This window comes from Cygnus atratus, chromosome 2, assembly GCF_013377495.2.
Source record: "Cygnus atratus isolate AKBS03 ecotype Queensland, Australia chromosome 2, CAtr_DNAZoo_HiC_assembly, whole genome shotgun sequence".
Taxonomy (NCBI): Eukaryota; Metazoa; Chordata; class Aves; order Anseriformes; family Anatidae; genus Cygnus; species Cygnus atratus.
This window is the reverse complement of record NC_066363.1, coordinates 123,469,143-123,757,500: the sequence shown is the minus strand read 5'-3', so window position 1 is coordinate 123,757,500 and position 288,358 is coordinate 123,469,143. Positions and strand designations below refer to the sequence as shown.

Here is a 288,358-nt window from a genome sequence, read left to right as displayed (position 1 = left end):
TTTTTAATTTGTGAAATTTTATGATAGAAATTCTGCAAAGTTAAGGTAGCATTAACCCAGTCTTTGGGTATATATAATACAAAATGCTTGAACTTCTGGGACAGCAGCTATTTCTATGGATACAGTATGTTGAACAGACACGGAACAAAGAAAACCAAAACAGTTGGTTCTCTGCTGTCAAGGAAACAAGCTGCTCTTTCTGCTTAAATATCTCTTACCAAAACTAGGAGGAAAAAAATCCTCCAAAACTCGAGTTTACACTTAAAAAGATCTTACAGGCACTGGAATGAATGCATTTTCAGATGTTTCAGGAAAGAATATTGTGGTGTCTGATATGGCTAGATCAGCATACCTCCTTGAAAGACCTTAAGGTTAAGGTTATTCTTAAAGGTAAATATTAAATCATTTTTTTGGGAACAGTAGGAGTCCAGAAGGAAAGTGAGAAAACATTTTGCAGTGTTCTGTTTTTTGTGCTGCATGCAGATGACTTATTTAGATTGAGTCTGGTTATTTGTGCTCCTGTAATTTAAACTTCTTTTTTATTTTTTTTTTTTTTTTCACCTATTTAAGCTACTCTGAGCTTTGTGGTTTAAAATAATGAAAACCTTATGTTTGTTGGAGAACAGAAAAATTTTATATTTCTTTCAAAAGCATTTAAAAGGTATACTAAATAGAATTACTTGCTCTCATGTAAAGCTTAACTGAGGATGCATATGCATGTCCTATATGACACCTCCTGTGTACAAATGACATGGGAGACTCAGAAACATGGCTAAGGTTACATGAAAGAAAGGAGCAATAGAAAAAAATGAAATGACCTACAAAATTTTTAAAATCTCAGAGATTGACATGAATTCTGGTTAGAAAAAATCTTCAGTTGGAGTTTCTGCACTTTGGTGGAGGATATTGCAAGACTCTCTGGGAGCACCACAGCAGAAAATAGGTCTCTGCTAAGACGGGCAAATATCCTGGGAAAAAGGCTGTGACCTGACACATGCCACATAAGCCCATATCATTTCTAGATACATGAGTAGACCTAAAATGCCCAGCTAGCTTTGGCACAAGTTCACAGACATGGGTCCTTGCTTATTCACTGCACCATTTCCTATTAGAAGCAGAGTACAAATGAGGTTGAAGGCAAATAATCTGTTGATTTAAAATTGATTTTGTTTCTGGACCAGGGCATTCTCTGTCAGGTTTTGTAACACCACTGGTGGGCTTACGTGTATGACGGCTGGGTACTGAGTGCCCTCCCAGGAATGGGTACTCTCCACATGCTCATTCCTAGCCCCAGGTAACAGAAAAGGCACAGGCATTCAGTACCTCACCCTTCTGTGAACAGGAATCAAAGTAAAACTTATCACCATATTCTTCCTGTGGGCTAGGAGCATGCAGAGGAATCTGGGTGTGTAAAACAGTCTTGTTTCCAGAGCTAGCATCTGCCTTGGTAGGAACTTATGAAGAAAATCAGTGTATTTGGCCCTTCATATACAAGTGATTAAGGTTGATTATGAAGAGAATTGCCATGAATTGCCCCACTCCGTAATTCCCTGCTCCTATTTCTAGTAAGACTTTTGCTTAGGTACTCTCTCTTGCTATGTTAGCTTTGTTTGTCTTGTAGGCTAGAATTATTCTCGAGTGTTTTTCTTGAGAAAAGGTTGTGAAATAATTTTAAAACATTGCCCTTAAGGCGGAAGAAATTGATAGATTCAAAAGACATATTCTGAAATGTCATTAAAGGCATTACACACAACCCCACTTAAATAAGAATTCCTATTGGAGACCTAGTACTCATCCACAATTAACTTTAAAGTGTCTTCTTCACAAGTTCATGGATTATAAAATCAGCTAAAGTAACCTTATCTTTGAATTTCCTGGCTTTTCTTACTTTGTTTAGACACTACTGTAGCAGAAAAGAGGAGTGGGTTTGGGGGGAAGGGCTAGTTTGTACACTTCTGAATATTTGAGTTGTGCTTAATCATCCTCATGTGTGAAATCTTTTATTAAAAAAAAATCAGTTTATCTGATACTTACTGCTCTTTAGTACAGCACAGCTTGGTAGCACTAGGTACGTCTTGTTGAAAGTATGTCCATAAATATGTCCCTTGCAGCACAGAACAGCTTGTTAACTTGGCAATCCTCAGCAATTTGCTTTGAAAAGTTTGCCTCAATTTTGATAGTCCAAATGTAGGGCAAAAACTCAGAGTAACTTTTTAGCTAATTTTACCAATTGACTCTTTCCTCCCGGTTTTAACTGCCTGCTTACTAGAACAATGACTGCAGTGTTTCTTTCTCTTTATTCAGTAAGATTTTTTTTGCAAGGTTCTTCATTTTTAATGGGCTGGAATGACTGATTTTCTGTTTTTCTAATACATAATGTAAAAAAGCATCCATTATCTTGATGATATCCTATTATCTTGCATATACATAAATAGCAAGAACAACAACACAGTGCTACTAAGCAGTATTATGTATAGGACGGTTATACTATGAATTAAATTGTTTTCAATCAAAAGAGAATTACAAAAGTGGGCAAATGCTTTCTGTCCCTATGTCACAGATGGGGAAAATGTGACACAGAGAGGAAACTGCCCAATGCCCAAAGGCTACAGAGGATCGATAACCTTAAAGAAAGCACAGATTTTTGCATGGATGGTATTAAAAATTTCTACACTCCTTTTTCTTTGTTTTAGTAATAGTTTTGGCAAGCTTTGCTGGAGATCTTTTAAAATGTGAGAATAGAAGTAGGATGGCTCCATTATTTCTATACCAAAGATATTAGGCTGACTTATGGGAGAAACCCTGAAGTGAAAACTCTTGAATCTATCTTCTAATTTAACCACATGAAGATGGTGATTGTAAACTTCAAAGTGGGTTACAATGGTTAAGTAAGTGAAAGATAGTATCTCTTTGCCATTATTGTCTAGTAGGTCTCATTGCTCCTCTGGGAATGCTCCTTAGAATAAATTAAAAGGATCCACTGAGAACCATTTTGCTTCGAGGTCTTCTTTTTTTTTTTTTTTTAATGATTGCTAAAAGCTATTTGCTAGAATAGTACAGAATGTTTACAGATGCCTTAGGAAAAAAACAGCAGAATGTGGAACTAATTGTGTTTATTCAAGATAATTATGAAACACAAATGACCATTACTTACAAGTCCCCTGACAGCTAGAGTTTGACTTATGGGGCCAGGATCAAACCCAGTAAAGAAATGCCTTAATGTTAAGTTATACTGTCCATATGGATACCTTATATCAACACAAACAATACTGCTCACCCTTCTTTGCTCCTGTACCAAACTTCTTCGATACAGAGCAACAGCTGCTAACTTTGAAGAGGAAAGGTTGGTAGAAATCATGAGTGACTCAGAAGGGATCAAAGAGCCTGTTGGGGTGAGAAGTTCTGAAAAATGCAACCAAAGAATTTTCTGACAATTAAGTGGAAGTTCTGCCATAGGAAAACAAACCAGCTTTTCTGCATCAGTGATGGATGTTTAATTTCATTAGAGAAAGACAAGCATAAAGCAATCTGAATACATGATTATTTACTGTAAAGAACAATGCAATGCATATTGCATTCATCCCCAAACAGTTTGTAAAGCCATCTCTATGTATTCATGTAAAACTGGTATGCAAATTTCATTCTCAAATCAGAGGATAAGAGAAAACTGGTGCAGTGCAGTGTTGGAATTACACAGAGGTAAATGGAGAAGAAAAATAGTGAAAAATTACATAATGAAAATTTTCAAACAAATCAGTATCTACATTAAAGGATCTAGACATAATCTGATTTTCTAGTTTTGTAGGGGGCATAAAAGTGTTTTTTTAATTGATCTAGGAGATTATCTACCTAGTTTGTTTTAATTGATCTACCTCATTTGGATAATGACACTCAAATGGGTCAATATTGTCATTATGGTTTCATTTTGATTACTTCATTTTGTGGTTGCTTTAGTTGAATCGTTTCTGCTTTGGACAAGATAAATAAATAAATAGAAATAAAAAGATATTTAGGCTACCAAAAATTTCATTAGCGTGTGGTACTCATACAGAGCACTCATTCATATATTTAGAAGTGTGAAAAAAATGATGCAGGCTCTACTGTTTTTGTTGATTTCATTTTCTGGTGACACTCATGAAATCCAAATTAAGCAATGTCCAAATGAAAAAAACAGCAAGTTCTTTATTGACTTTGAGTCTTGCTTGCCCATATGGATGAGGGCACACTTTGGTGAAGCCCTGGTCCTTAAATCACTGCAAGTTTTGCTTCAATGGTCACTTAACATACCATGCATGTAACTTATGTTGAATGTTATAAAACAGCATTCAGTGTATATTTCACAATTCCAGGGGAAAGGATGTATGTGAGAAGAGGCACGCTAATACAGAATTGCTGGTCAGGGTTGAAACCCATCAGCAAACACACAGTGACTGAAGAATACTAGAGGTTCAAGGGGACCAGAAATGGTCTCAGTACACAGGTCAGTTCTGAGCAGTAAGGGTCCCTGTTAACTAAGTTCCCACATTTCAGTGTTGGTACATTTTCCTGGGGAAGAAAATCTCTACTTAGCTCTGCATTTATTATGTCCGGAAGAAATTGGACTAAGATCTCAAATTAATTCTCAGAAAATTTTACAGATGGTTTATCACACCCCCTGTGGTTGCTCAATTTTGGAGGTAAGTAATAGTTGCAGGATTTGCATTTCATTCATATCCACTAGTGAGCCCCTGGTTGTCATAGCTTTTCCTTGTGTTGTTTTTCCTTATTCTCTTCTCAAAGCTGATTGCAGGTTCTCAGGCAGATGCAGGTATCTGCAGTTATGTGCTGATGCCAGGTAGGACTGACCCACCGTGGGCAGGAGTCACTTAGGTGGGAGAGAGGGAGACTTTTGAAGGAAAACAAAAGGGAATGAACTGAGACCTTGCTCAACCTGGGGAGCAGCCACAGGCACTATTCAGTTGTTTTTGGACATGGTTGTGAGACAGTGGCAGGAGAGCCAGCTCCAGCAGCAAGGTCCACATGCTGCTGGTGTCTGGGGAAATGACCCCAGCAAGGTCTTCTCCACTTTCCACTTGGCTCATGGCAGCACCAGGCACTTCATGGAGGAGGAATGAGCAAAATGGGCTGTTTCAGATGGACTGGAATCATTCGTGGAGCTGGGTGGAGTTTGGTGGTTCCTGGTTGTTTGGAACAGACAGGGCTTTGAAAGAACACAGAAATACAGAAATTTTTACTGTAACATTTCTGTTTTGATGTGTATATATATTCATGTAATGTGTGATCTAGACATAAGAAGGGGAAAATTATTTTAAAAAGATTGAAGAACCTCAGAATGAAATTAAACAAAAACTGTCAAGGAAAAAGCATCAGTAGGGTTCAAAAATCAATTTTCTCATTGACTTTTCAGTCAGAACAGACCAGGGGATCTGGATCAGTCCCTCCTGGTGGCAACCCTTTTCCCTGCCTGTTACAATTACTAGGCTGTGCTGAGTTCACCAGTTTCCCAAATCGTATTTTTAGCCAGAAGGAAGCCTTACCTCTGCTTTCTGGGGCCATTGTTTTCTTCTACCAATACATTCAATGTTACAGGCTGAAGGCATGTGTGAGGGAAAAAAGGGGAGGAAGCAGAACGCAAATAACATTCATACTCTCACCCCTTGGGCAAACAGTTTATACTAATGAGAGCTCCTTGAATCTCTTGCCCAGTGCATCTGGGCAAGGAAAAAGGTGGGAATTAATTGAATGGGAGATGATAAATAAATCCCAGCAATGAAAAACCAACAAAGCAAACCACATTTGAGAGGACTGCCTTCCTCTGCCGCAAGCAGTTTCTGGTGACACCACTCAACTGGGTAGAACCAGAGCAAAGGACCTCTGCTTGTCTCCCTCCCTTGACAGTCATACTCCATAAGGGTTAATGACCTGTCCGTCAGCTGCCAGGCCCTGTGTAACCACCTTGCTCTTCTCAGCCACCGGCTGATCCCCTCGCTATGCTGCTGAGGTGAGAGTTCACAGGCAGAGGTTAAAGATAATAAGAGCCTGGACATCCATGGGGAGTTCAGCTCATGTACAAAGTCATAATTACATGAGCCATTACCATTGTCCAGGTGAAAAGACATCACTGCAAGCAGGGGTAGAAAACATTTGCAAAGACGGGCTTAAGAAGCAGGGATGGAAAATATCCAACTTTCTCCAGTGGATGCACTGTGGTTTTAGATAGGCTATAAAATGTGGATTGTTTGGTTATTCAAGTAGAAACCTGTTAAATGCATAACCTTGTTGCAACAAACTTTAATTCTTTTAGCAGGTCTGTTCTTTCAACAGGTATTGATTTGAGCAGCCTCGGCTATTTTTATCAAATGCATTTTAGATGCACAGAAAATGCCATTGAGGATTTTAAACCCCCAGTAAGCTGCACACAGGCAGTGTTTGTAATACACTGCTTGCTGCTTTCACAAGCTGGACAAACCTCATACATTATGGGCCAAATTATGCCCTTGGATGAGTACGCCTGATTCCCACTGCTGTCAATGTGTCTGTCATTGAAATCCGTGGGAGACCAGCTTGTGCATCCAAGGAGGAATCTGGCCTAAAATCTATTGTGCTCATGTTCCTTGTTACTTGGATATTTCTTGTGTCTGCCTGACTCCCTCTTTTCTTTGTCAAGATAAAATAAACACATTTAAAGATGTTGTGAAAAAAAAATCCACTAGTGCTACAATGTTTTGTTTGTGCATGTGACAGTAATTAATGAATGTTCTTTATCCTAAGTTTCCTGGAAAAGACACTACATAGATGGGTTTACAGAAATCTACAGACTTTTTGCTATCTTATGAGTTTTGGGCAAGCCTCACTGATACCCCCCCTAAAAATGAGCGAACATGGTTATTTCACCTCAATTTTTTTCTCTGCCAATTTGCCAATTTTCAGCTTCTCCTCGGTGCTGCCTTCCCCAAAGCGAGTGACTGAACAGAGCCTTTCTGGAAAACATTCCATGATGCACGAGCGTTCCCCTAATTGTTTGGGTGGCTTCTCTGGAAGCGAAGCACGGTCTACACAAAATCATTTGCAAACATAAAAAGGCTTTTGGGTCAGCTAGACACCACAAAACTCAAGATGGATGTACCTTGTGCATCCCCCATGGGTACTTCTAGAGGCGAATACGGAGCAGAAGCTGTATGGATGACTGTAGGAAGGGCAACACTAGGGGCCAGCTCCTCTGGAGTGTTCCCCTGGCCCCTCTGAATGTCTCCTTGTGTCCCGGCCACTTCTGTGAGCTGGATAGCACGCTCAAGATTTACTCTTCTCTGCATGTTTGCTTTGAATTTATTTTATTCCTAAGCAGCTAGTTGGAGTGGTAAATTTATACATGCATTCAGCATTGTCATAATCATATCTTGCCTGAGGGCATATTGATCCTTGTTACCATATTGACTCGATGCTTTTACATCTGCCAGCAGTAGGTCTACACATTTTTTTTTCTACAAAGATTGCACATTTTCCTTTCCCTGCCCCAAATTCTCCTTCCACACACAGTCTCTTTTATTACAGTAAAACAATTTTTAGAATTTTATTTTATTTTATTTTATTTCAGTGTAGCTTTTTAAACGTGCCTGTTTTTGCTCAGGTGAAGGTTGCAATGATTTCTGACTAATGAAAAGCAAGAGTAAAGCAAACAGCTGAAAATTAATTGGCAACAAAACTTTCTTTCTAAATTTTAAGTACATAGGAAGCATGTTTTGTATTTGCTTTCCAGAGTGAAAGAAACACTGAAAGCAAAGGGGAAGTTACCTGTTCATTTGTAATTAGATCACTTAAGACGAGGGGAGCAGTATCAAGTTGGTGCTTGCAGCAGAATTGCCACCACTAGCAATTTTTAATTTTCACTCATGCTGTCCATACAGTTTTAACTATAAAGGTCACCAATCAAAAGCAGATGTTAAAATGGGTCCAAAATAGTTTTTGCTTAACTTTTAGCATTTAGTTAACTGATTACTAGTTACAAACCTGACACACAGCAGACATAACAGTGCTCTCGAGGAGATTAAAGGATTAGCCACTCACTAGCTTAATCAGATTAATCAGAGATTTTGAACACAATATACAATTCTATCCACAGAGGGGATACATGATAGCCACATGCTAGCCTAATTTGGGAAGGGATACCAGGATGGACAGACCAAGACAAAAGAGGGCAGATAAAATTGCTAGATGTCACAAGGGCTTTTCCTTGTACTGCACTTGTAAGTACCACTTAGAGACCTTATATTTTCTAGGAAAATTACCAATTCACAAAATATAACACCAACATCAGCAAGTAGCCTATGCAAAACTGTAAGGTGACTAATATAATGTCCAATTATATGCTTGTGATATTAATACACGGTGAACATATGTGTATGTTTTTCCTAATTTAATTTCACATTTGAAAACTAATTTGTAATATGTGGTTATAAGCTCTTTTGTGACAAAATTGAAAGATGTTTTTGATACTGTAAATTATTCTAGAGTAGGGAAAAAAAAAAAAAAAAAAGATTCACTGTCACCTGTGAGAGCTGCCAAAGCTGGAATTTAAGCCTGTTTTCACCTGTGAAGAAATCTAATATTTTTGAAGAAAATCTGTTTCTCTCTTCCACACAATTTGATTAAGTGGAAAAGTGGGGCAGAATCCCAGCACAGTGAAAGTGAGGTTTTCCTGTAGTCAAAGTTACTCACAAACTGCAGTATTTCAACCAGCAGTGAATAAAGAGAAATCATAGGCAACATTGGTTTGAGACCTGTTTTCACATGTAAAGGACAGGAGCAAGGAAAAATCAATATAAGTGATGCTAGCTAAAACTATCATCCATTTCTTGACAAAACCCCAGAATGTTCTCCTTTCTTAATTTTTTTTTTCCCTCATCTTTTTTCCATTTCTGGGATAGTGACCTTAACAAGTTTCCTTAGCATTTCTGAATGTGTGGGTCTCTTTTCTGAATCATATCTCCCTGACATTGAGTCTTCAGGAAAGAAGCACTTTTAAGAAAGAAACAAACACATTAATCTCAATGTGCTTCAGGAAAGACACTGGAGTTGGAAGGAGGCCAGCTTTTCACTCTGAAGGATGCTCTGTGCTTGGCAAAGCCCAGAAATGTGCGTCTGTAATGGCTCTTCTGCAAAGATTTTAAGATTTAACAATTAACGTTCTTTAAAAGAGGAAATGCAGCTTAGAGGGAACATAGCGACTAACAAGTAAGATCTGTGCTGCCAGCAATAAGGCATTTGCTATGCAGAAACTGCAATAAGAAACCGAACTCTTGGGGAGAAATGCTCAAGCCCTGCAATCTGGCAGCTTGCACCCGGGGCTGTGCACAGGGTGCGCGTATTCAATGAGCCGAGGTGCGTGCATGCTGCGCACGGGCTGCGGGTGCTCCCTTCTCTCTCGGCAAAGAGCAGCTTTAGGATGACTCTCCGCATCTATAGGATGACAAAGCTATTGCAGCGGTCCGGCACTGATGCATTTCTGGCAGTGTCCCCGCTACCTCTCCCCACCCGATCCCGGCTGCGTCGCGGCTCCACGCGGCCGAATTTCTCTTCCCCAAGTGGTGGCAGCTGCGGTTCGGCCCCGCAACCCGTGGCAACCAGCATCCCAACCTAGATCCCCAACAGGAGCAGCACAGGCACAAGCACAAAGCTGTCTTTTGGAAAATAGCAATTGCGCGCTTGTGCTTTGCTTTCACGAAGGGATGGGCTGAATTCACAATGTGCCAAGAGCGGCCAGGATGGCGTTGCTTTATTTTCACAAAGAAGTCTCTCCTAATTGCACGCGGGCTTTTTGCAAAGAAACTTGTTTCCACCTAATGCTGACAGTCACGGGAACCCGTGTGTGTGTGTGTGTCTGTGTGTCTGTGCAGGGGGGGCTGCTTTGTGGCAATGCCTGTACATCTCGTGCCTGCGCTGATGGAATTATTGTTTATTTTTTTAATTTTCAGAGGTAGCTTGATGACAGCTGAAGAAGACTGTATTTGCCGAAGAGCAGCATGATGGTAGAGAGGAGCAGAGCTCCTGAGGGAGATCTAATGGTGCCTCTCCTTCCTGCACAGAGATAAAGACTTATAATAAGCGTGTATGTTCACCATCTGGCTCTGTGCATGTGGTCCTTATGGAGGCGAAAGCAGCACAATCTGTAAATGATCAGGAGCCATCGCACTCTCTCCAGAGAATCCACGATGCAATCAAGGTGACAGATGGCATGGCCGCTGCTGTGGCCTCATGGAGAAGATCAAAATCACCTTCAATAAACTCTGACTGAAATGGGCATGAGCACCTCAAAAAAGTCAGTTTGTCAGTCAAACTGCGACAGCAAGCTGCATTGGGGAAACATAGCGGCCAGCTCTCTGTTTTCAATCGTTTCCATCTGACTGAGCCTGAACTATGATCTTTCTCAAATTGTCCTTTCTGTTTAGCTGAAGCAGGCCAGCAAATTGCCAGATTCATAGCTTTATTGAAGGAAATTGAAAACATGATGTCCTCAATTCAAGGGACAAACAGCTGGCAGGTGCTTGGACACCCAAGCACATAAATGGACCCCTAGTCTTTTGGACAAGTTTGTCCAACTTTTGTCGGAATAAATACAGATATATAATAAAATATATATAATAAAATTCCAATTTAGGCAGGGTTTATCAGGCATTAGCTGACGACGATTATATGACTGCAAATGAACTTCGTGCTACATATTAAACGCTGGGTTTTCCCATTTATGCTAAAAATACTACATCTACTGCTAATTATAGTGATTTTTGTTTCCCCATTTTGAGTGAATACTTTAGTAGAGACTTTTTGCCATGACTGCTTACCAAGTAGAGTCCTGAAGGGCCCAATCCTGCCAGGTGTCCAACATCCCTGATGGGATGCCTCGGTAGCTCAGCATCTGAAAGGCTCAGGGGACAGACCCAGCGCTCAGAAAACTGACCCCTCTTGCTTCCAGTTATACCAACAGGAGCCCCAAAAGCCACAAGCCCAATTTCCATCCTCATGCAGGTGGATTTGTTGTAACCTTGACTTGATAAGTTCCACTATTTTCAGGAAAGTTGAAGTAATGTTATTTGCCACAGTTTTCAAGCTTATCCATGACGGCTTCCAGGCTGAAACACCATTGACAGGCTGAAGCAAGAAGGACATGTCGGGAGGTGACAGAGAAAGAGAAGGATGGCCTTCCTCCCATCCCAGGGTCCTGCCCCAGGGTCTTCCCAGCACCCACTGCAGGGCTGCTTCGGTATGAGGAGTGGATGGAGGGCTGCATCCCCGCTCTCTGTGGCAGATGGTCACTGTCTTTCTTAGTTTACTTGCTTGCATGTTGGGTTTTCTACCACCACATTTTAAAACACCCGCATTGCCCTTAGCCTTTTCAGCTACTTGTTTTTTGGTTTGTTGCCCCTGAAATATTCTAGAGAGTCCTTTGGCCTGATTCGGGCTCTGTTATGGGAGTGTACTTTTTCATCAACTTCTGTGGCTTTTAAGGAGTCCTTAGCACTTATATATCTCTGTTCAACAAAGCATTATCAATGATTTTTTTTTTTTTTTGTCAGATATTTGATGGTCAACATAGCTGACCATAAGTTGCTGGGTTGCATGTTTTATGCCTGAAAATAACAACAACAACAAAATTCAACCACACTCAATAAATTGGTTTTGTAGTAGCTACCCCCATTGCTCTCTACTAATGTCACTTTTTGCATGCACAGGAGAAGAGCTATGCCTTTTCTCACCAGTACACAGAGACCAAGAGTCTAGGACGTTATTTCTACCAGGCAGAATGGTACTTTGCTACTCCAGCACTCTGGGAGCTGGGTAAAAACAAAGTGGCAAAACTGATCTGACTGACAAAGAGTTGCTGCTAGGAGAATGAGAAGGGAGTTTTCAAGCTAAGCTCCTGAGGGTGTCTGACCTCTCTGTTTGATTTGGGATTACAGGGCCTTGTACTGGATTTTGCTGTAATGTGGTACTAGAGAACACAGCAGAAGAGGTATATGGGCAGTTTCTCCCAGACCTGAACCTTTTCACAGTTGTCTGTCTGGCGGTGTCCTGTCCATCCTCAGGGAAACATCTGAGTATTGCATGGACATTTCCTCTAGTACTGGTTCCAAGACAGTGTTAGTACAATAGTGTAAAATATTCATGTGTACACAACAGTATGATAAGCTTCAGGTTCTTGTGTGAACCAGATAGCTGTCAAAACATCCAGATAGCTGTCATTATTATGGCAAGCAACTTGCATAGACAGTAACTCATTTGTACCTTAAGGTTTTGAAACTAAGTTATTTTGAAAAAAAACGCTGCACTTGCCACAGGCAACAGCTTAGGTCTTCCTAGCTGAACCATAGTAGTTTTCATTCTTTGGACTATCTCCTTACTCCTAATTTATTTGCTGTCAGTTTCTCACACTGACCTGTAACTCACAACGGGAATAGCAGGGAAGTCTGCTCTGCTCCTTCCATGACAAAAGGTAAGTCCAGGTCAGGTAATTTGGTTGACAAGTCTCAGTCTAGAGCTATGCTGTAGAGAGACCTCGTTCTGCAGCTTATTTTCTCCTGCCTTGATCTTCAGAAGGCCATTGCAAGGGCTCTGTCTTCTGTTAGAGGAAAGGCCCAGCTGGGTTCATGTATCAGAAGATGAATGCAATCACCTTCAGAGGCTATTTTGAATATCATGAATGGTTTTACTTTTTGTTTAGTGTGTGACATAATACATGTCATATAAAGCACAGTGGATTTCCATAAATATGTGAATTACATCAACTGAGAAAACGACAGGTCCAATGGAAATTTGCCGCTACGTGGCTCAGAAATCTGGAGGTCTTCCTGCGATGGAAGAAATTTCACTTAATGCATAGAAATTTGGTGTCATATATTATGAGAACAGAAAAAGGATATGTTCCTAGATAATCGAATGAAGTTAAGGGAAATTTAGGGCCAGAAATGCATTTGTCCTTGAATGTTCTTTTATCCTATTCCAAATAGAGACTCTGTGTCATGGACCTGTGAATACAAAGACTGCTTTTAAATCTCTACTTCTTGCATGACTGACGCTTACAATTCAGTAACATCTTTCAAGACATCCTTTGTGCACATTTATTTCAAAATAATGTATTGAACCTGTAAAACCTTATTAGAATATTTTTACTACAATTACGCTCCCAGATTCTATGATCAACATTTAAGCTGATCGTCCCTTGTTTTAATATGACCTTACATGATGACAGCATAAATACAATGACAGACACTGTCTGAAATTAAACAGCTTTTTTACTATGTACTGTGGGTATTTTGTTACATATTGATGGAGGGAATAGTTGATTGAAAAAGGAAAATGTTTTGTTTTCTGGAAGAAAAATACGGAGTTTGGAACCTAGCAACGTTGCCTGGGGAACGTTTAATAATATTGCCATGCTTGCCACATACCAGGGAAACGAACTTCCCAGCTATGCCTAGAAACCCAGGATTACTCCTTATCCTCCTTTTGTTTGTTTGCTTGCTTCATCTCTTTGACCCTCATTCTAGTTAGGCCATTTAATAAGAAGAAAAACATATTGCTTGGGTCTTTTTTAGAAATCATTTAAAATTTAAGGAAATCGGGAGGAGGGGATATCAACCTAGAGCAATCCACTCTCAGGAGTGGAGCCTCTTCTATTGGCAGTTCAAGGCAATTTCCATTCCAGTTCCCTGGACAGCTTTATGCGAAATGGGATGTTCTACTTCCATGGTTATCACTGCAGCAAAGGCAATGAAATATCCCCTTAAGAGGAGGTCAGTAGAGTCCACTATCAAGAGCAGGAGGTTTCGATGGAGAATAGAGGATGAGAAAATTGAAATAAAAGATGGATTTCAAACAACAATGCCAGTGCTTCATACATAAGAATGTCTTTTAGCTACTGAAAGTACCTCATAGAGAGGAAAAACAAAATACATCAACATAACAGATACCTTGTGCATGCAAACTAACATGAATTTCTCGTGTTACTCTGATCAGTTATTATCAGGAAATAGGAATGATGATCATAGCATTCTACTGTGAACTTCTCTTTTAAAATTTTGGGGACATTTTGCATTCTCTGAACAGTAGGTATGCTGGGATCAGCAGTAAAATCTGAGATATAGAGGAAAACTAATATGGAGTAGCCATCTGAAAGTATTTGAGTGTCTGGATTAAGACTGCAAAAGTTGATACAATCAGAAAGGGGACGTTTTGCATGCACTTTTTTATTTTGTGCATGGGGACACAGAATTAACATCACAAAAGATAGAGAGAGAGATTTGTGGATAGTATTAAATAGCCACAAAATGCTCACATTTTATGCCATAACCATTGTAACCATACCCCCATTTGGAAAGGTCCATTTTCACAGTGGCTTCAGCCTGTTTTCTAATTGTTTGTGTACTATTATTTGAACATAAAATCCTGTAATTGCTCCTGTGGTGGGAGACAATCAGTGAACTCAGAACAGTCTATCTAAAATCAGAAACTAGGAGCTGAATATATTCATGATGATGGTGATATATTTCATGTTATAAATGTACCAGAGCCCTCAGACCATTAGGCACTTGCATTACTATTTTGACAGCAGCTGCCACATCTGGGTGGTGGGTAGAGTCTGCTCCTACCTACTTACAGGTCCACCAGAGGCAAAAGAATGGAGGCCTGATAAGAGGAGATGTGTTGCTTTGTATGATAAAAGGTACTTTCTTTGTCTGGCAAACCACTCCTTTTGTATGCACATCAACCAGATGGCCATTTCAGTTTGTCTCCGGCTGTGAATCAGACGATATGGCAGAATTAAGGGAAAAGCAAAACCTTCCCCTCCACCCCTCCTCTCTGTACATAAAATTAGAAATAACAACCTTTGGGGAGATTTAATTTTAATACTTCGTTTCTTTGGTGATTCAGGGAATTTTGACTTAGGCAGGTACTGTGCATCATTCTCTTTAAACTGGGACTAGCTAAATGTTTAAAAATTGTGAAATAGGAAAAAAAAAGGGTGGGGTCGGGTGGTAAAGGGATTGTGTAACAAAAGAGGTATGAAGGACAGTATTTATTTATTATTTTTTTTAAAGAAAAAAAAAAAGAAAAAGAGATAATTCCAATGCTTTCATTTGATATAAGCTAAATTTTTATTATGAGATTCCTGATGATCCCAGTCAGGGACTGTGGCTCTCTTTCATGTCCTTCTCTGATGGTCTATACTCCTTTCTCCTACACTGTAGATTCTCCTGTGAATTTTGGGCATACAGATCATCCCCCCTGCAGAATTTGAAGATAAGTTGGGAGACCAGTTTGTTTCAGGACCAGGAGGTGAAAGACACCTATCACACAGGTGGCAAATGTTACACACTCTTGATTCCCAAATCTGATGGGTTCAGCTGGAAAGGATGAAACAAGGGGAGGAAAAGAGAGGCCACAGAAATCTCAGTAAACTAGTCTGCAACAGGAACTGTAAGGACCTTGTCTGTTTTCCTCTCAGGGCAAAAAGCCCTTGCAGGTTTTACAGAGACCCATTGAACACAGCATGTTGTTATTAACATCACTTTGAGTACCCTGACAGTGTCCATTTGACTGATTTGGCACAACTGGGTGGGATAACACTATAGTCTGTAGTCACTAGAATTTGAAAATAGCTGGAAAGAGAACTAAAGCCACAATGCCAGAAGAGAAACTATGGTCCCCAGTAGGAGATGGCAGGTCTACATCAAATCCTGTATTTGTCTGGGGTTAATTAAAATACCTCAGTGCAAATTTAAAACATGTATCTCTATTTTAACAACTGCAGGCACAAACTAAAACCATGAGTTAAATCTTCAGTTTGCCTGCTGTTTCCACCTACTAGTATTCAAGGTACTTCAGGCATTTCTCAAATGTGTGAATAGAAATATTGCACAGTCTGTATTCACTGTGAGTACAAGTTGACTCTTGGAGAAACTCTCTGTTAAAAAGAAGACAGGCTGCTCCTCTAGCAAATTGTAGAGAGCTCAGTTTCAAGGACAGGACAGTAGATAGTGCTGGTCTATAGATGTAAGCTTATAACATGCTTTTGGCACATAAAAGGTCTCCAAGAATGACAATGAAAGTTTATATAAAATTAAAGGATACCAGAGGTCCTAAGAGATAATAAAATCAGGTGCTCTCAGGATCCTCCTTACAGTTGGTAAGAATTCCTGTTGACTTTTATTAAATCAGAGTTTCAAAATCCTGCTCTAAACGTTTAGTCAGCAAACACTGTACCTGCATTCAAGTGGCATTTAATAGTGAGTGGGCAGAGGAGAAAAGCAGTGAAGATAACTTTCCTATGCAACCCTTTTGGCCATTCAGAATTTATGCAGACAGTGACAACAAACAATTGTATTTCATGATTTTCTTCATGTTATATGTACCTGGTAAAAGCATAACTTTAATAAAAACCACACAGTATTCCATTTATAAGTACAAACTTTGCCATAAACCATGGGAAGAAAACAGCAGTAAAAATATTTGGGAAAGTATGAATTATTATTGAATACCACCTTACAGAAGAATAAGAGAATAAGACGTAACTTACTCAATTTCAAGAGATTTTGGGAAGTTATACATCTTCAATCATTTATCCTAAGGTTCTGGAAATCAGATTTCCTGGGGCTGGCTGCTGTTGTACTGAAAGTAAACATAGCAGGCAAAAAAATAGAGTTTTGAAATGATTAGTTGCAATTCTCATGTATTAACTTACGTTAAGAAAATGCTGTCAGGGCCAGTGGACATTTTACTGATGTACAAGGATGAACTTGCTAATGCAAAGAATGGATGAGATAAAAGAATAACATTAATTATCATGATTTTACATGTCTGAAGGTTTGGTTTGGTTACATGAAAAACCTCTACTGGGACTGGGAATAAACTCTGGAATGCAAGGTACATACTACCAAAAAATCAGGCTTCATTTCAACAATTTGATATCTGTATATAAAATCTCAGGAGTATAAAACTGTGACTAAAATATTCCACATTTTCTGTTACTGAGACAAAAATTCTGGAAAAAAGTTACACAAGTGTTCATCAAGTACTTTTTAAATGGGTTTTCTAGGCAGGGAAAGACAAAAGTAGAAGCGAACATTCAAGTAATTTATGAATTTTCTCTCCTTGTCTCAAAACTTGTATTCTAAGATTAAAGCACTTAAACTAAAGTGGTTTGATTTTCAAAAGTATTTGAAACCCATTTTCATCTTTACATGAAATGTCTTTCACTTTACAAGCTTGTTTAAGCTTTGTCTATTCTTTACTATGCATAGGTCAGGAAAGACATCCATTACAGTCTGAACTCTGTGAGATCCTTGAAAAAGCTGTGAAATTAAAATACCTTAGTGCAAATAAGATCTATGGGGAATAACCACTTCTGTCTGGCAAGGAGTTTCTTTGCACATCAACATTCCTTTCTGTAGAGGAGAGACAGAAAGATGTAACTCCTTTGCAAAATACATTGAGATCTGAAATCTTTTAACATAGTATGTAGTAACTAAGTTATGTTACCAGTTTGTACATTGTTGGCACTAGATGTATTAAAGAAAGATAGAAGTGACCATATGATGGACGAAATGGAATAAACTCCTCAAAGGAAATTCCTTTGATAGTGATGACATTTTACCTAAATGTGGAGGGAAAAAAAAAAAAAAAAAAAAAAAAAGAATCTATGATAAAATTGTCATCTTGTTTTTGTTTTTGTGTCTGTGTTTTGTTTGTTTGTTTGTTAATCCAAGTAGTGGAAGAACTAACATGTTGTCTGGTGTGTGGTAACTGACTGGGAGAAAGAATATATTCGCCAGTGTAATATCTGCATTTTGATACCATAGAAATCTGACATACTAGATCTCAAATACAAGCCCAAAAATCTACATAACCATCTTTATCATAATGATCACAATAAAAAAGGAGGAATAATTTTGGTTTGCTTGACAATTAAAAAAACACTTAACTGGCAGGAAAATTTTAGCAAGGTAGCAGTAAATCTTGGCACAGTTCTCTTATCAGATGATGTGCAATCTGACTATATAGTCACTTCAAAACTAATGGAAGAAAATCCCAAAGGTCAATAACAACAATAACAACAACAACAACAAAACATTTTTATTCTTCTAACTGGCATGCAATTTTTACATTTAATAATAGTTATAAACCTATATAAACAGATCGGTCAAAATTAATGTCTTCCTACCTTTATCCAGTTATCTTCTCATGACTTTAAATAATCAGAATTCATAACTTATGACATATGAAGACTTGAATATTTCATATGTTGCTATCATTCCTGAGCATGTCTTCCACAGATGTATGTATAGCCTGCAGTGTATATATATTTATATAGGTTCTCCTGCTAATAACTAGTGAGCCTCTGAAGACAAAGCCACCTCTTGTGCAGTTCTTGAGTACATGAATAACCTTAAGCACATGACTCGTTCTGTTGACTTGGATATCTCATGCATTTAAAGTTACATATGTGCTAAAGTGCTTTTATGGATCAGGGCCAAAACAAGTAGGGACTATAGCACTGTGGTGCTAACGATGCTCTTATTGGAAGACTCATTACCCCTGTTTTTACATGAGTTTTAACAAAGCAAAGGTTTTGTGATTAGTAGGAATTCTTTAAGGTTTATTTTAATTTGTTTGATTTCATTTCATTTCATTGTGCATGGCCCATTTTTATGCCCGTGTTTCCAAGGAAACAGTTGTAAAATGGAATTTGATATGATGTGTTATCAGGTTCCTTGTCAGCAAGTTTCAAGTGATAGTTATGAACTTGACAAATTAAGTTTAAAAAAATTATGATAGGAGCATTAAGATAGAACTACATGTATAATGTCTGTTGTCATGTGAATTATCTTCTAATGCTTCTAATGTTTGGGGACAGATAAATAGTTTTGATTGCTGCAAAGTTGTCATAGTATTGATAGCACATATACAATATACCGTGCATGCAACAGTGAAATCAGTGTTTGAATATGCTGTTGTTCTGATCCCAGTAATACAATCTCATGAGGAAGTGCATCGAGTTAAATCAGACTGACTCCATCTATCTTTACTGGAAGGCTAATGATAAAAGGAAAATGAAACTGCATCAGGGCTTGTGTCTTATATTCTAAAATCCAAGTAGAAGCTGTGGATACAACGAGTCTGAGTGGACAGGATACTTTGGATGGTATTTACAAATTGTTGTTTCCTGTGCAAGTAAAACCACAAAACTTTATTCCAAAACATTTGTATAAGTAAGTGTATACGCATTAGAGAGCAACTTACAAACTGAAGTCCTGCTCCTCAGCTTCTTTATTATTCTTATTGCAGTAATGAGGATCACTTGAGTAAATATGAGTTAGAAAAAAAAGACATTGCTACAAAGAAAAAAGATGGTTTCATAAAAAAAAAAAAGCCTGAGTTTGTGACATTTTTCAGTTATTGAACTCAAGAACAAGATGAGCAGGAAACTCCAAGTATACTGAGGACTCCGTTTCACATAATGTTTTTTTTCAATGACACATTGCAAGAGAAAATAGTTCAGTAGTTCAATTTTCTATTGAGGGCAGCTTTTTGTAAATCTGTATTGCCCCAGTTACCTTGACTTCTGTCTGAGGAGCTCAGCAAGGCCTGAAAAGCACAAAGACCTTTGAAGGTGTTATGAAATCCCTGGATTTGAGGGAAGGAAAATAGGGATTTCTCATAGAATATCCTGAGTTAGAAGGGACCTACAAGAATCATTGGGTCCAGCTCCTGGCTCCACAAAGGACCACCCAAAAACCAGACCATGTGGCTGAGAGCACTGTCCGAATGCTTCTTGAACTCCGGCAGGCTCGGTGCTGTGACCACTTCCCTGGGGAGCCTGTCCCAGCGCCCGACCACCCTCTGGATGAAGAACCTTTCCCTAACACCCAGCCTGACCCTCCCCTGTCCCAGCTCCATGCCATTCTCTTGGGTCCTGTTGCTGTCCCCAGGGAGCAGAGCTCAGCGCCTGCACCTCCGCTCCCCTCGTGAGGGAGCTGCAGGCCGCCATGAGGCCTCCCCTCGGCTTGCTCTGCTCTGGGCTGAACAAACCTGATGACTTCAGCTGCTCCCCATATGTTTTGCCCTCTAGACCCTTCACCGTCTTTGTAGTCATCCTTTGGGCACTCTCTATTTGTTTTATGTCCTTATACTGTGCGTGCAGGATTCAGTTGGCCTTTTTGGCTGTCAGGGCACACTTTTGACTCATTGACAGTTGATCATTGGAGTGTGTTCCACCAAAGCTCCCTTTCCAAGTCAATAAATTATTTGGTTTAGTTTTAATTCAATCAGTATTTGTTTCAGATATTTAATAAAGGTCATGTTAAGACTCTTAATGTCATGGCTTCTTTGTCTTTTGTCTGAGCATCTCTGTGAGGTATGCCCCGAGGACCCAATATCTCTGTTGACAAGATGTTGAACCACATCAAAGCCCCACTCTCTTTTCTCCGGCATCTGCACTCACTTTTCCATGAAACTTAGGGCGTTTTAGAGGACAGTGTGGGCATTTCCCTAGCATCAGGATGCATGTCAGCACACAAGATTAGAAGCAGTTCTGGTTCCCCATATTTAGAGCTCAAATGTAAAGCACTAATGAGTTTGAGGAAGTAGACAGTATCATAATTAGAGCCTAAGGAACTGGAACCACGAACAAAAGTTTTGGCAGAGCAAGGAACCAAGCCTGTTTTTTCTCACCTATAGGCTGTTGCCTTAATGCCTGTGCTGACTTTCTTGACATTTTGGGACCTGTTTAAAAATATAGAGAATTCTCTCTGCTTTTTTGTGTTGCTGATCTTGTAGATTTAGGGGCTAAAACCCCCCAAACTTGGCTTTTTATGCACAAGAAAGTTGATGCCTCTTCCTCATTTGCAGAGGAACTTATGGTAAGCGTGATGCCAGGGAGGTGAATCCTAAGACTAGAAAAGAAGAAATAATTTCCCTATAGACTAAAAAGTGTTTGCGACTGCCCAGAAATTTGGCATTGTTAAGATTAGCATCACTTTTTGAAGAGATACGTTTCTCATCAAAGGCGGGTAAGCTGTCATAACTGAATTCATTGAAATGAACAGGGCTCTGCATGGAGAATTCACCACCATTTGTATAGTTGTATGTGTGTACACATGCAGACAATACATACATTATTTAGTTTTGCTTTTCCATACATTAAGCCTAATTGCAATTTATGTTTTCGTATTAATGATTTGAAGTAAGGTCACTTAAAATCATAATAGCTTGACTTGGTGAGGCAAGGGTGAAGTGTACTCTGCATTTGCAGAAGAAAGTAATTTAATTAAAAATGTTGCATGATTATAGTTATATTTTTCTTAGCCTTTTCCCTTTAGTAACACTTAAAAAGAAGGAAAAGGAAAACAGTACATCTTGAAGAAAATTGAACCTGACACAAAAGACTGTAAAAGCTCAAAAGATGGTCTAATGTGGAAGTACATATTTCAACAATTTGTAAATTGTGCATTATACACTCAATGAATAATTGTGATCTGTTTACCAAATATGAATATAGACAGTTGCTAATGTAGTATCATGTCAGTCCATGCGACAGAGACTTTCGTATTCTTGTTACAAAAATACACATTGAAGAAACAGCACCAAAGAAATAAATATTTGCCACTGTTCAAGCATTAATAAAAGAGCTTCTTTAATGTCACTAGAGGTTTGGAAGAAGTCTCATTTGGAGGCAACTGAAACTTTTAAGACTCTCTTCCCTAAATATATATTATAAAGTATAGAATGCATCCACATATGATGTGTTGTTATCTTGTCTGTCTCTTTTTCTAATTCTGTCTTTTGATGTCATTTAAAAATGTCTAGGGGAGTGTTTTGAAGTCTTGTAAGAAAAAAAAATGAAAAAAATAAAACAGAAAAACTAACAAAAAAAACCCCTGCCTGCTCTCATTTCCAAGGCAAGCCTTGCTATGAAGTCTCAGGAATCAGTCTGGGTGAGGTATTACAAACCCTTTAAGAAAATGGGAGTACACAGGCTGTAACAGCTCTATTTAAAATAGAAAATCTACTTTCTCTGTCTATGTGAGTGTGTGTGTGCACGCAGGCAAACATGGCATTCAGGAGAGTGAAATGAAATGAGCCAGAAACTTCTCACATTTTCCTGGCATCTGTGGCGTGTCGCCATATGAGAACCATATGACTGCTGGCAGATTGGCATGTCAGCTCAAGCATGTACAACTTGACCTCACTGAGCTCTGTGTTTATCAGTTTATAACAGGAATATTGATACAATTTTAGCTGCAGTCTTTCTGTGCAAGGACACTTCATCCTTTCACAGTCCTAATTCTCCTTTGCTAAAATGACAGCACCTTGTTTTTGAAGTTGCTTTTCCACTTGGGGGAAAAAAAAAAAGAAAAGGTGGCAGAAGACAGCAGAAAGCTGTTCTGCATGCCAGAATGATGTTTCATTCATTGTTTTGTTAACTGTGAAGTCCTTAGTGGAGTTTGTCATGGGATTGCCTGGCTGACTTGCTCTATCTTTGTGGTTGAAAACCACAGCAGTGTTGAAGACAGAGTTGGAGTCGTTTTGGGTGGAAACAAAAATCTGGGTTGATGTTAAAGGTGAAAGTCAGCACTGAAGTAATTCGGCACAGAGCAGGATGATATTATTCCTGTTTCCACTCAGAAGAAAGAAAATAGAGAAAAATGTGGATGGACAGGTTTCCACCTCTTTTGATGTTCTCATCTCCAAAAGACTGGAATTTATCTAAGCATATATGTAGTTGCCACAGCTCATATATATGCAGTTAAATATCAGAATTATGTACATGATATAAAATCTGAGACAAATAGCTCTCCAAGAATGAGAAACTGGATAGAAATGTAATCATAAATCTGAGTTTGCTTCAAAAAAATCAGAAGGCATAGAAACTTGTCTGGCTGTTTATGGCTGTGTGAGAGTCGATAACAGTGAAATGATGTGGGTATGGCCTGACCACGATCTGGATTGCAGAGAGAAATAAAAAGTGTAGAGAGTACTTCTGACTGTAGTATTTCAGTTAAACTGCCTTCATCACCATTATTTCCTTCAAGAATAAGAGTATCTCTCTGATTCTGAAGCACTTAATCGCACACTTACACCATGACTTGTTCCACTTAACAGTCTGGAAAGATGTTCTAATGAACATGCATCGCTTCATATTAGCATTTGCAACTGCACTCACACAGTCTTTCAGAAATAACATTATTCATATCCATTCAAACTTCCTTGAAGGTTAAGCTTTAAACTGCTGTAATTTTCTAATTTTCTCTTTACTGGCAATTTAATTAGGATGTCATTAGGTCAGATTCTAGGACTGAAGATCAAACTCTATCATAAACCCACTGTCCTGACCAGAAACATGATGGAGATGGTACTATTATGACTAGGTACTTTGTAAAGACCAGCATGAAGGGTACATGGAAGACCAGTGACAAACACCTGCAGGAAATGAATTAAAAATTTTCCAGAAAAAAAAAATACTTGTTCATATATTTTTTTTTAGTTTTAAAATAGGAACTGAAGGAAAGTGAGATCTGATTTATTTATTTATTTATTTTTCTGCTAGAGGCAAAGGATGGGAACGAGCAATACAAAGAAACATCCTGCCATATGCAACTATATAACTCTCTAACTCAGGGAGTCTGTAGTGATCAAAATTGCAATCTACAATGTCCCTGAAGAAATTTATTGAAAAGTCCCAAATATTTGGATATATTTTCCAGAATTTCACTTAACAGTTCTTTCACAGTGATGGATTGGAAGAAAGAAAATAATAGAAATAAAAAGGGAAGGAAAATGGCTCTGTTATGATGAAAATTGAGTACAATTTATTTCTAGTTTGCTTTGGCATGTGGTATTTTGCTAGCAAATCTAATTTTGCTCAGAGGCCAAACTGCTTTGAATTTACCCACCTGTAACCTTCAAGCAAGGTATGGAATTAAAAAAATAAAATAAAATTTAAAGTTTCAGTCTTTCATGTATGACAAACTCTGATTTAGTTTGCATTATCATCTGTAGTCTGAATCTCTGCTGATAGATTGAGAAAACTTTCTATATCAAATTACAGCAAAAAGATGTCCAGTCTCTGGAAATGAACAACAAATAACATCTATTTGATAATTGTCTTTTCTGTTGGCCAAGAGATACTCTAATACGACATCTAAGGGGCAAAGCGCATACTCAGAAAGATTATTCAAAATCAAATATGAGCACAAATTCTCATGAAGAGAATTCAGTTCAGGAATTTGCACACACATTTAAACTCTTACACACTAACATTCAACTTGGAGAACTCACCAACACTTACAAGTGGGCTAGACTCTCTCCAAAACATACACGTAAGCCTGTGATCCCTTTCCTTTATTAGGAAAAAACATAGATTTGCCACTACAGCCACATTTTCTTACTGTGTTTATCATATATACATATATACCTTGAGCAGTAGTAAGAACTGAAAATATGCCTGTGGTTCATGACGGTGATATGCCTTTTAAGGGAAAGGTAACACCGTTTCTGAGCATTGAGCTGTATTTATACAGTCAGCACCAAATAATCAAACTGTTGTCATCTAGAGAGAATGACATAAATCTGCACAAAACAGTATAACAGCTATTATAATGGTTACAATATAAACTTGATTAAATGGTATATTTATACATCAACAAGCAAATCCCCTCATTAAATGGTATTTAATGTAAACAGACAAGCCAAGCTGTTTGTGACTTTGTGTTCCCATAGAAGTGTAGTGTGCAGGGGGATACTTCAGTGTGTGATTCAGAAGGCAGGGAAAATCATTTACTGCAGCATGTGGACAGGTTTGAGTGAGAGCAGATTTCCATGCAGGAATGAAATATGAGCAAGGGAAAACAGCCCTTTTTCAACACACTCACAAGCCCTGATTACATAGCCCACAGCTGGACTTAATCCAGATTCCTGTTTAATTAAATAGTAGCAGTCATTCTGCTACGTTACATCAAAATACACAAAGGTGACATGGAGGTGAAATACAAAATGTGATATCCACCCCTGTTCAGTGTTACTGAGAAAAGAAATGATTTATTTGAAATCTTTTGATGAAAATCTATTAACTATCCAGGATAAATTCTAACTGCATAAAAAAAATGTGTGGGATAATGTGAGAAATGTGTGGCCTTATAACATACCACATTTTGTTATTGAATAAACTCTGTACCAAATAACTTCTGCTATAATTTGCTATGAGAAAATCTATAATATCCTGGGTCTGTATTATTTTGTTTCTGAAAAAGAATCATTCAAAGTAGTTGGTTTTTGTTTGTTTGTTTTTTCCTTCATAGGAACTTCAGCTGAAGGATCTGTAAATGAAACAACCAAGACAGGCTGTCCCATTATAAATCTGAGCACTTAGTTATCCTACGTGCAGGACCTGTCCTCCAGCATCTACTTATTTATATGCGTCTCTTTCATATGTGAGAGTTGGAAATATTCCCCCGTCCTTGGGGGCTAGTACCTCACCTGTTATGCTGATTGAGTGACATGTGAAACGCACCATCCAAGCCTAAAGGGTGTAATGGTGTGATGGAAGTAGCTGGGTGAAAACTTTCTTCCAAACTTAAAATTAGTGTCTATATTCTACTTCTCCCTAGAAGGAAGATTTTTTTCTTTGTTGAGCTGTTTATCTGTGCAAAGATATCCTGGTTTCACGACATGCCAGAGACTTCCCCATTTAGAAGACAAAAATACTGAGGGAAATACAGACCACAGATACTATCTTTCATAGAAAAATCTTTAAGGCTACTATTAGGTGGGTAAGCAAAAGTGGAGGTAAGACAAAAAGATTAGGACAGCAACATTTTCCCCACACATTTCCCCACACTTTAAGATTTCTTTCTACATCCTTCCTTAAAAGAATAAGCTGAGAGCAATAAACAAATCCGACTGGTGGACAGGTTAACACTGATTGAAGTTAAATATTGTCTTTATGTAGCTCCTTATTAACTGGTATAACTCATTTCACAGATATTACTGAGCCAAAAATCAGCAGGATTCAGCAAAGTATAAAACCTGTCTGTGGATATTGATATTGAGAGCATTCATTCACATTAAATTAGAGGAAATTACTTCCTAACATTATGAGTTAGGGATACATCTTAAGGAATTAAATGTTCTGACTGCCTGCTCATTGTGGCTAGGGCATTATTTCCAGTGCAGGCAGATGACTTCATATGGTTTTTTAAACCTTGCTCTGACACATCAGAGGCAAATTAGATGGGCTATTGATCTGACCTGGAATGTTTTTCTTCTGTTGCTTCTGATGCTGTATATCTTTGTGTCTGTCTTAGCATCATCATTCTTATCACTTAGGCATATCTTTGTGTAAGAATATGTTATTTTCTTGGCTACCCATATCCCATTGCCCTCGTCTCCATCTCTGGCAGTCTGGATATGCTGTCTCTTCCCAGAGTTCCCCTAAGAGTTTCTACTCAGCTCCTGACACCTTTCAACTCAGTGGGAACAAGACAAAACTCCCCTTAAAGACTAAATTTCTGCTTCCCAATGACCAAGGTCTCATCTCCTTTCCCATCTTTGGCAGCACTCCACCCTCCTACATGCAGCAGAACATTCCTCGATAGAAAATTTCCCTGTTCTTGATTTTCAGAAAGTAAGTGCTTTCCCCCTTAGCATATTTTGGGACATTCTCTCCACATCTGTTGGTATTTACCCACAGGTATCTTTCCACCATCCTCTTCCCACTCCCTTGCTATTCTTCAATAGCCTTCACTAGTAAGTCCGCTACTTCTTTCCACAGGCTTGCTGCTGTAGCAGGCTTGGCAGGGATGGGAAGGATGATCGTAAACACATTTAACATGTCCTGACTTCTGGGAAAAAAGAGCAGCATTTCAGAGAAAGATGAGTGTTCCTCTGAATTCTGCTTAATGCATCTGCAACATCTTTCCAAGGTACATGATTTTCAAATGCAGCCTCAATTTGCCTCTTTTTCTTCTCTGTTTTTGAGACCCCTGGGTTGCCTCCTCCCCACACACCTGGAAGAGGGGTCTCAGGAGAGGTGCTTTGCTGTAGATCTCCTCTCTCAGGCAGCCCACCGGGTGCAGCTGGCCCTGGCTCATGCTACCCTGCCAGTCCTGGCTCCAGTCTCACCTTCCCTCACGTTCCTGGCAATGGGGCTGTGCTGGAATCATGCTTCTGGGCACTGTGCTCCAGGCAGTGCCTGCTAGGATACAAACCACAGGTAAATCATGTCCTCTACAAAATGAAGTGTTTTGATCCAAGATTAGAGGGATGTCATCTCCATTTTCTTGCCAACCATGTCGCAGCCTGTGCAGTACATTTAGTTTATGACACCTAAACAAGGCAAGGATGTGGCATCACAGCTGCTTCATCTATATGAGTTTTGCATGTGCTCCTTACACATACAGTTTGTCTGTGGCCAGTCTGGGACTCTCAAGAAACTCTTACAGGGTTCCTGTGTTGGCAGCAGCTCCCCTGAGTAACAGTGGGCTTTCCTGGCACGAGGGATGCAGTTCCCACTCCTGCTGCAGGAGGCTAGGTGCAGGCAGGGTATGGCCGTTGTCCTACAGCTCAGTCTAGGAACCTGGTGCTGCTGGGGGAAATCTGGAGCACCCTATGTAGTACATTTTCTCATTTCATTGTCAGTATATGTTCTTTTTTTTTTTTTTTCTTCTCTTCCTCTGGTCGTATTTGGCTATCTTTTTTTTTTTTTTTTTCCATATATTAATCTTCTTTCTTTGATTTTTCTGTAATGTCTTTATTGTTACAGTTTGTTCCTTTTTGCATTTTTACAGCTACTTTTTCTGGCCAAAACAGAGAACCTAATTTCTTAAGAGAAACAAGCCATGTTTTGAAAACCAAGTTATCAGCTTTGCAGAACAGTTTCCTCTCCTCCTGGTAATTTCCTTCCCTTTCCCCAAATCCAATTTTAAAAAACAGGAAATGTAGGCCAGACTGGATTAAAAAGAAACCTAGTGTTAATAAAATGTCATTCAGGTTTTGAATGACAGAGTGGGGCTCTATATTTGATATACTATAAAAACGCTCAAACACCAGTATATTATGTGAAAAAGTATCCGCTATTCATTGTGAAGGTGCCATTTATCAGCATCTGAAGAGGTTATTCAAGTGAACAGATTAACAAACATGAACTAAAGTGTAATGTTTATCAGCTGTCCTGTTTAACTCTAAATAATATAGCAGAAGATGGCTCTTAAAGATGAAATGGCCATCAATCAAATGTGTTGCCATTTTACACAAGACGTTATATATAGCCCTATGGAAACAATGCACATTTGAGGTGTGCCGCCGGGGGTCACTCCACCAGGCAGAGGAGAGAGGCTGAATAACGCACCTTGGGCAGGCACAGCCAAGCACTCTGTCATTTTAATAACACTCTCATTCCAGAAAGTTTCACCAGTTATGGCCATGATGCTTAATTGCTCTCATTTGTCTCCCTAATAAATGATGTCATTGACTTAGAGCTGTTGTACAAATACTACCGGCAAGTCATTAAGTAAACCTGCTCTCCACACCTATTGATGAGGGTGGGGGAATAAATGGGCATAAGAAATACAGCAAAGCCCTTAACAGTGTAGACGGATGAAATTTAGGACAGCAAAACAGATATTTTACTACATATTTTTCTCTTTGTCTGAGATAATCTAAATTTATTGAGCAATGATAAACTAAAAATACATACAGAAAAAACACAAATACCCTGAGTGCAGAAGCAAGCCTAATTTTGTAATGGTGGCTTGAGAGTTTGAGGGATGACAGTTGTCCTTTGGTCCTGCTGCATCTTCGCATGCGTGGAGATAAAAACACAGTGGATCCCTGGCTCTCTGCATAGAAAAAAGGCTTTCAGCTCTATATTCACCTTTGCAGCACAGATTTATTCTTTCATGAGGTAGAATAATGAAAGTAATACAGTAAAAAAATCAAACAAGCAAACCTAAAAACAAAAAGTCCCACAAAGAGTTTTACTCAAGCCGATGGAACAAACAGAAAAAAAAAAAAAAAAAAAAAAAAACATCCTTAGCAGTGAGTTCCCTATGTCTCCATAGGGTACAAATCACTGCCATTTCCAAGTCTTTATCTCCTTGCAGGGGTTACCACTTGCTGAATTTCCAGCAGGTCTGGATGGCTTTGCTGTGGCCTGGCCAGGGGATGTCAGAACTACTGTGCCCATGGAGGATGATCTGCGAGCATGCAGCAAGAGTGTCCAAGGTGGCTGGGTTTTGTTTGTCTACCTGTTTGTTCTCCTGCATTTCTAGGGGAGGGAACTATATATGAAAGGAATCTATTGTGACAGAGCTCAGCTTTTGGAACCAGTCTGGACTTCTTGTCTCAGTTCTGCCCCTTAATGGGGGGGAAATGTAAGAGGGCTGTTAATGTCCTGCTTCCTAGAAATCCTCCTTTCCCTGTCTCAGGGATTAAATGGTTAGAGTTTGGCAAGTAAGGAAAGTTGCCTAATCTCAGTTAACCTTTGTGCCTACAAGGGCAGGAAGCAGCAGGACTTTACAAGTCTGAGTGCGCTAAAAGTGGCCATGCGAGATGATGAGAGTCTTGGGGCATCCTGTGCTGTTTCATGCAGGAAATTAGGTGATTACTGGAAATAAACTTCTTGGGAATTGCTAGATTCCTCAACACAGGATAGAAAAGATGAAAGTTCCTTTCAGGAAAGCAGAAAGGGAGTGAGGGAGACAGAACGTGAGCAGAGAAAAGCCAAGGGGCTTCTGCAGGGCCAGAAGGAGGTAATCACCTATGCGAGCAAATGAGAGGTGGGCCAGGGGAGGATTGATGACCCTGCAGCAAAGGCAAGCTTCTCAGAGCAGTTTGCTTCTCTTTCTGTTACTCCATTTATTTCCAAGGTAGGAAAAAATGATTTATTTTTAAAAATGATTTATTATTTTTAAATGCCCCCTGTTTATGGCATGGCTTTAAATTTTTTTTCCAAGGTCTTGCACCTTTATCTAGAGCACTCAAACCGCCAGTGGGCAGATAGCTTGCTGCTGCGGCGCCGAGAGACTTCCTCAGCAGAGTTCACAACTGTGGCTAACAGTTTTGGTGCTTCTACTAAAAATACATTGCACCTGGAGATACTTGATGACTCTTTTCCCGGAGCTGATAAAAATTACTGTTAGTTTTTTGAAGGGAATTTTCAGGAAGTGTTAAAAAATATCTATAATAAGAGGACTTGGCTTTAAATGTAATATTCGCCACAGCTTTGAACTGTTGGTAAATCCAGTTTGCTTCCTACAATTTCTCCACATTTCTTTATGGAAATAACTTCACACAGTTGGAATCTGTGAGAAAGAAGGTGATACAGGTCAGGAGATGATACCAGATTTTAATTTCTACTGTATGAAATTCAGTGTGCAGGATCTCAAACAGAAGCTAACAAGTTAGATCGTATTCTTAATATAGACCCTCAAACCTGCGGCTCATTTTTATGATCAGGCATTGACTTTTCCTACATGAACGCATAGAAGGTTGATGCTGTGTGGGAAGTTCATTGCAGATTACAGGGTGTAAAAACACGGAGGAAAAGGATTTTTTTTCCATTTTTGTATCCTTTTAAAAAGTTGGAAAAAGATTTCAGGCCTTTTCAAAGCCAGTGCTTTTGAAGCATTGGTAACATGAAAAGCTATAAAAAGTCAATGGAATGAAACCTTGTTTTTTTAAATGGCTTTCACTGGTGTTAAAGAAAACTGTAAACCAAGATGTACTAATTATTCTAAACCCACAAATTCAAATTTGCTCTTAAAAATGATGAGGCAAAAACCTCAATATCTTTAAAGCCTTTAAAATTTCTTAAGTGAATACTTTGGTAAAAAATAATGCAGCTTTACAAAAAGTTTCAGTTTTTCTGACACTAACTCATAAACATTTCACCCATGTGTCTGTGGTAGGAGTAAGGAAGAAAAATTCTGGGACAGGTCGTTGGTCTGTGAAGGACCAGCAGTTTACTAGGACCAGAAGATTGAAGTGAAAAAAAGGAATAAATACAGTGAACCCCCAGGAAAGTCAAGAAGCTACTGCACAGATCAGAGACATCAAAAATAAAAAAAAAATGATAACATGACTCAACAACTGATATGGAGAAATTATTGAGAATATGAACTATAGATGGAAAGCCGCTGAATTGCCTTGACATAGTGAGAGAAGCATTAAAAGGCTTTACGAGAAAGATATCAAAAAAAAAAAGCAGAAGAAAAGACCATAATGGGGCACTGGTGAGAGGAGATCAGAAAAAGAATCCAAAAGAGTGGAAGACATAAGAAATAGTGAAAGAAGAGAAATATGATATAGAGGTAGTGGAGAAGATATGAAATGGCAGCTGGAAATGTCTGCACAAGCCAACTGCCCATACAAGTTCCACAATAACACATATTCATTTATTCTCTCAGGGTGAAATCCTGGCTCAGTCACAAACCATGGGAGTTTTGCCATTGACTTCGCTAGGGCCAGGATTTGCTGCTTTTGGTTTGGTTCCACAAACAGTGTTTGTCTCATTTTAAGTGCAGAAAGACATTTAAAAATTAAGAAGAAAATGAAGTCTGCAAATCAACAAGGCTATTACTTGAAAAATTGGACTAGGGGTATAGAAACCTCTTGCTCAGAAACCAGTTGGGTGAACAACTTCTGCATTAATGAATTTTCTTGTGTCTGACTGACTAGAAAGGGTAATAAATGTTGTAATGTTTGTACCAGCTACCAGCCATTTTTGTTGTCTTTATGTATAACTATATAATAGACATAAGGTATGTTCCTCTCTTCTCCTATTTTTGCATTCTGGAAGACAATTCCCACAAAAAGGAAATTTCAAGAAAAGTTGCAAAGAATTACTTTGCCTTTTCTTCTACTCAATGGGTAGAGAATATAAAGAGTAATAAAGGAGCAAATTTTTAATAACCTGTAAACTAAGTATAGTTTTATGATGAATGAAGGATAAAGGTATATTTTAAAGTAAAAAAGAGTCAAATCTTGATCTTTTGGAAAACAACAGGGTTTCTTAGCTGGGTTTCAGTAAGTTTGGTCTTGATGTCTAAGTAAATATCACTTGGGAACATTTGCATAAGAGAGGAGGATATTATTTGATTTAATATATGGATACATAATATACCTAATGATATGCAAATAGAGCTTCTTAGGGTGTTAGCAGCATAATGACATTATATAATGTTATTTCTGACTGATAACCTTAACTTTCACACCCTTTGCAAGATATCTAAAATGCCATATTAAGAGAATTAATTAAATAAATAAAAAAATCATCCAGTTCCTGAAGTGTTGTTTATCAGAACAAAAATTCATTATAAAAATAAAAATAAACTTTTGCAATTTTTCTGCAAAATTAAACACTGCTGTCTGAACCATTGACAAAAATACATTTACATAATTCAGGCTAAAGATCTTTTGTAAATGTTTAGTTACCACATTCAAACCTTTCAACACTTCTCCTGAAATCACATTATCCTCATGGAGACACAACAAGAAGTCAAAGAAGAAAATGTAAAAAAAACTCCACTTCAATAATACAAAGGTTGTGAAATGAGCTGACAGCATCCCAGAAGCTAGAAGTTATGGCTGACAGACTGTCCTTAATGCATGCTGTGTGAAAAAAGCAAATGGCACTAATGCATGTCAGCTGAGCTTGAAATCTGAACCCCTCGGCCCATCCCTCCTTCTCTGTTAGAGTTATGGTAGCTGTTCCTTTGAGGTCTGATCTTCAAACAGGGCCTCAGTGTTGCTGTTAGAAAACGTGTGTGTCAGCTGCACACAAAATAAATCATTGCTCCAACAGCTCCATTTTGTTCAGGCACGCGCTGGTGCAGCAACCAGAACATGAGAGGTTAGTTAAAAATATCTAGTTATTTCCTTGGGCTTCTGAGGTTTAGTCAAATGGGCAACAGTTCAATGTACACATATTCAGAACACATTTGTTTTTACCTGCTTTCTATCTTTGACCCCCACTACAGTTTATTGCCCTTTTATGTATTTCTAATTTGCAATGCTCAATAAAGATAGAACTTAAAAAGTGAAGTATATGTTTAAAACTTGTGGGGAACTCACAGATGACCTGTGCTGAAGTCTGTTCCCTGTTAGGAACTGGCTCATGCCTATAACTGCATGAGGACAGACAATACTTCCTAGGATTGCTCTGTTCCCCAAACTGGCTCTGTTAGTGCTTGCAGAAAATAACTATATTTCAAGACGTTATGAAGCTAGCTTAAAGGAAGCAGGACAGAATTCCACTCATGCCTTTGAAAGTTTAAGAGTACAAATAAGCGTGAAAAAAGCCTTTACTAGTTACAGCCTAAGAAATCTCTCCTGCATTTCCTAAGATGCCACCAACATTAATTCAGACAAAAAGAAACTTTCTCAAACTGTTCAAAACCCTTCTACACCTTCTAAAAATAGAGTTTAGCTTGGCAATATGGATAAAAGTCTATCTTCTACTTACCTGATTTCCAAACCAGTTATCAAATATTCAGTACTTGTAACCTATGAATCCAAAGTTGTCCCTGTATTTCAGTTTAAGCAAAGTGCCTGCTGGATTTGGTGTTCACTTTCTTTGAATGCTCCTTTTCTTTAGCCTTGCTTTCCAAGGTACTGTGTACTTGTATCACTGATTAACCTTAGCTTCGATAAGAGCAAGTCTTGACAACGTTCACCGGTTCTTGTGGGATAACATTTCCATGACCCCTATTTGTGAAACCTGTCTGCCCATTCCTGACAATAATAAACCTGAGCTCAAACTAGTGGAAGGTGCTGGTGGCAGAATAATAATAATATTGAAGGTAAAAAATAAATAAAAAAATAAAAACAACAACAAAAAACACATGCACACAAAAATCCACACAGTACAGGAGGTATTTAAAAAAATTAGAACATCTGAGACAAAAAGGTGTAGAGAACATGACAGTCTGTCAGTAGAAGTCTGAGCTGATAAAGCCAGCAGTTTGTTGAAATGTAACGGTGTTCTGCTAAAATGCTAGGAGAGTAACAAGGCACCCATGCAAAAAGAAGAAAAAAAAAAAAAAGAAGACTGGATGAACATTTTAATTAACTCATGTGCAATTTTAATTAAAAACATAATGTGTCAGGAAAATGAATAATGCCTTGGGGCAATAAAATAGCTAGATTTTCTGTTCAGTCTTCTGCTTCGTATCTTTTATGGAAGTAGGATATTATTGTTAAAAGAAAAAAAAAAAACACCCTCTCTAGCCTTCTAACGCTCTCCACACACATCCCAACAAGAACATGTAATAAAAAGCAAAGGTGTGTGAAAAAAAAAAAAAAAAAGGGAGGGGGGAAAAAAAGAACAGGCTTAAATCAGGATCTCAAAGAAGATATTCTGTGTTGCCATTATGCTGGTTGTGCCATGATTTTTCTGGATTTTGACACAAAAACTGACATTCAGCTATGAAATCATTGCCTTTGTCTTAAAGTATGCGTAGAAGATGTGGATGTCCCCATATTTTTTGAGTGAAAACATGAAGTGTCAGAGTATTACCAGGCCTTGATGAAGAGGTGGTAATTTCCACCCTTTGCAGAAGAAGCTGTTTAAAGTCACTGTGATTCTCTCACATGAGATCCCAGATATCCCTACACTTTTTAAATGAGAAAAGGAAAGCTTTCAAATTTTAGAAAGGAAAAAGATTAAAATAAATGGCAAAAAGTTAACTTTCCCCAACTTTTGTTCCTTTTCAAATGGAAAATGTTGAATGTCCAAACCTATTTATTTCTTCATTTTTGCCCAGATACCACTGCACCCTCACTGAAGGAGATTTGAAATTCTAGCAGCTATAGCATTGCCTGGGGCAAAGGCAGGGTCACGAGCACCATCATGTAACACATTTTAAAGGCTGTCAGAGATACTTCTTCAGTCCCTGTGTCCTCAGCAGTCCCAGTCACTGGCTTGCTGCAGGGACCCGCTACCTGGTCATACCTTTTCTGCAGCTCACATCATATTGACCGTAAATCACATCTAAATTGTGAGAAGGCTGTTTTCCTTAATGTGCTCTGAAAGGATATGAAGCTTTGTGTGCAAACAGTCCTGGGCCACATCCAGTCTGCAGCAGATCTTCCAGAGCTCTGGCCACGCACTGGCTTTGATGGGAAGAGCTGACCCAGGATCTCCTCTAAACACTAAATTTAGGTTTCTGACTTTGAAATCCTGTTGCCAGTTATAAATCACATTTCTGGCCTGATTTAGCTTTTGCCTTTCTGAAAGCAAGCAGAAAAAGTGGGTGCAGAGCTGTGATGAGCTAGAGCCCATGAGTGTCCAGGAGAGAAGAGGTGCCTGCAGGCAGAGCAGCACACCCAGCACCACTCACGGTCCACCAGCTGCCTGCTGTGCCACTATGGGCATTCTACTGAGTCTAAAAGTGGAGGTAATGATACTGAGCTTGGACAAACACTTTGAGAGCAAACAGTGTTCCTAGCATGAGGTATTACCACTAGAAATGAAGTGACAATCCCTACAAGACCTACATGTAACAAGCAGATCTTGACACTTTCAGTGAGCAGCTCGTTCTTCAGTCTTTGTATCAGTATGTGCCTGTGTGTTAGCAAGCACGAAGTAAAACCTAACTCAAAACCTACAATTTTTATTAACAAGTGACCACCCCCTTCATACCATGGTGCTGCCAAAAGCAACTTTTACATTGACATTAATAACCGGTGTCTGAAACAAAGTGAACAATGGCTGTGCAGGCTCTCTACGGAGCAACACTGACAACTAGCCCAGATAGACCATTATAACATGGATGTGCTGTAGTAGCTGGACCCTGCCAAAAGAGATAGTGGTGAGTAGTTGAAGCACTAGCCTGTTTGAACATTTTTTACTGAAGCAAATAATGGGGATTAGGTGGGATTTTGGTAGGAAAATTTTAGGCAATTGGAATTGGAATTTTTGACTCTAGGATGGGACTCCAGGCCTGGAGAGCATGTCTGATGAAAAACTGAAGGAGTCAGCAGTTTTCACCCTGGAGAAGGCCTCATCACAGCACTTAAAGGGCAGCTACAAAGAAGACAGAGACTCTCTCTTCACAAGAAATCACGAGGCAAAGACAAGGGGCAATGGGTGCAAGCTGCTCTGGGACAGTTTTCACCTTCATACAAGAAAGAAATTTTTCACAGTGAGAACTATCAGTCACCATTTCCACCGTCACTGGAGGTTTTCAAGATATGATTGGACAAGGTGCTAAATAGTCTCATTCAGGCTCCCTTTTCCACAAATTAGTCTGATATGTCCATTTATTTTTGCCTGACACTAGATTCACGGATGTTGAGATACAGTTCAGGCACTTCTGCCCAGGTGGGTCCCACAGTTCAGATCCCATGTGATTAATGGATTTGTTTCAGACTTGAGAAATTTCTGCTTGCTGCAGACTCTCTGAAACTCTGGTTAAGTAGTATTTTTTCCCTTTGTACCTTCCAACCTGTAAGGCAGTGAGCATAATGCTTCCCTGTCTCACAAGACTGCTGGGAGAACAGATAGGCTTCAGGTTTCTTAGGCCCCAGCATGGCGGAGTTACACAGACACACAAGAGAGACAGAAGTGCTGTGGGGCCATATCTGTGAGAGTCCCAAGATGACTTGTAAAATCTTCCTGATCCATTTAATCTTCTCTTTCTGGTCTACTTAATTTTCTGCAATTGTTTTAACTCTCCACCTTTCCCCTGTTGATTTTTTTTTTGTCATGCTTGTTGAAGGGTGATGGATACTACACTGAAGCAACAGCACAGGAGTTCCCCTCAGAGTAGATGCTCAAGAATGAACAGCTGCAATATTTCATGGCAAACTTTCTCCATCCTCAGGGCAATGGGTGGGGTGAGGGCTCACTGCACAGCCTGAAGACCACCCCACAGAAGCACCTCTGCCGCTGGAGCTGCAGCAGTGTCAGCACCCTCAAGCACTGTCACCTTTATCAGGACAAACTCAAAGAACCGAGCAAATCTATGGTTTTGAGTAATGCAGAAAGTAGTAGAGAGCTTGCCACATGCAGGGTTCAGAAACTGAACAAACAAAAAGTTAGAATTAGCTTTCTAACATGAGTCTTTGCCTCCCAGGACACTGCATTTGGAGCTTTTATATGTTTGTGTTCACTTAAAACAACTAAATTCCTGTATGCAAAGTTGTAATGTCTGTTTTCCAGAGCCTAAAGGGAAAACCTGAATTGAATTTCACTGTACAGAAAATTCCTTAGCAAAAAAGTCTCCTGTTATTTGTTTTGTTTTTCCTTTTTGTTTCCCATCAAATTATAGGCTATAGCATATCTAATAAGTAAAAAGTGTAATTCCAGGTTGCACATACTATTGCTGAACAAATATGTTTTAACAAATGTGTTTAACAAGGTGCCTGCCATTTACTTCTCAAAATGAGCTTGCTTTTTGTCATGGCAGGACTGCCCACAATAAGAGTTAATTTTATGCAAACTCTGGGGAATATTCCAATTTAATTATTTTTTTCTTTTTTTTCTCTCCCCCCCCACCCCCCCCACCCCCAGTCATTCACTTGATTTTAAGACTGAAGGAATAGTAAAACACCATTTGGTTTAGGAGAGCAATCACAGTTCGTGTTTCAGATCCTGAATATTCACAATAAACTGAAACAAATTATTACAGAATTATTCATCAAATTGCTTTGAATAACAAATGTGTGCTGTGGAACTATGGTCTGAAAAGCAGACGGTTCACAAAGGGGCAAATACGGTAAAATGAATTAAGTAAATTCTTCAGTTCTAATTAGGGTTTAGACTACTATACTCTTGGATCCTCTGAACAGCAAATTACTTTGTAGCTGCCCCATTGATTTCTGTGGGATGATCTGATACTGGGATTATTTACAATATAAAGATTTTGCCATGGAAACATCCAAGTAATAGAAAAGAAAAACAACTTGATAGCTTGACCCAGTATCTTTGTTTCTGGCCATAAGCTAGAAGGATCTGAAGAATGTACTTATTTTCTTGAGCCAGAAAGCAAATTTCTTGGCTTGTCTCTCAGAACCTGTTTACAAGCTTGCACCAAATATTAAGGAGATGAAGTTCATCCACTGAGTATTGCAGGCCTTCCTCATTATTCCTCTCTAGGTTTGGCCAACAGCAGGATTGTGCCCTCTGGGTACTCTGATTTGCACAGCCTGAACTGAGTAGTCAGTGACTAAGGAGAGAACCCGGAAGGGTATTTCCAGATACTGGCCAACAGTTATTTCCTTTCAATTCCTTCTTTAATCAATTTGGTTAAAACTATTTCTATAATTTGGTTAAAACTATTTCTATTTTGCCTAGTAAGTATTGACGTGCATCAGAAAATTCATCTGGTCACATTTGTTTTGGTAGAAGCCCACACACGGACAGCACTGCAATAAATGTACCTGCCTTTGAGACAGATGGGGATTGTAGTTAAATAATAACACCGCTAGTTGCAAAATCAGAATTTTTCATGGAGTTCTTTAAGAGGTACAGGAGTAGTTTATAGTCAAAGTGTCCATATAAACAAGCTCTGTATTGTTATTTTGTAGACTAAAAATAAGATCTTATTTCCAAAAATGTTGTATGAGAAGTGTTTCTCAGCCCTTTAGAGTACCAAACAATGTACTTACCTGCCTAAATATCTGCTGTATCACTTATGCTACTAAGGCCTGACTGGCAATTAAATGGTGGTTAGCAGAGTCTTTCCTCCTGTGTTAAAAAGCTCTCCCTGGCAAAGCCTCTTTCTGTATCTGCCAGCCACTTGCTTGTAGGTCAAGGGTAGAAACACAACACAAGCCTCTGACCAAAGATGCTCTTCTCCTTCTCTGACAGATGGACCCCACCAGCCCCCAGCAGACCAGGATTCTAAAAGCGAGTCCCATGGTCTAAGTAGCTGAACCCCTGGCTGTGGCACCAGCCCTGTAAACATTTGTTGACTCGCCAGATTCGACTGCCCCTTTCAAATCCCTTCCCTTTGACTGGGAGGACTGATAAAAAAACTACCTGCACTCCAGAAACCCTTAGTGCTGCTCCCAGGGCTCAGTAATCCCCCTTGATACTCCTCAGGCTGCTCCTGGCTGCATCACTGGGCCCACATGAAACAACAGCAGCAGATAATAGATTCTTATAGACTCTTCTTCTATAGATACCTACAAAATGTTTTGTATGATGGTTTAAATTTGTGAACCTTAAATTTTACCTAAAATGGAAGGGGAATAGATCATGTAAGGACAAGTATTTGTATACATTATCTGATCTTCATGTACAGCACTATCAGTGCCGTAGGTCCATAAATATTTATGTCTAAGTACATAACAATGGTATGTATCTACCATTATTTTGACCAGTATATATATAAGCTAACCCTCTTGCTTTGAGGTATCAATTCATCCCTATAGGCTTTCTCCCTTCTGCTCTGTACTTAGCATTTCCAGACTGTCCACATAAGTTGCATGGCTTGAAAATATGGTCTCTCAAAGATCCTTGAGACAAGATGTCACACTTACAATTAGTCTGCAGCAAAATGAAAAATAATGGTCTTACAGGTTTTAGCAGTAGGCTTTGCCTATTCCTCTTAAACCTCCCTTTATGGGCAATATATATTGTCAAGAAAAAAAAAAAAGAGCTTTGCAAAAATTCAGAGGAACGATGTTCACATCCACAGTTAATGTCGTCTGTTGCAGATGCAAAGATAATTAATGTAATCTAACACATCTTGAGGTAAACTAATGTGCATACAGATATAAACAACAACTCCAATCTTTTAAAGAGCGCAAATCTGGTGCTTATTATAACAGTTCATAATCACTCCCGTTTCAAGTTCTGCATGAGAATATGCTATAATGAGGAATTTAAAATCTTCTAATTAGACATGATTTTATAAAACAGACAGATAATTAAAATGGTGAGGGTTGCACAGAGAAGGATGAGAAAACTCGGTAAAACAGACAAATGAAGAAAAAGGATATATATATATTTAAAAAAAAAGAAACAGAAAACATTGCTGATGTTTTAGGTTTATCCTACAAAAATTGAAGTATATTGCAGTTTTGGGTTTCAAAGTGCCAAAATCTACTATCAAACATTTTTGATAAGGTAACACTAGCTATGCTAACACTATGCTAATAGGTAGATTCATACCAACAATTTTATTTAATTAAAGGATGCCTACTAAGCCTCAGGGTTTGTTTTCCTAAGTTGTATTGCAGTAGTAGTATTGCAGAAAGGGAAATTGTGGTTTGCAGACCACAGTTGTTAAAATGGATCAAAACATGTGGATAGCCTTTCTTAGCTGGAGAGCCATTGCAGAGTTGTTTTTCCTGCTTTATATTCAGCGAGAGATTGATACAAAGCAAAAATATTTTCTGTATATTTTAAAGAACGAGGGTGATGTCCTTCTGCTAAAAGACAGGAAGGGGTAAGAAGTTGATTGTACACCACAGAGTGTGGATGCCAGGTGGGATGCTGAAGGCTCGTTTGAAGAGGAACATAACAGCAGCTGATTAACCTTTCTTAGCAGTATACATCAGATCCCAAAGGAAGGATGGTCTTAATTCCTTCTTTTAAATTGATTCTGGAAGATGAGTTCATCTTGACTTTGTGGTTTTAACAGAAACATTTTTAAAGACTTGGGGATTAAATTTTAGCTGGGAGACTCATTTTGTTTTATGTTGTCACTGAACCAGCTGATTTTCCCCAACGGTTTAAGCTATTTCCAGATTGTAACAAGGGATGCCACACGCTAGCTAGATACCAAGCAAGTGCCTATCCAAAGAGTCTCTGTATTTCCAAATGCTCCATACCAGTGGGAGAAATTCAAGGAAGTACATATGTTGCTTCTAGTTTCCACAATATTTTGGGTGTGACTGACTAGACTCATATGTTCCCGTATTTCACCAGCAGATATGTATTGGACTCAGAAACAATTCCACACGATCAATATGAAAGTGATATGCGAAGCCAAGAACGCTATTACTTAAGAACGTGCCAACTACATTAGATCAATACATAAAGGTCAACTCACTCAAACATATCTATTTCTGATCAATCAGTTCTAAATGCGTAGCTGGTAAATTTTTGATCAGTTAGGAGCTAATCTGCGTATATCAAAAGAGCAATGTTTCTCTGTACTGATAAATATCTATCAATATTGCAAGTGCTGTTTATTTTGTGAGGAATTATTCATTCTTGACTAAGTATAAGAATGATAGCAAAGAAAGCAGCTCGAAACTCATCCAAAAGTGAATTTACCTTGTTGAGTAAAAAGATTTCAGTATGATGTTTTGCTGCACTTGTTCAGCAAGAAGTGACTAACATGTCATAGGAGATAAAATCTGCCTTTATTTTTCCTCTCACAAATAAAGCTAAAAATGGCTAAAATTGAAATAGATAAAACAGAACCTTTTGAAAGAAACTAAAATGGTTTTGGGGAAAGGCTCATTTCCTTTTTCATATTGTAGCAGATAAAATGTAGACATATTCCTCTTCAATGTTTTTATAAATGATTTGGATGTAGGACTAGAAGGTGTCTTGAGCAAATTTGCCGACGACACCAAACTTGGAGGAGTTGTGGACTCAGATGACGGTGGAAAGGCCTTGCAGAGAGATCTGAACAGATTGGAGAGCTGGGCGATCACCAACCACATGAAGTTTAACAAAAGCAAGTGCCGGGTCCTGCACCTTGGACGGGGCAACCCTGGCTATACGTACAGACTGGGCGACGAGACAGTGGAGAGCAGCCCCGCAGAGAGGGATCTGGGGGTTGTGGTTGACAGCAAGTTGAATATGAGCCAGCAGTGTGCCCTGGCAGCCAGGAGGGCCAGCCGTATCCTGGGATGCATCAAGCACGGCATTGCTAGTCGGTCGAGGGAAGGGATTGTCCTGCTCTACTCTGTGCTGGTGCGGCCTCACCTTGAGTACTGTGTGCAGTTCTGGGCACCACAGTACAAAAAGGACATTAAACTGTTGGAGAGTGTCCAGAAGAGGGCGATGAAGATGGTGAAGGGCCTAGAGGGGAAGACGTATGAGGAGCAGCTGAGGTCACTTGGCCTGTTCAGCCTGGAGAAGAGGAGGCTGAGGGGGGACCTCATCGCGGTCTACAACTTCCTCATGAAGGGGAGTGGAGAGGCAGGTGACCTATTCTCTGTTATCACCAGTGGTAGGACCCGTGGGAATGGTGTTAAGCTGAGGCAGGGGAAGTTTAGGCTGGACATCAGGAAGAGGTTCTTCACCGAGAGGGTGGTTGCACACTGGAACAGGCTCCCCACTGAAGTAGTCACTGCACCAAGCCTGTCTGAATTTAAGAAGTGATTAGACTGTGCACTTAGTCACATGGTCTAAAATTTTGGGTAGACCTGTGCGGTGCCGAGAGTTGGACTAGATGATCCTTATGGGTCCCTTCCAACTCAGGATATTCTATGATTCTATGATTCTATATCAAGAAGTCATTCATGGCTTGCACTAAAAGGTTTAAGTAACATGAGCTTTTGATGTTTTTATTTTAATAAGCAAAAAGATGAGAGAGTTTTTCTTTCTTCTCAACCAAAAGCCAAAAATTCACAAATTAAGCTTTGTTCAAGGTGTATAATAATTTGAAGAGGATTTTTCTCCTCAGTGAACATCTGATCAGTTCCTGTCAAAATGAATTTTTAAACTGTCTCTTCCTGCTTTTTCCCAGTAGGTTGGAGCATGCTCTAAAAGATTTTCACACTGCAGGTGGCTATTGGGAGCTTTAGAAGAAAAACCAGATTATTGAATGTCCATGGAGAATGTGCCATCTCCACACAGAGAAGAAGATGAAAATAAAAAGCAAAAATGCTCTGATGGAAAAAAAAAAAAAAAGCTAAAGTAGAGACTCTGGCAAGAATTACCTAAGAAAGAAAGAAGGAAAGAAAGAAAAATGTTGTCTTGGATATTGAAAGTTGTCATGTCACACTGTAACCACAAAGGACTCTTTTTAACAGAACTGAGAAGCTAGCTTTCACCACTGCTGTACTGCCATTACAGAGGTGTGAAATGTTTACTTAGGAAGTGAAATTATTCACAAATGACAACGTAAAAACATTCATACCTATGATAAACCCCCAAATTCATTTCCATAAATGCATATGGAAATGACACACACACACATTTGCATATAATTCCTGGATCATATCCACTGAGTCTGATGCAGGAAGCAGTGCTTCCTAGACTGACCTCTTCTGTGTTTCACTGGAGACTTCACCCTTGTGGGGTTTAATCTGGTGTTTGCCATTGCTTCTGCCCCTGCTGGGGCAGGAGCCGCTGAGCCTGTGTACCATCACACCATGGTGTAGTCTTTCTCCTTTACGAGTGCTGTTTACCTTGGGGCCATGCTGACTTTCTCCAGCACTACTTCAAAGGTGTTTACACTACAGGCAAAGACATTATAAAAGGCAAAGACTGGTTCAAGCTTCAGTAAGACCATAGTTTTACCAATCTGTTCGCCTGAGACCTTTGAAAGCAATGACAACACAACTGGCCTTGGATTATCCATTTACAGCCACATTTTGTCTCACAATTGAGTTAAACAACTGGTTATTCCTATAGCCGGAAAACATGAACAGAATGATAAGGGAAGACTGATTTATGATCGCTTGGTATCTGAAAGGTGTAGCATTCTATTTAACAAATAGTATTCCTTTAGATTGGAAAACATCGTAAACACATCGGAAAACCTTCAACCCAGATCCATAAACCACATGTATTTTTTAAAGATTTTAATTTAGCTATCTGTTTTGTATTACATAAATAAAAAAAATGAATTCAATGTTTTCTTTTTAAAATAAATCAATTTTGCTACATTGGAATTACCGATTAGATTGAGCATTAGGGAATGTATAAAACTGCATCTTTAACAGACACGACAACATTTCTCAATGAGAATCAAGCAGTTTGCAGTGACCTTCATGTTGATCAGTGGGGGGTCAGTACTGGCATTAAATCATTTTGATTCACAGATGAGATCAACATATTCATATTTGTTTGCCAAATGTGTATTTTAATTTAAGTTTCCTCTGATTGATGCATGTAATTTATGCTGCTTAGAACTAAGGCGTCATATTTTTTCTTTTTTCCTAACTAACCGGGGGAGACTTTCTTGGAAACAGATAAAGGAAAGAGTCCAGTAATTTGTAGCAATGTGACTACAGCCACACATGTTCTAGAATTAATGTTCTTCATTAGGGTGAGGAGTATCAGCTGTATATATACATCAGGATTTTAATTAACTTGGTCCCCACAACAGGACACATGATTCAAACTGTTTTTGCTTTATTCCTTATTAGATAAAAAAAAAATACCAAACCAACATGATGTAGAGTTAAAACAGAAAAAAAAAAGAAAGAAAGAAAGAAAGAAATCAACACCAACCCATGCACATGCAACAATAAAATACAAAATCTAAGTGTTGCAGTAAAGGTCAAGAATTTTTCTATAAATCAGAATTAATTACCAGGAGTAACTTGGCACTGACAGCTCTCAGAGCTGCACTCTGGCTGAGAGTTTAGCACTTCTACCATACTTAGCCCAGTCTAACTCAAAGGTAGCTAATCATTCATGGGTTAGTTTATTTTTTTAATATAATAAAAAAATATATATTTAATAAAATAAAAATAGGATGAACACAATTTTATTTAAAAGCAAATTGTAATTGGTTACAAAAACTGCTGAAAAGGTGGAAGGATGTGGACTCCGAAATAGGGGCATATTCTGAGAAAAATGACTACTTTTCTATAAAAAAATTTTTCGAAGCTTGTGAACCTTACTCATGAGCCCCTTACTCCACCTCTCGAAAATTTCCACAGATACCTTACTATGTAAAACAAAATTGCTGCCAAGAAAAGGAATCCCTTTTTTTAAAGCAATACAGACAAGAGCAGGATGGTGCATTGCATGCAGTCTTAGGTATGGCTCACATCAGATTGCAGCTGAGTTTGCACGTTCAGTCAGTCAGGTGGAACTGGGTGTTGGATTAAGAAACCCGGTACTGACTCAATGTAATTCAATGGCTCGAGGTACGGAAAGGGACTGACATGAATGGATCCACCACTGCATTGCACTGTGACAGATGGGATGTCCTCTAAGCTAGTGCTGAACAGGCTGTCAAGGGAAAAATGCATCTTACTCTGCGAGTGACTGGTTCACGTTTCACCTGACCTCTGTGTAACCAAACTGATGACTGGATTTGCAACCATCTTGGCTGAGCATTTTGTATTTCACTGAGCATGAATTATAGATATGAAAAATACTGGTGGGTGAACCTCCATTGATTTAACTTTTCCTTGAGTTTGCATGTATAACAAGAGTCTGGATGCTTTTTTGAACTGTAGTTGAACAAATACACAGGGACTTATGCAAACATGGAACTTCAGTACGTAATTTTAAAGGTGGCTTAAACATCTGTAGAAAAGGAAGATGAGAAATAAACCATCTGACTGGAGACATGATGCAAAACTGCCATTGCTTTTCAAATCCACACTCTCCCAATTTTCTATCAGTTCTGTATATAGTTCATCCTCTAGCTATGTAACTGAGGTTATGATTTTGAAGGGTTCACATTTTGTTATGATTTTTTATACCCGTCTCCATTTTCAGAGGAGTAGGAATTTTAGATTTAAAAAATATATAGATTTTGTAAAATATTTGAAGTTTGGCTAGTCATTTGCATTGATTGCAATGGTGTTGCTGCCATTTGGTAAGGAATGAAAAAAATCCCTTTCTGAATTTAAACGGTTGCGGAAGTTTTCTTCCATCAGATTACTTTTCAAGACCAGAAATTTCAATGGGAAGGTGGGGGGGGGGGGGGGGGGGGGCGGGGGGGGGCAGGGGCAGGGGATGTCTCTCTGTAGAATAAGGCATATAGGCTATGCCTGAAATTGTTGGTTTTTTTTAAGGCAAGAATGGTAACATATGTATTATGCTTACTACCTCTGTGCCTTCACACAGTATCTTGTTTATTTCTAAGCATATTTGCATGTATGTGTGTATTCAAGAGAGAAATGGATAAATTCACATACAATGCCAAACACAAAGTGCTCCACAAAGTGCACGTCTTGCGGGTCAGAGGAAGCAAAGTCAGCAAGAAGTGCCTTGCTCTCTGGACACAAGGAGCTGGTTTTGGTGTTCCTTAAATCTCTGGAGAGCTTATTGCTGATCTTGAATCAGCTCCAGAGAAAGGCCTCTCTTCCCCACAAAGACGACCTTTATCCTTTCTATAGAAATTGTGATTGTGCTAGAAGACTATAGGTGCCAGCCACTGCCATGTAATTAATCTAAATTATATATTTTGTGGAATATTGTTGGTTAGGAGTCAAGATACAGTGAGCTAAACTGTTATTATTTGTACAAGTGCCCATATCTGAACACACATATCTGCACTGCTGTGGCCACAATCCTCGCCTTGTACAATGACTGCATTGCAAAAGTGGGATACAGTTTATTTAACTAAAGAAATACAGAAGATACAGACAACGTCTGCATGAAGGTAAAACTTCAGGAGTTGGTCTCAACATAATTTTTGCCTTGTGACACAAATTCAGGCTGGAGTATGACTTTTGATTACACACTTCCTAACCCACCTGTTTTAGGCATCCAAGATGTAATTCAGGGCAACTAATATCCTAAATTTCTTACACAATTAATAGACGAGGTCTATAGCTAGAAATAGGTGGATTTGGTACTAAAGTTAGAACAAGCTGTAACTCTGAAATAGTGGAAAATAGAAATGCTGCAAAGCAATGTGAAGGATTCCAACACGCTGATGAAACATTTTAGAGATCTTGGCACAGACCATTATACTGCATACTCCAGATAAAACAACACTAGTCTCTGTTATTTTCCAGGAAATCTTATATTATTATCATTATTATTATTTGTTTCTAGTATCTTAAACTGCCCTGTTAGAGTAATGGAAAAGTTGTTTTCCATCATTCTGGAGCCACTGGAGCCAGACAATACTTTAACTCATAAAATTTCTGATAAAATAAATTATATATTTAAAGGAAAAATGCATTAAAATTTTTTCATTATGTCATAATGTTTTAGGAAACCACTTTGGATTATTAATTGATTTTTTTTAAGACATAGTCATTTTGCCATTATAGTACATTTATTGTTAGTTGGTAATAAGCAAGTAAAATCAAATTATTGTGGGCTTAATACAAAGAAATTTGATGCTGATGTGACAACAGGACACTATTGTCATTTTGTTTTAGGGAAATAATGTTATTGTTCTGTGGATAAGATATGTAACTGGGTGGTTATGTCTGTTATGTAATAAATCCAGATGTTGCAGTAAGCCTACTGCAAATCCAGAGATGTATGCCTGGAAGCAGATCTGGCAGTCAAAAACCACGTTGCACACCCCCTTTGTTTATGAAAATCACAGGCTCCATTTCCAGCCATCAAAAAATTGCTTATTATCAAAGTCATTTATCTGCTAGTTATTTCCATACCATTATTCCTTACACTGTTCCAGACACCAGTAATAAGGAAATATTGTCAAATATTTCTTAAAAAAAATAAAAGCTCACTCTCTTTCTGCAGGTTGATTCGATGAGCTCTTGTACATGGCAAAGCTGACTACTTTCCAACAACTTGATTTCACAAATGGAAAAACAGCATCTGTTTTCCTGCAGCTCCACATATGGCTCTTGTCGCTGCTGTGCAGAGTGAAGCAGGTAGCCCCCGTGAACCCTCCGGAGCTCTGCAGCCCCCCGGGACAGGACAACATCGGTCGGCTGCAAGGGATGCCCGCTCCCCAGGCAGTTGGAAGCTGGTACTCCGTCAGCATATGCAAAGAATCCCTCAGAGCAGCAACCTGTGGGGAAAATACTCAGACATGGATTTAGGGCTCCTGCGCTTGTCTTTTTGGTGTGGCGATTTAAGTACATCTACGCCAAGGCATGATTGCTCAAGGACTTCAGAAAATATCTAGCTGTCGTCAGAGGAACATGTGAGGAAGTCAATTTGCAAGTTCATATTGTGTACATATGAAGAAAGAAAACAGGGTATCTATGCCAAAATTAAGATAAAATGTATTTAATTTTTTTCTCCAAGGCACGTAATTATTTGTGGCTATGCAAAGTGTGCTACCTAACACCTCTTCTAGGTCCATTTGGAGGAATCTGAAACTGAAATGAGATAAAAATATCCATTTTTTTTTCTTCTTTTGTTATGATTTGATAAGCATGTGTGCTTGTGAAGGTCAAGGGATTGGCAGTGTCAGAAATTGAATTTCTGAATACATCCACAGCCCAGGTATATTTCAGACAGATGCTCTCATTCTCAGACTGCCCTGCCAATGACCTTAACCCTAATTTGGAAGGACAACTCAATCTACTATAAAGAGGAAAGGTGATTTAGCCTCCAGCCATGCTGGCAGAGTCTTGGACCTCTCTGAATGCAGTTTGTCATTTGTGCAAAAACATCAAACCATTTGGTAATGTGAGCTATCTCTTACTAGTGATTAAACTGAGACTAATCTCTAGTCTTTCCCTCTAAAATCTGGCTCCAAATCATCCCATTGATTAAATACTCTGTTGTAGTTTTTTTCCCCTTTCCATAAACAAATATCATATATAACTATCTATTTAGCCATCTACGCCACTGTTTCTGACTTCCTGAAAGCTGGACTTGAGAAAAGAAAAGAGTATTTTGTTTGAGCTTCTTTCAGTGTAAAAGTCAGTTTTCTGATAACCTGAGACCTGAGAATGAGGAAAAGAAAGATTGGCACAAAAGAACAGAAAGTCATTGCTGGAGATTGCCTTATACCAGATTATAATTTAACAAAAATCTGACTTTCTCAAAGCTGTCATTCCTTTCTTCAGAGCATTTATCCACATCTTCAAAACAAAAAGTCTGGATCATAACATTACTCTAACATCCCTAAACAACAGTACACCCTCTGGGGAGGCAGCATCTAAGCTCATGGCATCAGAAGGCACTATGATCTAGGACATGCATTGACATGTGGCTGCAGCAAGGCTTCTTTAAAAGCGAATACCACAACCCTGAAAACTGGATGTAGTCCCTCTTTGGGGGAGGAGGAGGTAAAGAGCCAAGATAAACCAGTTCTTGCCATGGTTATTATGGAGAAAAGCCAACCAGACCACTTTGCTTGGCCTCTATGGCTTCAGTCTTGCTCTAACTTGGTGAATTGCCTGTTATGAAGCAAATGCTCTCTTTGTGCTCTGTAGAAGGTAAGGCCACTGAAGTCTGAGACCACAAGGATAGACAAGTTTGGGTTTTAGGGGGTTTGACCCTCTTGTGTCTAGGAGATAGCAGAGTTTGCCTGTATTACGTGGTTATCTCATTTGGAAAAATGCTGGGACCTACAGTGAAACTGAAAGGCCAGGAGGGAAGCAGAGTACCTGCCATGCTATAGACAGACACCATGGCAAGGAAGCCTCAGATGTCTACTTTGCATGGCTGCTGAATGTCTTCTCATGTACTGAATGACAAACACATGGAAAATGATGCTAGAGTCATTTAAGAGTTATCTTCACCATTCTGAGAGTCAATGTGCTAAAAGCTAATAACAGGAATTTACCTTTCCAGCATATTTGCAGAATAGCACAAATGATCATTTTATAGCTGCCCTCTGAATACCAGTTTCTGATTTTTTGATAACCTTACTTGTGAATGTATTAATAAAGATATGTTTTTATTTGCCCTTTGGTAGAAGTGGCAAAGGGACAATTCACTTTGCCTGTGACTCAAGCTAGTTTATCTGCAGATAAAGAAGATATCCAGATAAAGAAAATATCCAAGTTTTGTCAAATGTGACAACTACTTATAGGAAAAACACTAAAACATAAACAATGTAAAAAACTGAGGCATTGTGACATAATAGAAAAATCTGATCTCTCTTTTAACATGGAAATCTGTATTTTTTTTCTTTGAATCAAGCATACATTTAGCATTTTGTTTCTCTCAGTGAAATGTCACAGATGTATTTGAAATGAAGAGCAAAATTCCTCCCTTACAGAGCAGTAAATTTTCCAAGTGTTTGCAGTTTGTTCTTTTCAGATGGATGAAAAAGGAGGGAATCCACCTCAGAAATTATTAGAATACTGTCATAGTATCATTCATCTTGGCAAAAGTTGACTGAGCAGATGATGAAGATCCACTTAACTTGGACTCAGTCAAAGGTTTTGCTATTTTCATTTCACAGGCCAGATGTAGCTCATCATCAGTTGGAGCTGATTTCAGAAGAGGTGTTAGAGTTTGCTGGTCCAAGAGAGGATGTGATCCAGGCATCAAAGGGAGCCATGAGAGAAGCGTGTGTTCTCACCCCTGCCCTCAATTGTCTGCAGTGCCTGCTGCTCACTTCTGATGCCACCACACCACTGGCCTGGAGCAAGGGCTCCTGCGCTCCCCTGCTCAGCCCTCACCTTCCAGGCTCTCCATCCAAGAATATCGTCCTGCCGGTGACTGACTACACGGCACGGACTTGGTGCCTCCACAAAAGTGAGGAGGAATTGCTAATAAACGCAGGCATGTGCTCTGTGAAAATTAGGAGCCAGCTTCCTGCTGTGTGCTTGTTTGACTCATCCACGCCCATACACTAAGCAGTGAGGTAGCTATCTCCTTGCCACTTTTCCTTCATGACTCTTAAACTTTTTCAGTGTTTTGTAGGGAACACGTTCCAAATTATCTGTGCAGCATCTGCTGCCTGGACTTTCTGACCTGTGCAAGAAGCTCTGCTAGTCTAAAATAACTGAAATTTATTGTTGCTGATGCCCACAACACTCAATGTGCAAAAGGTTAAGCAATACCTCAGCAGTGTGCAAAAGTTTTTGAAAATACTTCTTACCCTGCCTTATGTCCTTAAAAAAAGGGGTGTGCCTGAAACATTGATGCCTACTCTTCCCTATTTCTGTCACTCATTCTTATGAGAACATTTCTTGAATATTAAAGCCCTTGCAAGCACTGATAAACACATAATGTCAATTATTATGGTATTCATCCTGTAGTGTTCTTTTGTTAGGCTATGATTCAGCCTCATATGGAGTATCAGTCTGAGACAGATATTGTGAGCTTTGGACTCTAACTGGAATTTCCATGGGTTTGAAATTTTTTTTCTGGTCACTTCACGCAGGGTGACGTTTCCTTATCTCAGAGTTTATAAGTGACTAGGTCAATATTAGCAACTTAAAAGTTATCTGGCAAGGTTCCTTCTTTTAGTGTTCCTTCCTTAAATGTTATGTGGCAGTGTTCCTTCTATTTGCAGTCTCTGACTGGATAACCTGAAGTGACTAACTAGCACAGCATGAATATTTCTTAAGGATGTTTCTGTCAAACAAACCAGTGAAATAGTTGTTTGAATTTTCCAGCATATACCAGACCTGTGCTGGAGACAAAAACTGTAGTCCATTCACAGCTCTTACAAGGTCAAATCTCTGCCTCGTCATGAAAACAGACTACATTTTGGGTCCTTGCACAGTTCTGTACTAGCAAAGACTCTTCAAATTCACCTTCTCCAAAGGTAAGAAAGGATGAACCAATTGAAATTCCCCTTGTAGCAATATATTACAGAATATTAAAATAGTAAATATATTTATCAATGTTAGAAAATATCTGTTGCAAGTTTTCTGCTTCTCTTTTCATATTTCTTCTTTTTCTTCTTTGTCACCATGCCAGTGACAGCAACCAATAAAACATGTAAAAACTGAAAAGAAAAAAAAAAAAGCAACAACAACAACAACAACAAAAACAAGCACCATTGCCCCAACAATCACCATTTGGAACATTTTCATAAATGTTCTTTTTGAGATGTACCCTACTCAATGAAATAGATGCCTGAAATCATGCATATTTCAATGTATTTCCCTTTCACAATCCTTCTGGACATGTATTTATATGCCAACTCGTCTTCCTAAATTTCATACTGGCCTTATAATAGCACAAATTAATGATGCCACTAGAAAAGAACTCAGCTGCTTTCAAAGGAGCAATAATCATGTCAGAGGTGCAGTTGGCATGAAGATGATTGAGTTGCACCTCTTCTCTGAGATATTTTCAGGGATGAATCATCCCTTACATAACATATAGCAATGGACAAATTTTCCATGTTACTCTGATACCTCATGCCATCACATTTAATTGTGTAACAGTCAATCACTATCGCATAAATTTTCTTCCTCAATGATTTGTTGTAAGACGGTGGTAGATGTGTTTTCGGTAAGCTGATTCAAGATTTCCAGAGACACATATCTGACAGTATGCCGAATTGCAAGAACTACAGGATACTGATACACCTTTCTGGAGACAAACTCTCCTTCTGACTTTTTGATGTGAGCTAATTGGAACTCCTCTCTTGAACATTAACTTCTCCATTGTGAGCAATTAAAGGGGAAAATTATAGACAATAAAAAGTCACTTTACTGTAAATAAAAGAACCTTATTACACACTTTGCCTAACAGACTTTTTCATATCCTCGTATATCAAAGATTTGCTTTACTGCTTGTGACATTTTTCAGGCTATGCCTTGCACCTCTCTTTAAGAGAAGTTTAGACTAATTATTCATCTAATATTGCAAGCTAAATATGCTCATTGAAAGTTCCATGCTTTTCCGATATCACAGTACAGATACAGCATTGCTGATGTGATGCAGACTGTTATCAGACATTCAAATCAGTCTTCTACAGCATTCTTTACTAAATTTAGATTACCAAATATTTGAAGAAGACAGAGTTCATTTTAACACAAGGAATACCTTACTGAAGGTCTTCATTGTGGACTCTGCTGAAGAACAAAATTAAACAGAAGTAATTTAAAAACAATGTTTTAATAATCAGGTGGTTATTATCTGAGTGCATTTCAAGGCTCAAATAAGGCTTGAGTGTTGGCCTTCCTCAGAAAAATGTTTCAATCTGCACTTTAGCTGTAGATCTGGCACGGTGCAACAGGCTGCTCTTTCACAAAAGTTTCACTGAGCAAGGAATATCTCTAAACCACCTAATCTGCATGGCTGATAACGTTTCACATCAGCTTCATGCATGACTCCCCAGTATGCTAGAATGGTGAATTGGGTTTATATCTACATCGGCTTTTACCTAACGGAGAGACATTCCTTCCATTTAACTTGAAACATGTAACTGAAGTGACTACATTAGCAATCTAGGTGCCCTACAGCTTCTGTTTTTTTATGCTCGTACATTAAGATTCAACCCCCTCAGCTGTCTCTCTCTTTCCACTGAGCCTAGTTAGCCTCAGTGAGGTGTCAAAAGCATCATGGGTTAAATTAAAGTACAACTGAATGACATTTTGAAGAATTATAAGACCCACAACTTTTAAAGGGGAATCTCTGTTAACAATATATCAGAATATATTCTATATAGCTATATATAAGAATATATTCTATATAGCTAAAATATCAGGTAGCTCCTCTGTTGAGGACAGTTGACTAGATTTAACTAGTGTTGCTATTTCAAACCTTCAACAGATACCATGTTCTTTTTAACAGAGGAGAGGAGTGCATGTACACATTTCCTAACATATTCTACCCTGCTGACACCTCAATGAAAATTCAAGGATGTGATCTAGTTGTTGGATATATTTGTTCTGTGATTGTAATTTTAATGTAAATCTTTACTGAATGGGTTCTGCATAAAGTTTGTTCAAGAGAGGGTTTGTCTAAGCCAAGAAAATGCTGAAGAAAGGAAAATCAACCTGCATAACATAGCATTCAATTAAGGAAGAGATGAAGATTATGGAAACAACTTCAGGTCATAGAAGAGGATGCATATAAGGGTTTCTTCCTCCTCTTATAGAAAAACTAATTTAAAGACAGAAAAGGCAAAATTTACCCAAAAAACAATATTGTGAATTGTATTCAGGATATGGATTCCGATGGAGTTTATTTCCCCTTCCACTGCAAAGTTTCCAACTGTGCAATATGTTTCCCTTCTGTCCAGTTATACTTTGTATGCACTTAGCATGCAGTTTAGCTGCAGCCTATGTGAACTAAATCACACAGAAAGCCATGCTGTTCTTAACTGGAACTGTATGAAAGGCTACCATATATTGAACTTTTCCCTTGATACATTCCCTTTTGCTGCCAGAAATTTTGTCCAGATAAAGTTTAAGGATCTTGAAAATCTGCCTAGAAATTCCAGATGTTTGGCAGCCAGGCTGGGGCAACAGCTCTGCCTGGGACATTGAACATTCAGAAATCCACAGTGTGTCTGCTGTGGACGTGCACAGCAACCCTGAAAGATATGTAGGGCATGGAGGAGGTTCTGGGAGCACACCCATCAATGCTACACTTGTGCTTAGGAGGCAAGGTGGTCAAGCCGCATCCCATTTCTGTCTCTGGGGCTTCCTCTTGTACTCCACACGTAAAATAACCAGTACAATAAACCTTGTCTCACCAGACTTTGCTGCAACTTGGTTGTTATAGCACCATCAAGGTGATGTAGCTTTACTCCCGTCAGTTTGGGAAACTCAAGTTGCCCATTGCACAGAATTCATTCAAAGCTACTGGATTTTTTTTGTTTGTTTGACCATTTTGTCATGCCTGATTGGGTTGGCATGTCTGAATCACTCTGAACACAGCTTCTGGACCTGGCCCTACAAGACCTTTTGCTCAGCACTGCCTAAATGGGCTTCAGCAGGCAACAGCTGGTGAGGCAGTCCTGGGCACCCTCAGAAACTGAAAATGTATGAAATGAGGATATTCCTCAGCAAAGAGGAAAGCATCTAGCTAACATGTCTCTCCAGTTTAGAGCCTTTGCACAGCAGGTTTTAATCTGCACTTTAAATCCGCACATCTCAGACCTTTTTAGACCTAGACCTTCCAGCAAGGACTTCCAGAGTCTGACAGAGCCAGGACAAAAGTAACCTAGAATGACACTGTTAGTGAGAAAAAGTATTTCGTGTTCTTATTTTCTGCAGGACTCCTTCTGAAGCAATAAATTGTACCTGTAAAACACTTTACTCCTACATTCTGAATTCATCCGTTATCTGATGTTGTGGCAAACCCACAAAAGTCAAAGTACTTTGCCTACTGGAATTCGAGAAGTATTTGAACAACACTCTCAGCAATGTGGTCTGATTTTTGGGTGGTCCTGTGTGAAGCCAGGAGATGGACTCAATGATCCTTGTGGGTACCTTCCAACTAAGACTATTCTGTGATTCTATGGTTCTGTTTGCTCATGTGTAAGCCAGAATGAAATCCAGGATATGGAAGTCCATTTTGAGGAACTGTATATAATTTATGTCTGATTCAGTCAGTAAGTTTTTAGACGGGAAAAAACATTTATTCTACCATCATAAAGATCCAAATATACACCATTACCTGCCTTTTCCAGTGTCACTTCACAGAGCACAACATCAAGCTTTATCTTACATTTTCAAAAAAAATCTTTGCAAACATAAGTAGACCAATGCACATGAGACTGTATGTCAAATATTATCTCTGGGTAAGCAGAAGGAAGGTGAAAGCAAAACACATCTGACAAGAATCTGTTTAAACAATCCAGTATTTATTTCCTTATTTTTCCTCCTCCTGAATATTGTCCCATGGCATTCCCTTCTCTACTGATGGAAAGCTAATGTATTTTAGTACTTCTGTGAATAAACTGAATAATGAAAAATATATCTCTTTTTTTGGTAGTGTGTAAATTGAGAAGAGGATTCTTCATTTTTACTATAGTATTGCTGGCTCTGTAGTGATGTAGTGAAATTCAGTTACTTTCTAAATTTATGTCTCAGTGGATATTCTTGCATGCAACAAAAATTCTAACTACCAAATATTATGCACTTGATGCCTATATGTGCGTTTCTTGACAAGACAATCAATTTTTCATCCAGTTTTCTTTTAGGTAAGATACAGTGTCATTTTAAAGAAAAAAAAATCTAAAAAAGCTGATTTAAGTTCTGAATTCAAGCACAATTTTCTTTGATGTAAGGATATGGAAGTACATAGAGTCAGAGTGACATCTATGTCATCAGCACTGGGGAGTGCAATATTTTTGCTAGACCCTCCCAACCCAACTCTTAATAGTCGCCCTATTAGTGTAGAAATAGTGTACAAATTGAATGTTTGTATGCAAAGTTGTTTTTTTTGTTGTTTTTTTTTTTTCATGCATCTTCTCTTTGTGTACCCTCCTTATTTCTTTCTGTGTTGATTTTGTTCTTGTTGTTTATTTTTTAATTTCCTTTTGTTCATTACAGTCTTTTAGTTTAACCAATACTTTAAAGGAGATTTGTAATAGTCTCTTTGCACAAATTTATCAACAATTCAAGTATTTTTTTCTTTATTAGAAACTACCTCATTGTATGAGACAAGTGACAAGTTGGTGGGAATTGTGTCTGTCTCATGGAGCTGGTTCTGTTGTTACCTTGCTGGGAACCTGGACATTTTCAATAAAAAAAACTGTCTTAAAAACAAACAAATAACAATAACAACAACAACAAAACACTTAGAAGACCATTTCTGTGACACATGCTTCTGTTCCACACCAACTCTAAGGTCTTTTACCAGAAAGGATTAAATTGGTGGTCTATCAGCCATACTTACAGTACATATATATGTATACAGAGTATATACAGAATATATATGAAGCTGTTATGCAAGAACTGGAAAGAATTGCTTTCTTTTCTGAGTAACTTTTGCATTAAATATCTAGTGTGAATGTTATTCAAAAGAGCTAATTTTACTTCCTTGGAGAAATAAAATTCCTATGAATTTTTCTCACAAAGCAGCTATTTTCCCCTCAAAATTCCAGAACAAAACTGCTATTAATACAGGCTTGCTGAAGTAAAAATGTATTCAGATTTTGTTGTTGTTGTTGGGTTGGGGGTGGGTGGGTTGTTTTTTAATGAAAGCTAGAACTCAGACAATAGGGTGAGGAGTTTTTTGAATTAGCTTTTTGTCAGAGACATGACTGACAGCTAGGGGCTGGGTAGTTAACTGCTTTTAATCATACTAGTCTCATGACTTTTGTCAGCATTGCCTAGAGCCACAGAAAGCTGCTCCGTATTGTGGAAATTAATATTCGAATAAACAGAAGTAAGTTTAAAATCTGAACAAACTACACAAATGTGGATTTAGGCACGAGGAGATGGGCTAGGATAAACTCTCTTACCCTATGCCCCCTAATCTGCAAATCAAGAGGGGGAAACACACATAACATGGGTATCACAAATGGACAGAAGTGCGAGTGATTTACAGAAACAAGGGTGAATGGAGGATGAGGGGACACAGTAGCAGGGAGGACTAGGAAGCCAGAACCCAGCTGCCGTGTTACCATGGGCAACTACGCGGACTCACAGGGAATTTCAAAGGTGCCAGCACAACTGTCTTTGGGGTCTGCCAAGGAGCCAGATGCTGGTGCTGAGTGAATATTTTAGACTGTTTGCCACACTGTTTTCAGAATTCTACCTGATCATCTTCCCATCTTCCTTGGAAAACCCAGTGGTGTGTTAATTACCAACTTTATAAAAAAAAAGTAGAAAGTCCACAGTAAGCTTAATGAGTTTACAGAACTTTTACTAAGGTGCAAGACAAAACATACCAGTCAGAAAAAAAAAATAATAACAATTAAAAAAAGAGTACATTGTTACATTCAGTATGTTAAAATTCATAGACGACATATAACATTCATGGTCTCTTTGATTAAAAATGAACTTCCTTCTTTCTGTAACACCCAGGGATTTTCATTAAGCAAAATGAAGATTTTAACTACAGCTCCTAAAAACAGCAGCTGGTGTTTCTATTGGTAGAGCTATAAGGCCTGTAACTAGTTCTTTCCCTACTTCTATTTCTAGTGAGGCAACACATCTACTCCATCTTCATGTCTTTTGAAAACCCTCTGACCACTTGAGAAATACAAGGGTTCTGTAATAATTTGTGGTTGAGTCATTCCGGTGAGAAGGGTAAACTGCAGGTATAGGTTTGCAATCTGTAGATGCCTGTCTGTTGATTAGATATAACTGTGTTTTTATTTCTGCCTCTTCCAGATTAGAGGATATAAAAGCAGTCACCTGTCAACCCAATCCAGCAATGAAATTCAGCAGCCTATTGTCCCAATCACTGCTTTCAATCACTCTAAACGGTCTCCAGAGACAATCATTATTATAGGACATGTTCCTAAGAGTAGATAAATGGAGCTCAACCTGCCAGCCTGCATAGGGAAAGATGGACAGTCTTGGCCAAAAATATGAAAGGGCCTGGAGCTTTATTGACATTTACATCAAAAATAGTTAGCAATGAAAGCAGCTGTTGTGGAGAGCTTTCACCACAACGTGTTTGGAATATGCTGTGAATTGAAATACAGACCTCCTGACAAGCAATTTACCTTCTGTCATTCTCCATGTGCTTGCAGCATTACTGGGTACTTGCTGTGATAGCCCACTTAAAGCTGCACATGTGTACAGTTTGGATGAAAGATTAACTGCAATTTGAGGCAGGAAGTAACGAATTGTGGAGTGTCATTCATAATGGCCAACATTGTCATCTGCAGGGTGACACCACAGCAAGAAGGTGCCTCTGTTGTGACTAGCTTATAGATTCAGATGTCATTCATCCTAATGAAGATCTGCCTACAGTTCTAATAAGCAGTGTGTGAGACAGCTCAGGATTATAAGCATTAATCTGCCTTGTTTGTTGACATTAACATGATGACTAAAATGCCATTATGCAAGAAATTCTTTCGAAAGCTATTAAAAAGGGGCAATCTTAATATGAGTATTACAGCCCAGAACAAAAGTTAATTTCCATGTTTACCCTTGTCATTTTCTGCACTGTATTGATTTTTTTCTCCTCTAAATAACTGATACTGCACAAAAGTTTTTGATATTTCACAAATATACTACCACTTACTGTGACCAAAATACAACCCATGTGCTGATTCCCCCTAGTGCAAAAGGTAAATCTATTAAACCCCAGTGCTGAAAGCATTTTATGTTAAATATAAATATCGATAAGATAAATATTTAGCTGATATCTTGTGAGAGTAACAAACTGAAATCACGCCAAGCACACTTAAAAGGAAGACTTATGATAATATTTAGTTTAAATAATTGACCTAATATGTAAATAAATTGGATTTTCTTTTCAGCCACACAAATAAGCCATTTTCAAGCTGATGTGGTGCTCTTGACTATGGGGGTCAATGGAGAACTGCCAAGGCTGATTTTTCCAAAGACATCAAGACTCTTATAAGTCATTATCAACTGGAATTGAAATAAATCTGTGTGCAAATCTCTGTTTAAAGAGGGCTAGAAGGCGGATATTAAGGATTTTGATCTTTATCCCTGCAGAAGTGTATGACATATATAAAAATGGATTTGTGTGTCTGTCTTTGCAACTGAGCTTAAATATCGTTTGCTATCTGAAAACTGTATTCACTAACAAAATTCAGACAATGATGGAATGTATTCAAATATGGAATAAGCTATTTTCTTTCTAGAGACCCCTGGGAGACTTGGGGACAGGTTTTAAAAGACCATGATGCAGATGGTAAATCTCTTTGCACTTGTAGATGTTTGAGTATTTTATTTTTTTTTTTAATGTCTAGTTCTTAAAATCAACCTGAAAATTCTCAATTCTTAATTCATGTTAGACACATTTCACCAAAACACAGATATCTTTGCTGTCTGGATGAGGACTAAATTAGACTCAGCAATATGAGATTTGAGTTGGGGGTAGGTTAGTAGATCTTCTGAAAAGATTAAACCAGGTCTAGTGGAAGCTGTTATTTTTCTAATGTCTCAGTGGAGAATTAGGTGAAGGATTTATCTTGACACTTGTTTGCCTATATATCAATGGATGCAGGTGAGGCAATTTAAAACAAGGACCAGAGAGACATGGAGGATATGCACTGCCTCTTCTTAGTCTTTTATATCTCTTCAAAATGGACAACCTTAAATAGTCTTGTCTACCAGAGTCCATCAAGAAAGGAGTGGGAAGTTAATCAATACTACGTGTGGGACCACTGCAGGCTGCTTCTAATGAACCTCTTCTAATGAACCTCTTCTAATGAATCTGCAGGATGTGGGAACCTTATTGCAATTCTGTGAGTTAGTGCCTGAAAACTACAAGCTACAGCAAATCTAGACATGGATTTTCTTTTTTTTTTTTTTTTTTTTTCTTTATACTACTAAGCCATAACACCTCTTACTACACTAACATAAGTACATCTAAAAGGGAAATTAAGATTGCCAAAGTACGTACTCATTCCATGGGAGATCCAGCTGGACAGGCTGCCAATTTACGTCAGGTTTATATTTTTGGCCCGCAGGCCAAGCCCAATATCGCAGCTAAAATTATTGTGGCTAAAACTTAGTGGCAGGCCTTCAGACTGGGAAGTCACAGGACTCCAAATATGCTAAGTGGAGTGAGGTAGTGACCTGAGTGGGGTTTTAAAAGGACACTGCATGAAGTTGCTGGAAGTCAGCAGGACCATTGAGCAATATTTTAAAAGCACAGAAATAATTGAATGTCATTGTTGGGAATAACAAATATCAGGTTACAGAAATTTCGCATGAAAGCAGGGATTTGGTCTCCCTTCAAGCAGCTGAGCAGAACACAGGTTTGTTAAATGACAACACCTGGAGAAGATGGCATGTGGAACTCAGGTTCACCACACTTCCTCTGTTTGGCAGGTCCCTAAATCCAAAACTTTTTGGCGTGGACTCCAACTCTCTCTGTGGATGCAGGGACTCTTTCTTAGCAGGTGAGAGCAGCATTTCAAAGGAAAGGGTTGTGCTGAGTGGTCTGAGCTGCCAAGCATGAAGCTCCCTTGTGCCTCAAAACAGCAGCAGGGCAGTGAGAAAAGCCAGGGTGAAAAGGGGTTCGACCACCACCTACATGGGCTGAGCTCTGAGATCTGAAGCACACAGCTGCATTGCACAGAGACATCCCACACTGCTCACTGTCTTCTCTTTCCCCCCACAGCTGTGGTGGTTTTACTTGATTCCCTAGCGGCACTGCCCACCCAGACTGCTTCAGCTGGGTGGAACATGTGGTGCAGCTAGTGCTAACTCCATGACATATTCCTGGCTGGTGATATGCTCAGTCCCAAGGGGAATGCACCTTAGAGAGCAGCTGTTGGTTGCTCATCCTACCCCCTGCATGAGCTGCACATCTCTGGAGCACCAGATGCACACAGGAGCTTTTGTTTTCTTACCCTGCTTGAACAAGGATACTATTCATTTTTTATGTCTACAATCAGGTAGATGAGGAGAGCACAGAAGTAAAATTTCAAGTCCTTCTGGGTCTTGGGGGAAACTTCTTGTAAACCTTGTGCTCCTTTATGGCAGTACTTGGCTGCCACTTAGGAAGTGTCTTGGAGGTAAAATGCTAGTTGTAAGGGTACTTATAGACCTTCTTGAGGCTGTCTCAATTACGTGGCCATGAGCATTGTTCTGCTTAGGCTGCATCTAAACTGAAATGTGGATGCATGCCCACAGCAGGGTCCAGGTCTCTGACCAGGGGAGGGACTTGGAAACACACCAGGGGGCGGGTAAGTTCTGAGATGTGAGGTAAAAACCCCTCAATCTCACCTATGGAAGGTCAGTGCAGTCCTGGAAACTGTCCAAGTACCACAGTGTAAGCAGAGCCTGGCTGGCTGCAGACCAGGTCAGGGGTTCTGCCTACATTGCCCAATCTAAAACCTACAAATAGAGCCAGTCCAAACCCAACAAATCAATGGGATTTTGATTCAGTGGGAATGGTTAGCAGTAGATTCAAAAGCTACCCCAGTGAACATTTGGGGAGCAAAATGTTAGAATATTTGTCTGGACTTTATTTATTTCAAGTTTGTAATCAAAAAGTCTTCTGAAGTAGGTATGTACTTATATTTGTTTTGTTGTTGTTCCCAAGAGAAAAAATGAAGATTTCCAGCAATACAAAACAAACTGAGATTTGTGACAAAATAGTTCTTTGCTGGGAAGAGCACTTACACATGACATATTTTTGTTTTCTAATAGAATCTAGCTGTTGAGAAATGTCCAAAAGGTCTAAACTCAGAAGGACTGAATCTGTAAGAACAGGGTTCTCAGCAGACTTTTAATTCTGGGTTCTGAGAGTGAAAACAGCTGATTTCTGACAGATTTCTAGAAATGCAAGCAAATTCAGAGCTAACTATGGATTTTGGTGGCATGAATGTCTCATATCAGAGTGACTGAGGAGATGTGAACAGGTGAATAGTGTAGCACCTATTGATTTGTTTTCATAGCTAGAATAAGAGAGGAACATTTCTAAAAGGAGGAGGAAAATAATAGCTAAAAGCATGAGAAGATTTGAAGGAGAAATAAAAAATCTTAGAGAGGAGTATTTTTTTACGATAAAAGTAGATCAAAAACAAAGGATATGTTATTGATCAGACATTATTTTTAATTAAGAATTTCTACTGTTTTGAATTAATTCACTGAATGAAAGCATCGCCTTTTCTAAACAAATTCTGATGCACAGTTTTCACAGAGCTTGGCAAAATTTCTGACAGATCACTTGTGTTTTTAATTAGACCTTGTGCTGGGAAGAAGCTGACAGTGACTTCAGGGGTCAAGATGGAGCATCTTGTTTATTTTACTGTTCTTGATATGCATTATGAGTGCATCTTCTTTTCTAACACAAAAATAGAATAGTACTGTGCCATTGAACTTCTGAGTAAATGTTTAGAAAGCAGGAGTATTTGACCACCTATGAAATTTCCATTTCAATCTAGAAGTAGATCAGAGGAAAAAAAAAAAAAACAAGAAAAAAAAAAAACACTATAAGCCTGAATAGAAAATCATCAAAATCATCAAAAATTGATGCATGGTTAAGGGAGATAACAGAGGTAAGATTTTCTGTTGATCAGACAGATCTGACAGAAATTCAAGGTTTTTCAGTCTGTACTTTGTTTTATAAAAGTACTGGCCTTAATAATTGAAGGGAAGAAAAACAAAACCAAAGGTTTGAAAATTGTTTATTTTCCCACAAGTATTAGGAGGAACAGCCAAATGAATGCACTAGGGGATACACTGGATTGACTTTCAGCTAGAGTTATGCAGGCTTATTTCTAGCTCAGAAGCTGGACCTACTTTTGCCTCCTCTAACACTGCCATTAAATAGTAACACTATCTGGCAGTAACAAACAGCACAAAATAAGATTATCCAACAGCACACACAGCTGAGAACATTCAAAACCAGCTGGCAAATGTTTTGACTTCCTCCAGATTCTCATACATGACTTCCTTATGGCAGACAAAGGTAACAAATTCAGTAAGAGGGGCCAAAGATCCCTGTTTTTTCTTTTTTACCATCTTTTGCTTTAGCCATCAGACTAATTTTTGCTAAGGACACACAGCCATTTTCTTCCCTTAAATCCCACCAAATCTATTGAATTTGAGGAAGTGATATAAAGTTTAAAAAAAAAGTCATCCATGAGCATGGCATGTGATGGAAGAGAAATGCTCTTCCTACATGTCTAATCAAAACCTTGCAAACTGATTGTGCTGTGTATGACTCTCTTCATTTTGCTGGAAGGACAACGCAAAGTCACTCCTGCAAAACCTGAAGTCTTGGCTTATTGCCATCAGAAAAATCCAGACTCAGAAAACAAGTCCCTACGCAAAGGACTTGTCTATTTCATACAACTACTGCAGGAGGAAAGATTTCAGAGAGGCATCGCCTGACATTAAAACCTGCTTGTCTGCCTAGTGGAAAATTTGTGCTTGATACACAGACACTGATGCCCCCGTGCTTTCCATTCATTTAAGATTACTCATAGCTTGTAGCTGAAACTCGAACCAGCAAATGGAAGGAAAGCTTGGTTGCTCCAAACAAGCAACACGGGGCTCCAGTCCTCTCCTGCAGTACACCGGTACTGCTGGCTGTTGTCAGCTGCCCCACATGACACCGGTAATAGAAAAACAGTGAATGTGTTACCATCATGTATTTATGGTGTTTGCCCTCAAAGTGGAGGCATGCTTTGAGCTCAAGCACAGCTGCTTCTCTGAGATGCATGGTGTTAGCACAGTGGTGAACAGCATCCCCATCTGTACCCAGTTCCCAGCACAGACTTGGGCCTGCAGGGATCGTGACTGAGCTTTTGGGGTACTGTGAGCTCCTGCTAGTGAATGTAGGTGAAGTCTTGCAGCTCTTGATCTCAGTGCTTTAGGGAGCAGAATGTTCCCTGGCCATGGAGGTCTTGCTGCTCTGGGAAGAGGTGTCCTATCTGACATGGCTGAAAGACCCTTGTTGGAGATCATCTGTGCCCCTTTCTGGAAAGAAGATGCCAGTTTCTTGGGGGGGGAGAAGGGAGTGATACCCCACAACACCTGTGGATAGGGGAAAGGAAATACTTCTTATTTTGACATGTGCCTTTTTTTTGCACAGTCAGGACCCTTGTCTTAGCATTTCCACAAGCAAAAACTCTGAGAGGAGCTGTGCATTGCAGGATGGAGGAGAAGCTATACTCTTGCTTAATATTCATAGTATGGCAGGACCCAGGAGCCTCAGTCAGACTCAGGACTTCCTCAGGTGCTAACTTTCATTCAAATGTTTTTTGCCCTTTATCCTATTTACCTGTTAATAGAGCTCCTCTCTGCTTTTTAGCTTCTTGAAACTTTGTTTGCCTTTTCCCTTTTTTTTTTCTCAGTGTCGTTTCTAAAAATCAGCAGAGAGAGCAGAAAAAGTATTTAATTTAGTGGGCTATCAAGGTTTTAGCTTGTGACTAAGTTACAAAGAAAACCCCCTGCTAGGGAAAATTTCCTTTGGCATCTTCCTTTCTTGTAATAGGAACAGTTTGAGCAGGCAGCATTTTTTGTTTCCTTTTAAAGGCATTTTCTGAATAAATAATTTTAGTTTGATTTTTTTTGCTTGTTTCCCAGATAACTTTGGAAGTACTGATTGCAAAAGTTACTGTTTAACCTAATTAATAACTCATTGCTCTGTTTCGCAAATAAATCTTCATTCTGACCTTGCAGCTCAGCAGTCTCCATAGATCAGCCTCAGGATCTAGGACTGCTCCATATATCACCCTCAGTCTAAGTGAGGAACTTGGGGAGACAGAAATGGGCAAGAGAATAGGAGGGGGACAGTTATAAATTTGGCTGAGACATCCAAGCAGTTCATTTCTGGGCTTTCCCTCTGTGTTAGAGATGCACAGACTGAGGAAAACCAGGGTGTAAAGGAATCAATCAGCTCCACTGCTCTGTAATGCAATGATAACTATATGTTGACAGGCTTTTAGGAATGAAATTTTTAAGGTAAGTACTACTGAAGAAATACCTGACAATCAATGGTGTCTATTAGAAAGTGCTGCAGATGCCCCACTGAGGGGGTGAACCTGCTGCAAGTGCCCCCTCCTGCCCTAGGAGCTAGCTGCCATTTTATGAGTTAAACTAATAGGGCGAGCAGCAGCCATGGATGGTAAAGGTCCAGTGGGGACCCAGACTCTGCAACAAGTGGTGTCTGGGATCCAGTGAGTGACAGAGGGCTGGGAAAACCCTTGAGATGCTGAGGCTTCACCAAGCTGGGTGTCCCAGCTGCAATATCCTCTTCTCCCTGATCTCCCCCTGCACGTACCCCTCTACCTGTGTCCCCTCTGATCCAGTCCAGCAGTGTTTTAGGACATCCTGGATTGTCACACCGAGCCTGTTTCCAGTCATAAATGATTAACGATAGTGAAGGGAGTGTTGGGCAAGATCTGAGTTTCAAAATCTAAAGCAAAGCTCTGAGATAAGGGGAAGTTGTGGTCATTTGAGCAAACAGACCTTGGGTTAGAAAGGAAAGTTCTGGGGAGAACAAACGAACGAATAAATAAACAGATAAAGTGCCTGTGTGGAGTTTTAAATAAAGAGTCAGCTGCACCATAAAAACAGGAAGTCTTTAAAATATGAGGAGAAAGAGGTGTTTGTTTTCTGTGTTTGGAAAACCAGAGGATTGCTGAGATGCAGAGTGATGTGTGCTTAGGCCAAGTACTTTCATTTCCACTCGCAGCGCAGGGCAGCCTAGGAGAAGGTTCCTGCTTTGACAGGACCTGGGGAGAGAGGGCTCAAGCTCCTGTGCTCAGTAAGCCCCGATGAATGAAGGCTGCAGCTGTACCTGGGCTAAAATGCAGCAAGGATCAAGCTGTAGTGCTGCTGAGATCATTTTAATTCCCCTTCTTGCCACTTGCTCTTTACTTTTTCTTAGTGAGCTCTTTTGAACTAAAATACTTGCTAGTAGTGGGTTATAAACTCTGAGTGATCAGTCTGAAGGAATATAAAAAAGGAGAGGGATCTGCATTTATTTGCTTTTGTGTTGCACTGGTCTATTTCTAGTTCAGGTTCAAAATCATTTCCAAGTTTCTCACCTATACAGTGTCCTCACACTAATTCTACTTAGTTAACTCTTCTACAGTGTTTGAAGTTTGGGATCTTTACAAGCTTTGAATTCTAGCTTTTCTGCAATAGAAATTACATATTTCTGTGTTCATTTATTCGCAAGGATAGCAAATAAAACTTTAACTCTAAAGTGTGTTAAGAGATCCAGATCCCCACCAATCTCTTTAGCAATATTTGTAAGTGTTTCTTCTCAAGAAAAGTTTATGAAATATGTTTAAATATTTATGGAATGCTAAAAAAGAGGCATTAATTGGCAAACAACTTAATTAAAATGCTTTTTCGAGTAATTAGGAGCAAATACTTTCCTATCTGTTTTGCATGCCATTTGTCTCATTCTCTGTTTGATAAAGCCTGCCTGTCAGTCAGACTTTGCTGCAGGTAATTTTTTAGCTCTGTGGGGAAAATCTTCAAAAATTACATCTGAATTTAAAATATTTTGATTATCATTTTTGTCTAACAAATTCTTCTTTTTGCTTCATCTTCTATATGTCCCAGTAAAGCAGCATCCTGGGAATTTAGGGCCTGAAGATGAAATTCTGCATCAAGGCATTACTAAGTTTCCAAAAACACTCTCCAGAGAACAAACTGAATCAATCTAGAATCAGCAAACAGTGCAGTTAATTAATGAGTACACCATAAGGGAGCTTTTTTAAACAATGTTGACTGCTGCTGCCTCAGGACCAATAGCACCAGAAGTTATTGCTGGTTTCAAAGACGTGATTCTTAGGGTTCCCCCAAGGCACCTTTTGCTTACATTAGCTATTGACTACAACTTTTCGTCTTATTTGCACCCTAGGGAAAGTATACTTATTTGCTAAATTACTTTTTAAGTGATGCTTCTTCATGCCAGTAGCCTGAGGTATATCAGGGAAGATGTTACAGTGTAAATAATAGCAGAAATGGAGCTGCTTTACAGCAAAGTGTGAGGAAAACCTTTGAGCTGGACACCGCCCAAGCAGCGCTTACAAGAGAGCAACCTGAATCACTGGGCTCCCCAGAGAGAGCAGCTCTGCATATCAATTTGGAGAGTCAGGACAGGAAAACTGGGAAAAAAACATGAGCCACTATGAACCAGAAACACTGAATCAATCCTAGGAGAGTGGTGAGAGATCTGGATATTCCCATTAGGGTCTTCCAATCAAAAAAAAAAAATATTCAGGGGTTATTTTTCTTGTGTAACTTTGGGAATTTCCCTCCCAGGATGCTCTGTAGGAGGAGGAAAGAAATCCTGAAGTAGTCAGCTGTGTTTACCAGATACTCTTCAGAAGATAAGCAGGGCAGATCCTCATGTTCTTGCAAAATGATCTTTTCTTGTTACAGCTGTGAGATAAGAGTTTAAAATTATTACCAAGTAGGGTCAAACTATGACTGGCCTGGAGCAAAATTGTATTTTATTTTTTTTTTGTAACAGAATTCAGATGTTGGATAAATTCCTGAAATTCCTTTTTAAAGACCATGCCTAGCATTTGCCCTTACCTCAGACATGCTTTGAGCTCTTTCTAACTTTAACCACATCTGTCATTCACCCAATTTAAGGTGTCCTGTAAAATGGAAGTGCAAAAATATTAATCTAAATTAGAATGGCAGCGTTATATATCAATAAATCCAAGAATCTGTACAAGCAATGGGGTTAGCAATAATCAGTTGGTGTTATTGATTGGATCCTGCTGGAAGGCATTTCCAATCTTCGCATGCTTTTAATAACATTTATTTGCAAATTACCACTGCCGTAAATATTTCAGTGGGGACTCACTGATCTAATGTAATCCCTAAAAGTTAGGAATGGTTAATGCTCAGTATCATGGAATGAAGAGTAAAAATATATTTTCTTGTTCCTGCTATAGCATTTTAGTCAGATTTTTGCGTGACAAATGAAAGTGTGATGAGCTGCAGGATGGGGGCAAAGCTAGAGAAAGCTTTGTGTTTCTGGAGCATTGTCTCTGCAAAGGGCTGGATGAGAAAATGTCCTGCAAAATGCAGCCTCTGCTCCCAGAGCAGACAGTGAAATCTGCCACCAGTAATCTGCCACCAGCTAATGCTGCCTATAACTATGAAGTTAAACTCAGTCATTTAATTCTCTTATGTTTATGTCTGGTCTACTAAATTTGCTGTAAATTTGAAGGGACTTTTTGCAGCACAGGCACCATGACAGGGTGCGACCCGGTCAGCAGCCATCTGCTAGGAGGGAAAGCCCTCTTGTCACCGAATCTCAAGCACACAGCTCTGGAGCATTGTGCAACCAGCAGCTGAGTGTGAGGATGCTGTTTCTTTCCACCTCCTCCTGGCATTACCATTTTTATTTTTTCGATCTAGTTTACCCAAGCAAGCACTGCTGTGTGCTATGCAACAGAGAAGCTTTTGCCCAGGGATTGCAACCAGAGGTAGGGTGTTGGTGGCATCAAGCTCAGATTCAGTTGTGCATGAGCTCTCTGGCAGATTTGGCTGCAGTGAAAGGTTCACAAAAGTTGCTATTTCCTTAAGATGTTTTGGGGCTGATTTTGCTAACTTCAGATGCACGTCATTCTTGGCATCAGGAAGCAGCTTATAATATTTTTTGTTTTGTTTTGTTTATGCTAATATATTTTACCTGATTAAAAACATGAAGCAAAATCTATCTATTGCTTAAAGTCAGAAGGAGAAAAAAGAAAAGTGTGTAGTGAGGTGAGAAACTGAAGTAGTTCCATTGAAAACAAATAGGAAAACCCCATCAGATTTGTACTGCTACTAACGATGGTTTTGATGTCAGCCAGCTCTCAGAGCTCCCTTCTGAAGTAGTTTGTATATGCTGTTTTAAATTTCCAAGTAATAAACATTGCTGTACCCTCAAATCTCAAATATATTTTTTATTATATCTAAAGGGCATGACTTCAGATTAGGAGTGTTTATGCTAAGACTTTTTATAAACTACATTTTTGTATCAAATAGAAACAAAACCAACATATTTAGCATTAATACACCGAGTACTGCCTCAGGAGAAAAGGATCATTTCTATATAGGCCGAATCTAATTCAATTTTTTCCTTGATATATGATGAAAATCTGGCTTAGAGATGTGTATCAGATTGTTGCATGCAAAAGTTGGAGGATATATTTTCTTATGTAATAGTCTAGTAATTTGAGACTGAAATCCTGGGACAGAATTTCTGCTTAGGAGAAAAAAAAAAAAGTCAACAGAATCTGCTTTTGTTTGTGTCATTAAGGTAGTAGGTAAACTATAGTATTGGCTGAATATTCTGATGACCAAAAACTAGGGCTGATATAGTTAAATATGATGCTGGACCTAATACCAGATCTTATATGGATTACTAACACTTCACAAATTTTGGAGTGACTAAGGACTTGGCTCTCAACTGAACCCAATTTTTGGGTTCCCCACCACTTCCTGGAACTCTATGGCAATTTTTCTCTGAAGTCTGTGGCCGAGGTTTGACTTGAGTTCAGTCTCAGAGCTCCCATCGGCAAACTGCATCATGTGGCAGGGTCATTTTTTAAGTGCTGACCCAGCATGAGCTCATTCAACCCATTCAAATTCTTTAAAAAAATTTTAAAGAGTTGTCTTTTTGCAGTGGATTTTGTGACAGATCAGGTACTGTCTATGCATGCAGCTGTAATGGCTTGCTTACTCGGGCATCACCCCTCCTCCCACTACTGGCACAGAGCTATATAGTTATATATGGATAGAATGAATATGCATTCTAACTAATTTGACAGAAAATTGAGAAACCACACCTCATCTGAATCAAATGCATTAGTGGTTGATTCTCTGATTAAGAGAGCTGGTATGACGGATTGTGCAACACAGTCTCTGTTTTTTTTGTGTCAAGTTTAGAAAAGAAACGTTTTGCCTTTTTTGAATGCCAGTTCTGCTGAATTAGTGAAAGATGACAGAGAACAACTTTTTGCTGAATAAAATGTAGTGGGTTTACGTGGCAAGGTTTTGGTTAGCGGGGGGCTGCAGGAGTGGCTTCAGTGAACAGAGCCCAGCAGCTGCCCCATGTTAGATAAGGGCCAGTTTCAGCCAGCTCCAAAGGGTCTTGCCACTGCCTGTAGCCAAGCCAATAAGTGATGCTGTTTGAACCTCTGTGAGAGCAGATATAAGAAAGGGAAAAACAAAACAAACAAACAAAAAAACTGCTGTGCAACAGAAGCTGGGAGAGTGAGTAGTGAGAACCAGCCCTGCAGACCCCAAAGAGGTTGTGGATTCCCCATCCCTGGAGGTGTTCAAGGCCAGGTTGGACGAGGCACTGGCCAACCTGATCTAGTGGGTGAGATCCCTGCCCATGGCAGTGGGGTTTGAACCGGGTGATCTTTAAGGTCCCTTCCAAGCGAAGCCATTCTGTGGTTCTATGATTCTACGATGACCTGTGGTTTCAGCTGTTATCTGAACAAACAGCTTTTAATTGCAAATAACTGAATATCATTATTGACAGATAGATAGACTGTCTTTATCTAGGCCTTAGGAAATTCCTGAGAAACCTGAGCTGTCAAGTATCGTGACATTTCTGAAACATGTATCATCATTGTCTGGATTCTGGAAAGGGGATTTACAAAGCTGCTTCAGCTGGAGAGCCTGGGACTGCTAACTTCCCTGTAGTCCTTCACTGTAACCACTCAGCAAAAAAAAAAAAAAAAAGGTTTAGGGTGGTGTTCTTGCTAGTTAACCATTTCTTTCTTTCTTTCTCTCTCTCTCTCTTTTTTTTTTTCTTCTTTTTCTTTTTCCCTTGTGCAGCATCAGAATGCTTAAGCATTATAGCTGCAAGAGTTTGAAATCCTGTTTGCAAGTCAAACTGTTTCAAAGTAGCCCTGAGGGGAAGGAAAACAAATATTCCCTTAACCTTCATTCTAATTATATCAGTCATTAAAATACAAGGAACAAAGAACAGTGTTTATTAAAATTCCCTTCTGTTAATAGCTCCTCTTTATAGTGTGGTTCATACCAGCAGCTGTTTAGTGGAAAAGCCTTTGTGGAAGGGAGGAAGAGAATGCTTATGAATTGAGATAAATTAACCAAATATTTTTAAATATTCAGATACTCCCTACGATCTTCCATACTCTTTGTAGGCAGAGGAGTTGTTTAAGAATAAATTTCCATTACAGTTATCTCTGGAATTGTCCAACTTTGTACAATCCACTTAAATTTACAGTCCTGATGAAATCACAGTGTGTTTGATAGTTGCTGTCTAAGATAAAGCTGGCTCTGTACGCAATTCAGACAAGAAAACAGGAAGAACAGAAATGGTCGCTTCCAATTGAAGACTTAGTTCCCCTTTGCTGTGAGAACTCTTGATTCAGTAATTATTTATTAACTTGGTTAATTTTAAGATTATTAGTTCAACTGACACATACTTCAAAGAACAAAGCCATTTATTTTTATACGGGGCTGGAGAGGGACAAACTTCTGCCCTAGGTCTGTCTACCTTCCTCATAGGTCTCTTTCCCGTGCTTTAAGTTTCAGAGCAGGCTTCAGAGCAGATGCAACTATGCTGAGTTTGTGACTTAGGTGACTTGCACTGGGTTCAAAATGTCCACACTGTGTTTTGGAAAGAATGATTTCAGGATAGCTGATGATCTATAGATGCTAACAGAAGAACAGCGACAATGCTTTTTAGCCAAAATTTGTGCTAGCATGGAGACTTCTCTGTAAATTAAGTGGCTCTCCATGGTGGTGCCTAGAACAAGCTATTAATCTCTATTTCTACAGCACTTTACTACAGAAGTTAGATCTGGAATGCTATATTAAATGATTCACTTTTTGCTTACCAAATGATAAGCTTTGTTATAATCAAGAGTTTAAAAATACTAAGAACTTCAGCACTTACTCTAGAAGAGATTTCTGTTTGTTTACGCTTCTGCTTTCACAATCCACTGAAATGAAAATCAACTATCATAAATACTTGGAAAACTATTTAGATATTTTAAAGCAATATGTACATCTGGAAAAAAAGTGAAAGTTTGGTATGGTTACATTAATAGTCTGGTATAGACAGTAGTGATTCCTTTTCCTTTCTTGGTGTTTAAGCTACAAGGCCTCCAACTGACTTACAGACTGTATCTGTTAAAAGCAAAAAGAAGTCAGAGTCATTGGCATGGGACTAAGGGCCTCTGGCCCTCAGGGAGGTGTTAGCATATCTCTACTGCACAACACCTGTCTACCTTTGTATGGAAATACACGTTGCTCTTGATTGAACAAGATGATGATAGCATATGCTATTGATGTGATCCTCCTAAGATGGGGAATTTAGCAAGTAAACCAGGTTACCGAAGCCTGTATGAAATTCAGGTCACACCTGACACAAGGAAAGACAAAGGAGATGACTTCTGGGAAGCTGCATATCCCAGCAGTAAAAGAGAGAGTGAGAACAAGCTCCTTAAGTCGAGTTCTCGAGGCTCCATGGTGTACAAATGTCAGCTGGTATCCTGAACTCTGTCATGTTTTGTGGCTGCAAGCATGAAGACCATTCAGACTGAAAAGAACATGACAAGAGCACCAAGTATAGGGCTGATGGTACGAAAACAAATTGTTCAGGGAGCAGGTGGGAAGCAACAGGGGCCAAACACCTTAACCCCACTTCAAGCACGCCTACTGCTCCAGCAGCAGAAAACAGCTGTAACCCGGTTGAATCCCAAGGCAGCTCAGAGCTACTGCAGTGACGTGTAGATCCCTGCCACTGGGGTAGAGGCAGGAGCTGCCAGAGCATTTCTGTTACATTTTAAAATTCTTCTTCCTTCAATAAGTAGATTAAATTATTTCTTCTATTTTGCCTATAGTATCAAACTGGGTAAGGAGTGGGCTGCTCTAAAACAGAAATTCTGGTGCATGCTATGGAGGTATATTGAGACCGAAAGGTCCAAAAGCTATTTTCTGTGTCTAACTTTCCAGGGTTATTTGGTAAAGGTATCTTATCTCATTTAACAGAATACTGTTGATTCAGCATTTTTCTTCATCTCTGTCTATTTTTCTTAATGAAAAAATCAATCAATCGATAAATAAATAAACACCCATATCTGTATCTACATTTCTATTTTAAAATAAAACTAGAAGGTCAGATAATACTAGTATTATTGGTTTCTGTTGTGTATGTCCAGTAGGCTTGCTTTTGAAGACTCTTTCGTTGCTTAGCAGGAGGTAAAGCTTAAACAATGCCACCTGGAAAATCTGCTGATTTGCAGCAGCCTATTCCATGTTCTGCTGCACCTCATGTCTTTTGCCTCTAAAATCAGTCCTTTGCCTTTTGTTGTAAAAGAAATAGCAGAGAAAATAATTTGGTTCTGACCGGTTTTTATTTTAGTGAAGAGAACAATTATTATTATATAATATAATATAAAACACCACATACATATCTTCCAATCATAATTCATTAAAAAAAAAAGCTCCAAGTTTCACAAAGTCTAAGTCTGACAGGATGGAATAAGAGAGAAGCCTTACAGAAGAACCCAAAACTGGGAGAAAGCATCATGTAGACAAAATGTTATCAAAGCATACAATTTGCCATCAGAAACTAAGTTCCCACAGCTCACTGAATCATAAATAAAGACTTAAAATAAACAAACAAACAAAAAAAGCAGTTAATTCATAGATTCTCTTGGTGTTGACATGGACACTAATACAGTCGGCTCTGGCTGCACAAGAATAAACAGCTTTGCTCTGCGTATATAGACCATCGAGTGACCCCACCTTTTCAGATTAAGGGCCTAATTCCTTGAAGATGGATTTCCACAGAGCTCTGGAAAAAAAAAATGCTTTCTTACTGATGTAAGTCTGATGGCATCCTAAAAGAAAAAAAAAAAAAAAAGATATGGGTATTTAGAAGCCCTACTGAAATTGTAACTAAAGTTTTTTTTTTCCCTGAAACTGTCAGGCAAATAAGGTTTTCAGTGGGGTACTATTTTATGTGAAACTAAATGTATACAGATTGCAAATCAATGTTTCAGATTCTCTTCTATGATAATGGAAATGCATTTAAATTAAGGATAATAATTCCTATTTACATTGACACCAGAAAAAACAACTGAGGGGTTTGCTCATTGTTAGATCTTATGGGAGCAATATGCAGTAAGTCATGTATACTCCATTTTTGTTTCTGAAATATCAAAGGTACCGTCTGCTTGATTCTGCTTGGATCCTTATTTAAAAAAAAAAAAAAAAAGTTAACTTTTAAAAATCAACAGCAAAACCTGAATAATCCAGTACTACATGTATTTTGGAAAATAAAAATGACCTAATTAAAAATGTGAATATAGAGGTACAAGCACCAGTTGCATCCAGTAATTGCCAGCAGTCAATGTTATTGCATGCAGAAAATTGACTAGCACACCCAATATAAATTATTGATGTACTCATATTGACGTATTCTGACTTTGATGGATAGAAAATGTAATGTTATTGTAATATGCATATTGTATTAATAACATAACTAATCAAAGATAATTTTTAACAAACTATGACATAAGGCCTTAAATTATTGATGGAGAACAGTTTAGAGATGGTTAGTGCATTAGTTGAATGTGTTCATTTCACTGACCATTTGGTCTGGTCCCATCTGCCACAAGTTAGCTTCCTCGTCTCTCTAGTACCCATTCAGGTGCATTTGGAGCAGCTGGGATATTAGTTCTCTATGGAGAAATAAGATATCACCATGACTCGCCAATGCTCCCTGCAGTTCCATGCTCCCCAGCAGCCTCTTCAACAATAGGACAAGGCCCTTCTCAGTTCCAGGTCTAATAATTTAATCTCATAAAACAATGTAACTTAGTCCCTTAGAGACCCTTGCCTTATTAATAAAAAATGCAGGCATACAATTTAGATTGTTACAGTGACATTCTTCATATTGCATTTTTTCATTCTGTCAAAAGCTTCTGGAAAAAAAAAACTTAATAAAGAGAGACTTAGTCAAGGAAATAATGTGGTCATTTGAGCTAGTTGGCTGAGGATTATAGCATGAAAATGGGGAAAAGGTGGGGACAGGAATGGGAAAGACATGAGAGATGGAGGGTTAGTGCATTAAAGTAGCTCTTTTTCTTTAATTCTTTATTTCCACAATGCTAGAAACAGAGTATGGATTGCAAAATGAGAAGATTTCATTTTTGAACCATCTTTGCAGTTAAACATTCTAATAGAAAATAGGCCATATTTGCTTGATAATAATAATAGCATAATTTAGCTGGACAGTGAACGAAAACAATGTATAACATGGATCTGTCCCTAAAACAAGTGGCTTCCCATAATTTTTACTTAAGCTGTGTGGTGCAAACTGGCTATCTGTAGCATGCAGCATTTGCAGGTGGTGCTCATTTCCAGGCATGTTTTAAGTTAGAAGATGTTCTTTATTGTTAACCCTTACGTAGTAACTCAAGAGGAATGTCAAGATGAAACAACTGTTTAGAAGCTTAAAGAAAACGTGACCTGATAGCAGGCATCTTTTGAAAGAAAATACTCCTTGTTGCCAAACTTTACTTGGGGTGGCGTGAGATGATGCTCACCAGTTGGTGACCTATACCTTAGTTCATGCATAGCTTGTTAAATGGACTTCAACAATTACCAGCAACAATCAAAGCATGAGTCAGAGGGTGAAGTCAGCCACTGAGTGAACAAAAAGAGATGTCAAAGTCCTCTTATTATTGCTGTCAAAAAAAAGTACTTATTTTTGTGTTCCCATAGTCAGAGAGTGTATGATTTCACTTGTTTTTCCCTTACGTAGGCTGCGATTACTGTCTTCACCAAAACAGAATGAGGCGGGTCTGAAAAAGTAGAGGAATTTCAGGACGTATTCATATGGCAAGCCCTTGTTTACAGTAATATCACAGACCCAGGAACCACTGATGAAAAAGTATCTGGATTTTCCATGCGGCTCTAGAGAATCAGGGCAGTGATTCTGTTTCGGTCCCCAGCACTCTTGTTTACTGTCTCTGAAAATAATCCAAAAAGGACTTCTCCAGACTAGGTTTTCTGTCCTAATCACAAGTGAGAGCTTGTCAAGGGCAACTGAGAAATAGTACATCCCCACCGCTGTGTGATTTGTCTTATGTGACTAATGTATAACAGAAGAAGCTGGGATGGAGTTTCTAGCTTTCCAGCTCCAGTGGGACACACTGAGGATGTCTGTGGCTCTCCAGCTCAGTCATCTGCTGGGGGAATGCTTGGGAACTTCCCAGGGCCTGAGCTAGTCTATTTCCCCTTTTATTGATGAAAACACTGCCTTTGTCTTCCCTGTCCTTGTCAGACGTGACTAACTCTCAGGACTCATAAAAGAACTTCCAAAGAGCTGTTTACTCCTAACTATATCAGATGTACAAAAAGAGGTTAGCATGTGTTTTTTTCTCCTTTTTTTTTTCTTTTTTCTTTTTAAACGAAGCAAGGAGTCTCTGTCCCAAGAGACAGCAAAACCGTCAAGTTTTGGGTCTATGTACTATTCAAACCTCAGACATTGAACATGACTTTGATATCAGTATGTGATTTTAGGAAACATGATACAAAATACAGAAGGGACAAAAAAACTGTTTTTCTACTGCTGCTGGCAAAAGGAGTACTTATTTCAGTATTCTAACTGTTAGCGAGCATATGATATCCAACTGTTTCTTCCAGAAGAATTAAAAATTGTTGAGTGGCATTCTGCATTCTTCCCAGATTTCATGGAAACAGCTGGTTAAAATGCTGTACTTCCTCACCCTTCTGCTGGAGCCTGGTGTTTAGTCACAGACTCACATTTTTGCCCTTCTATTTAAACACTGTTTATGCATTATTAGTCTAGGTGGAGTAAAACATTCTGCAAGATTTTGAAATTAAGGGCAAAAATTGCATAGTAGAGTTGTCAAAACACACTTGAACAAAGATTGAGCTGTGCCACTCCTGGTTTGAGTCGAAGGGTTTATCCATATTGACAGAAGTTAATAAATCCTTGTACAATTTTGCAAACACACAAGAACAGCCTAATTCATGAAAAGAAGCTGTAAAAGAAGCTGTATTTTTTTGAACTATATAGTTTATGTTTAAATTGCTTGTTCCCATGTCAGAGAAAACTGTTTCTCTTGACTGTCTATCTGCATGCTTGAATTAGCTTAAAGCAGATTCCTCATTGTAATACAGATTAGTCCGTGGATGGGGCTAGATTTCTGTTCCTGATATTTGTTTATGATGCCTTCCCCAAACTATCAAAAGGTGAAACCAGCTTGTTCCTTTGTTGGTTCCTGGCTACAGTATTCATTGGATAGCTTTCTAATCAAAGCTAAAAAGCTGTACAGACAAGTACCTGCAAAACCAAGTTGCATTTAGTTTTAAAGAGGACTCTCATATATTGAGATTTCTCTGTGCAAGAAAACATGATTTTAGTTCTTCAGGATTAGTGAATTGAACAACGTTGCACATATTTGGGTTGTCTCTCACTATGTAGATAGAATCATAGAATCACAGATATATGTAACTGATTTTCTGTATATAGTATGGCTTTGGAAATAGGAATGAGAACCTGATTCCTGTTTTATATTCTAGGTGTAGGGTGTGGTGCTCTCTCTTTGGAGGTAGCTTTGAAATTTCAGCATAGAAGACATAAGGCAGGGGTATAGGTTGTACCATGTAATACCCCAGAAGCTGCCGTATCAAGGGTCATACAGCAATGTGAAAAAAAATGGTATAGCTTAGGCAATGTCTAACTCATGTGCAGCATACAATCTAGAGTAAGAGATACCCCAGGGTGAGATTTATTTACCCATACAGGCTGTCCGGACTGAAGCACCAGAGCCTATTTACAAACATTGGCCAAAGTCCTCTGCCTTGCTGGGAAGAATGTTATGGGCTGTCTACATTTCACTGGAGGTCCTAACCATCCTTCCCACTCACACAGCAGTGACAGCACTGTTCTCTCACACAGCAGCCTCCTGTTGCTTAAGGATGCTCCATTAAAAAAGTACAACTGAAAATCTGTGGTGGTTTTATATGCAGATTCCTGAGTCTCTCAAACATGTTTTCTGGAGGGACTTGGGTTTCATTGGCTATAGCTATGTTATAATGAGTCTGTGTTTAAGCCCAGAGCATATGGACACAAGCCCAGGCTACAGCATGGACATTCAGTGAGTTCCAGAGTTTGAGGAGAGAAAGTCTGATCTCACCTTCCCCCCTAGAGCAAAGCCATGCCTCCTGCCTGCAGTGTGAAGTGGCTGTGCATAGCTGTCCCAGCCACCAGCACACAATGCCTTAGAGCCATTGCACCCTGCTGAATTCATGCAGCAAAGTCATGCCAGGGGCATTGCAAGAGCCAACACCTCATGCAGTAAGGGCTGAAGGGGTACAAATTGATATGGGTACAGGGAGGTAGGTAGGGTGCTGTGCCCTGGTCTGCACTCTGCTGAGCAATATGGGCCCATCCTTTGCCTCCATCAGGGATGTAACACCTTCCACCAGCTGGATATGTAAACACAAGGTAGATCTTTTTTATAACATGGAAAAAAACTGTTTCCTATTTTTGAATTGATAAATATAGTCCTTTTCCCTGCTAAATAGCATGCAATTATTTCATCTACTACTTCAAAAGCATTTGAAAACATGAAAGAGCTACCTGGTTTATTTGGTCAACAGAGGTGCGAAATTAAAAAGAAGGAAAGATCATTTTTTGAGTATTTTACTCAGTTTATTCATGTAGCAAGGTGCTGCTTAGCTTTGAGTGTCTGTCTGAGGAATGGCTTCTTTTGCACTGAATACCATGAAATATATGGGAGCAAGATTATATCTAGAGTTACTGCAATCTCAAATTACTAATTTGTTTTAATGAAATTCAACTCCTCCCAAGATTGCCGCAGAACTATATAATGATTTGAAGTGCTAATGTTCGCACTGGGATCTTTACATTAGCAAATAAATCTGGGAAAATAAACATATCCATTTGTCTGCCTTGCAGGAATATTCCTGAGGAGGCAGCTGCACGCTGTTTTGTTTCATTGTTTTGTTTTGGTTTTAACCAGCTTGGCTTTCTTTTCAACCATGCTGGAGGACAGGAAGGCTCTACTTCAGTGGTAAAAATGCTTCTTTTTAGCCAGAAAATGAACGTCGGCTCCACCACTGGAAGTCATAAGGATATACACTGTAGCTCTATTTACAGTAGGATGAACTATAAAAGCAAAGCACTAAGAGTCAGTCATCACCACAACTTCACTTTTGAGTTCCACCAGTGAAAGCATCTTGTAAGACCATGGTGGTTTTTATTGTGTTATGCTTTCTGAAAGTGCTCAAGCTCCATTTACAAAGTCTGTTTCCCAGAAACAATAAACATAAGTGACCCGTGTGCATGACTTGAAAATCAAATCTTCAGAGACAACTGTAATAAACAGCTCAACTAAATGTTACACTAAAATATAACTCAGGAAATCAACACTCAAAATAAACAAATAAAAACAGTTGGAAAGTTTTAAGCAGATGTTGAGATTCATTCAACAGATAAATTATGTATCCCATATAAAGACTAAGCTCCAGGCTTTCATTTGGAAACCAGTGGAAAAATATTAGAAATATCTTAAATGAAGTAGAAAGGTGAATTAATTTTTAGGCAGAGATGATTTATCTGAAGTTCAGCAAATTTTGGGGTTAGTCTCAAGAATCTGACCTTTATGAAAAGTTCCACTGACCAATTAAATGGGACAAAGAAAGAAATCAAAGAGCCATAAGAATGAGAATGTTGTATCTGGTTTTCTTTAGATAAAATTGACTGAAATCACAAAAAGGAGATAAATCATAAAAAATATTTTCAAATAATTTTTTGACTCCAGATGAGGGCAGACCTAGGGAAAGGTGTTGCCCAGCTGTAAATGTGTGTAACTTCTACACATGTCCTCTTTTGACTTTGCCAAATAATGGACTAGGTCTTGTGTCAGTCTTCAGAAATGGGAATAAAGCAAAGACTTTTAATTTTTATTTGCAAATCAGAAACAGCCACCATTCTTACTTCCATTGCTTCACATGAAGATGCAGACACATAAAAATGGTTTGATTTTCTTTCAAGGAACCTAGGCCAGAAAGTATATCATCCTAATTTTGATTTCAACTTTCAGCTATTTTGAAGGGACAGAGACACACTGAGCCCTTCCTAAAATCACTGTCTCTGCTCCACTGGTGGTGAAAAGAAAGAGGCATTTCTAAATAACCAGTTTAGATTCAGGCATATAACTTTTGGTGACTTACATTAAATGAGATGAATCCGATCCTTGGTAAAGCTGAGATAGCAATTGGATCTAAAATGCTCTAAAATCTCATTTGTGAAGCTAAAGCAGTGTTTGAAATACTCAGGCTTCTTTTCTGATTGTTTTCTGCTCACCAAAATAACTGCTGGATCTGTTATCCTGCAAATACCTTTGGATATATTTATATATACGTTTCCCACTTTGTGTCTAACTGCCATTATTGCTAGCGGGAGATGTATGTGGATACTGAGAGCAGAATATACCCCAATTTCAAGTACCTGAATTATTTTTCCTTTGCATAGAATATGATTAGTTGTAATGAGAATTCAGGATTCAATGAAGGTGAAGTAGCTTAATGGTGAGAATTTAGTGCACTTTTACAATCTGATTATCTTAAAATGTCTCAACTTACAGCTTTTTCAAGCAGACATAATGGACCTTATTCAATAAGTTTGCTTAATCAGGTGTTACTTGTGGAGAAATATTACCATTCTAAAAATAAAAGACTATGTTTCTATGTGTTACTACTGGGCTTCTCCTTTTTCTTCTTATAAAAGGCATTTCTGATATAGCTCTGCAATTCTTTTATTAATTTCTTTATTTCACTGAAATCAAAGTAGCTTGTAGAACTTGCTCCCTTGGGTTTAGTTTTTTACATATTTCTGATGATCATAGTGACTTGGAGATATTTTAGCTTCCATAAATAATATTTGGCAAAAAATAACATATTACCTGTATAGGAACCAGGAAAGTCATGGTCTTCTGAGGAGACATGGTCCTGATGAATGAAAACAGGACTGAGAAACTTGTAAATATGACCTTGACACTAGCTTGTTGTATTATTTTAAGTAGCTTTTCACACTGCTGCCTCAGGGTCTGCAAAATGGATGCACCTTTTCGTACCTCATGCTTGAGAGTAGCTAGTATTTTTCTGCTGCTTGAAAAAAACTGTATGAAAAAACTCAGTTAACATCAGTGTTACAGTGCATTGTCCGTGTCTTTCCTAACACAAAGGTTACATCCTCTTCATTTGAAGTTTGTGAAAATGGCCTCAGCAAGTGTGCTTAAGCCACAGACAGTTTCTACTTTCCTATGGGAGTGCAGCACCTAGCATGATAAGACTGATTTGGGACCACTCCATCTTATAGTTGCAATGATTCAATGTTTCTCCAATGCACAGCTTTGTGCTCAAGATGGGTTTAAGCGATCTGTAGTGAAAATGCAGTTTTAGGAAGACAGCAAGGTCAACAACTTGGGGTGTTTTTGTTTTGTTTTGTTTTGTTTTGTTTTACACATATTGTGCATGGATACTTATATATATATACACATACCAATATGAAACACCTAAAAAAGAAAACATTATTTCCATATTTGAAAGTAAAGACTAGAGAGTACTCAATACCTGTTATGTTATTACTGAGGGTATGAGGACCCAGAAATGTGTCATTCACTTGTCTTGTTGTGTTATGCTGTGTAGAGCTACACAAATCTATCTACACATAGATGGAGACTTATCTGTCTGTGCTAACTTAAACTGCCTAAACCTTAGTTTTTTGGTTTAAGTGAGCTGAACTTGAACATAGCACTTCTTCAGGTCTGAAAATAAATATTTAAAGAAGACGTAGTACATTGTCCTTTGGAAGCACTTAGATTTCCACTGACTATATAGAGGACCAGATGATCATCTTAGTCTAAAATTAAAGAGTAAATTAGAGTATCATCAAGTAAAATGAAACTGACTTTCAGGTTGTATGAAATTGTTGAAAAAATAAAAAGGATGTAAGAACTGTAAACATGCAAAATGGTTTCAAATATATTCAAAACTTTCAGGACATAAAAATGAGGTAATCAATGTTATGAAATATCTAAGGATAATTTTGAATACCTGTTTCTTAGTAGAAGGTACAGACAGGACTGATGAGGGCATGAACCATATAGAAGTCTGGCTGGTGGTATATCATGTGAGAAACACATTGTTATTGCACAGTCTAGTATCCTGTGCAGAAATACTAGGCCAAACAAATGACTAACATGCTGGGAATGACAAAAATCTGTCATCTCGCTTTATCAGCCTCTATCACCATGGTTTTTCAAAGCTGCTAATTAGTATCAAAGAGCCTATGGAATGTAGAAGAGTAAAATGGATGAGAACTTTTAACTTTTTGAAAGAACAAAATGGTTCAGAAAATATCAGGACAGGACAAGGTTACAATGAAATTTCCCCTTGTTTTTCGTGTTGTGACAGAGCTACTAAAAAGAAAGAACAAAAAATAATACAGAACTGAAAAGATATGAAAACATTGTAAGTCTTATTCTTCCATGAATTAACTGTACAATGAATTGAATCGTGTAGTACATACTCAAACATTCAAATTGATCAAAGTTTTATCTGGGTTAGTAGGAAAGATCATGTGTTGACGTTACCTGTTGAGGGACATTTTTGCTTATTGATATGGGATATTTGCTCTGACATTTCAGCTTGTTGATTCTTTGACATTTTCAGACAGGGAAGCTAATCTGTGAGCAGGTACTGAAATGATAAAACTGTTGAAATCCAAAACAAATTCAAGAGGTTTGGAAAAGGTAAAAGGCAAGAATTGTGGAAAGTGCCTTAATTGCAGTGAGAAATTGCGAAATGGCAATGTCACAAAAGTAGTTCAAGAACATCCTATGACTCCTGTTATTTGAGCAAGTTTAGGAATATTTTGAATAGTGATCCAGAAGTCATTCCTTATCTAGAGAAGTCAGTGGAGCTACGCTGCCTTACTGATGATGTCACTAGGAGGAGAACATCATCCACAACTTTTAGCTTCCTTTACATTATGATCCAAGTTTTCCTTTGTCTCATGTACATATGCAGTGAACTCACTTTTATTGCTGGAAATGGTTGTCATCAAAAATGCCAACTTGTGGAGCAGGTATTTCAGATGATATTCATTGTATTCATTGCACTGATGTGACATGGTTGTCTATTTTGAAGCCTGTAATAGCCTGTGAATGATCAGAGGAAGTCACTTTCCTATAATCCGTGTGCCATAAATACATATGAGCATATAAATATAGACATGTATATGATTTTGAAAACTAAAGCTTTTAGTGATTGGCTAGGCTAACAACATCCTTAACAAGCTTGTTTTAGTCTATTACTTCAAATTAATTTTTTAAGACTAGAGCATTAGAGAGTATGTCTGCTGGGGCTGCAGTTGGAAAGACAAGTCTGCAGGCTAGACTATGGAATAAAAACAGCACATAAGGGAAGGAAACTGCCTAAAGGAAACATACTGCTGTTTGAATAGCAGGCGAGAGGTGGGAGGCAACCAGCTGAAATAATCCTTGTTTAAAAAAAAAAAAAAAAAAGAAGAAATCAAAACGAGGAAATAGGTCCATATCTTCTGTAATATCCCAAACTCAAACTGAGGCTTTGCAAGTCTTAGCCTTTCCTACACATTTTTCTTAGCGCAGAGGTTGATTTTTGAGAATTACTGGTTAAAAAAAAAAAAACAAAAAAAAACTGCAAATGGTTTGGAGAGTGATCAATGATGCAGATATACATCAAGGGGGGAAAAGGATGCTGTAGTTGCCTCTTCGTAGTTGTCTCCCCTGTATGGTACATCTGCCATGGCACATGGCAGAGAAATGTCATTTTGTGTACAGGTCTGTGCACCCAACAAACTTTGATGTCATGTTCAGAGTTCCCAGAAAATTCCCAAATTATTTTCTGAAATTAAAAAAAAGTTTTATCTGTAGGACAGAAAAGTGTAACAAAATATGTGGCAATCAGGAGATTGTCATAAATATTCTGAGATTGTATATGATGGTTTCTTTTCCTTGTCCTTCTGATTTCTGGACTTTGAATGCTCAATTTTAATTAATTTCTCCAAAGCAAAATATTATTCCTTAAAGAAAATTGAGATTCTTCTGTTTCCAAGAGCTGGAGCTTAAAAGAAACATCACCTAATACCATGAGGCTCATGCTTCAACTGAGAAATACCAAAACTGAGTCTAAAAGTCTGTCCAGAACCAGTACCTCTGACTATACTCAAATTCCAAGTTCCTTTGAGGAGCTCCCTAGTATTAGTCAGGCACAGGCAGAGCAGATAGCATGGGGTATTTCAGAATAAGGTCCTTTCAATAGAAATATCAGTCTCAGCCAATTGCCTGAGCCTCAAACAATATTTGATACCCATTCCAGTTCCTCATGTTTGTTTTGTGGATGTTTCCATAGTCTCACCTGGCTCCTGAGGCACCCAAGAAGCCATAGTCTGAATCCTAATGTAATACCAGGGACAAATAGGAATGGAAGAGCTTTGAAGACACTGAGACATTGAAGAGATCTGTGTGTACATATCCCCAAAACTGGGTCCAACAGGCTATCATGAGCTCTGATTTTTGGACTTACATGCAGCTAAAATGCCTTAAAGGATCTGCCTTGAATCACCGCCCCCCTCCCCCCCTCCTTTTTTTTTTTTTTTTAATTTCTGTCTCTTCTGGGAACATTGCCTTCAGTTCTCCAGGTTTTGCTTAGATCTGAGATCTTCCACTTTCAAGTTTATACTTTCATCCCAATGCTGATTTTGTTTTCTAACTATAACAATTATACCATTAATTTTGCTAATATACATCATGAATTTAATTCTCACCACATCAAAGCCAGAGAATAATTATGACTGAGCAATAGTTACTATGCCCCTCCTAACTCTTCCAGAGTAAAGAGAAGCATTTTGAACTTATACAGTCAAAAATTAAATGCAAAATAAGACATCATCAAAATGGCCAGAAACTGGTAAGATTCTTATTTTAACCTGACCAAAAAAGTCATCCTAGAAAAACAGAATCTGTGAAGCTGCAGCCATCCTGCATCATACAATCCTTTGTGGAAGAATCAAAGGAACTCCATATCAATGCAGAGTAGATATATGTGCATACATACATGTGTGTGGAGTTACTTTAACAGCTTTAATTGTATGCTACTCTCTCTCTCCCAAAGGTAAAATGGGAATCTATTGAATAGTTTGCTATCAATTGAGCGGTCTTCACGCTTAACTCCTCTACAGACTGACTACATATAAATATGCATATATATATATATACAGACTGACATATATATTTTTCCTGAAGTGGTTTAAGAAAAAATAGTTGAAAATTGCCACTATTTCCATTTTTTTAAATTATGTTTAACAGCATAATTGCTGCTAAACCTCCTTTTCCCCCAACCAAAAAATAGAAAAAAATAAAAAAATCAGGATACAAAGTGTCATTGAACCTCAGAGAAAAAAAAATATTGAACTGCTCTGCTACTAGCATAGCATTGCTATAGCAAAACACATACTAGTGAGTTGGAATCATATCATTCTGAGCATCTGCACTACTCCTCCTTGGAGAGTGCATACTAATCATCTCTCTTCATGGTCAGTAACCACATAAGGACAACACCAGACGATGCCAGTGGTTTTGGTCCTGTAGCATTTATATGCTTTCCTGCAAAGATAGTCATGCCAGATAATATTCGTCAACCTTGTCTTTGGTCTTCTCTCTTGATTGAGGCAGATGTTTATTTTCCATCTGCACTATATGTCAGTGCAACTGCAGCCTTCATCTGGCAAAGGGTGCCTGTAATATTATGAGGCCATCGCATAAGCTGCTGGAAAGATTACTCTTGTGAATAAAATCAGTTTATGGCTAAAAACATTTATTCTTCATTTTGATAAGCCCTTAACAAATGAAAATTTGCTTCCTTACACTTTTGCCAAGCATAGGACCATGTTTATTTCTAGCTATATGGGTCACGGAGGATTCCCAGCTGTTAGATAGAGTCAGTTGTGCATTGCTGCACTCAACAACATCTGTTTCACAAAAACAGTATCCAGCTTTTAGCGCTCAAATGGAGGTTATACCATATGCCAGCAGACCACTTAGTTTTTACCTTGGGAACCAACTTTACACTAGTCAAGGTAACAGAGGAAGTACTGAGTATTTAAATGCTACCAGGCTTCAGTCACATCTTCATGTGCTCTTGTCATTTCCAACTATATATAGTAAAATTAGTTCCAAGCATATACCACAAGCTGTTCCTCTGTTTAATTATTAACTGGAAGAAAGTTTGTTTGCAAAACAGTTAAAATGTTTTTTGTGATAGACTCTGATGTTGAAAGTGGTGCCATAAGATGCTTCTGCAAATACAGAACCTTGTTAAAATGTCAAATAATATCAGCTATCAACAAAGCCAGATCAGGTTGAATACCCTTTAACTACTGAGCAGTATGCTAAAAAGCCATACTATCATGGTACTCTACAGAGTCTCACAAAACATTCAAAATGTCTGGCGGTGTTATATTACCAGGATGTTTTCGATTATGATTTATGTTGTTCTACCAACTGTCTTCTATCCTCTCATTTGATTTTAATCAGTTAATGGGTCTCTAGAAATAGTTTTAAAAATACGTATCTTTGACAGCAACAGATAAATTAGATCAAAGGAAATGCCTGTGATGGGTGAATCCCTCTCTAAGAAGAATAAGAAAGAATTTTCTGCTCTTACAAATAGTGGGAGGGCAGTTGTTGCTGGTAACATTGCACAGTAGTATATTTCATTTAGCGATGCAGTAAAGCAGTTTTGCAGGGGTTTTTTGTATGTATTTGTTGTTGTTGATTTTTTTTTTGTCAGTTGTTCATTTTTATCATAAATGTTTTGTTGCAAAAGTCATTCCTTAATGCCAAGTAAGATATTTTCAGTAGCAAATTGATTAATTTTGGTATATACCATAGAATAGCTATATTTGATTATACTTGATCCTACCAAATTGTAGCTCTGAAAATGTGGATTATACCAATGAAGTGAATGAGCGAGTTAGAATCTGTTAACACAGACAAATTTTACTTATATATAATTTAAATGGCTAGTTCCAGTTATTCTTCGTTGAAGTAATGAAAAGAGCCAGTAATTATACTACAGACCAGTTTGCCCTAAACCCCATCTTTAATTTGTAAAACTGAAGAACTAAATGAGTCAAGTTAAACTACATAATAGTTTACATCTATTTCCTAGCCAGGGCATAACCAAGCAACATGTGCATATCACTGCATAGACTCAATCCTGCAAAATTCCAGGGGAGCAGTAATAAATTCACTTGGTCCTTTGTAATTCTTCTGTGAGCATCACATATGCATACTACAATTTGTGTCTGACTTTGGCTTTGGCTTTACTTACCTTTTGAGTTGTACTATGGTCATGCCTCAGGCTCCTCTTGCTCACCTCTACTGCCTGAAGGACTGGCCTCTGGTGAAGGATTGCCACAACTGCTGTGTGGCTGCTCATGGTTTTCTTTTGGATGAAAAAGAAGTGGAGTTCACATCCTTACATAGAGGAAGGTATGGCCAGAAAAGCACCCACTTCCAGTAGTAGATGCGTTTACTTCCATAATATCACCAGACCCTTACAAAGGCATGCTTTTGAGAAATGTTTCTACACATCTAACAAGAGGCAAAACAGGATTCTGAGTATGCCAACTCACAAATGGTAGTAAGAATTTAGGAGTTTTGTTCCCAAAAGGAACATGAACAAGAACAAGGATTCCGGGGCAGATCAGACCACCAGAGGTGTCAAATTTCTGAAAAAGGATGATGTAACCTTATGATTTAGTTTATGTAGCCTTTTGCAGAAGCTTCAGATAAATAGGAATGGAAAAGAAATAAGATTGCCTAGTTTTTAAATTCAGGTTAGGTACTTGATGGATAGAAAATCTTCCCAGATAGCTAGGTCTAAACTCAATCAGTAAAGTCAGAAGAGTTACATTCATTTATACTATCTCAGAATTTGGCCTATAACTATGGCTTTGGTTTTGTTCACTCTACTCATGTATGCAGCTTAGCTACACTTGGAACATGATCTGAGTGAAGAGAGGAAATGGAGAAAAAAAAACATTTTTTTCCATTTTTCACAGTTTATCCACCAATAACATCAAGCATTAGATGGCCTTTTAGGATTGGGATTTGGTAAATCTCTGACCACCTCAAAATAAACAAATAAATAAATAAATAAAAATTCTATTTTACTCAAATCACTTGAAGATTTTCTTCTGTTTTCAAACCTTTAAGAAACTGTCCAGCCAGGAATGATCTACCGAAAAGGTAGATCTCAAAGTATGGCACACTTCATGCATTGCAAAACAAAATAAATCCTTGAAATTATCAGTTCTATCTAATAATAGTGGTGGGGAAAAAAAAAGAAAAAGAAAAAGAAAAAGAAAAAGAAAAAGAAAAAGAAAAAGAAAAAGAAAAAGAAAAAGAAAAAGAAAAAGAAAAAGAAAAAGAAAAAGAAAAAGAAAAGAAAAAGAAAAAGAAAAGAAAAAGAAAAAGAAAAAGAAAAAGAAAGAAAAAGAAAAAGAAAAAGAAAAAGAAAAAGAAAAAGAAAAAGAAAAAGAAAAAGAAAAAGAAAAAGAAAAAAAGAAAAAGAAAAAGAAAAAGAAAAAGAAAAAGAAAAAGAAAAAAAAAGCTCTCCTGATATTTTGAATATTTCTTTATCTTCCTCAACATAAAGTTCTTAGAACATCAATGGCTTTCTGCATGTGTTTGTTGTGCCCTATGTTTGGCTAATTCTGTACAACAAATAATATCAGTGTAGTTTATTCTTCCTGAAAGGGTTAAAGTTACTGAAGGTTTGGGGTTCCTATTTTTGTCACCAACAACTGTCTGCATAGTCACATCCTCCACAAACTGAAATAAGCTTTATTTAAGAAAAAAAGTACCTCATTGCAAAAATGAAAATACACCATCACCTTATAGCTTTCATCCTAAATATACCTTATTTTCCAAAGGAGGTTGTAATGTGAGTGTTTCTATTTTTCGGTCTTCAGAAAAAAATGATAAGTTGATGGAAAATCTTACCTTCTGTTCATTGTTGTTTGGCATTCAGCTCAGTTCTGAAGTGTTAACCCTTGCTTCACTTGGGAAACACGAGGATTCGGGGGAATGAAAATAACATTGAGATGGCAAGGGAACTGGGAATTCTTGTTGTTCCAAATCAAACAATGGCAAAAATGTTCCCTCCTCAACCCACTGCCTTATAACAGAATATTTTACAATATTTCTTACCAAGCATGCTAAACTTGCAAGAGTACTTCTGTACACATATTTCTGCTCCCATTGATTAGATAGGGAAGTTAGCAAGTACACTGGACTGATTCTGGACATTGAAGCTTTGCTTTTTCTCCTTTGAGAATTGCTGCCTGGAAAAAAAGGACCTCTTGCTATCCCTTTTCAGCCCCTTCATTTCTACCATGCACCTCGATACACTTGAGTACAATCGCAAAGGTACTTAGAGATCCTGTGTTTAGCCTGCAGAGTCTATGCTGCTGCTGCAAAGCCTCTGTGTTTCTTAGCTACCAGCTAAAAAGAGACACTCATCATTTCTCAGACAAAATGCCAGTGCTGAACCTGTGAATTGCACTGAACACCTAGCCTCGGACTGTCATTTTTCAGAGTCAAGCATACTTCTGCATGGTGTCCCACAGCCTCAGCAGGTCAGCAGGAGGGTAGCAGATGGGTGCCCTTTTCAGGATGGGGGGTCAGATGAAGCCTGTTCAACCTTTTGGTGGTTTCGCTGTGATACATTCCACTCTTTATGCATTTCATCCACCAAATCAATGACTGACACTTCTGACACCCCTTTAACTGTTTGACGGCTCATTTATTTTGTCTTTCTGTTATGATGTCGTGCGTCTGCTTCAGGCCCTTTCCCCCTCTCCCCCATTTAAAACTCTCCACTGGCTTTATTTAAGCACTCCCTAAGCCTACAAGTTTGGTGAGTTTTCTGAACAAAATAAATAAAAAAACAAGCTGGTTTTCCAGGTGGGTTTTCCCAAGCTCTCACAGCTCTCATTAGAGTAAAGTTTTACAGTTACATCTGTGCAAACAGTGAAAACAAATACAGTGTAACGGCACAGAGCTGAAGGAAGTTAAGTGCACCTCTCCACCTGCCAAGGCCCAGATGTGAGATATAACATGGCACAAAGACCCCAAATATTGGGACACAACAAAATTATGGCTACAGAAGGCTTCAGTACTATGTTAGTTTAATTTCTTGAAGCATAATATTTTCTGCAACCACTGTTTCACCACTCCTGTTGCAAGCAGTTTTACAGCACTAGACTTGAAGTAAGATTTATAATGTTGCTACAATCAGAAACGAGCAAAATATTTGTCTGCAATGAAGAATGGCCATCGTTAAGAGAGACCATAAAGAGAGATGTTAGAGTCTCTTGCCAGAGATAGGTAAGATATGCAACTTACAGCAGGGACATTCTATCTCACAGAATTTGGATATGTATTGAGAAAGCAAAGAAAAGACTATTTTCTGAAATTTCTGGGATTTTCCAAAAATGAGCGAAAGCACACATATTGAGTCTCTTTCTCTTCTTTAGGCCTCTTATACTTACAAAGTGACATTATTTGGTGCATAAAGGCAGTGAACAATAAGTTGTTGCTTAAACAGAGAAATCCCTTATTAGAGCTAAGCTCTTATATCAGAGAGACATAAAGGGATATTATCTGATGAAAGCCTGAAATGCTTCTGAGATGTAGTTTGCCATGCTCATACTGGATCAGGTCCCATTGAATACAGTATTTGAGCTACAGTACTAAACACTACAGTACTAGAGCATGCACAAGCACAACACTGCCTCAAATACATTCTCCCATTTTGTGTAGTCTTATGGACTGTATGCACTGGAGACATGCCAACCACATCTTTTCCATTTAAATATCCTTTTTTTTTTTTTTTTTTCAACTGTATATACATTCTATGATATTCTTTGGATACAAGCTCTACAATCTAATTACCATGTGAATGATTTTTTTTTTTTTTTGCTTTTGCTTTGCTGCGTGACAATGTGCTTGGGTTCCTCTTAATTTTTGCATCAGAGAAACACTTACTAGTTGTTCCCAGTTTGACATCTTCATGACATATATGACTTTACAGACTTGTCCTCAATCATTCCTTTTCTAAATGAAAGGAATTTTACTCTAATCCATGTTCATAAAGGAAGCCTTTATCTGTTCTTCCAATTGCTCTTTTCACACTCTTCTCCTGCTGCAGCCTTTGGATATGGAGGGGACCAGAAACACATGCAGTTCTCATGGGACTCTGCAGGGATTCACAATGGCATAATGATATTTCTGTTTTGCTTTCAATTTCTTTCCCAATAATTTGTACTTTTTTTTTTTTTAAATTGTCTCTGAGTTTTGAGCTGAGATTTTCATACCCACAATGAGTCAAGATGTCTTTTCTGGGTGGTAATAGCTAATTTAGAGCTCATCACTGTGTATGTATAGTTTATGATATACGTTTTCCCCTATGTGCATTATTTACACCTATGGATATTGAATTTGCTATATAGGTCTTAATCATTCAGTACTGTGAGATCCTTTTGTAAGTCTTTGTAGACATTTTACTACTAATTAAGGTTATGAATCATCTGGAAGTTTGCCACCCTTCTTTTCAGATTATTTATAGTTTGGACAGCACAGGTTGTCCTCTAGAGCAACTATCAGCACAAAGAATTCATCTGCTATGGCTTTGTGATCCTCATCTGCTCTTTTCACACTCAAGTAATTTCTTATACCTTAAAAGTTTATTCACAGGCTTTCTTCTTGCTGCGTAGAACATTTTTGTTATTGCTGTTATTCTTTTAATAAGTTATCTTTAGTTATCTTCATTTTTTTTTCCTTATTAGTGTTTACATTTACAGTGCTAGAATTCATGGTTTCCTTTATTTTCATTGTTTGAATGCTTGACCAGAAGATTTTTTTTCCTGCAGCCTGACGAACATCTTTCATTCCTAATTGTCTTTCCTGTTCTGTTGAATCTTCACCTCTGGTTCTTTTCCAGTCCTTCAAGACAATCTAGGTCTCGGACCACTTATATTTGATCCTAAACGAACAGTCATAATTACACATGCAGTAATAATGAAATTCAGGAAATCTGCAGACCAATCGGAATTTTTTTTTTTGTAAAATTACAAAATTATAGCTGTAAATAATACAAGAAAGAATAAGAAGTTACTGCAACAGGCAACTTGCCTTTAAATGTTACCAACATCTGGAGTAATTAGTATGAATTGAAAAGGGCAAATGAAATTATAAAAATGTCCTGTATTTACTTTCTGACAACACAGACAGTCCACATCTGCCATATCAGGAACAGTAACGAGGCCAGGAAACCTTGGAGTTCTGCAGGGAAAGCTTTGTTTGTTTGTTTGTTTCTTCAAATATTTACTGTACTTCATATATTATCATGGGGGAATAATTTGTTGGTCTAGAAAGTGTGAAATACCATGCTTAATAGAAATGATTTCAAATCCCAAATTCATCCTTCTTTTGTTAGCTCATGACAGTTTAAAGAATTGGACAAGAAGAGTGTAAGGATTTGCTTTCCGTCATGCTACATCTGTCTTGGGATCTTTTTAAGAGAAGGTATTTATCAAGGTATTTTTCAAAACGGAAATATAGGTTTCATTCATCTCTGTCAGTGGAGGATAGTGGAAATTGATGAAATATGAACAGAAATGTGGGAAAAATACAGAGAAGACCTTCATATACACACTGATGCGTCCAAGTTACGTGGCTCTTCAGTTTGGTCCAACAGCTGACTTACTATGGTATTTTTTGTTTACTCCTATTCTCACCTGTGAAGCTTTTGTTCTTTTCATCTGACTCAAGTTTCATTTATGTATAAATAGTGTTATTATTTATCAGCAAGAGACTAATAGGCACACACACTTGACTAATAGGACCATATTCTACAAATAATCAACTGACATGAGATAGGTTATTTACAGAGGAGGGTACCATTAAATGTACATTAAAATGTGGTCATTTATTAGTGGGTAATGTGCAGCCAGGCAAGTGTTCTCCATTTGTATTTAGCTTTAATGTTGGTTGTCTCTGTTTGAAAAATAAAAAACAACAAAACAAACAAAAAAACAGATTTTTCATAGCTGAGAAAGGATTTGTATGCCTAAAACTTGCAGCTTTCTCAATGATTTCAGCTGTTCTAGTGACTGATATTATCTCTGTCTGCAGACCATGACTTGTGCATGTCCTTAAACAAATGTGGGTAGGCACTAGCAGTAATTCTTTCACTGGCTTTGATGACAGCTTCAGAGGCTGTTGATCCTCCCACTGCAGAAAAACTCAAAACTGATGATCATTTGTTTGTATACATCTTCTCTGGAAACTTTGAGACTGAGCCTTCAGTCTTGATACTTCACACAGGAGTAAATGGCATCAGTTAAACGGACTTGTACAGACACCATTTAGTTGGTGAAAACTTTCCATTTGGGTTTTCTTGCTTAGTGTTTCCCTGAATCCAGTTTCCCTGAACAAGGATTCATAAAAAACTGGGCCCTTATTCTGAGTTTCTCAGTGCATGTATAAGGGTTATGTGATCTCACAAATTTTGGATGTCTGCAGTGACTGATGGCTACCTCTGAGATTGCCTTCCTAGGTTTCTGTGGTGGTCAGCAGAGAGAAGGAGAATGTATCTGACCTGTTTTAGATATCTGCTTTATGATGGAATAAATCAGAACTGGAAGTGTATATCTCTGCTGTTAACATAGTGGTCAAGGCAAATAACTCATATGTGCAGTCTTATAGATATCTTTATTTGGTCAGATGAAACCCACCCAGAGTGCTGTCACTTCTTCTTAGCTGTAAAATTTTATTAACAAAAATAGTTGAAGGAGAATATACCATACTGGAAAATCTGTTCTTTTACCTCTAGTTCACTGATTTGAATGCAGCCTAGGAGTGCTCATGGTCTGACAGCTGTTTAGTGACCTATGTTGCATGCTTTGAGTCTTCAGATTTTATTTTTGTGAAGTCCTAAAAATAAACCTCTTTTTGCCATCTACCTGCTCTGTTGCCACTGCCTGAACACTTGGGGTGTTTGTTCAGGCATGTTAAACATGTTTGGTTTTTCCTCCTTGAAAACAAAGTCGTTTGGTAATTATTATGCCAAACACAAGAATAAGGGTAGGAATACAGGTTTATATGATCTTGACAGCAAACTATTGTCTAGAGGTAGTACCAACCAGCAAAGTACCAACCACATTCTGGGAGACAGGGACTTCCTACATTCAGATCTGCAGTCGAGTCCTTTACTGCCTTGATATCATTTTTCAATGCCAGCTAAGACCTTTGTCCTAATTTTCAAAATAATTCATGGTTTAACCCCCAGTTGCCTCAAATTTGCGTCTATGAATCCTGCTGACAGCTATGCTCTTTGGAGATTACACTGACCACAAAGCTGAGAGCAAAGCTGGGGACACAGCACTCTCTGTTCAGGGCATCTGGCTAAGGAACAACAGTCCAGAGGAAAACAGCTTTAGGAAATTTTGCAAAAGCCATGAGAAAGCCTGTCAGCCCCAGAAAAAAACAATACACAGTTTGAACACCTTTTTCTCTCTCCACCTCAAATTCTTATCTGAGAAAGCCATACCCCAACAGAGTTTTGGCCTTAAATGCACTGGAGATTCCCTGAATAGCCCTCTGCACTTTGCTATTGCAAATGCCTTAGTATAGTGCCAGGACTCCTGGCAGCAGCATAAAAGCCAGAGAGGTACAGAAGAATTATAGTTGTGCTTCTCAGGTCTAGAGTGTGCAAGTGGAGTAGCCTACACTTTAGGGGTGAGCAAAGACAGAGGCAAGATCTAGGCAAGTTGGTCAGCTATTTTCCTTCCTTACGCCAAGGAACATGCCCGCCCCTGGTGCTTTAGGTTATTTGGGGAAGACGGTAGTCCCACTGCCTGTTGAAGAGGTTTACATTATCCTCTGTTCAATTTCCAGGGGATGTTACTGTGTGCCTGGCAGGACTAGAAGCCAGTAAAATGATTAAAAATGCAGCTTTCTTTAAAACATTCATGCAAAATCTGTATCTACCTAGTTGAATGCCTAAATTACTTTGACTTTCTGAAGATTATAAAACTATACATTTCCCATGTACAACACTCTTCTAAGGAGATTACCTGAAAAGGCTGGCTAACCAGAAACCCCACAAAGAGGCATTAATACATTAATAGCATTCTTTGTATAACTGGGAAACAAAGCTATAGTGAGTTATTCAGTCCAGTGATACTTGAAAAGTTAGAAGCTGCTTGCAGCATCATTTTGAAATGCTTTGATTATAAAAATGTTTATAATGTAATAACAGTGCTGTTAAATCTGAGGTACATGGTCATAAAACTCAGACATCTTGGGAACACTGTGAGAGTTCAAGAGCTGTTTGCTCTACACCATGAGACTTCATGGGTAGTCACAGTTAGAGCATTTTTATGGTCTTGAGAGTTCAACTGATTATTAAGGAGAAGAAAAAAGTCTCTAAAACACATTGCTGGTGTTGTCCCATTCACCAAAGGTTCCCGGCCCTTTAGTTAGAGCAGAGATGCACCCGCAGTTATGTGGCGCTTGGAACAGCTGAGGGGGCAGATCCCACAGAGCACAGGTAGGAAGGAGGAGGTGGCTACTGAAAGAAACTCCAGAAATCTATGTAATAAAAAGGTTTCCAACCATAACGTTAAAATAATAACTATGCTGTTCATCAGTCATTCCAGCCAATAGCTCATGCTCTGTCCCATTGTATCATACACTTGCATCCCACTGGTAATGACTTGTTCTTTGAATTGCAATTAACCTATTTAAGACCAATTAAGAAACAGATCTTGAATAGGCCTGCAGTATTACAGCTCAGTACTCACAGAAGATGACAATGATGTTTTAATTAAATATGGGAGCAAAAGGTCTCAAACTGAAGCTTACAGCTAACTAAGCAGCAGTCATTTGGTTACTGAACAGGCAAGGAGCTTTATGGTCTCCTTCCACATGGTTCAGCCTCCATAGCTCTCAAGTTTGCTTAAGGCTAAATACTTTTCCTAATCTATTATTGCAGAGATGTCCCTCCCACCCCTATTTTCCAGACAGCAGTTTGGTATGTTGTAACAAACTGTGATTATCCCCGCCCCTCCTTATTTTTTTGGTGGTGGTGTTGTGTTTTTTTTTTTCAGGGCAAGTGTATTGCTGATAAAGTGATTTCATTTAGGCAAATTAACTCTGTTAGTTACATGAAAGATTGAACACTGTTATCTTATGCTGGTATGCAGAGAGTCTCATAAGTGCAAAATACACATCAAGGGCCAATTTCACATGAAAAACTCCTTATAGTATAGGAGCTGGTTAATATTTCTGAATTATTAAGTCTGACAGCATAATCATGCTTTTTTGTTGTTTAGTCTGTTGATACCAGATGTTTAATGCACAGTAAAATGTGATAGTGTAATAGGAAGCATTTTAAGGAAGTGCAATTTTGGAAAATGAAGAAACTACTCAGGGTAATTTAAAACATACAAACAGATGCTGGAACCTGAAGCTGTTTTAATTTAAAAAAAAAAAAAAAAAAGAGAGAGAGAGAGAGAAAAAAAAGAAATAATTAAAAAAAAAAAAAAAGGAAGCTTTCCCTTAGAAACCTGTAGATATTCCTCTCTCTCTCTCTCTCTCTTTTTTTTTTTTTTTTTTTTTTTCCTGAATGTAGACTTGTCCGGCATTGCTGTAGCCAGCTTTGACCAGGAAATCCTTTCAAAGTGCCGAGTCTTGCTGTAATGTGGTGTTCAATACTATGCTGTGGCTATAGGCACTGCAGGTGGGAAGTAAGGATCATTCCCACGGTGCTAGGGCTGGTTGTACTGCCTCTGCTGCTTATTTAGCACATGATAACCACAGGGATGAACTGGAAGCCTGACTGCAAATCTCTTCCTGGTGTTGTATTGGATTCTAAGATTTACATGTATTTCAGGGACACCAGATCTGAATTTGGTTGCGAAACCAAGTTGATTATAAGAGTTGGCTGAATTTAGATTACATGATGCTTTTGTTAACTGCTATAAATTTATATTATTAAAACACTGTAAAATAGGAAAAACAGTATCTATGACTGTATGTTTATTATAAAAGTATATCTGACAAGCTATATATAGGTATAGCCAGTAACTTGCACATAAAAGACTAGTTTCATATGGAAGCAACAGACAATAATGAATGCTGATCAGTATTTTGGGACTGCAGAGTCTAATGACATAATCATGCTTCCCTTCTCCTTGATGCTTCTTTTGGCACCAGATGTTTAAAGCACAGCAAAATGGAACCTTAATGTTCTCTGTAATTAATGGGTGAAAGCACAGAAGTATATACAGGCAGGCTGTGTTTCTATTAAGATGTTGTCGTATAATTTATGAGTGAAAACAGATGTTCTTTTAAACAATCTTCACTTGGTCTGCCTGGAATTCCCCCTGAGAAATAAGAAGCTGTGGGAATTTTCTAAGACAAAAAATGAGTGAATCTCATACTTAAAAAATAATTGTTAGCATACAGAAATTCTACACCGCAAGAGACAGGAAACTTGGTAACAGCAAGAGCCATTCCTGTTTGATTTTATGTATCCTTGCGTGTGGCAAGAAATCCAGATCTTAGGCAACTACCTCACAGAACTCTTCTGGCAGGCAGAGAGATGCTTGCCTACAGAAGATTAGGTATCTACCAATCTTTGTTTAACATATCGATTTCTCTTTTTTTCTTCGGGGGCGGGGGGGGCGTGTCTATGCTTCTTATTGCCTCGAGTAAGCTCTGGCAGACCTGCTTTGACACCCATCTGAACAGATCTGGTATTTCAACTGCCTTACATGGGTCTGATTTTCGGATAACAGCTGCTGGGAGCTTTCTTATGACCAGTTTTTTTAAGCTATTGTAACTTAACCGGCAAAAAGAAAGTGCCAGGTTAGGTCTGGGTCATCAGCTTATGCCACAGTGAATTACCTGTTCCCAGCACCTTGCAAATATTTTTTAGCTCAAACATCCTTCACAAGTGAAGAAATTATTTCCCACTCATGAAAAACTCTGACAGAACTGGGAGAACACACTGAGAAGCTACACAGGTATAAGCCAGACACAAGTTAGAACTTAGAGCACAAACATTCAGTCAAATCCTTACAGCTTTGCTACTTATCTCACATCAGCTGAAGGTCGATAACCATCCTGACTCCATGGAAAATGTGGCTTAGTTCATGCAGAGTAACATTCCTCTTGTCCCTGGCCTTCAGGTCCTCTCAAACACAATTTGAAAAATTCATAAATAGAATTATAAAATTTATGTTAATATATTTTTTCATGGTCTAGTGTTTTCTAAATAGGGAGAAAACATCCTTTGACTCATCTTCTGACAACTGTTTTCCCAGGTTTCAAATAGATGTGACCAAAAGCTGCTGCTGTGTGGTCCAGATTGATAGGCAGGACAACAGGAAGATACCAAATGTTACTTGCTCATCTTTGCTTTCTGTGGTAAAACAAAAATTCAGGATCAGTTCCTGTGTTTAAGATTGTCCCATTATCTCATTTCAAATTAAAATAAGCTTCCCTAATCTTTCAGTGCACAATCTGCTAATATTTTTTGTAAACAGATGTGTAGTAGACAGCTGTTTTGTTTAACAACCGAGAAAACCAGACTCCTGCACATAGTAAATAAACAGATGAAATGTTAGATTTAGAATTGCTTCTTCCAAAAACACTAGCCTGAGAACACTGGCTGGAACACAACTATCCATGTCTCTTCTCCTTAACAATGCACATTCCTCTTCTGGAAAACACGGAAGCTCTCTTGTTGCCAGCATGTGCTTGAAAAGCATAAACTATCTCCAGCCTGTACACCATTAGTTTAGCTTATACAAGTTCAATTTAATAAATACATAAATAGATAGTCAAATCTGGGAGGCTTTGGTGCAAAATTGCTGCTTGCAAACATGGATTATGGTAGGAAGTACAAGTAATAGTATCCTTATTTGAACCAAGAATGCTCACCTCTCAAAATCCTACTGACTCATCACAGGATTGCAAGTTTTTCTTGCCTTCAGTCACTGAGAACAGTCATGTCAGGGCTTCTGGGAACTGCAGCTGATATATTCAAGAAATGCATTTTTGTTTGTTTGTTTTTGGTTTTGACCCTCTCTGATGGAAAAAATATTAAAGGAAAAATCTATTGCTGTTTTGCTGTGCGGTTTTGACATATTCTGCCCTCAACTTTAGTAACCATGGATTGGTAAAATGTCTGGAACATCATTCCACTATGCCTCCATATGGCCAAGATTAAAAATGAATACAACTACAGCACATCTGTCAGAAGTATCTTACTATTTAATGAGGAATCGGAACTCCAAGAAAAAAAAAATATATATATATATATGTATATGTGTCCTCTTTTGCAATAATGGCTTATTTCTTCTGGCAGAATGGTCAACTGGGTATCATTCTCATTGAGTATTATGACTCCCAAAGTGTCAAATTACTTGAGATTCTCGAAAAAGAGGAAATAAAGATTTTCTGAGATTTGAGTACATACATATGTGTATATTTATTTATATAACATAGTAACTACTTAATACAATAAAGATTCCAACTACAAAGTTCAGAACTGATGGAAATAACTCACAGAGTGTTTCTATATTAGCAAAATTCTTGAAAAGCGTGGATTATTTTCAAGACTCTTTCTTTTTTTAAGAAAAACAATAATAATAATATTATCTGTTTCATAATAAGCTTCATGCAAATCAATGGGTGAATAATGAGAATTCACCCATTATTTACCCAATAAGAAACCCCCTCAGGAGGAAGAAACACTAAAAATATTTACTCAGAAACTGAAGTCATGACAATTCCTTTGCTTGGAGAAGCGTGTCAATGTAACAGAAGTATTCCCTGTACCTTCCCTAAACCCAGCTGTATTTTTCAAGGATATAGATGACTCTGATGATAAACCAGGCTGGCCCTACAGAGCACTTTGTTCATTCCCTCAAAGATCTGCTGCTGGAGGACTTGGTGTCAAGATAACTTACCTTGCTTTGCTTGCTATGCCCTGGGAGGCTGAAAGAACTCCCAAGAGATTTCATAAGAGATGTGTTTTCTAAAAGTCTGTTTAAAGTCAGGTGTTTCTGTCTGTTTCCCTGAGAGAGGACTGTTCGTGACAGTATTTATTTATTTCCAGAAGGTTTAGGTCAATATGCCTACTGTATTGATTATACAGACAGGTCCTGATGTCAGCTGTGCTGGAGTAAAGTAAATTAAATCACTCCAAATTTAAACCAGTGTTAAAAAGGTCAGAATACAGCCCAGTAGCTTGTTGCATGCAAGCTAGTCTTCTCATACTTGCTCAGAGAGATATATTTTTGAGAACTTGAGGGCTCTTCAATGTCATTGTCTTAATTTGTGCATTACACGTGTTCTACTCTTTGGTTGTGTTATTGTTGCTCTGCTGTTTATATGGACACAGTCACAAAACACCATGGAGAAGAACTTTCAGAGAGATCATGAGATGTATTAAGCTTCCATAGTTCCCACTGATTTTAAAGGCTTTCAAAAATTAGCATGCCCGAGGATGTTAACAAGATATTAACAGGTATGTTAACGAGTCAGACACAGACACACAGACACAGATTTCTAGGTTGGAAGAGACCTCAAGATCATCGAGTCCAACCTCCGACCTAACACTAAGTACTCCACTAAACCATATCACTAAGCTCTACATCTAAACGTCTTTTAAAGACCTCCAGGGATGGCGACTCCACCACCTCCCTGGGCAGCCCGTTCCAATGCTTAATAACCCTTTCGGTAAAGAAGTTCTTCCTAACATCCAACCTAAAACTCCCCTGTCGCAACTTTCGCCCATTCCCCCTCGTCCTGTCACCAGGCACGTGGGAGAACAGACCAACCCCCACCTCACTACAGCCTCCTTTAAGGTAACTGTAGAGAGCGATAAGGTCGCCCCTGAGCCTCCTCTTCTCCAGGCTGAACAAGCCCAGCTCCCTCAGCCGCTCCTCGTAAGACTTGTTCTCCAGACCCCTCACCAGCTTGGTCGCCCTTCTCTGGACTCGCTCAAGCACGTCCATGTCCTTCCTGTAGCGAGGGGCCCAAAACTGAACACAGTACTCGAGGTGCGGCCTCACCAGAGCCGAGTACAGGGGCACAATCACCTCCCTAGACCTGCTGGCCACACTGCTTCTTATACAGGCCAGGATGCTGTTGGCCTTCTTGGCCACCTGAGCACACTGCTGGCTCATATTCAGCCGACTATCAACCAATACTCCCAGGTCCTTCTCGGCCAGGCAGCTTTCCAACCACTCATCTCCCAGCCTGTAGCTCTGCTTGGGGTTGTTGCGCCCCAGGTGCAGGACCCGGCACTTGGCCTTGTTGAACTTCATACAGTTGACCTCAGCCCATCGCTCCAGCCTATCCAGATCCTCCTGCAGAGCCTTCCTGCCCTCGAGCAGATCGACACACGCACTTAGCTTGGTGTCATCTGCAAACTTACTGAGGGTGCACTGGACGCCCTCATCCAGGTCATCGATAAAGATATTAAAGAGGACCGGCCCCAGTACTGAGCCCTGGGGGACACCACTTGTGACCAGCCTCCAACCAGATTTGACTCCATTCACCACAACTCTCTGGGCCCGGCTATCCAGCCAGTTTCTAACCCAGCGAAGCGTACGCCAGTCCAAGCCCCGAGCAGCCAGTTTCTTGAGGAGAATGTTGTGGGGAACGGTGTCAAAAGCCTTACTGAGGTCAAGGTAAACCACATCCACAGCCCTTCCCTCATCCACCAAGCGCGTCACTTTGTCATAGAAGGAGATCAGGTTCGTCAAACAGGACCTGCCTTTCATAAACCCATGCTGACTGGGCCTGATCGCCTGCTCGCCCTGCAAGTGCCGCGTGATGACCCTCAAGATAATCTGCTCCATGAGCTTTCCTGGCACTGAGGTCAAACTGACAGGCCTATAGTTCCCCGGGTCTGCCCTCCGGCCCTTCTTGTAGATGGGCGTCACATTGGCTAGCCGCCAGTCAACTGTAGGCAGTATTTAGAAATGGATAGCTAAAATTGTACTCCCTCAGGACAAATTCCCTTTTCTTTAACAAAACCAAATTTGATGATGAATCTCCCTCCCCCAGAAAACAAAACAAAACAAAACATGTTTGTATGTTAAATATGGAACAGAGGTGAGATGATTTATATCAAATGCTGTCAGAAGGAGAAAGCAATGCTATTAATGCTGTCCATTTAAGGGTAATGGTATCCATTTTCTGTAATGGAGTGCCTACCTCATTTGTAGATGCCTAAACTTCATATCTGCACATTAAAACACAAGTGTCCTGCTCTGGAACATAATATGCTACATTGAAATGACAGTTAATGATGTGATAGAAGGCAAGCTGAGAGTTTAGTTCATGGCAGTTGGAGCCAGGCAAACATGATAACTTGTTAACTAGAGGAACGTGGTGGATGGAAAAGAAGGCTGTTATCTTGAAACTGGCTGAAAGCATGTAGGAAATGTGCCTCCCTTTCACATCTGCCCCTAAAGTGGGAATGCAATGAACAAACTGGCGGGGGGGGGGGGAGAATCAGATGAGGTATCCCAAGCTAAGGAAAATGAAAGTGTTAATCTATCTATCAAATGTTAATCTATTAGCATATCTATTGTGGTTTCAATTCACAGATACAGATACATTCCAGTTCTTATATAAATATGGGTAAGTTAACCCTTACAAGTATTTGTACTGCTAGATATCAGGAGGAAAAAAAAAAACAACAAACAAATATAATGTTATTAATGTGGAACAAAAATACAAATATGATGTGACTTTCAAATTTACTCCTATTCCTACTTGCTATTTCTCATTTGCAGTAGTGCCTGTGAGAATAAGGGAATGGTACACATTCAAAGGTTGACGATAAACAGGGAGGATAGTCCTCGAGGTTCTTCATTAGTAAAGAATACATCACATTTCCAGATAGCACTTTTGCTGAACATGCTAGGCCATCTGCTCATGAGGCTTTTGGTTTCATTTCAGATACAACTGGCTTCAGCCCATCTCTAGCAGTCAATAAAAAGAAAGTTTCTGAAAAATGAATTACTGTCCCAAAACACAAATCACTTTTTGCAAACGCTGTGGTAAAGTTTCAGAGCAATGCAAAGTGGGCTACCATATGTGCAAACCTCTGTGGAGTGGTGGGGCGGGAGATTTTCTCATTGTAGCTCTCTGAGACCATGTATATTTTCATTTTAATATAACAATATTAAAATCTATATTCATTCTTTTTTTTTTTTTTTTGCTACTTGTATTTTTAAAAAAGCTTTTGTTTTTGTTAGCTTAAATATCCAGGTTTAACAATTGTTTTTCTTTTTCAAAGCAGAATGGTAATGTCAGTAGTCCTAAGAACGCAGCAGAAAGGGCAAATATTTCATGTTGGTTGGAAGGAATTTATAGAAATTTTCTAGTGTAGCCTCTCACTTGAAAAAGGACTATCATCAATGCATGTTAAGGCAGGTGTTACTTTTTCCAGACACCTTCTGAAAATCTCCAACGGTGGACTAAATCCTGACTTCTCTGGTTAACTTCTTGCAGTGCCTCATTGCTCTTCTGATGAAGAATCATTTCCCAATGACCAGCCTGATCCTCCCAAGCCACAGCTTGTGTTTACCATTTGCTTTTAATAAAACAGTATAATGCCAAGGGGCAGCAAAGTCTGTAAGAACCATTCAAATATCACATAAACTTGATCAGCAGAAATCAGGTAGGACCAAGGAGACACAGGTTATGGGTGTACATTGGCACTAAAGACTAAGCCCTCTGAATGTAGCACTTTATTAATAATTTTGTGTCTACCAGCATTTCCATCTTATAAGCAATATCAGAAGCAATCATCAGTGGCAACCAACTATCTACTGGTGTTAGTTATTACTTTTCACAATGCCATACATGAAAAAGAGAGACTGATGGAGACAAAAAAAGATGTTTGGGAACAATATCCTACTCGTCACAGGAAGGATGGCAAGGAACTGCTGAGTCTATTACTGCTGAATAGTATCAGCACTGTGTTTTAATAGGCAGGGTTCCTGCATGCTTTGGCAGACTAAGCACTCACTGTTTTATTAAGCTTACACCAAAAATTTGACAGAGATGATTTAAAGTTCCCATACAGTAATCTGTACCTAATTAAAAATGGCATTTGTGGTTCATCAATGGCCTCCTGACAATGGAAGAGCAGGTGTTTTGTTGCCATTTTAAGATCAGGATGGTCTTTGAATTTGAGATTCTCGGTGAAATAACCTACTGGCTGCCAAGTTCCAACACTAAGAGCCTTTCAGCAAGGGAGAAGTGCAGTGGGGGCTGCATTTTGGAAAGAAACTTGACTCCATTTGACTGTTTAGGCAATCTGGAATATGCTGCCATGTTTTGTTGAACCTGCATTTGCTTTTAGTCAAAATATGTGCTTTCTGGGCTAGGCAGCTCTAAGGCAGTATAATGTCAAATAAATTAGTAGACTGCTCTGTCTAAGCCAAAGAACTGAGGCTCTTGACTCTTTGGATCATGCAGTAGGACAACAAGTAAAATGAGTGTCCTTCCTGTTTTCATGCCAGTTACATGTTAAGTAGGTGAATGCTATCTTAGTCAAAAAGAAACAAGGCAAAAGTTGTTGATCATGACTAGGGTGAAGTTTGGAATGGTTGCTGGCTGAAGGGATGAGTTAGCAAGAAGGTGTACGTAGGCAGCACATTGAGACTCTGCCTTCACAGCTGCTCAGCACTGTTACCTGCTATTATTGAACTAAGGGCCAAAGATACTATAAATCTACCACAATAAAAATGAGTGCAAAAATATTTTAAAAACCCACATCAGTTGTACCACTGTGTCTGAGACAAACGGTGGACTTTTTATTCAGCATACAATGAAAAGTTTGAGAGATTGATTTTGTGCTATATAAAGGAACATTCCTCTGGATTTGTTTTTCCATTTTTAAAGCATATCATCATTTAATCTTTTCATAGAATCATAGAATCATTAAGGTTGGAAAAGACTTCCAAGATCATCTGGTCCAACCGTCTCCCAACAACCAATGTCACCCACTAAATCATGTCCCTGAGTACCACATCCAACCTTTCCTTAAAAATCCCTGGGAATGGTGACTCCACCACCTCCCTAGGCAACCTGTTCCAATGACTAACTATTCTTTCTGAGAATAAATTTCTCCTAATTTCCAGCCTGAAAATGTTTCATGTTAGCCCTAAACCAAGGCCTATGCATTAACAGTGTGATTTTACACAATAAATTTTTATTTTTAGCGAGAAGCAAGTGACAAAAAATACGTAGCCTACCATTCGATTTTCCTTAAAATAAGGAATTGTGTATAGGGAAGTTAAAATCTAAGAGCAATATCCAAAAACCAAAGAGATTACTGAGATTTTTAATGCGAACATAGGCATCCAAATGTCATTAAGAAAGGCTAAACCTCCATTCCTGAAAAACTCTTTGTTTTACAGACAGCATGAATTTTGCCTTGGGAGCCTAAACTTAGCTCAGGTGTATGTCTCCATCTGAAAACTACTGGCTTGCACTGATACCCAGAGACACAGCAGAGAGGAATTTCACTCAAGGCTGTAAATCCAACAATTCCATGTAAATATTCTGCATTAAACAGCGTAACCATCCTCAGAACAAGGACCTCGACAATCATCCCTCAAAGCTGAGTGCCCAGTCCACTAGGGAACAAGAACATATGCTTTCCTATATGCCTTTGCGATTCACTCCTGCTTTGTTATCAGACTTGCATGTGAAGAACAATCCCATGCAGATTATCCTACAGTTCGATGGGTAGAGCACTTTCTTGGAAAGTGGGATAGCTTTTTAGGCAAAGAAGGACCTACAATGCACTTTTGTTCTTCTCAGAGAGCCTCAAGATTAGTAAAGTGACAGACATTGTCACTTTGTTCTTAAATAAAAGCACTCCCAGTCACTGAATTTTGTGCTGGACTTGATGCAGTTTGAGCATAAGTGTGCTTAGAACATGTCAAATGGATCAGGCTCACTCAAAGATTCAAGGTGGAGGTTAGCCCACATGCTGGAACAGCCCTGTGCCACTTTGGATCCACAGGCTCAAAGCTAAATATGAGTACAAATCCCCTCAAGATCAAGGCTAAGGGTCAAGTATTTAGCAAGATCAGACATTTCTAAATGTAATCATCAGATATTACACATGAGGAAGATACATACTTGAGTATGGGGGATATTAGTACAATAATAATTGTCCACAGTTACTATGTTAAATATTACAATAAAATCAAGAAAGCACCATCTGTACCTTCTAATTGTTCCAAGCAGAAGCACAACCTCCCACAGAATTAGAAGGAGACTTATCCTTTACACAAATTATTCTCTAACAAATTTCTGCAAGGACCTTGTAACTTGTGCTACCTCTACTGATGCCAGCTACTGCCAAGATAAAAAGAGTAGGCTACTCAGGACAGCCATCAAGAGGATACTTGCTTTTCAGAGTTTTAGGTCATATCCCCAGTCAATACAACCTGCCACTGCTGTACTGAGGACAAGAGAGACACACTCATTTCAACCAGTTCATGATGACCTGATTGTTGCCTCACTCCATTTGCACATTTAGAGCAGGAATATTAACCAGGAAAGGGAAAAGTTACTTTCCAAACACTGTAAGTACAATTCTTTATTTTCATATTTGCAATAGCTAACACTAATACTGTGATTGTTAAACAGTACACAAATGAATGGCACCTAGAATGGTTGCTTGGATGAGAAGGGGCCTTAAAGATCGTCACCTGAGTTATTCACATTTTCTGTGTGTACCTCAAGAGTCTTTTTGCTCCAGATCATGAAAGAAGACAGACAGCTACCTCAAAACCCCACGTTGCATTGGCAGTAAATCACAGAGCAAAATGTTCTCTGTTTTGCTATCAGACAAATTATTTGTGAAACAAAAGTGAATTGAGACACTTGAATTTATTTAGTAGTTTGTCACTAGTGTCATCCCCTGAATTTTTGTTTATAAAAATACTCTGGGAATATGGATACCAATATAGTAGGGAAAATATTCCCCTAATATTTGACTTTCTGTAATCTTTTAAGGACAAAATTTTAAGGTTCAGAAAAGAAAAAAAATACTTAACAATTCCTGCACATATTTTACTGCTTTCAAAGTTGTTGAGATAGAAATTTGTAAAGGTATCAATTTTATTGTAATAGCTGATAGAATAATATGCTATCTTCCAGCAGATGAATAATTGCACTATTACACTTTTCTGCTTCATGAAGATTTCCCCTGACTTTTGCAGGAGTTCTAAATGTGAAATACTTATAGGATCAAGCCCTTGGTGTTGTTTTCCAAGCTGAAATAGTATTTGGTGTAAGGGCAAAATTTCCATGTATGCTCCCGTCTATGCCATTGAACTTCTTAAGTACTCTCTGAGTTCAATGAGACCATCCAGGTTTTTAAGGCTAATATACTTGATGAAGACAATTTTTTTTCCTGAAATATATATAATGAAAAATATTTTAAAAGTTTTATAGAATGCAATGATTGGTAGGGATATTTAGGCACAAAACAAAACAATGCAATATAAACAGCTTCTTTAAGCAAACTAATTTTTATTCTCCCTTAAAGTCAAAACATGGGGTCATTAAGGTTAGAAATCTAAATGCAAATAGAAGTAAACCTTAACTTTGAGAGAAGTTCAAAAAGCACAAAATGTATCAAGAATCTGGTAACACTAACTAGGTATTTTATTTTACTTTTTAAAATGTTAATTGCAATTTACCTAGAAAAAAAAATGTATGGACTTCCATAAAATAACTCTAGAGTATCACAGAAGTTAAATTAACAGAAATGAATACAGAATTCAAAAAATGATGATGCTATGGTTATGTTTTCAACCAGCTTATTCCACGTAATATAAAATCGTGAGAGATACGAATTCTATAAGATATCACAAAAAGCTATAGGAAAGACTTGCTTTTCAATTAAATAGAACTTATTCCAAAATAAGTTAGGGAAATATGATAATATAAATTTTGAGTATATACAAGTTTGAAATTTAGAGGGGCCTGTTAAATACATATATCACCATTTAGTGCTTGCAAATATAATACAACAGAATAATGGATGTTGGGATGAAACTTCTTTGAAGCTCATGCAACTGGTTATTGACCTTCACAGGTTCTTCTACAAAGGTAGGAGCAGTTATGCTTCTGTCTGGAGTAAGGTGAAAGACATGAAATCACAGCCCAAAACACAGCACCAAGAAACTGAAGCTGGGTGGCAGGGTAAAATTAGATGGAAATATCTCTGCATTTCTGGAAGCAGAAGCCACTCGTGATCTGCCAAAGGGAAACAGTTAGAAACGTCAAACGGAGAGCAAAAGCAGGGAGCAGTGGACCTGACAGAAGAAAAAAGTAATGAGTAGAAGGCTTGGAAATGTAACCAAAGGAAAGACCCCATTAATTCCAACCTGCAAACCAGCCTTTGCACTCTGTAGATAAAGGACATGCCCGATTCCACCAACCACTGATTTTTTCTGCTGAAACAAAACAAAACAACAACAACAAAAAAAAAGATGATGAATATCTTTCCAGGCAAACAATTATTTTCCTTTTTTAAATACTTCCTTTCTGGTTTAGGGGTTTCTTGATATGTTCTCACATGCTTACATTTGCAGTAGCCATATTTTTGATTGGTGTTTTTGAACTGTCTTAGCCCACTTCGTGTGTGATATACTCGGGAGACTGTTGCTTTGGTGGAATCTCTAACACCTCTATCTGTTAATACATTACTTTAGTTCCTTCAGCACTTGCAGAGTAGAACTCAAACTATAAAGCAATCATTTTAATTTGAAGTAAAATGTGGACAAGTCCACAAATTTAAATACATTCCCCATGGTCCCAACACTACATTTTTCAGTTTTTAACCAGACCTTGGGCGTTAGTCCAGAAGGTATTTTTAGAGAATATCTTTAAAACCAAAATACTTTTTAAATGCTAAGCTTTCTAAGTGTAGCCACTTTTAAGTGATTTTAGAAAGTCTGTGCTATCGGAGAAAAAGATGCATAGTGATAAACAGTGAACTGCACCAGCCCCAGCTCACAGCCCTAATAACAACTGAATGGATTCGAGTAATTCCCTTCCTTCATTTTTCACACTCTTTTTCCCTAGTAATCAAGCATTCCCATGGCTGTGCTATAGCCACAAAGCAGAATAACTTCCAAGTGTTCCTTCCATCACTTCAGCACTATAATCAGCTCAAGATTCACTGCTTAATTTCCATTATGGCATGGATGCCGATACACAAATGAACAACTGTAGGGTGTTTCTAACTGGCTCTAGATATCCATGAGGGTGTAAATGCCTCCACCTGCTAGTGCCTCCTTCATCAGCTACTTTCCAATGATCCATTGACTGTATTACACGCTGATGTGAGGTTTGTTTTAAGAGCTTACGTAGTCAGCCTGTAGGTGAACAAAATGCCATACTGCTTTAACCACCTCACTTACTACTACAAGTGTGCATATACTAAGGAACAAATGCCAACTGTTTTAACTTTCAGAGTATTTCTGCTTCTGAAGTCCATGTTCTCTCCTATTTTGAAGGCTCTGTGCTTGGATTTTTAGGGCTGAGTCTAAACTATGGGCTTGGAAGAGCTCTGTAGTCCCAACATCTTAGCAGCATCAGCTCTGCCCATTGTGATGGCACCCAGTAAAGCATCACTTCCCTTCTCACACACTTTGGCCTTTGGAGGCCAGTGTGAGTACGTGTTTAGAAGTGAGCTTCAGTGCTATCTAATATCATAATAAAGTGCATATGGCATCAGTTTCAGTTTAGGCTGTGACAAGCCTCGAAGGAAAGGACGGCCATAAGCTGGCTGCGTGCATCTTTCTCAGCTTCCTTTTTAAAGCGTCCATGTTTGCTCCACTCCTTACTTTAGGAAGAAATTAAATCAGCTTCTGAGGTCTGATGTTAGACCTGACTGACCTTAGGCCTTATCAGGAGATTTAATGGGAAAAAAGTACCCATTTAGGATGGAGTCCAAAGTACAGACTCAACCTCCACGCTCTGTCCAATTCCTTTAATCAAAACCTCCCATAGGTGTGCCCCATGTACAGGCAGGCCCACATTTAGCAAACACAGCAGATTTACAGGGCAGCTTTGGATTTTGGCAGATTTGCAGCACAAGATTAAAAGCAGCTGACTGAAATAATGAAGGGCTGTGGGTGTCTGCCCCAGCCTCACCATGGTGTCACCGGGGCAAGAATGGACGTGCATTCACAGATGCATCGCTTACAACTGTCAGCTCAATAAATGGCAAACCACTAAATCAGATTTGGTTCACCTTAATATAGGATATTGGAAACTGGTGGAACAGAAGCTGATTCATAGGCAAATCAAATATCTTTGTCTTAAGAGTGGTTCGCAGGTAAGTGGTACAGAGCAGCTTCAGATTTTAATCTGCTGGTACACTGCTGTCGAAACCCTGTATGTTTAGGTTCAAAACACTTCTGCATCAGCTTCAAATTGAAAGACTCCCAAAGAGAAGAATCAGCAAGAGTAATAAACCCAGAAGCTAATGGAAAAAAAAAAAGAAGCAGCATGCAAAGCATCTGGAGGTACAAATAATTTATCTTTTTAAAGAGCCAATCATATAAAGTGCTGACCGATCTCGAGTACCTTTGACGTGACTGATTGCACATTAACTCTGAATGACTGGCTGCTAAGCTGATACTTGGACTCTCCATCACACTGTTATAATTTAATATGCTAAGATGTTTGCTTGTTGTTTTTCACAGTTAGGCTTAATCGAAATGATTAAGAACAATAAAATACAAGCCCTAATCCTTTAAATATTTTAATAATGACATGACAGATCAGCAAGGCCACTAATATCAGTAATATCAGATGAACAAATGATGCAGTAACTTAATAAAAGCCAAAGAACACAAATTTATTTCATTTAAAGGCATGGTTTAAAAAATCTGTAGCATAATCCATAATGATAAGCTGTGAGAACTGGTCCAGAACTGGCTGATAAGAAAGGAAAACTGACTGTGCAAGAGTATAGTTAGCACCTTGGGAATCACTGCCAGGCCTAGTCTAAGACATCAGGACTTAGAAATCCTGTGACTGAGTCATGTTAAGTCCCATTGGCAGGTCTATATGAGCATTCTCTCCTTGAAACCTCATTTGTTAACTGTATAACAGTTAACTAGTTGATAATTACCCTGTGCTTTATTGCTAATTAACTTTCACGTATGCAGTAACTCTTAGCATTGCTCTGTAAAAGCGTTCTTCTGCTCTTAGATCTGTTCATCACTGCTTCACCCTGTCTTCTCTTGCCAAGACAGCTCTCTAGTTGTTGAGTGTATTACTGATTTCATCTTAGTTTAGATCTAGTCTCTTTTTAAAACTTTTTTTCTTTTACTTTTTTTTTCTATAAAATGTATCTGCCATTGTTTATTTGTCCTGTTTTGCAACAGTTAGCTTTCCTGACATGCAACTAATCTTTTTAGGAAGATAGCCCATCCAATCATTTCCTTCTGCTCGTATATTTCCTTCATTTCCACACACAGGGCTTCAGAAATGTCTGTGGGTGGATTCCTAAATGTATTGACGCCAGCAGGAATATCGTATCCTCCCAATATCATATCCTCCTCTCCTCTCCTCTCCTCTCCTCTCCTCTCCTCTCCTCTCCTCTCCTCTCCTCTCCTCTCCTCTCCTCTCCTCTCCTCTCCTCTCCTCTCCTCTCCTCTCCTCTCCTCTCCTCTCCTCTCCTCTCCTCTTTTTCTTCAATTTGTGCTATAGCTATGCTCAGTACTCCAGAGAAATGAAACTGTCCAGATGTTGTTTATATATATACACCTGCCAGTTAATGAGTTAATACATATTTGTTTTTATCATAGTACAAACACTGTTTAGTTGCCCCAAATATTTGTTGCTAGCAAAGACTGCACTATTCCCAAGGCAAATAAACTGAATCATAGAAATGAAAAGTAAAAAGTATATTTTGAAGGTTATGAAGTCAGCTATAGGAAAGCTAGGAGATTCCAGAACTGTAGGCTTTTCATGAAGGTAAATATGATGTAGCTATGCATTTTTCCACAGAACTCTGCCAAATTCTGTCCACATAAACCCCCACAGGGAATGAGACTTTCTTCAAAAGTTTGTGATATAACTCTGCATACCTTACTATATTGCAAATATAAATTTTGCTTAGGGTACACCAGCATTAATATTTTCCTGGACATTCATTGGTAGGGATGCTAAATGCTGGCTCTTTTTCGTATCCAAAATGCTCTATGTGTTCAAATGGCAAGTCCTGAATACATGACTGTTTTTTTTATATTTATCTATCTATTGCAAATCAGAGCCAAGTACTCAAGTTGGGCCTGCAGAAAATGCAGATCACATAATTAGCCTATGAGCAGCATGATGGTATTTGACCTACCACAGAAAGGGACGGACTATAACTCTCAAGAAGAAACTTCAGTTAACTTGGTCAGGACAACCACCACTCTTGAAGTCCCCTCCTTGCCTCGCTAAGTTTCCAGATACCCCCCCCCAAAAAAAAAAAAGTAGAACTCTATAGCCTCCTTGTCTACATTATCTAGATTTATCTGTAATGCTCGTTCCAAAATTAATGCTGTTCAGGTAAGAATTTATATCAAAATTTCCTCATTAAAAAGTCAGGGCAAAAATGTAAAAATACCCCCAAGTAGCATCATACTAGCATTTCTCTGAGGCTGAAGACCCTTGCACTGTAGCACAGCTCCCTTTTGTTTAAATCTCATAGCAGGATGTCTCTTTTTCCCATAGTCCACGTCTTAGACTGCTACCCCATTTCCTTACATGAGCTAATGACAGTACGGCTTCAGGATGAGCTGAATCAGTGGCTTGCCAGGTACATCCAATTCCTTTCTCTCGCTAAGTTTTCTGTCAGATTGGGAAGCAACTGGTCCTTACTGTGACCACATAGTTGTCAGCTATAAGGACTGCATGACTTGTGGCATGGGTGGCAGGAGGAACATGAGTGTCTTTTGAGGCTCTGTGCAGTTGTACCATCTCAGGTACCATGGAACTGCAGCCAGAAAGCCCACCTGTCACTCCCACTCATGTCCAGTTTTACCTCTCTTCTTTGATTTGACCCTTGGGTCATATCACAATTCCACATCTTAATTTCTACATGGAGGAAGCGTCAGTTCTCTCACACTCCCCCTCCAAATCTTTCCTATTCTTACCCTCTTCTTCTCCACTTTGATTCCCAGATTCCATCTTCTTGCTCATTCATCCTCATCTGTTCCTTACCCTTTCTTCTATTTCACTCCCTGACTCCCATTCATAATCTCTTTGCCTAGTCAGCTTCCCGTCTATACCAGCCTACCCAACCTGTGTGCAGTTCAGGGCTCCACAGTATAAAAAGGATGTTGAGGTACTTGTAGGTGTCCAGAGCAGGGCAGCAAAGCTGGTGAAAGGGCTGGAAGGCATGTCCTGTGAGGAGAGGCTGAGGACACTTGGGTTGTCAGGTCTGGAGAAAAGGAGGAAGAGGCGACCTCACTGCTCCCTGCTCCTTCCTGAGGAGGGGAGGTGGGCAGCGAGGTGCCGGCCTCTGCTCCCTGGTAGGCGATGACAGGACACATGGGAACAGCACAAAGCTGCGCCAGGGCAGGTTCAGACCGGACATTAGGGACAATTTCTTAACTGTGAGGGTGGTCAGACACCAGAAAAGGCTTCCTAGAGAGGTGGTTGATGCCCCAGGCCTGTCAGTGTTCAAGAGGCTTTTTTGGACATTGCCCTTAATAATAAGCTTTAAATTTTGGGTAGCCCTGAGTGTTCAGGCAGTTAGACTTGGTGATCTTTGTAGGTAATAACATGTAACCATGTTATTCTATACTTTCCCTGAGGTGGTAAGAGAGTCCACATGTGTCTGGCATATCAGTCTGCATGACTGAGGGAAGTGGGACTACAACATACGAAGTGCACATGGGGGAAGATGAGTGAGACTCCCCCCTCTCGGTGAGGTCACAGATCAGGCCAAGCAGCCGTGATTGACACAGGAGATCAGGGGAGAGAGGCTGTGGTGCTGCACTACAGAAGCTTTAAATGCAGATTGATCCATTCACTAAGGAGAGAATACGAGGCAATAAGGAGAGAACATGAGGCAAGAATCAAAGGTATGAGTCTTAAACTTAGTGCATGAGATTTGACAGGTCTGTAGCCTTTTCATCCCACGTTTAAATCACTGCACTTCCCTTTGCCTGCCTTCCCGCAGGAAGGGACACAGGGAGCAGCGAACAAAAAGGCTTTGAGTTCTGCTGCCCTGAATTCAGCCTGATCTCTGTTAGCTCAGAGCTTCACTTTCAGAGAAAACAGCTGCTGAGCTGAGAGCTGAAAGCAGACCCAGTTCCAGTGGCATCTTCACGCAACTATGCACCAAAAGTCCAGCAAGCCATAAAGAGTACACAAAACTTCTCTTCTTGTGTGGCGTACAACCTAAATAAATTTGGATAGCTTTTCTCTGACACAGAGGTTAATTCGTTGACCCTGTTTCAAAGTCTGATGCCACTGCAGTTTCTCAAAATCACTAACAATGTTAATGTGGGCATTTTTCCTTAGCATTTTCCAAAGAAATACATAGATTGTTTTGGCTGAAATACCTCATATACATTTATACTGAAGACAAGAATTGACTTGTAATATTGCAACTGCCGCGCTTACAGCAGAGCAAAGCTGTAAGGTGTTGAAAATAGCCTCAGAATGAGTAGCACTGAGCAACCAGAAAAATAAGCCTTGTTCCTGCCATTGCTTATAACACATATCTCAGTGGTGTTTCAATGATGCAAAATCTGCTCTTGTCTGAGCCTGGTAGTTTAAATCCCTGTGCACACAAAAGCTACCCAGTAGAACAGGCATTTGTCCATGTGCTGCATATAGCAAAATCACACTGTGATGTGTAACATACAGTACAGATTGCCGTATATACTGTTCTAAGTTTATTTTGAGTCTTCTGCATTTTCATAAGACAAAAAAATATGATCTATATCATCTTACAACATTGGCAGTATGAAACATACACACAGTATGCATTTTGAACTGTAGCATATGTACAGAATGTTCACAATTTAAACAGGAGAAATGTAACTGAGCATCTATCCGTGATCCGTCTAGGCTTACTAACAGTATTAAGAACCTACTGAAATCTGAGGTGTCTTTGAACTGAAAAGGCCTGAAAGATTATTTTATGAATTCTCCACCTCTCCCGCCCCCATTCCCCCCGCCCCAGTATATATTTACAGATGCCTTCCCCTCTCTCTAGACTGCAGTTGCTTCTAGCAGCTTTATAAGCCTGGGGACTGCTCTTGAAGAAATTTTGCTGTTTGCCAAGGAGCCAATATCGCTGTCACGGAACAGCAATTACACTCTAGGAGTAAGGATAACAACTGGACACAGCTGTATACAGATGGACAGTAGCATTAGTCTTCTCCAAATATAACAGCATTTACATTCTTTCTCCCTGTTTATGACCATGCTGCAGTTAGAGCTCCATGAGGATCTCACGATAGCCTGAAACTGAAAATCCTTCTGGTTCTTAAGAGTAATTTTTCAATACAAGGCTGTATCACGGTAAGACTGAGCTTGTACCCCTTGAACATAAAATACATTTCCTCTTTTCTGCTACAGCTACATTAAAGGGGACTGTTCAACCTAACCCTCCTTATGCAGTTAGCTGAGACGCCAGTATGCACAGACACATCTATTATAATTTTAATTGCGCATTTTGTATGCAAATGTCATCCAGCTGGATCTGCGTTGAGATAGTCCATTACCGTAAGACGCCAAACTTCTGACAGTTTTGGGCTTCTAATACTTTGAGATTCCTCTACTAGTAGAGGAGAAATTAATCTGTCCTCTTAGGGTTTTCAAGAGGTTGATACAGAAGAGTACACAGCACTTAAGGGTACTTTAGACTTTTCAGGTTGTATTCGCTGTATTTTAAAATAAAATAATCTTGCTCATGGTGCTTTGCTGGTGGCGTGTTTTTTCTTGTTTGTTTTTCATCTGCAATTGATCTGAGACAGTAACTTTTGGCAAATACAAACAGTGCAAATTAAAAAAAAAATGCTGTTGCAAACCTCTTCATGCCCTCTGCCAGAACTCCAGCAATCTTTTTGTTGCTTTGAATCTGGATAAGGGATTATTCTAGCTGCCCTAGCTATTTACTTGTAAGTGAACACTTATTTCTCACTATACTGAAGTAAAACACTGAATTTTCACAGCAGTAGTCACTTGTAAAATGAGTAATAGTTCACCCTGCATAACCTGACTCTGTAATTTCTTACCGTGCAATGCCTTTCAGTTCTGAATTACTAGTTTCACAGGAATTAACAGGATAAGTAGCTAAGAAACCCATTGGGATTCCCAAGCTGGGGATTTCAGAGTTCCTACAAAAAGCCCTAAGCTAGTAGTAAAACGTTATTTTCTCTTACGGTTTCTCTGACTGCATTGTATTGCACAACAGGGGTGTCTGTTCTTTGATCTCAGGAAGAACAGTTGATTGTTTTAAGCAGCAGTGTCCAGACTCTAAGACACTTCAATGCAAGGCACATTAATCATAGTTGCTCTGAATACAGAATGACTATTTTTGACTATTTCACTGCAATCAACAGGAATGTTTGAGGAATAAGACACAAATTTTGCCCAATTCAAGATGACACATATGAACCAGGCCTCCGAAACTGATGAGATATGCTAAAGTCAAGGAAGCTTTCTTTGGCCAAATCACTTTATCTGCTGAGATACATTTGGGTCTCTGCAATTTACAGAAAACTTACAACAGAGCAATTCAGAAAGCTGAGAGTTGTATGTGATGCTTCCAAAAAGCAAGGAATAAATAAATGACCAAATATTGTGAAACATGTTGTAGTTTGTAATACTCTATGCAACTGAGAATGAGTAAGGTATGCTAACTTTTGTCAGCATTCACAGGATCAGAGGATGGTTGAGGCTGGAAGGGACCTCCAGAGATCATCTAGTCCAGCCCCCTTGCTCGAGCAGGGTCACCTAGAGTGGGATCACGTCAGGGTGGGTTTTGAGTATCTCCAAAGGAGACCAAACTGCAAATACTACCTCACATCCTATCTGTGCTCCTGAACGTACCTTCTGACAGACGGCAGGAAGGCTGCCAGGTGCTGCTCTGACCCTACCATTTTGCTCATCTCCTCACCTGCCCTGTAGCACCCAGTGCTCTGGCCTTCTGCCCCACTCCACCTCACCCCATCATGCTTCCTCAAGCTGGGGATCTCTCAGTTGCCTCAGATTTTGGGCCTGTCTTCTGCTCTCTTTCCACAAGGCGCTGGCAGCATGGGACTGGAAGGACTGGGAGAACTGGCCGCGCTATGTTGGGGATCAGCCCTGGCTGCTCGCACAGCACATCAGGGGCAGTCTTCGCTATTTGCACCTCGGTTTTTCTACCTCGGGCTAGGTTTCACGAACCTGCGAGGCGGGTTGTTTTGTTCTTTTACAGACACAAATCCGTTGTTTCTACCCCAAAACAAGCAGAAGTTAAACACCTACCAACCCCACCCCCCGCACCAGCCCAGCACTGCGAGCCCAGGGGGCCCGGCGGGCGCTGAGCCCCCGCCACAGACACCCGAGGCCGGGCCTCGGGAGGCCCCGAGCTCCCTCCGGGGTCTCTCCGGGCTCCCACCGGCGTCGTCCCGCTCCGGCTGCCCGGTGCCGGCGGCAGGCCCGAGGCCGGGCAGTCCCCTCCGGCCGGGGGCGGCCGGGCGCGACCCTCCCCGCCGCGGGGCGCTCCCCGGGGAGGAGCCGGCCGGCTCGCCGCGGGCCCCGCTCGCCAAGTTCAGCTCGGAGCGGCCAAACCCGGCCCCCCGGGCTCGCTGGTGGGCGGGGAGGGCCGGCCGGCCGCGCTCCGCTCCGGCACGGAGCGGGAGGACGGGCGAAACTTTCCTCCGCGGCCCCAGCGGAGGCAATGGGCCCCGACGCGCTGCCGCTCGGCGCCTGCGGCGGGGCGGCCGCCGCCGCCGCCCTGCTCCTCTGGGCCGTCTGCGTGCTCTGCAGGAGGAAAAGGTACCGGGGAGGGCGGAGGGACCGGCGGCCGCCGCCTTCCCCCCCGCGGGGAGCGGAGCCGCGGGGCGGGCGGAGGGGCTGTGCATGGCGCGCCGGGAGCCGTGCGCGGCGCTCCCCGACCTCCGCACCCGGGTCCAAGGTGCGCCGTGCTCGCGGCTCCCGGCTCGGTGGGTGGTGGGTGGGGAGCTGGTACCGGCGGGCTTCGGCTTTAAGTTTAAGTTTAAACAGGCTGAAGATGCTTCGGGGGTTGGGGGGGGGAACAAACCACTGCGTGAAACGGGCCTGCCTGTTTCTGAACAATGCCCCTCTCCTTACAGTGCCCCTTTCCTTCCACGCTGAGCTTTCCCCAGGTATTCGCCTGAGTTGCTACCGCTTGACGCTCCTCAGCATCTGTTCTCTCCAGCAGCTGGGGGAGAAACGGGCGGAAAGGCTTGGTGGAGGAGGAGTGAAGAAGGGGAGGGACCACTATGCTTGGCTTTTTTAATCCCATAATAAAATGCATCGCAAATAAGAAATTTAATTCTTAAATGATATACATCTGCTTTATCTGATCACTAAAAGTTTTGGAAGGCATGGGTGTAGTAGACGTGGATGTACCAAAAAGAAATTGCTCCATTAATATCTTAAAAGTGGTCAGAAAGTCAGTCTGACAGCTTTTAGACCAACAAGTGTAGGTTTGGGACCGTGTGTAGTAATGAGCGAAATTTCTCGCTGTGGGCTCAGAAGGGCACTGAATGTAACAGATACGGGTTATGTCCATGATGTCTGTTCTGGAACCCTTATTAATATGATTTGAGGTAGAGGGACCGATCCATCTCATAAGTGTGCAGGGAAGACATTTATCCAAGTGGTCGAGTGGGGTCATCTTGTAAGACAAACTACTTGGTAGGTTTGCTTAGGATGCAGCTCCGTGTCTCACAGAATCACAGAATCAAAGGGGTTGGAAGGGACCTCGAAAGGTCATCGGGTCCAACCCCCCTGCCAAAGCAGGCTGCTTAGAGCAGGCTGCCCAGGTAGGTGTCCAGACGGGCCTTGAATATCTCCAGAGAGGGAGACTCCACAACCTCCCTAGGCAGCCTGTTCCAGTGCTCTGTCACCCTCACCGTGAAGAAACCTTCTCAGCCCAGCTGACCACATAGGCGGCTGCTGCTGGCCTTGTCGCTCCTCCCTGCTGCTCGTCTGAGCCCCTGAGAGCTTGTTCCACAAGTTGAACCAACAGAAACTATTTAATCTTTCTCTTTTTTTATAAGTTTGAGTTTTCTGCCAGTTTCGGTCCTTAAATGAGGTCAGCAGAGGAGAAGTGAGACATGGTCAGGGCAATCTGCAAGGGGTGTAATTTTGCGGTTAGAAGCTGGTATACTGACTCAGACACATTATAAAATTGTGCCTGTTATTAGTAGAAATTCTAGTCGAGCTGTAATAGGTTGCATTTTTGGAAATGGAAGCAGGCAGAGCCTTTACTGTGAAGTTTTCGGACAGATGTGGATGGTGGGTAAAAAGGATTGAGGAGCCTATTTTCATATTTTCCTAACCCTTGTGGCTGTAGAATTTTTGAAGTCATCCCTGTGGAGCCTATAGAAAAATTGTTAGGACATTTGTTCCACACCAGAATGAAATTATACAGGAGGCCTCAGCAAGAAGGCATGCTGTTTTGCCCAGAAAACCAAACTGTCGTTTGATTAATAAAGTATTTGTTTAAAACCCAAGCTGTTTGTCTAACAAGTATAAGCACCAGTGTGCAAGCAACTGGAAATAAAAAATGGAAAAACACATCATCCTCTGTGTAGTACAGGCCTCAGCATAAGCTGCTGATGTAAAAGTGCCATCCTGCTCCAGGAAGGTGTTTTTTTTGTTTGTTTGTTTGTTTTGTTTTGTTTTTTTTAAGCATGTGGGAAGAAAAGAAATTGTGCATGGTCTTGAGAGATGCTTGGCAGCAGCCTGGCTGCTTCTGATCTGCAGTAAGAGCAGCCATGCTAAAGCGTGCAGTGTATTAAAAAATGGGAATAAGGTTTAGTTCATGCTTCTCAGATTAGTGCAAGTTTGTGGTCTCCTGTTGCTTGTCTGGCCCACACCTGCTTCTCTATCCTCACGTTTCCTCAATGTGTCAGATTTCTTTCCCTTTCTCCTATTTGAATCTAATACATTCAGCAGCAGGCTGGGCTACTGCCCTCCTATTCGGGAATCAAAAAAAACAATTGGGAACCTGATGACATATGGAAAGGAGACTTGGCAAATTACTGCATGAATAAGGGCCAGAGTCATAGATTGTAGTCCTGGTTGAACATGGATCATACCCATTTGAACAGAGAAGGTGAACAATTCTGGCTTTGCAGGGCTTGTCTACACTAGAAAAAAAAATGGTGCTACTTCACCTGTTTTTATAAAGATGAATATCTTGTCCTAATGTTGGTGTGCTTGCACCAGCATACAAACTGTATAATGGATTGTGTCTTGGGTTTAATGTGCCAAGATAAACTTTAGCAGAATAATCAAATTTAACATCTTTACTGCAGCTATTGCATGGGTTTCAGCTAGGATAGCTACAGTAGTCAAATGTGTGTATAGATGTATACATAAATGAAGAGGTTAAGGAAGTAAATATACACAGCTAAGTGTCACCTTGCCCTTAAGTGTTGGGTTAAGTTTGTTTTGCTGGACGATGTCCCTGTCTGTCACTATTCAGGAGAAATAGAACCACTTGTGTGGCTCTTAAAGCTGTCCTTCCAGGAGCAGAACAAGGGTTTGTATGTCCCAATGAAGAAAACTCCCCAAAACACTCCCTGATGTTCCTTAAGCAGATGTTGCAGGATTTCTCCTTTCTTGGCGAGGGGTCTTTCTGCTTCATTTACTCAGGCTATGAGCGCTCGTTGCTGTACAGAAGATGTTGTCAGAAGTATTGTATTGACTTAACCCGCTATTGCGTTTTTCTGTAGTGCAGTTGGTATAATCTGGCATTACCAGATTTCAGGGTGAGTTCAGTACAGGTTTTCTTATTGAAGTATTTACATCCACCGTTCAGAGACAGCAAAGAAAGGCAGAGGAAATTCCTTTTGCATAAATGTTTATCATTTGAGTGCTAGTGGCAGTAATAACACAAAGGAAACTAATTGGAGTCTTTGCCAGGTTTCATATCACAGATGGTGAAGAAACAGAAGTAGAACAAAAGTTTCCTTAATCACAGAAAATTTTATTTTGAGTTAAACTTCAATGTCAGATGAGGCTCGGTGCCTTCTGCACGCTACAAAATATCTCCCTCTTACTGGTTAATGAAAAGAAGTGTATTTAGGCTGTTTGCTGGGGAATGTGCTTTCTCCAGAGAGCGACTGCTTTCTGTGTACCCCCCACCAAAGTATTTCTGCTATGGCAAAACCTGATGACTTCCTAGCCTACAGATTATTCTCTTTTGTCTTCATAAAATGACTAAGTCAGCTCCAGCTTTATGTTGTTTTTTTGTTGTTTCCAAACTGTTTTTCCAATAGCTGTGCACAGTCCCACGGAGTGGGAGGTGAAACAGCAGGTGAAGCCAACTCCTGCTCATCTTACAGCAGTAATGCTGCTGAAGTCAGGGAAGCGTGCGTGAGATCAACAGGGGTTGGCTCCTACTGACATATATAGGGATTCCACTTTTTATTGCTCAAGTTGATGCTTATTTTTGGCTGCTAGTGTTTATTGCATGTCCGCAACTGAAAACCAACACTTTGGGGACAAGGCTGTGATGCTCTGTGACTCCCTCCTTGCATTACAGAGGCTTCAAATTACTAGGAGGAAGAAGAAGCTCAGGCTGACCACAAAAACCACACTAGGTTTTGGGAAAGGGACAGTGGAGAAAAGGGGAACAAAGACTGTTGCACCCCTGTTTATCCTTTGAAATTGGTTCTGTAGTTGTGAGGTTTGCATCCCAAGGTTTTCCAGATAAAAAAGATACAGACCCAACCTGGAAATAGTAATGTGAGGCTTATGCTTGCAAGTTAACACACCTTGTGTGAGCTACTCCGAGGAAATGTTTTGTAAAAATTATTCCCTATGCAACTCTTTAGGTTAGTAAGGTTGGTGTTTTAATTATTATGAACCGTCTTCAGACACAGCAATACAGGAATTACTGCACAGCAATACAGGAATCGCCATGTTGTATTAGACAGGGCATGTACCTTCTGATTATATTAGTTCTGACCAGTTTTTAATGCATCAGAGTATGGTGTACAAACACCTTTAAAAGTATAGCAGATTAGAGTTAATGTAAGAAGAATTACTTTTGTTATTAGTTATTACTATTGTTATTACATTTTGTTATGGTCTTAGTCATGGATTTAAAGCCTTGTTAGAACTAAGTGCCTTTCATTTCTTTTATTCTACCTTCTAAATTACCTCAAATCCATACAGGAACATTCATCTAAAATATTTTCCAAAAAATTGCTCTCTTGAACCCAGATAGATATTGTTGAAAAGAATATATTTTATCTTTGCCTTCAAGAACATCTTATCCTTTTCTGTGACAAGCTGTGAGCTTGCTAACAGCTCTCTTACCAAGCGAATTGTAGTTCACAAGATGTCATCAGCCTGTCTTTTTTACCACTTCTGCTAATTTAGGCAATATGTTAAGGTAGTTTTCTGTTGGAGGGAACATCAGGAAGGACAGATAGAAGGATACCAGAAAAATGTAGCCTCTCCTTTCTTGCCTTGGCCTTCTACATTGGCCTTTTTACCCATCCTCTTTGTTGGTGTCATGCAGACTGCATGCACTTTTATGACCTCCATTTGTTAAATTTTATTGACCGCTTTTTACCTGTTTCCATTTTGAAAGGATTAGAACTGATGAGTGAAACTCTTTAAGGCAGAAAAGTAAGAGTTCTGTTTCTTAAATAACCTTGAAAAACCTTTATTTCTCACCAGCACACTTAGGTTTTCTGTCTAGTCTTCACTGCTGTGCCAAGTTGCGGTGCAAGTTTATTTCTCTGCTTTTGTCTTCAGTTAAGAGTTTAGCAAAGGTTGAATAAAATGACGTAAGAAAACCATAGTCTTCTCAAGATGTACAAAGCTCAGTTCACTGGCTTTTGAGCTCTCTTGTGGCAGTAATAGACCTGGAGAGCCATTATAATGTAGGCAGTGCATAATAGCATGTCTCAAGACAGGTTTTCTTATTTTTGTTCAGTGCTACTTCTCAGCCTTCTGAAACACTGTCTGTATATCATGTACATTTTGGGTTCTGTTCCCAACCAAGGCTTTGAAGATGACACTGAAGATGACACCTCCTTTAGCAGATCATGAACTTTTCAATAATCTATGATTTACAGTGTTCTTTGCTTAAGGTACACTGCCACCTAGCAACAGTTTCCTTTCCCTCCCAGTTTTCTTGACCTACTTTGTCGGGTGGTTCTTTGCTTTAGTTTGTACCTGGTCTGGTCTTGATTAGCATCCAGAACTCATCAATAGATGCCATCCTGTAAGGGACTGGGGTGGAAATATTTTCAGTGGCTATAAGAACTGCTAGCTTCAGGTTTCTCCTTAAAATACAATGTTTTTTACATTTACAGTGGTTTTTCCTTCCAGTGTTTGTGAAAAATGCTAATAATCTTTTCCTACTGTCTTTATTTCTCTGTCTAAATATATTTTATTTATTTATTTATTTATTCTGAGTGCTTGGTTTTGCTTTCTTCTGTTCATTATTGTTTGGAGAAAATAATATTAATGTGCGAGAATTAAAAGAAGTTGCTTTTAGTTCTTTTATTACTCCAGTGCAACATGAAGCACGGAGCATCTATCTAGAGCACTGTACACAAATGCACAAAGCTTACAGACAGTACTGAATAAATAACCTTTGGGCTTCTCCTTCAAGTTGTTAGTCCTAAAGGTATACAAGGAACACCCAAGCAAATACAGAATGGATTGCTTCAAAAATTAGATTCAGGCTCACTACTATATTTAGAGGAGGAAAGCACACTAGTTCGCAAATCTTAGCTGAAAGGAAGACAGAAAGGGGCAAATCTTAATCCTCGTTTCACCGAGTCACAGAATGGTTGAGGTTGGCAGGGACCTCTGGAGGTCATCTGATCCAACTCCCCTACTCAACCAGGGCCACCCAAAGCAGGTTGCTGAGGGCCTCTTACAGGAGATACTAACTACTTCTCCCTCAAGCATGATAGTGTGAGTTTCCACCTTATGTGTTTTAATCCCTGGTAATATCACCTAGAAAGTTCCATTCTCTGGCTACTGCAGGACCGGCTGAAGCCCAGACCCACAAAGCCACCTGGGCCTCTACCTGCCCCAGTGAGAAGTGCCTTCAGTGGGCTGCAGGGACTTGGATGCTTCCAGAGCTTGAAGTCTTGCCTGCTGGAGCTGCCTTACTTCCCCAGCTGTAAGCTGGAGGTCAATGTGCTTTCCTCTTGATTTACAGATAACGTAGCCAAATGCTTGACACGGGACTCTGATGGTTGCCAGAGAAGAATCTCTTGATGAAAAACATTCTTCATTCTTCCAGGGTATAAGCACTCAGCATGTATCGAAGAGCTGTTGCCTGTCCGTTCCTGTTCTCCTATATGCTGAAATACAACTTCCAGTTACTGCTTCAAGCCAGAAATGCCACATTCTGTCACAATATTCAGCTAAGCAGTTGGATCATTTCAGCTGCTTTAGTGTTTTGCTCAGTTATGAGAATTACTGTCCTATATTAATTTTTCTTTTTTTTTTTTTTTTCTTCTTCAGTCAGTACTTTGATTAAGAAACTGGGTAGGGCTTGTTTTGGTCAAGTAATTTACCTGTTCTCAGTGCTCTATCTAGTCACTTACTTAACTTGATGTGTAGTAATGCCAGGGAGTGGGGGAAATATAGAAGCTAAAAGAAACAGCATAAGTGCAATGTTAATATACTATATGAAGTTAAGGAAAATCTCACATTTAAGTTGGCAGCCTTTTTCTCTTTTATCCAAGTTTTATAGAGCTACTTGGTAGTGAAGCCAGGGTTGGAACTCATTTTCCTGACTTACAGTTTCATGCTTTAACTTACTGTGTTTCCCTTCCAACAAACTTACCATATATGACATTATAGCTGTCTGGTAAACTAACTTTTTAAACCATGAGGCAGATTTTGAATTCTGATTTAAAACTTTAGTAGTGTTCCTTTTCTTTCCCCACCATTTACTGATTCTTCTACAAGATGCGTGTAGGATTTTAGGCTAATATCCATTTGCATGCCGTCTGGGAGAATTTTGGCTGACTGAGAGTCCCATAAAACAAAAGTTTCCTCTTTACAAACCACATGGAGCTTGGCTGTAGATATTCAGTTCCTTTCTCCACAAACTGTTTTTAATGGTGCCAGATTCTTCTGTTTCTTCTCCTTGTTTGGCACATGTCAGGAAAAAAAATCTTGGCTCTCGTATAGAACATATCTTGTTTCCTCTTAACTGCTCGTACATTCTATTCGTAATTCAAATCAGCAAAAAAACCCTATGGTTGTGCTCCTAGTGATTTCATCTTGTAGTTTCCTAAGCAATATTCTAATGTAATGAAAGAATATTCTCTCTCATACTACAGTCCTGGCAGTTGGAGGTTCTCGCTGAATGCAATGGATGTGTCTCTGTTGACCTGAGGGAATATTGCGTGGGGTCCTGGCAGGGTGGCCTGCTCTAGCCCTTCACAGACAGGTGAAGGAAGAACAGATGAGCACAATAAAGTTAAAATGGGCTGTTAGAAGAGTGTCCTGTCAGTAACCAAATGTCCCTTCCTGGCCCTGTGGTGAAAACCTGGATTGCAGCACTGTACTCTGCAGGGTCATGGCCATAGCAGGAGGTTGAAAAAGCATCTCCTTCCTGGTCCATGGCATCCCAGGGGCCTGCCAGAGTGCGTATGGATGTTTTTCACAGCTATTCATATTCCTTGGTGACAGCTTCCCTCTGCACCCATGTAGTTCTAAGAAGAACAAATCAATCTGCTACTGATGGCTAAGACAGAGGGGAGCACTGCTGAGTGTGGTTGCCTATCTAGTTTCCTGTGGCTCCCCAGAAAACCAGCAAACTCATTAACGGCCTGCTCTTTCCTCATCCCAGCTGTTTGCTTCTCAGAACGCCTGTCCCCAGATACTTCCTGAGAGGTCATTACAAATTCTTGCATCGCTTACCTAGCAAGACTGAACAAACTGTGGAAATTTTTGAATGATACATTGAAAAAAAAAGATCATAGAAAATTGCCACATTTTGATTACTTTTTAAAGTAATGAAGTGCTTAGAAAATAAAAAAAAAATGCTCTCATTTCAATTCTGTGTGAGAATCCAGAAATTTTGCAATTATTAGCTCTGAAATTAATTAACTTAAAAAAAAAAAAAAAGCCTGCATATTCCTTAACATGAGAAACTACTGCTGTTGAAGCGAAGTTGACAGAGATTACAGGGAACTTGTGATTAAAATGAAGTTCCTGAGAAGTCAGTATTTCAGTCTTTTTGTACTCTTTCTTTCCCTTTGTATAAGTGCCAGAAGAGGGGTGTTTTTGCCTCTTTGTCATGGTGTAACACTGTACTCTCTGAAGACTTCAATTAGATGGTGTTTAACTTTGTAATACTGCCCCAAGGAAAATGCTAGTGTTTTCAGATACTCTCATACCTATTTATTCTGGTTAACCAAAGAAAGGTGCTTACCAAAGGAAAGACAACTTCCTCTATCTCATCCAAGGGATTTTGTGCCACTTCCATTGCTGGTCTGCTCAGCTGATGCTACAGTAGCATGTGGTCATTGCTTCGGTAGCTGGAAAGTACTGCTCCTGTTTTTTTCTACAGTGTTGGCATGGTTTCTTAGGTTACAATAGCTCATCTTCACTGTACAGTAGATCGTAGCCATGCTAATTCTCTCCAGCTGGTTTTTCAGAATTAGAAGCTTTGGGATTCGCATTTGGGAAGCTTCTCTGAAGCTAGCTCAAACAGTGGAGTTGATGACAAGGTATAATTTTTTCCTTCAGTTGTTTGGGAATTAATCTGTGATACTTACTTATCTCAGACTTATACTTTTATTAAGACAGGCAAAGTGTCTGGAAGGTTTGCTTTTGTTTCATTAGGTACCAGTATCTGTAAAATGTTTCCAGTGGACTATGTGTTTCTTACTTATCCCTTTTGAAAACTTCATGTGTGTGGTTTTTTGTTTTGTTTTTGATGGGATTTTTAACTTTTTAAAAATATTTCCAAATATCTAGGTTAGTTTTCAGCATGTTAAGCATTTGCTTAAATAGCAAATTTCCAGGACGTACAGCTGAGGAGGGTGAGGCACGTTGCCAGGCCCTGCACTCCAATCCTTGTATGCATTTCCCTTTTAAAAAAGAGCAGCTGTGTTAGCTGTACAAGAAGTGAAAATGTCTCTCAGTTCAGGAGTCATCCAAGAACCAACTGTAAAATATGATGAACCTGCAGAACTGATATTTGGGAAAACAGGGAGGAAAAATGAATGCACGGGGAGAGGTTGGGGCTTTTCAGTAACAGTTGCCAATGGAATGTGTGTGACTGATGGGGATCCATTTACAGGCCCTGAGGTGCAGCAAGGAGGGTTCAGAACGGGGACTCCTTCTGAGGACTGGATGAGGGAGATTTGGATTTTGTTTCCTAGCAGCTTGCACGAAATATTCTTTAAAGCCAGGTTAAATTATCTGTCACTACTAAGGCGCGACACAGAGTTGTTCACAGCAGGACTGGAGAGTTTCCCTGTGTCAGTGTTCAGTGGCTTGGGAAACAGCTGCTTCCACAATGTCTGGGTTGTGGTTGAACAGACAGCTGAATTTCTGGCATTGCTGCTTCAAGATAGAAAAAATGGTAATTAAGCTTCAAGAAAAGAAATCTTGCATATGTGAATGAGTCAATTTTTTTTTCCTGTAAGCTGTTTAGTTTCTTGTATCCAGTGTAGTGAAAATGCTGCTAGATCCTACTTGATGTTACCACAGTATGAGAGAGAGGATTATTTCTTAACCTGTGGACTTCCTTGGATAGAACCACATCAGACATAATACGTTTAGAGCCTTAAAAACCTGTTGTTATGAAGACTTCAAACTAAAGCTGTGCATGTCTCTCCAGTGCTGAGAAGCTAAAACAGGCAATGTTGAGAATCTGTTCAGCTCAAACAAAAGTTTGGGCCTCCTAGGTTTGTGATCTCATTTGGAGAAGTAGGAGATACCTCTGTGTTTTGCCCTCAGAAAGAGACTTCAAATAAAACGCAGTTATTGGGATCCATCCAGCCTCATTTCCTACATACCCTAGGCCATTACCATGTCTCCTGCATCAGCTACATTGAACTGTGCTTGAACATAATTGTGTGGAAAGATGTCCTGCATATCAGGAGGAGATATCCTCCTGAAAGACCTCTGAGTGATCAACAGGCCAGTGCTCGACCTGGAGGTTGCTCTGCTGGTTAATCTGTCTTTGCTTGAAGAAAGGGGGATGAACTCAGTCTCATGAGTGGATGGTGTGTCCTTTTAAACACTGAAAGGATTTAATTTAAAGTGATGAAAGATAGCCTAAGGTGGCACCCAAAACTAGTAAGGCCATCTCCTGTTCTAAGTACTGTATACTACTGTTGCAAATAGTTATTCAGTATTTTACTGTGATTCTTGTTTAAAGATGCTGGCAAGCTACTCTGACATATTATCAAGTTATATTTCTGGCTATCCTTTCTCCCCGCCCCACAAAACATTTGTATGAACCAATGCACCCGCACTGCCTGCTGCTGCTCTGTGGTTTCTGCACTGAGTGCTTGCTTGTTTGTTTTGGGGAAAAGGAGAAGAACAGTCAGTTTTCTTAACTGAGGCTATAAAAAACAGACAGTTCAGGTGGGACCTGATGAACTAATGCTTCATTTTTTTTGCTTAAGCATTAAAAAATCTTGTTTGTTTTGTACACTGTTTCAGTGTATTTTGTTATTAATTATGCCTCTGAGACTATCATTTAGGAGCCAAGAATATGTGGGATATCATACCTTCAAATTGTGTTTTAACATTTCCAGAGACTGAAACGCACTATATACAATAGAAAAGTGAGCGATAAAGCAACTTAAACTGTACCAGTAAGGTTCATTTTATCAAAGTAAAAGCCCAGGAAGATTTTTCATATTTTGTTTTCAGCATAAATATAATGTACTGATTTGAAATGTCAGATTGTTTCTATCATCAGACCATGTGAAAAAAAAATCAGTGTGCTTATAGCTGTAAGTTTTTAGAGAATTGGCAGTATTAAGAAAGTCCTGTAGAGGTACAGGTCTGGTCCTTCAGTAGTAATTGAATTAAAGACTTCACAGCTGGCTCTGTTTTAAGAACAGGACTGCAATGTTAGATATGGCAGGAAGATGGAAGTCCCCACAAGCACTATGATGGTGACTTCCAAAGTGAAGGCTGCCCTGGGATTCCCACCTGTGCAGGACAAGGCCATCTCTGGTAGCTTTTCTCAGGGGACAGGAACAAATGTTCTGGATGACAAAATCCCTGCTCTTGCCACTGTTAACTGCATCTACCTCTGGTATCCTATTTAGGCCCAGCCACTCCAACCAGATACAGCTACAGATTCAGCCCAGCTGAATATTTCTTTTTACTCTCTGTGGCAAATACAGATTTTTTTCCTTAAAGGCAACAAGGAAAGTCTGTCCTGTTCCTGGCAGCCAGTTCACTTCTCAGGACTGTAGAAGGGACAGACCGGTTCCTTGTCTGCTGAAGTATGAGTTGTACTGCAAGCCAGTGCAGAAAATGGCCATCTATTCCATTTCCTAAGGTTGGACTGGTCAGGGCAGCCACAGTAAACATGACTTTGCATGCTAAATTTCTCAAAACAGCTCTGTGTATAGAAAGCAACCAGTACAGTTGGATTCTGTAATATAAATGAGGTCCTTGGGCCTACTGCAACTCAGCTGATAATCACTGTAACCTGACGGCAGAGGTTGACTGGTGGGTAATGTTGGATTTATGTCAGTAAAGGATGATGTCTGTGTTTATCACTTCGTGCTTCTTCAGCAAGCTTTGTATTTTGTATCATCCCTTTTGCCACTAGCTATTAGGGTGATTTTTTTTTCCTGATTTCTCAGTTTTTCCTTTTTACTGTTCACAAAATGCACTTCAGTGAATGGGAACTGTCCTCATCAATTCCCATTGCTCAGCTCAGGGGGTAAGCTAGGCTAATGAGACCCTTCTTTGTTTCATTTGAGTGGGTTTTGCTAATTGCATTTATCACACTGGAACCTGTAAGGGGATTTTCCATAGACAAAATGACAATAAAAAAAATTAAGCGCTTTTGTTGGTAAGTCACCTGGCAATTCCACCTGGATCCTCAACATAGCTGTCAGCAGATGTGAGTGATTCCTTAATGTCCACTACCTCTAATTGCCCTTTATTTGCCCTCTGATCTTCTTGTCTAGGATTTATTCCTCGGCTGACTGGATGAAACCCACAAGCAGGGCCATGACGCGTCTCCAGTCAGAAGTAGAGAGAAGGAAAGAGAAAATTGTGACTAAAAATTAGGTCTACGTACAGCAGGAAGTGGAGTTTCAACTTGCTTCCTGCCCTGTCGTATGACTGTGGCCACTCTCTCCATCCCACTTCATCCTTGTGTCATCACTTCCCTATAGGTCAGCTCATACTGGGAGCCTGCAGCTTCTGCAGATCTAAGGGGAGGGGACTTCAACATTTTGGCCTTCCCAAAGGCTCTTGCTAGCTCCCCAGTTATCCATTGGTATCTGTCTTCTTCCCCAAGCCTTGCTCAACATACTTATCATCAACCTAAGCATTCACCTTTTCCTGGGATCATATAGTTATTTTCAGCAAGAGGATGGTATTAGGTCTTAAGAATGTTCTAAGAAAATACGATTCAATGAATTTCGATCCCCAAGCATGAGATGGTAGCTGTTACTTGAGCATACCTGGGAGTGGACAGCCTCACTGAGTCCCAGATAGACCTGTGCTCTGTCTTTTGAAGAAAATTGACTTTCCATCCTGATGGAGTTTATTGAGCCACTGAATTTCTAATTATAGATATTTATGAATTTCTCAAGGTTTATACTAAATCAAGATACATTGTTGTTTTTTTTTTTGTCTAGCTTGAAACTTTGCCTTGGAGCTATGCTGTAGTCCAAACTTCTTGCCTTTTCTAGAAGACCTATCTTCTGTAGGACTCCTTCTTTTGTCCAGGGAAGGGATTAGAGCAGTCACTGTTCTCTTCATTTATATAATTCTGTCATTGCCATGACACCAGCTTAATCTTCTTGACTGGCTGATCAAACCAATTTTAAACAGTTTCAGACAGAGTAAAAATTAGCACATTTAGGTCTTCCTTGATTTTTATGGCAGCTTTTCTGTCATTCAATCTAGCATTTTCTTTGTTTATTTCAATTTCTTTTTTTTGTTGTTTGTTCTTTTGTTTCGTTTTGTTTTTGCTGTGATTATCTTCCACCCTTTGAAGTATCTACTACACATGACATTTTCTAACCTTTAGGTCTGTAATTCTGCTAATTTCATTTTATGACATGTTAAAGCAGTTAACAAGTGAAAACAGAACATTATAAGACTTTATGTTATTGTAGACAGTGTTCAAGATGACTTTTTGTCTGTACTTGAGACATTTGAGTTTTTCTGTTAATTTCAGCAAATCCAGGATTTTACCTCAGATTTGGGTTTACATCATACAGTTTCTACAATGACTGCAGCTTTATCATGTAGCCAAATGAAGTAATCTCTTCTGTAGGTTATGCTTGTAAATCTACCATTTTTATGCTTCACAGCACATCAGTATCAACTGAAGTAATTTTGCAAAAATCTGACTGCTTAAAATCACAGCAGATCCTAATGCTTTTGGCTGTTGAAAAGGGAACAGAGGTCTCATCTGCGGTCCCATTTCCAGCAAGAAATGGCTTTGGATTTTGTAACACAGGAAGGTTTTATTTTTATTTTGCAAGAAGAAAATAGACGTGGATCTTTTTGGAAGAGCTGGTCACTAAATTTCTCAGTTACATTTTAAGCACCAAGTTTTGCCAGCCTGGTTGTATTAGAAAGGAGTGTGATTCATCCCTCATCTCCCATTTCTTACCAACCCAGCCATGCTTGCAGAAGCCCTGGGGCAGTTACAGTATTACCTGGAGGCAGGGGGATTGCCGTGGTAGCTGATGCTATTTGAGGAACCACTTCAGTGGGTCTGCCGTAGACATGTTTGCTCACATGGCATTTACTGATGAGTAGGGCAGGCTACACTATAGGGGAAGGATTGTAAAGCTTGATGCTAACGATTTGCAGCCTGACCGTGCACAAGCTCTTTGCTTCTGCTGGAGCTCATCTTCACCATCTCTTAAGACGTTAGGGATAATACTTGCAAGTTTAGTTGGGTTTCTTAAGAATTCCCTTAAGATGTGATTCAGTGAATTGCTGAAGCAAGGGCTTGATTTTAAGCCTTTGAATACCTTCTGATTTTAGTGGGATTTGTGCTGCTAAGTTGAGCAGAAGCTCAAGGTTTGAGGTTTTTGTTGTTGTTGTTGCTTTTTGGCGGATTAGCACATTCTTACTGAGACAAATGTGAATTTCTGGTTTGATGGTGCAATATAGAATATACGATAGTATTTCCTCACCTTAGTGTTACTAATTCACAGGGAAAAAAAGCTCTAAATAGAATTTCAAAGCTCGATTTTGATACTGTAAAAAAGCCTTTATTCATCAATTCTTGAAGGGTTTAAATTTCAGAATCTGAATGCAATTTTAGTTTCCTAAAAGCCTGTGGATGATGAGATCACTTCTTGGTTGGTAACTGAGGTTATTTAAAAATAGAACTTTCAGTTCCATGTGAATATCCGTGATGGCTGGCTGTTCAAAAGGCTGGGGCTGATTCTAGTTTTTCTTTCATATAAAATACTACATGTATTTGAATTGTGTGGATGCCATGAATCCAGACTGGCCACATGGCCCTCATTATGAGGCAAACTTTTCATCACATTCCTAACACTCGAGCTATTTGTCTCTCGTAAATCTTTCTGGATCTGTAATGCCAGCAGTTGTGTGTGGCTAGCTGGAGTTAACATGCTCATCTTTTGCTCTTGCAACTGCAAAACCCATCCATTTATTTTTCTTTCCATAAACTGGCAAGCTTCTGCTTAACCACATCTGCTGAAAAGTCCAATCCAGTGTTATCCAGTGGGATACTAATGTTTTAAAAGCAATCTGAATCTCAATCTTCTTTCATAATTCTATTGATCTATACAAAGCAAAAGTATTCTGTTTCAGTGCTCAAGAGCTAAAGCCTTCAGAGCCTTTTTTCATTTGTTAGCAGTAAGACCCAGAACACAGTCAAGGATGTCTGTCTTCTGGCTGTGGACCATATAGTATGTGAATTTTTTGCAATCGGGATGACAGAACTCATCATATAGTCACTAACATTGATGAAGTAGATTTTGAGCCTCAGAGATTTTGTGACATTGTTAGTATTTTTGTTTGTTTATTTTGGGTGTCTGGAAACTGAGATACTTTAACAAAATCTATCCCAAGTTTCTGAGAAAGTTGTTACTTGAAAAGCTTTCTTGGTAGCCTTCAGCTGCAGAGACCTGGCTGCAGTTTGTTATCAGTGAATTTTCAAGATTTTCTTCCTGCTGCTTCTGTACAAGATAGTTCCTTCTAGTATGAAAAAAAATTAAAAAAAATGTGTTGTGGTTAGTAAAAATAGTGGGCTTTTTCTGTGGTGAAACTTGCGTGTGTTCCTTCCCACTGAAACCAGATGTGAGGGGAGAAGGAAGGGAGGCTAGGGGAAATCCCAGCATACACTGAGTATGACAGGACCAAGTACCTAGGAAGTGATCCTTGTCCCACCCCACAGACGTAGCCATACCGAGTTTATTTATTTAATTAACTAATTTAGGGCATTTGCCTCATCAGCTATCATATTTAGTTATGATCACGACTAAGTCTTTCTTCTCTACTTTTTTTCTGTAGCACCCAGAATATAATTTTTTCCCGATCCTGAGGTCAGTTGTGAATTGGTAGCTTCTACTTCAACTTTAAAATCATTCATTTTTTGGCTAGGCAGTTTTTCTAAATTAATGAGGACTATAACCAAATTGGAAGATAATTGCCTGTATATGATGGAAAAGTGAAAATGTAATGAAGGTAGTTTAAATTTGGGTATAATAAGTGGTTAAACTTTCAAAACCGAAGATGCCTTTTTACCCTTCATAAGAAGAGAAAGGTAGAGTAGAAGCCTCAAGAATCTTTTGATTACTACCAGATTCAAATCTTACCATAGTAATACTAAATACCATACTACAATCTTACTGTACTAGTTAACCACAGGTGATATATTTTGGGGGACAGAGCAGGTATCCTCCAAAGGCCCTTTCCAACCTCAAGCGTTCAGTGGTTATGGATGCCTGTAGCTAAGTAATTTTCATTTAATTCTACTGAAGATACTATTTTAGGCATTTTCAAGCTAGCTTTATATTCACTTAACTGTGTGTACTGTTTGATGTCAAAATTTAAACTTAGCTAATTTGATGAAAGTTTCTTGATATGTATCTTTTAAATATCTTAGATCTTGTCAGCAGCCTACAGCCTCCCTAGCTTTTAAAAGAAAAGGATCTCTGCTTTTCTTTAGACTGATTTATATTGGTTGCTGTTTCCTTTAGTGTCAATTATCATTTGTCATCAATTCAAGTACCTGGAGATCTTTGGCTGAACCTGGAAGCTGAAGCTGGAAGCAAAACCCAACTCCTTAAAGTCTGTTTATTTCATACTGATGTGTTGAAAGTAAGCGTTGTACTGAGTTCGTGTCTGATCTTCTTCTGAGGTTGCTTCTTTTCCTTTTCCTATTTTTTCTCTTAATGAAAAAAAAATAAATAGTGGAACCAAAGTGCTATCAGTCTTTGGCTTTCTTTAAATTTGTGATTTGAAGCCCTAATGAGACTGGGCTGCTGTAGCTATGGCAGTGCTGGATGCTTGTTGTTGTATGTATGCTGTATTGGTATCTGTAAACCCTGTAATCTGTGGCTGAGCACGCTGGGGCTCAGTACCAGCAGGTTGTCTTCTCTGTGCGCTTGGAGTGATGTGGCCACATTGGGGCTCAAATCACCGTTATTTAGACAAGATCTCACTGAAATATAAGTGCTGAGTGTTCACAGCTAAAGTTCAAGGAAAACGTCAGCTTCAGCCAGAGCCGTACAGCATTACCAGAAACCTTAACCTCTCATTGCAAGTCAGGAGTTCAGCGAGGAGTTAGTCTGGACTTGGGATTCATGTGCAGGGGCATCTGCCTTGCTTCCCTGCTTTGTGTGTGAGATCAGCTGGCATGCACCACTCCCTTGGAAGTATAGCTGGTCCTCCACCCTTGTGCTAGTGCCAGGAGTGTTGTGAGGGTACTGCCTGCTTTTCATGTCCTTTGGACCAGTTCTGGACTGATGAACTTCACTGACTTCATTCAAGTCACTCATTTACAGCAGGGATTTGAGTGATGACCGGTGTGTCTGTTTCCTGTAGAGGAAGAAACACCTCCCTTGCTGTTAGTAAATAAGGAAACTCTCTGTGATTATTTTTTTTTCTGAGTAATTATAAAGCTGTCTGGATAGACCTCATTAGGTAAGATCACTTGGACTGTCTCATATATGAAAAGTAAAGGCTCTCCATAAGCAGGAGTAACTGAAGGTAGTTGATGTAGTATAAAGAATACAGTCGTTTCATCTTGGCTTGTTTAAAGTGGTGACTGCCATAATTAATACATTTTTAAAGTAAGAAAGAATATGAAACAAAGGCATTCAAGAAACTTTTTATAATTCCTCTAAATGTACCCTGCCATGTGAAAAATACTGCAAAATGTTGGTAAGTCTTTTTTCTTCCACAAAATCAAAATGAAATTGCTTTCCCTTTTTTCAACCTGGCGCTTCTGCCAGATTTGTTATGTTGGGAACATGATGTGGTGTAAAAGGCATCTGTAACCTCAGGCTCTCAAGAAAAGGCACATGTTTTATACATCATTCTCTTCTCTTCGATGGATACCTTCTAGGAAACGTCTTTGTTAGTTGTTCTTTTTTCCAGTACAGAAATACTGCTTCAACATGTTCTGTGCTGAAATGTCAGCGTTGTGCTGTTGTGTAGGTGGTAGTATGTATTATACACAGTTTTCAAAACCTGAATAATCAGTGATGTGCATGACTTTGCCAGGGAAAACAAATGGCTGTGTCATTTTGATTTCGGTATATCAAGAAAATGTAACCTATAAAAGTTAATTAGCATTCTTCCAGAAGGGGGTTGTTTAACTAACATCTTTGTTTCCATGTTTTCAGTTTTGTCAGAAGTTGGAGGGGAGTGTTTATTCTCTTGCTAATATATACCCATAGATTTGCAGATTATTCTGTGGAGTTTTAGCTACCATGCATCTGTCCTTCACTTCAGTGAATGTCTGGGTTTTCCACTCACTAGAACTAGAGCTTAGATCCACTGAAAAACTGTATTATAGATTTCAGGATTTATTTATTTTTAAATAGTGTTTATAAATAAAGTTCCTTGAGCCTGATGGATTTCCCATTATATGTTAAAATGAAGTATTGCCAGGGACTTTGACAGAAAAAATCCAGACGTTGTCATTGCAATCCTGACTGTCTGTAGTCTCTGGTTGCTGCTGGAAGCTGCTGGGGCTCTACCTCTCAAGGGACTTGGTTTTCTGATAGGCTAGGTTCTGCACATTTAGTTCGGGTATTACTGACATTTGTCTATGTTGAATGCACAAAAGTTTCTTGTCTAAGCCAAAGCTGAAGTTTGAGCACCCATAATACTGAAATAAGTAAATCTCGTTTTATTTTTCTATGTAACTCTGCAATTCATTAGCCTTCACCCACCATTTCAGAAACTAACTGTTGGAAGATGTAGCTGTTTGCAAGCCAGCATTACTTAACTGTGCTAAAGTAAGTTATAAAAATTAGAGAACAGGCTTTTCACTCACTAACTGCCTTGACAACTTCTTACTAGACCAAGGCCTTCCCAAGGTTGAAAAAACAAAGATGAATAAAATTGTCCATTGATACTAAAATATATTGGTAGCTCTACAAGTAATCTAGAAATGGCGGTGAGGATTGATTCTGGGTATTATTTCTGGGTGTTAATACTTACATAAAAGTATTTAAGAACAGGCGGTCAGTAGAGATGTCTAATTTTTATTTTTACATGCCCCATATGGAAAAGATAATCCTTAGAGGCCAGATTTTCAAGCCTGCTAAGCCTGCTGAGATGCATTTGCTAGATACAGAATCCTTTATTCCTTTAATACTGAAGTTAGGGCTCTTGTGTGTAGAAGTTAAGAGTCTTGTGGATAACTTGGCCTCTTTTCCATTGCTCTGCAAATGTATGTTGGAGATTTGGGAATTAGATTTGATACGGTGTTGCTAAACCGTATGTTTAAAAACTTGGTGTTCTTTTAATGCCACCTAGGGTGGTGCTAGAACCTATTCAAAGACTTCAGTGTTTTAACTACCCATGAAAATGCCTAGGCCTAGAAGGTTCTTGGGGCTGGTTACAAAGTGATAAGGAGCAAAGATGTGAAAGTTAGTGGAATTTGCTAGTCACAGTGGGAGAACTGAGCAAATGGTGGGCTCAGCAGCCAGAAGAGGGTCTCGGGACAAATCATTATAAATCCAAGAGTGTGCGAGGTCACGTTCACTGTCCTGCTGTTTGGGGTGAGCTTTAGCATTCCGCTAAGTGGTGTTCATGCCAGTATGTCTTTGAACACACATGTTCCAAACCAGGACCCTGTCTTTCCTGGGAGCCAGTTCCTTTTGTTCCTCATCCTTTTGTGTTGAAAATACCATGTTTGTAGCCTGGGTTTATCGTTTCCTAGTCATTGGTGGTTGCTATGTGTTCCTGCTGTGTGTGAAGGCTCAATTTTAGCACTTAAGACTTAACTCAGTTTTTACAAGGTTCTTCATCAAACTGCAAGGTAGTTAATTCTGTTCAGGAGACTCGTTTTGTTATTGCTGGACTGGAAAACGTTTCCTCTCCTAATCAGTCCCAGACGCTGCCTCTTTGGCTGCCCAGGACACTGCTGCAGCTGCTGCCATGAGGATCCCACGCTGTGACTGCAAGAAAGAGAGCCTGGGGTGGGTAGCCCTGGAAGTACATAGTGTGCGTAGAGACTGCTCTGGATCATCATTTGCTACCACACGGCTAAACCTTACATACTAAGCATGGTGGCCTCATCCATAATGTCTCTTGGACAGGTTCTCTGGGCTGTGCCAGGACTTGCCAGAAGGTTAGCAGAGAACAGAGTGCTCCTGGCATGCCAACACTTGCATAAGAGGGAAGATAAAGTGCCAGGGCCCTGCCCTACACACTAAGCGTGTAGTTTCCTCTTACAAGCATCGCCTTAAAGAGACTTTATTTCAAACACGCAAAAGCAATAGGGTGAATTTGTGCAATGAACAACAGGAAGAAAATGCCTTTTCTACTTTACAGACCCGGCAGTCATCTTGCTGTAATGACCCTTTCACTCTTGTCTTTGTAAGAGACTTCTGGGCTAAAGTCATATCAATGTCTGACAACTGGACTTCAAGCCCCACCCGGACTTATTACTAATATCCTTATCCATATTTAGAAGCCAATATGCTTTCTTACAAGTTCACTGTTTTCCTTCTTTTCATAATTTCCACTATTTTTCATATGCTTGTTCTTTACCATTATCCTTAGTCCTACCAACCACATTACCATGTGTTGAATTTTTCGTTGCGAGGGCTCAAATTGTCCTTATTCATTTGCAATAAAAAAAAATTGCCTACAAATTCATGGGATGAAAGAGTTTGTTACAGAGTACTATTAAATAAAAAATAGAATAGCTGTTAGAAGTTAAGGGTAGAAAATACCATCTGTACAGCAAGACTGTATATTTTCTGTTGTGTCCATGGGATATCCTTTTCTGTTCTTAGTTTTTATTAGTTAATGTTGCCTTGGGTTCTTTACTGACCCAAGTTGCATAATTTTCCAAACTTTGATACTTCATCTTCAAGACAACATTAGCTTTCTTGAAGAATTTTAAATCTATTTCACATTTTATCTTCGTAATTTTTTCCTCGCCATGTATAATTGCTAAGCTTTCAGCTTTCAGCTTTATTTTACCTGCGTATCCAAAGTTCGGCATAGTTACTCTGTCTTCAGCAGGTTATCTCCAGTACTCATGAAGGCTGGAAACTCTAGTGCTGTTATGTGGCTGTCTGTCTGAAACCCAAAGACAAGCCCCTCATAGCAAAATAATGTTATTTCACACACTGGATAGATGCAAGAAGATGAGTGTATCCCTAAAGTATGAGAAGAGCTTTATTAATGAAGTACAGTTTTCTTCTTATTACCCCTTCTTCCCCAAACTACTGAAGTACAGAGTTGTAGCTATGGTTATGAAAAGACAGAGACGCTGAGCAGTCGTATGGCTTTGTTGGAACGTGGGGTCTGAAAACCATAAGCACTCATCAGCCTCCACCCCTCCATGCTTCTGAAGCAGAATGCAGCACAAAGAGCTGTGGCTTGGGGAACCCTGCCGAGCACAAAGCAAGCACAGACACAACCTTCAGCAGATCTCCGATAACTCGACATCTGCCCGGCTGATTGCCAGAGCCTGTTCTGAGCACCGCATACCTTTACTTAGCACTGCCCTGCAGCCTCATTCTTCTGAAATGGCTGGAGTAAGTGCATCTGCAATTCATGCAAATCAGTTTTACTACGGATACTGTTTTATTTTGATGTGTCATTTAACCATCTATTTCAAGTTCTCATGAACTTTAAACTCACTAACAGCTTATTTTTCTCTGCTGCCTTTGTACTTTACTAATGCCAGATACACTGCAATGGGAATAATACCATAAGCAAAAGCAAACTTGGTAATTTCATTTCAGATCTTAAATGATGTAGAGATTTGCTGCAGAGGAGAGTGAAAGACTGTTCCTGAGCTCTGGAGCTGTGAGATGTTTTTCCACCAAGAGTGGTGAGACCATAAGGAAGGATGAGGAAAAAGCCAGTGCCAGGACAAGCAGGAGGAGAGAGCAGTGTGGCCTATGAAGTGGGCTAGCACCAATTACTTTTGGCCATGGACAGGTTAATAAGTATTTGAACAGTAGCAAAGTTGAAAAATACTGTCTCATGCACAAGCATCTCATGGAGGTGAGGTAGACTTTTGTGTATCAACCTGTGAGAAGGAAGAGGACCTGCAGGTAGGAGAAAAATGGACACTTTGGTTTTTAGGGTCAGACTTCCTGCAGGCTTGGAGTTATCTGAAATTACATTGGAAAAAGTCACAACACAGACAAATGTTTGTGTGGTGAAAGCATAGAGAATGGACAGGAAGATGTTGTCGAGGGCTTCAGAAGATTTGTGCTCAGTTTACTATCCTGTTCATAAAATGGTGAATTATGAAAGGAAAAAGTGCAGTAGCAGATGACTAAGAGGGGTCATGGAGGTTTTGTTGCTTTTGTATTAGTATAGAATATATTTAAACTTTCTGTTTCCCTAAACTCGTTTTCACATTCTGGTTTATTATCATGTCAGGAAATAAGAGCTTACGGAGATCTTACTGTATTTGAGGTTACACCAAGAACTACCAAGAAGGTTTCAGAGGGGAAAAAAAAATAAGATTTTCAATAAAATGTTGAAGGCTTTTCTGGGCTAAATATTCCTTCTTCCCAGTTAGCGAGCTCACCTCAAAATAAAAATCACATTTCCTTTGTCAAATAGAAAACAGTTATGACCTCTACATAGGTACATATAAATATTCAGTACAGTATTCATATAATTCATAATGGCATTTTACCTTAAATAATGATGGAAAACAGAGACAATATATTTGTATATTAATGCCAAATTACATGAGCTTCCCTTTAAAAAGTTTTCTTGGAAAAAACAGCAGACTTCATCCCCTCTGGTACAGAAAGAAACGGAGCTATTACTCTATATAAAAATTATAAGTGACTGTGGAATGTGTCTATATGTCTGAAATAACTGCAGGGAATTAATTCCAAGAGAAAGGGTTAATATGTCATTATTACAATAATTACAAGTCTTGGAAAAAGAAGCATTACTAAGTGAGAAAATAAGTGTTGTATTTAGTTCAAGCTCTCTTTGAGGGGTTGCATTTCTTTTTTTGAAACTATTCTACACTTTACTTTCGTAGTTTTTACTTCTGTATTCTAGCATGAAGACAAAAAACATACCTTCCACAATGATCCCATACTGTAATACAAATTACAGAAATGTGCAATAGTGTCTTTATACTTCTATAGAAGTGTAACATTTATTTTTATGTACCTATATATATAATATTTAAAACTAGTCCTTTCTCTCTTGTCAGTGTGCTGTGCCATATGGTGCCGAGCAACATGCCAGATGATAAAAATATTCCTAGAACATATGATATCATCAGTCAATTCAAGAGGGGTGAAACTTCTTGACCAAAGCATTTGTGGCTTTGATACATTTTCATAGGTGTAAAGTGTATATTTTGAAATGATGAAGTATGTCCAAGAGGTCTCCTCTTAGGCAAATTCTAAAATACATGCTTAGAGTATTTTGTTTGTTAATAAGGTTGAAAGGAAAGAAATTTTGTTTTAACAAAGGAATTCATGGCAAAGTAGCATGTTCTTTTCATAGCAAAAAAAAAATGATTCACCTTCCTTTCAATAGATATTGCTGATAGCAGCTCTGATGTTGGATCTATGCCATATGGAATGGCATTTCTCCATCTCTCTTTTCCACTTGCGGAGAAGACAGAATATAATGCTTGGTCAGAGGATGTTCATATTTAGTGCAGACAGCTATCTGTGCATGTTGGGGAAAAGACTGTGTGTGCTCTCTCTCACTCTCTACCTCGGGAAAAAAAAATGACAGTAATAAGTATTATGATTTTCATCAGAGTTTTCATTGATCTGTGGTGTTAATACTGCTTTTTTTGTACTTTATTTTGAGCTTGTTTCTTGTTTCTGTCTGCTTGCACCAAACACTAAAAAATCCTGGCGTGTTTTATAATTGACAGAGTGACTAGCGGTTGAGTGGCCTGCGCTGGACAAACTGGGATGTTTCTTTGGGAAATAACACAAGGATGTTACAAAGCAACTAGAAGAAAGGCATTAAAAGCTGTAGGGGCAATGCTGCAAGAAGAGTGGCCTTTGCAGGGGTGTTAGCAACATGCATTGCAATAACAAACTTGAATGTTACAAGTGCCTTAGCTGCCCTTTAGTTCTTTGTTCACTTCTTTTTTTGTCATAGGAAACATATTAAGGATAAAAGCCTGGTCTTTGAGTTGGGACCTAAAAATTGAGCTAGTTGAATTATCAGGATCAGCTCCATTGGACCGGACTCTATTCCTGCTTAGTGTATTTCCTTCATGTCTGTGTTTTTAGCTGATAACCTCAGTAGTGTCAGGTCTGGCATTCCTGAGTTGGTGTTTGTTTAAGCTCCCGTTAAAAGTTTAAGTGTATATGGCAGCATTCTCATTCTGTAGCTACCGTTGACAGATTTTGAGTTCCTAAAGTCATACTAATTTCCTCTCCTATCAAATATCTATTAGGGATCTGATCTATTTATTTGTATTTAAAAAGTGCCTTGTAGGAATTCTTGAATAGCGCACCAGAGAGACCTCAGTTATATAAAGCATGGTTTATAAGGTATTGTGTGTTCTGATTGTTATAAACTGATTATTGGAATGAATTTATTAAATGAGCCCGAATGAAAAGTGGCATTTGGAAGTGTGGTTATGTATTGGATTTACATGGCAAGGTTTTGGTTAGCAGGGGGCTGCAGGGGTGGCCTCTGTGAGAAGCATCCAGAAGCTGCCCCATGTCAGATAAGGGCCAGTTTCAGCTGGCTTCAGAGGGACCTGCTGCTGGCTAGAGCCAAGCCAGTATGTGGTGTTGTTTGCACCTCTGGGAGGGCAGATTTAAGAAAGGAGAAAAAACTGCTGCACAACAGCAGCTGGCAGAGCGAGGAGTGAGGAGCAGCCCTGCAGCCCCCCAGGTCAGTGCAGCAGGAGGGCAGGAGGTGCTCCAGGCACGCAGCAGCAGTTTCCCCTGTGGCCTGTGGAGAGGCCCCTGGTGGAGCAGGCTGTCACCCTGCAGCCCATGGGTCCCACATGGAGCAGATCTCCACGCTGCAGCCCGTGGAGGAGCCCCCGGTGGAGCAGGCGGATGTGGCCTGGAGGAGGCTGCGGCCCATGGAGAGCCCTCGCAGGAGCAGGCCCCAGGCTGGCGCTGCAGCCTGTGGAGGACCCATTTTGGAGCAGTTTGCTCCTGACAGACAGACCCCATGGTACGGAGCCATGTGGGAGCAGTTCTTGAGGAGCTGCTGCCTGTGGGCAGCCCCCGCAGGTTCAGTTCGGGAAGGACGGCATCCCGTGGGAGGGACCCCACGTGGAGCAGGGGCAGAGAGTGACCGTGAAGGAGCAGCAGAGACGAAGTGTGAGGGAGTGACCACAGCCCCCATTCCCTGTTCCCCTGTGCAGCTCAGGGGGAGGATGTAGAAGAGGGTGGATGGGGGTGGTGGGGGTGGTTTTGGTTTGTTTTTAGTTTCTCACTGCTCTAGCTTATTAGTAATAGGTAATAAATTAGATTAATTTCCCTACACTGAGTCTGTTTTGCCTGTGATGATAACTGGTGAGTGATCTCCCCGTCCTTATCTCAACCCTTGAGCCCTTTGTATCAATATTTTCTCCCCCTTTCCCTTTGAGGAGGGGGAGAGAGCGGTTGTGGTTGAGCTCAGCTGCCCAGCTGAGTAAAACCACCGTAAGTTAAAAATCATTTTTGCATATTGCTTGGGCTGAAACCTTTGAAGTTACAGTCCTGCTGGTTCTCCAGTCATGCTTTAGGTTCCCATATTTATATGATGTGTTGTTACAACTAAAAACATGAACATTTTTTCTTGTTTGTTTGTTTTTGTACAGTGGGAAGAGGAAAAAAGGGATGCAAAGTGAAAATTATAAAGCAGTGAACTAAGTGTAAATACTGTCATATATTGGTGTCTGTACTCCAGCATGGATGCTGTTGAAGTAATGGAAAAAAAAAAAAAACACAGAATCCTAGCTTCTAGTTTATACTTTTCACCCTTGTGAGAATTCTCTTTCATATTTAATAGTCCTCCATAACACTCTTTTTCAACCCATGAACCCATCAGTATTTTGTTTCTACAGGTAATACACTTATGTTTTTGCAATACAATATCCTCATCAGAAGGCAGATTTGTTAACATTCCTCCTCTGATTTTTCCTCTGAAACTCAACTACGTATATCATTTACTGCTTTTGTGGTGACTAGTTAGTTTGGAGAGAAGTGCTTTGCCCAGTGATTAAACTCTTAACCACTTGAGAGGAACATCACACCATAGCCATCTTAAGAACTCTTGCACTGTATGTTTGTTTGAGTTTTGTATGTTTAATGCAGCACTAAATGGTGTTAAGAACCCATTAGATTATATCGCTGTTTAGGATTTTGGGTTCTCTTCTGGAGCGTTGTATTCACCACACTTGCATAATCCCCTTAATAGCTGTCAGTTACTGCTGATCTCTCCTCAGTCAGACTTGCTTGTGCTCATCATTTTTGAAACTGGATGTGCTTTTCCATGCAGGTATTTGATAATATAATAACCTACTAACTCGGATTTTGAAAATGATGCTGTTGTCACCTACAGACACCTGCCCTACAGTTGAGAATTACAATAAAAATGGAAGATAAGGGCATTTTGCTCATAGAAAATAAATTGTCTGATTCTGGCTGGTCCATCAGCATGTTAGATTTAGTTAGCAGTGTCCGAGTAAGGCTAAAAGGAGGACAAAAAAGCATATAATTGGTAGATAGTCTGTTTTTTCTTGTCTTGTTGAAGTGCTGGAGGCTCTTGTGATGGATTCCATGCCCTGCCAGCAGCACAGGCTGTTTAGCAGTGTGTCCCTTCCACTGAATCTTGTCTGGGATTCTAAGCCCCAGCTGATCAGATCCACATGTCCTGTCTATCCTTATGGTTCAACTATGGATTAGCGGCTTGTCCTTCACTCAAAACTTCTGAGTAGCATTGCTGAGATCTTTTAAACCAAGGCAATCAAAGAGCTGTGAAGAGGGCAGGGACAAAATCGTGTTGCAAATGCCATCTACAGTCTTTCAGGAAGGCAAAAGTAGCTGTCTATATTTCAACACAAAAGGCCTCAAAATGATTTCTTAATGGGGTTCTGATACCTACAGATATTCTTCATCACTAACTGTAGGCTGAACTAGGCTAACTGTGTCAATGCAAAAGACATGGATGTGATTAAAGGCTGAAATGACCTCTGTGGATAAGACCTATACCTCATCTACTTCAAGAAGGAGTAAAGCAGTACTTAGTAATGTTATACAGCATCTTTCACCCTCTTTCTGAGGATCTTGTCATGGCAGTAATTTGGGGCTAGAGAGCATTAATGTCCATAACTTACTGATAAGGGAATTGAGGCATGTATACAGGTTTTAAAGATGCCATTGAACAGAGTTCATGGGTTCTGCACTGACATTGGACTGGGCTGTTCAGCCGGAGTTGGATGCCACAGGAGCTGTGATCCTGTGTCAAGGGCATATCCCACACATTGTATCATATAATGGTCACTGGACACCTCAGCTGAACATTTATTAATTTGCTGTCTTAATATTGTAACCTGCAGACCATCTCAATTAATTTGCAATCAAGAAGAAACAACTCAGTGGGAACAGAAATGCTATCTAAACAACGAGGAGCTAACGAGGCTGTGTGATGCTCTGCACAGCTATGTGGCAGTAACCTGCATGTAAAGCTTCACAGCAGGTGAATTACAGCACACACAATGCTCTGTAGTCTCAGCTAGGCTGCTTCTGTGCTGGAGCTTGCTTGTTTGAAATGTTGCCTATCTAAAGAAAGCAAATCAGACAGTTTGTTATTGTACTATTATTTTTTAATATTTATTAAGCAGTTCATAAACTGTATCAACTTTATCTGACCACCCTGTAAATGTTTTCACTGAACTCTCCTAAGTGTGACAAATAACTGGAGGAGCCGAAGCTTAGAAGTTGTAGGCAGCGTTGAAAGGGTAGGCTGAATTTGTGGGCTCTTATAACCTTAATTATTCATTCTGATAGGAGATCACATTTTCAAAAGGTAAAGAAACACTTAGGAGCACAAAGATACGCGTGCTTGTATGGATTAGTGCAGTTGGCTCACTACACCAGCAAAAGCACATTTCAGCACCTAATTACCCCTTCTGAAGTGTAGTTATGCAATGTATCCACCCACTTGCTATAAACCTGAATGAAGATATAAGCTGCATATAGGTTGTTTACATTGCAAATCTCTGCCGCTTTTAGAATATCCAACCTCTACTCGCTTCGTATGAGCAGCTCACAGGGTTTTAAGAATTCGTCTTAACAGAAAGCAGATGGTTTCAGAAAGCTGAAATGAAGAAGGAGAAGGAAGAAATTCAAGATTAGAATTAAAACGTGTAACATTTAGTGAAAGCTACCATGATCGATTTTCCTTTTTAAAGACGGGGAATTACAACAATTAGTCTTGTGTCCTGCCATGCAGGAAAAAGGAAAGTGCACCAGATGCTTTTAAAGCGATAACTTTATTTTGTTTTTGTCTGGAAAGTGCTCAACAACAAATCGCACAGCACAGATTAGCATTCCTTCTTTAATCATAGCTGTCTCTTTAGGAGGTGGTGTATGTTGGCAATACCAAACTATTTCCTGAGACCACTCTCCTCTCTGCTTGCAAAAGCCCACATTTCCTCACTCTGCATGACCCCAAGGAGCTCTTGCCTCAGTCCTGAGGTTCAAGAAGGCATCATCTGCTAGGCAAGGGAACACTCACTTATCCAGCATCAGCAGGAGAGCTGTGTCATGTTCTGTTCAGCCTCTGTCTCCAAATATATATGTCCTGCCTGACCAAGGGCTTGCGGATTAGGGGAACCTTAAAGGACAAGTGAAAGTCCTACTGCAAAAATCAACAGGCTGCTTTAAATTAGCAGGAAGAGTAATTTCCTCTTGCAGTACCAATATTTCATTATTAAAATGAGAGGACAGGATTTAAATACACCATAACACTTCCAATGCTGTGTCGTATTTCTTGGAGGACTGTGTTTTGCTATGTTTATTTGCCTCAGGGGTAACACTTTTTTATGTATATTGTGAGGCTCAATAGTCTGGCAGAGGCAGCATTTAGAACTGCTTTTCTTGATACTGTGCATCTGTCTCTGTTGTGATGGTATCTATAGCAAAGTTTATAGAAAAGAAAGAGATAGCAAAGATGTCTCTGGACTCTGATTTTCAGTGTTGCTGTAGTTAGGTTTTCCAAAAGGCTGTGATTAACTTTAGTGGAAGATAACAGGGTAACCCTTTTTGCCCATGACTAATTCGTAATGGAAGAATGATGGAAATTTCCCCGAGCAATTTATCTGTAAATACTGGGATTAATTACTGCCTGTTGTCTCCACATGGATAAGTAATTCTTTGGTTATGTGTGAGAAGGATTGTGTGGGCTCTACTAATGATCAGTATTTGGTCAAAATAACCTTTTATGATATTTGAAACTTCTGTTCAGTCAGTCCCATTACAGTAACTGGAGGCAATGAATATAAATATAACACATATTGTTCCTATGTAATAATTCCACCAAGTCACTACTGTCATTATGATATCTTTTTATATACTGGAAGTTCATCTTTAAACAGGTGATATAAGCATGGTTGGTGTGTCTTCTCCTTTCCACCTTCCTCTTTACAGGGACTGAATTCCAGGGACCAAGTGCTGGTGGCATTTCTGCCTGTGCTGCGTGGAGTTCCAGAGAGAGCCCTGGCTTCATTGTTCCTAAATCTATCCCTTATTCCTAAATCTATTCCTTCCGTATTCCTAAGTTTGGATGCTTCCTTATTCTTTAGTGCCCACAAGGAACACTGACTGGGAATAACTGTTCTGCGTGCAATTCATAGCGTAACCTGTTCATATTGACTGTGCCCAGCCCAGTTTTGAAAGCTTTTGAAAACAGCAGCAGTCAGTACTAGAAGCTTGTGCTGAAGGCAGTACTGATCCTACCTGATCCAGAAGAAATGGTGGTAAGGTCATCATTATGTGGAATGCCACTCATCCCCAGAGTCCACGGGTAAAATCCTCTCAGGTCTGAACTCTTTCCACTTGTGCTTTGAAGCAGCCTGTGTCCTTGGATCTGCCAGGAGAGGGACGGTTTCTTTGTTCCTGTCATTCCTCGATGTAGGTTGTGTTTGCTTGTGGTTAGCATAAATATTAACACCTAAGTGGCAGAGCACATTCCTTCAGGTTCATCTGACTGCATGTACATTTGGGAGAAGGCAGCACTTAAAAAGCACGATTCATCTCATTTTGTGTAAATCTAAAACAGATTAGACAAATTGGAGCTTAACGGGGGATAGCTAGTCCAGATGTCAAACCAGAGACCATCACCCCATAAGACAAAAGGAATGAAAGAGGAAGCTGTTCTCACTCTTCCAAACTCGTCATTCTGATATCATATGTGCACAGTGTTTCACACTAGATTAAAAATATTCTGGAAATTTTATATGCAATTTTCTATTTTTCTAAGCTCTTCTGGGGATAAAACTCATTCTGTGTATATCCAAAGTACAATTACTTCTTGATTTGTAACAGCTGCCACAAAGGAATCTTTCATATTAAGAATTGTGGGTGGGCAGACAGATTTTAAACTCTGAGCTACTCCATTTTCTCTCCCTGATTTTCTCAGGAGACAGTAAATCAAATTTAAAAAAAAGAAGAAAAAAAAAATCTGGATACATATGACACATTATGCAAACCAACAAACTTTACACTTTCTGGGGGGATGCAACAAGTACATGAAGACTAGAAATCTGTTTGGGAGATGTGAAGTTGTGAGACAGTTAATGAGGAAAATAATTAAATTTAAAATTTGATTAAAAAAAATCTGGTGCAAATATTGGAGAAAAAAAGAGTTTCTTAGATGGTCAGTAGAGGGCAGGCATATTTTATTTCTGAAGAACCTCCTTTGCCCGCTACTGTGTGCAAAGAATATTTGTTCTATCTTCAGATTTGAGGAGTGTAAGTCTACTTTGTCATATTACAGTGATATAAATCAGCAGTTATAATTTAAAAAGACATTGTCAACCCCTTTGAGGAGCTAAATGTCCATTTTAAAGCAATTGGAGGATATGAGTTATGACTACAGGCATTTAATTTCTGTGTTTGGATTGTAAAAACCATGGCATAAAAAACCTGAAATATTGCCGGTACTGAGTACTAGAGAAGAATCATTTCTCTGCTGAATTCTGTAAAATGCAGTAGTTCTTTCTGATGTGAACTACTATATCACTAATGGGGTGGAAACACACTCCTGAAAGTCATGATTGTTTAAATCTTAAGCTCAGTAGCAGAGATTCTTCTTGAAGATCTGACTATCCAAGTGACTTTAAACCTAAAGGAGCAATGCCTCTTTTAATTTCTACCTGCCTTCCTCTGTAATTGAAACAGTGTTTGTATTTCAGCCAGACAGAATACCTAACAGGTTCTGAATACAGGATAAAATCAGTGTCATATCTGATTAACTCAACAGGAGAAAATAAAGTGGGTTTAAAGAAGCATTTATTCTGAATGAGCCTATTCTCCCCCAAATGTATTTTAGTACTGAAACAAAATGTAGACGGTGTCTTTGCAAGAAACCAATCAATATAAACACATTTCTAATATCGTTATGGTACACAACTTTTAAACTCTTGTAATGGGATTTGTTCTTGAAGAGAATGAGCAATGAAAACATATATGCTGATGCTATAAAAACTGGAAATTTTTGTTTAGATTAACTTCTGTGTGCGTGTACACATATACAAGCTCTGGGTGTGTGATCAAAATTACTACAGTGAATCTACACATGTAAGTCATAGTAACGTGAGGAAAGGGTTATGTCAGCTACCGTTTCTTTCTGTGACTTGACAGTTTCATTTTTTTTCTGGCAAGATGTTCACATAGACACCTCTAATTAGGATCAAAAATGTTTTGAAGATTTTTCTGAAAATATGCCGTTCTCATTCACTTCGTCCTCACTTTGTGTATTGAGAGAATGTTTTCGTTGCATTTCACAATAATTTCAGCTAGTGGAGGAAGTGAATGCTCTGAAAATTGTTGGCCCTCAACTTCAACTTCATAGACTCCTTGATTTGGGAACCCCATTACCTTCATTACTCCCACGGTTTAGACGTGACTGAGGTACAGAGGGCCTTGAATGGTACTTGTAGCTGAACATAAAACAAGTTCGTATGATTACTTTAATTCTTTTTAAAGTGATGTGGCCTTACAAGCAAGGAGATGAATTTTTATGCTACCCATACCTTCCAGATGGTCTCTGGGATTAGTTTCAAGTTTTTGTTCTAGAAATTAATGGAGGTCCATATTTTCCTGCAATCCAGATAGATACTGAGAGGATGAATCTCTATAAGAAATGAAAGCTGATTGAAGAGATGCAAATGTTAGAACCTTCAAATGATTTCAATCAAAATTGGACTTGCTATCATGCGGGTACATGTTACTAAATTAACTGCAATTTTATCTACTTGTATCTTTGTTGTAGTCATCTAGGCAGATGGAAAAACTGTCCATATGCGGCCTATATCATAGGCAAAATTTACAGGATACACTTACTCTAATTTTGTGCTTAACCCCTGAATGATCTAGTGTTATGTTTTCTATAAAATGTTCAGTGCAAAAAAAAAGGGAACTTATGGCCTAATGCTTAGGTGACTTGATTTCATAGCATTTAGACGGATAGAAAATCTAAAACTTCATAGTGTATTGCTCTGTTGTGATGATACCACTGCAGCAAAGTGTTTTTAGCCATATGGATCTTAAAAAAAAATAGCTATTTCTGTAGTTAATACCCTCATCAAGCCAGCAAATACCTCTGAAAGGTTTAATGTATAAGCGTTCAGAAAGGACTTTCTCATTTAAAATCTCTGCCTTTGACTTGAGATAGTCAAACTGCTGTAGTGTAAATTTTAAGATTACTTGCACTGACAACATCAACTTGAAACCTAGTCATTTCATAAAAAAGAGCTAGTGGTTTCAGGAAATATTCCTATTTCTATGTTATCTTGCCAGTTTCTGTAATTCCACAGTTATATTTTCCTCTTTAATGACATCTATGTCCTGTGTTGGACTGCAAGGTAGTCACAAAAGAAGGAGGAAATACATTTATGCAGAGTAACAATCAAACAGACTTTAAACAAAATAATATTTTTTACACAAATAATTTTGTGAGTTATTTACACAAATTCTATTTTCATGAAGTAAACAGAGATTAGAGAATCTCACTGTACTATTAGTGGTGTTTGTAAGAGCAGGCCTATTTACTGTTACGTTTGTGCTTAGCATGATAAAAGCTGGTAATAATTTCTCCTTTGAGAATGTGAGTCTTGAAAACAAGACAGACAGCTATAGAGGAAACAGAGATGCACTGGAATGGCATGCTCAATAATATTTTAAAGATTTTTGTCTGGTAGGTTTGTTACAAGGTATTGCTGAATGTCTTCAATCCCACCTAAAATATCAGAACTGGTGTTTTAACTTACCCATTTGTGAAAGACCTTGATGCAGGTAGGCTGCAGTGCAGCGAACATTAGCCACCTACCACAGCCTCTGTAGAAACAGTGTATGGACCACCTAGGGTCTCATCTCATCTACATAAAGCTGAGAAAGAGCTGGCCACAGTCAAGCATGAGATGTCTTTCCTCTCCATATAAATTTGTCTCTAGAGGTGCTGAAATGGCTATTTCCATGGCCTTTCTTTTGCTATTTCTCTTTGAAACCTCCGTGAGGCAAAGGATGGTTTGTGCTGTGGGAGACAGGAATGGAATCAGCATCATGGGAAGCTGAATTGAGGTGACCCAGATGTGACCGCAGGATGATGTTCAACACCTGGTTGAATACCTGTGTAAATGTCTCTCTGGTTAAGAAGACTTGGAAGTGAACTAAGAAATAGGAAAGATACAGTAAGTCCCCCCAAAATTGCATGACAGGATGAGAGATGAGTCTGTGGAGAGGATGAATCTGCTGGAGATTAAGACGATTAAAGAGAAGTAAAAGGAAGCCTGAGAAAAGGGATACAAGGAAGGAAGAAACAAAACTCTTGGTAGTCCTTTGCATAAACACTTCTGCCTGAGGAAGGGCTCATTTGAACAGTGCCAAAGTAAAAAGAACCGGGAAGGCTGACCAGGGAAAAATTAAACAGGGAGGAAAATAGAGAGGGAAAGGGCTTTCTTTTCCTTTCTCTTCCTTTTCTTCTTCTTTTTTTTTTTTCCTTCTTTGAAAACAGAATGCTCCCAGATTGATGGTGTTTTGTTTTGTTTGTCTGTTTCTGGCTAAGAATCTCCCAATTTCCCAGCTTCTCATTCTGCACACACAGGTGGGATTTATGACTTCCTCATAGTATTTATTTTTGTTGTTGCAATACCACCCGAAGTCTCAAACAAATTCAAGACCTTTCTGGGAGAGAGGCTGTGAAAACAACAAAGATGATAAATTTTGTGTCCTGAAGTCTCATGCAATGCCCATTATACAACCAGTGTAAGGACTCTTATTAATGTAAATGAGTAGTTAACATTTTAAATGTGCTAGAAAGCTAAGTATATGTGCATACACTGCAGTAACATGTCAAAGCCAGCTCTGAACATCTGAACAGCAGAAGTCTGAAGTACTTCATTGCAGGACACAAGACTGAAGTCCCAGACTCGTTGTAGAAGATGAGGGTAGGGTTTTACCCCTGCACCTTCGGGAACAGGAGTTGGTCCAGGTGTGTCTAAATGGTTCCTGCACTGTAACAGTGTGGTGCAGCTACAGTGGTTGTCTGCGAAATGGTCCTAACAGAAAGTGTCTGGGTTTTGTTTGTTTGGGCTTAGAGCATAAAGTTTGTTTAATGTAAACAGAAGAAGCCTGGCAGGGCTGAAGAAAGCCAGGCATGGGGCTTGTCATCAGTTCTCTGGGTGTTCCTTTTTCCAGTCGCCAAGTCCAGTTTGGCCCTGGTTTGATCCTCCAGAGAGATGTTAGAACAACACATAAGCACCTAGACAGTAATAAGGTGATAAAAAACAGCCAGAATGAATTTGTCATGAACAAATTGTGTCAAACCAATCTCATTTCCTTCGACAGGGTAACTGGCCTAGTGGATAACACAGAAGTAGGAGATGTGATGTATCTTGACTTAAGTGAGGCTTTTGACACTGTCCAACATGACATTCTTATAAGCAAGCTTGAAAAATATGGCCTAGATGAAATCGCCATAAGTGGCTGCAAAACAGCTGAAAAAAATGTTCTCCAAGAGAAGTTATCAGTGGTTCTCTTTCCAACTGCAGGGGCAGCCCATGTGGCAACACTCATCCGTCTTTTCCAGGGGAAGTTCTGTTCTCTAGGCCATCATTCAAATGTTAATGAGAAAATACACGCTATTTCTTTTTACAGAGGCAACTGCAGGGGGAGAGGAGGTTTGAAGCACTTTGTAGGAAAGAACCAATTCAGAAAGACCTATATAAATTAAGAAGCCATGATAAAAGTCAAGCAGGTGAAATTTGGTAAAGAAGTGCAAAATACTGCGCATGGAAAAAAAATACGATAAATGCACGAAGGCAAAATGCAGAAGTAATTGGGAGGCAGAAAAGTGTCTGGGGTTTTAGGAGATCACAAGTGAAATATAACTCACAAAGGACATGCTATTGCAAATAAAGCACCTCTTTTTTCGGGATTCTTTAACAGGAGTGTCATGTGTAAGACATGGGAAGTAATTATTTTGCACCATATGGTGCTGGTGAGGCCTCAGCTGGAGTATTGAATCCAGTTTTGGGGACTGCATATAAAGAAAGATGTAGATAAATTGGAGAGTTTCCAAAAGAAATCATGGGGAAATTAAGATTTTTAAAAGCATGATTTAAAAGGAAAGGTTGAAGGAGTTAGATTTGCCTAGAATATTTATTCCCCTTACCCGTTTTGTGTGGCAGGAGGGCCTAGACAGTCTCCTGAGGTCTCTCCTAGTCCTGTGTTTTCATAGCTCAACCTGTAATACCAGCTATCTGACTAGCTTATATTCACCTAAGTCACAATTTCTTGATGTCATAGCAGAGACATCTTTAGAGATGTCATAGCAGAGGCATCAGAAAAGATTTGAAAGGGGAAGCAGATACTTAGAGTGACTTAAAAGGATCTCTGTGTCACTATTGCAATAAGGAAAGTGAGTTTATAGGGCAAATAAAGAAAACACTGTTCAAAACTGACATCATTAGTGTGGAGGAAAAACACCTGATATACGATGATGATTTTTGTGTGTGGCAACATGGATTTTAGTATCATCATTTCGACAGGTTGGTACCATCATTCAACACTCTCAGGTCTCCTTCTGTAAAGTTTTCATCACTGGAGATTTCTGATTTGACCCAGAATATTATTTTCATGAACTGAAATGCAGTAGAGTGTGAAATAAAAAAAAAATAAGAAGAAGGGAAATACTCCACATTTACAGCATTTGGTCAGATTTTTCTTTTTTTCCTTTTCATGTTTATTTTCAATTCCAAAAATGTATCTTCTGAATTGTAGCATTTAGATATTAAGGCATTGGCAAAAATAGTTGCTGGCTCTTGCTCTCTGTTTTTCCGTTTTTCCTTTGAACTGTATGGCATATATGTACATATACTTATCACAAAAATTTCAGGTATTTACAGGAAGCAGCCCCAGTTGTGTCCCTGAAAGGCAGAATTGCAGTAGGCATGTCTATAGTAACTGCAGAGTGACTCAGCTCAGTGCCATTTACGGCATTTGTCTTTGCTGTGGAAAGTTCATATGTCAGCTGACAAAATATTAATAGATCAGTAGGTAATGAATCTTCCTAAGCTGCCAAGCAAGGAATAATAAATATAACTCCTTTTTTTTCCTGGAAGCCAAATCTTCCTATCCTGCCTCAGGAAGAGTTAGGCCTTCCAAGGTGGCTTGAGGCAGTTAAGCTTCCCCAAAGTTGTAGGGATTTGTGGAGCAAGTGAAAACAGTCTTGCATCCTGTGAATGATAATAGAGGGCCAAGACAATGCAGAGCAATCCCTAGGTCAGACTGTGTAGCCTGTGGAGCTGAGGGGAGCCGTGGTCATGGCTACGTTTCATCCTGTCCTTGGTGCTGAGCCAGACCGTGATGCTGCGTAGTGGTATTTGGAGGGGCAGGACGTAGTCCCCCAAGAAGACCCTTGACCTGTTGTATGGAGAACTGCAGCTTTCAGGCTGCTAGTATCTGTGGCTGGAGTGGAAATGATGTGACTGTCCATAGCTACTACGGGATCTGTATTACTGCTCATCCTGCGCCTTTCCTAATGCACTGCCTCAAAAGATTCGTGCCTGTCTGGAAGAAGCAAGCACAAAAATCCCTTTCTCTCAGATACACACACACACACACACACTAGCAGGACCTGGTTTAATCTGTAGCAAAACCCAGGCGGCTCAAAGTTAAACTTGCCATTGAATTACTAATTTATTGCTTTTGTTTGTGGGTATTGCGGTATATGGGGTGTGTGAGATTACCCGCTGACTGTCATTTCTCACAGCAATGTGGATGCCCCATAGCAGGAATTAAGAATGAAGCTTCTTTCAGCATTTGCACTTTAAAATGTTATCGGACACAAAAAAGTTGTTTTGTGTGCGTGTGAGGGGAGCTGTGTGTGGGTGTGAATTAATAGAATTTTTAAACGTATTTTTAATTTTTATCTTCCAGCAATGCTCCATTATCAGATAGATGATAAAATGTCTTGAATAGTTGACTCTGGGGCTTTCACTAAACTGCCCATGAATGCTGAAACCATCTGTTTTTCTGGACGTTTGTCAGGGTGAGTGTGGCAGAGGCAGCTGTTTGAAAAGGGACGCTTTGGATGATGAACCAGCCCATTGTTTCTGAGCGATTCGCTCGCATTCAGAGACTCTACCCAAGCGTACTATAGAGCAATCAAAATCAAACTATTGTTTGTACCAATCATATTGATCTGAAAAGGAGGTGGTGGGATGACCGCATTGTAGATGCAAATAGTTGTTTAGAGCAGCTGTATGCTGGCCAATATGTACCACAGTAGGAAACCCACATGGAAGCTAGAGGGCTCCCTGCACCCTACTGGGGAAAAAGAAAAGATGCTGCCAGATTGAACTCTAGTTTACAGCAAAAATGAAGGCTCTGGACTGTTGGTATTGCTAGTAATTTGGTTTTTACAGCAATTGTTGACATTAACCCTCTAGTGCCTTAGTAATTAAAGTCAATTTTTTTTTTCCTGCAAGCACATTGTGAAGAGAGTTTATCAACAAGATAATTACCTAAAGCTACCGCAGTGAAATATAGGAACGATTTGCTTGGATGTCAACTATCAATTTTCTCTTCTATAAAAATTAATTGCATTTTTGTTGTTGTTTTTTTATGCAGAATCATTCATGCACTGTTTAAAGTTTTCATAATTTATTTATGATGATGAAAATATAGCAGCTGAATCGAAACATATTGTGGTGTTCGTTTCTACGTTAAATATAGCTGTCTTATCTCTGCAGAAAGCAGGGGAAAAGATGATCTTTAGTGCATGTAATGAAGATTAGAGCTTTTAGTTTAGAGTAACTGAGAAAGCTACACTTCATCCATTAACATTTTAAGCTTTTTAGTTGTCCTTGTCACTTCATTGCATGCATGCTAATATCTCCTCATATAAAATTTAATCTGTCGAACTAAATGAAGGAATTAGTATCTGAAAGACATCTTTCATTAAGCAATTAACGAATCTTTCTAACAAATCTACAAAAGCATATGTGTTTATATTTAATAAGTATTTGTATGATCAGCCAATTACAATACATAGGTACATCTTCTTGTTTATTTTTGATATTATAAAATCTAGACTTAGGATCAAGTTGTAATTATGCTTTAGTAAATATATTACAATTGTCAACAACCGTGGTTAGGGGACTACTTTCAAAATCATCATAGTCGGATAAAGCTTAATATTTATTTCTTTGTGTAAGAATCTCTATTCTCTCCCTTCATGATTCACAGATGGAAATTATGGGGTAGTAAAGAATCTGCACAGGGAATAAACTCAAGGATGTCTTTTTATAATTAACAATGATGTGTGCGTGCATGTAGGAGGGAAGGAAGCAAGAATAGGATGGCAGCCTGTATTAAAACATGATCACCTGCACCAGCTGCAACATGTTTCCTTTCACAGCATTAGAGTAGCTTTTCAAATCTATTCTCTTCCCAGGCTGCTTGCATAATTTTATGAAGGGACATCCCACCCTACATTAACCTATTACTTAACCAGTGTCAGCTTTGTGTGGCCTCCACGTAAAAGTGAAGAATGTAAGTAAAAATAGTGACATAGTCCTTTTGCCCTTCCACCATTATTAACTCGTTTGTGAGTCATTTTCTTATTAGTATATATGAGTGCTTCCTTCCTTGGCGTCATTCTTGTCTGAATTATTTTAGTCTTGAAAATTCTCCATTTAATGTATGAATGCCTAGTCAGTACATAATAATGGATTATAAATTGACTAATGACACTTTCATGTGTAAAATATATGCTACTTTATTTCTTTGAATGAGGTGGTGCTCAGGCAATAGTTACTCTCTGATTTGTCTTTCATTTATAAAATTTTTAGAAATGAAGTCTTCATTTGGATCCTGAAGTTGTTTTAGAGATAAGCAGAGATAAATAAATAAATAATAAATAAATAAATAAATAAATAAATAGAGGTAAAGCAGATGAGCAACTAGGTTCATGTAATGGCCACTTCCCTGAGTGAACAGCAAATTCTGCATTTAAAGAAATGGTTCACTTTTTGAGCACATGCAGCGTATGCAACACTTCTAATCATTTCTTTCTACTAAACGATGAAGAATAACATTATTCAGAAACTTCTACCCTTCTGAGTGCATGTAGGTCCATCTGTATGCAAAACTCTGGAAAGTTGGCAGAAAAACTCCACAGAGAAAAACTGGAGGTTGGTAGGAAGAATAAAAGCCCAAGTACTACCAAAATACTCTATGTACAATTCTCCCACCCCAGTCTTGGTTTTCTGGGGGGCGGCTGGGGAAGAGAGTGAGGCACACGTGGGAGATGTCGGTCAGAGCAGTTGATGAATTGCAGGAGAGCGCTCGGGAACTAAGAGGCAAGGACAGTATAAACATGCATTTGGAGAAGTGCAACCAGTCGAAATACTTGTTTTTCTTTCCAGACGCACCAAGTGATGCTAAGACAGACAGTGTAGCATGCTTGATTTGTCTCATTTGCTTATCATTTTCATTAGCACTTTGCTACCTGACTGTTTTGGAGCCAGTTCTCTAAGTGTTAAAATAACTCACCAGCTTGACAGCTATCGTGTATGTCTGGCAGTATTAACAAAGTGAAATCCTTGCCATAAAGTTTGAAAAAAATGTATCAGACACCTACTCACTGGTTGCCAGAGGACCAAACCTCTGAGCAGGAGAGAGACAGAGGGAGAAGCTTCATCACCAGTGAGGTTCAGAGATGATGAGAAGCCAAGGCACCTGCTGTCTTCACTTCCCGGAAAGGGTGGGGTGAGGGAGTTGTGGAAATCTTTGTTCACTACCTGGTACTTCTCTGTAGCCTCTGTGAAAATCTGTTCGAGGTTCCCTCATTGGCATCAGACTCTTTATCTCATCTCATTTTGTGATAGAGGCTGAAGTCATCTGCTCAAGGATGCTTTCAGCTGTGTGCAGTGCACTGCACAATATACTGATAAGGCACCATCCCATTCCGGAAGCACTACCAGCTTCTTTCCTCTTTTAATCTTTTGTTTGTTCCTCTGCAGCTTCCTGGACATAGGCTTTTATTATGCTCCTTTTTTTTATACACCAGTAATTGATTACAGTGCCTACTTCCAAAGCTGTTGAGTTTCGCCAAATACTGGCTATATGACATGAGCATTTAGTTAAATCCATAGATTTTACTGAGTGCAATTCCTGGATCCACTTTACTTCAAATACAATTACACAAACAGGAGTTGCTGAAGATCAGTGCTTGGTTGTAGTGCTTCTGATGAAGAGCAGCATAAATACATACTAAACAGAAAACTGGGCCTTGGAAATACAATACATCACTACTGTATTGCGCTTTAACCTTTTCCCATTACCAGTTTTCATTAGAAGAAATCTGGAGATGGGATTGGCTGCAGATGTAGGGTTACTGATCCAAGCTGCAGTTATCTGGAGGGAATCATTTGCCTATGGTCTCGGACTGAATTAGTCTCCAGTTGGGTCCTCCAGTATCGTGTATATCTTGGCCTGGGCATGGGTTGTGAAAGAGGTAGATGCAAACCATGATCTGGAACTATTAGTACTCTCTGAGTGTCTGTTAAGTTTATCTTGCTGCTTTTTATTAGGAAAAAAGTGGGAGTTCCTTTTTTAGAGTGAAGGATGATACAAATTTTTAAATCCTAATGAAGAAAGGATTGTCTACTATGACTATATGACAACGATAGTCTAATATAAGTAATGTTTGTTTGGAGTGCAAACACTGAAATAAAGCCTGTTTTGCCTCCTTTCATTTAAGATTTTAAACTTCCTGGTATAAAAATGCATGCATCTGAATAAACCTCTTTTCTTTCTTCCCAGTGAAGGAAATATTATTTTGTTTTAATGTATGTTGTTACAATCCCCTAAAGAGATTTTTAAAGCAATCTCTTTTTCCTGGAAAAAATGTTTTTCCCAAAGAAGCCTTTTGACAATGATACTATTTAACATCCTTTCACAAGGTGAATAGTATGTTAGGCAAAAATGTAGTGCAGTTAGAGAATTTGGCACAAAATTGGAATAAGGACAAAATGTTGTCAGAATTGGGTGCTGAAAGCCATATGCTCGTTTTTTGAAGGTGGGTCACGTTTTTAACTGTCAGATTGTTAAGAATCCTCACATCACCCATGGATTTCAGTCAGAGACAGGTTTTCACCACTGTGGGAAGTCAGGCCTGCCTGCTACCCCCAATTTGGCACATAAATTTGAAACTTTTATGACAAGGCATCTAATTTATCAACCCTAATTTGTGACGTGGAAGGACTTCTCTTGCAGAGAGTTGATTTTCATTCTTACTGTGGCAAACTGTCATTTTATTGTGAGTCTCAGAACATGGGGAAGATTATCTTGTTTTATGTCTTTTTTTAAATGATTCAACTTGTGGAGTTAAGTGCTTGAGAATAGGAATTTCATCTTCTGTTTAAGAACACAAACAAGTTCCTTGACTTGTGGTCCTAGGCATCATTCTCCTATTTGTTTAGGAATAAGAGATTGAGGGAAAAAGCTTTAAAAAATTAGACTTCTCATCTCAACTCTGAATGAGTTCATTGGTAATTTGCAAACACACTTCTGTGACAACATTTTTGTTCTAGCTTGAATAAATCTGCTGTTTGCACCTTCTACTTCCTTCCAGTGTATTTTTAGGAAGCCTTAATTTTACTGTGCTAAATAAATATACCTCCTTAATTATGATGCCCAAAGTACTGCTTACTGCTCTTGCTCCTGTACCATACGAATTACCATACTAATTTCTTTTTTTTCTCTCTTTTTTTTTTTTTAATATCCAGAATTGCCCACTAGTTCTTCCTTGATTGCCCACTAGTTCTTCCTTGAAATTCAAGATGAGGTTTCATCAGAGACTCTTTGGAGGTGATGCAAATATTTTTCTGGAAAACCTTCTGATTGATAGTGCTTTAGTACAATAAGTACAATATTTATTATCATTATTATTAATATTCTTATTGTAATAGAAGAAATGATTAGAGGGAGATCCTTCACCTCCTCTGTGTTTTCAGTGGTGGAACCCAGGCACCCAGCAGAAATTCTTGTTTTGATCCTGAGTGCATTGTCCTCTGTTGGGGCAGACAGATCTTCCATTTTCATTTCTGTCATCCCAGACGTCTTTGTGATTTCTGGTAGTGTTGCTGGTGAGTCCCAACTTCATTTTCTCATCAGGATCCTTTTTTTTTTTTTTTTTTTTATATACCTTGCTGGTGAAAGTATTAAGCTCAACTAGTCTTGAAACCAGTCCCTAAAGCACTTCACCAGTAACCTCCACCCCATATGAATCATTAATTTTTCCGTGTAAACCACTGTCTACTCTAGCCAATTTCAGTCCTCCATTTGAACTGACTGTGACTGTTGAATGCTATTCTGAGTTCCAGATAGATGAGAATTACTATTGTTGTTGTTGTGTTTTGTTTTGTTATTTTTAGTCTAAAACAGTGATTCTCCAGGGAAAGAAAGATACCAGAAAGGTTTAATTTAACCTCTGTCTGTCTGTCTTTCAAAAATTGGATCAAAATTTGAGTAGCTCTAAAGGTATCTTAGTAACCGAGGATTGGTCTTCTTCAGTATTGCCATTAGAAAGAAATGTGCATAATCATAAAGTGCAACTTCTGATTTGTTTGAAGACTTAATTTATTTCAACCAAAATTAGCTCAGTGAACTTTTCAAAGCAGGCTATTCTTGAGTTGTAATCTTTCTCAGGTTTTGGAAATGAAGTTCAGTTGCACTTTATGGATGTTGTATGTCACAAGATTGAGTTTTATACAGCAATTTAGCATGTAGGATTTTCATTTCTGAATTATTTTTAATCAGAAACTTGTTAGTCCCATCAGGTTTCGTTCCATCTTCTTTTCAAGTATAAGCCAACAGATATAGACCCATTCACACTGAGAGAAAAATTATCCCACTGTCTTGCAAATAAATTTGAAAAAAGGAGAATGTTTATGGTTATTAGAGATCCCATAGGTATCCCATAAGATGTTCATCAAATTCTGCTTTAGATGCTCACCAAGTCACATATTCCAATCATTTTGGAAAATACCTTTCCCTTAATATTGTTTGTCTTTATTTCATGTCCTAAACAGTCCATAGTTTAATCCCAAAATGGTGAGAACAGCTACTGAGTTGCTGCTCTGCAGCAGCTCTCATGTAACCGAGTGGGGTCAGCCCTTAAAACAGACCTGGTCAGCAGCAGAGTGGAAGTTATTTGTGTTTTCCTCAAGTGAGGGTGGCTCTCAAGTAGCTTTCTCGTGTTTCATTATGAGCAGTGACTGACCTTTCAGTTCTTTGTGGACTTTTAATTTGAGAAAGTGGGTGGTGTGGCATTTCTAAAGACATAGAAACTTTTGTCTGTAGATCGTCTAACAAATTTGATATTCAGTACTCGCTACAGACAAATACTGCACATTCAGTCCTTGATATGCATGCATATTATTAATCAGCATCAAATGAGGAACGTGTACTCTGCCTTCAACTTAAAGTGAAGGCTTTCTTCTTAAATGACACATTAACTCTCTCATTCCAGCAACGAGTGAGTCAAAGTTTAATGATAGTAATAGCACTAAATTGACAGAGTTTATGCATGAAATAAACATGAAAGGTTATAAATTTCAGTTTAGTTCCAGAATCTTAAACACTATAGGTCGAAAACATTCTGCTACCATCTCTTTGTTGTCAACTGATGGATATTTACCTCCACTTCTTTCTATTTTAAAGCCAATTTGTCCATGACCAGCTGAACTGAGATCAAACAGGGTAATTTACCTTTAGGGGAACCACCATGTTGTGGCGGATACTAAGGAAAAGTTGTGAATGGTTGTCACAGTGGCAGTAACTTTTGCTAAAATGGGTGTTAACATTGTTCACATATTATCAGAAAACTAATCAAAGTTTAGTCTTTATTAAAGGATAAATTCATTGCTGTCCTATGGGGAACTGGGAATGCTCTTCTGCTTCGGAAAGTCTATAGGTGATGTCCGATTTTCAGCATGATTCCTCCCTGTGGTTTGGTTTCATTGGCAGTTTGATAATTGACCTCAGCCTCCCAAAAGTCCTGCTGCTCAGGAGTTTTGTTTCCATTATTTTCTTGTTCCTTTTCTAGTTCCTGCTTTTTTTGTTCTATTCCCCAGTATTTAAGAAGTTTAGACAGAGAATTACTCCTTTTCAACATACAGTCATGCTTATTTGAGCATTGTCCATAGCTTCAGTGTAATGCAGAAGCAGACCCCTTACTTGAGTGTGGTGGGAGTTGTAATTTGGTGTGTTTACCCCTTTGAGCCTCGGGTGAGTGCAAATGGTCCCTCAGAGCTGTTCCAGTGTTATTTTGTACTCTGTTTTTGTTCTGTCCCTGGAAGGAGGCTATCCTGAGGTGCCACTAATGGTTTTGTGTAAATCATTTAAACTGGTGCTGTAATGAAGACATAAAGGGCACCATTCGTTCTCCTAAACTGAGGTGTCTGTCCTGCGTGGCCTCCTGCGTGGCCTTCTGCTGTGGGTCCAGAAGGATGTAATTCTCCCTTCGTGGCAGTGTCAGACCTGCCAGCTCTGCGTGAATGTGGGATACTGCAGAGCATCTCACAGCACTGCGTAAACCCCTGCCTTGAGGCAGCTGAACCGAGCCCTGTTTGTCTGCTACGGGTGAAATAAATCAGTCTGAGCTCCATTGGCTCTACTGGTAGCTGTTACGGAGTGTGGGGGGTGTAGATAGAACATTTTTAGGTACCTACATTAAGGTACATCCATTTAACCTGAAACGAAATCCCCGGCACCCAGCCAAAAGTAGGATACTTAGTGTCTTTTTGGTATGTGGGATGCTACTCTACCAAATTAAAGCCATCTTGGTGCATACTCATCTTTAAATCAAATGTGAAGATGCATACTCACCCTTCCTAAATTCATGCACCTGGCCTGTTTAAGTGGAGATGTCCCTCTGCACCCTCAGGAGGTAAGGGAGGTGTCTGTAGGGGGGAATTCAGATCTGAAGCACCTGAATTGGCACCAGGAATGATAATTTCTACTAGCTGTATAGCATATGTGGGGTGTTAGGATCCTTACTGATTGCTTTAATTTAAGGGACATCAATGTGGAACTGAATTGTTTTACACTACAGTTTCAGAGAGCGCCCCCAGAATGTACAACAAGTATAATTAGCAGAGCCTGTGAGGAGCGTGGAGTGATATCCCCAGCCGGGGGATGTAGGGCTGTAGTGGCATCAGACAAAGAGCCTGTAGATTTGGTGTTTGGCAAACTCAGATGTCGGGCCGAGTGTCAAATTTGGGCTAGGAATTCTTTTCTTGCAGATCTCTAAAAGCACGGCCTGCTGATTTTGTGTCAGGAAAGGGGCTGATGATGACTTATCCCAAGTGCCACCAGGACCTCCGGCCTGTGTCTTTTCTGTGGTGAATTTGTGAAAGAATGATGACAGACAACTGGGAATAATTTCAGTGGAAAGGAAGGAGAAACCACTGATTATTCTGTTTGTGAGACAAAGCTCTGTTCTTCATTTTCTTATCTTCTCTCTGGAAAGCACAAAGAAGAGCTCTTGTAGGAAATAAAACAAGGCCAAAAAGAGAGAAGCCGAACTGTCCCATTGCACGCTAGAAAGACTGACTGCTGCAGGGATATGCCTCCTCTCACGCAGGGTCAGCTTGAGACTGTAGACAGCTTCTTCCACTGTATTTCTAACCCTGGGATGATGAGCTACATGCTTAATTGCAACAGTGCTGAATGTTTTGCAAGGATAAGAATCAAAGCTGAAAGGTAGGGGGGATGTTGATTGTCCAAATACAAGGTGCTGCCACCTGAACTACCCTGCAATCTGCCTGTGAGAGGTCATTGTAGGGCCTGAGTCCTTGGTGATGGTGGCAAGGAGGCTGCAACCTCATGTGTGGTGGAATGGGAAATCTCAGTACTTCTGGTTAACACCAGTTAGGGTCCTGAGGGGAAATCAGTTTAAAAACACCTGTCTGAAGTAGGACAGTTTTTACACACTTGTTTAGGTTTCTGAGCAGGGTGGCCTATGAATACCTGAAAGCTATTAAACTTTATGGTTTGAGGGGTTCTTCTCATTGTTTTTTGGTTGGTGGTTTTTTTTGTTGGTTTTTTTTTTTTTTTGAATTGCTGTCACCTTGATTGAGGTTAACTTACTGCAGTATTTTTTGACTATGTTCTTGGAAATGTTCGACTGCTTGTGAGTTTAAAGTAAATTAACAATGCTTCTTTTTTTTTTTCCCTCTGTAAAAGCTGTTTTACAATATGTCTCTTGTAAACTTGCAGCTTTCTAAGTTTCTGTATCAGAATGTGAATTGATTATGGGATTTGACAGATCGTATCCCATTAGCTCTTTGGCCTGTAGGAAACAGCCCTTGACCTATTTTTTAAGCTTTATTTCATAAATGTTTTCAAAACTGTCTGAAGATCAAAAAAGCAGGGTCATTCATTTAAATTTACTTTAAAGACCAGCGGTTCATGGCTAATGAATGTATGGTTTATTAATCAAATGTATGTAGCTGAAAGAAGCCAACTACAATTCACTTACAATTGCGATTTTACCCTATTTTAACGTTATTTTAATGAGCTACAGATTTGAATGTGGGCTTTGTTCATCTGTTGCTTCCACTCAATTGCAGTTTCACCCTAAGAAGACACAAGACAGATTGATCAGGCTTCCAGTCATTGTGAGACTTAAATGAAGTGAACAGGGCCTTATGTTTCAAAACCAAATGAGAGGATTAAAGCAACAAAAAAAAAAATCTCCTATGTTATCTGTCTGCTGTTCTTAAATTTGATTAAGCTACTTGCCACTAAGCACTTTTGGTTTTACTGTAAATACAGCCTAGAAATAAATTTTCATGGCCGCAGGCACCAATCAGCAAGTGATACCATGAATAATTAGCACTTAGAAACACTTGTTCATGTTAGAATATTTCTTTGATTGCCATTTCCAAAAACACACTCAGATAATAGGACACTACATTTCTTTAAGGTCTAATTGGGATAGATCTCCATGCCAGCAGTTACACTAGTATTATAAGGAAACTTTTCTCTCTTTTTTTCTCTTTTTTTCTCTTTTTTTCTCTTTTTTTCTCTTCTTTTCTCACGTTTTCCCTTTTTTTTTTGTGTGTGTGTGTGTGTTTGTGTAGTGCAAGTTCATATTTTGTGAGAACAGGAGAAAAAGAATAGTCTTGAGTTAAACTGGCAGATTTTGTAATAACTGAATGTATTCATTTTATTTTTTTAAACTCCAGATTTCAGTATTAGGCTATAAATGACAATTTTGAACACCAGTATGACCATTTTGAACATGAATATAGCATTGTCCTCTTAAAATCTAAGCAGATTGCAACCACTTGTAAAATAATGAAATGGCCTTTGAAAACGGTGCTATCAAGGATTCTCTGTTTTGCTTTCTTCTTATTCTACTTTCTTCTTAAAGGCTCTCCGGTTGGCTTGAGATTGGCAGGGAGTAGCAGTCTCTGAGAGTTGTACTGAACATAAACTCTGGGAGCAGAATGATGTAGAAACATGGCTCAGTTTTGTAGACTTTTCATTAGTTTGTATGTTTAACTTTGGGCATAAGTGTGTTTAACTGCAGAGTGCATCAAGAATGTTGTGAAAATATTCATCACACTAGGAACAATGGTATGTTTTTCACATATGTTTCATTTGCCTATTTTATTATTGCTAATGCCAATTAGGTATTTCTATATTTAACATATACCATTTATGTTCTTTCTAAATTGCTTTTTGCATTTTACATGAAAAATGCTAAGTAGCAAAGCAAACTAGCAAATCTGTACTTGATCCCATATTTCTTGCGTATCCAAACGCTCACCATACTCTGGGATGACTTCCTGTGCAGAAAAGCGCCACGTGTAGACACTGTTGAACTGGGCAACGTGAAGTTGTTACCTCAAATGACGTTTTGCATTGAGATAAGTAAGAAATACAGGAAATATTTTTTGCTAATGCTGAGACTTTCTACAGGAGTTAAGTAAATGTTTTCAGAGTGGAAAAAAAAAAAAAAGCTGTAGAATACATTAAAAGAAATGTTTTTGAAAACTGACCTTCATGTAATACTTTGACTGGGTTAGGAGCCCTTGTCGGTGCAGGCACTAACTGTTTAGCACAGTATCTTTGTGAAGTAGGCCGCATTTACAGCTGGTGAAACTGAGGCGGAGAATGAACAAATGGATTTTCTTGTGTGCTGAGGCCCCAAGGATTTCCTCCAGAGTTTTTCCCATACCATGTCTTAAGGGATCAGCCAATGAAGTGCTGGCTACCATAACCGTGCCAGTTTTCATCGAGCTAGAAAGAGAGTAATGAATGGTTATGAAGCGGTGGTGGCACAGCTGGGCAACCTCAGTGTATCTTCACTAATATTATTGTCTATAGTACTGAGAGGAAAGCTAATTGTCATTTTCCTAGCTAGACTGTGTACTGTCCCTTCCTTCAGTACATAGACATATCCTAAGGACATGCCCAATTTAGAAATTGCAAGATTATGATTAGACTTGGAAGTCCCAGACTCCCAGATTTGCATGGCTCTCTCTTGAAAATTCAGACTCTCCTTGTCTTGTCTAAGTGTTAGACTAATGTCTATCAGCCTGAAGAATTAAATGTGTGAGAATGAACACATTGATAAGAAAAACTAATTTATAATCAACACTGAGTCTTTATGCAAAAATTTAGAATAATGCAGGTCTTAAATCTGTCGGATTCCCACACATTGTTTGTTTTTAAATAATGTGCTGCATGAAGTACATTTTTTGTGTTCTAGGGAGATGATTGTTAATAGACCTTTGTGTTTTCTCATCTTTTGTGTGGCCATATGTAAACTTTAGGAACTGAGTTGTGCCTGTGTGCATCTGTGTCTAACTGAAATCAAAGTGATTAGATTCTTTCATCTTTATTTATTTATTTAGAATTTAGATGACAAAAATATTTGTGGTGATCTTGAAGCTCAAACATATATTCATCTTCTGTATGATAAATTTTATGTAAATTGTGTGTTATTATTTAAGAAGAAAGCTTTAAGAAACATTTACATATATTTTTGATGGACTTGGATTACTTTGTTTCATAAAAATATATGAAGACAAAATCACGTAGCGTAATGAAATTTAAAGCATTCGTGGATTCATTTTCTACAGTGCAGGGTGTTTGGTGCCGCAGTTGGTGAATATTTCTGTATAGCTTCACAGCATTAAACAAATTTATGTTGACATTCAGTATATGTAAGTAACTGAGAATATAGTTCATTTCATTTAGTGTTCAGTCATCTAAAATCAAAGCATTTGGAATATTATTACTTAGCTTTGATATAATGAGTAATCTACCATGTATTAAGCCTGCTCTGTTTAAACTGAAGTTTCCATATAGCACAGGTTACCATCTGTATTTTTTCATATTATTATTGCCCTCATAGTAAGTTCAAGGTGAGGTTTTCAGGCAGTAAGCTGCAAGTCAGTTTTCATATAAACACTTCAGAAAAGCTATCTTGACATCAGCAGCTTATGCAGTCTTCCATCTATAATGTAAATGACTACACCTGCGTTATTTTTATTTCTTCATTCTTTTGTAGCCACTCATTTAAAAATGTTTAAAGCATTAAAAACGTCTCTGCAAATACGTGTGAAAGGACACAATTGTTCTTGGAGGAAAGGCCAGGAAAACACACAAAAGAGGCCACAGTGAGACGATAAACATAAAGGTCCAGGAGGTATTATTATGAAGTTCACAGATACTGTGTTCCAATCAAGCTCAATAAGGTCTGAATTCCTATTATGTTTCTCAAGCCTCCAAAAAGACATGGGAAGGAACCAAAAGTTTAAGTCAAATAAAAAGCACTTAAGCCAAGACCACATGAATGTATAGCTGGGTAATGGAGCTTTCATCTCTGAAATAAAAACAGTTCAATTCAATTGGAACTGAAGTTTCTTCCCCCTTTGAAAAAGTTTATTTTAATGAGTTTCCATTTTATGCGTGGGCTGTTCTTTAATCGATGCTGCTCCATTGAAGTTTTACCCAATGAAGACACAAGACAGATTGTCCAAGCTTGCGGCTATTGTTGGGAGTTGATGAAGTGTATGGGCCCTTATGGTTGATAACAGAAGTAGATGGTCAGAGCCAATAAATAAAACTTTAACTCTGATTGTTGGGTGCTTTATGCTGAAAAGCTTTCTATTACCATGAATCTTCGGTTTTGAAGGACTTGTGAACCCAAAGGCAGCTCATAGCTCTGTCACACAAACTAAGTCAGTCAGACAAGCAGCAATCTGTCCTATCTGATAAACCCAGTTTTGTCTTTTAAATTCTAGACTTCTCTTCAGGAATCAACATTGTTAATATCTTGACAGACCATTAACTTCATAATACATATATCTGCTGCCCTGTTGATTTATCATAAAAATATGATGTTTGCAGAAGAATTGTCCTTGATCATGTTTTAGCAAAGTAAATATCAGAAAGAACTGTTTGCCTGTTCTAATGTTTGAGGAAATTAATAAAATATTTTTATGGCAGCACTATGAGTCACAAGTGCAAAAGAACCATGAAAAATCATACTCAGCGTAGCAAGAAATCAGAATATTAACATAAGATTTTGATTTTTTTTTCAATGACAAATAGAATTTAATTTGCAGACAGAGCAGTCCTAAAGATAGGCTGATTTATTTGTCACTTGGTCCAAGGAGAGCTCAAAGAACAGGAGAGTAAATACAAATTAAATTAAAATATTATATATATTTACTGAAGAAATGTCAGTCATTTCAATTTTAAGGAGAAAATCTGTTAAATATTTGTGTTAACTGGTTTTCTCTGAGTGGCAATACCGAGACTGTGGCAGCTAGTGGCTGCCCCACTTTGGAAGTGTCACACAGATACAGTGGAAGATATTTGGCTGTAGGGATGCCTTGTGTGTCCTGGAGTTTCCTGATTCCTGGCGTGAGAGGTGGGTGAAGAACCCTGACCAGCTGGAGAAATACAGGGAGTGTAGGTGTGGGTGCCCTCAGGAGGGATGGCAAGAGGGAGAGGGTAAGGTTGCGGGGAAACAGAAGAGGTATTTCTCTGGGAATGTCTATTGCCTACTTGCATGAAGGTCACTTAAGATCTGGCCCTTCTAATCCTCAGAGGTTCTTACTTTTCCTCTTCTCCGTATCAGAACATCTTCCAGTGGCTCATGAAGTTGCATGGCTGATATTTTTTTGTTATTCCTTACATCAGAACACAAGAAAACATTTTTTTTTTTTTAATGTGAAGGTCATCAAACACTGGAACAAGTTGCTCAGAGAGGTTATGAAGTCTTCCATCTGTTGACATGCAGTTTTGGACAACCTGCTGTCAATGAGCCTGCTTGAGCAGGGAGGTTGGGCTGTATGATCTTAAAAGGCCCCTTCCAGCCTAAACAACCCCAGCTCCCTCAGCCACTCCTCATAAGACTTGTTCTCTAGACCTTTCATCAGCCCCTTCTCTGGACACGCTCCAGCACCTCAATGTCCTTCGTGTAGTGAGGGGCCCAAAACTGAACACAGTTCTCGAGGTGCGGCCTCACTAGAGCCGAGTACAGGGGGACAATCACTTCCCTGGTCCTGCTGGCTTTGCTATTGCTGATACAAGCCAGGATGCTGTTGGCCTTCTTGGCCACCGGAGCACACTGCTGGCTCATGTTCAGCCAGCTATCGACCAATACCCCTGGGTCCCTTTCTGCTGGGCAGCTTTCCAGCCACTCTTCTCCCAGCGTGTAGCATCACACGGGGTTGTTGTGCCCCAAGTGTAGGACCTGACACTTAGCCTTGTTGAACTTCATACAGTCGGCCTCGGCCCACTCATCCAGCCTATCCAGCTCCCTCTGCAGAGCCCTCCTACCCGCAAGCAGATCAACCCTCCCTCCCAGCTTGGTGTCATCTGCAAAGTTACTGAGGGTGCGCTCTATCCCCTCATTCAGCTCATTGATGAAGATATCGAAGAGAACTGGCCCCAATACTGAGCCCTGCGGGACACCACTTGTAAGAGGCCTCCAACTGGGTTTAACTCGACTCACCACAACTCTTTGGGCCTGGCCACCCAGTCAGTTTTTTACCCAGCAAAGCCTACATCCATCCAAGCCATGAGCAGCCAGTTTCTTCTGAAAAATACTGTGGGAAATGGTGACAAAAGCTTTACTAAGGTCTAGGTAGACCTCATCCAATAAGTGCCTCTATATGAGGAGTAGCCATAACGTGCAAGGTGTGGGAGGTCAAGTAGGTACATGTAGTGTGTTCCAAAGGATCCTGGGCTGCAGCTGTGGTGCCTCCAAACTGTGCACCAGCATAAGTTTAATACCGACTTTGAATGAGGTATACAAGCCGTTTATAGTACCTGCAATACAGCTTCTCCTGCAATGCAATATGCCAACCTTAGTCTTCATATCATTTGTAAATCTTTCATGTGCTAAATATGCTGATATTGCCATAGTCTTGTAAACCATGCTTTAACTCAAAGTATGTTAGATGTGGTAATGGACTAAAATGTAGCTAGTAGTATATACTACTCTGTTTGGATGTGGGTGGCTGGAAAGGCTGAGCATAGAGTAAGAAGCTTTGAAATACAGGAAGAAACTCTTGGAGGAAAGTCAGTTACTAAAATCTCTGTAAAGAGTAGACACGGAAGGAGCTAATTCCACAGAAAATTAAAGGTCAGGCTAATTTAGTGTTGACCAAAGCTGATAAGTACTTGAGATAAGGTGCTCAGGTGCTTGTGAGAGTGAACATGCTAACTGCAGCCTCAAACCAAATCACAAACCTTTACCATCTCTTGTACTGTGTGGGATCTCTTTTGGCTCTGTCAGTAGATAAGCCACTAACTGAAAGGATTCAGAGGCTTGATTCAACCTTACTCCAAGTGATGGCAATTCTGTCCTCATTGTAGTCATCTGTCCGTACTGTGTTCTAGGAAGTGGTGGTAGCATGACCTGTTATTAAGCAGAGATCATATATTTCCACAAACCAGATCTTGGTACTGGTTCCTTCCTCTTGTTTGTAACATGCTTAGAAATTTGCGCAGGAATAGCTATGCAGACTTCTGGATATTACTATTTTATATTTTTGTATTATATTATGCTGAGTGTCATGATGCAAACAAACCTTCTTGCTGGAAAATAGGTAATGTGAGCTCTTGCAGATAAGATTTGTTCCCTTGCTGATGCCCATCCTTGCACAAAAGCTTCATTTCCAGCTGTTTCCCAGAGAGGGCTTATGGTTTTGCAGACATTCTCAACAGCAGCAGGTTGTATACCCCCAAAGAGCTCAGCGAGCAAGGGGGAGGCACAAACAGCAGACAAAGATTCACTTAGACATTCACCATTAGCACAGAGAGAATTCTCTAAGAAGATTCAGATTTCAGATTTCTCTCCAAACAGGGAGAGCAGTGTTCTTTCCTTGAGGCACCTAATTATGAGTCTATTCCTGGGTATTATCTGGCACGGGGAGGCGTGCTTGCATTTTCCTCAAGAGATAAAATTATTCCTCTCCTTCTAATTACATGTGGTAAGAATTTATTCCTTTTACAGTTAAATCTGTTTTGTATCAAGCTTCTTTTACCTGCTAATATATCACAGCTTATAGGGTTCCCTTAGGTTCTGTACCAGCAGAATTAGGGAATCTGCCTGTTTCCCCAAGGATGTCCTGAGGGATGGTTATCCATGCATGTCTTGGATAGACTAGTTCATCTGGGGATTTCACCAGTTTCAGGAGTTACATACAGGCTGGGCAAAAGAGTCCTGGGCAATTAGAGTCTACTGGCATCCTAACTTATTACCTTTTTAAAAAATGTTCTCTCTTCTGTTGCATAGCATCAGTAGAGCTTTGGTGATGGTATCAAAGAGGGGAAGTACTGCTCGAGAAGACTCTATTTAGTTTTTATACACCGTGGTTTAATAACGAAACAGAAGGTTGTTGGTATAGTGTTATTTAAGATAATGAAATGAAATATGCAGTTAAAATACATTATATTTGTGTTTTTATTTTGGATAAATTTGCAGCCATAGGTCCTTTTCCATGTATTACCTGCACTATAGCACACAAAGACCCTAGAATTTATTGGGAGTGAGTGTTTTGGCTGTAGGAAGGGGCTGGGATGTATGTAACCCCCTGGTGAGGCTGTATTGCAGGGCACGGGCTCCATCCAGGAGCTGCACAACCACTCAGTAACAGGCTCTGGCTTTGCTGTTCACATTGCAGCAGTTAATGTCTCTAGCTCTGGAAGACCCTGTTGTGTTAAGCAAGGCTGTGGGTTATCTCAGGGCCATGAAGTACTGACACAGTGACTTCTAAGTCTGTGGAACATACATAAGGGAATATCCAGCAGGAAAGCTGTGGTTGATAAAGCAAACTTCTTTTGCCAGAAGATAAGGAGCGTTAGAATTCGATTTATATGATAAAAGTACTAGCTAGAGGCTGAATTGCTTGCTGTCCTTTATTATAATCTCCCAATTGCCAGATATGGGTCAAAAAGGTAAGATGTACTCTTTTGTACCAAAGCAGTGGAGTAATGAGGACATCTGTTTTCATATGGTACTTGACACACACTACCAGAAATTTGATGTCATGCTGTCCAAACTTGTACATCATTGTGGAATTGCATTAGATTTTCTGATTGATTCTGACAAGTCACTGACAGTTTTTGAGGTGAAACACATACATGACAAAGGGCAAGCAGAGGCTGCATATGTCAGCTGGAACACTCCCTTGTTGACTCGAAGGGGTGAAAATCTTGCAGTCTTGCCTCTATCTGCCCCTCGCTGCCGTGTAACCTCCCCACCATTGTTTCAGTGTGCAAGCTTTATGCATTATTTGGTTACCGCAGTGGGTCCTCACGAGTTTTCTGTTAAAAGAAACATAGTGCCAAGGAATCATTTCTTTTCATGGGTTAATGTGTGTGCCCATGAGGTAAGAAATACAGTTCAGTAAATTTATTCAACATGAATCATGCAAGGTTGATTTCATTTATCATATCACGCCATAAACGTAGAATCTTGTGGTTTGTATTTACACATGCATAAACTTAATTTACCCTCATGATGTCAACCAAGTCCTTACTTCCTTTCCACAAAGTGTCATTGTATAGCTACTTATACAATGTGTTTTAAAATACCAGTGCTTGGTGAAAAAAAAAATATATATATATATATTATTTTTTTTTAACGTTGTAGGGAGGGTTTTTCTGGTTTTGGGGTGGTTGCTTTTTTTAAAGAAAAATAAGAACAAATTGCACTTCAGTGATGATATACACAGGTTTATCAGCTCTGAAACAACACAGGATTCCCTCCGGTGCTACTGTCAGTAAGGTCAAATGCACCATTTGTTCTCAATATATGTTTCTAGGTATGCTAGCAAAAGAGCAAGTGTTGTGTTGTAGCATAGCAAGTCAGAGTTGCATTTTATTTCACAGTTTTACACGCTATGTTTTGCTGCAGCCCTTTCCTGTGAGATGATTGGTAATTTGTGGCCATGTCTGCTGTCGTCCATTTCCTGAGAAACAGCTGATTATTAAATGCAGACTGGTTGTATTGCAGGTATTCTCTGCTGAAACACTCAGCATTCAATAAAAGTAATAAAAGAAGGATGTAACGTAAATGGAAGAACACAGTATTGCAACTGCTTTATCGAGCTAAAGTTACACACTGACCTCAGAAAGGATCAGATAACCTAGCTCTTGCTTTTGCAGATAAGCATGTGTTACAGTAATTTGGTTTATTTTTACTTTTTTTCATAAGAAAACATAGAAATGCAATGATCCATTTTAAGTGAAATACTGAAATCAGCATTTACTATTTTAACAAAAAGATAGCTTCAAACCGTATGTTCTTCTTAGTAAAAGAAAGCTCCCCTTTCCCCAAGTTTTTGTTTGTTTGTTTTGGTTGGTTGGTTGGTTGGTTTAAATTAAGAACAGGTCTTCTTACAGACCAGTAATATCCATAGGTTGAAGAAGCATAGAGAGCAAATGAAATAAATAAGGAAATTATTGTGGAATCTTAAAGTTGTATCTGAATGTTAAACCACGGGTTATATAAATGTTGGCTTTTTCATGAGTTGAGTAATTTCATTTGGAAAAGGTTGTGATGTCTCGGTTTAGCTAGTGAAATGCACTCGTAGATGAACCATATATGGCATTATCAAATCATAACAGAAAGGGGAATGTGTGAAAGAAATGATGTATGAAACAAAGCAACGAACTTTCCCACCTTATTGTCATGTACACTGAAAGACACTGCTTGATCTCATCACCTTCACCCCACTCACTGAGCTCTGTGCAATGTAAGTAGTTAGACGTTTGAAAAGTTGTTGATCTTTTTTTTTTTTTTTTTTTTTAATTCCTATGGAGGTGCGGACCTCTCTTGTTTGCAAAAGACTTGCTTTCCTCAGTTGACCTTTGCAGACATTTGAGAGGCAATTTATTGATTCTTAGAGATTCATGGATTACACTGTGAAAACCACTGGCATTTGGAGGGCAATTTAGCAACTGATCATGGTGGCCGCTACAGTGGTGTGGTTGATATTTCTGTGGCTGTAGAGAGTTATGGTGGTCTAAGCAGACTCACCAGAAGTTGCTCTCCTACTCAGGCTCAATGGTGTAACTGTCGGACCTCTAATGGCAAAGCTGGCTTAAGCAGGCGTGTAAGCACAACTTTCACTATCCCACAGGGGAGAGCAGCACAAATAGCAATATATCAGCTGTGATACAAAAATAATGTTGGCTCATTGCTGTATTAGACATGCTTAGTCCATCCTTTTGCATTCTTTTTGAATGTATAGTTGTATTGGGTTTATGTGGCAAGGCTTTGGTAGCGGGGGGCTACAGGGGTGGCCTCTGTGAGAAGAATCCAGATTCTTATATTTATGTTTATATGCAAAACCACACATCATTATCAGATTCTTCCAGTGTTTAGGACACATAGCTGAATCAAGGTAATTTGCAAAATGTTCCTTAAAGCGTCTCTTGTTTTGCCTAAATGTTATTGACTTGAATTTCCATTGTATTTTTTGTGGCAAAACTTCGAGTTACATAAAAAAGTATTCTCTGTTAGTTGTGCATACATAATTTCTGCTCACCAGCTGGAATCACATATATATGTAAATGACGGCAGATTTGGGCTCATAATTGTTCAAATTGGCTATGGCATTTGTTATGTCAACCCTGTGTTATCAGTGCTGCCACTTTGATTTCAATCAAAATTTTGTTCAGGCAGGAGTCAGAGAAAATTTGAAACCCGTTCTTTTAAATATGTAGCTTTTTCCTAGTGCAGTCTGGAGTAACTGGCCACTTAGAAAATTACTTGAGCAAATATCAGCCTTTTAATAGTTTAATCTGTGGCATACTCTAACAGGTTATATTCTTCACAGATTTTCAAACTACCCATCAAAATAGCTTTGAGTATTAATGATGTGTATTTGACTTCAGTCTATGAAAGTAAAATAGAATCCTTTTTTTTTTTTTAAACAATGTCAGTATCTTAGCCTCTTCATCTGCAAGGGCATTCTATAGTTTATATTTGTTAGGGACAATTGCTAGCTGCAATGCCATTTCTGAAATGAGGACCTATATAGCATTCCTCTTAGTCCTGACACCGGGCATAATCAGCAGACCCAGAGCAATGGGACCCTTCAAACATTTCCTTTGGAAGGAGCTGGTTAAAGTTACTCAAAACTACTGTTTCAGAACAAAAGACATTTATTTCCAAAACTATGGGGCACACTGGACCAAAAATTCACAACAGCAAAAAAAATAATGTCCTAAATATATCCTTCACCTGAATGTAATCTATTCAGTGTAATTTGGACACATCAAGTGTAATCCTCATATTTGAGTTGGAAGGAGGAGCCTGTTCAGCCCACAACATACTCCAGCTTTTTTTTTTTTTTCAGTTTTTCCAAATTGTTGGCTATTTCACTAACAAACCCTCTGACTTTTTGCAGCATGGCCAGAAAAATCCATGTCTTTTCTCAAGCTTTTGAAGATTTCAGATTGCCATTGATCTCAGGCTTGATCTTGGGAAGTTTCTACCCTGGAGAAAACCAACTCTGGTCATTTTTAACTCCTCAGAAGCTTGTTCCTATAGTTGCCTTTATTTGTATAACCTTTCCTTTCCAGTTTTGCTTTTAGTGTTCCTTTGATTCTGAGCACAGTTACATAGGTCAGATGTCATCAGAGCAAACCCAAGCAGGGAAACAGCCAACCTCAGATACGCAAAACATAAAACCAGCAGTTTGGAGTTCTTCAGTGTAAAGATGTAGGTGCATTTGTACCTAGGTAGATGCTAGTTTGTGTAGGCAACAGTCTGAATTTTATGGGATAGCTGTAGGTCTTATTCTCTGGTGACATTTTTCAGCTTTGTTTCAGAGCATCTTAATACAATGTAACTGAAAGTCTATGGTGTAAGTTTTAATTTGCATTTTATAGTGGTAATTACTAATTTGTACAATCATGTTTGAATTTGTATAGTGCCTGTTATGACACCAATATGTATTAATGTCCCAAACTTGCATTTGTGTATTCCATTAGAAGTACTGATACTGGCTCAATGGATAGCCTGTTAAGATGTTCCTTAACTGTAGCATCTGACTGTTATGGGTTTAGTATATTGATGACAGACAAGCAGTACATTCTCCTCTGCTCCTTTCCACCCAGTTATAATGTTGAGGGAGTGGGTGGATGTTTTTATGTTTTTATTTCAGATCTTTTTTTCTTTTTTTTTTTTTAATAATAATTTCTGCTGTGGTCTGGACTTCATTGCGAGCAATTGCAGAAACAAATACCAACACACTGTAACATTTAAAAACCATTACTGTACATTCATCATGCTGTTTTAGTGTGGCAGCACCATTCCAGCATTAAGTTAATTGTAAGGAAACTGCTCCTGGGCACGGCAGCTTGCTTTCTGTACTGAGATCCAGATTGCAAAAACTTGCTGATTTGTCCCCCAATGGATCCAAATGTGTTTATGCTAATAAAAGATTTGTAAGTGCACCTTCTATTTGGAGTGCTTGTTAATGTGTAATAAATGAAGTTAGTTCTGTGAAAGTACTGGGAAAAAAATAGAAAAATACTTCCCTGAAAGACAAACTTGGTGCGTTTTTGTCTCAAAGCAATTCTTTGGCAGTCTGGCAGGTCTAGGTGAGGAAGAGATATTACATGCTTATAAGGAAACGAAAGACAGAAAAAGAGTATGAGATTGTGATAGGTAGACATATCCAGTGGTCCGGTGATAAAATGGAGTTATTCCCCAAAGTTCAGGGCAAATCCCATTTATCTCATGTTTTATTTTTAGGGAGAATGTTTCACTCAAAGAAAGGGTTTTACTTTTCTATGAAAATTGGAAATTTATTTCTCTAATTTTCTGTCTGGAAAGTAGACCTGCTATAAAATTATGTGAGCTGCATTGATGAGAAATAAAAAAGCAACATCAGAAGGAATGTTGCTTTGTTTGTCTTCCAGAAACAAAGAGTGTTAGCAGCCTTTTAAGCCTTAATTTCGTTCAAGCAGTGGCTCATTTCAGAGACTGACAGGTAGAGTGACTGGCATCAGGAAGGCAAGGGTTTGCGGGCTCCTGACATGGTTGCATCTCTGTGAATCGCGCCCTGACACAAGGCAGCACAGCTGCAGTTATTGTGCAAGGGTTTTCTTTTTACAGCAGAATTGCAGGCACATGGACAGAGGTCAGAGGTTTTAAACAAAGGTCTATCTGTAAGTAGAAGTATTCTGCATTTCTAATAAATTCTTCATTTCTAATAAATTAAGATGCAAGTGTTGCCTCACTGATATGCAAGAAGACAAGGCCCAAAAACAGAGGAGATTGAAACTTAGCAGACTCTCAAGGCAGTACCAACGTGTTCGAAGTGTGATGGTGCTACTATTATTAAGATGGATCAGCTTTTCTCTCCGAATCTTAGCTTTCAAGGTGTTATAACTTGAAAGGTGGTTGGTTTCCAAAATTTAGAGTATGATACACAACTCAGCTGAAATTCCTTACATGACTTTTCTGTTTCAACAGCAACAAACACATTCTTCTAAAAAAATGGCGGGTGGGGGATTGGTAGGTTTTCATTCATTATTGGGCAGACGTTTCCTGAGATATTGAAATAAATCTGTTTTGTTGTATTCAAGGTGATACTTAAAATACAAGTACTCAAAGTAACTGAAATTCTGTGGAGCCATTGTTTTAGCTTGTAACAGCTCCTTCAAATCAAGGGGACAGTAATACTTCTGAAGAGCTTGTGAGATCTGTAGGAGCTCTTTCTCCAGACTTTGGTATCCATGCTAACTAGCTTCCCCATGCTTTTCAGTGTACGTTTGAGGGTACTCTAGTAGTACTCATGTACCAAGTAGCTCCACAGTTGCTGGGGCTTGGTACAAAATCAAACAAGTCAGCGACAAGATTTCACTCCAGCAGACCTTATATTGTGAACTTTAAGAATGTACTGAAAAGAAGGTACCAAATCAAAGCAAGTTTTCGTTCAAAGAAGCCAAGATATCTTCCCACTGAGAGGAAGTTTCTTGCCAAATGCTGGCTCTCCAACTGTGGCCATCTTGACTAGAGAGCTATTTAAAGCAAGGATGCAATGATTTCTTTCGTTATGGCAAGACTTTATTTCACTTCTCGTGGATGGCTGATCTGATGTTCAAACTTTCCTTAGAAAAGTATGTTCAGACAGAAAGCAAGATCAGGAAATTTAAGAAGGAAATGATAATGGGAAGAATTGAAAGCAGAATTAAAATAAGCTGTTACTCAGTATATGTTGGTTTTGCTGCTATAATAGTAATAATTTATCGTTATCTGATATATTCTATCCTAACCTAAGTCAGAACACACCCCACATGGTCATTGCGTCCACTTGGATGTGTATTGACTTTTCTACTCTCTGACATGATTTACTGATAGTAAAGAAAGGGCATTATAAAAACTGGATGTGCCAGCCTCTGCTAAGACAAATTCTCTTGCCTTGGATGAGGCAACTCGTAAGTGTCCAATTATCTGATCCCTCGGACAAAAACATGGATGTGGCACTATGTACAGTAGGAAGCATCTTGCAAAAAATTGAGAGCTATCACTTTTATGTATTTTGTGTCCAAAGCTGTTAATGTTTGTCAAAAAGGTCGTGGAAAAGAGTTTTTACATCTACTAAGAGCTAGAAACATGCAAGGTATCGGGCAGTTGCTCATAACTCAAGGTAAGCAAGGAAGTGGTGGAGCAGCCAATGAAGTGGTTAATGCATTACCCCAGGGCTGAGTTTTCATTGTGAACTGACTTGTACATTTTTTCCATGAAATTAATGAAGTCAAGACATGCATATGCTCAGTCTGCTTGGATGCAGATTTTTGACCCTTGAGCAACGTAGTATCTGTTTCACCTTTTTTAATTGTTGTAACTTGGAGTTCTTCTCTGGACTGGGAATGAACAACTCATGTTCACTGATGTTTAGTTACTGATTGATCAGCTCTCTGATAAGGATGAAAGAAGCTTATCTGTGTTTTATGTCTATGTTTGTAAGAATTTGTCCCCAGATCTCGAGCAAACTATTGCTAATACCAGACCACAAGTCACTCACCTTTGTAGTTCAGGCCTGTCTGTGTGAACATTTCAAATAGCATTGCTTTTATTTCCTAGATATCACTGACTTCTGGAGAGTATTGCTCAGTCTCTGAGTGATAGTTGCTATCCTTGATGAGGAAAGCTTGTATTTAATTTTATAAGCTTGCTGCAAATTTACATGCTATATAATAAGTACTTAGTGCTTCAGTTTTATTATTGTTCTTATGAAGAACAACCAGTGTATTTTTGACATTAAAGAGTTTATCTTTTCTGAAAACTTGCAGCCATTAATCATCTAGGTAATGTAAGTAAATGTAGTTCCTGACTACCTAAATATCAGTAATAGAATTGAATTCTTTTCTTTTAAGGTGTTATGGCTTATTTTATTTGGAACACTTCCTTTCCTCATTTCTGCCCTTGTGAAAAGAAACAGAGCTTTACATTGCCTTCCAGCCCCCACTGTTCTTGCACATTTCTCCATTGCCATAGCCCCTGCCACCAGCCTTCCTACAAATCAGGCATGTAATGCATTTGTCATTATTGTCTGCTCATCTCTTCCCATCCAGACTATGTCAAATCCTCCAGAATATTTTTGCATAACATCTTTAAGATACCACCTTCCTTGTCTGTCTGTCTGTCTAGCATGCTTGTGTTATGCCTCAGGTATTGCACCTCAGAATATGACCACTGGGGATGAACCCCCAAAATGCAATATATTTACCTTCACTCTTGATGTCTCTCATGGTCTCTCCTCTTCCTGTCTATCCTAACCTTTCATATGGTATCCAAAAATCTACAAAATCTCCCTTATCTGCCCAGAATGCCAGTTCATCTTTGAGGATACTGAGGATATTGCCCTTGATAGATGACCTACAGAGCTTGCATTTCCTTATGATGACACAAAAAAATGGTTTATCTTCTTGTGTGCCAAGATGACTGCTAATCAGTGTTAATTGAATGTTATTCCTATGCCATTTGGGTATTTTCTTCTGTCTATAAACAGTAGCTGTCTATTGTTTAAAGTAAGATCTTTGAGGAAGAAAATGCCTTCTTTGTTTGCTGTGGCTTTTTGCAGTGCCTAATAAAATGGGTTTCTGAGCCATGCTTTAGATTATAGACATAGTTCCAAAAATTGCGAAGTACAAATAGTTTATTCCTGTCATTAGCTATAATAGCATTGGTTATACCTCATCTTCTTATGTTTTTTATCTGCAAACAGTAACTCTTAGATTCCCGTGAATTTAAAAGTCAAAACAGGTAATTCTTGAGAATATCATGTAAGTGCATTGCTAACTAAAATCTTCCATCATAATTCAGGACAACTGAACAGAAAAATAAAGGCCACCAGCAACTTAAACTGCATTTCTGTTACTATTCCAAGTCAGTTTACTGTCTTGAAAAAAGAAAAGAATAAAAAAGGAAAATATATTTCCTCCAATTGCTTATGTTTTATTGTACTTTGTTTATAGACTGTTATACTGTTTCCCTGAAGTAAATGGTGAGAATGAATCCAAAGCCTGTTGAAGCCAACAGAGCGTTAGTCAGATTTGCCATTTGTTTGTTCCTTTGAAACAGAAAGAAGGTTGTTCTTGTGTGTTTTTTTGTTGTTGTTGTTTGTTTTTTTATTTGTTTGTTTTGTGTGTATGTGTGGTGTGGGTGGCTTTTTTCTTTTTTTTTTTCTTTTTTTTTCTTTTTTTTTTTTTAACATAAGATACACAAATCTGATTGCAAAATGACAAAATTGGTAAATTGGCTTGGGGGCAGGCCCTGAAGCTGCTTTTAAATCATGTTCTTAATTGACTGAATTTAAAGTTGACTTCTCTTTAAACCACCTCACATGGATACCAGAGAGAATTCCCAAATTCATTAACAGTCAGTTGATTTTTTTTCCTAATTTTCCTTCTAACTGATACTCCAAACTTTGCTTGACTGGGTAGGCATAGCCAGAATAGTTACCTAGAAAATGAGGTTTTAGTTTCTTAAAAACAGGTTTTAGTTTTGACTCTATTTTCTGCAAAAAAATAGTGGCCTCTTTGCCAGAGGCAAATTGTAATCTGACAGACACACAGGGCCCTAAAGACTTCAGAGGAGCTAAGCAGAATGGCCCATATATCTCATTTTAAAGCTTTCTGCAGTAGCTTTGAGTGCAATGAGGATCTGTGTGATGGAAAGGTCTGCCTTGTGACACAGCCACAGAGGAAGAAGGATTAAACAGGCACTTTATTCCTTATGTTGATGTCTAATTTCCTTCTTTATCAGAAGGACCTCAGCAATGTGCTGTTGGATATGATAAAACACATTTTTTATGTTTTTTACCTAAATCTTCACTGTGTCATCATAATTTTGTGCTGAAAGTGATGAAATTGGGGTTGTGGGGTGTTTCAGGACACAGTAAGAAAAAAGAGAAGCTGCATATTATCTGCAAAGCTTTAAAATTTCCTATATCTGACTGACATGCTACATTTTTTGAAGCCATTAAGGGCTTGATTACTTGTGTGGAGATGAAATAAGAGGAGGAGCTTTTAACATGTCTATCGCCCCTTTGCTGGTGTGTGTGCTTTGTGTAAGGCATGCACATTGAATAGATAGATGTACCTGTAAACAGACTGCCTTAGACTCACAGTCTTGTGGATGTGCAGTTGAAATAAGTGTGCAGAAAATTCAGATGCAGAATGCTTTTAGATAAATAGGACAGGGGCTCTGTTGCTGAAAGTTAGCAGAGCTCCTTTGACCTCGGGCAGTATAAATCAGCAGAGCATCACTGGAGACCCAGCCCATCCTGCCTTAACTCACAAATATTGCTCTTTTCATTTCTGCTAACATTTTATTTTTCTGGGCCTTTATTGCTTCTGAGGTAAGCATAGGTCTCTCTCTGCCTTTCAGTGCTTACTTCAGGTTATCAGTTTAAAGCCATTAGAAAAATGCAAATACAACCACCTATGCCCCCAAGTGCTGAGCAGGAAGGCCACCTGCAGGGTAGCCCTTGCAGGAAGGGGTTGATGCCATGCAGCATCTATGAGTACCAGCTTCTGTCCCGGTCCAGCTGTTTAACATCAGCCCTCTGGATTGAAATTATCCTTCTCTAGCACTGCAGTGGTTTGTTTGCTTAGAGTAGCAGCTGCACCGAATTAAACTGAATTAAACACCCAGCAGACTCTCTCAGGTGTCTCTGGCATCTGTGCAATAGCATGTCTTAATGTGGTTTCCAGTGCCACCTTCTCTAGTGATGACCCAGAAGCCAAGAACTTGCATATGTTTTCAAGGCACTTCTTTTGGCTTTGACATGGACATATCTCCAGCTGACTCCAGACTGGATGAAGCGTTTGTCCCAAATCCATGGCAGTCTTTAATATGTTTCTTTTACTGCTTCTAATTATCAAGTATGGAAGTCTTTTGACTGCAAAAATGATTTATTAGAACTGAGCACAAGGCAGGTTTTCATCAGAAATTGTAATAAAATTCAGGTAGAAACAGAAATCAAAGTATTTTTCCAAATTTCCAGGCAATTTCAAAGACTATGGTATTAAAAGCCATTATATATGTTATATATATGCTATAATTAATACTTTATATGTGCATTATACTATAATACAGTTATATAATTATATATATAGTTATAGATATAATTAATACTGTGTATGTTATACATAGTATAATATATAGCTCATTGTATATGTATATATGTAAATAGGAATATACGTGCCTTTTTTAAAGAAAAAAAACAGAAGTTGATTTACATCTATAAAATAAAACGATCCTGGTAGTTCTCCCTAAAGCAGTAGTCTCTGCTTTATTTTTTCCCCTTAGTGTGCATGCTCACAGGTTGTGTGTTCAGCTTGTTTTTGAAGAAGCTGGGTGCTAAGAGAGCCCTGTTGTGAGAGCACCAGATTCATCCTTCAGGATTCATAGTTCCCGAGGGGCAAAGCTGTCACGAGTGGTTGACATTTAAAGAAGAGGAGGCTGTCTTCTGTGAATGCTGTGCAAGCCTCTCAAAGGTTTTGAAAACAGGGGCTAAATGCAAACTATATAAAGGCTTGAAGGGCAGCATGCTCCTGGTAACCTGTGTGACTATGGGTGCAGGTTGCTGTGCTGGATTCAGGTCCAGAGGATTAAATCTGTTATTGGCCAGGGAATGCTGCTGGTGTTGACATGCATTCACATTCATTGCTTACGGAGGAGAAGAGAAATCTTCAGTGTTCATAGAAGTTGTTGAATATATTAGGATACAACAGAAAAATTATACGAAGACAGATTTCAACTCATTTGGAGTCACAGGAGGGATTAGGAAGCATTTCAGTGGTGCAGTAAATTAGTGCAGAGATCTTTCACCTCCAGCCACTGGGTTCAAACTCATGCGAAGCTGCAGGCTGATAAAAATGGAGTGATTTAAACTATATCCTTACTAGGGCGTGGCCATGTTTTCTTGTGTGTGACTCTCTTCAGTTGGGAAGAGATTGCAAATTTCCATTATATTCTAGTTCAGAATGTGGGATTATTGCATTGTAAATTTACAAAATTTACATTTTTGATTATTTTTGATACTTTTTCAAAGTTAATTAGGTATTTATAAGACAAACTTTGTCCTAATTTTATTAAAATGTTTCAGAACGGAGCTATTACGATTGTTTTAGTATGGGCATCATTACAGGAGCATGGAAGTTCTTTATTCTCTTACGTCTTTAAGAAGAGTTTGCATATATATGTGTGTACACATACTGTTTATATATAATAAAAACACTAAAAAAGGGAATTGTCTGTTTTTAAAAACCTTAAGCCCTTAATCTTTCCTTTTTATAATAGCTAGACTTGGATGTAGCTAATGTCATTTGGATGTTCAGTACAACATATGCTATGAAAGCACAGCCAGCTATATTGATAAGATAACCCTACTTCTGTGCATACTATGGGTGCAGATTTGAATTTAACACTGTTAAGCTGTGGATGCGAAATGAGAGATCATGTGAGGCCTTTTTCAAAAATCAGACCGTAAAACATACATTCGAATGATACCAAGTCATAAATTCATAAAAGTGAAACAGCTCCATGTTTATGTTTCTTTAACACTCCATAACTCAGACATTTTGTGTATATGTTGTGTTGTGGCATACGGTCTTCTTCTATCAGAAAGTTACAAAGATCTGAATAATGTTACATAAAAATTGGGAAAAAAGCTCTGGTATTTTTCATTGTTGCGATTACGATCTGGTATGTGGTATAGGTGACAGAACACCTATATCCTAGACAAGATGAGATACAACTTTCAGTAGGTATCTCTAACTGCATGAAATAAATATTATTTTATGCATTTATTTTATTTTAGAAATGTATTATCATCTCTCATTGCTGAGGCAATATTTTATTAATCGTTCTTTCCTGGAAGAAAAATAACATCTCACCAGTCAGTCAGGAATCCTTACAGTTCTAGAAGCTGCATAAGACAGCCTTTATAGACATGAAAAAGACCTTTCAGAGAATTAGAGGGGCATGGGTGTTTGTTAAGAAAAGCCCAAATGTTCCACTCTTGTTCATTTGAGTAATTCAGTTTACTTCAGTAGAAAGGACTATTCATGTGTCAGTATGAGGCACCTAGTGAAAAAGTACCAATTTGTAATTTCTTAAATAATTCATCTCTGGGGATGGATAATGCATATTAGAGCATTTTAATTATAGTGGATTGTATTTTATTTGCACAGCAACAGCTAGGGTATACAGCAGTTTTCAGGGTTATTGTGTAATGGGTTATGTCTCTGATTAAAGATTATTTATGTGTTGGGATTTTCATTATTATTTTTATTTACTTCATAGACATACTTCACAAAATATCATAGGCTGGCATCTCTACAGTAGCTCGGAGCTGCTCTTTAAAATGTCCTTGACTTTAAATAAGTATATAGCCAGAATAGGCATATTCTTGGCTTCAATGTAATTTGCCTTAGTCCACTCTCTGACAAGGCGGTTTAGAAGGGAAGAAGCCAGTGGTTTCCAACAGGAAAATTTATACTGGGGGAAATTCTGCTTTTGACAGTAACGCAAAAGGACACTGGAGGTAGGTGTGGAAGCACCTACTACAAGGGATTCCAAATTTTAATTGGACTTTTATTTGCTGCTGCCATACAAACAGTTGGAGAATTTATTAATAATTAAATAAAAACAGTAGAATCCTTCTGGCTGACTAGGCTTGGGGGGAGCTAATAATATACCACAGTGCTTTAACAAAGAGTCACATTTTCTGCTTGGGCCGTGTGCTGGAAAGAGCCTGATTTTGGGAAGAGGAACAGCAAAGGGCAGCAGACTCCTTCTCTGTTGCGTTTTCTTTTTTTTTCACATGTAGGTGGGAAGGGAGGGAAACAGCTAAGAATATTTATTTTTACCAGAAAAAAAAAAAAAGTTTGAATATTCTGTCTTCAATATAGAGAACCAGAACAGCCTAACTCCTGGTGCCCCTTCTCAGGAGGGTTACAGGGCAGAACATGTTTTCAGCTTTCAAGCTGTCCTCTTTAAAAGATGCTATCAGCTCGCACATGGGGCCTCCCCTGTCACCTCATACCAAGGACGTGCTGGGTGGACAGCTCTCAGGCTGCTGGGGGCCCTCATGGCTCTCCTCAGCCTAAGCCATGTAGGCCTGAAGGTTATGTCATATGCGATAAACTTTTTATGGCCACCTGATTGCTGCCTGGTTTCTGATTCTTCAGGTAGTAAGTTGGTTTGTGGTAGAGTGGGGGAGGATGGTGTAAGAACTTTCTGGAAATGTGCCTCACAGCATTAGCAACTGAAACCAACCCAGAGTTGGTTGTTTCTTTTTTTTTTTTTCCATGCTTTTCAGTATAGTACTTTAGAGACCAGTAAGTGTGAGTTTAATTCATCCTTAGGGTTCCTTTGGGACATAAAAGGTTGCTGTTAGGCCTATTTTGCAGATGGGGAAACTGAGATAGTTTCAGGTGGCTCACTTCTACATGGCGAAGCACTGGTGGAGCAAAGACAGTGGCAGGAACACCTCCTGACTCCCAGCCCCCTGCCTCTTCTTCAAGCCATATCGTGCTCCTCCAAGCCCCTACATACCTGTACCAGCTGTAAGTGCTTCAAGGCTGCTTACTGCATCTGAAGAATGGGATATATACAAAAAAATCTGTCAAAAGTGTGATTTAAAGGCCTTGCCATGCATGACAAAAGAAATCTGTGAGAGCATCAGGCACAGGATTTGTTTTGGTGGCATTCATCTCCCTTGACTACACTGATGTTTTTCTCCAGTTCCATAACGCTTTCATTTCTGTACCTCTTCCTTGAAAATCTCTGACCCTGAGAGCCATTTAGAGGCAGGAGTCTTGCTGAAAACAGCCTCATTTACTGCAGTCTTAATTTGCTCTCTGAAAACGATCCTTATGCTATGCTGAGGCCATGGAAGAAGAGAGCATACACAGGCCTACAGCTGATGAGTGGGTCATAACATGTAAAAGAAAGGGAAATGAAATGCAGTAACATGGGGCAGCTTAAATTCTGGTGCTTCCTAATTTCATACTTGATAAAGCTACGTACCTTTAATTGAGATTTAGAATGTAATTCCTTGAGGTTGTTTGTTTCCTTTGTGTTTGTTGAGAGCCAGAAAGAATGATGTTACTTGCCATTGTAGCAACAACTTCCTACATATGTGATGATCAGTCATTGAACCCTGGGCCTCTAAGACTACAGCACATGCTGTTTCAGCTTGTTAGGGGATTAACAACTTTAGCTGAAAGCGTAATAAGCCTTTTATCCTTTAGGCACCAGCTATTACAGGGGGTATGCACCTCACGTTTGAACGGTGCCCTATCTAGCGTGATTTAAAAAGAAACAAAGAAGGAATGGAGGACAGTTGGGGACGCAGCCGTGGACTGAAAGCTAGAGCTGTACTGCAGGGTATCTTGAACCTCAGTAGTTTCTGCTTTCTTAATTGTTTTGCTGTTCACAGGGCTGACGCGCATGCTACAAAGAGGAGGACTGCTGAGGCTGTTGTTAATGGGGAATGTGCCTCTTGCTGTGTTGGAGCATGCTGTATTTCCTTTTTATTGCACCTGCAAGTGTTACTCTGGAGCAAGGCACTAAATTTTGTATACCGTCTGGATGTCAGCGAGCCTTTCAAAGAGGTTTTTTGTGTTCTAGTTAGAATTCCAGTTTGGGTTAGCAAACTGATATCAGAGCTATGGAGGAGCTCTCTGTTTACTTTGCTCTTGCCAGTGCTTTGAACTGGACTAAAAAACATTTTTATTTTCCCTTCATTTCTCAGGTAAAAAGGATGCCATTCTATTCCCCTACCCTCTCTGACAGCCTGTTTCATTTTGTTGTAAACAGAAAAAGCACTTTGTTTCTAAACTCTCGTTCATCTGAAAACTCTTTTTGGCTCTAAATCAGGAAATGGCTTAATGTGTTTTGGGCCATGCTTTTAACTGTTTATGGTGGACACAGAAACCTGCCTGGTGCATATTTTTTTTTGTTCCCCTTTTAACCTCACAAGAAATGTAGAATATTTCAGTATTGGTAGCATTTTGTTCCCTGAAGTGAAATCTGTCTTTAAATGTAAAAGGCAAATTATTAGTATGCCATTTGCGGTCTGAATTCACTATATATTTTGGATATGTTTGTCTTTGGACAAAACTTTAGTAGAAAATTAGAACAGGATGGGATAGAGTAGAGTAGAGTAGAGTAGAGTAGAGTAGGATGGTTCAGTTGGAGGGGACCTTCAAAGATCATCTAGTCCAACTGCCTGAAAGTTTCACCCTTCTGACTTTCAGTCATCAGAATATTGCCAAAACCCAGTCTTCAGCATCAGAATGTTGTCCAATGCCTGCCAATACACCGGCTTCTCAGCAAATGTTTGAAAGAGCATCACCTGAGGAGCTGTGTCAGGAAGCAGCGAGCAGGGGTGGCACGCAGGGCAGCATGTCCCCATGTGCTGGGCTCCGTCACCCAGCATCCGGGTGCTGGGGACAGGCGCAGGGAGGCGGCCGTGCTGCCTGGCAGGTGACATTAGTGTCAGCCGAGTGCGGAGGAATGCCACATGCCAGGAAATACTGCGACCACCTCCTGCATTTTGTATAAGCAATTTTCCAGTCTGTTGTCTTCTGTCAAATGCAATGTTCTAAAACATTTAAATAAAATAAATATTGCTGTTGAGTTATATTTAGGAGCCATGTAAAATTCCTCTAGTGAAACTCCCAGCCAGGCAAAACGTGCTGGCTTTCAGGTTTCTGTACCAGTCGAAGCTCAATCTGGGTTTGTTGAAGAGGTGGTTCATGAAATCTGCCATCCCGAGGAGGAGGCCTGGCGCGGTGCTAAGCAGGTAGCTGTGGAGATTTGGAGGGTGCCCCCCAAGCGGGCCCAGGTGGAGCAGAGGTTTTGCATACACGTCCCAGCCCTGTTCATTGCAGTCACCAAGATTTCAATTTTGCCTGTCTTTCTGCATGTGCGTTGCTTGTCTAACGAGCAACGTTATTGATGTGATGAATCCCAGTGCAAGCAGGGGCTGGACGAGATGAGAGGAGGTAGGTGGAAGGTAGGGTTGGAGCCTGCTCAGCTGGGGACTGCTGGGGACAACGGGGGCAGAAAAGGCTGACCTCAGCTGGGGCTGGCCTCCCACCGCCCGCCTGCCCATTCGTTCCCCCCAACAAGGCGCTGCTCCCCGCACACCACCCATAGCCCTTAGCCCAGGGGGCTTCCAGTGGCACCATTTTGCCTACTGTGACGTGGCCGGTCGGAGCACTCGCGCCTTCTACACTGGGTGATCTAGAGGCCCGTTGGGAGGCTCCTTGAGCACAGGTGAGTGAGGCCTGCATCCCGGTCTGATTTCTGGGTGGGTGCCAGCAGCGCAACAGTTTGTCATCCACGTGGCATCCACTGCTGGTCTCGTGTAGTCTCCAATGCACATTTTATTTCACTTTTTGCCGATACTAAAACACAGTCAAAGGTGTTTGGGTAAAAGCAGCTCTTGCTGTTACCTCTTCCTTTTCATGGAGCTGGGGGAGGGGAGGCATAGCATGCTTGCAAATCACTGTGGTTCTTCCTCATAAAGATTTCCAAAATAATTTCAAAATGTACAAGGATTTTATTTTAAAGTGTGTATTAATGAAGAAGCGTGCAGGTTTGTTTGCCGCAGTGGTGGTCTAGCTGTGAAGGTTATGCAATAAAACAGAATTTTAAACAGCACTTAAAATAGGAACACACATTGTCTACAAGCTTGTTTTATTTTTAACTCAGTAGGACCCTTCTTTTGTTCATTTAAAAGTTAACCTCGTTTGATAATATACTAGGAAGGGGCACAGAAACCTTTATTCTTCCAGAGGGTTGAATTCTTTTGTGAGATATGATAGACAAAGCTGGCATCCCTTTTACAAGATATGTAAAGCCTGTCTCCAGACATTGTGACATTGCTACAGACAGAGTTTGTCATCCATAAATTTACAGCTTATTTCAGTCTATTCATAAATTGACTAAATTTTTTTGAAAGAAAAAAATATATATAGGTGTATAAAATACCCGGTTACAGGTTGTGTTCTATTTAGCCCTTGATTGAAACGTATTGCTCCTCAGTATCTTTTAGCTATGAAAATTATAATATGGAACAGAGATTAGAATGAAATTATCATGGCTAGAAGGCATTTACTCAGTGGTGGCAGCCACATAAACCTGAGCCCTGAGAATGATGATAATACATTAGGTTCTGCATGCCCGATATTATTGCTGTACATTATGTATGTTTCATTTATACTATTTCGCACACACCAGCAACGCTGACAGATAGGTAATTACTCTCTGCGCCAATGAACACTTATCAGCACCGCCGCTGTTTATTGCTGGAATGAAGTGCGCTTGTCAGTCAAGGTCACTTGTTTGTGTGTCCTTTTTAATAGTTCTTTCACAGTTGTTGAACTTTGCGTGCAGTTCTTACAGCGGGCTTTCTGGGGCTTACTTTACTGCATAATGTGCCGCTTGCGTTATCAAAGTCATTTGTATTTATCACCTTAATTGATAAACAACCAAGTCGCAGGAAGCAGAACTGGAGATACCAAAAAGCATATTTTGCTAGTCACCTGATCCCGGGAGGTGTGTGGTCATGAATGACCTCAGGAAGCAGCGTTTAGCAGAGACCCTTGGACCGTGGTGTGCCACCAGCAGAAGCTGGTGAAATTTCTCGTTGTAAAGAAAAACGTTAATTTGATGGGGATGGATACCAACACAATTTGCAGACTGCTGTAGGGCTGCTGCTTGTGCTTTTGGGCAGAATATTTGCCATTCCTGAACAGGGCTCTTAGTGTGCATACCCTTAGGATATGCATGTGATAGACAAATCTACTTTGTTTGCCTTCAAATCAGTGTTTCCTTTTCTGCAAGAAATCTCACAGAAATTCAGTAGTACTGCATGAGATATGTTTTCCAGGCTACGTGTGTGTCTGTAAAAATCTTTCTGTTCTTCAAATTAATAGTGTCAAAGGCATTATGGCAAGCCCATAATTTCATTGGTTACAAAGCAAAAAAATTCTCAATTTCCTTTCCTTTCCTTTCCTTTCCTTTCCTTTCCTTTCCTTTCCTTTCCTTTCCTTTCCTTTCCTTTCCTTTCCTTTCCTTTCCTTTCCTTTCCTTTCCTTTCCTTTCCTTTCCTTTCCTTTCCTTTCCTTTTCTCTTTTGCTTCTCCTCCTTTCCTTCTCTTCTCTTCTCTTCTCTTCTCTTCTCTTCTCTTCTCTTCTCTTCTCTTCTCTTCTCTTCTCTTCTCTTCTCTTCTCTTCTCTTCTCTTCTCTTCTCTTCCTTTTTCTTTTTTTTTTGCTACTCAAGCTTTATTAGGAAAAAAAAAAAGAATAACCTCTAGGATATAATAATTTATCCAGTCAAGATAACTGTAGCTATTTCCTTAAGCCTGTAATCAGCCTGAGTTTGTGTGTTGTGAGATTTATACCGCAGTTACTTATTACCAAAGAAACAGTTAAAAAGGATTTATGTAGCGCATGCAGTGTGTGTGTCTGGAATTTTTGTACATATTCCTAACTTCTGTACTCTGGTATCTCCTTGGTCCTGTTAGCAGAGGGCACTATTTTGAAGTGGAGACTGAGCATTCAATTAAATGCAAATTTTATTCAGACATTAAAGCAGAATCACATTCATTCATTAAACTCAAATGATGCTTTTATTTAGAAAAATATATCAGCACATGGTAGCACCACATGCTGCTTATAAATAACTGTGGTGATCTGGTTGTGCAAAAGTATATAATTTCATTATTAAAGGATTTAAACTCCTTACAAGGTGCATGGTGTCCATGAATGTCTCACTTAATTTGATTACATCCATAGAAAAAGAATTTCACTTACATGGGAGGCAGTGGATCTCCTATCTTACGGTGCAGTTCTAATGCATTATGATCCCAATCTCACACTTGAAGGTGCTGACTTTGCTGGATGCGTTTAATATTTCTGATGCATAAATGCAGATTTGAGCAATTCGGTTCGTTTCTGAACTTAGCCTGCCAAGATTCCACGTTTTCATACCACTTCCTTTTCTTAGTTCTTAGTTACCAGAGTGTTACAAAGAAAGGGTTTTGATCTCATGTAGATAGCATAGCATTAATTACCCTGACACTAATTAAACTGCATCAAACAAATACCACCGTGTTCCTCAGGGGGACAACAGAAGGCAGTTTAAAATAATTACTGGAGCTTCATGCATGTGTGAAGTTTTCATTACTCTTAGGACACGAGCAAAAGAGATTTGATATCATTAAAATCCCCCCCCCTTCAGTGTTTGCAAAAAATGACTAAAATTTCCTTGGAGCATATTGATGTCTAAATAGTAGTGATTTCAGTTCTTGCAAATAGTAACTTTTCTTTAAGAATTGTAAGCCTGTGAAGCAGGAACAGGTGTTCCAGTCCACATTCTGGTATGATTATGTATTAGCTTATGTTTGTCAGACCATTTCATTAACCACCCACTGCTATCACATATACATATACTTTGTTCTTTCTGAACCATGAAATGAAATGCATATATCTTCACTAATGCTTGCTATCAATGTAAATGAGAAAAGGAGGCTTATTACCAATCACCGCTGCTGTGAAGCACACACCTCTGTACAGTTACAGGTAATAAACATCTTTTTGTAAGTAGGAAGCAAGATATATTGAGTTCTGCGTGCAATAAGAAGCAGGCATGCCTTCCGCTGTACTCCAGCATTAATAGATTGCAATTCCCAGCCATGTTTGCACATTCAACAGGACATCCTAAAGCGTGTTTCTAATCTCTGAACCAGACGGTATTGTTCCTTTTCATTCTCGTTTCTGTCTTGCAAATGTTTTGGAGCTAAAGAAAACTTTTCTGGCCAGCAGTTATTGGGCAGCTTCTTGGAGGAAAATTAGAGCATATTTGCACCGCTGAGCAAGGGCCGGTTTCTGGATCAGCGGTCACTGCCGTCAGCATCCTGCAGCCCGCAGCAGCAGCAGCTTTATAGCCCCTTTTAAAAAGTGGGTGGAAGAGTGTCAGGAACCAAACAGCGGCAAGCAAAGATGACACAAGAGACAGTAAATGCACAGAATCTGGAGTTCCAAACTTGATGTGAATGCCATATTTCGCTAATGCTTACTCGACTATGCATGAAGCACTGCTTTCCCTTCTCCAAGTTTGTGTGCATTTTGTATTTCCCAATGTCATAAAAAACAAGGAAACCATTGTATGTGGTCACATAGCCTGTTTATTTCTAGAGGTCTACACGGTGTTAGTAAACTTTGAATTTAGTCCTGATGGCAATTGCCTACAGTATTTGAGACAGCCAGCATTTCTAGAGCTGTGCCAGTCATAGCATTCAGAGTATGTGATCCTTGCTTGAAATTTGATTATTTAGAATTTAAATATATACAGTCATGTATCATAACCCACTTATTTTCTGTCTCCTCTGAAGGAACTATTTAAAAGATTTATCTGTGATGGAAGGCCCAAGGATATTGATGGTGATTCTTTTTTTTAAATTAAAGGAATGGCTTGATATTACTAAATCTGCTGCCTGGAATATACCATTGAATTAGTACTGTGCAATTGACAGACTAAGCAGAGATGATCAAAACTGATTGGAGAGGAAATACAAAATTAATCCAGTTGTAGGATTCTGCAAACCCAACAAACGTGCAGAAAGGAGTACTTTCATTTCTTTGTAGCCAGATGGTTTGTCCTATTTTAAGCTGATAGAATCTTCATGCATTTCTTTTGGATGTCATTGGTTTTAACTGCCAGACAGTATCTACTGTTAGAACTTTCCTTATTCCTGGATTATTTAAAGAGTATTTTTGGCACATTTGAATGATCATACTGTACACCAAGTTAATTTTTCCTTACACTTAGCTCATACGTGAAAAAAGTGTTTATATAATGAAAAAAAACCCTCTAAAATGAACAGTTCTTTTTTCCTTCTTTTGACATGATGTTGACAGAAGTCGCTTTGATGTAGTTTAGAGTCATGAATTTTCTATCTGTTCTGTTTTTCCTGGGGCTCCATCTATTCAGACATCCTGATCTGTCATTTTGCAACACTTTGTGAAGTGCTTGACAGATAGCGGTTTTGACAAGTGCTGGACATCAGCAGCAATTCAGAATAAGCAGTGTATATTTCTCCAGGTAAAGTGACAAAACGTCTAAAAGCGTAAGAAGAACTGTACAGTCTTCAATCACATTTAATGTTACAAAGCAAGACTTTTTCTGCTTTCTCCATTTGTTCTAGTAATGCGTCGTGGTTCATACTTGAGTATCTGCTGGAATTTGGGATTGAGAACTCTTTTTTTTTTTTTCTTTTTGTATTTCCTAATTCACGCTGTGATAAAAATGAAAGGGCTTGCTGAGTCTCAGATCCAGAAAAGTGCAGCACAGCTAATGTTTCCTGCAATAATAATTTCCAGTGTTTTCTAGTGTTTGACATAACCAATATGCATATGATCAAATATCTTTGGTGGTTTTTTTGTTTGTTTGTTTGTTTTTTTAATGCCATTTAATTCTACGAATAGAGTGTATAAAGAATATAATTTAGGAAAGTCACCAACACTGATTAGTCATTCTGTTTCCTGTGCCACTTCTCCGTTCCTTTCGTAATGACAGTTTATGTTATATCCCCAATAGGTACCCATGGATTCCATGTTTACATTATGTAGTATATTGAACATGTAAAACATTTCATATAATTATTTTGCATCTGTATTCACTCAAGAAACAGCTGTTGAAAGTTGAGGGGGATGCAAAATGGCACAGCCTGAAGATGTTCTTGTTCATTCAGCTAACTCCTTTTTGATGTGATACCTACTGGCAGGGTTGTGTGGTGAATTCAACTTCTTTGACAGCCATCAGCCCCACTGACCAGTAGTTTCAGTTTTTGTAGTTAGGGGAAAGATGAGAAAAAATATTTCCATAATTTGGATTTTTTTTTCAGCTGCTGGATCGAAAGCCCCTGCCAACAGCTATCTAAATCAACACCATGCCAACATGTTCTGTAGTCCGAAGGTCACTCAAACATCTGGCCCCACAGTCTTGTTCTTTAAGGTTTGTCACTGGGCAGCATCTGTTTATAGATTCTTTCTCAACCTCTCTTTGATCACTTTGACAGCAAAAAGAAGCTTCTATCACCCTTGATGTGTTAAGATAAAAATATCAAGAACATCAGACCGTTGTAAAATTTGGTGCAATTTCATTTCATACTGGATCTGCACCTTTAGTTTTTCGAGTTTAAATATTTTTCCCTTGGCTGCATTAGAGGGAATTATGTAGTACGCTCTGCTGTTGAGATTAAAAATATATATATATATATTGTCAGAGCTGATATGTTCAGTGGGAATGTGAAAATGACTACACTAAGCACGTCTTGCCTGGCTGAGCTTGGTCAGCATTTAAAAAAAAAAGTTTGGAAAGTGGGCAGAGCCTGCATATTTAGCTCTGGTCTGTTTTGACTAACCTTAGTTATCTGTGTCTGATATGTCTGCCCTATGTAGTCCTACAAAGAGGTACCTATTCCTTGAAGGTTTGTATCTGCTTCTATGTCTCTAGACACCTCTCTTAATAGTAATCATGAAAAAAATGCAAGTATGATAGCTACTTCCCTCTTTCCTTTAGTGCCTTATGATTAACTTCTGGATGTATTGTTTCAAAACAATGAGGAACTTCTTGCTTAATTCTATAAAGGGGTGAGTAGGCTCTCTTCACAGTGGTCTTCTGCTTTCAAAACCATTTCATAGTCTTTGCCAGTGTTAGAGTGGTTGTATTTATCTATGAAAATTCCTGAAGACTAGCTTGTATCACGATGGAACAGCTCTCAGGTGACTCGTCTTATAGAGTATTATGGTCCTACCCTCAGCAAGGGCACATTTTTAGAGATGTATAACCCAGCAACAGAAACAGCCTATAATATGAATACCAAAAAAAATATATATACATAGAATTATTTTTTGTTTATGCACTTCCAGAGTTTGTGGCAAAAGCTGCAGACAGCCCTAGAGTCCTTTGTTACTCCATGGAATTGGTACAGTATGGTCATGGCATCAGTCATTCGGGCTTCTTGATCTTCAGCAGAGAGGTGTCTGCATGAGAACTTAATTAAACGTGCACATGAAGGCCTTAGTCCTGTACATATGCCAAGGACAGTCACCTCAATTCTGTAATGGGATGTTTTTATAGGTATACGTCTGTTAGATTGAAACGAGCCGTGAACCCATCTCACCCAGCCTGTTGAGAGACAATAGATAACTAAAACTTTAGACTGTCATTGGCCGAGTATGAGAAAATAGCCATATGTGAAAACCAGGAGCAGACAGATCTTAGTTGGGCACTGTGTGGCCACATAAAATGATAAGGGAATGTGTATATCAAGCAGCTGAAATGAGGGGGTTACATCCCCAGTCTTCTCTCAGATGCCATCATCCTTGGCATTGGGTATGTGGAACAGGCTTGTCCCAGGCACTGGTGTGTAACAGGAAAGGGAGCATTGAGAGGTTGTACTGGTGGCAGCGTGGAGCTTTAGTTGGAAATTCCGTCTTCCCCAAGACCGGAGGGAAGCCATGAAGAGTCTTAGCAACAGAGAACAGTTTGATGTAGAGGAATAAAGCCGCAGGACAGGGCAGCCTCCTTTCCTGGTCCCCCACCAAAACACCCCAACCATAACATGGTCAGAATGAAGAAGGAGGAGCAGAGCCCTTACCAAACCATTTCCAGTAGCTTTGAAGGGCCCATCTGGACACTTGATGATATTTCTCATTGTATGAAAGAGGAGAAAGGTCAGTGTTCAGAGATATTTTCAGGAAGAAGTGGCAACATTTTGTTATAATCTAGTATGCAAAGAAGGCCAAGTCTAAGACTGTAGATCTGAAATATACAGAGGGTAGGCGCTTCCATAGTAACTGTGAAAGAGATGTAGGCTTTGAATTTAAATTCCAGCTAGCACATTTAATAGTGTATGAACTGTTTACGATAGATAACTTGAGGGTAATTCTGCCCAGTCTTTCTTTTTATTAGAACAATGCATTGTGAAAAGGGATTGATGGCACACTACAACTTCACTGATATTCTGCATCTCTCTTCTCCCATTTCTTCCTTGGTGTCATGATGTTTTGTTTGCAGTTTCTCTTTCTAGATGATCTTTCAAGTCTTCTTGGAAGTATGATCTGTACTTCTTTCCCTGTGTCTTGCTGCTTTAACTGTACATTGCTTCTGTCTTCTGTCTTCTCTTCTGTCCTCCATTTGGTCTCCTTGCCTTCAGAGCAATATTTTATCTATTCTCTTCTTCTACTCTAAGAAAATCTGACTTCTGAAGGGCCAAATTAGTGAGAATAAGTCATATTCCCCTTTATCCACTTACAGGTAGTAAATCATGACTCAGGAAATGTCTCAGCTGAAGGTCATTGCATAAGGAAGCAGAGATACTGAGACAGAAAGTTTGTCCACATTTTTGTATAACAACTGCGGTTGATATCACCTGCAGGAATCAGAAGGTTTCATCCTGTTGCTGGTGCTAGCATCAGAAAAATGTAGGTGCTTTATGAGAAAAATAAAGCAGATTTGCACATCAGAAAACTTGCTGTACCCTCTCAGGTGAGTTGTGGAGATCCTTATATTCTTATACCTACGGATAACAATATAACCCGCAAGCTGCTTAATTTTAAGCTTTAGATAAACAAGTAAATGTTCACACAGAAATTATCAAGGAATACAAAGACCTGGAAGAAAGAAAAATGCTGAACTCCAGGGAACAAAAAGGCAATATCTTAATCAACTTGGTCCCGATCCTATAGATTTTAAAGGGCTGTCCTTCCTAGTGTAAGAACTAGAGGGCATCAGATCAGCCTGGCAGGGTGTCTGTGGAAACCATACTGTCGGAACTAGAAGTTTGTTCCCTGGACTTCAACATTTTTCATTTCTTCTGTTTTCTGCCCTCCTTGATCTTTGGATGACTCCCAGATCTATTTCTTTCTTTTTCATCTCAATGTTCTTCATTGTTTTGCTCCTGACCCTGTTCTTTCTCTTTTGCCTTCCTTTCTTTCTTCACTCTCCAGGAACTTATCTCAGGCAGCTCTTCTGAGCATGGGTCTTTGGAAAGGGGTCTGCTGTGCTTAGAGACAGGACCCACTAGCTGAGGACTGAATGCTGTGGGCACATCACAACCAAACGTGCCTCTGCTCCCTTGCCATGCCAGGCTGGGCAGTGGGGATGGGGATCCTACCAGCACAGGACTGTACACGTCAGGCTGTTAGAAAATCGACATTTTAGTGGGATTATCAGCTCAAGTTTTGAGTCATAAAGGGCTTCTAATTTAGTAAGAATGTGGGCCTTTATTATGGCAGCGATCTCTTTAAAACAAGATGCATTAAAACATTGCTGCATATTGTCTGCGAGCACAACTGCTTTAAACCTCCTAGGACGAAGTCCCTGACTCACTGGCTGCAAGGCAGACTTGAACTGATGACTGTAGTTCATTTTCTGTGATGAAACTTTCAATAGCTGATACTGCAGGCTGAAGAGCCTTTCCAAGGCAGACTGGAGAATTTTATGTAAGCTCCTAACTGGACTGAACACTGTACAAAATGGTATACTACAGCAGCTTTAAGTATTTTGTCACATTCCTTACACAAACAACCAGGCTTGTAACCATTTGTGTCACCTGTAATTAAAAATGAGATAATCCCAGCAATATTATAAAGTCCTGTACAATTAATATCCATTTCCTATTTCCTTGCTGCACTGAAAGATAATTAGTTGTAAAGACATTTTTAGAAACAACGCAACGATCTTCTCTCACAAGAAGTAAATGTTTACAAAGTAAGAAAATTGATAATGCCATTAATTATGTGGCTATTGCAATAATCTAACCTCCTTGGTAGAAAGTTGGTGCCTAGGGACAGTATTATCCACACGTTAAATTGAAATTAACAATAACATTCTCTTTAGCATTACAGTCTAGGAAATGACAGATGTAATATAGCTGCAGCTCTACAGAGTTGCTTAGGTTTAGCTTTCAGAGCTGCTCTCGAAGATGCGGATCTGTATTCATCATTAGATATTAGTAGAAGACATGTCTCTATATTTTCTAAAAGGACATTTCAGCTAGAGATATTAAGACTTACCCTGAAGTGTATTTATAGGCTTTGCATTGCAACAATGCTTTCAAATTCCCTAGGTGAATTTTATCTAGATGATGGGTTAATGACACTGTATCCACCCCTTTTCAAACTTCAACCTATGTTTTCAAATTATTTACTCCACAAATAAGCATTCATTGATCACAGATTTTCTTTAATTGTAAACAATAAATTTTAAGTTTAGCCTTATTATTTCCAAAACAAATCTTAATGGAGGAAACAATAAACATAAATACTTAATTTCTACAATGCAAATATACAGGAAAATAAATAAAATATATGGTTGATAATAGAATGGAAGTTAATACACGGAGTTACTGCAAGCTGTTGTGCCAAACATTTTCTTGAAGAACTGTAAACTCTTTTAACCAATTGGGTATATGGATATAATTTACCTACAGCATTTTGCTAATATTACAGATGGCAGTAGAAGCTCAAGATTAAATTACTTATCTGGTATTCAGTTAGACTTCAACAGGTTGCTTATAATAAAGCAAGAAGATGAGCATTTGAAATCATTTCAATTGTAATGGTGAACTGAAAATACACAAGAAGTAAAATACAGCACAGTAAGGCAAATTGCAGGTGTTGTTTTAGCTTTGCGTAGTTGTGTGTAATAATGTGTGTATGATTTTATATATAATGTGAATGTATGCTTTTTTGTGCATTATAAAGGAGAGACATCAATATGAGCTTTATTAGTAAAAATGAAGAAACTATTTATTGCAAGTAATAGGAAAAGGTTTGCAAAAAATGTAGAGGGGTAAAAGGAAGGTTTCGTCTTTGATATTTTGGTTGTTGATTTATTTGTATGTGCATATGCACAGACATACATTTCTCAAGTCTTCAGTGGTCTTTATAACAAACCATGAAGTGTCTGCTGTATGATTCACTTTCCTATGGAAAATCAATATGCTGTTCAGAGGAAGAATATGATGCGCTGAGCAGTGCCCAGTTGTTGGGATGCAGAGTGACCGGGGCTCAGCATCTGAAGGCAACATAAAGAAGTGGAGGAATAGTTGTTCTATAAGAACTTTGCTATATGAGTTTTGATCTTGATATCTGATTCCCACTGCCTTCCAGATGACTTTCCAGTGGGGCATGCACCACCACATCCTGGGCTCTGACTTCCACCTAGAGGAAATCTGAGCTTGCAGGCCAGACAGGAGCTCCTGTGGGTTTCAGCAGGTCAAGAGAGCCTTCTTGTTATGGGCCCAAGCCAAAAAAGGGTCATTTTTTACACTTAGATAGAAACCATCCCAGATTCATGGATCAGGAGTATGACATGAAGCTTGCTCTTTTCTTTTTATGGTCAGTATGTGGCCTGGCCCCAGGCATGGGTCATTATGGCTTGAACTAGCAGAGCTGTAGCAACACTCATCGTTGTGAGAAGAGTGAATGTTTCACGCATTACCCCGTGGCAGTCAGTTCCATCAGAAGTTCAGCATCAGCAGCAAACAGTCCAGAGGTAGCTACATTTCACTTCTTTTTCCTTACAAAGGCACTTAGGGCCCAAGTCATAGAGCAAAAACTCTTCAAGCTACCCAAACATCAAATCATATGAAAATAAAAGCATCACCCTTAACAACAACAAATCCACATTTGAACATTTAGATCCAAAATCTGTCAATAGCTACATGCTTAATTCTAAAGTGCAGTTTAAATTAAGCATTCACTTATGTTCTGCAGGGTTTGGAGCCGTATATTGCACAATGCTTAAATTTGTTGCTGGCATGTTAAGACTGCAATATTCTAATGTACGTGTCCCGAATTGTATAATACTACTGAGCACCCTTTCCAATTTCCTTAATGCTGTGAGTCATTCGGCTTCTGGGCATTAGTTAAGTTGTTACATAGATGATTTCCCTCATAATTGTAGACAGTTTTGCTGCCTTGTTTTTCTCTTTTTCTTTGGCAAACAGCATTGTTTCACTAGTGTTAATTGAGTTGCCTGTTGCTATTACAAGTTTAGTCAGCTGTGAAGTTGCACTTAGGTTTGTTATTACCGTGCACTTGCTTATATGAAATGCAGCCTATTAATGACACCACAAAAATATCGCCACTGGGCCCAATCCTGGGAGATAATCCACTTTTCCGTGCTGCTTTACATTTCCATTCGTTTTAATGGCAGTTCAGGCTGTTTCTTTACTTTTATGTGTAATTTCCCTTGTCCATCGCTGCCTGTTCCTTCTAGATACTTCACTCAGTATTTTCCACTGTTGACTAAATTCTGGTTTCTGTTCAGGAGCTGTCATTGTAACTTCTGGTCTCTGATTTCCCCTTCGATGCAATAGTTGAACGTTGAGGTGTACAGGAATGGAGGTCAGAGGTGTGACACTTCTGATTTACCATAGAACAGCTTTCTAGAACAATACCCATCTTCAAGCATCGAAACATCTGACCTGTAGCCCACCTTGGTCACTGCAATTGACATAGTAGCTCCATTTTTTTTTCCCTTTTCGATCTGATTGGTGTTGCAGTGGACTTGTTGTGGAGTTAATAGCTATCATGGCAATTTTTATTTTCTAAATGAAACAATGCCCCCTGGTGCTCTAGGATTCAAGAGGTCTGATTTTACAGACAAAACAAAAATAAAACCAAATAAAATCTTTTCAGGCAGATACTTCCTGTGCCTAAATCTGCCAGCTACCACTCAGATGCTGTCACTGTCATTCACAGGGTTAGGGGAAGAACTCTGTCAGCACTGAGCAACACAGATAAGCACTGATAACAAAGGTAAGGAGAGCAATACGGAATAGAACCACACTTGAAAAGAGACACACGTTGGTTAGGCAGAGTAAAAGCAAATTAGAAGAGAAAAGATTAAAAAGAGAAAAAATTAGAAGAGAAAATAAAATGAAAGGGTCAAGACAAGAAACAGTCTAATCAAAGGAACAGTCAGAGAAAAGTAAAAATTAAAGCTATCTGCTTAATGAAATGTAAAATCCAGATAGTTATGGAGAAGAAGCAATAATATCAAAAAATTGAAGTACTTTTTACTAAAAAGATAGATTTTAATAAAGGTATTAATGAGGAAAAGGACAAAGAGGGTAAGTGTGAAAAATACACAAGAGAACATTAAAAATGGCAAATCTAAAAAGGAAGAGAAAACAGAAGGTGTATAGTAAGAGCATGGATACTACAGAAATTGGGGGAAATAAATGTAGTTTGGTATTTTCTGTGTGCTAACAGCGTAGATTATTAATGCAGAAGTGGAAATCAAAGTCCCTCTGGAGTAAAAATATAAGCAAGCTGATAACGAAACAGTTGATCTCCCTTCAGTTTAGCCTGTCACCAGCAGCTTTTTTTTTTTTTTTAATTAAGATGCTAAATTACCAAACTATTCCTGGTGGGCAGGGCACACATGTGGACCAGCAGAATGCTGCACGCCTTGTCTGTGAACAACAAATTCGTGTGCGGCGTGACTTCGTGGAGCCCCACAGCCGAGGGGAGCCTCGGCTTTGTAAGACCGATCAATAGAGCACAGGCTGACATGGATCACCACTTCTGCTAGAACACGGGACTGCGAGCACTCCCAGAGCTAGCTGCAAAACCCAAACAGACAGAAAGACGAAGGCAGGAGAAAGGCAAAGGAAGCCACCCCATTGCTGCAGCCACAGGACTCGCCAACAAGCTGCGGTCTCATTTATTTTCAGTTGCAGACAAGGATAAAATAGCACAGCTCAGAAGCAGGGATGTCTGAAAATGGCTTTAAGGTAGCTTTATGTTCCCACAGTCCTGGAGCGGCAATGAGTCAGTCAAGTCCCTCGCTGTAACTTAGAATAGCCTGAAGGCTGCTCTAAATCATTCTGGCTGCCAGTGACCCTCTCGCAGCAGCGAGGAGCTGCTGGGGCACAGCGAAGTCTTGGCTGCACTTCTCTGCCCTCGGCCGTGTCCGGGGAGGGGGCAGGAGGACTAAGAGAAGGGACTGCAATGCCTCTTCTGCTGGAAGATGCTGCTTGTGCTGTGACTGGCAGATGTCCAGTGCCTGGTGGTGGCAGCTGATGTCCCGGAGGGAGCTGATCCCAGCACGGGCGGGAGCAGCTCCGAGGCTGTGTGAAGGCCAGGTGCGGTTGCAGTTTTTTGTTACAAGGATTTACAAATCTGCTTTTCAAAGGCAATTTATGGAGGAGAATTCTTCAGTCGACATACAGTCCCCTTTCCCTGGGAATGTCATCGTGATCCTGACTGTGGTATTGGTCCTGCTCCTGTGCATGTTGGCAAGCACTCATATTCTGCGACCATAGTCTGCTTTGTTAGCGTACCAATACTAACCTGATACTACTAACTTACCCAGTATTATTTGGCCTAGCAATAGCAATGTATAAATTAATGCTGCTATGTGGATTCATACCACTGGGTCTGTACATATGTTTATTTATTTATTTATTTTCCTGCTCTTATAGACTAGATGCGCAACCCAGATCAATAGAAGAACCCAAGGTAATGCCAAATACCAGCAATATTTTTTGTTCAATTATCCTAACTCCAGATATTTCCGTTTGGATTAGGACGGTGTGGTACTGTTCTCAGTCACCTGTGAGGTGACCTGACATCTGATGGAAGCTACACTTAAGAGCGTGATGCATTTCCAAACTCTTCTGTAAATTTCCCACTCTCGTTACTTCTATGTGAGTGAAATGGTTCTGGCTTAGAAGAAGATGCTGCAGCTTGCCAAACCAAAGATCATACATTCTGAGATCTTCCCTTTCTCCCACTAAACAGCGAGCAGCCCAACCTTATCAGCGGGTAGCTATCAGAACTAGGTGCTATCAAACTGGTTAGTAACAGTTGGCAGTGGAGCATGCTCTTAGAGGAGATCCTGAGGCAGAGGAAAAAATATTACCCCTTTTAAGAATTCCTTTAAAGCACTTCCCAAAATTTTGCTTTCAGTCAGCTAGGTATTCCATGGTGTACAACCCAAGAAGACCACTTGTTTTTGAACCGAGCAAGACCACTTTGTTTTATAAGTAGTAGACATCACCTGTCTTGCATCTCTCGGCAGTTATACAGAGAAATGTGTTTAGCCTGCATATCTAGTGCAAAGGATATAGCTTAAAATTTCAGATGTATATTAATAAATGTAAAAGGAGGTACATTCCTTGCTGACTAAGTCTCAGTGAAGGCAAAGACAGAGGGTTTTTTCCCAGTCTGAGGTCACAGACATTCAACCATTCACAGCCTCTAATTATTGAGGGAAAAGGATGTGACCCTTTCACCAGCAAATGGTAAAAGAGTGGTAATTTGTAACCAGAGGTGCAGTGTGCAAGTTAGGGAACACAGATGCTATAATCCATATTAAAAAAAAAAAAAAGGAACTCTGTTGATGCTATAGCTTATAAAGTCTTTTTCTGATAATTTAGAATAAAAGTTTTCAAAGGAAAGAAGAAAAATCTATGTTTAACACTGGTTGACACAGTCAGCAACTGAAGACTAGCTCTTCAGGGTGCAAATTTGTGCAGTTTAGTGGATGCCAGGAGAGCAGTGTCAGCCTCTGTCCTGAGGACACCGGCACCGTCTGCAGGAATCCCTCGCACAGAGGCAGAGAAGCTCCTTGGAAAGGGCTCTGTGCTCTCCTGCCAGCAGCTGCAGCTGCGAGTTCGTCAGCACAGGCACCAGTACCGAAGCTCTGGTGCTGTCAGATGAGACATGTAACCTCTGTCTGTTGCCTTTAATCACAACTGAGGGGAAAACTGTTTCATGTTATCTTCGAGCCTGAAAACTGCGAGCATCCCAAAATACTGAAGGTGGTCTGATTCCATGGAGCTTGCCTGCTGCTGTCTGCACTGTGGCCTTTTTAGGTGACACAGATTACAGCAATTAATGCGGGCATCTGGGAGATTGTTCAAGTCCAGCATGTCTCCATCCAAACACAGAGGCATTCCTACAATAGCAAGCATTTCATCCCATCCACAGCGTTGTCGCAAAAACACCTGTCAGTTCACCAGGTTGAGCAGTCACTGCAGCTAGTTCTGGTTCACAAAACAGAGGAACATTTACGGTAGCTTGGAGGATGTGGTGAAAGCTGCTTATTTTCTGTGTTCCCAGCTAATGCATATGTCACTACGGGAGAATACTTCCAGAAAGCATTCTTTCGTGCAGGAGAGCCCACTGAGCAGGTATCTGATTTAACAGGATGGAGCTGAAACCATGTCTTTGTATGCAAGCAGTTTGGATTGTTTTACATCTTACTTTTTTTCCTTGAGATTGATGGTTCAGCCTATCCTTTATTTGTTTGAGATAGTTTACAATCTGGTGGCTTCTTCTCACATATTTTAGTCAGGCGTATTATGTATCATTGTTGCTTTATGCTTTCTATGGCTGGGAATTCATTTTTCACACAGTATCTTCATTTAATTAAATAATACAATCACATGTGCATTTTGCATGAATAGGAAGAATCTGTTTTAATTTAGCCCGTACATATTTTGCCATCTTGGGTTTTTCAGTTAAAATTCCCAAGTTTTTTGTTTTAGCATAACAATAGTCATATTCATTGCTTCTTACATTATAACAAAAGCACTCAGATGTCAGTTCGTAGATTGACATAATCGGCTTTGTCTTTTAATTAGAAAAGAGAATAAAGCTGTTTAGGGGTGTCAATGAAATGACAGATGTATCATTAACAGAAGGCTACAGAATGGTGCAAATGCTTGGAATTGAAATGTTAAAAATTGTTACTGATAACCTTTCATTTCTAATTTTCATTTTCTTAGGATTTTTTTTCTAATTGAAAAATAATAAAGGCAAATGTGCATAATACAGCATATAAATGGAACAGTTATTGGTAAAGAATAACACCAGTTAAGACTCAAGTTTATAACCAAAGTATTTAAAAGTCTTTTTTTCCTGTAGCTAGGGAAACCTGTTACTCAGGATTTGGCCATGCCTTTGAATGCACTCCTCAGCATCCCTGTAATGCCACCATTTTTTATGAGCAACAGGACAGGGTGTACATTTTAATATGAAATTTGGGACCGACCCCATACCAGACTTCACAGTGCAGCACATGACATGAAATCTTCCCTGTTAGTCTGAATAGCCAAGCTAGTATTGACTTCAGTGAGTTCACATTTTGCGCATTTCTCCATCTGTTTACAATGCTGTTGATATCCACCCTATGATACAATGGAAGTCTATTGGACATGTATGACATAGCAGCTTTCAGTTGGAGCAAATCAAAATTGTAGAACCTGACCAGATTTCAAATATACAAGTCCTGGGACAATGGGAAGGGCATGCTTCTGGACACAGGCGTACAGATGGAAATAAGATTGCAAGCAGCATCTATGCTGCACCTGAGGTGGCTGATCCCAGCAGAGTCTGATGTGCAGGGCTTTCACAAGACCCAGTACCTCATATAAGCCTTACTGGCAACCTGAGCTGGTGGAGTTTCAGACTGCCTACAGATCCCAGCTGTCTTCTAGGGAGAAATCTGGGCCGTTTAGTCCATCCAGCAACAGCCATACGGCAAAATTCAAGGGTGCACATGGGCTACCTGCCAGGTCAAGTAGCAAGCCATGCAGGAGAGGACCCTTGGGTGTACTGTAAGCCATTGCCCACAGCCATGGCCTTCTGCACCAGCTGAGTGCCCAGTCCTGGCAGTGGTTCAGCAAGGACAAAGACGAATGGGTGAGCAACCTGGCCAGAGTCCCAGGTTTGCGTCTGTTTCTGCACAGTAATGTAAACATGGACAAAATATCCTGAATCTTTTTCTCTGACTGCATTCATTTTCTTTTCATTAGAACCTCTAACTCTTATTGTCTCCCCAGTGGAAATGTTTTAAATTTCTAAGACTCGTGAAGCTTTGAGACTGTAAAGAATTTTGCGTTCCGTGTGTAGACCGCCTCACCTACTGTTTGGCATTCAGCAGTTGGATAATGTGGGGTTTAAAAACAGGTGTGACGGTGCTCAGTTGGAAGAGCTGTTTACAAAACATTGAATGTTTCTTAAATGAAATTTGTAATTTTCAAATTCAGGCTTTTACTCAATGGAAAATGGAAATTACTGTTACCTGCCAGGTGTGCCACTGAGTTTAGAGGCGGGGGGGTGAACTTAATTAGAAATTGACTGAAGTCACAGTGTTTGAATTAAAAAATAGATTTCAGTTGGAAATTTTACAATGTTGAAAGTTGTTTGATGGTGCTTTTTTAAATCATTTTCATGCTAAGTGGACTAGGAAGCGCAGAAGTGTGTTTAGATGTGGTGTTTTGGTTCCATCTCTTCAAGTACAGATGACTGCAAAATTAGGCTCTTTGTATTTCAAATCTAAATCTGAATGAAATCAAGATCTATCCTATACTCTTGAACCAGAGTAGGAAATGATGAAATAGGGTAGTATTTGTATTTCCAAAAAAAAAGAAAAGTCATTTTTCAGTAAATCAAAGACAGTAAAATCTTGGACTCCTCAAAAAGATGATGCTTTTATAAAATGAATATTATTTTCTGGAGGAAAGAACTTAGGAAAATAATGAAACAAGTATTAATTTGCAATTGTAATGCCTCTGATTAGTCCCCAACCCAAGTTGACATTTGCTCAATTTAATTTAAAAAATTGAGAATTGTGTTTGTATTTTCTACTCCCTGTTTCACAGCAGAGGGATTTAAAACATGTTCAGACCTATGATGTCCCAGTTATCATTGCATCTTACAATCTCCAATTAATAATATTTTAGCTTTCCGTGACTGCAGAACGAAAATGCATTCCTGATTTACCTAAAATTGGAATTAGCTCGGTTACCTAAAACTGATGAGGATGTCGTACATTCCAGAGAACGCTAACAAACACAAAGCCATTAACTTCATTTAGATTTAACCCTTATGCCCTTGAACACAATAGAGTTTACATAAATATTTAAGAAGGGCAGATGCAGACCAATTAAAGGAATATATTTCCCAAGCATCAAACCATTGTTTTCAGGCAATACACCGAAGCTCCTAAATTAATACACATTAAATCTGTTACGGGCTCAGCAGAGTTTGAGGCTCAGGAGAGGGAAAAGCAGATGAGGACACCCCAGGGGGAGGTCGGGGGGAGGCTGTCTGTGAGCAGCACAATCCATCGCCCAGCTTGCAGGGTGTCTGCACGGGCTGCGGCTGCCCGCAGGCTGCCCCAAAAATCCCCGGGAGGAGGAGAGGGCACAAGCATCCCTCTGGTCGGTCTTTCCAGGAGCAGGGAAAGTCTGTGAGCACACTGAGCAGGCTGCAGCTGCCTTCATTCTGGTGCTTGCTAAGTAAAATCGAGGAGCAGCTGTTTGGTGGGAAATATTTTTAAGGTCTTTTTTTTTTTTTATGTTTAAAAATAAAAATGTTTTTAGATATTTTAGAATCTCCCCCATGATGAGAGGTCTAGTTTCAGGCTAGTCCTACCCAGGAATGTTTAGTGAAAGACTGCACTTCATATCCACTCGGATCAGACTAGATGCTGAATGAGGCTGCTGTTACAGAGTGTGCGGCGTGAATAATAGAAGGGTGCTTCTCATATGCACAGCGGTGTGAAAGGTGTCACTGCCCAGCCCAAGGAAAATAAATTTGGAAATAATCAGGTTTGTTGCCCCCTAATTGTGGCAGCTTGTTAAGGCAGGATCAGGATTTATCAGGCTATGAACTATGAGAAAGTGTGGCTTGCCAAAGACTAATGTAGGCAGGGGCAGAGCCATAGCATAGTTTAGGGAAAGAGAAGATGGAAAGAAAGGATTCAAGGGAAATGGAAAACGGAGTAGGGAATATTCAGAAGAGGGATTTGAGGAAAGAGCATAGAAGCATGTCTATGAACAAGGAAGGAGACATTACAACTAGTGAGGAGCAAAAGAGTGCAGATTACAACATGCTTTCTGCTGAAATAAATTGCCTATATTCTGTGCTGAGAGAAGTAGAAGCTAAAGTTGTGGAGGGCAGGGAGAGAGGCAAAAGAAAAAAAATAAAGCTGGGATTTCAAGCATAGCATCAGTTCAGATGGAGAAATGGAGATGTTAATCTAGGCTGGTGGCAGAAGGAGACGAAGCGGGAGAGAATGAATTTGTAATGGAAAGTTAGGTTTCAAGACTGTTTCTCCTAACATGCAATAGATTTTTAAAAGAAGAAGGAAAAGGTCAAAAACAGGAATCTGGAAAGTGAGTATATATAATCCTATAACAAGGAAGAAGACATAAGCTTTTGATATTGTGTTCATCTTAAAAACAACAAGGTTTTTGAAACATTCACCTGAGTACTGTATTCAGTTGCTGTTTTCATCTGATGTATGCATTAGTGACAGGAGTAGTCACCTTCTCTCAGTGCTTCATCCCAACTTAGAGTTGTATTTACAAATAAGTGGACTAAGCAAGGTATCTGGGACATTTTTGTATTTATTCAACTCTTCAGACTTTGGAATTTTTCAGTACATTTTTTGAGCAAAATGTGTGTGTCCTGACTGTTAATTTTTTAATAAGGTTCATGAAATGTCTGACATCTGAAACTCTAGGAGGAGAGGTGGGAAATTGCTTTTAGATTGCTATTGTACTTCCAGTTGGGGAATGCATGGGCGTAATTGTGGAAGTCATGAAATTGTTAATTAAAGACTTCATAGCTGTGTTGCATCTTTTTTAAACATTAAATGTGTTTTTTGTTTTTTGTTTTTTGTTTTTTAATTCATATAAAGCTATGCACATGCAGATTTTAAGACAGAGCAAGTGGCCCTGTTTCTCTACATAATTACCTAGATAAATCAGGAGTTGGCTGCTGGTATTTGCAAATCATTTATGTGGCAGACAGAGCAAGTGAGAGACCAATGTTCTGCAGTGTTCCTTTGGTGACCTGGAGTGGTATATAATATACTCTGTTCAAAAGGGCAGATGTAGTCACTCTGCCACCTAAGTGAGCATCTCTAATCTATCTGTGGTTAGTAAAGAGCAATATTTTGAAAAAAGCCTTTTCACGCCTTTTCTCTCTGTTGATTATAGAGAACTTCAAGATGTCCGGCTTAACCAAGAAACCAGACTTTTGGACAGCTCACTTACGTGAAATAAAGCCTATATTTTCATTACCTGCTTTGTTCTAATGAACATCCTTCATTATTTAGCATTCCTACACTTTCAGGGAAAATAATAGTTGATTTTTACATATTTTTTTTTTTTACTTCTGAAATTCTATATTCTCTGCTCAAAGAAAATACAGTTGATGCACACAGAAGATGCAACATCGTTGTATAATATTCTCTTCACTTTCCTTGTTAACATGGCTTTTTAAACGTGATGATGTCCCACCACTGTTTCTGAGATTGCCTGAATTTATTTGTTTGCTTTTTATTACGTAAGGAATGATTTCTGCATGTTTGAATATATTTCTGTGTGGAGTGCTGACATTCTTATCCACACTTCACTTGTCATTTCTAGGCCAGACGGTTAATATGATTTCCTACTATGAGCTACTTACTGTGTACAGTTTTAACATGTGTTGCAGTAAGGCAATGTATTAAAGTGCAGAAATGGATTATGGAAGAGATGGATATCAGACGAGAGTTGTTGGGTTGTCTTGGGTGAAGTCAATCAGCGTGCAGTGTAAATATGTTCCTGACAGTGGTAAAGGGAAATACTGGTGGAGTTCATATTCTGGTCCAGTCCTTCTCGCATGAATACAGGGAAAAAAAAGCATTTTATGTTACTGGATAATATTAAAAGAAAAGGGGCCTGCAAAGGAGGGATTAGTGTTTCAAATGGCAAACTGGAAAAAAACAGAGGACTAACCAGCAGCATCTGGACAGGACCAGGATCTTTTGTCTGGGAAAAGGCTGAGGTCTGTAATGGTTCTGAAGCTGCTTTTTTCTCATCACCGTTGTGATATTGCACAGAAAGCTGAGGTTGTGCCGGGATGCAGAGTCGGGCGCATCACCCACAAGATGTACAAGGTAATCGCTGTGCAGTGCTCAGTGCATGGCGCTGCGCTTCCAGGGGGATATGGGCTAACTTCAGGAAGAGGGGAGTGGTGTGAGTACACAGAGGTCTAGAAAACCCTTGTGAGGAAGTACTGGAAGAACCTGGGGTTGCTTAACCCGAAAAAGACTAAAAGAGGACGTGATAAGTACCTTTGAATATATAAAGTTCCCCTGCAGAAGTAAAGGGGATCATTTATTCTCTTATCCTTTGTAGACAGAATGAGAAGTAGAAGGTGTGAAGTGCAGCATGAAGATAAAGGTTAGACATGAGGAGAAATTTTCTGATAAGGACAGATTGCTTGGGGAGACTGGAGACTCCATTGCTATCTTCAAGAGCAGCATAAGGGAATAAGAGAGGTGTTGGCATGAAGTAGCCTACCTGGAATATCAGGCACAGAGTGAGTAACCTCTCAGTATCCCCTCCTATACTATTTTTATTTGATTACAGTTAAACTATGAAAGGAAAATACCCAGACTGGGCAAGTGATCCCAAATGTAAGACATGATAAAATAACCATGAGCTGCTCTTATTGACTTCACCCAGAGCAAAGACAACATAGCATTTCAGAGAAGGGGCCATAAGCACTGAATTTGTATTAACTTCCAATATCACTGAATTATTGTTGCATTGACTGAGTCTCTTCCATGAGTATGTTCTGGCTGTTACAAAATTTCACATTACCTTTTGTGCAGAAACCTTCTGGGAATTTTAAATCTCTGATATACCTAAGCCGAAAGCTTTTTTTTGTGGTCCGTTTTTCCGTTTTTAAATTTTTCCGTTTTTTTCCGTTTTTAAATTTTTCAGAGTGCTTTCTCAAAATGATATTTTCCTACCTTTTGGGTTTTTAGGCAATGCCCCAGCCAGTCACTACAAGTAATGGTTGAGTTTTTGGATGTGCCCTTCAACACAAAAGTTTGAGGAGGTGATACGTGCAATGTAAACCTACAGGTGCTAAGATAATGTAGCTAAAAAAAATTAAAAAATTTAAAAAAAAAAGTTCCTAGACAGCAGTATTTCAGAGCTACTGAATGAATTGTTGAGTACAGGTATTTTTTGGATATTCAGGGATGACCCAAATGGAATTAATAGAAGAGAGGAAAAAATGGTAGGTGAATAGGTTCTTGTGATGAAGGGTTTACTACAGAAGTTAGAGTTCTTAACAACAAAAAGCTTGTATACTTTTACAGAAGAAATGCATTTTTGTTGAAAATCCCATAAGTTTTTAACAAAAGTACTTTCAATATAAGTATTGCATTTTTTGTGGGGGAGCCTTAATAAATATTAACTGGTTGGTTGGTTTGTTCTCGTCAACATTTCTCCTAGGTTGTCTCACATCACCATTATAATGTGTCCTTGCCATATGCTCTTTTTGAAAGAGCAAATAAACTTTTCTCTCTTTGGTGTGCTCAGAGGTGTATTTCCTGGGTCTAGACATTGCTTTTTAACTTTTTTTTGCCTGAAATTTTGAACACACCATTTGCGTCATCAGTGGATGGAAAAGAGGAGGTTGTCAGCACTGCAAAGTCAGTTTACCTTGGTGAAGGTATAGGCAGCGGCGGTGAACTTTTCATTTCCATGTGTGAAGAGACATCTTCTTCACTGAGTCAGTCCTCGTGTGCATCTCTCTGCCAAGACATGGCCTGATGAATCCATTTGCTCTATGTAAGCCTCCAAATAGTGGTCGGATAGGAGCAACAGCTGGTCCTCACCTCTGCAGGAAGCGTTCAAGCTGGGAATTCAAAGGTAGAAGACTGTATATTACTAAAGCTCTCATCTGTCTAATTCTGCACGGAATACTTTTTAATATTGCACGTATTCAACCTGGAAAACTAAGAGTGCCAGGGGATCACTGAGGCAAATAATTTCGATGGGGTATTTAAAGCATACTTAATTTTATAAGTATAAAAAAATTTTGTTGTGGACAAATGTCTGAAAGAAAATGTAAAATGTTCTGGTTTTTTGTTTTGTTTTGTCCTTGTGGATTCAAACACCTAATGCTGTGAAAAGGTTTGGGAGAAACTAACTGCTAAATTAAAAAAAAAAAAAAAAAGAAGAAGAAGAAAGGAAAGAGAGGAAAAGAAAAGAAAAAAAGAAGGACTTGCTGGCTTTCTCCTGTCCTAAGTTTCCTGTGTCTCTCTTTCATAATACAACAAGACACTCCAGACACCACATTTCTGGGGATTACCTTTGTTGGGGTTGAAGCCTTTGGCCTCATTCTTTTCCTCACAGTTAGAGTGCTCATAAGCCCCTGGAAAGACACTGTCTGTCATGTCTTATTGCTTAAATATTGTGATCGAGCCTGTGAATAATCTCAGACTGCTCTGACATGTTCATAATAGCTTTTGTTCTACTCCTGTATCCACACATTTCCATTCCCTGAAGTCCCTCAGCGTGGTCTGCTCCAGCGTCGACGTGGGATGTGGTGGTTTGACCAAAAGTGATATGGAGAAATGAGACCAATGCCTTTAATTTTTGTGTTTGGTAATGGTGGTTTAGAAAGTACAAATGGCCCCTCTGCGGCAAGTGATACAGATAGACTTTGCTGGGCTCTTTTTCTCCCAAGCTTGGGGTTTCTTTCACCCGCTGGTGTGAGTTGCTCAGAAGCGGCCGGCGGAGCCAGCGGTGCCCTGCGGAGTGACATTTTCGTGTGTGGCTTTTTCGGTCGTTCTTTGTGCAGCAGAGGCTGTGCTCACACCAGATGCCAATCATACACCACCAGTGGATTTGCAAGATTATAGGACAGGAAAAAAGATGAAGGTTAAGCACAGGGCACAATAGAGATTACTTATGGTAATGAATTGTATAATTTTTCTAGACAGATCTGGATTAATGTTTATCCCAGGCAAGAGATTACTGTATGTCTGATTCTAGTTGTAAACAGACATTATTAAACAGAAGGTTTATGTTCATGAAATGCGACTATGGGTGTTAAAGCACTTATGATTTATTATGTGCAAAGAGAAAAATTAACCTGTTCATCTGCTATAGTACTAGATGTGCTGTAGATTTTTGCATAACTTGGAAGGCATCTGCTCCTTTGGAATACAAATAACGAGTGAAATGGGAAAGATTCTCTTCTTGTTTACACTGATCCAATGCCCTGCACTGCAGAGGAGTGGTGTAACCAGCAAAAGGATAGGATTGTGTGCTTTTATAAAGCAATAATTTTTCCATTAGAGATAAATGTTGGCAAAGTCTGTTTGCTTGTGGATCTTTAGGGTTTTTACTTTACAATAATAAAAAAAAATAATCTACATTGACATTCACAGAGCCTCACAAATGTTGACCTGATTTGGGTTTCCCAAATAATTCCTTTTTACTAATGGAAAACAACATTTAGAAAACTTTGAAATAAAATAAATAAAGTAAAAAATATTTATATTTTTTATCTATTTTTTCACATAATTTATGTTGCAGCACATTTTTCATTTGGTTTACTGCATCACTGCTGCTTAGCATAAAGGAGACGTAGATACAACAATCACATTTTTTAATACTGCCTTACCTTAGTAACTAAACAGTCACACCTGAATCAGTGACTTAAATGTTTTAGGTGAGCTCAGAAATTCCTGTTAAAGAAACTGTAAACAAACTCCAAAACTTTACTTCTTTTTCATTACTTGCTAACAAGGATGTATCTTTTCAGCGTGAAAGGAAAGAAAAATTACAGATATCAATAATCTATTCATTCATTGTATTTACAGACTGTATTTGTAGCCAGAAGACTTTTTGCATAAAGTTATTTGAAATTATCCATTTACCCATAGTGGATGATACAACTGCATTGGTTTCCCTCCACTTTTTAATTGATCTGCCTACTTATAGATTGCATTGGATATGTTGCTGATGCTTTATTTGTAAAATTTGCTCATATTAAGTCTTACTGATTTTAAAGAGATTTCTCAGTGAAGTGTAGATATTCCTGTATATATGTAAAAACAACCCAACATGAAAAGAATGACAACAACAAAATTAAGGAACATGCAGCAAATATTATGAGATGCTGAGTGTGTTAAGTGAATTAGGTTTTAAGCAGTTAAACTAGATCTGAGTACCATTATATATGGGATAGTCAGGTGGGAAGTTCTCAGTGCTTGAATTTAAAAAGTTGGAAACTTAAATTGCCATCAAAACACTTCATACTGCTTTTTTTTTTTTTATATTTCTTAGATATTTACATTTGATGCACGCATTACATTTGATACAAAAAATCAATACCATGAGAAAACAGTAAGTTTAACATTTGTCGTATCTTGTCTAATTACGGGATTTTATAAAGGCTGTGAAGTGTGAGCCCTGAGGTAAAGCTTATAAGAAACTAAGGGGAAGAGTTTGTGTGGGCTTCATTGGTGGGTCATACCGACAGCTGTAAAAGCAGCATAGTGCAGGTAGTGCAGTCCAGCACAAAGTTTTGAGCGCTGGCAGACTGCAGGTGAGAGGTTTTCGGAAAGCCCAGCTGAGGTGAGCATTACTGCCTAAAGCTTTGTGCAGTGAAGCGTGGTATTTCAGGGGGCAAGAAAGCCTCGGCTGCGCTCTTTTCTTCACTGTGTGTTGGTCTATGAGTCATTAAGATCTCCATCTTCCAAAGAGAAGCAAAGATGGAGATGAAGACAGGTCTCTGTTATCAGCCTGCTGTGGGTCGCGAGTCGAACGGGTGCTGCGTTTCCCTCTGGAAGGCACAGAGCTGTGCCACGGTGTTCACCGGTGCTCAGCTTATTGCTGCTGAGCTGAACACGTCTGCAGCGAACGGTGACCCTCACGTCTTCGCGATAGCAAAACGTCTCCCTGATGTGATCCCACGGACTCGGAGCATTAAGTTAATTTTCCCCTGGATCTCTGAGCTGCGTCCTCTTTACCCGGCGGAAAGCTGGTGAAGAATACAGCTTTTGACCGACTGACAGAACACGGAGAGTGAAATTAGATGCATTAAATTAGAATATGACAAAAAGCCTATCTAAATATTTGTCACAGGGCTACGTACGGGGTGTCGCGTCCAGCCCAGGAAGTGAAAGGAGGCCGCTGGTGGGACTGTGTAGTCTGGGGGGAAAAACTGGTAAATCATCCAGATTCATTACAGGCTTTGAGGGGATAATTAAGGGTATTGAGTGGGCTGTTAGACTTTCAGGGCTGGTGATCCCTCTCGTGTAATCTCAGATTAGTTCTTGTCTTGTCTTCACCTAACGTAGAATTAACCAGTACAAAGTTTGCTGCACCACACAAGTAAATAATGGTGTTACTTGCCCGTGGGAGGACATAAAACATGTTGGCTTATGCGACGTGCACCTTCCCCACAATCAAGAAATCATCACAAAACAAACAAACAAAAACCTCAAACCCTCAAAACCCAAAGAACCAAGAAAGCCAGTGCAAACACATAGGCTGTGAAATTTTCTAATTTGTACTAGAATGTTTGCAATGTTTATTTTCCAGTTAACAAAATGATTTTCTTGAAAACCAACATTTGTAATTAGTGGCCAGTTAAACAGAAAGAGCTCAAGATGTGCAACTTGGTGTGGCCACATCTGTTCATCTTTAAACTAAATTTGTTCCAACTTTTTTGCGGTAAGAGAGCAAATCACTGGCTTATAATTTCCTCCACAGAAAGTTTTAATTAGAAAAAAATAAAAAAATAAATTCAGCATATCGCATTTACCTTTTTATTATTATTTTTTAATTTCTATTTGAGCAGTTCAAGGAGGAATGTGCCTATGATAGGGTTAATCCAGCTACATAAAAATCCATGCTGTGTATGATAGTAGTAAAGCTTGTGATCCCTTGATCTTTGATTAGATCCGAGCTAGTAAATATCTTGTGTTTAATCAGAATGAGTTGTTCTGCATGTAGTATAAGTCACCTTCACAGATGGGATGTAGCATCAGAGTTGTTCGTGAATATTTGTTTTAATCCTTTCCAGAGCAAGCATGCTTTATGTTTCTTTGTTGTAAATCAGATTCAAGCAACTAAAGACCAGCACGAAGGAAAGACGTTTACTTGCAGTTAGGAATAGGACAGTGTGAAAGGGACAGGAATAGGACCTTTTTTTCCTTTGTAAAGAAAAATATAACTTGCTAGAATCTTGAAAGGTATTTTATACTATTCCACGAACATAACTAACACACACCATGGCTGCTTTTTCAGACTGGGTTAAAAACATGATTATCTAGAATTTAATCTTAAACTGTTCATACATATTTCTGGCTTAGCAGACTGTAAACATACAAAGACTAAGAGTTATTACGGTAAATGTTTGGCCTCTATTATCTTTATGTTAAAGGTATTTAGTTAGAACGGTAGCTGTTTTGTGTGCTGGTAAATGGAAATTCTTAAAACCTTATCTGTAAAGCTAATCATTTTGTGTGGTATGTCAGCGTCCTATTTACCTAAATCTGTCATAATTGCCTTCTGATACATCTTCCTTTGACATGCAAAATATTGAAAATGAGAGGACTCTTCGCTGTGAGATTTTCTACAGAATGTAATTTTTCTGTGTTCATAACTTTATGGTAATAACTGGACGACCTGTAGTTAAATGCATCTCAATTTCTCCCTCTTATTTTTCATAATCACCACACAGAGCCTTCTGTGCTCAGAGGTGTGATTAGATTTAACCTGCCGTCATATCTGAAGAACTTTCTGTACAACATATTATACATTGTAAGAATTATATGCATAGATGGTAGGTCTAAGTGTAATATATAAATAGATATAAAGATGAGTTGCTCTCATGCCAAAGCTAATTCCTGATTTTTTTTTTTATGTTTTTAACAGGAAGACTGGAGAGCCCCCACTAATAAATGGCTGGATTCCTTACCTTGGGAAGGCTTTGATTTTTAGAAAAGATGCTTACAAATTCTTACTGGATCAGCAAAAGAAACTTGGAGATATTTTCACTGTACATATTGCTGGTGAGCAGTATTTTAGTACTTCTCTTGATTTTTTCCATCAGTGAAGTTAAATATTAATTCAGATGTTTAATTTAGAATCTTACTTAAGCAAAAACATGTCTGCATACCATAGGACACAATACATTAAATTCAAATGTTTTATATACATAATAAGTATCCACAAGATTTAGTTATGGTTATGTGTATTTATATACAGCTATAGGTATATATGCGTATCAACAGAATTTTTAGACGAGAAATGTATGAACATAGATTTTCCCAACACATATAAATGTGTATTGTTTTTTTTTTTTTCCTGAGGAAGGGAGAACTAACATCATCTTGACACTGCACAGAAAAATATCAGATTAAATTTAGAAAACACTTAAGAAAAAAAGTGCAGAATATGTTCTCACACGTTTTACAACTGGTTGACAGGAACACAAGGGAATGAATGACACATTGACTCAGTGATACAATCAGGACTGGAACACAGAAACTTCCTGTTGCCAGCCTTTTATTCTGATCATGTTTGCTGAAAATAACAATATAATAAAGTATGATATAACCTTGCTGCTTTCTGTATTTATAGCTGTTTTACTACGCTAGCTCAAATACAGACATTTGAGTGATTTCACATATACACTTAAATGTACCAGAAAAACACAGAATGAAACTGGAATCTTGAATGAAACCTAAATATATAAATTTACATATCTATATATATACTTTTTACTAAAATCATTTTAAGATCAAGTATTTTCCTTTGTTCAGAAAAAGACAAACTCCTATTAGTAGGTAGATGTTATGGATCTTTTGCCCCTCTACATGCTGATATCCTTGTTCAAATGATGAATTTTATAGTTGCATCAATAATTACTTTACAGTTAAGTCTACCTCATTTTTAGCTATTCCTGTATTTTTAGAGAGTTTCAAATAAAAATGTAAAATGTAAAGTTTGCTTGTTAATTTTGTGGCAGTGATTTTAGCTTTATTTTTCCATATAAATATTGTTTTGCAATACAAATAATTTTTTTCTTCAAAAGTCTATTAATTAAATTACAAGCAGTATGTTTAATTAAGATTTTTTTTTTCTTCCTGTTACCTAAAAATATATTCTTTTGTCCTTTGGAAGGGCATTTTACTGCTATTAAATGTATTTTTTATTATCATTCATTCTTTTTTTATTATTATTCCTTTGGAAATTGGTGTGTTTCATCTTGAAGTGAGTTTAACACATCTGCAACTCTAACTTTAATTGAAATACTCTTTTTTATTGTTAATGTATACTCACATGATAATGAGTGAGTACAATAATGGCTTCTTGCAAGTAAAATTAATAATAATAATTCAAAGACTTACCATAGTGCATTCATGAAAGCAGATACAATCATACTTCAGAATCCTTAATTTGTTTAACCAAATAGTTATTTCTCTTTCCCCTTTTTATTGTTTTATATGACTGTATTTAGAGATTTGTGTCTTTAAGCAATCTGTGAGTGTAATTTAGTTTAATGAATTTCTGTTTGCATAATAAACAGAATTCCATTTCAACTCATCTCCCTGTGTTTAGGTATTTTTCGAAAGCTTTCATGTATACAGGTTAAGGTAAACAGAGTGAGTTACGGATATTGTTTCAGCCTTATACAAGGAAATCTTTGGTTTCGTGAATTTGTTGTATTGGAGATACTACCTCAAGTTTTCTTTTTTCAGTGTAAACATACTGACCATCAAGTCTTCACTGAGAAACAGCTTGTCAGCCACAACTCGAAAAAGAAGATGCAGCTAGTTGGTAGCTCATATCCTGTCCTGATTCCAAGACATGCAGGCTTTCTGTGTGTCTTAGTGATTTGACAAAGATGATGTTTGTATGTTCAGCAAACATAACGTAGCCGGCTGTATACGTACTATCATTACTTTAGCCCCCTGGTGAGTGACTACAGGTTCTGTCAACAAATCCTATCAATATGTATTGTTCTAATTATTGGTTCTCAAACTAGTTCATTTGGAAAATGTGGAACGATGCTTGGAGTTTCTGGCATTGCCCCGTACCGGTAATGCGATTTTGCTGATTGTACTTTCCCATGTGATGAGCAAATGATTGTCATCCCTAAAAGTCGCAAGGGACATGGATGTCATCTTAATAAAGAAATTAAAAAGCACATCTTTCTATGAGAAACAATGTAAATTCCTGACCTGTCGCAGAAAATAGTTCTCTAATTGGTTTTGTGTGGTGGTGCAGCAGAATCGTTTTCCCCAAACGTCATACTGGCGAAGCACTACTGTACATCATTGTCAGCAGTTCAGCAGAATCTTCCTAATAAGAGGACGATTACGTAAATGCAATAGTCTTCAAAAAAGAAAGAGAGAGAGAGAGAAAAGAAAAGAAGGAAGGGAAGACAGAAAGAGAGAGATACTGAGTCTGTTGTTTTTAGATGACAGTACGTCCCAGCCCAAGCTTTCTGCTTGCTAAGGATCAGCCGGGTAGGCAGACAGCTAGGTAAGAACATAAAGAACTTGAAGCAGTTTTCTCACAGTTTCTTGGGATTAAACTTTGTCTCCTTTTGATGATACATTATTAGAAATGATACTGAGCATTGCAACGCTGTCTATGAGACTAAATCAAATTCTGATAAAGTAATCTGTCTTCCGGTGTTTTTGCTAAGCACATTTGGCCTTTTATAATTGTGCTAACAAGTCATTCTTTTCTTTTACATCATGACACACCTACAGTAAAATACCACATTTTTCTGTCTTAGGCAAAAGGTAATTTCCATGAACCCCTTACAAAGCTGAAGTCTGCTGCAAGCATTACTGAAATAACATCCATCATTATATGTCATATGAAATGCTTGTCTTTCATCATTAGCATTAAAAAGCTCCAGAATGCATTATTAGAGTAATTTCTTAACTATCATACAAATACTGGCTTCTGTGCTCAGATTTACCAAAGTTGACAATTTTCATATTTTCCACATCAATCTTACTCTTCTAGGAGACTGTGTAAACTACAAGGAGATAACCATGCTATTTGCAGCATGGTTGTAACGCAAACTGAAGGATTGGACAAGGAATATAAATTCTCTGTATCCATATTAAAAAAACTCAGAGGGCTTTTTAGAGAAACAAGTATACATTTATTATTTTGACTTGTTTCTATTGTACTAAATAAAAAAGCCAAGTGACTTAAACTATTGGGATTTGGAGTGTGACGTTTCTGTATGTCTTGGGTTTTTTGTTTTGTTTTGTTTTTGTGTGTGTGTGTTAAAGGTATTTTTTTGCATTCTAACAAGGAAAGGCATTGTGCTTTCAGTGGTTTCTGTATAAATACATTAAATAGTTAAAGCTTACTGATTTGGAAAGCATGTGGCATTCCTCCACTTTTGGTTGATCTGACATTTACCTTTGCCAATACTCTGATGGAAACTCACAAGAATCAATATTTTGGTACTGTTTTAGAAAAGACTACTACAAGAGGTAATTCTTGGCATTAGCTGCAATGGAAAGGCATGGGAGGGGAGGGAGGGACTGCATTTTAAAATTCGGTATAGTAAGTGGAAACTTGAGGAAAGGTTTCCATTTGTTGGTATCAAACACCACCAGGAACAATAAGTGGGAAGAGACTTCAACAGCAACAATGAAATGATTTGAAAAGTGAAATTAATTGCAATATTGACACTCAAAACTTTAAAGTCATACCTTGAGGTCAGAACGTTTGTTAGGGTTTGGATGTTTGCTTTTAATTTCTCGAAGGTTGCTTAGGGTAGGGGAGATGTTGGGGCATGACTTTCTAATTTTGAGTCTGTTGCTGGGTGGAAGGCACCATGGTAAACCTGTGCGGCTACATCTGTGTGCAAGAATGATTGTAATTGCTAAAGGCTCCCATACCCACTCTTACAGCAATAACTTTCTAACTGCAGATTTTAGTCTTTAGATTTTAGTCTTTTTCTAATGAAGAGATCTAAAATTAGATCCTCTGTGAGGTACATAAACAAGCTGCCTTTGTTATTCGGGGGTTCCACTTTTCTGGCTAGAGACATTTAATAAATACAGTAACAAAAGTATATTTTTTTCTCATGTGTTTATACATATTGTTGACTCTCAGAGGAATGGTCTGGAGCCTGAATTGAATTCTACAAAATCAGTATTTTGGTATATACTTACTTTTTGCTACGAGGAACCTGATGAGAATAATAAAAATCAGGATCTGTGATGTTCTGTTTGTTAGAGATTTTCTCTTCCAAAGTGTGCTAGTGTGGAGAGAGTTTTGATTTAAAATTATTGCTAAAATAGTTTGTTTGTCTGAAAACCCATTTGCTGAAAATCTTTTCTTACTTAAAAATGATAAGAATTGATGTGCGTTTGCTAAGTGTCTGATTAAAGATCACAAAGAAACTCATATTTTGCATCAGAAATAAGCAGATGGTGGACAGATGGTTTAAATTAATATTAATTAAAAATCTTAACTTAAATTGTTTACCCTGTAAATGCAAAGTTAGGAAGCCAGCTTTCGTCTTTAGGGTTAATAACACTCCCAGTTTATTTATTAAAAATCACTCCAATGGGCATTCTTTCCAAGCTTTGATCACAAAGATGGTGGCCTCAATAAGAGCATGCAAGTGCGTGAAAGCTGGAGCAAGAGGAGTGCAAACAGAGCAGCTCTAAGGCTGAGCAAAGACATGGGGAGGTCCCACAGAGGTTGGGGCTAAAAATTCCTGTGCGGTTTGGGAAGGAAGAAATGGTCAGGAAAGAGGAGTGGGAATTGAGGATCTTTTTGTCAAGCCGGTGTCTTGTTCTTTAAAAATTGGTTTATACCTATGGTTTATTACGTTACAGTGAAGCAAACTACAAGTGCCTCAGAAACCTTCACACTGTTGACCAAATTGGGGGTCAAATTCTCAATTTATCCCATCTTTCCTCACTGTTTTCACTGGGATTGCAGTGGATGTAAACAGGATGAAAATTACATGCAAAGAAAGTCCAGAACACACCCATCTTTACCACAGAGCAGTGTGTGTATATACAAGTCAGGATACGGAATAACTATGATAATTCAAATATCACTATATGGTAACCATGGATACTTGTTGACATTTTTAGTGGTAGTGACTACTTTATCTCAGGACATCTGTCACAGAGCCAAATTTGGTCCTCAGTTAAGCATGTAGTGTTCCCATTAAAATCAAAGGAGATTTGTCCCTTTAGTGAGACAGAATTAGACTATAAGTGTGGTAAGCTTTGATATTTTCTGGGTTTATGTCTAGGATATTTCACAGAGAATGTGTACATTTTAATGGGTACTTTTTTCCCTAATGCACCTGTCCCTACAAGCTAAGAATTAGGAGCTCTAAATTTAGACTTAACATGGGAATCATCCATAAAGAGTTAAGATTTAATTGGGCTTTGGGAGTATTAGCATTTTGATTCATGACAGTTCACCAAAATACTCTTCTTTATTAGTTGACTTTATGCTTGGGGGAAAATTTCAGATTTTTTTCTGGCATAGACAACTTGAAAAAGATGTCAAAAGCTGCAATTCTGTACCTTAGTACAACTGGAGGTCCTGCTGTGGTCTCTCCTTAATACCTCAGGAAGACGGAAAGTTGTCCGTGCACTCTGACACAATGTCTTATAAAGCCAGGACAGTGTGTGCCCCAAAATGGCAACCATTTTAAGAATAAGAGCCTCCTTCACTGTAAGCTAGGGCTTCAAAATCAAATCCTGTTGTGGTCATTTTACTGGTACTAAACAAATTCTTAACAAAAAGTTAGACGAAACTTCAGAGGAGAAAAAAAAAAAACAGATGGGGCTTTAAATATTGGGGTTTGGCAGTGTGCAATTAAGGCTGTAACCAGCAGATTTTGAGTCTTGGTGTCGTCTCCTTGAAGAAAAGCTGCCTAGGTAACACATTTTCTACTCCAGCCCCCCTCATCCACTTCTTCCATTCAGGTGAAATGTGTTTCTCCCTCACTGCTATTAAAAAAAAAAAAAAGCATTTTTAAATGCTGCTATGACTCCACATATTTCATGAATTATAGCAGTGTAGTAAATTACTTATTCCAGGGTGCCACAGTTACAGGTCACACCCTACCGTTGCCAAAACCAGTACATCAGTCTACATCGAAAAGGCTTCATGCTGATTTTAGAAGTGCTGTGAGAGTATACACTGGTGAAATCTGCATCCTGACAAAGAGAATCAGTATTCTTTCTTTTCTGAAGCTAAATACAATTTATCTTCCTTTTTTGCTTTGCAGATCTCTTCACAGGCTTTTGGTTTGGGAATTTTCTTTGTGCTCTTCTTCCAGACATTGGCGGTGCTTATTTTCAGTTACTACCTCTGAAAGTGTCACCAGATTATAAAACCCCATGTGTCTCTATTTTTTTCTTCTATTCAGGCAGATACATTACCTTTATCATGGACCCGTTTCAATATGTTTACGTCATCCGAAATAGCAAGCAACTTGAGTTCCATGAATTTGCTAATAAGATGGCTTCCAAAACTTTTGACTACCCAGCCTTGTCGAAAGCAAAATTCCCTGATCTCAAGGAAAACCTGCACAGAATCTACCAGTATCTACAAGGCAAGCCTTTGGACATAATTTCTGACCACATGATGAAAAATCTCCAGGATATATTTGAATGGAAATGCTCGCAAGCAACAGATTGGGAAACAGAAAAAATGTACAAATTCTGCTGCTCTGTAATGTTTGAAGCCAGTTTTGTAACACTGTATGGAAGAGTTCCTGCTGCAGATGGCCACAAAGTTATTAGTGAAATCAGAGACAAATTTATCAAGTTTGATGCCAGCTTTCCCTATTTAGCTGCAAACATACCAATTGAGTTGCTAGGAGCTACCAAGAAGGTTCGAAAGGAGCTTATACATCATTTTTTACTTCAGAACATGACAAAATGGCTGGGAGGGTCAAAAGTGGTCCAAGCCAGACAAGATATATTTGAGAAATATGAGCTGCTTGGAGATTATGACAAAGCAGGTAGGAAACTTATGAATGATTGCTTGTCTAAAATAAAATAATTTACTATAGACCTTTGAAATAAAAAGGCAAAATGGCGACCTTGAAATTTTTTTATGTTCTTTCTAATTGGCTAATGATAAAATGTTTTACTCTGAAACAACCCTCTATGATAATTGATTTTTTTTTTTTTTGTGCTGAGGTGGTAAAACAAGATACTTAATGGTGATAATGAGAAAGATTATAACTGAGCTGCATTTACTCCCCTTATTCCCCCCACCCCCCCGACATTACATTTCAAACTATTCTCATTAAGCAGAAAATTAGACTTCAGAAGCCTATTGGTCCTCATTAGCATTCACTGATCCTTGGCTGGGTCTGTGTCCTAACATCTTTTAATTAGCACACTGCAAATCTAATCAGTGTAATAAACGCTATTAATCTTCCTTTTCACTTATTTTCTCCCAGCACATCATTTTGCCTTCCTGTGGGCCTCTGTGGGAAACACGATTCCAGCTACATTCTGGGCCATGTATTATCTGCTGCGGCACCCAGAAGCTCTTGCAGCGGTGCGTGACGAGATTGACCATTTGCTGCAGTCAACAGGTCAGAAGAGAGGGCCCACGTATAACATCCACCTCACCAGAGAACAATTGGACAACCTGGTCTACCTGGGTAATTTATTTTTATCTGTTAGAAAGGGAAGAGGGTCTCTCCCTGCAAACTCAGTTTATCACTCATTTCTGTTTACTGAGAAGGTGGAGGACACAGCTGCCTAATTGACATAATAACACCCATTTACATCAATTATAAATTATGTAGTTTATAGCTGTAGATACTCTCATTGCATGTAAACATTAAAGCCTAGGTAATTAACTATGCAAGGTATGCAAAAGGCTAAATCGAAGCTTTGCAATTATTTGAAAAAAGTTGATGCCTATTAAGTTGTTTGATTCTGAGCATCTGCCGAAGTGTTAATGCATTTCAAATACTTTGGTATGGTACTGCCAAAAAAGACCCTTTTCTGAAATTAAAGTAGGATAATGTATTTAAACTGCAAATGTAATTTTTTTCACAAGCAATTTCTTTCTTTTTCTCTCTATAACACAACAAAAAGACTTCTGAAGCGGGCTTCAGCATAGCTATGGCTCTGAACTAAACATAAGAGCTTTACAGATGAGAAATGGCATTTCCAGTATTGAAAGAAGTACCTTGATTCAAAATGGAGAGCTGTAAGGGAGATACAGGTATTCCAGTTCAAGACCAGTGGCTCAGAGGGAGGCCACCATTAGAAGTTGTATTCTGGAGCTGGATGGGCCTTCAGGGCATCAGCTGATGGCTTCATTTCACTTGCCAGTGCACAAGCACAGCAAGTGCACAGGCACTTGCAAGATTATTGCTGAAATTAGCCCAAGGGAGGAGAGAGGGAAACATTCATAGGTATGTAGAGCAAGGAGGAACCTAGCCTTGAAGCATCTGAAAATCTCTGTAGATAGTGGTATCAGAATAGACAACAGCTGTAAAAAAAGCATAAAGGATCGATATTACTTTCACTTTAGATATTGACACCAGTCCGCTGTTAAAGCTGAGCTCATGTCTGTGGGGTTTGGTAGCTGGTGGCCTGACCTGATGGTCTTCTCTAAAAGGAAGGGGTATCAGGAGAGGGTGGTGGAGCAGCAGAGTCACTGCTCCTGGGGTGCATGTAAGTAGGGGCTGCCATTCTCCAGGACCATTTAGTATGGCATGCATCAAGAACCTGTGGTCCAGTTTGAGTTGTCTCTCATAGCACAAATATAAAATTGAGTTTGATTCAGCTACTTTGGATTAAAGCATTAGCGTTAACCATATATACCATGAGTCTAGTAAGTCGGTTTCATCTGGAGTCACAGCTGTTTTGGTGCAGATTTATCTCCAAGTGATGGAGCAGGCTTTTGATGTCAAGATAACATGACATTCTAAGCAATTTATGTACTTTAAAGAACACAAGTAAAATTGCTTCACATCAGAGTTAGCATCCACCAACAAATAATAGAAAAGGAAAGTTGCCAAGCATCAAGAAGATCAAGAGAGAATTTATTTTCTATTTGGAGACAGAGATGGGAATGGCAAGGGAAAAACACAAGCACCCCAGAAGTGCAAGAATAAGGAAAATAAAGCATGTACCTCACTAAAACCAGCTGGTGCAAAATGTAGTCAACACTTTACAACATCAACTGTGTCATCCCCCCGCTGCTCCTAGAAATTGTCAAGCACCTTGGTAACATTTGATTTACATGTTGAGAGGAAAGTGCCACATCCTACTTTGTAGTAGTCTTGTAACACTTTTGTTAAATTTTATAATCACGTTAAAAGTAATGTGGTATGAACAGAAGCTGGATTTCAATTCTTCTGGCACTTAAGTCATAAAGGGCTGGATACTGTCCCATAAAATGATAATATAGAAAGAAAAAAACTGTACTATAAGAGAATTAAATTCATGCTTCAGTGGAGAATGGAAAGAGATGTTTTCTTAGTAAATGTATAGGAAGGACAAAGGTCCAAATTTTCATGGCTTGTGCACCAAAAATTCCCTGTCTGCACTGGCTGTTGTGCAGGGAAAGCATGCTGTGGGCCAGCCCTGCCTTTGCACTTACAGCTTTCTGACCACGGCATCTGAGAAGGAGCTTTCCTTCCTTCCTCCCTCTCCCCCATACCAATGCAGAGCACAGAAAGCCAGGAATTCATGTCCCTGCTCCTGAGTAAGACAGCCAGGTGGGATTCTTGTGTATTTATCACCTTGTCATCTCCTTCTCCTGTTTTAAGTGCTCTGATTCCCTGTCCTCTTTTTGGCCTACTGTAACAAGAGCCTTTTTTTGGATTCATCATGCTATGGAGAGCAAGGAGGAATTGCTAAAAAGCCTGTCTCAGAGGCAATGTTGTTGTTATGGCCATATTCCTTGGGTCTAGGGAATGACATGTCCTGATTTACTTCTAAATTCAAAATACAGGTATGCAATTAAAAAAAAAAAAAAAAAGCTTTCAACCCACAGCAAAACCAGCTCTTGTCACAAATTGTGGCCCTGATTATTTTTTCTTATGGGATTTCTGGGGCAGCACACTTCATATCATATAGTTAAGACTTTTCCAGCAACCAAAACACGCGTACTTGTGTGCGCTTACAGAGTAACGTACATTATTAGTCATTATGAGTCACAGTGGAGCTCTAATATGGTAAACGATACATGAGAACGGTCTGTCAGCTTTTATGGTTATACTGGAAATGCAAAGGGTAGAGCACAAATACATTTGGTGCATGTGTAATGCATGTTTAGTCAGTTCGTTTGTTTAATATTAGTCCATTCATTTATCTGGTGAAGTATTCTTGCCCCAGGTCATTGCTGAATCCCAGATATTTCCTGCAAAAAGAGCACAGCTTGAAAATTTTTTTCTATACGAAAGGGTAGGAATCCAAAAACAGATAATGCAGAGTATGTAATCATAACACAAGCGGTAAGTGTTAAAATTGCTGGTTGGATTGAGATAAATGAATACATTTTCATGGAATGGGCTGGGCAGTAAGTACCATGTAGTTCTTCCTAAGTTGCAAATGTACTTGTTTCCAATTGTCATTTGTGTTGGCACACCTCGGTGCATGTGAGTAAGTGACCCCTCCAAATATTTGCATACCGATAGCTATTTTCGTACAATACACTCTAATAATGATGGTACCCTATTACCTGCTGTCTGCTAGTGCAAAATTAACAATCCATTATGCACAATAAGTTTTATAAAACATTTACAAATCGAGATCATGTTTAATTAAAATTAACTTGCCTATGAAAGCCAAATGCACTTATGATTCACAATGACCTTTTATTACCTGCAGTCCCTTGTTTTGGCTGGATGATTGACAGCTTGCTGTTTGGCTACCATGTTGTATTTCAGCTGACAAGACTTTTCATTTTAACTCAATTTGCCTGCCTATCACAAGCTGGTGGCAGGCCAGGCTCAAGTCACCCAGCTTTGCCTCAGCAGCTTGCTCTATTTCTCATTAGTACGCATTTATTCAGTGGAAATTGGAAGACAAATGCTTGAAGGCATGTGAACTAAGTATAGCAAATTAGGGTTTAAAGACTGAATATTTATAAGTATATTGAAACAGTTTTTTAAAAAAATCTAGAATGAATCGGAGGCTGAGTGCTAGCTTTAGTATAAGAGAAATGAAGAGAGAAGTGGGAGGATTCTAAGAATAACAATACTATGAGATATTTCTCTCTCTCTCTCTAGAAAATATGTAAAATCTCTCTGACAACACCTTATCAAACAACAGCCTGGCTTCTTTATGTGGCGCTCGTACAGCGAAGTTTAGCATCTCGCGTGTGTAAGAAGGGGGAAAAAATGAGGGTCATGTTCATTTGCTGCTTGGTTATCCCTTGGTATGCTTTAAATTGCCTTGTTTGTTCGGCACAAGCACAGAAACAGATGTTGCTCTACCGTGCTGGATAATTTACTGTACCTCATGGTGCAGAATGGAAGGCCTCCCAAGCTACCCAGCTGGTCTGTCAGCAGCAATGGCTGGTGTCTGCTGAACTATGACAATTGCAAGCAAAGGCTGCGGCGTTATTGTGCGGTTGTCATTCCTCCCAACATATAGCCCGGGCATTTGGGGAAGGCTGACTGTCTATTTTTTTAATGTTAGTCTGCAAACCTGTATAAGCTCCATCCTCCTTTGTTGATCATAATGTGACTCATTACTTTTGTCATCTAATGATTATCGGCATGATCGCTCAGAGCTAGAGCCAAGCTCGCCTTCCACACATAGCTGGTACTGGAAGGTAAAGCAGATTTGTCATTTACGATCTGACCGCTAAGCCACACTTTGTGCTCCATTATTGTGATTAACTTCTGCATAAGATACGCTGCCCAATTGTCAGCTGCGATCCGGCAGCGGGCACCGACCGCCGCACTCCCCAGGAGGATGGCTCCCGATAGGATGTGACCGCATTGCTCGTCCAACTAAATGCACACCCGCTACTGCACAGCGGCCATTTAATAATTATTTTTCCTTTTTTGCTCTCCCCACCCCCCACCCGATTTGATTTCTTGGGTGAATGGTGCTGCATGTACATCGCCACCGTTCCCAAGCTGGGGACTGGCATGGAGTTAGGGGCTTTGTTTTTTCGGAGGCTGGGGGCAGTCTGGGAGCGAAGGCTGGACCCTCCCTTTGTACCGCACAAAGTTTTGTTGCCAGAGTGCTGCCAGTTGAAATCTATCGTGTCAGGTGCCTTGTGGCTATCCGCAGTAGAGGCCATATTCTGGAACCGGGGTTCTTCTCTGGCTTCGTCACCAACAAGCCGATTTGACTCTGCCTGATTATAGTAACGAAGGCAGTCCAAAAGAATATGCACAGACTCACTGTACGTCACATTGAATCACGGCGCTGGCCACACAGAGCTGACCGCAGCCTCATTTCTTTAGACAAATGCATGCTTAAGGAAAAACCTCCTGCAAGAAAGCATCCAGGGCCACTTTATTTGCTATGCATGCTGCACCAGATTTAATTTTTTGTGAAAGAACGGTTGTTATTATTTTTTTCAGATGCATCTACACTGGGTAGCTACTGTCTCTAATAAACCAACCTTTTGGGTGCAGCAGTTACAGTGCTTCGGTGAACACTTACAAGCAGGCTTATTTGGTGTCACAAAACATAATACAGGCACAAATGGATTATTATGTGAAAATTAAACCCAATTTTAGGCTATTTTTCACACTGGCGATTAGAAGGAATCAAGCCACATATAACGGCACCCATACACACTGGTGGAAAAATAGTCAGTTTTGATTACAAAGTGAGAGATGCAGCCCTAGACAGGGGCTACATGCTGATATACATGCTATCAGAATGATTTATGCAAATTATGCATATTATTCCCAAAGGAATTCCTCCTCAAACTGCCAGGATAAATTGCCGGAAATTAGCCATAAAATCTGTCGTGCTAGGAGCAAAAGGTGAAGGCCACTGGGAAAGCAAGGACATTCAGCTTCTGGAGCCTTCCAGGATGTGATGGTGGAGAAAAAATCATGCTTCCCCTAGTACTGAAAGGACTAGGTTTTGTTTTCTCTTTGCCAATTAAAAGTGTCTTTCTCTCTTAAATCTACCAGGCAAACAATGAATTGTTTTCATTCACTTGGACCATAATAGACATTATCGTTTGGCAACGTAGCTCATTGAAAACAAAATAAATTTAAAAATCCTCAGCCTGACTGCAGAATTAACAAGTGAAATGTTTTTTCTAACGTGTAGCCCTGCCGCTACATCCAACAGCTTTTGAAAGGCAAGCTGAATAGCTCCGTGGATGCTTTCACTGGTATTTGCTTGCAACCTCCAAAATATATGTAAATGCATAAAGCATTCATGTTTTCTGATTGCGTTGTTTTCAACGTGATGCCTGAATAATGACTTTCCACCCAAAATCCAGGGCTGCCTCCAGCCGACACGATTTCCCAGAACTATCAGCGAGAATCACATCGCAGTGCTCAGAGCGGCGGCCCCCCGCCCTGCGGGACTGTTTAGTACCTCCTCGTGGTGTCTGGTTTATGTTTTGTTTTCTTTGTGTTTTGTTGTTTTTTTTTTCTTTTCTTTTTTTTTCCTTCAGCCTGCCCTACTAAACCTGTCGAGATGCAGCAGCTGCAGCCATGTATAACTTGCAGTCATCTCCCATATTTCTGACGCTTCCCCCCCTCCGTTTTTGTTTAATCGCAGAAAGCGCCTTAAACGAGAGTTTACGGATGTGCTCGTCTTCCATGAACATTCGCATCAGCCAGGAGGATTTTGTCCTCAAGCTTGAAGGGGATCAGGAAGTCAGTCTGAGGAAAGGAGACTGGATAGCCCTTTACCCTCAGATTTTGCACATGGACCCTGAGGTCTATGAAGATCCTAAGGTAAACACTCAGCTGGTGCTACTCTTCCTACTTCAGGCACATTGCAGCAGCCAGGCCTTTTGTGATAGGTTTTTTCTTTTTCTTTCTTTTTTTTTTTTTCCTGCTGTTCCTTCTTGTGGAACAAATCTTCCGACTTTCAAATGTGTTTTCGAGGGCCCTATAGGTCAAAGGATTCATGGCCTGAAGAGAGAAATATGGTGATGAGACTGACTGCTACTGCTTCAAAGGAATTGACAATTGCACATTGACTACCATAAACTTTAGGCTAAATGTGGGTTTTGTTTGGCAGTGGATCATTTGATACCCAAGGAGGGCTGAATAATAGAAGGTGGTTTAAATAGCAAATAATGTGGGCCATTTAGCTAAGTGCCCCCAAAGCATCATTGACTCTGAAGCCCTATAATAGCAGTGTCTTACTTGAGCCTTATGCTTTTTCACCTCTCTTCATAGGGATTCACCCCTTCTTGATCAATTAGTATAGTGTTGTGGACTTGAAACTGCAAAGCTGTTGCTCCACAGTGAAGCTCCGAGGGTAATTGTGTCATCTCCTTGTATTTTTCTCTGACGCTCGAGTTAATGAATATCAAAGACTCGAAATTAATCCACCCTGCCTCAGCCTTAATATGGCTTCAGAAGTTCACCACCTGCATGCAAATTGAATAGTCCTAGTCCCCAGTAGGTTATTCCACCAGGTTGTTGTCCCTGGTCCAGGGTGCCACACAGGAGGTGAAGCTGTATATAAGCTGAGGCCATTAAATGCCTCCTCATCCAGAGAGGTAGGAGTTACACCTGAATCATTCCTCATCCCCCTTTTCCTAGGCAAACAGCTGTCTCCCTGCCATGCCGATTTCCAGCCTTGATATTTGAACCAAAGATGCATTTCAGACCACAGTTCAGCTCTGGGAGGTACACGGGATGTGTTTAGATGCTTGTAGAAACCCCGTGTTTGAGACAGTGCTCCCTGAAGCTGTCCCTTTGGGGAATTTGAGGATAAAGATGTGCATGTGGGGTTGCAGAGGATGGGTGAGATTCAGATGCCTTGTTTGTGCAGGACAGCATTTCGCTGTGCAGGAGCTCCACCAGAGGCAGTGAGAGGAGGTGTGGAGTGTGTTGGAGTTAGCAGGAGTAGGGTATAGTTACAGGTATGAACACAAGGGCCACGAAAATGGAAATGACATCCAGTAGGGCCCTGCTGTCTGTACCCACGCAAAAATAGACAAAGGCTGCTGAGAAAATCAGTGTTGAAAAAAAAAACACATATATTGGCAAATAGTTAATTAATATTTTTATCCTTAAAAGCCATAACTAACAAATAAGCTTTTCCTCATTTTATTCTTAACACTTTATTTTGGAGAACATTATTGATTTGTCAAAAGTCCATCTGTTTGTTTAGGTCCTAGACCAAAGCATCAGAGCGGTAGCTGAGCCCCTCCCTTATTCAATAATTGTCAGAATACATTACCATATTTCTATTGCTTGAATATATCTGCTTGGTATCAGCTCTGCTCAGCTTTCACAGTACAGCTTTAGTTCATATATTTTATCTTTTTGATAGTGAATGAGCAATCCACACTTTGCAGTACATTGATTTCAGCACATGGGCCCTCTCGAAAAGTGGGGAAATCACTGTTCTGTTTGGTTCTTAAAATATGCAGTGTGCTTTCAACAATAACTACTGAAGATCAGATAGAGATGGAGAATGAATTTTTTGAAAGGTGCAGTCTTGAGCTTGTCATGTATTTAGGGAAAACTTTCCTGGGAAAACAGGCAGCTTGACGAGATAATTTTGTAGCAATGCTTTTCTCCTGGATACATAAATTTAAGTTCAAGCTATCTTCTGCTTTGGCACCATATTGTATAAGTGTGAGCATATATTGTTGACCTCCTTCTTCACTCGGAGCCTAAATAAATGAGTCAATTTTTATGAAGTGGATAAGTGAACCTCTGAATCATAACACAGCTAAGTTACAGAGCTCAGTAATTGAACTCTGCAAATCCCATAGAATGAAATATGAGGAAATCCTGCAGGAAACCCTACACGGTGGCTTCCCAAACAAAGCTAAATACAAGATGTGACAGAGAGAGACTTGCACCAGTCACAGGAGATTCCTCAGTTTTCATAATACTCTGAACAGGCCATCCACACAAAACTTCATCTCCAGTTTCTTCACCCTTTCCTCACCATCATCCAGCCTCTCCCATCCAAGGAAGCCTCATGTATGGCTGAAAGCTCCTGCATTGTCAAAAATAAGTCTTCCCTTAAAAGCTAGCTCACTGGCTCAAAAAATCTATCCGAACCTAGGGGATTCAACAACACAAGCATGAGTTTGCTGTCTCACATGTGTTTTCTGATTTTTCCAGTTCCTTAGACAGTAATTTATTTTTTTGTTAAAATGAACTACAGCTTTCAGATGGCTCTTGGGATTTGGTTTGGTCCAGTACGTGTGCAATACCATAGTTCCTAATAGCTCCAGACATGAGGAGTTCACTCTGTGGACATATTCCAGTGAAGTGAAGAGATTTGTTTTTGTGTTTTTTTTTGTTTGTTTGGTTTTTTGTTGTTGTTGTTTTGTTTTGTTTTATTTTGCTTTGCTTTTTAAGCTATTACAGTTCATATTTGTCAGTGCTTTTTTAGATCGACAGGTTTTACATTTCAGGAAGTGAATCTGTTTTAAGGGCGGTATTCTGGGCTTTCATTTGTTACTGTTCTTCAAATGAAGCAGTAACTTAAAGAGAAAAAAAAAAAACCTTCCTTTTGGCTGGGGTATTCAAAGAGTCTGAAAATAATTATTTCTCAGTGAAAAAAAAAAAAAAAAAGAAAACACATATAATGGCTTTTAACATTGTGGGAAATCCAGTCCCTTGCTATTTAGAGAAACAGGTCTTCAACACCCTAAGTTGTATCCCCTCCTGTGCGCATTCTCCTTCTCCCCTTTTTCATAGGCCACGTCCCCTGCCACTGTTTTTCTCAACAACCAGACATGCAGTGTGTGGTTTCCAGAGCCTTTAACCTAATGGGTAGATCAGTATCAGTGCATTTTATCATTGTGTTGTTTTGTGGTGTGTTTTTTTTTTTTAATCAGTTGAGGTGGTTTCTGTCTGACTGACTTGTTCCCAGCCAGCTCCAAATGGCTGCTGCTATAGCAGATGTATGCAAAGCAGGACAAATGCTAATGAGTGACCATAAGCAAGAAGTGTCTGTCATTTTTATTCAAAGCATGCAGGAGGATTTTGTAAGTGGTTAATTTGCCGTTGACTGAGTGAGGATGCCAGATCTCCTTCATTCAAAAACATGAATTATCTCTAAGCAGTGATCCTGCTGCTGGGAAGTAGTCGGAAAGATGTTCAGTTTATGGAATGTAAGTTACAAGCCCAGCCTCAAGCCTTACCTGAAAGCACACTCGTTACAATGGTCAATCATTGGCAGTTGTCCTGCTTTGCACAGAGCTTCTGGAGCAAACCATGTGAAGGTCAGATGTGGCAAATTAAGCAGCAACCATCTCCAACTGAAGGGAAAATTGACTGCAAAGTATCAGGTCTGCTTTTCGAATAATCTGCACCACTGGGTGCAAAAGAAGGATGGATTTTGCTTTGATCTTGAAAGAACAAGATCCGTGCAATGCATTGATTTATTCATAGGCATTTGCAGAATTTGGCAGATTATCCTTATTCATGATGTATGTACCAAGCACATATGATGCTTTACAAGAAAATTGTCCTTCCACTAAGGTTCATTGTCTCTGCTACAAAGCGGTCAAAATCTGATTACAATCAATACAGGCCAGACACTCAGTGGATGAGACATGGAAGTTGAAGGAGCTTGATGTAAAGCAGCTAAATAAGTGGATTTCAGCAGTATTCTTTACAGGGGTGGTAATGTGAGCTAATGAAACTTGAGGCAACCAACTAAAAAGGAGAAGCTGTCTACTCCTTGTCTTCCTCTTGATCCTGGTTTCTGAGTTTAAGAAGTACTACTGCCATGCAAACAAAGCACCTCATGTAACTGTTTCATTAGCTATCTCTCTCTCACTCTCTTTCTCTTTTATTTTCAGGAGTATAAGTTTGATCGTTACATAGAGAATGGCAAGAAGAAAACCACGTTCTTCAAGGCAGGAAGAAAACTGAAGTATTTCCTAATGCCTTTTGGCTCTGGGATCAGCATGTGTCCAGGGAGGTTCCTTGCGATGAATGAGATGAAGATGTTTCTTTTCTTACTTTTGGCTCATTTCGATGTAGAACTAGTGGAAAGCAAAGCTGTCAGACTTGATAACAGTCGTATGGGCCTTGGTATCCTTCTGCCAGACGTTGATATTGCCTTTCGTTACAAGCTAAGGTCCCTAAAAAAGTGAGCGGCTGCCTATATGTCTTCTACTAATCTCAGTGTTTGCTCTGTTTCCTCATTCAACTTTGTATTCTTGGGAATGTTTGCTTTTACCCTCTCTGCTTTCACCTCCTCCTTACTTTTTTTTTAAGAGAAGAAAAGCCCTTAGGCTGGAGGTAGATGTCAGACTTGGGAACAAGCAACCCTGCCCAAGTTGTGAGTAGTGAGGTGAGATGACAAGAGTTTGGCTGCGTAAATAGTCCCTGCGAGAAGGACCCCTATACTCTTGGCCATAAGTCAAGTAGGTTTTAGAGGGAGGATGACATCAAGCTGAATCCAGGCCGTTATTTGGGAAATGGGCTCAACAGACATACATTGGGAATTCCTCAGACTCCTCGGAAACCTGACAATCCAGATACACTGCAAGCATGATGTTAGAACCAAAAGGCCTCCTAACATAGCTGTGCCACAAGGTTCCCCCTTGTTAGATGGGGAGGTCCCCTGTACCCACCATCTGGAGGCATCACTACGTCTGCTTGTAGAACAGTAGCAACAAAGGGGGAAATTAATTCTAGAAGGTGAAAGGTTGTTTAGAGATAATTGTTCTAACTTTTTATTTACTCTGTTCCCTTTGTGATCCTGAGTGTCTTAGTCCTTACTTGGGAGATGTAATGAAAGCTATATGGGTTGGATGGGGGGTAGGGGGAAAGAATTTGCAAGAATACCTTATTGGAAACACATCTCTGACTTGACTGGTATGAACTTGAGTGGTATGAGTGGTACGAAGCGAGGGTGAACGCTCTGTTTTTGTGCAATACAAAGAAATTAAATTCTATGATTTTTTCTGCAGTTGATTAATGTCAGAGGAGAGGTTCTGTTGATTTTAGTAGGCCTTGGATCAAGCCTACATTATCTATTTTGCCTATGAGCCATAAACAAACAAACAAACAAAAAACAGTATACTCTTCAGGTAGAAAATATATGAGCCTGTTTGAAATGATTCTATCATCTCAAAAATTACCTTCTGTTTGTCTTACCGTTTTACTAGTAGCATGTGTCTGTGTTTATTTTCACAATTTCTTGTGTTTATTAGTTGCTCCAGAAAGGCAAAATGAGAGGACTTCAAGGAGAAGAGTGGTATCTAAAACTACTTTTTAATAGTGTTTTAACGTGCCTAAGAAATGCACAGGCAGAGTAGCGTGACCTCTGTTTGGAAACAGAACTATCTCTCTACAAGATGGAAAACAGGCTCTTTGGGCCCAAAACTTGAGCAAGCGAAGACCTCAGACAGCCACAGAGATTGGCCGCATATGGGCTTCACTGGGTGACATGATCCTGTTTCAAACATGAATTTCCTGGTGCGTGGTGCACGGGATCTAAGATTTGTAGACCCTGTCTCTCTTCCTAGCCACCACTTTGGAGACGGAGGAGGATTCTCATGGCTGTCTCAGTTTGACGAGATCCTAATTGTGATGAGAGAGTAGCCATGTCTGTGGGCCTTGCTTTGTCTTCCCCAAAAAATCTCAGTTTGCGATGTGCCAGCATAAGTTCTGCCCACAATGCCAGCTGACAAAGAACGTTATACATGAAAAAGACTTCCCCTGATACGCCCAAGTGTCCCGTCATCATTCATGGAACTTAGAGTGAAAGAAAGATGAGTAATCACTGCAAGAGGTTATTTTGGGCAGCCAACCCTTAATCTGTTCTGTGCCAGGATTTGCATTTCTCTAAATAGCTAACCAACCACAGAGGTGTGACCCCTGTCTGGACACAAGTTCAGATTTGCCCTACAGATGATGAATGAACTGCTGTCTCATCTGGAATTGGAGTACCCAGCAGCATTATAGAAATTTCTCAGTGATTGCTGAGCAAATCACTAAAAAGATCTTTTTTTTTTTTTTTCCAGTGTTTCACTGTCCACATTTCTGTGTTTTTGGGGTGTCCTGCTCTGGTGCTGTCAAAGGTATGATGCTCAAAAAAAGCACCTGACACTCTACTTTGTGCAAAGGACACATTGCTCTGAAAACTTTGGCTTGACTTGTCTCTTGTCTTTTCCCAGTGGAGCACCAGAGCCACTAGCTCATTTTGGGAATACTGAGCTGCAATCTACTGTTCTTCCATGTCTTCCAAAATCAGAAATTTTACTTGTCTCTTAAGCACTTGATAGCCTGTGGATGGAAACTGCTACATACATACTAAAGTTTAGAATTATTTATTGTTATTTGCATAGGAGACTGTTTAGTTATTCATCTAAAGCACATACCCTAAATAAGCATTAGTAGAAAGTCTTTCAAAAATTAGCACAGCCACATTCCAAATCCTCTGATGAGAAAACTGTGTTTTTGTGAGATATATTGGATGAACATTTTCTCTTCATATATAATAACAATAGCATCTATAGTGTTGGAGTACACTTATATTAACTGGGCTTTGCGATTGATTAAATGCCTTAACTTTGCTTCAACATTTAATCAACAGCAAAAGCTGATTATTACTTTGTGCCACAGAATAAAATTTGTTTTTATGGAGAGATTCCTGTACTCAAGTTACTTACTGCTATACTTACTCGATAGGAGCTATTCTGTACTCAGCCATAGCTCACAATCCAGTTTGGACATTAGAGCCTGTTTTATTGAGAGAGGAAATGCTGATATCATTATACTGTTGACTATATTACATTATTGCTTAAGTGTAAGCTGTAAAATGTCTCATGCCACAGTTATGATAAATCTTTCCTTGGCATCCAACTTTGAAACAAACCTGAAGCAACTGCGAAAATAACAGTAGGTATTTGTTTAAAACATAAGATTTTTTTTTATATAATTGTGTTCTATTTTTAGGATTTTGAATGAGACTATCACAGGCTGCTGCATAATTTAGTAGGACATAATAGGACTGTGCCAAAAGTACATTCAGATCATTAGTAATTTCAGATTAATTGCTGATCAGTTTGTACAGTATCTGTTATGAAATTAAAAGAAGATCTAGATTGTCTCCAAACTAGCAAATTAAATCTGTAGGCCTTACTTCCTTCTTTAAAAAAAAAATAATAATAAAAAAGAGTCTTTCCCAGGAGCCGAAGGAAGGCTCCATGAAGGCGCTCAGAGGCTTTGCATGGGGGTTGGAGACTGCACCTTGCACCACACAGCAGGCCAGCATTTTGCTGGGATAAAGTCAGTTGCTCTTTTAGCTCAGGAACCAGAAGGATCAAACTTAAAGCAGGGCCTTCCCAACTTGTCCTGGAACTGTGTCCCTGTCCCGGTAGGTGACTTATGCATCTCTCAGGTAGGGCCTGCATACATTCGTGTACCCCATCTGCAGTCGAGGTAAGCTTCACCCCCTCTTCAACGTCATAAGTGTTAGAGCAGGGAAGAGGAACGTTAGGCCTGGTTGGTCTTCTCCCAAATACTCTGCAACTAAGCAGGTGACTTAGTGAGAGTCAGCAGCTGGTCTGACCAGGAATGACCTGGTCTCCACAGAGCAGGGAGCGAAAACCCATGGTATTCATGGGTGAGCCTGCAGTATGCCTTGAGGCCGCAGCTGGAGCCAAGCTGGCCACAACATCCTGCCTGTGGTAGAAGGACAGCTTTGCACATTTGCTTCATGACATAGGGAGCAAAATGGTTTCTATCTCCTTTGCCACAGACCCAGGAGCTCTTAGTGTTGGTCACTTGGGCACCGTAGCACTGTTGGCAAGCATTCAGTTGGGTGGGTGGCAGGAGGTGGTGGCACCTTTTGCTGCCCTGTCCCTCCTTTCCACTGCAGAAGGGGGCTGCCCAACAGGCCCAGCAGCGCCTGTTCGCCTTCCCCAGCCAACCCCATGGGCACAGGACCAGCTGGGAGGGCTGTTGGGGGGCCCTGGCTTCCCTCTGTTCATCCTGGAGTGAAACAGTGTGCCCACTGCTCAGTTTTAAAAGTCATAGAGCTGGTCTATACCGGCCTCAAATGTAAGCTGGCACTGCCTATGGCTATACTGATACTATCTTCTGCTGTTAAGAAAAAATGTATTTTTTTCTGATATAAAATAGGTTTTCTAAGTCACCGTGGCCCTGTGTAGCATGTCAGAAGAAAAGTGAATTTATCATGAACTAATGTGAATACTAAAATGTGATTTTTTTTCTATTATCATTTTAATTTACTGTTTGTTCTCCATTTTCATGTTGCCACTGAATACTGCTGTAACCTGTCGTAAACTTACTAAACTGCTACATTTCTCCAAAGATCACGCATGTATACCTGTTCGCAAATTTGACTTCCACATCTCTGCCAATATGTCCTAATGTACTAATAGGAGACCATTTAAGAGTTGTTCTTCAGTTTACAGTTTTAAGCCCGTTGCATGTCACTGGTTTTGGCATTGCTATTTTTATGAGTAATTGCTGGTCTGTGAATTTCACTTGTAGAATTATAAATGATCTTTTATTTCATCATTATTGAACTTTCTGACATTCAAAAGATTGTGAATTGCTCTTAATTGTGCAAACTGACATTTTGTATATAGATGAACAATGGTTAGGTTCTACTTTAATAGTTAATATCCATCATTAAGGCTCTTAAATCGAATAAGGTATATTGTGAATTTCTGAGCGAGAAAATTGAAACTTCATTATTTTAGTAATCTAACATCTTAAGTGAATTTTGTATTTCAAGGATACAATAAAAATGAATATATCTATTTTAATATTGAATGACTGTCCGTGATAATTTTTTCCAACTTACATTTACACTTTTCTCACAGATTCACAACTATTGCTTTCCTTTTTAAATGATTTAGTCAGCATACAGCATTTTTCTGTTGCTTGATCTTGAAAAAAAAAGTTTTTGTAGGAAAAGAAAAAAAAAACAACACTTCTTTTCAGCACTGGCATGGAGCAACTCCTTGGAATTTAGGAAATGATCAGGTCTGCTTTACCTCCATGAAACTGAAGACAGTTATTACCAGGTGAGGAAGAAAGGTGGTACGTCTGACATTCTTGGGACATTATTCAGAATTAATATAAAGATTTGCATTCCCAGTATAAAGATTGGTAGCCAAATACAGCTCCTAGGTTTTTCCTTTTGCAAACCTCTGGGTAGCACCAGATGTACTACCTCGTGTAAATTTAGATCATTGATTTTAAAAGGGGAAATGGTTGAAAATTGCTTCAAAACCCAGCACTGCATGAGCAAAGTACAACTTAGCTTTTCTAAGCATCACTGTAGCTACCGAATTCTTCCAGTAGCTGTTTAATATGAAGCTTGTATCCTAAAGAGATCACTTTTCTTCAGTCCTTCATGCAGAAATGTTTGTCGGGAACGTCTGTGAGGATTGTTGAAGATACGTTGTAGAGAAGATAGACCTGCAGCATTTTTCTGTATTTGATAAATGTGCTTGTAACTTTGTGATTGCATTAACTCTATATTATTTTAAAAGTTACTGACATTTGTAAAGAAAAAGTGGCATTGTTTGAGGTTTCTTGAAGGGCACCCTTCCGAGTGAGCTTTCCTTCACAGTCTGAAAGGGAGCTTTGTGGAGGAGTAACAATAGCTTCAAATACTGTATTTTATCCAATATTTGTTTTGACACTAGGTACTTTTTGATGTTACTTATATTGCATTGTATTTTAAAATTGTGACATCAGTTTATGCAAGACATATGCTTAATTCATATGAAAAAGGCTATTTTAACTGTCAGACCGTAGAAAGTGAAGTATTTTTCTGCCCATTACCTAAACGTGCCTGTGTGTCATGGCCAGTCATGTCATGATAGACACAGCATATCAGAAAACTGATCTAGTTATAAAAATACCATTTAAAACTACACCTGTGAAGGTGTGGTGATCTTTAAGATAAATTCTGTGTTTATAAATGCTAATAAGTATGAAGAAATTGTTGCTGCATGCAAATAAGCATATAAAAGATATCTAAAATATCCATTTCATCTGAAAGCAAAGAATTAAAATGTAGTGGGATCTTTACCCTCATGTAAACCAGCACTGTGTCTGTGTAGCCCTTCCTATGCAGCAGGCTTCCCTGGGATCTCAAGTATGGGGTTGCGTGAATACCTCATTTCTAATTGCAGAAATACGCCTGTCTCCAAAACTATTTACACCAAAATAAAGAGTCAAAAGAAGTCTAAGCTTCAGCTGTTCCTGCTCGGAGCCTTGCAGGATGTTTAGTTAGTTACTGATTCCGACGCGGATGTATGTGCTGGTTTGTATTTTTCCCAAAAAAAACAGCACCTCTGAGCACAGCAAAGTTGAACACAAGTCTGGGGTCTGGCTACGGCGGCTGCAAACGGCAGCGAGTAAATGCCCTGCGATGACTTTTGCCGCTGAACTCCTGCAGCAGCTCATCTTTCCAGCTACCCCTCTCCTCCAAAGTCGCCAGCCTCCCGCAGGCAGCAAGCCTTTTCCTCGCCTTGCGAGCCAATGACTCGTCCGGCTCCTCGCCGTCTCTTCCAGCCGCCTCCCGAGGAGGAAGGACATCTCCCCGGCGGCGCTTTCCCAAGTCGGCGGCGAGGGGAACCTCGGCTGAGCATCGCTGCAGGTGGGAAACCGGGAGGCTCCTCCTCGGAGCAAGCCCAAAGCCCTGAGGAAGGGGGTGAGGGGACAGGACCCCCACCCCCGGGAGTGAGCCCTGCCGGGGGTTAGGTGAGTTTGGAGGGCTTCAGCCGGTGGAGAGAGGGGGTTTACTCCGGAAGGGCGATTGTTTGCCCCTAAATCCTCAGTTAGAGGGATTTCAAACTAGTATTAGAGGGGCAATCTGTTCTGCAACTTCTCGGAAGAAATAATTGTTGATTTAGAAAAGCACTGATCCCTTCAGCGTTTGATGAAGACGTTAATTTATGGCTGTCTAGCAGTTTATGGCTGTCATTAGATTTTCAGCTTTGTCTCTGTTCGAAATGCATCTTTCTCTTTATTTTCATCCGAGACAATTATGGAAGCAAACGGTTATGTTTGATCTAAAACGCATCATTTTCCTATAGCATTTCAAATTATTCACAGCTCATAGTTCTTACACGCGCATATATGAATTTAAAAACACAGCACTGAAGTGCTTGAAACAGCCCATAAATTCGCTTCGTGTTTTATTACACGTCTCGGAACCGGCTTGAGAGGACAAGGGCGACTCGGGGCTCGGGGTGGGGGGGAGGGATTTAACCCTTCCTGAGCCCGGGGGGGAGCAAACCCCGCAGGGTGGGGGCTCGGTGACACGGAGCTGCCGGGGGACCTCGGGGACAGGAGCCGGCTGCTGGCCCTTCCCACGGCTGGGACACCCCGGGAGGGGCCGGAGCGCCACTTGCCCAAAGTTTTGTCCCGCCCGACGGCAAGCTCCGTCTCCCCTCGGCCTGTTGGCACCCAAGTGACGAAGGATGCTGGAGGGAGCCGCGGAGTCCCGGCTCGTTTATTTTACACCCCCCCAACCCCTCCGACATCCCCCCTCCGCCACCAAAACCCGAGTGTTAATTGCTGTAAAGTTTCCGAGCACGTGGATAATTTACTTTGACTGCTGCATGTTAATTAAAAGCAAACTTATTTATGTTTCTGATGTTTATATTACGCGATTTAATTACGTTTAGAGGCAGCGTCGCGCTTTTTTTTCCCCCCTTCTACCCTAAATCACATTTTCATTAAAGGTTTTAATAAGAAAACTCACTTGACCACTATTCATTATCTAGTCCCCTCCATGCACACAAGTTCACTTACCCATTCATTTATTCACTTACTCATTCCAGCAGATCCGCTGCAACTGCTGCTAGCAGGGATGTGAACACTCATAATTATTTGTCAAAGTCTGGAAAGTGTATTATCCCTTCTTCTAGTGGTAATTAGTTACCATAGCATCTAATACGTAAATGTGCCCAGAGCACACCATTAACAGTTAAGCGGAGGATTCAATTTAACACATGATTATATCTTTCATAAGTCATTACATTAGGAAAGCCAATGTCACTCATGCTGGGACGATTTCAGGCTCGGGGCCGGGGGAAGGGAGCGGGTCCGAGGGGGCGTTTGGAGCAAGGCCGGGGCTGCTGCAGGTGGGGAAGTCTCCCTTCCGAGGGGGGACACGTCCGTCTAAGGCTTAGTGATGGATCGGGGGAGAAGAGGGGCGGGGGAGCCTCTCTCCTCCCCCTGCCTGGCGGGACCTGCCCCGGGACTGGCCCCGCGCCCCCTCCTCGCTCCCCAGGGGCGACAGCAGCGAGGTGCCGGCAGTGGCAGCGCCCCCAGCCCGCACAGAGCCCCCTGCCCGCTCCCAGGAAAGCCAGGAGGAGGTAAAGCGAGAGCTTTAAAGTGGCAGCCGGGATGGCAGGGAGTGCAGAGCGAGTGCGGGGCGCTTCCCTCCTCCCCGAGCATCCTTCGCACGGGAGGCACCGGGAGAGAGATACCCCGGCGACATCGTCCAGAAGAAGAGGGAGCAACGAGGTTAAGCCGGACAGAGCCAGGAGGAAGGGGGCGACCCCAGCAGTCCCCCCGGGAGCCCCCCAGCCCAGTGCCGGCATCTGCAAGAGTTTCAGCGAGGGCTGGCCCCCGGCTCGCCTCCCCCGGTGTCAGCCCTGTCCCATGGGCAGCCAAGAGCCAGAGCCTTCGAGGGGACGGCTCCGGGAAGGCTGCTCGGAAAGGAGAGGTATTAAGCAGTAAATCTTGCAGCAAATGCGTCCTGCGATGTTAAATGCACGAACACACACACACACGCACGCACCCGCACACACAGAGGCACGCACCACGCCAAGCTGGTGGCGGTGGTTAATTCCTAATCAGAATGATGGACAGCAGAGACAGAACAATACAAACTAATGGCTGTGTTGCTGATCACTTTACCCCTTGATTAAAGACACCCAATTATGGCGCAGAACAGTGTCGTAATTATGTTCCTTAATCACATCCAGGAGGTTTAATTGCCTTAACGATGTGTTTCATTAAATGAATTTAGGTATTATAGTCGACAGTTTTCATACACAGTTGTTTTCAAATTAACATAATATTAGACATCGTCATGGAAATTGTTTTAATAATCATAATTAGACGCACCCAGCCTTTGTCTAGTAAATGCTGAGAGACGCTTCTCCTTGCGCCTGGGGGCTGATCTGCCCACCCTCTCTGGGCTGCCTTCCCACAGCTCCGTGGCACTTTACAGTTATGTTTCCTGAAAAGTTACAGGTTCTGATTAATCTTTTTTGATGGCAAGTGGAGCGGAAAATATTTATCCCCTTCCCCCGCGTGCGGGGCTGCCGATGGGAGCGGAGGCACCGCGGACACCGGGCGCCGGCCGGGAGGGAAGGAAGGGGGGGCCCGACGGGGAGGCGGCTCTGCCGGCCCCAAGATCTGGGGGGGGGGGGGACAAGGAGGAGGTGGAAAGGGGTAGGGGGACGGCTCACCTCGGAGTATCAGGGGGGACTGAGGCGCTGTCACCTTCCGACCCCCCTGCAGGGGCCCGGTGAGGGAGAAGAGGGAGCTCCTCGGCCCCGTCCCGGGGGCTGGGAGAGGGCAGGGGGGTGCTGGGTGGAGCAAGGCAAAGGAAAGGAGCAACACCCCCCCCCCTTAAATCTGGAGGTGTATCCTTAACAGAGCACAGCATAATACAAGCGTTTGTTCAAAATATTTTAATAAAGATTCTTTCCGACATAGATACACATACAAACGATCGTACATTGCTGTCATAATCTGATTGACCTATTTAATATATATCACTCTTTACACATCCGTGACCTGCCAACAGATCCATCATGGCTCCTATTTTGCCATCCAACCTGACAGTCCGAATTTGTATTATCTGCAAGTAGTGGAAAATAGCAGGACTCGTTTTGGAATAAAAAACCGAACCAAAGCAAACAAAAATCTTGATTTACAAATGGCAGAGAGACAGCCACCCAGCCATGCAAACTCAAACTGAAGGCTCACTTTGGGTAAATAGCTACTTCTTGCTCTTCATCTCTCATTTTTCTTCCAAAAAAAGAGAAAAAAAAAAAAAGAAAAAAAAAAACCACCCCACCCTCCCACCCCACCCCCCAGAAAAAGAAAAGGTAAGAATTCCACACGTTCAGTAAATCAGCCTAAAGTATTTTAAAGTATTTCAACTTAAATAAGCATCCACAGTCAGAATAATTTACATCCACGTTAAAAGCGGTTTAAATTATACCTTTGAAAACCACCCAGCGCCTAGGAAAACATGGGCTTGGCAAATGTTCTTGTAGCAGCTACTGCTCTGATGCCATGTAAAAGTAAATAGCTATTACCTGTTATAATGCAAAGATACCCTCTCAAAAATCAGTTGGTTGAGCAATTAAGAATACACCTTTCCTGTAATTTTTGGACTGAAGCAATTTATTAAAGCTCAATTGAAATACAGGGATGATGCAACTTAAAATCCAGATGACCTTTCATAAACCTAAGCAGCTCGGATACATCAACATTTCTGGCTATACGGCGTTGGCAAATAAACGTTTTAAAACACTTGGCACACAGTTTAAGTTAATCCATAAACAGAATCTTAGAAGCATTTTAAAGTAACTGCACAGAAGACCCGTGACCTTAACACATGAGAAATACTGTTGGCGTGGGAGGGTCAATTAAAGAATAACAAATAAATATCATGTCTTGTTTATACATCATTGCGAAGTGGAAAGAAACAAGGTGCACGTAAATATTTCTTTGAAAAATGCGATACTTTCGGCCACACGGAGGAGGGGTTCGGATCGGTTATTTTTCTGCCGTTTTTTTTTCTTTTAACTCTCTCGATTATTTTTTTTTTAAATCACTCTCACCAAAACTTTGCGCATTTTCACAGGATCAAAGTTTAGAGACGATAAAAAATACAAAGTCTTCCATAGCAGTGGTCCAGTCTCTTTGTTTCTGCGAGTCGCTTAAATAATAAGTTTACATTTCAAGTTTGTTCGTTTCCTGGCTCAGAATAATCATAATACTGCTAATAATAATTAAAAAAAAAAAATCTATGCTCGAGTGCCCTCTCTGATTTGTCCCATCCATCCACCTCCGCTGCCTGCTCCTGCCCCGGGACCGGCCCCGGGACCTCGGCGCCCCGGGCGGGCGGAGGGGCGGCGGGGCCGGGGTCCCGGGGGATGGGGGGGGGGGGGGGGGGGCTTTCTCCGTCCCTCTCCCCGGCTCCAGCCCTCCCGGCCTGCCGCCTCTCAGCCTCTCCTTTGTGCGGGTCGCACCTCCAGGGAACCCCCCCCGGCACCCCCGAGGCTGAAGCCCCCTCCCCGCCGCCCCTCCGCCCGCCCTGGCCCCTCGCCCCCTCCCCGCCGGGGCCCGTAGCCGTCCCCAAAAAGCCGCCGGCCCGGGGGGCAGGCGGGGGGGCCCTGGCGGCTCGCAGTCCCTCCGCCGCCCCCTCGCCCCCCGGCCCGGCCGCAGCCCCCCGGTTGCCACCGCTGCCCGGCTACCGGAGGCGGGGAGGCGGCGGCGGCGGCGCGGCTTAAGGCTTCTCCGTGCACTGTTTGCAGAGGCTGGAGGAGACGCTGTTGAAAATGGCACATTTCTCCGGGCAGGAGGTGGCGGGGGGCAGCCCGGCGCTGAAGGGGTAGCCGGCCGCCTGCTCGTAGGCGCCGAGGGCGGGGTGCAGCGCGGCCGCCGCCGCCGCCGCCGCCGCGGCGGAGCTGGGCAGGGAGGCGGCGGAGATGGCCTGGCCCTGGTTGAGATAAGCCACGAGGCGCCGCATCTCCTCCAGGGCCTGCGCCTGCATGAGGATGTAGTTCTTGGCCAGGAGCAGCGTGGCGATCTTGGACAGCTTCCGCACCGAGGGGCTGTGCGCGTAGGGGATGACGGCCCGCAGCTCGTCCAGCGCGTCGTTCAGGTCGTGCATCCGCCGCCGCTCCCGCGCGTTGATGTTGAGGCGCAGCGCCTTCTGCTCCTTGGACTTCTTGCTGCCGCCGTGCCCGTGGCTGTTGGAGCAGCCCCCCTCGGCCGCCTTCGGCCCCACACCGCCGCCGCCGCCGCCGCCGCTGCCCCCGCCGCCGCCGACCGCCGGCGAGGCGTCGCGGGGGTCCCCCCCGGGGCCGCGCAGCAGCAGCTCGCAGCGGCCGTCGCTGTCGTCGTCGGGGCTCTGCTCGCCGCCGCTGCTCTCGGCCACCGAGCTGCGGCTGGCGCTCTCGCCGTACTTGACGCACACGGAGCCCGGCGGCAGCCCCAGCGGGTCCCCCCCGCCGCCGCCTCCACCGCCGCCGCCTCCTCCTCCGCCGGGCTGCAGCAGCGCCTCGGGCTCGGCCGCCTCGTAGCAGGCGAGCGGCGAGGGCTGGCGGTCGCGGGGGTGCGACAGGTCGAGCCCCGGGGGCGAGCGGAAGGCGGACTCCATGCGCTTGGCCGAGGCGGCCAGGCTCTTGTGGAAGAGGTCCTCTTCGGCGGGCAGCCCCAGCGCCCGCTCCATCGGCGCCGCCGCCGCCGCCCCCCTCAGCTCCCGGCCCGCTCCTCCAAGGCTCCTCCGCGCCGCGGCGGGCGGCGAGCGGGCGTCCTGCTGCCGCTGCCGGGCTCCCGGCTCCCGCCGGGGCTGCGCCCTGCCCGGCGCCGCCGCCGCCGCTGCTGCCGCCGCCGCCGCTCCGGCTTCGTCCCCGGCTCCGGCTTCGTCCCCGGCTCCGGCTCCGTCCCCGGCTCCGGCTCGCCCTCAGCAGGCGCCGCGCTGGGGCATTGTGCGCTGCCAGCGGAGCCGCTTCCACCGTTTATCTTGCTTGGATTCACCTTCAAGAGATTTCCGGAGCCATCAACCAGCAGCCGCCGCAGACGGGGGAGTCTTTTACATCATTATCTCTGAGAGTAGGTTATTATGAAGAAGACTCGCCTGTTGGGACAGAGCTTTCTACCCAATCAGGTTAACGTTTTAATTAATAGGATTAAAACGGTAACAAACAATCCCAGGCGCTATCTGGCCCTGAGTCTGAATAGTTTCATTTCCCAGGTCTGAAGACAGGCAGCAGCTAGAGCTTTATAAGAGGCGCCTGCTCCATTATTCTCCCTGCCATCTGTATACACAGCTTAACGCATATGTTTGCAAGACGTTGTGTCCTGTTAGTAACCCAACAACTGCCTTTAGCTTGACATGTGTGGCGACTTTCACTCATCAATGAGCACACTAAAAGCCCTACTTAGATCGAAGGATGTTCTTTGCCTCCTTCAGCAAATTACAGCCCTGCACTGCAGAAAAAAAGCCCGCTTGAACACTTCCCCTCCCGAGTGCTGCCAGCAGACTTCTGCTAACTTAGCCGCCGAGTCAGGAGTGACACCCTCTCCCCCCACCCCAGCCCACCCACCCCTGCATTTACATTCACTTCTAGCCCCCTCCCACCCCTTCCCCTCTTCTCGAAAAGGATCTCCTGGGAAAAATACTTAAAAAAAAAAAAAAAAAAAAAAAAAAAAGAAGGATTTAAAGTCCCCGGACCAACCCGAGCCGAGGTGCCCGCTCCTGCCCACCGCCAGCGTCCACCTTGCTTCCGTGGGAGGCGAATGGTCGCCAGCCCTCTTCCCCCCCCCCCCTCCCCAGCAAATGGAGACCAAACTGCGAGGAGGTTCCCCTCCTCCTCCCCTCAGCCGCTTTCGAGTAGCAGATTGCCGCCTTAGACTGATTATCCCCCGTGTCCCTATAAAAATATAAAGCCCATCAGTTACCTTGAAAATGAACCGAGCTGGGGGGGACGGGAGGGGTGAGAAAGGGCAAAACCGGCGCAACTTTTTGGTGCCGTGGACCAACTCTTGGCAGCACCCTCCATCCCTACATCCATCCTTCCATCCATCCCTCCATCTCTACATCCATCCCTCCATCCATCCCTCCATCCCTCCCCGGGGCACCCCGCTCCTCTCCCCCGCCGGGGCTGCGGGTGCCAGGGCGAGGGGCGGCCCCGGTCCGGTTCCCCTCGGGTCCCGGGGCTCCGGCTCCCCGGGGCTGTGCCGAGCCGCCCGGCCCTCCCCTCCGAAGCGGCAGCCCAAAGGGCTTGCGTGAATTTTGTCCCGCTGCTCCTCCACCGCCAGACGCCAGCAGCTCCCTCCCCGCTTCATTGTCAGCGCTCTGAAAGCACCTAGCATTTCGCGGCGGGGTTTTCAGCCTCCTGACATCAGTAAAAACAATATTTCCCAACACTTGCGGCAAATCATTCTTATGTGGCAGAATTACTGAAGGCTATGAAATTTGGGGTTTCTCCGGTTTCATTAAAAACCTTTTAATTGTGTCTTTCAGAGTTGGCCCCAGGTGTTGGACTCTTTTCATTACATTTTGCTCTAATGTGATGAAATTCTAATTCTCTCCTTACCATATGGTTAAATTTCCCCACTGAGAATTAGTTGAAAAAGGAGAAATAATCTATTAATCTCTGTAATAGATTCACAAATGAGGTTTGCCACAGAACCTGTTTTTGAATGGTAATATCAGAACAGTTGGGTGCCTTGTTTCGGGAAAGAAAGGACCAGGCGACAACAGCAAACGTTTGAATTTTCACCTGGAAAGAATGAAAAGAAGCCAAGCTGCGGATTTCAAAGTAATTGACTGAGATTTCATCCAGCAAGGGCACGACTACAATACGGCCCTCCGTCACCTCGTGCCTCGGGATCAGACAAGAACACACAAGCCGAGCACTGCTCTGTCCCCCCCTCCCCAGCCCCCCAGCCCCCTTTGGCTGCCGCACTTGTCCCTGGTCGCCGTCCAAGCGCCTCGCTCCCCTCCCCCTTTCCGGGGGATGCCACACCGTTAACCTCCATCATTATTAATCCGAAGGCATTTTACCTTTATTGTTTGCCAATTGGCGACTTCATTTTTCCCTGGGATCATAAACAAAGGGCTTTATAACCGCAATAGTGTTTTTTTTATTATTATTTTTATTTTATTTTATTTTTAAAATCTGTTTAACATCCAACTTGCGAAACTCCTGTGGTCACTTGAGGATGACGGATAGCCTTATTCTGATCTGATGCTTGGGGGAAGGTTCTCGCAGCTTATTCCTTCCAGAGGTCTCCAGCTCCATCCCTCCCTCACTAATGCTGCCCCCCCTCCCTCCTTTTGCCTTAAACTTTGGGGACCTCGAGTGCTTCCCCTCCGCAAGCACCGAGGGGGCCGCGCCGTCGGGGCGGGGGGACAGGGGCGGCACAGCCACCTCTCGGGGGGCTCGGCCGCCTCCCCTTGTCCTCGTCTGTGTTCACCCATGTTTGCTCTCTTCTCCTGCAATTTTCCCCCCTCTTCGTCTCTAAGCTCATCCTTGTCCACCCATCGGCCGTGCGCGGATCTCTGCCCGGCCGCTCGTCTGCCTCGCTCTTTCTTTTATTTCTCTCCAGCCGTTCTTCTCCCCCTCTTTCTGAGTCTGCCCCCTGCTCTTGAAACTTTGCTGCACCCCGGTCATCTCGCCTGTGCCCCGCCGTGCTTTAATATCCCAACTTTCTGGCAAACTTTAGTTTGTTTGTTTTTGTTTTTTTTTTTGGGGGGGGGGAAAGGGGACACAAAAAGGGAGCCCCACCGGCTGCGATCTGCCTCTCCCCGCTCCCCCGGGCACCCTCCCGTGAGAAGTGGCTGTTTTGTAGTCTCCGAGAACTTTAGTTTGGAAGCAGGCAGAAGAATTTATAGAAGCTTTAAATGCGGGGCTTATAAAAATACCGAGGAATGGTCTTTGAGGTTTATGCACTCGTAAACTTTTGCTGATTGCTTCTGGGAAGTTGTCAGGCATTTAACACCGCGTTTATCTTACAGCGCAATGAAAACACATCTGCCCGGCGTCTCGTTACCTGCTTTAATTGTACCGCAGCCCCCTGAGCTCCGCTTCGGGCGTTATTTGGGGAAAGGAGCAGCCCGCAGCCCCCAGCGAAGGCGGCCGGACGGTAGCCGCAGGCAGCTGTAAACTTGAACTTGGCCCTTGTACCGGGAGACCCCGGCCCGGGGAAGGCCGGAGGGTCCCGGGGCAGGGCTGAGAGCGGGCAGAACATCGGCTGCTCTTTTTCCACTGCTCTTTTTCCAAGCTCCACTCGAGAGTCATTTTGTTTTGCTGCTCCCCACCCGGGAGAGAAGTTAAAACTCCTTTCCCTCTCTCCCAGGGCTGGGCTTGCCGCGTGCTGAAAAGCCTCCCGGGATAAGGACACTTTGCGTAAGGGCTCCCGGGACCTGAATGTGGATTTTATCCCGACGGCTCCTTCCTGCATCCTCTCCTGCCCCCGGCACTCCGAGCCCCCTACAGCAGGGCACAGCCGAGCCGGCGGTCGGGGAGAGCTTGCCCTCGCCGCGGCCGCCTGCGTTTTCTTCACCCGTTGGCAAACTTTGGTTAAGTTCAGGGTGGAGAGGAGAAAGGTTAAAACAGGAAAAATAAAGCCACCTCCATTGCATCCTCTCCTAGTACAAACCTCCCCAGAGGAATCTCTCCCCGGTGAATTCCCAGGTTGGGAAGTTTTTATTATTATTGTTATTTTCTTGTATTTTTATTTATTCCCAGGGACCACGCAGTCCACAGAGGAGAAGGAGGCGAAGCTCTCCGTACAAACCGGCCTCCGGTGTCCCATCTTTGGGACTACAGCGAGGGGGGGGGGCGGCAGAGAAATTTGGGTGGCGAGGGGCTGCGAAATGCTGCTCAGAGGACAGCATCCTCCCCTCCCGTGTCCCTTGGGGGACGAGGGAAAAGTCTGCGGGGCTGCAGGGGCACCGGTGGCACCTGGGGGTCCCCGGCGAGACCTCCAGCCTCCACCCGACCCCTTCCCGCACGGAGCGGGGCTGCGGGCCGCCAGCCCCCGGCCCCGGCCTCGGCCCCCGCCGTGGCTCTCCCGATCCAAAATCCACAGCACCATCTCCTGGGCAGCGGGAGAAGTGCACTGAGCCCCGGCACGGCTCGTCTCGGGCCGGGAATGAAGGGGCTGGAGACGCCGAAAGTGACCTGGAAATGTAGAGGTGGGGGAAGCCGGCCGAAAATGCACGCAGGAAGCACGGGGACGGGAATGGTCATGCCTCTGGTCTACTTTTGAAGCTGAAGCCGAGGGGCTAAGGGATGAGCTTGGGTAAGAGTCAAGAGGCTCTCAAGAGGTTTTATTAATGCATTTACATAGTCACACTGCGGGAAGTATATGCACTTAAAATGGACTTTGGCTGGAAGAGCCCGATGGCGTTCCAGGGTCAGGGACAGCTCAGGGTGCACGAGCACTGAGGCGTTACCTGAGGTTTAAGGAGAACGATTAGAAGATCACACGATTCAGTGTGCTTTGCTTTGGTTTTGGGAACTTTGAGACTCTGGCCATTCCCAATCTTTTTTTTTTCCTTTTTTTTTCCTTTTTTTTTCTTCCTTCCTTCCTTCCTTCCTTCCTTCCTTCCTTCCTTCCTTCCTTCCTTCCTTCCTTCCTTCCTTCCTTCCTTCCTTTTTCTTTCTTTCTTTCTTTCTTTCTTTCTTTCTTTCTTTCTTTCTTTCTTTCTTTCTTTCTTTCTTTTTCTTTCTCTCTCTCTCTATTTCCTTCTTTCTTTCTTTCTTTTTCTTTCTCTCTCTCTCTATTTCCTTCTTTCTTTCTTTCCTTCCTTCCTTCTTCCTTCCTTCCTTCCTTCCTTCCTTCCTTCCTTCATTTCTGTCTCACTTTCCCTCCCCACCCTCTTTTTCCCTTTCCTTTCTTTCCTTTCTCCAGACAACCACCTCTAAGCCATTCCCTTCCTAGTTCCTATGGCTCCCCATGGATATGCACATCCACTTTGGCCAAAGCAGGGTTACCTGCTCTGCTTAGCAAACGATTCCCTGGACTGAAAGAGCTATGTACAATGCTTATTTATCTCCTTCAGTCTGAATTATTCCTGACACAGCTCCATCTAATCACTCCACTCTTGTTTCTAGCTCTCAGAGCAAGTCCTTATTCTCTCTGTCCCTTTCAAACACCCACAAGAAATGTCTGGATGGGTCTCAGCAGGAACAGAGGCCAGAGTGCTGGCCGTGTACAGTTAGTATTTACTCTCTGTCTATCTTTCCTGCTTACACTCAACCCTACTTTCTTTTTATTAGAAACTTTCCACCGTAATGAACGTGGCACTGAGCTTACTCTTCCCACTATTATTTGGCCAAGCTATAGATGTTTATTTTCAGTTAATATTTCATTGCCAATAGGCATTTCCTTTTCCTTCCACGCTTCTTGAACTCCTTCCAGTTCACCTTTATTGGTACTGAAAGTACTTAAATCTGAAAGCAGTAGTCAAGTGCTATCTCATCAGTATTGTATACTGAGAGAGACATCTATCACTTCCCAGGTACATGACAGGATGCCTCTGTGTTAGAAGCCCAAAAATTACATTGGATTTTTTTTTTTTTTGTCACACTGCTAGATCTTATTTTATTTACTGAGGCCCATACATCCAAATCTATATGTTGGTAGACACGTATATTGCACCTACTGTATTCCCTTCAGTCACGACTTTGCAATTATAGGAAGAAAAAAAATGCTTGCGTGTGCCTTTCTTCCCTTCTTTATAAATCCATGCTGTTTATTGGTTGTGGATCCATTCTCCCCTAAGCGCTTAGGATTTTTACCTTTTAATATTTTTTCCGCTATATTACTGCAGTCTGAAGTTAGGCTTAGCAGATGGTAGATGACAGGTTCACTCTTTCTCTTCCTCTTCCCCTGCCACTTTTAAAGACCAGTAATGTGTTCCCCTTTCTTTTCAGACCTCTTAGAGCTCACTAATTCTCCAGAAACACTTTAAAATAATTGTCAGTAGTTTGGGTAAGTTCATTAGTGAATTCCCTTTACTCCCCATGCTGCACATCACAGAGATATGCTCAGTTTCACATACTTAGTTTTCTCCCCCTTAACCTTCCTTATGACCTTCTCTCAACAACTCTAAGTACAAGGATTTCTTTTCTAACTGTGCTTTATTTTTCTTTAAAAAAATGCAGTTTGATACATTTGCTGATTTAGAATCATCACTCCTTTTGTTCCCTTCTTCAGAGATTAACAAACCTCTTTTATTCCTGGCAATTCTCTTCTTCCCCTTGTAATTAAAATTTCATCTAGAATCTACGCACATCTAAGTAGTTGCTATATTGAAAAATACAGGCACTATTGCTAGCAACTCTGTTATACTCTATAAATAAGGTAATTTTATATGTTTAATAACTTATCAGGGGCATAAAATACAAAAATGTGTTGAAATATAGTTCAGTAAGAGTCAAAATCCATAAATTTAACAGAGAAAATTATTTTGTTTTCAGACTTTCTATATTTCAACTGCTTTTAAATTGAATTGTAAGCTCATTTCCCATTACACCACTTCAGTTGCCAAGATAAGTAACAAGGGAGAACAAAGGATTTCCTTCCTGGATTACTTTACTAAATTCATACTTTAATCTCTTGGTAGACGATGTTTTTCAAACACACTCAGCTGTCTGATTGTCAGCTTTATGTCTCAGGAAGTATTCCCAGCAATTCAGGTACAGTAAAGTATCTACCTCTAGCAAGTCTCTGTGTACTATATAACTTTTATAGTCATTATAAAAAGTAATTTATTGAAAAAACTTAAACCTTTTCCAACTCAACTGACTTTTGATTTAAAGGTGTGTGCTCCTGGTTATGGTAATCAGGTGTGGTAGGTGCTTTATTCAGAATTAGGTTTGCTGTTTATATCATGAAGTTTAGAAGCTACAAGAGCAACATCCTCTAAAACATAGCATGTTCACTGAAACAGAGATATCTCAGCTCATGTTTCACAGCTACACTGCCCAGAATTGCACGTATTACAAGGCAGGGGAACTTTTCCCTTTTTTAGATCACATTTTTTCTCCCAGGTACTCTTTTTATTTGCTTTCACTATAGTACAATGCAGTGATTATGGCTACAGGGTGGATCTGGGGAAATGGCACATAACAAAAAAGAGGAAGCAGCATATCTCATCGGTATGTGACTGTTCTCTCTCCCTCTGTCTTTCTGTCTCTCATTTTCTTTCTGTGTCTCTTTCCCTCTTTCTCTTTCTCGCTTGCTTTTGCTTTCTTGCTGTCTTGCTTCCTTGTGTTCTTGCTTCATATACCATATGGCCTTGCTTCATTATGAGATGAAACAGCACTGTTTTAAAAGTGACAAGATCCTTTAATAACAGCAGAGATCATGACCAGGAGGAAAGCTCCTTGTAACAGTGCCTAGTTCTGATTAGCACTGTGACACAAGCGCATGATATTTTTGAGCCAAACCATCGCAATGGGATTTGAACTTGCAATTCGATCCAGAGATGAAGATGCTGCCAGCTACAGTCCCACTCCTGTCATGGATTGTGTGTGGGCAGAGGGCTTCTGATGCAAACTAGGGGACCCAACCCCACTGCGACCACAATAGCAAGAGAAAGAAAAAGAGGGAGGCATGAGCAGGTGAGGCAGGGACCCTGCCATGCTCCTGAGATGGCCAACTGCTGAGCTCTGCCAGCCAGGGGTGACTTCCAGCTGCCTTGGTGTTGCTGCACGTTGTGCTGGTAGCTCAGTGAGTCCTTTGTTCAGACCCTGTGCTGGCACACCAGCTGCCACAGCTCAGCCAGGAACCTTCATGGGGTAAGGACAGAGGCCAAATGATATCCATAGGTTAAAAAACAAACAAAAAAACAAACAAAAAAACACAGTTCAGCATTTTGAGGAGCTTTGTCTTTCAGAGTATTTTGTAACACAGCCTCAGCCACCAAGAAGAGCTCAGGTACTACGAAGTTTACACCCAGCTTCCTTTCTGAGAGTAAGAACGTGTGACCAGCCAATGCTTGAGGGCTGACAAAAGCATTTAGCATACTTAGCCCCTGCTTAGGCTGTCACAGAGACTTACCAATGTTTCCTCTGCAGAGTTATTTGATTATTCCAGGAGAGGACTGCTGGAGGCAAGGGGCTCCGTGGACCTGCAGGCTGAATCCACCAAGGTGACAGTCATCTTTGAAGAGGCAACTTTGCAGGAAGATCAGAACATATTTCAGACTGATTTACTTCATTACGGTCCAACTTCTCTGGTTGACCATCCGTTTGGACAACAGCTTGATTTAGCTGAGTTCAAACGGGCATGAAAACAAATGATGTAGCTTGAGGCAAGGCGAGGTGCGCCTGATTTACAGAATGTGTAGGACTGCAGCTGCGGACTTGTGAGCTAGTGAAGTATTGTCAGGGAAAGGGCATAGGCAGCCTTTTCACATTGCTGGCCCTGTACATGCCTCTACATATAGCATCAGACCAGATTAACACAGGAAAGAAACCATGTTTAATGTACTGGTCAATATGTGTTTTGACTTCATTGGTAGCTGGATCAGGAACCAAACAAGCAGCGTTGTGTTATGGCCTGCAAGGTGACTTCACTGAGGTCAGCTTTATACCAGTCTGGCTGCCCATCAGACTTGGAGGAATGCTTATTTGAGCTGCCAGAGGCCCCCTAAGGCACATTTTTTAGACATGGGATTTTCCCTGTCTCTAATTGTGGCCATAGGAAACTATGCAGGGATTTCCCAGCATAATGGCAGGAGTATGGGAGACGGAGGCTGCAGAACTGACTCTCAGCTCTGGTAAACCCAAGTCACCCTGGGGGTCCATGTTCTGCATTACAGGACATACTTCAGGTTTGTCCTCTGGGATTTTGGTTATCTCGTCTCTTGGTCCAAATTTTGCTTTTCTAAATTTGGCCTCCCTTCTAGCACTATACCAAATGATTTCATTCAGGATTCTCCCACTTATTAGGGTAGTTTCTGTGTGTTGCTCTCCTGAAATAAAACAAAACAAAACCAGCCCCCTGAAAGATAACACAGATTCAAACACAAAGCTTTAGGCTTTGGTAATTACTCCTGCATATCAGATGAAGCCCATGGTGCAGAGGAGTATAACTGCAGTAAGCTCACTAAACTTCTGCTCATGCATGGGATGAATCTGGACCTAAGTGCCCACACATTACAAGATTTGGGCACCATTTTTAGCGGTAACTCCAGGATTATACTGGTAGTGTGAGACCAGGCACAGTGAGAAGCACAGAGCCTGTAACACGTTGTTACCATATTCATGATGTTGATTCTGATTCTCTGATAAAGTTAATTGACTGAGTCAGGGCAAATTTGCTCCACACCTGCTTGGGACAGAGCAAGCTCAACCAGCTCTAATCAATCACTCCCACCAGGAAACTGGCACAAATGGTGGTGGCTCCGTTGGTGCCAGCGGCTGATCTGGGTGGCACTGGTGAAACCACAGCACAAGACTGTGGGATGGGGGGGAGTCCTCCCCAAAGCCACTTAATTTTTAACCCTTAAGGCAGTACATTCCCTCAACCTTTCTAATAAGCTTTGCTGGTCTCAGTGTCACTCACTTAATACTCTGGCAGCATTTCCTTTGGAAAAAAAAGTGTATATTTTATTTTATTTTATTTTATTTTATTTTATTTTATTTTAATTTTATTATTATTTTTCGCAGCTGGTCCATTACCATACTGATTCTGTGGTGGACCATGGGAGTATCTTTCCTGCAGGTACATGCACTCAGACTCCTCCTCTGAGTGCCTTCAGCAAGGAGCAGTTTGCTCTGCCTGCAGGGCCTGTGGATCAGAAACAGCTCTCCACGCCCAGCATTTGCTGGATTTACTCACCAAGAGACTCACCCCAACTGGGGCATGTATAGAAATGGCAATTAGGCACCCCCAGAGTTTGCCTCAGCCTTTGTTTCTGAAGCCTTTGAGCCTGGGGTGCTCAGCTGTGAGTCTGCTGGGAGCTGAAACCATGGCTGGGGCTTCAGCACAAAGATCAGGCAGACACCACGGAAGGGCTCAGAGGCCACCTCTAGCCTGTGGGACAGCTGTGTCCTGCTCATGGGCTTGGCCTCTTCATCCCTGGCCACAGCACCATGCCCCCTCCGGCACAGCCTTGGGAGGGTGCAGGGGTGCCTCAGCTTGAATGTCTCCAGGACCAACTCTTACAGGAGCGACTGAAAACTGCCAAGCCAAGGCAAGTGCCAGATTTGAAATGGGACGTAGAGAGGGAGGATGACACTTGGACATGGCTGACACCTGGACCTGTCTGAGAAGCTGAAATGCTATGACAGAAGAGACCAGAGGCAGGAAAAAAAAAAAAAAAAAAAAACACTACAAAAAGCATAGCTGACATACACGAAGAGCGGAGTGACCTTTATGTACATGATAAACTCTGTGGATCAGCACAATGTCCAAAAGCTTGAAGTGGTAGAAGGAAGTAAAAGATTTGTATGACTTTTCAAGCATTTGTAAGTGGATAAGAGCTGGGGCAAGAACAAGGAGAAAGGTAACAGCTGTAGCAGCTGTAGAAATCCCTAGGGGAAATGAGCAACTCCTTAGCAGAAGACAAGTGGACTTGAAAGGTAGCAACATAAGAACAAATTGTAAGGAAAGACCATATATAGATTTGGATCCTGTAAGCTTTCTGTTTACATGTTGTGGCTACACACTCATCCTGTGCTAAATGCAGGTTTGTATACATTGCTCCCTAGGTACTGTGGGATCAGGAGCTTTAACCTGGGGCAAGAGGGCACTCAAGGGGTTGTTGTGCTTTGTGCTCTGCCTCAGGATATCTTGCTTGTGTCTCCAGATGCTCAATCAGAAAGGCAGGAGACAAAAATTTTAAATTGCATGCTAATGAAAAAATCAAGGCATGGGCAGAAACAGTTATTAGTCTTCTTGTCCTCACCCCGGCTATGATGGGCACAGTAGTGGGGTGCATCTCTCTGTGCCGGTCTGTGAAGGCACATGAAGTTCAGCTGTCCCAATGAATTTAATTCCTTGAACATCTGGTCTCCATCTGCTACGGACAAGATGGCAGGACAGATGGGAACATCCTAGTGGCTGCAGTCAGCCTGGAGGGCACCTATTGCATCGTGTTCAAAGATATTTTGCAAATGATAGATCACAGGACCTGAAGACCTGTCACAGAACAGATCTAATGCTAGTGTAAAGTTCAATACTTTTTTTTTTTTTTTTTTTTTAAGGGAAAGATGTTAATCTAGTAAGAAGTAAAAATGTATTCACTGTAGATCCAGAAGGTAGATCACAATTCCAGGTAAAGGTAGATAAAAGGCAGAGAATGAGCCTGCACACGGGCTGCGCACATTGTTTAGTTGCTAGTACACACCCTGCCTCTGCTTTCAACCTTTTCAGCTGGCTACTTCCAAAACAGAGTTTGGGAAGAGTCTGCAGAAAGTTCATGCCAGCAGTTTCTCCCAAAGGGCAATATGGACTGCACCAGGTTTAGCTCCCTCCATGCTATGGAGTCCTCTCAAACCAACCTGGAAGGCTTTGTGCTTCCAGAAGCCCAATCTCTCAGCAAGCTCTGTTTTTCTTAATTCAATATTTTCTTAATGCAACACTGTGTGGACGGACTATACCACAGCTCTCATATTATTTTAGGTCTAGCAAATTGACAAAAGACACACAAACCAATAGTGACATCCAAGGGTCACCAGGGGCTTGAGGACACACAGGCTAAATGCACTGGGTGATGGGTGAAGCCATTCTGCTTGAAGAGGGGTCTGGCCCTAGTGATGTGGGTATCCATCAGCCTGTGCCACTTTCCTGTAGCAGCTAGAGTTTGCTCCTCACCTCCTTTATTTAGGTGTGCAGAGATAGCCTCAAAGCTAGGACCTTTATCACTGGGACTGTTCCAGTTGACAAGTGCAGGATGCACAGTTTCCCCAGGATGCCAAATGATGAAGGGAAATTTGCCCTACTGAACTGGTTGAAATAATCAGTACAGAGGGTCAGCAGGTTTTAGGAACCAACAGAAACTCAATGTGACTGGTTTCAGTCCTTGAATTAAAACTTATTATTATTTTTTTTAACCTTAACAATCAATGGTAAAGACATCTATGCTCAGAGACTGACCATACATCACTTATTGCCATCACTAAGCAGGGTGTGGCAGCTTTTACCTCAGGCTTATAGATTTATTTTATTTTTATTTTATTTTTTTTTTCAGTTCCAAATCAGTATTTCTACAGTTTGAATACGAACCTGACTGAGGTTTGGTAGTTGATAGAAATGCAGTGGAACAACGTCTAGTGCTAGACCATGTTTATGCTATGTTGTGAGGAAAACAGAAATGCATCCAATTTCAAATGAAAGTTGGACAACAGCTGCCTACTGCTGGAATGAAACCCTGGAAGAAAAATGTAAGGATATTACCATAGGGTAGCCAGAACAGCTTATTTACAAAAATTATTGGCAGTTTCAGGAAAGGATGAGAACTAAAAGTTTTTATCTCACAATATTTTATTTTAAAGGATTTTATATCAGCCTGTATTGTGATTCTAAAGCAGTTACAGAAAAAAAAATAAATAAAATAAAATAAGTCCACAAAGAAATCATCTGGGAACTAGAAAATGCAAGGGAAATGCTGGAGGAATATTATAATGGCTGGAAAGAAATTGTGGGTGTTCAAACACTGTTAAGGGTTATCATTTATGTAAAACATACATATAAATTAAAGCAAAAGGACATAAAGACTAGCTAGGCGACACAGCTAGTATAGGAAAGATTTATTCCTTTAGGTCAAATTTGACACAGATTATTCACTGAGGTGTTTGAGAAACCTCCCTGTCCTCTCTATTCTTGCTTCCCTGAGACAGCCTTACTGTGACTAAATGGAACATTTTTGTATTTCAGATAATTTTTGCTGATCTGCTGAAACAGCAGGCACCGTTTAGAGTCACACAGTCTCAGCTAAGTGGACATCAGTTTAGCAGTTCACAGTAAAGTGCAGGCTTAGGTAAGCACCCTTTAGTTCCCATTTTCTTCAGTCTGTTGGAAACCGTCACTGAGAAAAAGAAAATGCCTAATGGAAAATAAAAAAGGGGCCACAGAGTCAGCTTCTGACTATGTTTAGTACTGCTATTACTGACCGGTGCCAATGAAACCATTCTTCAGAGAACACAAAAAATCTTTTATAAATCAAAAGAAATTGAGTACTTGCAAAAAATAAAAGAGGGAGATAAAGCAAGACCAGCATGCCCTACAAGCTGCCACCACTTGATAAAAACAATATGCATAGCTGTAAGGATATCGGTTGTGTCATGAGAGGTAGCCTGGTGGTCATAGGAGATTGTAACTCCAGATGGACACATGCTCTGCCAAGAGGCGAGCAGACAAGAGGTATTAAGTCAATTGTTTTGCACAAGACATTTTCAGGCAATAGCCAGCAGGTAGAGTTGACTGAGTCCCAAAATATGGCATAGGCAGGAAAAGGATGCATCAGGGCAGACCCAGAGGTCCAAATGACAAATATGCAAATCCAATTCAGCATCAATTCAATTATTTAAGTTAATAGCTCATTTATAAGTGCTTGGAGGTCTTTGCTGTGTTTACTTTAGGAAGGTAATGACGTTGACGGTGTGTTCCTGCTAAGGGAAGGTGTGGGGAAGCATGTTGTGAGGGTGTGCTGGCACTTGCCCTTTGGAAGCAACTGTTGCGTTGTGCTCCTGCAGCGATGTACTGATCCATTCGCGCACAGGCAATGCGTGGAGCAGATCTCTGTCAGGCTCCTTGGCTTTTAATGAGTCTAAACAACAGCTGTTCTCTCTTTCTTTGGGCCAAAGTCAAACGCTGCAGCATAAAACATGTGGGTTACAGTGCCACGGAGGGAGTGTGCAATTCTTCCTCCTGTAACTGTTGCAGGCATGTGTACTTGCATGAGAAGCATCTGCATGCACGTGACACTCTAGAGGAGGGAGGAAGACTTATAAAGTATAGATTATGGTTAAAAGGCTCAAAAGAACCACTGTGAGCATCTGATCTGACCTCCTGCATAATGCGGAAGACTGTAATGAAATAGTATAAACTAGACAAAGTCTTCAGAAAAGAGAATCTTAATGCTTCAGTTTCCTGTGTTAATGCACCATGAGCTTAAGAGAAATTGTTCTAATGACACCTGTTCCCGCTGTTTAAAACATTCAGCTTTCTCCTGGTTTGAATTTGGCAACTTTCAGCTTGTGTTGGGTCTGTCTAGAATGGAGTTACCTTTCCCTGCAGCAGCCCACACAGTCCTGTGCTCTGCACTCATAGCTGGAACAGCACTGGTATATACAGTACATCCTTGGCATTGTGATGTTATACCTTCCCCAGCTAGGCTGAAGATCATGTTTACTCATGTAACTGAGCCATTTATTTCACACTTGTTGAAGTCAGTGTTTTGGGTTCCTTGAGTTTATCACGCTAAAACTCCCCTCAATGATTCTTTCTGTTTTATTTCTGAGCCCTTTCCATATTGCTACCTGCCTTCCTCAGAGGTGGGCAGCAAAACGACACTGTGCTCCAACTGCACTGGTTCATGGGATCAATGGCTGACCGGCCACTTGAACATCAAGTCTGAATATCCGGCTGTCCCCTACTTGATATTGCCTGATTATATATCTGAAGATTTCACTAGCCCCAGAATTGCACTTGGAACTGGTGCTCAGGTCATTGGTCATTTTTTTCCACCACTAAAATCAGCTGTAATTCTTTGTCACGCTGACATTTGCAAACAAGTCCTTTTTTTTTTTTTTTTTTTTTTAATGATGTAGGCATTATATTACCTTACTTTTAGTCCTCTTGAACTCCTCCAGCACTTCACAGATTATAGAAAACTGTAAGTTTCTTTGCCAACTCTTCTGAGGTTCTTGTCTACAAATTTTCCTACAATGTAACCCTCATCTACATTTTGAAAGGGAACTCACATTCATTTAAATGCACCTGCTATAACTACAAGAATTTGCATATGCACTTCAAATATGCTAAAACTTATGTTTAAATATGCATTGAAGACCAGGGAAATGGTGTTCTGCTACTCACTGATTTTAAAATCAGAAACCACCATTATAATAATTTAATCTAGGTCTGTCTATGAGGATGCTGGTTCAGTGCAAGAAGCAAAGAGGAACAGCCTGACATTGATAAATGAAGTTGTACATTTTGATCTAAGTTTTGCCTGACTTAGACTGCATATTGTATTATTATTATTATTATTATTGTTATTATTATTATTATTATGTGCTTGTTAGAAATAGCTTATACTTCCTGGGTGAGCTGGAGCAGCCATTTCAAGCAGACATTTTATCTTGAAGCCTCTTCAGAGGCTTCAGCTGAAGAGAAATGATCACGGTGACAGAAAAATTTCATCAAAGTCTAATTAACTGTTAACATTTTTATGAGTTCTAAATCTTATACACTGTCAGCCACAGAATCACAGAATGGTTGAGGTTGAAAGATATCTCTGAAGGTCATCTGGTCCAAGCCCCCTGCTCAGACAGGGTCATCTAGAGCAGGTTGCCCAAGACCATGTCCAGTTATCTTTTGAATACTTCCACAGACGGAGACTCCCAAACCTCTCTGGGCATCCTATTCCTATGTTCACCAGCCTCACAGTAAAAAGTGTTTTCTTGTGTTCAAGTGGAATTTCTTGTTTTTAATTTATGCACATTGTCTCTTGCCTTATCTGTGGACATTATTGAGAAAGCTCTGACTCACTCTTCTTCATTTCGTTTCCATCAGGTATTTATACATGTTGATAGCAAAAAAGTCTTTACCATGAGGGTGGTCAAACACTTAACAAGCTTCCTAGAGAGGTGGTTTATGCCCCATGCCTGTCAGTGTTCAAGAGGCATTTGGACATAGCATTTAATAACGTGCTTTAGCTTTTGTTTATCCTTCAAGTGGGTAGGTAGTTGGACTCAATGGGCTTTGTAGGTCCCTTCCAACTGAACTGTTTTCTGTTCTGTTCTGTTCTGTTCTATTCTTGATATTGTATTTTATTGTATTCTATTCTGTTCTTGATTCCCATGGTCCTGCACATTCTCAATTCTCTTGTTCTGGCGAGCCCACAACTGGACACAGCACTCCAGATATGGCCTTACCAACACTGTGTAGAGAGGAAGGATCACTTCCCTCAAAGTGTTGGCAATGCACTTCATAATCGTGGGGTTAACTTAGACAGCTTCTGGACACCCACCCAGTTGCTCTCTCACTTCCCCTCCTCACCAGGGCAGGGGACGAGCTCTTAGGTCAAGACAAAGACAGAGATCACTTTACAATTACTGTCAGAAAAAACACACAATTTGGGGAAAGTTAATTTAATTTATTGACAATTACAGAGTTTGATGGTGAGAAAAAAGACAAAAGCTAAAACACCTTCACCCTTCTCCCTTTCTTCCCAGGCTCAACTTCAGTCCTTCATTCCCAACTCCTCTACCTCCCTTGCAGATGGGATGGGGAATGGGAGCTGTGGTCACTTGCTAACAGTTTTCTTCTGCTGCTCTGTTGTCCTCAGTCTTTTTCCCCTTCCATGGGTTGCAGTCCTTCACAAGCTGCTCCAACATGGGTCCTTCCTGTAGACTGGAGGGCAATCTCTGCTCTTGTGCACAAAACATCTCCTCTCTCCTCCCCCATTCTTCTCTGACCTTCATGTCTGCAGGGTTGTTCATCACACACTTTCCTCTGACAAGAATGTCAGCTGTTCAAAGCATATGAGTCTGCTTCATGGATGGTGCATCCAGAAGTGCTTCTGCCTGATGGTCCGTATCTACTTCTCCTTCCATATCTGCTTTTCCTTCACAGCCCCTTTGCTGTCCATCCCCCAGAGCGAACTGCTCCAGCACGGGTGCCCCACGGGTGGCAGCTCCCCTCAGACCCCCTGCTTCTGCGTGGGCTCCTCTCCACGGGCTGCAGCTCTGGCCTGGGGCCTGCTCCTGCGGGGGCTCTCCATGGGCCGCAGCCTCCTCCAGGCCACATCCACCTGCTCCACCGGGGGCTCCTCCTCGGGCTGCAGCGTGGAGATCTGCTCCATGTGGGACCCATGGGCTGCAGGGGGACAGCCTGCTCCACCAGGGGCCTCTCCACAGGCCGCAGGGGAACTGCTGCTGCGTGCCTGGAGCACCTCCTGCCCTCCTGCTGCACTGACCTGGGGGGGCTGCAGGGCTGCTTCTCACTCCTCGCTCTGCCAGTTGCTGTGTGCAGCAGATTTTTTCTCTTTGTTAAATCTGCTCTCCCAGAGGTGCAAACAACATTCCTTATTGGCTCGGCTCTGGGCAGCGGCGCGTCCCTTTGGAGTCGGCTGAAACTGGCCCTTAATCTAACATGGGGCAGCTTCTGGACCCTTCTCACAGAGGCCACCCCTACAGCCCCCTGCTACCAAAACCTTGCCACGTGAACCCACTGCACCATTGAGACCAGCTCTGGCCCCTCTGGCTGAGCTCCCAGGCAGGGATGACTCAAGGATCTGAATCCACCACAGATCATTCACCACTCAGATAGGAAGGAAAAACATCTCCAGACCCTGCACTGCACCACCCCAGCCTGGGGGGACGTGGCATCCAGACTCACCAGAAAGCAGCCACGCAGGTGCCAGTGGGCAAGGCGAGGATGAGGGAAGCGCTGCCCTTTCTGTTCCCCTCCTTCTCCCCAGCAATAGAGGTCCAGCCACTGATGGCAGCCATGAACTCCAGCCCTGTCCTGGGGCACATGCTGGCTGCTGCCACCCCACTGCTGCCCTACTCCACATGCCTGTCCTTGGCATAGACATGGATGTGTCCAGCACAAATACCCCAGGCCCAAGCTGGCAATGACACTGCCAGCTCCCTCAGCACCTGAGGGTCCCCTCAGGGCCCATGAATTTATGGATGTCTAGTTTGCTGAAGTATTCTCTAATCTGATCCTGTCTCACCTGATCTAACCTGATCCTCTGTCACTAAAGGTCTGTCTTCTTTGTTCCAGAGTTTCTTTCCCCTTGGCCTCTAGGGCCTGGGATTTCTGAAGGCCAGTCTTCCTAGAACCACCATTACCTGGGATCACTGGCAGAATCTACATCAGCCCGAAGTACCGACCTGGATTTCCAGTAAGCAGGAATGGAAATTGCCAAATGATTAGCAATGAGGTCACTAAACAATGTATTTGGTCACAAGTGTGTGTGGATTTCCTGGGATTCTTTATGTTTGTACCTGTGCTATGCACAGTCCATCCCAGCCTCTCAGCATGTCTCCCTGTGCCACTGCAATAGGGAGTCAAAGTGAATGTTTTCTTTAGTCAATGCAGTGATTAAAATGGAAAGGCTGACACTTGTTATGAGGCAGAGTATGAACCTTGGTGATAGAGCCCAGAGAAGGAGTTTCTGCAGAACTTTATATTTATCTTTTTCACTTAACTCCAACTTTTTAATACCAACTTTGTGCTTCTCTATACAATGCACAGGTGGTTGTGACTTTCATAAAAAGCTAGAAAAGTTTCCCTTTGCTGGCTGCAATAGAAACAGCAGTTAAACATCTGCCTTCTGTAGTGACCAGCTGTCCCAGAGCCCACCTTCTGAAACATGGAGGGGGGAACTCTAAGAAGCTGAGCAGACATAAATAGTGCAGCGCAGAGGACTGCAGACATGTCTTGTTCATTTTGCACTCTTCCTGGGGTGTTTTACATTGTTGACAGAAAGAACAAAGCAGTCCTTCTGCCTGTTCAAGACAACTGTGTTCTCTCTTCAGCTCAGAATTTATTAAGCACAATAAGAAAACAACGTTGCACGATATACTTTGCCCTGAAACTATCCTGGAAAGCAATTACAGTGAAATTTGACTGGAGAACACATCACCTGCTACGCTTTCTGATTAAATATTTCAATCATGTGAGAGAGCCAGAGCATGAATAAATGCTGTAACCTTTTTTAAATAAACCTACACAATTTAATGATTGACAGAAGATACATCAGCCTATATAGATACTGACAAACGCAAAATATAGTAGGCTTATGCAAATTGCATGGTGGATTTGCAAAGTAGCAAATTTTCTGTGTAGTTTTCTATAAAACTCACAAGACACCCCATACAACACCACAGGAACAGACTAAATTTTAATTGATTTCATATATGGTAGGTAATTACAAATCATGAAATTCTATTTAGGTAATAATAGTTCCCTAATGAGTATTTTTAAGTAAGTCAAAAGGAAAATACAGTCAACAAATACAGCTATGCATTTAAGGGGAAAGCAGATTCTTTTTTAGAGGTGTTGCAAATCACCAGTAATAAATCTTCATGTAAAATAAGGCATTAATAAACCTTTAACTGCTCCCTCATGATGTATAGCTAACCCTTACTTAAGAAGTATATACCACAGAATTTAAAAAATAATAAGCTACTAAGATTTCATTCTGAGCCTTCTCTTCTTTAGGCTAAACAGTCTCAGCCCTTTCAGTCTCTCATATGAAAGATGCTCCAGTCCTTTAATCATCTCAGTGGCTCTGCCATAAGTTCACCTCTCTTTTGTACTGGGGAGCCCAGAACTGAAAACCTTATCTCACATGGGACTCACCAGTACTGAACAGAGAGGAAAGATCATCTCCCTTGACCCCTGCTGGCAATACCTTTCTCAGTGCAGCCCTGGATTGGCTTTTTTTTTTTTTTCTTTTTTTTCTTTCTTTCTGCAGCAAGCTTGCATTGTTGTCTCACTATAAGTTTGTTTTCCACAAGGACCTGAAGGTCCTTCTCTGCAGATCTGATTTCCTGTTTGTCAGCCCCCAGCATGTACTGGTGCCTGTGGTTATTCCTCCCCAGATTCCCCTTGTTGAACTTTGTGAGATTTCTCTCTGCCCAATTCTCCAGCCTGTACAGGTCCTTCTGAATCGTGTCATAACCATATGACACTCCTCCCAGCTTTGCATAATCTGAGAACTTGCTTAGGGTGCACTCTGTCCCAGCATCCAGGTCATTAATAAAGAGGTTAAACAGTGTTGTCTGCAGTATTGAACCCTATGGTACTCCACTGATGTTTTGACTCCAGATTAACTTTATGCTGCTTACCACAACTCTCTGGGCCCAGTTGTTCAGCAAGTTTTATATCCATCTCACTGTTCACTTATCTAACTTGTACTTTGATAGCTTGTCTATGATGATGTTATGAGAGACAGTGTTAAAAGCCTTACTACAGTCAAGATAAACAATATGAACTGCTTTCCCCTCATTCACTGAGCTAGTCATCTCATCTTAGAATGCTATCAGGCTGGTTAAGCATGATTTCCCCTTCACAAATCCATGCTAATTATTTCCAATCACTTTTTTTGTCCTTCTTGTATTTGGAAATGTTTCCATGAGGATTTTTATCATCTTCCCAGGGACTGAGATGAGGTTGACTGGCTTGTGGTTGATTGGCTATTCCTTCTTGTACTTCTTGAAGACAGGAGTGACATCTTCTGTCTTCCATTCTTTAGGAACTTCCCCCAGTGACCAAGACCTTTCAAAGATAATTGAGAGTGACCTCATGATGCCATCAGCCAGTTCTCTCAGGGCTTGTGGGTGCAAATTGTCAGATCCCATGCAATTGCATGTATTCAGTTAGTTTAAGTTCTTCCTAGCCTTGCCCTTCTTCACCATGGGTAAATCTTCCTTGCTCCCTATGGCTAGTCTTACTAGTAAAGACTGAGATAAAGAAGGATTTTAGTACTTTGACCTTTTGCATGTCTTCTGTGAAGAAAGGCTGATCTGCTTTGAAGAAAGGCTGAGAGAGCTGGGGATGTTCAGCCTGGAGAAGAGAAGGCTCCAGGGAGACCTTCTTGTGGCCTTTCAGTACTTAAAGGGGTCTTATAAAAAGAATAGAGGACTCTTTATTCAGGTAGATAATGATAGGACAAGGGGGAATGGTCTTAAAATAAAAGAGGATAGATGTAGATTAGACATTAGGAGGAAATTCTTCACTGTACAGGTGGTGAGGCACTGGGGCAGGTTGCCAAAAGAAGTTATGGATGCCCCATCCCTGGAGGTGTCCAAGGCCAGGCTGGATGGGGTCTTGGCCAATCTGATCTAGTAGGTGGCATCCCTGCCTATGGCAGGAGGGATGGAGTTAGATGATCTTTAAAGTGCCTTCCAACTTGATCCATTCTATGATTCTATGATTGTATGTCCTCTATCACCAGGTCCCCTGCCCCATTTAGCAGCAGACATGCATTTTCCCTAGTCTTCCCATTGTTGCTGAAGTACCCATAGAAACCTCTCTTGTTGCTCTTCACATTTCTCACCAGATTCAACTCCAGGTTGACCTTGACTTTCCTAACCCTGTTCCTGCAAGATCAAACATGAACTCTATATTTCTCTGGTGTCACTGGCCCCTGCTTCTAACTTTTATATTCTCCCTTTTTATCTCTAAGTTCAGTTAGGATCTCCTTGCTTATCCATGCAGGCCTTCTGCTGCCTCTGCTTGATTTTCCACTTGTCAGGATGGACATTCCTTGATCTTGAAGGAGGTGATCTTTAAATTTTAACCAGCTCTTCTGGACCCCTTTTGCCTCCAGGGCTGTATTGCATGAGATTCTTCCAAGAAGATGTCTGAAGAGGTTGAATTCCACTCTTCTGAATTCCAGGCCTGTGGTCCTGCTTTTACCTTACTCCTTCTTATGTTCCTAGACTCCACCATTTTATTATTACTGCAGCCAAGGCTGCCTCTGACTTTCACATCCACAACTGGATCTGCCTGTGTTGTTGAAGCTGTCATTGATAAGAGTCCTGGATACTTTTTTTTTTTTTTCTTTTACTATCAGTATCGCTGCTTTCAGTAGTGGCAACCCCAGTGCTGGCTTTGCACAGGCCTAAATTTTATTCACAATTGTAGAGAAGATAAAAGGTAAAGAGATTAGAGGAAGAAATGGGTTGGGTTTTATTTTTTATCTTTTTTATTTTTTTTTGAAAGTCAAAGTGAATTACATGAGTCATTCATAGGTGATTCTGATCTAGCTTGTAAAATAACAAATTAGTGGGGTGCAGATATCTGTGATGTTAATCAAGATCAAATCAACATGAAGTAAAGTCTGCAAGTCTCCAATCACAGATCCTGTGTTTTGCTTATTTATTAGGGCAACATCAGGAAACTTGCACTGCAAAGGCCTGTAATGTATATGTTATATGAATAAACAACATTCCTCTCTTAAAAATCTGGCAATCTTACACTTTTTAAAAGCAGTAAAATAGTTTCAGATATAAATTATTTGTATTAAAATATTAGAAGCTGAAAAAAAATCTAAGGAATATATATTCACTAGGCAGGGGTCATTCCTGTGCCTCAGGGAGAGATGAATTTTATAACCTCACATAAACAATTACAAACTGCACTATGTTTTAAAGAAACACAGAAAATGAGTGGAAGGTTCTGTTAAGCTGCTCAAGTGTGTGAAATCGCAAGCAGATATAAACGTTATTCTGACCATTGTTCTTGTTTTGAAAACTTGAGGTTCCTAGGGTTTGTCTGTTTAATTTTTGTATCTTTTATTTCCTTTTTTGGAAGTGAACAGTTGACAGTCTGCTTTATATGCAGCATGCATAGCACATAAATAGCATTCAAATTAAATTCTACACCAGCTGTACGTACCCCATACATGTGGTTCGCGAATGTTGCTGACTGCAAATGGTGCATATTTTGATTTTCAGTTGATATCTAAAACTGTGAATTATCTTTTGAATATGTAGTGTTTTGCTTTCGATCCCTAGATTACATTTATATCAAGCAAAATAAATACAACTGTCTGATAATCACAACCTGGCTTTCTTCAGCTTAGGTAGAGATCAGTTTCTGGCAAAGTGACCCCAAATCTTGTCTTCTGCAATGCAAAAGTCCCATTTTAGATCTGAAAGCAAAGTTTGAAATGAAAAGTAGCCTCTGAGGAAAAGCCAGCGTATTTCTATGTGCTGCTCCCTGTTAACCTGAAGTGTTTTGAACATGGGGCTGCTTTTACGGCTGCTAAAGTCCCGATGTGCCTCTAACATAGAAAGATTTGGTATTCAGCTATTAGTCTTTTCAGGCATGTTCGCGCTGCATGACATTTATATAACATTGACTCCCAGAAACCTGTTCCAGCATCCACTGGGCCCAGTATAAAACCTGTGAGGATTTTTTGGATGTGGCCTGTATCTGGTTCTTCCAATATCCTGGTCAGGAATATGGCAGGGAGCCATCTGAGAGAGGAAAAGTAGCCAGATGGCACCAATACACTGTTGCTTTGGCATTTTTTTCTGGCCAGCTGACTGGTGCGATCTCTAAGGAGGATTTTTGTTTGTTTGTCTGCTTGTTTTGTATCTTTTCTTTGAGGTAGCCTGCAGACCTGAGTTAAGCTTACAGGTAGCTTGATCACCTAACAGGTTTCCCACCTTTTCTTCCCTCTTTTCGTTTGTTGTGCGTAGTGTTAGAGGAAATTTAGTTTAGTATACTAAAATCTTGCCCTGATTTCGTATTCATTTTTCATACAAAAGCCTTGTTGGCTCTAAGGAGAGCCATATGCTTGAAAGACATGCAACACTGATATATTTTTTTTTCTATCAGCATATCTATGAACATTGTAAAAATAGAAGACAAATCTCAAAGGGACATAAGACCCATACAGATATTTATTCCCACAGCAAAGACTTTGTTTTAGATTCTGACTGAGTTTGTAAATGCCCCCTCTCACTGGCTCCATCTCAGATGTTGGCATCTTCCTTAGCAAGTCTGGGGAATTCAGGGGGATCTTTGGGTGCATCCTCCCGAGGGTGGACATAGCTGAGAGATTTGTCTCCCCACCCTCTGAGCTGGCCAACCATAAGCCATTTCTGGTCTACATAACTGTGTTAACATTGCACTGTACTCAAGTCAATAAGGCCTGATGACAGGCTGTGTATATTACCGGTTTGTGTCTAAACAGCTTCTAGACCAGAGCTGGCTCATATCCAGCCATCTGAGAGCACCGACCAAGCAGCCTGCATGTATCTGCACCTGTCCACGTGGATGTATTATAAATGTGTATGATGCAATATCGTTCACTGTTTGTAAATGACATATTGTTACACCTCCTCCTTAAAACACATTTTTTTCCCACCAAAGCCTTCCAGCAACGACCCAACACCCAAATATCATGGCTAAGAGAATAAGCACATCACGGAGAGTTACCACCTCTCCTTTGTGTTTGAACTCTCTGATCTGCCTAATTGAGAGATTGATCCTGACTTGTTGTGAGCACCCACAGTTCCTTCTGATGGGAGCATATGGTATTGCACTGTATGCGCTTTGAGCCAGAGAACAGATCTCTCGCTACCCTCTTTACACTTAGAGCTGACATTACTACAAAGACAAGTGGCAGTAATAATAATGCCTTCCAGCAACTGTGAAACTGTCTGCGTGATTCAGATGCTTTTCTACTTACTGATAATTTAGTTCTGGTAGTGCCTTAAAAGGCAGTTCATCAGCTTCCCAAAAGTACAACGCTCTAGGGTCACCTGTCTGCTTTTGCCATTACAGGTGATGCTGTTCCTTTTGCTTTAGTATATCAACGGTGCAGGAGTGACTTCAATATAAAATGTAAATGTTAAAACATTCAATGTAAAAGCTGCTTATAGGCATTTATCTTTTCAACACACAGGTTATAGATTCTTAAAAACTCAGTTCCGAATAAGATGATTGATGCTACACCCGTTTCGATGACTGATTTTTGTATGAGACGGGAGCAGCACCTCGGTGATTCTAAGGGAAGAAGATGGGAAGCAGCTACATTTGTGGTCTGCAGATGTTCAAGACAACACCAGTCAAGAAGCTGCTAACTACCTTTAATTCATGAGCACACTGAACTGGGGGAGTGAGCGCTCACATCTGTGGCCCATTCTTATTAACATGTTTCCTCCTCACTAATTCTTGCTATTGTCTGGAAGCTTTCCAGACTGCTGCTGGTGATCAGAAGACAATTCTCCCATAAAGACCTAGGCATTTCCAGCTCTCAGAGGACTTTACACAACTAAACAGAGGTGTGTTCTGTTATAATAATGAGTTAATCTAAATAAACTGTATTTAGGATTTTAGTTTGGTTTTAAGGTTTGCTACTCCTGGAGGATTTCTAGGCCTTGGTGCTTTGCTAGCTATGCTGAAAATCAAGTGAGCGTAAAAGGTTTACAAAAACTGAAATAAAACGATGTTACAGAGCATTATAAAGTCACAGTCAAGAGGAAGCAAAACAAGTTATGTTTAGTCTGCAGGGCCATATACAAAGGATATCTCTCCATCTCTTTCTTAAACATTCAGGTTGTGGATGCTTTCCTCAGCCCTGTGGTACTGTGCATACCTCTGCCTCCAGGTAGCGTAGAGAAGAGCCCTGATTTGGGAAAGGAAACCTGCTTTCACATGCTAACCCCTCCTTGGGGCTTCCACGGGGTCCATTCAGATTCAAATATTCTCCCTCTCTCTTCCCTGGGGTTTTCTAATCCTTAGCTCTACTAGGGAGGAGTGTTGAGCTTCCTCCCAGAAGACCAGGGCTGCCTGTGCTTTGGAAATGCTAATGTCCTCTGGGCATGACTGGAGGTGATTAGGGCTAGTCCAACTGGAAATTGGCTAATCCCTAAACAGATTGTTAGCCCATGGCTCGGGCTGAGCAAGGTTCAAATCCCAGGCTCATACCATATTCTGCACCGCTAAGCATTCTTTAAAAGCTTACATAGTTTGAGAGAGTGCACATAAAACACGACTGTCTTTGGGGTGATAATGTGACTGCCGCTAACCTTGGTTTTGACGCTTTCTGTGATAAATGTGGTGACAAACAATTTAGAAAGGTAAAGATGGATTTAGAAATCAGGGTCCATTCTGTGGATCTGAGAGGTGAAATGTTCAGTAATAATAAAAGGTAACAGATGGCAGAATTTCTTGTAATGGGATGTTGTTGAGACTAGGAACCTAAATAGGAGTTGATGTTTATAGAGGTAAAAATATCCAGACTTATAAATAGTTAAATATATGAAATGGAAGGAGACAAATCTTTTTCTTGAGACTTTTTGTCACTTGGTGAAGTTAAACTTAGTCTGTTTCTTTATATTGCATACCCATCTGGAAACAAAGTTTTATCTATATCCGAAATACAGCAGCCTTGCAAGATCTCCGAGCAGTGTAATTGCATCAAAGAACACTGACTGGAATCAGCATGGAAAAAGCTTGTTGTTGTGCTATTCCAACCTGCTTGTTTTCTTTATCAGGATGTCAAGATAGTGAATTGGGTGTACAACATTAAGATTACCTGATTTAAGTCACACAAAAAAAAATCATGTAAAGTATGATACAATGTCTGACTTATGTCAAATCTGGATACTTTACATTTTGGAGCACGGATTTCTGTACAAATTTGAATGACCAGAAAAAGAAGTCATCCTGTATTCCTTGTTTCTGTCAAAAGGAGCGTAGCAGTTATGAAACCACACTTTAACAAGAAAAGAATAGTTTCTTGCTTCAGAAATGTAAAGATAACAGACATGGAATATGAGTCTCAATCTCACCTTTCTGAGAGGAGATAATGAGAAACTGCTAGAACCGTCTGTTGCAAACTAAGGATAAAGATTGTACCAGGGCTCCACATTAGGTACGGGGAGATCTTTGAGGGGTACAACTGGCTTCAGTGCATGGACAGTCACTGCAGAGCATGAGAGCTCATGCCAATTTGATATGCAAAGGCAAACAGAAGAGTGTGGAAAAAAAATGTATCTTTTGGTGGCAGCCCAGCTAAGTGATGCTGCTACATGTATGCTGCTGAATTAAAATAGCCCAGGACAGTTTTCTGGCAGTGGTGATTCACAGACCTCTGTGAAAATGCTCATGGGCTTGAGCCTTGGCCCTGAATTACTGTATTTGTTAGTATGGGTGTAGACTGAGAGAGCATGACTGAGAAGGACTATGCCTCTTAAGTATGCTCTCCTCAGATATTGATGCTCTCTGCCCACTGAGCTCACCACTCATGTCTTCTTTATGCTTCTCCCAAACTTTTAGCTAGACTTTGAACTGAAACAAATTGTGCCAGAGGTATAATTTTTGTAAGTAATTACACTCTGCATTGCAGTATTGTGGCACTGGACAGAGAATACCAACAGCTAGTGCTCCATCCCTTGTTCGGTCTTCAAGGATTTCATTGATCTTTCTGCCTGGGAGCCTCCAATTTTGCAGTTCAATGTGTAAGGCTGCTCCTGTCTCGCTCCCTCTCTCTAGGTTATATATGTGACTGGCTGGCTGGCTGGCCAACAGTGTCTGTTCACAACAAGGGGAGATGTGGTGTCCAGAGTGCTGCTCGAGTTGTTTCTCCCACTCATGCCACTTCAGTAATTTGGATAAATTCCGTAGGATTTGTCCAGTTACTCCATTAACAGTGTCAGGTGCTGAGAAACATCTTAGATTCAGTTATTCTGAATATTCTGCATTTTTATATATTCACAATGATTCTGGGTTATTTCAGGTAATTAATGCTTTTTGTTAATACTGTTGTGTATTGCAAATATTTCCCATGCTAAGTGATATTCACGAAAAAAAGTCTTTTCCTTGAATGCAATATGGACAAAAGAGTGTCCAAATGCCAGCGTAAATTCTACACATTGAGAAGTAAATCAAAGCTCATAAATTTCCTTGCAGCACTTGACAGCTTTGTGGTTTGAAACTTTTCTTCTGAAAGCAGAGAACTTCACAGGTATGGTTCCTCTTCTGAACAGTTCTGCCTCTCATTTCTCAGTTTCACTTTTGACATATCCAGACTCACTGCCCACTGCTTGAAACTGCATAATTCCATGGGATCTTATGGTTTCAGAGCGCTTAGTTGAAGGGTTAATCTATGAATCCGACCAAGAAGGGTCCAGAAGGCCAGCATGGAATAAATAGCTACAACTTAATATTCTCCTTTTTTTCATTATTGCTAGATGGCCTGATTCAGCACTTTCAGTGAAACTAATTTGGCATTGGCATAAATCAGAAGTATCTCAGTTGCACGGATTGATGATAAAGTTGAACTGATGCCAATATCAGAAACACATCACAGGTTTAAAGACTTCCATATGAGGCATAAATGAACAGTTACATGCGATGTTGTGATTTCCCCCATAAGTTCTACCTACATGTGACCCTATCTTGCCCTTGTTCCATGTCAGTTATAATCCATCCGACTGAGTTAGCTAAAGCCCATATATTATCTCGTGTCTCTGGCTTGGTAGCTGGGTCTCAGTGTTGCATCATCTGCAGTCACAAGGTTTGGCATCGCTCTGGAGTGCAAGAGGCAACGCAGCTTTTTGTGCCTGCCAGGCACCCCTCCCCGTGGCGCTGGGCTGCTTCAGGAGCTGTGGTTCCGTGAAGGTGGAAACTGCAGTCACTAAAAATAGTCGGGAAGGTTAAAAAAAGCAATAGCGGGAAAAAAGCATTTAATGTGTGATAAAGTAAGTGATTTTATAACTGATTTTATTACTTAAAGTTCAAACATTATTTTCACTAGCCTTTGTCTGGCACAAATGAAGATGAAAGAAGTTGGACAAGGAGAGACTTGGGTACTGCAGGATGCTTCAGGGATCACATCTTTAAGGGTTATTAAACACAATTTGCTTTTGTCAGATTCCAATTTGTCTGTGTTTTAGCAAATCCTAGAAACTTGAGTTCTGACATTTTGTATATCCCTATTAATTATGCATTCCTGAGAATCTGTACTTGTTTGACCTTAAGAATTACTGCCTGTTTACCTTGAAGAAGACCCAGTAAGACTTGTCATACATTGTCCTTCACAAAAAAATAATAAAAAAAAAATCAGAGTCTTTCTCCCTGGGTAAATGAGGAAATAAAACAAACTGGGCTGGGTCAATGGTTTTAATACTGGTGGGAAACTCTTAACATGCTGCAGAGGCAGCATCTCAGGAATCTGCTGAGATAGCTGGATCTGCAGTTCTAGGTTAAAGTTAGGGATAAAGGGTCACACTTTATCAGCGTTACATGAGATGAACTGACCTTTGCACAGAGTGCCAGGAGAGGACTCACACGTCACTTATGTCTGACAAAGTGTCCTAAGTGGGACTTTGGAGGTGCATGAGGCTAACATGGGCACTCTTCACAAGAGCTGAATTGTAACCACTATGAGTAAGGGTAGTACAATTTCTCTCTTTGTATATGCTTTGTTTTTACTATGACAAACTTCCAGTGAAATCGGTGTGAGTGTGTTGCACAAGCTCCACTGTGTTATACAGTTCCATTGCAGAGCTGGCTGCAGATTTCCAGCTAGAACAAGATTTTGTTGGAAAATCCCAACTCCATGAGGCATTTCATAGAAAAAATAAGCTTTTGATGTTAGTGGTCCAGTCTGAACCACCCCTGGTGCAGCTTTGTGCCATTCCCTCATGTTCTGTTACTGGTTCCCAAGGAGCAGAGGCCGGCACCTCCCTGCCCACCTCCCCTCCTCAGGAAGGAGCAGAGAGCAGTGAGGTCGCCTCTTCCTCCTCTTCTCTAGACCAGACAACCCAAGTGTCCTCAGCCTCTCCTCACAGGACATGCCTTCCAGCCCTTTTACCAGCTTTGTTGCCTTACTCTGGATGCTGTCAAGTATGTTGATGTCCTTTCTATGTTGGGGAGACCAGAGCTGCACACAATACTCAAGGTGAGGCCACACCAATGCTAGATATAGCAGGAGAATCACCTCTTTTGAGCAGCTGGCTGCGCTGTGTTTAATGCACTTCAAAATGCAGTTTGACCTCTTGGCTGCCAGGACACTTGTCTTTACTAAAACTGGGTTAAGACATGAAGGGAAAGCTGTGTAGATGTTGTTGCCAAACTGTACCCGTTCTTTGGATTTGTTTATCATTTGTCACTCTGTAAGGTCTATCTGTTTGGAGAGACATTATGAACTTCCCAAAGGGAGTGGACAGCAGTATGTGCTGCAGAGATTATAATTCAGGAAAACAAACAAACAAACAAACAAAAAAAAATACCACCATCCCACACACTGTGCTTTTGAAAAAGAGATCATGGAAAATAGGTAAAACATCCTGCTTGAACTTGTCTGCCCTGGCATCCTCACAGCAGCTGCAGGCTTGTGCTCCGTTCTGTGGGAGATTTCTGGGATATGGCTTCCTATGCTCAGAATGAATACTATCTTTTTTTAAGCACAGTCTGAAATACCAAGCTTTTTTCTTGGTTTCAGCATCTAAGATGCTGACCTTTTTTTCCTTCATTTTCATTTTCTGTCTTCATTTAATGTAAATCTTCCCTTGTTTTTTCCATGACTGCTGTACTGCAAAACTCCAGCTACAACAACACCCTGCTTTGGCTGTCACCCAAATGTTCTCTTCTTTCATTCCTGATAAATTCCTCTTCCTGATACAAGTCACTCATTGCTTTCTTAACATGTTCTGACTACATCCTGTTTCCTTCTCTCAGCCTTTGGGTTTCCTCAAGGGTGACCATCCCATCTAATCTCAGTAAAGCACTGGGTGCATTGGTTCCTCATGTGGCGGTCATATGTAAGCAAAGTATATATTTTTTGGGGGTATAAAGTTCAGAACAAGCAAAAACTTCACAGTCAAACTTGGCTGCTGTCTAGACTGATAGAAAACCTGTTATAACAGACTGCCTAAGGCATTGCCAAGCAGCCAAACAGTAACTAACTGACTTTGTTTACCCAGTGATGAAAAATAAATAAATAAATGTACCCAGGGCACCAGCTTTTCAAAGCAGGAGAGGGTAGGTGATAATCTGCTGTGAGCAAGACTGAAACTCCTTCCTGATTGAGTTCAGGACTAAGAAATCCTCCAGAGCTAAAGGATGAGGGAAAGAGGAAGACTTGAAACTAATTAGTCTCCAAAGGAGGTGAAGTATAGAAGGAAGCAGGATCCACAGGATCCATAGGAAAGAGCAAAGTGGAAGGTGGATCATCTGCCAGGAGGTTGTGAACACATTGCACCCTGTCAGCTATACCATGGAGGTCACCTTTGAAGCTAAGACATAGAGATATACATAGCTTTCTTTTCCTTGCTTGTCTATCAGTTTCTATAAACTACACACCGTGAGAAGCTGAGCAAATGCCCAGGTAATGCTTTGGCTCTTTGGTCGTCTTCAAACAACCAGTGGATTGTTACTGCACTCAGTGAAACCCATCAGTAAACACCATGAGCTGCTTTTCCTGGTGAAATGAAAGGCAGACAGTTTTCCCCTGCTACAATTCACTTATTTGCTGAGCATTGACGTATAGCAATTTTCATCTTTTTAGTCTTAAGTGATGATGATAATAGTAAAACCCCTCCATCTAATCTTCAGATTTAGATATTAAAAGCTGCAAGAAAGGCACAAGGCAACAAAAAAAAAGCCCTTAAATATGTTACTGTCTTTATGCACATGTAATGGGCATATACATATTTTCAGTCCAAGACAAGAGGCAGAGTTCTGTGCCACAGGTATGCACCCTGTGCCCTATGGCACCACTACATCCAGTAAAAGGCATAAGAGGGTGGACCAGATAGTGGGAATGTCAGGATGCGTGCTGCCCCTAGGTAGAACATGTTATACTGAATGCCACCTTGCAGCTGGTAAGAAGGTTGTTCCAAACATGGCCAGGACTTCAGGTGTTAAGGCTGAGCCTGATCCTCATTGTGCTAAAGTGGATTGGGAAAGATTCCCAGAGAGTAAGATAGAAGTATTACAAAAAGCCACAGCCTGTATATTGAGAACCAAGAGACTCAGTTCCTATAGGTAGCTCCATACTGGTAACTGAAGTAGAGCCTTATTTAAGGAGTGTTGGTGCAGCTAAAAGGCAAAAGGGGAGGAAATCTGGATTTCTGTGGGGTTATTTGGGCTACTGTCTTAACCTGCTTTTAGATGTGCTTTTGAAGTGTGTGGAAAGAAGTGGTAACTTCTGTTTGAGGAAGGATGCCTGTTGCTGAAGACGCTACAAGACTAGGATGGATTTTCTGTGACCACAGGTGGTAATCGGGGAAGAGGATGGTAGGAAATGCTCTGAGCCTGGAAGGCTGGGCTGCAGAGAGAATTAGAAACAAACCAAGGGCTTCCTGATAGGGAAAGCAGGCACATGGGTTTGTACTGGACCCTGTGGCTGTGACCATCAGAGGTTTCAAACTAAAATGAGCTAGAATTACGAGATTAAGAAACTGAGACGCTGCAGGTCTAAGTTTATTTCTAACTTGCTGTATGATTAGTGCCAAGTCATCTAATTTCTCAGGGCATCAGTTTTTCCATCTGTGAAATGTGGGTGACGTGACCGCCATCAATAAATGGCACAACGTAAGTGCAACGTGATACCTCTCCCCAGTGCCTTGTGGACAGATTTTTATTTAGATACTCGACCACCTTTGAGATCACATTGAATAGGTGATTTGAAAGCTTTGTCATAAATCTGAATATCGCTGACATATTAAGAAGAATGAGGTAATCTGAGGATGCACTGCATTAGCAGAAGAAATATGTTTAAATCTGCTATGAGTTTTAACGACAGCGGTATGAAGGTATTTTTGTTTACGCATTGAGCCAAAGTGTGAGGCATTCACATTTTTATTCTTTTCATGAATTTTCTGGGAACATAAACAAAATATATATTACTGTTACAACTTTGCAGATGTAAGTAACTCAAATACAATTCACCTATTGTTGATGAACTGTGTAGATAAGATTTGCTGTAGAGGAAGTAATTTTGTGATTGTAAAATGGAAAAAAGGGGAGCTGTGTGAGGCATCCATCATATGCTGCATTTTTTTTGTTTTCTCACAATAAACAGATCAAAGGGGAAGCATTCGTTTTGCAGAAGACTGTGCACTGAATGAGGATAGTGTTTGTACCAGCAATGGATGTCACCTTCCAGAATTTCCTGAACTCTCTACCAACTTTAAAATTTCAAGAGTTGAGCATGTCTTTATAACACAGGGTAAAAGCATATTCAGAGAAGAAGTGAAGCTTAGTCTTTCCTGAATAAGCCAATCACAAATTTTGAGGAAAAAAGGCAATGGAATTGGCCCTAAAAGAAAGCTGAATTGCAACTCTGTTTTAGGTGCCGTAATATAAACCATGCATTTTAATGTGTACATCGTGCTTGCAGAAGTGTGATAATATGGAAGCATAACAATTACATCAGTAGAATGAACACATTTCTAATGGTATTTGCGTTATATGGATATATGGCTGTTGGCCTGTATGCTGATACTTTCATTGCTGCCATATACATGCAATCTACTTATGGTTAAGGTTGCCAGGCAAGTAATTACCAGAATGGAGTGCTAAGCAAGCAGTCCCGGTGTCAAAGAATCTGACCTTGTGAAGATAATGAGACAAGGAGAATTCAGAACAGATGAAAGCCAAGAGCACCTACTTTATCTACTGACAGCCAGGGAACACCTTCATGCTCAATCAGTTCCTGCTAATGAGACAAGATGGGGCAAGATGGTAAAACAGCAGTAACGGGCAAACTTTTTTTCAGCTTAATGATCTATAACTTAGTTAGATAAAATTGTCTTTTAAACCAGGCAATAACATAAGTATGAACAGAGAAATACGAAAAATGTAGTTAATACCTTTTGGTTTTGTTTACATTATAATGGGGAATGATTAATGGGTGGGGAAATATACCCTATAGTGTGCCTGGGGGAAGATCAATCCATTTAACTTATCAGAGGGAAGGCAAAAGGGCAGCACAGTCTGTCTCTGAGTCCACATCAGGAAAGGAGCATGGTAATGGAGGGCTTTTCAGCTTAGCTAGCAAAGAGAAACAGCATATACTGTTTGGAAGCTGAAACCAGATAAATTTGGGTAAGAAGCAGTGAGCTTTTATCCATGAGAGTAATTTATTAATCAGCATTAAGGAATGTGGGACCCCTTATTCCTGAATTTAAAATGTTTATTTTGATTATTTAAGACTGGATGCCTTTTGAAAGGTATATGTTCTTTTTAATATATATTTGTGAGAACCCTGGAGGTCCAAGGGCTACTCTGAAGAGGTCTAAGAAAGGTAACTTGGAAGGCCAAGTTTGTTGTCAGTGGGCTTGAAATCCCCGTACAACATCTCAAGCCTATTGGAAAGCTTAAAGGTATGCAAATTGTGAAAGGTTGGAAACTAATGGACTAGATAAATAGACTCTTGGACGTGGATCAAGAGTTAATGTAGGGGAATGCTAAAATCTCTCTTACACAGAATATCAGACTAAACAATCACTCTGGACTGTTCTTGTTTTGCAGTCTATAAATAGGAGTAATATTGTGGAACCAGACTGAGGAGATCAGGAAATTCTGGCATATGCTGTAGATTACCTTTTCAGGTACATATTAGCCAGTCAACCTTATGAGGTGTTTTCAGTACAGCCAGTTGACTTTCTAAATTATCTTCTTGCATTCTCTTTTTTTCCTGCCATTTTAAGCTATGCAGGATTTACAGACTGTTCATGATAGTTACACAAAGTTGTAGCCTCATTCTTTCCATTCTGCATTGAAAAACTCTGCATTTATTCTCTAGAAGCTGTGGCTTGGTGAGAAGGTGGCATAGGCAAGGAACAGACTCTGGGCAAGAGCAACCTGTAGTCTCAATCTTACTTGAAACTCCAGCCAAAATGATAATTAAAGGTCCTTGGCAGGCTGATGGCAAGGAAGAAATATAAATTCCATACCCAAGTCCCTGCTTAAAATCCTTTTCATTTGTGGATTACTGTAAAGAAGTTAGGCCACACAGAATGAATTAGACCACCTGAAAAAAAAAACAGATCAGAGTTTCTAAGAGGCATTTGATTGTTTCAGTCCCCTGGAGGGAAGGAATAAGTCATCACCTCTAGACACTGCTGGGCAGAAATCCACTCTTTTTACTCTGGGAGGGAACTGGAGTGCATCTCCGGTGGCTAAGAGACCACTTTTAAGGTCGGGAGGGATGGGGAGAGGGGCATCATGAGGTGTTTGGGATCAGTCTCTTCATCTAGTCCAGAATTTTACCCAGAAGTTTCTGTGCTGAGCTGCAACAGAGATAGTTGTCCCTTTTAAGAAAAAAAAAAAAAAATCTAGTCTTGATTTAATGCCTCTGAGCAAACAGAGCACTCTGGAGACTTGGCTTGTTCTTAATTGAGGCAAAAAAACTAATGGTAGCTCCCAAATGCAAGTCACTCCAGGAACTAGGATGAACTGTCACTCCCCTGATGCTCCCTCCTTTCCTTACCCCCTTTAATAAGCAATTAAATACCCAGCAATGTTGAGACCTCACCCAGATGGTGAATTATGCTGATTCACTTCCAGACCTGTCAGATCTTGCACGTTGCCACCGAGACACGTGTTACTGGCTCCTCTTTTGTTTTCTTCAGGCTTGGCCTACCCCTTGGTGTCTCACCATGCTCCTACTCCAACTGCAGCTTAGGGTGCTGGTGCTCCTAGGGCTACAAGGGTCGTGGGTCAGTGGACAACCAGGGCTTGGTGCACAAGTTCACCAAGTGTGAGGAGTTCACAAATTCACCAGCACCAGAGCCCTGGAGATGTGCTTCTGTTCCAGGATGGTCCTCCATAGGCCTTCCTTAGAAGCCATGTTTGTCAACCACACCCTTGTGTTGTGGCCCCTTCCCCTCCACTTTTATTGGCACTGCCTCCCATGTGTCTGGAGAGGAGACACCAGAAAGATCTGGAGGTAATTCTTCTCTCCTAGCATGTCAAAGTTGAGGACTGCAGCTCTTGGTGCTAGCCTACAGCAGTCCAATAAACTGTAAGTTGTTTTTTGTTTGAGAAAAATATACCCTTTGCTCTATTCAGGTTGTTTTATACATTTTTTTTTCTGTTCCACTCAGTGCTGTTCTAGACTTATCTGACACAGCTGCACTGGGTGCCACTGGCTCATGGCTTCAAAATTTGTTGTTGTTCTAAACTGGCAAGAGTGAAGAAGTGAGCTTGGTGGTAGCACTGCTGCAAGGGCCCAGGTTTGCATAACTAGAAAAAAACAGTCAAGTGTTTTGGTCTGACTGAGATACACTGAATTCATGTAAAGTGTTAGGAATTATTGATCATTCTTATTGCTTTTCCCCAAATCCTCTATTTTTTTTAATTTTTTTATTTCCCTATTCAGAAGACGGGTACATAGGTCTCTTGAGCTAGCCCTGTGGAAGCTGCTGTTGGTGGTAAAAGGATGCTCTAGGTCGGTCATTGTGTGATTCAGCCATCTGGGGGTGTCTCAGTTGTAGTATGGTCCTACAGACTAAGCAAAGTGTTGTCCCCACTTTGCACATTAGCTTGGTCAGAGCGATCTTCTGCCTCTGCTTGTAGCCCTGCTGTACTTGGGATTTGGGAGCCCCAGGTATGTCCACCTGTGTATAGATAGACACACAGACACACAGATTTCTTGGTTGGAAGAGACCTCAAGATCATCGAGTCCAACCTCCGACCTAACACTAAGTACTCCACTAAACCATATCGCTAAGCTCTACATCTAAACGTCTTTTAAAGACCTCCAGGGATGGTGACTCCACCACCTCCCTGGGCAGCCCATTCCAATGCTTAATAACCCTTTCGGTAAAGAAGTACTTCCTAACATCCAACCTAAAACTCCCCTGTCGCAACTTTCGCCCATTCCCCCTCGTCCTGTCACCAGGCACGTGGGAGAACAGACCAACCCCCACCTCACTACAGCCTCCTTTAAGGTAACTGTAGAGAGCGATAAGGTCGCCCCTGAGCCTCCTCTTCTCCAGGCTGAACAAGCCCAGCTCCCTCAGCCGCTCCTCGTAAGACTTGTTCTCCAGACCCCTCACCAGCTTGGTCGCCCTTCTCTGGACTCGCTCGAGCACGTCCATGTCCTTCCTGTAGCGAGGGGCCCAAAACTGAACACAGTACTCGAGGTGCGGCCTCACCAGAGCTGAGTACAGGGGGACAATCACTTCCCTAGACCTGCTGGCCACACTGCTTCTTATACAGGCCAGGATGCTGTTGGCCTTCTTGGCCACCTGAGCACACTGCTGGCTCATATTCAGCTGACTATCAACCAATACTCCCAGGTCCTTCTCGGCCAGGCAGCTTTCCAACCACTCATCTCCCAGCCTGTAGCTCTGCTTGGGGTTGTTGTGCCCCAGGTGCAGGACCCGGCACTTGGCCTTGTTGAACTTCATACAGTTGACCTCAGCCCATCGCTCCAGCCTATCCAGATCCTCCTGCAGAGCCTTCCTGCCCTCGAGCAGATCGACACACGCACTTAGCTTGGTGTCATCTGCAAACTTACTGAGGGTGCACTGGACGCCCTCATCCAGATCATCGATAAAGATATTAAAGAGGACCGGCCCCAGTACCGAGCCCTGGGGGACACCACTTGTGACCAGCCTCCAACCAGATTTGACTCCATTCACCACAACTCTCTGGGCCCGGCTATCCAGCCAGTTTCTAACCCAGCGAAGCGTACGCCAGTCCAAGCCACGAGCAGCCAGTTTCTTGAGGAGAATGTTGTGGGGAACGGTGTCAAAAGCCTTACTGAGGTCAAGGTAAACCACATCCACAGCCCTTCCCTCATCCACCAAGTGCGTCACTTTGTCATAGAAGGAGATCAGGTTCGTCAAGCAGGACCTGCCTTTCATAAACCCATGCTGACTGGGCCTGATCGCCTGCTTGCCCTGCAAGTGCCGCGTGATGACACTCAAGATAATCTGCTCCATGAGCTTTCCTGGCACTGAGGTCAAACTGACAGGCCTATAGTTCCCTGGGTCTGCCCTCCGGCCCTTCTTATAGATGGGCGTCACATTGGCTAGCCGCCAGTCAACTGGGACCTCCCCCGATAGCCAGGACTGCCGATAAATGATGGAAAGCGGCTCAGCCAGCTCCTCCGCCAGTTCTTTCAGTACCCTCGGGTGCATCCCATCCGGCCCCATCGACTTGCGCACATCCAAGCTCCTTAGCAGGTCGCCAACCATTTCCTCATGAATAGCGAAGGCCACATCCTGCTCCCCATCCCCTTCCGCCATCTCAGGGCACTGGGTATCCAGAGAACAACCGGTATTGCCGCTAAAGACTGAGGCAAAGGCGGCATTAAGCACCTCAGCCTTTTCCTCATCCTTAGTAACTAGGTTTCCCCTCGCATCCAGTAAAGGATGGAGATTCTCCTTAGTCCTCCGTTTCGCGTTGATATATTTGTAAAAGGATTTTTTGTTGTCTTTAACGGCAGTAGCCAGGTTGAGCTCCAGATGAGCTTTGGCCTTTCTAATTTTCTCCCTGCACAGCCTCGCTACATCCTT

The 288,358-nt window shown here is 40.3% G+C and overlaps 2 protein-coding genes and 2 long non-coding RNA genes across 12 annotated transcripts; 2 read left to right on the top strand and 2 right to left on the bottom strand.

Moving 5' to 3' along the window:
• Positions 1–73,689: 73,689 nt before the first annotated feature.
• Positions 73,690–81,374, bottom strand: LOC118259710 (uncharacterized). The gene is made up of 3 exons (XR_004782091.2): positions 81,264–81,374; positions 74,891–74,981; positions 73,690–74,138 (listed from the first exon to the last, which is right to left on the bottom strand). It is a non-coding gene; the product is annotated as an uncharacterized LOC118259710 (long non-coding RNA).
• Positions 81,375–118,285: 36,911 nt separating this feature from the next.
• Positions 118,286–242,201, top strand: LOC118259705 (cytochrome P450 7B1). 9 transcript variants are annotated; one of them, XM_050708705.1, is made up of 10 exons: positions 118,360–118,544; positions 204,917–204,953; positions 206,559–206,629; positions 219,191–219,327; positions 225,702–226,298; positions 226,746–226,952; positions 233,020–233,198; positions 237,251–237,543; positions 239,426–239,482; positions 239,579–242,201. In XM_050708705.1, exons 1-10 carry the CDS (start codon positions 118,447–118,449, stop codon positions 239,673–239,675), a joined length of 1,773 nt encoding a protein of 590 aa, XP_050564662.1. In that variant the 5' UTR covers positions 118,360–118,446; the 3' UTR covers positions 239,676–242,201. The 9 variants fall into 9 exon arrangements, with proteins under 9 accessions (XP_035425363.1, XP_050564662.1, XP_035425358.1 ...); XM_035569465.2 differs by having other exon boundaries at positions 239,426–242,201; XM_035569473.2 differs by lacking the exon at positions 206,559–206,629 and adding an exon at positions 221,020–221,235 and having other exon boundaries at positions 118,450–118,544; positions 239,426–242,201.
• Positions 196,354–198,893, top strand: LOC118259706 (uncharacterized). Its single transcript, XR_004782090.2, has 3 exons — positions 196,354–196,428; positions 196,996–197,066; positions 198,736–198,893. It is a non-coding gene; the product is annotated as an uncharacterized LOC118259706 (long non-coding RNA).
• A 6,730-nt stretch (positions 242,202–248,931) lies between the features above and the next one.
• On the bottom strand, positions 248,932–249,879 carry BHLHE22 (basic helix-loop-helix family member e22). Its single transcript, XM_035569478.1, has one exon. The coding sequence runs from the start codon at positions 249,877–249,879 to the stop codon at positions 248,932–248,934; it is 948 nt and encodes a 315-aa protein (XP_035425371.1).
• Between the last annotated feature and the right edge of the window lie 38,479 nt (positions 249,880–288,358).

What these genes read in the sequence shown, in the direction of transcription:
- LOC118259705 (XM_035569465.2), top strand. Translation starts at nt 118,447, where the DNA reads ATGGGCCCCGACGCGCTGCCGCTCGGCGCCTGCGGCGGGGCGGCCGCC. An exon ending in GTGCTCTGCAGGAGGAAAAG is followed by an intron (nt 118,545 to 204,916) that starts GTACCGGGGAGG and finishes CTGCTCTTATAG; the next exon opens with ACTAGATGCGCAACCCAGAT. An exon ending in AAGCTAAGGTCCCTAAAAAA is followed by an intron (nt 237,544 to 239,425) that starts GTGAGCGGCTGC and finishes TTTTTTTTCCAG; the next exon opens with TGTTTCACTGTCCACATTTC.
- BHLHE22 (XM_035569478.1), bottom strand. Translation starts at nt 249,879, where the DNA reads ATGGAGCGGGCGCTGGGGCTGCCCGCCGAAGAGGACCTCTTCCACAAG.